The sequence below is a fragment of the Pleurodeles waltl genome, chromosome 12 (assembly GCF_031143425.1).
Source record: "Pleurodeles waltl isolate 20211129_DDA chromosome 12, aPleWal1.hap1.20221129, whole genome shotgun sequence".
NCBI classification, from domain to species: Eukaryota; Metazoa; Chordata; class Amphibia; order Caudata; family Salamandridae; genus Pleurodeles; species Pleurodeles waltl.
The window spans coordinates 670,971,554-671,221,190 of NC_090451.1; the positions used below are offsets into that span (position 1 = coordinate 670,971,554).

Consider the following 249,637-nt stretch of genomic DNA (forward strand, 5'->3'; position numbering starts at 1 on the left):
TGTACAAAATTGAAGGTAACTTCTGAACTGCTACAGGCTTCCGGGGAGGTGGGTGGGTCCATGTGAATCTCAGCGACTGATGCCACGAACAGATGTACACTGGGTAAGTGACATTTTCAGTTCGATGGCATCTGTCGCTGTAGATACACATGGTATGCATAGACTAGTAAGCAGTTAGTTCCCCATAAGCGGTGGTTTAGCCTGTAGGAGTAGAAGTTGTCTGAAATAGAGTTCTTAATACAGCTTGACCTACTGTAGCTTGTTGTGCGGATAGCACATCTATACAGTAGTGTTTGGTGAATGTGTGAGGCGTAGACCAAGTGGCTGCCTTACATATTTCTTGCATTGGGATGTTTCCTAAAAAGGCCATTGAAGCACCTTTTTTCCTTGTTGAATGTGCCCTGGGAGTAATGGGCAGTTGTCTTTTTGCTTTAAGGTAGCAGATTTGGATGCATTTAACTATCCATCTGGCTATACCTTGTTTTGATATTGGGTTACCTGCATGAGGTTTTTGGAATGCAATAAATAGCTGTTTAGTTTTTCTGATGTTCTTCGTTCTGTCAATGTAGTACATTAATGCTCTTTTGACATCTAATGTATGTAGTGCTCTTTCAGCCACAGAATCTGGCTGTGGGAAGAATACTGGTAATTCTACCGTTTGATTTAGATGGAATGGAGAAATAACTTTTGGTAAAAATTTTGGATTAGGTCGTAGGACGACCTTATTTTTATGTATTTGTATAAAAGGCTCTTGTGTTGTGAACGCTTGAATTTCACTTACTCTTCTTAGAGATGTAATGGCGATGAGAAAGGCAACTTTCCAGGTGAGGAATTGTATTCCGCAAGAGTGCATGGGTTCGAAGGGTGGGCCCATGAGTCTTGTTAGAACCACGTTTAGGTTCCATGAAGGAACAGGTGGTGTTCTTGGTGGTATAATTCTTTTAAGCCCTTCTATGAATGCTTTGATAACTGGTATCCTATACAAGGAAGTTGAATATGTAGTTTGCAGGTATGCAGATATTGCTGCAAGGTGTATTTTAATAGAAGAGAAGGCTAGCTTTGCTTTTTGTAAATGGAGCAAGTAATTTACTATATGTTTTGGAGTTGCCTCTAGTGGTTGTATCTGATTATGATGGCAGTACCAAACAAATCTTTTCCACTTACTTGCGTAGCAGTGTCTAGTGGATGGCCTTCTGGCCTGCTTTATGACTTCCATACACTCTTGGCTAAGTTGTAAGTGTCCGAATTCTAGGATTTCAGGAGCCAGATTGCTAGATTCAGCGATGCTGGGTCCGGGTGTCTGATCTGTTGGTTGTGTTGCGTTAACAGATCTGGTTTGTTGGGCAGTTTGATGTGTGGTACTACAGACAGATCTAGCAGTGTTGTGTACCAGGGTTGTCTTGCCCACGTTGGTGCTATTAAAATGAGTTTGAGTTTGTTTTGACTCAATTTGTTTACTAGGTAAGGAAGGAGAGGGAGAGGAGGAAAAGCGTAAGCAAATATTCCTGACCAGTTCATCCATAGGGCATTGCCTTGGGATTGCTTGTGTGGGTATCTGGACGCGAAGTTTTGGCATTTTGCGTTCTCTTTTGTTGCAAATAAGTCTATTTGTGGTGTTCCCCAGAGTGTGAAGTAGGTGTTCAGAATTTGTGGGTGGATTTCCCATTCGTGGACTTGCTGGTGATCTCGAGAGAGATTGTCTGCCAGCTGATTCTGGATCCCCGGAATAAACTGTGCTATTAGACCAATTTGATGGTGGATTGCCCACTTCCATATTTTTTGAGCTAACAAGCTTAACTGCGTTGAATGTGTTCCTCCTTGTTTGTTTAGATAATACATCGTTGTCATGTTGTCTGTTTTGACAAGGATGTATTTGTGGGTTATGATTGGTTGGAAAGCTTTTAGTGCTTGAAAAACTGCTAATAATTCTAGATGATTTATATGCAGTTTTGTTTGATGTATGTTCCATTGTCCTCTTATGTTGTGTTGATTGAGATGTGCTCCCCACCCTGTCATGGAAGCATCTGTTGTTATTACGTACTGTGGCACTGGGTCTTGGAAAGGCCGCCCTATGTTTAAATTTATACTGTTCCACCATAGAAGCGATAGGTAAGTTTGGCGGTCTAGCAACACCAGATCTAGAAGGTGACCCTGTGCTTGAGACCACTGTGAGGCTAGGCACTGTTGTAAGGGCCTCATGTGCAGTCTTGCGTTTGGGACAATGGCTATGCATGAGGACATCATGCCTAGGAGCTGTAGTATTGTTCTTGCTTGTATTGTTTGGTTTGGAGACATGTGTTGAATGACCCTGTTGAAATTGTGGATCCTTTGTGGAGTTGGCGTTGCTACTCCTTTTGTCGTGTCTATTATGGCTCCTAGATATTGCTGTACTTTGCTTGGCAGAATGTTTGATTTTGCAAAGTTGACGGTGAACCCTAAATTGTAGAGGGTTTGTATGACTTGATTTGTGTGGTTTGAGCATTGTGTGAGCGAACTGGTTTTGATTAGCCAGTCGTCTAGATACGGGAACACATGTATTTGCTGCCTTCTGATGTGTGCAGCGACTACTGCTAGGCACTTTGTGAATACTCTTGGAGCGGTTGTTAAACCAAAAGGCAATACTTTGAATTGGTAATGTATTCCTTTGAATACAAACCTTAGATATTTCCTGTGTGATTGATGGATTGGTATATGGAAATATGCGTCCTTGAGGTCTAGGGTTGTCATGTAGTCGTGTTTTCTGAGCAATGGTAACACTTCTTGTAGTGTGACCATGTGAAAGTGGTCTGATTTGATGAATGTGTTTACTACCCTGAGGTCTAGAATTGGTCTCAGTGTTTCGTCCTTTTTTGGTATCAAGAAGTACAGTGAATAAACTCCTGTGTTTATTTGTGTGCTTGGTACTAATTCTATTGCATTTTTTTGCAGTAGTGCTTGAACTTCTATCTCTAGAAGTTGTGAATGGTATTTTGATAAATTTTGTGATTTTGGTGGTATGTCTGGAGGGAATTGCATGAATTCTATGCAATAACCATGTTGGATAATTGCTAGGACCCATGTATCTGTAGTTATTTTGTCCCATGCTTCGTAATATTGATGTATCCTCCCCCCCACTGGTGTTGTGTGGGAGGGGTGAGTGACGTGTGAGTCACTGCTTGTTGGTAGTGGTTTTGGGGCTTTGAAATCTTCCTCTATTCCTAGGAAATTGCCCCCCTCTATACTGGCCCCGAAAACCTCCCCTGTACTGTCCCTGGTAGGTGGGCGGTGCGGACTGTGAGGTGCTAGCTTGTGTGGCCTGACCCCGAAACCCTCCTCTAAAAGGTGTTTTGCGGAAGGTGTTATAAGATCCTCTGCTCTGCGGGGAGTAGAGTGCGCCCATGGCCTTGGCAGTGTCAGTGTCCTTCTTGAGCTTTTCTATAGCTGTGTCGACCTCCGGACCGAACAGAAGTTTCTCGTTTACTGGCATGTTAAGCACTGCCTGCTGAATTTCTGGCTTGAATCCAGACGTTCTGAGCCATGCGTGCCTACGGATGGTAACCGACGTATTAATGGTTCTTGCGGCCGTGTCTGCTGCATCCATGGAGGAGCGTATTTGATTGTTGGAAATGTTTTGACCCTCCTCAACAACCTGTTTTGCTCTTTTTTGCAGATCTTTTGGGAGATGTTCAATGAGATGCTGCATCTCATCCCAGTGGGCTCTGTCGTATCGCGCTAGCAGCGCTTGTGAATTTGCGATGCGCCACTGGTTTGCTGCTTGGACAGCAACCCTCTTCCCGGCTGCATCGAACTTCCTACTTTCTTTATCTGGGGGAGGTGCATCCCCAGAAGTGTGTGAGTTTGCCCGTTTTCTGGCAGCCCCTACCACCACAGAGTCTGGTGGCAGCTGAGAGGTGATGAAGACAGGGTCCGTAGGAGGCGCCTTATACTTTTTGTCCACCCTAGGCGTCACTGCCCTACTTTTAACTGGCTCCTTGAAAATGTCCTTTGCATGGCGTAGCATGCCTGGGAGCATCGGCAGGCTTTGGTAGGAGCTGTGGGTTGAGGAGAGGGTGTTAAATAAAAAATCATCCTCTACTTGTTCCGAGTGTAGTTCCACATTATGGAATAGAGCTGCTCTAGCCACCACTTGTGAGTAGGCTGTGCTGTCTTCCGGTGGTGATGGCCTAGTTGGGTATGTGTCTGGGCTGTTATCAGACACTGGTGCGTCGTACAAGTCCCACGCATCCTGATCTTGGTCGTCGTGGCTCATGGCGGTGTGAGCTGGCGAATGTGACGGGGTGTAAGTTGGCGAAGCCGGAGTTACAGGTGGAGGCGAGGGAGGAGGTGTTACCTTTTGTGTTGTTTGTTGCTGAGGAGTAAACTGAAGCGTTCTCTTTCGTTTGACAGGTGGAAGGGTACTGATCTTCCCAGTCCCCTGCTGAATAAAGATACGCTTTTGCGTGTGATCCACGTCAGTGGATTGCAGTTCTTGTTCAAATCTATGTTTCTTCATTTGAGAAGACATAGAATGCTCTTCGGTATAGGAGCCAGAAACAGGGTCTGATGTCGCTTTTTTCGGCTCCGAAAGCCCTGTCGATTGTTTTTTCGGCTCCGAGGTAACCTTCCTCTTTTTCTGTGCCGAAAATTCTTGGCCTCTATGGTCTTCGGCGCCACTGTCTCGGCGTCGATCGGTGTCGACACCGAACTCTCGGTGTCGATGCTTCTGTTTAGCACTCTCTCGGTCCCGAGGAGGCTGCGTGCCGGTGTCTCGACCGAAGTCGGACGATCTCGACACTGAATGGGCCTTTTTCGGTGCCGATTGTTGGTCACCGAGAATTTGGGTGGAGCCATGGCCGGTTGGCAGTGGCGTCCCCTGGGCCTTCTTTCCTTTTTTAAGGTTTGATCTCGACGTCTTACTCACAGTTCTTGTAGAGTGTAGCTCGTCGGAGTCTGAATCCTGGATGGAAAAGGATTCCTCCTGTTCTTCTTCTGTCTCGAACTGTCGACGCTCTTTTGGCGTGGACGCCATCTGCAGTCTTCTCGCTCGACGGTCGCGCAGAGTTTTTCGGGACCGGAACGCCCGACAGGCCTCGCAGGATTCTTCACTGTGCTCGGGTGACAGGCACAGATTACAGACCGAGTGCAGGTCCGTATAAGGATATTTGTTGTGGCATTCGGGGCAGAATCGAAACGGGGTCCGATCCATCGGCGTTGTCCTCCACGCGGTCGGGCCGACTAGGCCCCGACGGGGTGCCGAAATCTACCCCGAAGGGCACCGAAGCGCTTCGATGTTCAACGCGTCGTCGTATGTGTCTATCTCTAACCGGATCGCAACGATACCGTCGAAAATCTTCCGTCTTCAGCTATCTTTCCGTTCCGAAACTCGGAGCGACATGAACACGTCCGAACCCGATGGCGGAAAGAAAACAATCGAAGATGGAGTCGACGCCCATGCGCAATGAGCACAGAAGGTGGAGTCACTCGGTCCCGTGACTCGAAAACACTTCTTCGAAGAAAAACAACTTGTAACACTCCGACCCAACACCAGATGGCGAGCTCATGCATACCATGTGTATCTACAGCGACAGATGCCATCGAACTCATGGTTTTAAACCCCTGCAGGACCCGAACGCCACGTCACCGCGCAGGAGAGTCTACAAATGTCCACTCCACCCCCAGAAGAGGCCCACAGTGAGGACAGCAGCTCTGTCTCCCTGGATCTAGATGACCAGCCCGGTCCATCGGGGACCTCAGGACAGTCGGTTCCCCTCAGACAGCCACAGGCCACAGCAGACCTTCCCCCCTCTGGGAACACCAGCACAGCACCCACCCAGCGGGCCCATCCCTCTGTCCCCAGGACACGTCAATCAGCGGTGTGTCCACCACTACAGGGAACCCAGGCCAACCCACCACCCCAACAACAACAGGGACCTGGGGGCAGTGGTAGTGGGCACACGGTTCAGGGGACAGAGGCACAGGAAAACAGGGGAACTGGGAGGGCTGCTGTGCGACAGGGGGGGGGGGGACAGGCCCAGGAACCCACTCTCCACGAGGCCCTCTCCTCCATCATGGGAGCATACCACCACTCCCAGGAGACGATGGCGACGGTCCTGGCCAGGTTTCAGGAGATCCAGCTTCTGCAGGAGCAACAGTATATGGGGTTCAGGGAGGAACTAAGAAACATCAGTTCCGCCATGGGCACCATCGTAGTGGCTCTGAATCAGGTAGTCACCACATTGCGGGACACTGTGGCACCTCAAAGGGCCCCTGTCACTAGCATGGACCAAGAACTGCCTACCACCTCCGCCCGCGCTAGTGGGCAGGAGGCCCCGACACAAGACCAACAGGCCACCAGAACCCCACACCCTGCAGAAGGAGAACCACCCCGCAAGCGGGCCCTGAGATCCAGGAAGAAGACAGAGTAAGATGCCAAGACCCCCGCCAGCAAAGGATACCGCCCTGATTGTCATCCCACTGTCCCACATTGTCACCCTGTCCAACCTTAAACTGACCCTACTCCACTTTCCGCAGGCATTTGGACAATGCACCTGTGAAACTGATAGTCTGGACTCTGCCATGGACAATCCTCCACCATCACCCCTCACCGATTTGCAACCACCCACCAATTTAGAGCACTTTCATAAACACAGTTATTGCACAAAACAATCTGGAGTCTGGCTGTGATGTTGAACAAATGTATTAGACATGACCGTGCCAAAATGTTCAATAACATTGTGATGCCAACATACCACTGTCACACAGCTGTAGTCCATGGGGAAACAAAGCAGATGTCACGCAGTGGGGCCCACATCTCTGAAAACGGAAGGGAAAGTCACAACACAGTTACCATACACTGGGGGAAAAAGTCAGACAGTAGAGAGGTAGGAGTCTTTAAGTAAATGTAATATGCCGGTGTGTACTCTTACCTGTGTGTCATTGAAAATACTGCTGTATTACTGTGTTCCTGTTCTCTATGTCGTCCTCTTCGGCTTCCTCCTCTTCACTCTCCACAGGCTCCACAGCTGCTACAACACCAACATCTGGACCATCCCCCTGCAGAAAAGGCACCTGGCGTCGCAAAGCCAGGTTGTGAAGCATACAGCAGGCCACGATGATCTGGCACACCTTCTTTGGTGAGTACATTAGGGATCCACCTGTCATATGCAGGCACCTAAACCTGCCCTTCAGAAGGCCGAAGGTCCGCTCGATCACCCTCCTAGTCCGCCCATGGGCCTCATTGTACCGTTCCTCTGCCCTGGTCCTGGGATTCCTCACTGGGGTCAATAGCCAGGAAAGGTTGGGGTAACCAGAGTCCCCTAATAGCCACACACGGTGCCTCTGGAGTTGACCCATCACATACGGGATGCTGCTATTCCGCAGGATGTAGGCGTCATGCACAGACCCAGGGAACTTGGCATTCACATGGGAGATGTACTGGTCTGCCAAACACACCATCTGTACATTCATGGAATGATAACTCTTCCGGTTCCTGTACACCTGTTCACTCCTGCTGGGGGGGACCAAAGCAACATGTGTCCCATCAATGGCACCAATGATGTTGGGAATATGTCCAAGGGCATAGAAATCACCCTTCACTGTAACCAAATCCCCCACCTCAGGGAAAATGATGTAGCTCTGCATGTGTTTCAGCAGGGCAGACAACACCCTGGACAACACCTTTGAAAACATGGGCTGGGACATCCCTGATGATATGGCACTGTGGTTTGAAATGACCCACTTGCAAAGAAATGGAGTACTGACAGCACCTGCACTAGAGGGGGGATCCCTGTGGGTTGGCGGATGGGTGACATCAGGTCTGCCTCCAGCTGGGCACACAGTTCCTGTATAGTGGCTCGGTCAAGCCTGTATGTCAGTATGACATGTTGTTCCTCCATTGTCGACAGGTCCACCAGCGGTCTGTACACAGGAAGATTCCTCCATCTCCTCGCATGTACCAGCGGACGGTGCCTATGAAGGACAACAGCGAGCACAGAGTCAATCAACCCACAGGTACGTAACTACAGCTTGCACATAACACGATTCCCAATTAATTGAAAGGTTTGTATGAGTGTTGATGCAAGGCCTAGGTATGTGTGACGCAGTAGAAATTAAGCCATGTGGGCCCTTGAAATGGCGGCTGCCTGACCTGTGAAGTGCGACAATGGGATGTGAGGTCAATGCGCTGGCGTGGCACACCGTGGCGGTAGGCGGTCGAAGACCGCGGCGCAAAGCCGCATTGGTTAACATTGAACCCTATGGGTTTCAGGAGCCAATGACGATGTGCGCCGGCGGTCGCGGTACGCACCGCCACGGGCGGTGCGTGACCGCCATTTTCTATCTGCTTAATCACTCGATACCTGATCTTCCACAGGAGAGGACCTACACTGCAAGTGCTGCTGTGACCTCGGTCTGGAAGAGACAATGGCTCATGCGACTGGGGAAAGGGCCCCTGCCTTCACTTCGGAGGAGTTGGAGAAACTTGTGGATGGGGTCCTCCCCCAGTATGCGCTACTCTACGGTCCTCCAGACCAACAGGTAAGTACACTGGGACCATGCTTAGTGGGCAATGCCTGTGTTGAGTGGGGTGGATGAAAGATGGTGGGGAGGGGAGCGATTGAGGCATGCATTAAACGACAGATGAGAGCATGTGCCACATGGCAAGGGTGGGGATGGGGGGCCACTCACATCGAGCATGCAGAAGGTGATGAATATTTTTCTCTCCCTGTACATGTCACATAGGTCAGCACCCACCAGAAAATCGCTATTTGGCGTGCCATCGCCAAGGACGTCTGGACCCTGGGGGTCCACAACAGACGGGGCACCCACTGCCGGAAGAGATGGAAGGACATCTGACGCTGGAGCAGGAAGACGGCGGAGGCTCAGCTGGGGATGGCCTCCCAACGTGGGAGGGGTGCCAGTCGTACTTTGACCCCCCTGATGTCCCGGATCCTGGCGGTGGCCTACCCCGATTTGGATGGGCGCGTGAGGACATCACAGCAGACACAAGGGGGTGAGTACACTCTCATCCTGGTGACTTTGCGCGCAGTGGAGGTGTCTGGGTGGGGGAGGAGGGCTGTGGGTATCCCTAGGCCAGGGCGATTTCTGTAGGCCAGGCCCCTCCGTAAGGCATGGCCCTGTGCCCCCGCCCCCCACCTCTGTAGGGTGCCAAGTACAGGTATCCATGGCCCTGTGTCATCTATGTGTGCAGTTGTCGTCCATAGGCTTGTAGGCCATGTCCCAGGGATTGAATAGTGGACCCCAAGTGCGCAGCGTAGTGCAGGGGGCTTCTGTGTCTGTCCTCTCCGCCAATGGTGTCGCCAATGCATGCACTCAACATGTCTTTATTTCTCCACCCCCCACTTTTTTGTGGTCTTCCTGTTCATGTGTGCATTAGCATCATCAGGCGGAGGAGAAGTGGCACCGGAGCACGAGGGAGCTGCATCTCACATGGCCATGGCGGGCCATGCAACGGAATCGGAATTCACCAGTGAGACGGAAGGCGAGGGGAGCTCCACAGCGGGGACTCGTGCTGATGTCAGTGACAGCGACTCGTCCTCTGAAGGGAGCTCCCTTGTGGTGGCGGCAACATCCGTGACCCCCGCAACAACAGGTACAGCCGCCACCCAGCGCACCAGCACCGCCCTCCCAGCAGCCCCTCAGCGTTTGCCCCGTGCCCGCTCACCCAGGAAGGTGGGCATCTCCTTCGCCCCAGGCACCTCAGGCCCTGCCCCAGTCACCCCTGCTGCCCTCAGTGAGGAGGTCATTGACCTCCTGAGGACCATCATTTTTGGGCAGTCTACCCTTTTGAATGCCATCCAGGGTGTAGAAAGGGAGGTGCACCAGAGTAATGCATACCTGGAGGGCATTCATTCTGGTCAGGCTGCCCATCAGCGATCGTTCAATGCTCTGGCCTCAGCACTGACGGCAGCCATTGTCCCTGTCTCTAGCCTCCCCCCTCCAACTTCCTCCACCCAGACCCAATCCCCTGTACCTCTGCCTATCCCAGACACACCATCAGACCAGCCTGCACACACCTCAACATCCAGACATAAGCACCACACATCACACAAGCATTCACACAAGCAACATCCACATGCAGACATACCAACACCCACTGCCTCCACTGTGTCCCCCTCCTCCTCGTCTCTCTCCTCCCTCCCTGTGACGTCTCCACTCACACCTGCATGCACAACATCTTCAGCCACTACGTCCATCACCAGCACACCCACCAGAACACTCCGCACACGTGCAGTCACCACCCCCACTACCATTTACACGTCCCCTGTGTCCTCTCCCAGTGTGTCTGTCACCCCCTCTTCCAAGCTACACAAACGCAGGCAGCCACCCACCCAACAGCCATCCACCTCACGACAGCCTCCAGCCCAAGCACCTGCACCCAAAGACACCAGACTTCACACTCCTACAACCACATCCTCTTCCTCCACTCCCATACCCACTACACCTACCCGTCCCTCTCTTTCTAAATTGCTTTTCCTTTCCAAACTTGACCTCTTTCCAACAACTCCCCACCCCGTCCATCTAATAGGACTCCAATCAGCACCTCAGCCACCACAAAACCGGGACCTGTAAAGACTGTTTGCCATGGACTGTGGAGTCCCCCACCCTCAAGGGCAGAGAGTTCAGCCAGGAGCCAAGGCACGTCCAGCCCACCCCCGGTAAAGCATCCGAAGATTGCCAGTGCCCGGCACAAGAGGCCAAAGACACCAGGGACCAAAATCCAGCTGAACTGGGCACCGCCGTCTCAAGCACCGCTGAACTGGGCCCTTCATCTCAAGCACCGCTGAACTGGGCACCGCCGTCTCAAGCACCGCTGAACTGGGCACCGCCGTCCAAGCACCGCTGAACTGGGCCCTTCATCTCAAGCACCGCTGAACTGGGCACCGCCATCTCAAGCACCGCTGAACTGGGCACCGCCGTCTCAAGCACCGCTGAACTGGGCACCGCCGTCTCAAGCACCGCTGAACTGGGCACCGCCGTCTCAAGCACCGCTGAACTGGGCACCGCCGTCTCAAGCACCGCTGAACTGGGCACCGCCGTCTCAAGCACCGCTGAACTGGGCACCGCCGTCTCAAGCACCGCTAAACTGGGCACCGCCGTCTCAAGCACCGCTAAACTGGGCACCGCCGTCTCAAGCACCGCTAAACTGGGCCCTTCATCTCACGCACCGCTGAACTGGGCACCGCCGTCTCAAGCACCGCTGAACTGGGCCCTTCATCTGAAGCACCGCTGAACTGGGCACCGTCGTCTCAAACACTGCTGAACTGGGCCCTTCAACTCAGGCACCGCTGAACTGGGCACCGCCGTCTCAAGCACCGCTGAACTGGGCACCGCCGTCTCAAGCACCGCTGAACTGGGCACCGCCGTCTCAAGCACCGCTGAACTGGGCACCGCCGTCTCAAGCACCGCTGAACTGGGCACCGCCGTCTCAAGCACCGCTGAACTGGGCACCGCCGTCTCAAGCACCGCTGCACTGGGCACCGCCGTCTCAAGCACCGCTGAACTGGGCACCGCCGTCTCAAGCACCGCTGAACTGGGCACCCCCGTCTCAAGCACCGCTGAACTGGGCACCGCCGTCTCAAGCACCGCTGAACTGGGCCCTTCATCTCAAGCACCGCTGCACTGGGCACCGCCGTCTCAAGTACCGCTGAACTGGGCCCTTCATCTCAAGCACCGCTGCACTGGGCACCGCCGTCTCAAGTACAGATGAACTGGGCACCGCCGTCTCAAGCACCGCTGAACTGGGCACCGCCGTCTCAAGCACCGCTGAACTGGGCACCGCCGTCTCAAGCACCGCTGAACTGGGCCCTTCATCTCAAGCACCGCTGAACTGGGCACCGCCGTCTCAAGCACCGCTGAACTGGGCCCTTCATCTCAAGCACCGCTGAACTGGGCACCGCCTTCTCAAGTACCGCTGAACTGGGCACCGCCGTCTCAAGTACCGCTGAACTGGGCCCTTCAACTCAAGCACCGCTGAACTGGGCACCGCCGTCTCAAGCACCGCTGAACTGGGCCCTTCATCTCAAGCACCGCTGAACTGGGCACCGCCGTCTCAAGCACCGCTGAACTGGGCCCTTCATCTCAAGCACCGCTGAACTGGGCACCGCCGTCTCAAGTACCGCTGAACTGGGCCCTTCAACTCAAGCACCGCTGAACTGGGCACCGCCGTCTCAAGCACCGCTAAACTGGGCCCTTCATCTCAAGCACCGCTAAACTGGGCACCGCCGTCTCAAGCACCGCTGAACTGGGCACCGCCGTCTCAAGCACCGCTGAACTGGGCACCGCCGTCTCAAGCACTGCTGAACTGGGCCCTTCATCTCAAGCACCGCTGAACTGGGCCCTTCATCTCAAGCACCGCTGAACTGGGCACCGCCGTCTCAAGCACCGCTGAACTGGGCACCGCCGTCTCAAGCACCGCTGACCTGGGCCTTTCAACTCAAGCACCGCTGAACTGGGCACCGCCGACTCAAGCACCGCTGGCCCATTGGCAGAAGGGGCAGACCCGCATCTGTGTCGGGCAGGGCTGCACGAAGCACTCTGGGAACAAGTCCCCCTCCAGAACCAGTGGAGACTGTCATCCACTTGTGAGACTGTGGCTTTGCACTCCCCAGGATGGCACAGTGGGCAAACCACCCACTGTAGAGACTTGAGAGACTGTGGCTTTGCACTCCCCAGGATGGCACAGTGGGCAAACCACCCACTGTAGAGACTTGAGAGACTGTGGCTTTGCACTCCCGAGGATGGCACAGTGGCCATGGAGGCCCCTCGTGGATCTGGCGTCGTGCACTCATCTGGCTGAGGTGCCCCCCCCTTCCCTTCCCCCTGAGGTGCCTGTAGTTTTGCTATCTGATGCCCCTGCAGTGTTCTCTCCGTTGGAGTCAGGTACCCAGTGTGGGCTTTGCCCATGTGATTTGGGCCCAGTGGTCCACGGACAATGCCTGCAGAAATTATCGGACTTTTAATATTTATGTATATAATAGTTTTAGATGTGTGATGTATTTATAAGCCAGTGGTACAATATATTCGACTGTTTATGATCATTTCCTTTTGTCTTTGCATTCTTCCGGGGGGGGTTTGGGGGGTGTAACTGTGATATATTGCTATGCATTGATGTGTGTGTTGTAGTGGGTAAGGGTGGGGTGGGTGTGTGGCGTGTGTGTGTCCCCATAATTTTTTGCCTCCCCCTCCCCTGTGTCGTAGGTGCAGTACTCACCGTAGTCTTCTGCGCCAGCGTTCGTGCTCCTGGTATAGGAGCAGGAAGACAATTGCTGGGAGGATATGGAGTTCGGGTTCCATGCTGTTGTAATTCCTCGTGGGGTGTATGGAGGTGAGCGTTTTCCGTTCGAAATGGCTGTTTCCGCAGTGTTTTGTTCAGCGGGGCTACTGCCCCGGAAAAGGTGGCAGATTGGTGGGTTGTGATAGGGTGGGCGGTGCATTGTCTCCCACCTGGCTGTTGGCGATGACCGCCGTGCTGTTTGTTCGTCCCGCCATGGCGGTCGGAGTGTTGAAGTGGCAGTCTCTGTTGGCGGTTTCCGCCAGGGTCAGAATTCCATTTTTTTAACCACCAGCCTGTTGGCGGGTTAGCCGCCGCTTTAACACCGACCGCCAGGGTTGGAATGACCACCTGAGTCTCTTAAGTCCAAGTCTGGCGTACTCGCAATACGGAGCAAAACACGTGTTGGCTGATACTCTACTGAACCTCGGCAGCAATTCCAATTGTACTACCAACTTCCTTTCTGGAACGTATCATTTTTTCCTTCAAAACTAAAGTGCACCATTCGACAAGTTGAACTGAGCGTATTATTGTATCACTGATTAAAGTGTACTGACTTGGACTTAAGAGACTCAGGGGGTGATTCCAAGCCGCCCGCCAAGCGGGAACCGCCAGAAGACCGTACCGCGGTCAAAAGACCGCGGCGGTCATTCTGGGTTTCCCACTGGGCTGGCGGGCGAGCGCCAAAAGGCCGCCCGCCAGCCCAGTGGGAAACACCCTTCCACGAGAAAGCCAGCTCCGAATGGAGCCGGCGGAGTGGAAGGTGTGCGACGGGTGCAGTAGCACCCGTCGCGAATTTCAGTGTCTGCTAAGCAGACACTGAAATTCAAAGTGGGGCCCTCTTACGGGGGCCCCACAACACCCCTCACCGCCATCCTGTTCCTGGCGGTCGAAACCGCCAGGAACAGGATGGCGGTGAGGGAGTCGGAATCCCCCATGGCGGCGCAGCTTGGGGATTCCTCAGGGCAGCGGAAAACCGGCGGGACACCGCCAGTTTTCCGTTTCTGACCGCGGCCATACCACCGCTGTCAGAATGCCCTTAGGAGCACCGCCAGCCTGTTGGCGGTGCTCCCGCCGACCCCGGCCCTGGCGGTCAAGGACCGCCGGGGTCGGAATCACCCCCTCAGTCTGTTCCTGGAATCTGTCTGGAATTTCACTATTAACATTATGGGCCAGATGTATTAAAGAGTTTTACCCATTTTGTGTCTATGGGAAAAAGTGTTCATACATATGGCCCTATATCTCAAGTGTGGGAACCTACCAGTTCCAGTAGTGTTGTCTACCAAGGGAGGACGTGGGTCCATGTCCTCCGGTTTAAGTTCCCACAGCTCAGAATAAAGGCATTTCACAAAGGAAGATTCCCCGCTTGGACCCTTTCATCCTACTGGATGAATCTTGTAACTTTGCACCCAACCTTCACCAGGTGAAGGTTAGACATATAGGTGACTTATAAGTTACTTAAGTGCAGTGGTAAATGGCTGTGAAATAAAGTGGACGTTATTTCACTCAGGCTGCACTGGCAGGCCTGTGTAAGAATTGACAGATCTCCCTATGGGTGGCAAAAGAAATGCTGCAGCCCATAGCGATCTCCTGGAACCCCAATACCCTGGGTACCTCAGTACCATATACTAGGGAATTATAAGGGTGTTCCAGTATGCCAATGTGAATTGGTGAAATTGGTCACTAGCCTGTTAGTGACAATTTGGAAAGCAGAGAGAGCATAACCACTGAGGTTCTAGTTAGCAGAGCCTCAGTGAGACAGTTAGTCATCACACAGGGAACACATACAGGGCACATACTTATGCACTGGGGCCCTGCCTGGCAGGGTCCCAGTGACACATAGACTAAAACAACATATATACAGTGAAATATGGGGGTAACACGCCAGGCAAGATGGTACTTTCCTACATAGGAATACATTAAAATCTCCTGCTACAATAACAAAATGTGAGGAAAGAAATTCCGAGACCAGGATACTCAGCAAACTGATGGTGTTAGAAGTTTGACTCAGGGGACCTAGCCTATTATATATGTTGACACACAGGAGCATCGGTCCTTGGTTTAGCTTAATTGTAACTGCCAATATATTGAGTGGAACAACATATAGGCCCTCATTACAACCCTGGCGGTAAATGCCACCTACCGCTGTGCTGACGGCCGCCAACATACCGTGACCGCGGTGGTATTCCGCTACAGGTCTTATGACCCACACAGAGAAATCCGCCACTATACTGACACCCACATAAGTCTGCCAGACCAAAGGTCAGTGATAAAGTGGAGGTACCAAAACCCACACCGTTACGCCAACAGGAATACGCCCACAGTATCAGGACCCATGAATCACCGCAGCAGTCTTTCAACCGCGATAAACCATTGGCGGTACACAACGCTGCGCTCAAAATACACACACACTACCAAAACTACACCACATTGGACAATTCAAAATATACACACACCTGACACACATACACACACCACAGCCACACACTCAGACCACTATAAAACACACACCCACACTATCCACAACCCTTTCACAGAAAAAAAAGATTGCCAACACAGAGACACACAAGCCAGGAGCACCCACTCAATCAGAGCCACAGAACACCATCACCCATACACTATCCACGCACCTCACAGCACATACCACAACACATCACCCCACACATCCTCATACATATCACTCGCACCACCTCCAAGGCACCCCAGGTTTTCAGAGGAGGAGCTAAGGGTCATGGTGGAGGAAATCATCCGGGTAGAGCCACAGCTATTCAGATCACAGGTGCAGCAGACGTCCATTGCTAGGAAGATTGAGCTTTGGGGGAGAATCGTGGACAGGGTCAACGCTGTGGGACAGCACGCCAGAACAAGGGATGACATCAGGAAGAGGTGGAACGACCTACAGGAGAAGGTGCGTTCCATGGTTGCAAGACACCAGGTAGCCGTACAGAGGACTGGCAGTGGACCTCCACCTCGTCCCCCACAACTAACATAGGAGGAGCAAGTCTTGGCAATAATGCATCCTGAGGGCCTCACAGGAGTAGCAGGAGGACTGGACTCTGGTAAGTCAAATCTTTACTACTATACCCCCCACCCTACCTGAATGCCATCACAATCTCCTACCCCTACCCTCACCCCCAAAACTCCACCACCTCACATATACCCCACTATCACAAGCCACCCATCCCAATACCAAGCCCTGCATGCCACAACAATCCATGGACCCCCATCACAGACCTGCATGGACACCCATCACCACAGTATGCCCATTAGAGAGAATCACCTAGCCCACAAAACCACCACGCACACAAGGCAAAGCTGACAGGGCTATCACAACCATACAGGGAAACACACCCATGCAAAGATGGCACAAGCAGATACAATGACACTGCATTTTCATCCCCACAGGACCCCTACTCAACGTCACCGGAGAGGAGTTGCCACTAACATCCAGTCCTCCCACCCCCCAGAGCAGGCCCACAGTGATGACAGCAGCTCTGCACGCCTGGATCACGATGACCAACCTGGCCCATCAGGGACCTCTGGACAGTCGGTTACCCTGCCACAGTCCCAACTCACCACGACCCTCCCCCCTCAGGAAACACCAGCACAGCACCCACCCAGCGGGCCTATGCCACTGTCCCCAGGACACGTCAATCAGCAGTGGGCACACGGTTCAGGGGACAGAGGCAAAGGACAACGTGGAAACTGGGAGGACTGCTGTGCGACAGGGGGAGGGCAGGCCCAGGGAACCGACTCTCCAGGAAGCACTCACCAACCTCCTGGGAGCATACCATCATTCCCAGGAGACCATAGGTCAGATACAGCACAAGTTGCAAGAGACCCAGCGGCTGCAGGAGGGACAGTACCTGTGGATCAGGGAGGACCTCCAAAACATCTACACCATCCTGGTCACCATTGCAGGGGTGCTGGCTGACATGGGCAAGACCATGAGGGAGGCAGTGGCACAACAACGGGCCACTGACACTAGCCACACCGAAGAACAGCCCTCCACCTCCGCTAGTAGACAGGAGGCCCCGCAACAGGAAAAACAGGCCACCAGCACCCCACCCCCTGTAAAAGGAAAACCACCCTGCAAAAGGTCCCTGCGATCCAGGCAGAAGCCACAGAACATTGCCAAGACTCCTGCCAAAAACTAGGACTCTCCTGATTGTCACCCTTCTGTCCCACACTGTCACCATGTCCACCTTGAACTGCCATTACTCCCCTTCCTATGCCCCACTGGACAATGCACCTGTGATACCAAGAGACTGGACCCTAACTGGACATTCCTCCACCATCACCCCAGCCCATTGCACATCCCCCTCTACTTATGAGCACTTAAATAAACACCCTTGGAACAAATACAAATCTTGAGTCTGTCAAATGATTGAAATATGTATAAGTACAACAGTCTGAAAACATTGCAAGTCATATGTACAGTAATATATACATTGATATGACCTTTAGTGGGCAGCAGTAAACATACCAGGAGCCAGAGTGGGGCACAGAGATCTGAAAATAGCGATGCCAAAGGGTACAATAAGTGGCCATAGACATAGGGAAATCAGGCTGCCATGTACAATGTCCAACAGAAAACTGAAATGTACAGTGAAGTTAGTGTCTTACCTGTGTCTCACTGGAAGTACTGCTGTATTATACTACTTCTGTTGTCCACATCTTCTTCCTCTGCCTCCTCTTCCTCACTGTCCACAGGCTCCACCGCTGCCACAAGACCATCTCCAGGCTCCTCCTCCTGCAGAAAAGGCACCTGGCGTCTCAAGGCCAGGTTGTGCAACATGTAACCTGCAACAATGATCTAGCCACCTTCTTGGGGGAGTAGTACTGGGATCCACCTTTCAGATGGAGGCACCGAAACCTGGCCTTCAGGAGGCCGAAGGTTCTTTCAATTATCCTCCTTGTTTGCCCATGTGCCTCATTGTAACATTTCTCTGCCCTTGTCCTGGCATTCCTCACTGGGGTCAGTAGCCATGAGAGGTTGGGGTAACCAGAGTCACCTGCAAATATCGAGGGATAACTGTTAGACACACACTAACCCTTAGGGACAACCCCATACCCAGACAGCAAATGAAACTGTGTGGGGACTTTAGGCTCACCTATTAGCCACAAACGGTGCCTCTGGAGTTGCCCCATCACATAAGGGATGCTGCTATTCCGCAGGATGTAAGCGTCATGCACTGAGACAGGGAATTTGGCATTAACATGGGAGATGTACTGGTCGGCCAAACACACCATCTGCACATTCATCGAATGATAACTCTTCCGGTTTCTGTACACCTGTTCACTCCTTCGGGGGGTACCAAAGCCACGTGTCCCATCAATGGCACCTATGATGTTGGGGAAATGTCCCAGGGCATAGAAACATATACAGGGTGGGGACCTTGGGCTCACCTATTAGTCACACCTGGTGCCTCTGGAGTTGGCCAATCACACATGGGGTGCTGCTATTCCTCAAGATTAAGGCGTCATGCACAGAGCCAGGATACTTGGCATTCACATGGGAGATGTACTGGTCCGCCAAACACACCATCTGCACATTCATAGAGTGATAGCTTTTTCTATTCCTGAACACTTCTTCATTTCTCTGGGGAGGGAGGGGGGGGACAAATGCCACATGTGTACCATCAATGGCACCAATGATGTTTGGGATATGTCCCAGGGCATAAAAGTCAGCTTTCACTGTGGCCAAATCCTCCACCAGGGGAATACGATGTAGCTGCGCATGTGTTTCAGCAGGGCAGACAACACTCTGGTCAACACGTTAAAGAACATTAGCTAAGACATCCCTGATGCCATGGCCACTGTTGTTTGGAAGGAACCACTTGCCAGGAAATGGAGCACTGACAGGACCTGCACTAGAGGATACCTGTGGGCTGGCAGATAGCTGAAATCGGGTCTGGCTCCAACTGGGCACACAGTTCTTGGCCCGATCAAGTCTGTATGTTAGTATAATGTGTCTGTCCTCCATTGTCGCAAGGTCCACCAGGGGTCTGTACATCGGAGGATGTAACCATCTCATATTCATCCTCAGTGATTGAAGCCTATGGAGGAAAACGGTGAGCAGAGGGTCATATTCACACATCAACTGAAATAATGATGCATCTTTTCCTTTACAGAACCTGTATGTGAATCCAAGAGTCAGTTGCTGTGCCAATGTCTGCTGTAACGCAGTTAGGTGCCATGGCTTGTGCCCCCCTGAAATGGCGGCTGCCTGACCTGTGAGGCGGGACAAGTGGAAATGAGGTAATTACGCTGGCGTTGTGCGCCGTTGCGGTAGGCGGTCGACGACCACTGCGCAACTTCACATTGGTTATCACTGGGCCCTATGGGTTCCAGGAGCCAATGGCAATGTACGGCGGCGGTGACGGTACACACCGGCGCGGACGTGACCGCCATTTTCTAGCAATTCACTCACTTGCTACCTGACCTTCAACAGGAGAGGACCTACACTGCAAGTGCTGCTGTGACCTGTGTCTGGAAGCGACAATGGCTCATGTGTCTAGGGAAAGGGCACCTGCCTTCCCTTCGGAGGAGTTGGAGAAATTGGTGGATGGGGTCCTACCCCAGTACACGTTACTCTACGGTCCTCCAGACAAACAGGTGGGTACACAGTGAGCATGATGCGTGAGCCATGAATGTATGGATTGCTGTGTGTGTAAGCCACAAGTAGGGGGGGCTGAGGCGTCCTGGCCAGAGTGCTGCATTTATGGTGGTCAATGCATGTGCGTCAGGGGATGGGCGGGATCTGGTGGGCCATGAGTGTGACGGTCTGGACGGTTAACTAATTCCCTTTTCTGCTGTCTTTTACATGCAGGTTAGCGCCCATCAGAAAAAGGGTATTTGGTGTGCCATCACCAAGGAGGTGAGGACCCTGGGGGTCTTTGACAGGCGGAGCACCCACTGCTGCAAACGGTGGGAGGACCTGCACCGCTGGGCAAGGAAGACAGCAGAGGCCCAGCTGGGGCTGGCCTCCCAACGAGGAAGGGGTGCCCGTCGTACCCTGACCCCCCTGATGTTCCACATCCTGGCGGTGGCCTATCCGGAATCGGATGGGCGCTTCAAGGCATCACAGCAGCCACAAGGGGGTGAGTACAGATTCAGAATCATGACTGTGCGTGTGTTAAGGTTTACCTGGGTGGGGGATGTGGGCCTGTTGGTGCCCCTAGGCCAGGGTGAACATAGCAGGGTAGGTCCCTTGTTGGCCAGGCTCTGAAGCACTCCAACCCCAATAGTGTTAGTGGGCATCTACTACTGGGCAGGGTTCTGTGGGTTACAGGTGTGCAGCTAATGGCGTTAGGCATTGTACCACATGCGCTGGTGACTATCTTAGTAACTGGTAGTGCATGGCCTAGTGCATAGAGCTGCTCCTTGTGTGTTGTGTACGCCAACGGTAGTGGTATTGCTGGCATTGACCAAGCGTATTCTCTGTCTCTACCCCCCCTTTTTGTTTTGTCACCCTGTCCTTGTGTGCATTAGCATCATCTGGCGGAGGAGCAGAGGCACCGGCGACGGAGGGAGCTGCATCCCACATGGGTCTGGAGGCCGAATCCACTGAGGGTGAGGGCACCAGTGGGACGGAGGGCGAGGGGGAGCACCACGACGTGGACAGGAGGGGACACCACAGACAGCGACTCCTCCTCCGATGGAAGCTCCCTGGTGGTGGCGGACACCTCTGTGCCCACCCCAACAACAGGTACAGCCGCCACCCCCCCTACCAGCACCGCCCTCCCAGCAGCCCCTCAGCGTGTTTCCCGTGCCTGCTCACCCAGGAGGGTGGGCATCTTCACCCCAGGCACCTCAGGCCTTGCCTCAGTCAGCCCTGCTGCCCTCAGTGAGGAGGCTATTGACCTCCTGAGATCCCTCACTGTTGGGCAGTCAACCATTCTGAATGCCATCCAGGGTGTCGAGAGGCATTTGCAACAAACAAATGCATACCTGGAAGGCATTCACTCTGGGCAGGCTGCCCAGTAGAGAGCATTTCAGGCTCTGACATCAGCACTGATGGTAGCCATTGTCCCTGTGTCCAGTCTCCCCCCTCCAACTTCCTCCACCCAGACCCAATCCCCTGTACCTCAGCCTATCCCAAGCACACCTTCTGACCAGCATTCCCCCAAATCAACACACAAAAGTGGCTCAGGCAAACACAAGCACCACACTTCATCTCACAGGCACTCACACAAGCACCATCCCTATGCAGACACACCAACATCCACTGCCTCCACTGTGTCCCCCCTCCTCCTCGTCATCCACCTCTCTTCCAGTAGTGTCTCCAATCACACTTGCATGCACTACATCTTCATCCACTACCTCCATCACCAGCACGCCCATCACAATACACCCCTCACTGGCAGTCACCACCCCACATCCATGCACACGTCCCCTGTGTCCTCTCCCAGTGTGTCTGTGACCCTTCCTCCCAAAGTACACAAACGCAAGCACCCACCCACCCAACAGCCCTCCACCTCCCAACAGCATCCAGCCCATGCACCTGCACCCAAACTCAGCAGACAGACACATCTTACTACCACTTCCTCTTCCTCCACTCCCAAACACTCTCCCTCTTCCCGCCCCAGTGTCCGTAAGAAGCTTTTCCTGGCAAACATTGAAATCTTCCCTATCCCCCGTCCCCCCTGTCCTTCTCCTTGGGCCAGGGTGGCCAGAACCCAGCCCAGCACCTCAGCCACCAAGTCGACGTCCGCTGTGGTTCCTTCAGCTATCGGATGCTCAAAGGGGGCACCCGTCAGCCCAGCCAGTGTGCCACCAACCCCTGCCAAGGCCAATGCCATCCGCCACCTGGCAAGGTGAAGAAGGGGACAGCATCCAGCAAGGGGAAGGAGCCATAACCACCCAAAGACTCCAGCTGCCAGACACAAGGTCACACCACCATCTGCCAAGGTGAGGAAGGGGCAGAAAACAACAGGCAAGGCATCAAAAAGGTAGGTTTCTATTCAGAGGGGCAGATTGTGAGCACAGTCAGTCAAAATCAGTAAGATCATCAGGTTGCAATGTTCTCGGTGAGCTTGGTTTCCCGAACAGTTTGCACACTCAGTTCCACGGGTCATGGAATGCACCTTTACAGATGGAATTGAGGTCACAGGTCCCAGATTATCTGTCTCTTTACCCGAGATATTATATAGTTAATTAATTATCTATTCTAGAGAAGGCGTTTAATTAGCAAATCTCATGTATAATTTTGGTAACTATTATAAAGAGGAGGAGGAAGTTGCATACTTCCCCATCACAGAGCAGTTCAGCGACGAAGTAGACTCCTCCATAATTCACGCAGTCTCTGAGGCAATGACCCCCCTGGAAAAGAAATTTATCGACATGGCGCAGAGGTGCCTACAACCCCTTGCCCTGAGGGAAGACTTGCATGGGCCTTCGGCCCCAAAACCTTCAGGGTCAGACTCTGCCTGGCCCCCTCTCCTGTGAACCCATGCAAAAACCCACAGCCCTCAGGAGTGGACTTCAACACCTTTGAAAGGCTAAAAAAGGTGTTTCTGGACACCAACCCTCCTACATACCCCCAATAGCCCCCTTTAGTGGGCACCTCGTATCCTAGGGATGCTGCCTCACACCCCCAACCCTAAGATGGCAACTCCGAACACGATCGGCCTTGGAGACCCTCGTCCCAAACCCCTACTGGGCCAGATCCTATCCCCGAGGAACCTGAAGGCCCTCACTCAGACCTCTTGGACCCAGAAGAGCTGGTTCATCCCTGCTTGGCTGAGTGGATTCCCACTGGACGGTGGCCACTTATGTGGCTAGCAAACTCAGAAAGCCACTGGACCTTAGGGCGGAATGTCCTCCATTGAACAGAAAAGTAGCCACCACACCAGAAATAAACTGCCGGATGACCACCTTCCTGGCCAAGTACATTAAGGACCCTAAGAAGGGTATTGACCGCTCCTGGCAGTCATGCCAGGACAAGCTCCTGGATGTCACAGGTCCTTTGGTGAAAATATGTGACATGGGGAAAGACATGAAGTCGCCAGGAGCCCTAAACCTCCCCGGAGGCCCAAAGAGTGATTATCTTTCTGAGTAATGCAAACTGCGTCATCTCTACTGAGAAGCGCAGATCCTTGGTCATAAAGATAGACTCCAAATTAGGGGAACTGGCGACATCAGATGCAGGGCCATTGGCGTAAGGTGGGCTCTTTGGCGACCCATTTGTTAAGGAGTTAGGTAAATTTGTGTCGACCTTCAACTCACTGGACAAGGCTCAATCAACTATCAAGCGTATTTTTAATGCACATGTTTTCACCGGCACCGTTTCCATTATGTGCCTCCGTTATGGGCCAACCACCCCAGAAGAACAATGGAAAGACTCCGTACACTTCGGAAGCTGCTATCCCACTAGAGGACAGTCCCACCAATGAGGCTTCAGCCACGGATCCCGAGTCGGAGGTGCCAAATCCAATTCCCACTGTGAGTTTTTCTTGCATTCCCTGCGGTCAGTTCGAGGCTGGGGATAGGGTCAATTGTCATGATTTATAGACAACTGGCGGACTCTCATGTCCAACGCATGGATGCTCCAAATTGTACATAGATTCCACATAGAATTCTACGGATCCCCTGTCTAACTGTTTCCTTCCCACCCTATTCTTGTCCCAGGCCCGGAGGCCGCAAAGGTTCAGGGGGAGGTACAGGAACTCTTAGCAAAAGGGGCAATTTGCCTTGCCAGACCACATCCGTCGGGTTTTCTAAGCAATCTCTTCTTGGTCCAGAAACAAGATGGTGGTCAACAACTGGTGAAACAATCTCCGGTAATTCAACTAGTGGCTGGTGTACCGCCATTTCAAAATGTAGGGCATCCATCTCCTTTGTGACCTTTCACATCCCAATGACTGGATGGTTCGGTTGGACCTCAAGGACGCCTACCTCACGGTCACAATCTTCCCACTGCAGCGCTGGTTTCTTCAGTTTCAATGGCAAGAACAAACTTTCGAGTTCACCTCTCTTCCTTTCGACCTCTCTTCAGCACTGTGGTGTTTCACCAAGGTGTTCCAGCCAGTGATAGAACATCTGACAGCACCTGGGGTCCGCATGATCATGTATTTGGATGACATGCTGTTCCTGGATCAGTGCTCTCTCACCCTATCAAGGCATATAGCAAGGGCAGTAACGTTGCTTCAGTCTCTAGTATTTGTAATCAACCAGGATAAATCAAGTTTCTCCCCTTCCCGTTCCACCAAATTTCTCGGGTTTGTATTCAACTCAGTGGAAACCATGCTGAGCGTTCCTTCCAAGAAGATGGCCAAGATACGTCACGAAGTGAGGAGAACGTTAGCAAAACCACAAACCTCCTTACGTCAGATTGCCAGGATGGTAGGCCTACTGTCCTCCTCCACTCAGACCATCTTTCCAGGCCCCCTTCACTTTCAGGCCCTCCAGAAACTGAAAGACTCCAATCTCCATCATGGGATCACATACTCACCAATATGTGCTTTTGTCAGAGGAAGCCAGAAGGAACTCTAATGGTGGCTCTCCCACATGGAGGCATGGAATGGCCATGCCACATTTGGCGCTCAACCGGATCTGATGATCAAGTCGAATGCCAGCAGCTCTGGGTGGGAGCATGCTTAGGGAAGTTCACCACAGGCGGAGGATGGTCTGTCGAGAAATGGTCACTCCACATCAACTGCTAGGAACTGATAGCAGGGTCCTTCAGTCAAATGTTGGACCAGGGATCGAGTACAATCTTGTGTCCTTTTGAAGAGGGACAATGTGGCAGGAGTCCACTATATCAACCGTCTGCGGGTACAGAGTCCAGGGCCCTCTCAGATCTAACCAAGTCCTTTTGGGAGTATTACCTGGTGCACAATGCTTCAGTTACAGGAGAACACCTTCCGGGGTCCGCCAAACAAGTGGCGGACTGGCAGTCTCAAAATCTTAGAGACTCAAGCCAGTTGCAACTGCTCCCAGTGATGTTTCTGACCTTGACCGCCCTTTGGGGCCCTTTCTCATTCGAACTGTTTGCGTCCAGGCTCGACCATCAGCTTCCCTGGTATTTCAGATGGATGCCAGGGGCGGTGGCAACTGACACTTTTCTCCAGGATTGGTCAAGGGAGCAGGCATAGGTCTTTCCCCCTTCATGATTATCATGCGGATGACAACTCAGGTGTGCAGACAAAGGGTGGACCTGGTAGTGATCACTCTGGTGTGGAAGTTGCAAGTATGGTTTCCAGTTCTGATGGGACTTTCATGGGATTCTCTAATCCATCTACACCACAGTCCTCATCTCCTGAGCGAACCCTCCGGGAACCCCCATCACCTGGTAACGAGCAGCAATCTCCAGCTTATGGCGTGATGGATTACAGGTCTCAATGACAAGTTCCTGGCCTTTTGAGAGACACTGCAGACCTCCTCTCACAAACTTGGGACTACAGTATGGTCAAGAGATATTGATCGTCCTCGGCCCATAGGATGTGTTTGTGCCTGCAGAGGAGTTTGGATCCCATAGGGGCAGATGTTGGTCACATCCTTAATTTCCTGGCCTCCTTGGCATCAGAAGTCCTAGCTTAAAGACCGGTCAACACATTTCGGTCGGCCATATTGACAGGCTAATGCAGTAATCGCGGGTATGCTGGTGAGGGAGCATCCCCAGGATAAAAATTGCTTTGCGGCATTAGACTGTCTCTTCCACCAGAACCCAGGCACTCCACACTTTGGGACATGAATATGGCCCTACATCGTCTTTCCTTGTGGCCAAGTAATAGATACCTCTCCTGCAAGCAGTTGTCTGCTGAGCGGGCCATTCTGTTGTGCTTCATCGCTTGTAGACGAGTTTCAGATTGCAGAGTCTTAGAGATCATGGGATGGAGGTTAATACCCAATGGGGTCACGTTTCATGTAGCTCGATGGACAAAATGTCATTTGAGGTTGATTTCCCACCCAGCCTTTCCGGACTCACCCAAGTTGTGCCTGGTATGATGTATTAAGACCTATGAAACCATGACTGAGGAACTCTGTCAGCATGGAGAGAGGCAGTTGTTGATTGCCTTTAGGAAACCTTTTAGAGCAGTTTTATCACAAACCATCGCTAGATGAGTGTGATGGTTAATGCCGGAAGCGTGTATTAATACCAAAAAATGTAAAGCACTCTCTACCCGAGGAGCCTGAAAAGCCTTTGCCTTGGAAGCTCACGTGGAGGATATTATGAATGCAGCAGACAGGTCTTCGGATTCAACCTTCAGGAGGTTCTATTTTAAACCAGTCTTCTCCATAGCAGCTCTGGTGGTGGATAAGCTTTGAACTGGCATAATCCTCGCCTCCGGGTCCGGACATAGAATGAAAGATTTCCTAGCTATCGTAACAGAAAGTTTCAGTTCTATTATGGACTCTGAGGCGAGGATTAGCCCCCCTCTGATGTTTCATAACCCACCAAGGATATGGATTCCCATTAAGGATGCAAGTAATGCATGTTTTCAGTCAAGAATCAATGAATGTGATGAACCTTGGGTTATACTGTAACAAATCCATGTTTGATTGTTCTGAGATTTGTGGTAGTTACTTCTCCTTTGAGGTATCATATGGTTAGCATATGCTCTCTGATTTTAGGAACAGAATCCTCTAACCAGGAGTGACATCTTCCATGGCCAGCTTTGTCACAGGAATAAAGAAGGAGATAGAAGAGGGACAGCCATCTTTAAAGACACTTAACAAGGCTGATTGGTTATAGACTTTTTTTGGCAGTTCATTTTTTCCCTGTGGATATGGTAAATTAAGTTTCTTATGACATGTTGATATGGCTGCTGCTGAAATAAACAAAGGAAGTATGGCATAATCCTTATCTCCATGTCCTTAATAGAATTGAAATTTTCTGTCATGATAGCTAGGAAATTTTCCATTCGTAGCCATTGCAGGCTTGAACTCTCTGGAGAACATGGTCATAAAACATTATTTTCACCAGGCTAAAAAACTCCTCTCTCTAGACTAAACACGCTGCACAATCTAAAGAAAGGTTCAGAACTTTTAACTGTAGATGGTAGTTGTCAAAACATATCTCAGCACTTTAAGTCCTCCATCCCATTCAAAATATAACAAAACATTCCCACAAATGTACGTAATGCTAATGAGGTAACAGATACACGGTGCAGTAGATCAGAAAACCAATGTTTCTTTAAGTGCAGATGGAGAAAGCTTTGGAACTGGCTGGTTGCACTAACTGTTAATGATTAACGCATAACTCGGGGGGGGGTGAATTGTAATGTGAACTCCTATGTCCAATATGCATATGATCTCATCTGGGACAGACTCTCACTTGTTTACAACTATCCAAAACAGATCAAGCACGTAAGGAAATAAAATATAGGAATGCATGTAAGTGGAAACCTCAGCTGAATGCCATGGTGATTTGCCTACTCTTTACATGTGAAAGATAAAAAGGGTCAACAGTTCGGTTGTTAGACGTAGAATTTAAAATATATGCAGCCACGCAGTCCATGTGTTTGTTTTATGCATTACATATACAGGCAAAGGCACACAGCAGCAAGCAATCTGAATTAACAAAGACAAAAAACTCCACCCAAGATTCCAACCTTCATCGATCTTGCATTAATTCTAGATTAGTGATCTAATGAGTTCTGTTTCACAAGGCGATCATCTGCACTTGCAGTACCATCAGAAGAGAGCCTTCTCTTTATGTGATACTAATCTACAATAAAGTATTACATAGAACAAATACCGATGGCCAAATCTCTAACTTCTCAAAATACTTCTATCTAGTATAAGATTTATAGTTACATTTCAAGTCAAGTCAAGTGTGTTGTCCATAGCACATAAGTCATTACAAGTACTTTTTGTTAACATTAATCACAATATAGGTAGCAAAATACACTTATGTGCAAACCTTAGTTAGTCCCTTGTGTACAAACAAACCAACCAAAACGGTTACCTGCTGCTTTACAATTTCCAAACCGAGGACTGAAAAAAACAAAGGAACGTACCTAGGACACATATCATTATATCTTGCAAAAATCACCCAAGTCTAAATAAAAGGAAGATTTCAAATACTTTTCAGCTTAATACTAAGAATCCCTTCTGGTATTGGTAATGATGATAATTTAGATCAGATCTTAAGATTCAGTGAAGATACATGTAAAGGCTGAGTATTTATGGGTAAAACCTGGGAAAGTGCATTTTACAAGGGGTCTAAAAACACGAAGATCCATTCTTTGGGAAGTCTTCCGATCCAAGGAAGATTTAGCCTTCACCCACGTTAACTTAAATTTCTTCAAAAATGTCTCAGGTGGTCAATCTTTATCTGATATAGTCACTTGAAATAGAATATTCTCTATTGGTCAGCCTTTGAGTGTGAGAATACATCTCTTCTTGAAGATACACCATACCTGGCCTACCTTTTACTAACCATAATTTGTTTCCTTGTAAAACGAGCACCTGTTTTTCACTGACCTGGCCTGTAATGCGACCTGGTATGGTGTGGTTTCCCAGGAACGACCGTCCACCTCTGTCCTGTCTGGCAACGAGATTCTAATTGCCCGACTCTCTTGCAGCCTTCCCAGCAGTTGAACCTGATGCTGCTCTCTCAGCCTCTCAAAGGTATTTAGTCTGTGTTCAATATACGCTGGCAAAGGCTTAGTCTGCAAACAACCACAGGAATTACTTAGCATCACAAAGAGTATGGTGTTTGCAATATTCCTGCTCAAATAAAATAATAACACAACAAACCACATTAACGGAAAAAGAAACCTATAAAAAGAGCAGGGCAAATGAAATTTTGTGATCATGTGGCTGCATCATTTCTCACATAATTATGTGCATAGCAAATAATAATCTTTATTTCGGCATTCTGCCATAAAAGCACAATAAAATTCGGGACCAATAAGAAAATTACAACAAAAATCATTAAAAGAATACATAGTAAATTAAAATAGTCAATATAAAACATATATAAATTAGTAATATGAGTACATAATTGATTAAATAAATAATATACATAAAACAAGTAGATAAGAATCATCTCTATCTTGATAATACAACATGACCTCACATTTGTTGAAAGAGTACCCACATTTCTCATTAACCATTCAGTAAGATACAGCAGGAAAGTATCAATCAAGATGATCCCTGAACCTCCAGGTTATCTGGAGAGATTAGTAGTAGACTCTCCTTTTGCATCACCCTCCACATACAGAACAAATAACAGGAGACAGCGAAGACCAGGCTCTGCCTTACATCAGTTTTTAAAGTTTGGAGGACCTCTATATATTGCCTAAAGCCCAAATTCCGACAGACTGGTACTATTCACTTTCTCCTTCCACACATGTAGGCTGGACAGAAGAACAAAACATGCTCTTCTGTTTTCCTAGCAAACCCAAGGCAGGTTATCCTCGCTGGCTCAGGCACTGTAGCCCAATTAGCGGTAAACGTAGCAAGCGGTAAATTGCTATACCTAAATTGTAGGCATAGTTTCCTCATTAGCGAAGGCTCTATCTCATCGAGAAAGTGCTCAAATTTAAACGTGACCATTGGCAAAAGAAAAGAATCGGTCAAGATACCAAAAGAGGGTTGTACGTGCAAAAGGCTCAACTTGTACCGAGTGTATTTCCCTTGTAAAGTTTATTTACAGGGGAAATACACTCAGTACAAGTTGAGCCTTTTGCACGTACAACCCTAAAGTTTATTTATCAATTGCGGCGGTAAGCATTGGACCCTCCCATAAATCCCAAAACCCTATGTTTTTTAAGGTCTATCATGTTTGCTGAATCCAAGCTATCCTTCCAGCACCAGAGATTCCTAGAACTTTCTTCAGACTCTTTCTGTAGGAGATAAGCTCAGGTGTAGCCCATATATGTTTCCAATGTAAGATTTGTCTAACTCTCACCCCCTCTATAATAGGTCTTAGCCCAATATCAAGCCTAAGGGGGAAGCAGAGGTGTACTGGTTAGTAGTCCCGTCATTTGGCATAGGAAACAATTTTCCACTACTGCCAATTTGGCCACATCCTTATGACCCCAAAGCTCTGCACCACAGATTGCTGCTCACAAAGCCTAGTGCTTATATATTTTGATCACCAGTGAAATTGGGCAGAAGTGCAAGCTTTGTTGTACTCTAAGCAACCCCCCAATGTATTATTCTAGTTTGAGCCTATGTTTTTCGATGTGGCACTGCCAGTCAAGTTGTTCTCTTAATGTCAACCCTAGGTAATAAAAGATATGGACACGATCGACAGGGGACCCTATGAGCTTTGGGTGAGGTCTTGTAGAGTGGCAAGGATTTAGAATCATGTATTTGTTTTTTGCCACACTGATTTCCAAGCCCCTCTGGGTACAAAAATTCTCAAAACAATGTAACATTTTTTGAAGCCCCATAGGCGATTTCGACAATAAGATTGTATCATCTGCAAACATTAAGGCAGGAGCCTTAATGCTTGCCAGGCATGCAGGATCACCATCACAAAGGTTCAAAAATGGGATCCAGCCATTAACATAAAGCGTGACGACAGCTGGGATAAAGACACAACCCTGCCTTACCCCTCTGTTTTACAGGTAATGGGTCTGGCATTGCGCCCTGTTGTCCACAACGGACCGGGGCATAATTACGGTCATCAAGCTTTATGGTAGTGTGAAGCAGGTTATTCAGAACTCCAATATCTGCCATGACCTGCCAGAATGTGGACCTGGGAACCAGGTCGAATGCAGGGTGTAGGTCAACAAATGCTACATATAGCCTGCGTTCCCCAAGGATCGCAGTTTTCCAAAGTATTAATTGGAGTCGGAAGACCTGGTCCACCGTACTAGTGCACTCTCAAAACCCTGCCTGTAAGGGTGTTGAAATATCTCTCTCAGCCACCCACCCAAGAAGTCGCGCTAAGAGTATTCTGCACAGGAGGTTTTGAGAAGTATCAATTTGGCTTATGGACCTATAATTGCTAGGCTTCAAGGGAGAACCCTACTAGTGAACTGGTATTATCCCTGCCCCACCCAAGTTGAAGGAATTGGTGCCCCTGATATGATGGATGTGAATAGTTGTACAAATTAAGGACCCTATACATCCCCAGAATTTTGTCCAGCCCTGGGGCTTTAATTGGAACTATCTTACTAATTGCAGTTCTAACTCCTTGTAATGTAACAGATGTAAACTCTTCATTGATGTTCCCTTGCACCCCCTCTACTTGATCATATGGCGAGGAGGTGGAGGGATAGAGCTATCTACTCCCTCTGGCGAATAAAAGCAGGAGACGTGGGTGACCCAATCTGCAGCACAGATGCGGTTTACAATCGGACGGTAACCCTCCTGGCCACCTGAGGACACTAGGTTCCAGAAGGCCTATTCTAACTGCACCCAGCAGGCCTTCCCACCTCCCCTCTTCCCATTCTCTTAGCATTTTAAATGGTCTTCTCGTAGGCCTCCCTTTGCACTTTAATCTCCCCCGTCATGCTGGATGATAGCAGACATTAGAGCAAACCTTGCTTCTTTACAGTTATTTCTGAGCCATTATTGTGGGGTTCTCCTCCTAAAAGCTTTTTTTGTTACTGAATAAAAAATGCCTTTTACCCTGCAAACAGTTTATTATTGACCAGACTAATTGGTCTCAGGCGGCCCGTCTAATCTAGGGCTTCATCCAGTGTTCAAATATCCTGCATACTACCTGCAACTAGAATATATATATTCCTGAGTTGTTCTTGTGCAAGAGCCATAAAGGACCACTTTACTCACAACATATTGCTAGTAGGTTGCGATCTGCTGTCAAACAGTTCACTGGCTCTGACCTTCCTGCAACATGCAGAGAGGTTGATGGACAAAACCAAAGCATAACAGTCACTGTCCTGTCTAGGTAATACAGCCATAGCAATCACGAACGGCCATGCTCTAACATCCACCAGTATGTAATGAATGAGGCTGGTGCCAGGGAACTGGTACAATTCCCTGTCTGAGACAGTTCTACCATTCCCAGCTCTCGAGCCCTGTCTCATAGTTAGAGCATTGATTTGTATTGCTAAGGGGGACCACTTCTTGATCAGGTGAAGTGCCAACTTGGGAATGCCCCAGGCACTGTCTTCATTTTTGGTAACTACTTCTATATTATCGTCCAGAGCCTCAAATAGACAATTGAGGTCCCCACCTACAAATTCCAATGCTGGTGCAAATGCCCAGTGCGAATTTAACAGCTCTGTGATATGGGATACTTTATAATTCCCTCCTGGCCTTTAGTAAACATTGTAAATATATACTATTTGGAGCGGAAAACCCAAGGAAACATACAGAATGACAGGGGAATCAATTGGTATTTCATGTACCCTACAGGTTATGATAGTGCTTACCCAGGTTGTTAAACCCCCTGAGGTCCTTCCTATACCTTTAAATATAGCATCTTTGTTAAAGTTAACTTAGCCTCCCCGGTACACCGGCTTAGTGGGCAATGTTTCTTGAAAGAGACAGATTGTATGCATGTCTATAAACTTAGCCCAATCTAGGGGTTCAAGGTTTGAAGATAGCCCTGCTATATTCCAAGATAACACTTTGGGCAGGGTGGTGGTGAAGATTGTTGCTAGCTTGCTAGAAATGTCAGTGTTATAAGGCCTTCCCTGACCATCAGGAGGTGCTATTTATATACAGGTTGCAGTGTATCAACTGATATCTGAAGCCCTAATCCTGGTTATGGCTTCCAGATGTGTCATGGTGGAGGGCATTTGTGCTCCAATAACAGAGTGGTTTGATTTGCGTTGTGTCAACTGGGGATCCTCACCCAGTGCCTCCGGGGGTTTGTTAGTCCCTACAGTTCTGCATGACTCCACCCCCTTGTTTCCTAACTCACCTGCAGTGTTCTGTATCCCAGCTATTAAGGAGCCCAGATTGCTGCACCCTGGGATGATAAATTCCTTGTACATCTTCCTGGACTCACCTGCTGTTCCCCTAGGGATTGCCCTCCCCATTTGACAAGCCATGCCCCACCATTCCCTCCCCATGCTACTACAGTGAGGTCAATTTTGGTGAACTCCCTATTCATTGTAAGTCAATCAACCCCTGCCAGAACATCAAAGCGATTTGAGACAGGAATCCTGAGTGCTCATTTTGCTGGTACAATTGTTGGGAGCTGTCGGCCTCACTAGGGAACGCTGGCACAATTCTTATGAGTATTGCTATCAGGACCCGGGACAAAACACGGTTTGTGAAAGTACCCAAGGGGCAACAGCTCTCTTTGGAACTCACCATGGGGCACATTAGGATGTCCAAACAACAATCTTTCCGCAACACGTTGTAACCTAAAACTGATGACAATGCAATCTCCTGGGTGATCCGCCAGCATAGGACCCAACCATCCCACCCTTCGGGTCAAAAGAATATTATTAGCCAAAGAAAGGGGAAGTTTCTGTGCGGACCAACCAGGGCACTCAATTATTGGTAAGCTCCGTTTGTCCCTTCCTCCCACCCATATACAGATGTAAAACACATGTTAGAATTACCACATATGGACAGGAACCCACTCCCAACAACAGTCTCCTTTCAGTCAAAGCAATTTCTGCAGAAATAATTCCATTGGCCCTCTGGAGCATCTTGTCTATGCTGGTATTTTTAGAGGGGTGGGAAGGCGAGAGCAGGGCCTCCTGGGGCTTTCCTTTTGCCCATAGTTCCAAGTGAAATGGCCTTATACCTGGCACACAAGGAGTAAATAACGCAAAGCCACACAATAAGTAGGCTGGAGACACGGCTTATAACACTCACCCTATAAGGCATGCAATCAGGAAGTGGGCCCAGCCCAGCCTCATCAGCCGTGGACGGGCGCAGACGGGTCCACCCTTGGCCCGGCCCATGCGCATCTCTCGTCGCGGGATATGGCAGGCGCCTTTCAAGGTGTGCGAAGTTTCCTGGGCTCCGGTGTTGTGCGACTCCGAGATTCTCTTTGATCTCCAATTTCTCCTTCACTCAGATCTTCATCTGTATCTACTCTTGCTGTTGTGTCTAGCTCTTCATTTATGGTTGACTGTACATCTGGAACCCTTTCACTTGTTTGCAATTTAGGCCACTTGTCTTTTTTCACAGCTTTCTTTGATAGTGTTGTTTGCAAAACTGGAAAGACAATTCTTTGTAATTGGCAGGATTTTTACCTTGATTTGATGTACCTGGTTAGCTAATCCAGGAGGAGTCAAATCTGTATGACTTTGATTAAATTCAACACTTTCCTCAGGTCCTTCAGGAAACGTGATCGGTTTCAACTGACCTTCCCAATCATCTACTTCTAGGAGAGTCCCCCTCTGACTTAATTCTCCTGCTACATTTGCTGATGCTTGAGCAACCTCAGGTACCTCTATTTCATCTCTCAGAGGTGCGTTTGCTTCTTCTCTTAGAGGAGTACCTAGATCTTCACCAGTATGCTTTGTCTCTATTTTGATTTCCACGGTCTTTTGTGAGAAGCTTGCCTGGTTTGTAGTGGGTACCAGAGGTACTTACACCTTATACCAGATCCAGTGATCCACTTTAGTGAAATGTGGGCAGTGTATAGCAGTTTAGGCTGTCTATGGGTAGCTGTAGCAGAGCAGCCAAGGCTGAACTAGGAGACATGCAAAGCTCTTGCAGTACCACAATAGTCACACAGTACCTATACACAATAAAAGACAATCCTCAGTGTTACCAAAATAAAGGTACTTTGTTTTAGTGACACAAGGCCAAAAATATCTTAGAGGCAATCCTCCTACTGGAGGTAGGTATTATACACAATATATGCTTATAACCAAAATCAGGTAAGTGAAAAACACAATAGGCTGCAATGGGCCTAGGGGCAACACAAACCATATACTAAAATAGTGGAATGTGAAAGTTGGCAAGTGTAGTGTGTAGAGGGCGCTGGGAGTGTAAGAAAACAGCAAAGGTTAGTAAAGTACCCCACTCCAGAGCCCAGAAAAACCGGAATAAAGTACAGCAAGGTTCCTCAGAACACACTAGAAGTCATGGTAAAGGATTATGCAAGAACCAAGCAAGACTGCAAGAAACCAACGATGGATTCCTTGACTTGAAGACCAGTGGAGAGAGGAGACCATGCCCATAAGTCAAAGAAGAGCCCAGGAAGAACAGGAGCCCCTGCCAACCTGGATGAAGGTGCAAAGGTGTATTCTCCTGTTGGAAGAAAAGTACAGAAATGCACCAAAGAAGATAGCTTCCGGTTCCTGCTTGGTGCAAGAGATGTTCCACGTCGAGTCGTTGGATGCAGACTGTTTGCGTTGCTGGATTTTGCCAACAAGCCTTGGTTCGCCCAAGAACGCATTTTGCGTCAAAGAGGCGCTGCCCGGGCCCAGAAAGGACCTGGGGGTCTCATCTCGGACTGAGGAGACGGAGAGGGCTTTCAGAAGACCAGGCAGTACCCACAGGAGTCCCAAGACACGAGGACAAAGGAGTTGCAAAGTGTAGTCATCGCAGCACTACACAAAGGGATACCATGCCACTGGAGAACAACTCAGGGAGCTGAGCATCGCAGGATAGAGTGCTGGGGGCCAGAGCTACGCTGTGCAAGAAGAACTTTTGGAAGAAGTGCAAAGAAGCCCAAGGAGCTGCAGAAGACGCGATGCACAGGGACACTGTCTGGCACGGGGAGGCAAGCCCTTACCTCTACCAAATTTGGACAGCTGGACCTTTGGACAGTCAGAATCACTTCAGTCCACCACCTGTGTTCCAGGGATCACGCTCGTCGACAGGAGAGTCCCAGGGTACCGGTCGTCGTTGCAGAGAGGTGCCTGCTGAAGTAGGGAAGTGACTGTCATTCCACGGGAGATTCCTTCGGTTCTTCTGGTGCAGGGTGAACACAGGCAGTCCTCAGAGCATGCACAATCTTGAAACTGTTGCTGACTGAAGCTGAAGTTGCGGGTCACAGTAGCCTTCCTGGATACTTTGTTGCAGTTACAGCAGATCCTGGAGTAGTCTGCGGTTGATCCGATGATCAGAAGCTGAAGCAGAGGATGTAGAGGAATCCTGGCTGAATATTGCAAACCGAATCTGAGGAAGCACCCAGAGGAGAGACCCTTAATAACCCTGAGAGGGGAATTGGCTACCTACCCAGGTATGGACCTATCAGGAGGGGTCTCTGACGTCACCTGCTGCCACTGGCCACTACGATGCTACCAGAGGGTCCCCACACCTTGGAATCCAAGTTGGCTAATGCCAGGGACACTCTGGAGGAGCTCTGGGCACCACCCCTTGGGTGGTGATTGACAGGGGAGTGGTCACTCCCCTTCCCTTTGTCCAGTTTTGTGCCAGAGTAAGGACTGTTTTGACCTGTGTTCTCCTGAGGAATCATCTGCTGCTGCACCACTGGAGCTTGAGATATCTGCATTTGTTGCTTTAGTATCATTTGCACTTGGGGCTGAATTTGCTGTGACTGAGGCACCTGAAAATGTGGCACCTGTATCTTTTGCATCGGTTGGGTATTTTGCATTTACTGAGGAATCTGCATCTGATTAACATTATTCTGGAAATTTAAGTTACGACCCCTCATTCTCGGTCCTCTCAAATTTGGAAAGATTACTTTCATTCATCTGCGTAACAAGGTTTTCTTGTACCATCATTGGACACTCCCGTTTCCAAAGCCCTAAGCCCCCACAAGCCTGACAAGGTAACATCCTTTTCACTGTTTGCATATCACCTGAATTAACATCATTCAGATCAACACCACGATTTCCATTTCCACCACGACCACTACCTCTTGCCTTTCCCTGATTTTGAAATACCTGCATGTTTCCCTGCTGCTGTGGAAAAATTCCCTACATTCCTGAAAGTGCTGCTTTAATCTGCATCACCATCATCTTTTCCTTCAATTTCTTCTGCTTCATTTCAACCTCATCATTACAGTATTTAGCAAACTGTAACACTGGGAACATCTTTAAACAAGCATTGGCAAAACTGAATTTCATCCAAACAAGCATTGGCAAAAACCAAATTTCGAAATTTAAAATGTTCATCAAGCACTGGTAAAACCAAATCTCCAAATTCTTTCTAAATGACATATAACCCTCCTATTAAGTAACCAACCCCCCTATTAAGACATAACCATCCTCTGCTACCAAATTTCTTATATTTCTTTTGATAATTTATTTATAAGGTGACACGTATAGGGTAACCATCAATTACCTTTAGAGGTCAACACAGATCTTTGAACTCAGAGAGGAGTGGGATGGTTAACCACAATGTATCCAAATCAATAAACATCACTTTTCAATACTGGAATCAGTAACTTATGTGCACCATGACCCATGTGGCTATGAATCACCACATCAGTTTAGTAATGTTCAAACATTTATTTCCCTTTCGATTAACGATGCTGAGATCATATAAACCAAATGCAAGACTAACTGATAAAATAAAGAGAATACCGCAATCTGACCAAACCTTTGGAAAAATCTCAGTCTAGACACAATATTTATCATTAGGCATTCAAGAACCGCCATACAGAATAACAACAATAGCAAATGAATGATAGATACAGAATACATTTAGGGCCAGATGTAGCAAGCAGTTTTGCCCATTCTGTGTCTCGGTCCTCCGCTCCGCCTACTTTCCTACTGCCCTGCTTAATAAAGATACCAAGATCTTTGCCAAAAACCTTCCAGGCTAGACTGCTATCTCCCTAGTCTAAAAGATCCCAACCAAGTTGGGTTTATAAGAAACAGACAAGGTGCTGACAACATCTGCAGAATTGCCTCCTTGATAGAAAAGGCACAGAGACATAATATTCCGCTATGCGTTTTCTCACTAGACACGAAGAAGGCTTTTGGTAGAATAGATTGGAACTTTCTTCGCTCACTCTTGGTTAAAATCGGAATAGGCCCTAACATGGTCTTTAAAATGATGGCCTCCTATGTCTCCCCAACAGCTTTGATTCAAGTGAATGGACGGTCACAGACACTATCTCCATTGGCCAGGGGACCTCTCAGGGCTGCCTCCTATCACCTTTATTGTTTGCTATAGCGGTGGAACCGGTAGCCATTGTTATCCACCACACTAAGCTGATTAAAGGGATGGTCTTTGGTGGCTGTACACACACAATCAGTCTATTTGCGGATGACTTGCTGCTGACTCTTACTAACCCCTCCACCTCCCTGCCAGCGGTAGTGTCCTCCCTGGATACTTTCGAGGCCATCTCAGGCTTCAAGGTAAATGTATCCAAATCTAGCCTCCTTAAAATATCTATCCCACAGGCAGAAGTCCCTGCACTTCAGGCCCTTGCCCCTTTCTGCTGGGCTCCGAAGGCTATTAGATGCCTGGGTCTTACCCTTACACCCACTTTAGACATTTGGCTTACGGTGAACTGACAGGTCTTCGGAAGGTTCCTTGGTCTTTGTCTTTGTGGAAGGCAGGCAATCCCCTCAGGCTTTTGGAGGCACAGCTACTTGCAGGACGAGAGGACTTTGGTGCAATTTGGCAAGAACAGCAGACAGGCAGGTAGCTAGGGCTGGTGCAAAGTCAGTTGCTTCTTCCTCAGCCTTTGCTTTTGCAACTCTTGAGTGCCCCCTCTCCTTCATGGGTCAGCAGGAATCTGGGGTCCTGCTTTCAGGACCCCCCTTAAGTATTCAATGTAGGAGCGTTAAGGGGAGTAAAGGGTAGTAGCCAATGGGCTCCTTACCCAAGGGTCACTATGCCCCCTAAATGATCACTTCCTCTGAGAAGTGGGCATCACCTTGTTCCAGAATTCCTAATTCTACCACACAGAAGAATTCCTAAGGCTGTGTTCATTTTCAGGCTGGTCACACTAAAGCTGTGTCCAGCCTGCAAATATAACACCCCTCCTGCATAGCTAGCTAGCTAGCTTTTCTGCATGTCCAGGTGCTAAATGGGCCCAAGTGTCAGCATCTCCCTTCTGAGGGAAGCGAGATCTACTTACCAGGGGCAGTGGGCTTCTTTGAAGCTCCCATGCCTTGGAAGGCAGATCTGCAGAACATTCGGTTGGGAGGGGTGTGTTAATACCCCTGCCGGAGGAGGCTTTATTCCTGACCGCCCGAGAGCAAAGGCTCTCATCCTTATGGATCTGAAACTTGTCTGTTGGTGGCAGACTGGTGGAAACCAGTCAGTCAGAACAATAGCCGTTGATAGGTTTTCAGGGGGCACTTCTAAGGTGCCCTCTGGGTGCATGCATTAATAAATCTATCACTGGAATCAGTGAGGGTTTATTAATATAAGATGTTTGATACCAAGCATCTCTAGTTTCATTGAAGCCATCATGTAGCTAGGGAACTTGTAATGAACCAGTTTCCAGCACATGTATTTAAAATGGCTTCCCTGTTCGCTTACTATGTCTAAGAATCAACAAAGACATTGTAGGGTCATATTTGCTCATGCAACTATGCCCTCACCTGTAATGCACCCTGCCTTAGGGCTGTAAGGCCTCCTGTAGGAGTGTCTTACAAATATTACAGGCAGTGTTAGGGGACATGGCACACAGAGTGTGCTGTGTTGTGTTTTCACTGTTTGGAGCACCTTGTCATGCAACCTGCAGTGGCAGTCCGTATGAGTTTGGTGCTGGGTGTTTTAGAGTGGCACAAGGTGTGCTGCAGCTCGCTGCAGCTCTTAGGTGGGCCCTCTTTAGTACCACTGTCCTAGGTGCTAAGGGCCTGGCCACTTGGGGATCAAGTGGCCAGGTGTTGTGTTTTGGGAAAGGAAAACTGGCACTGGGGACCTCGATAGCAGGAACTCATTGCACGTCAGTCAAAGTTGCATAAAAAAAACATGGAAAAAGTTGGGGGACTACTCCAACCAAAACAAAGTTTCCTCCAATTCCCAGAGATGGACAGATGAGTTTTAAATCTGAGAATGAATACAGTATAAAAGGACAAACATAGGAATACCAGAGTACATAAAATAGTAACAACAGTCCATGGAGAAGAATATGTAATGAATGGAAAACATTGTGATCAATTAATGTTATTAGACCAGCAGTAGGGAGCGAGCAGTGGTAATTCCATGAGGCAAAAAGAGCAAAAACAAAAGTGATGAATGAAAGTGATCCTCTAGAGCTCCTAGCATGGATGTCATTCACTTAACAAAGACACCCAACTGGGAACTTTCAGATGTAACTGCACCACGTTAGACTGCTGGTGCTACATAGTCTGTAAAGAAAGTAGTGTATACAAGCTCCAGACTGATTCACAGAGGTGTACAGATGAAGAAGGGTCTCCTCACCTCTGTCTGCAGTGCACTTTGCAGCGAGCAGCTAACCTAGAAACAGAAGGCCAAACGAGGGGATCAAGCAACCATCATGACATGGAAATTGAATAGACACCTAGCCCATCATTCCTTGCTTAAATAAGCTCTTTTGTCATCCCCACGGTACGCATTCTTGCAACACCATGTTCCAAGTAGAGGTTGTAGTTCTGAAGCTTCTGCCAGCTCTACCACAGCCCCAAAGAGAAATAAACATTGTTTGTGACTTTGAATGTAATCCTGTGGGTGGGAGAAAGGGAGGAAGGTGAACCAGAGCAGTACCACTGCCATTGGCCAGTGCATATACTGTTTGTGTGAAAATGGAGATTGGGAATTGTAGGAAGCTGGCCTGGTGTTTGGTGGGTACCCACGTGTGATAGGCTGTGGGCGGTACAAAAGGGTCTGAGTCTTGTTTAGGGTGAAATAAAACAAATGATTTTTATTGATATTGGTGCAGTACTCTATTTTATTATATATCGTGCTGTTTCCTATAGTCTCTGTTAATTGTCTTGTTCTTTGGTTCTTCTTCTAGGTTTGTTGGTCCTCTGGTCCTTGATCCTCCCGGGAGTGCCGGAAAAGAAAACAGAGGAGAAAACTGGGGTAAGTACTTTTGTGGGGCGTTTTATGGTTTCTTTTAGTAAGGGTACATGCAGGGAGGGATTCTTCAGTGTGACTGGGTGAAGGAAATTCCACTGTGAGGGTGCGGAGTAATACTGAAGACACGTTCTGTCTCTTCCTCTTAGTAGACAGAAGTATTCACAAACGTGCTCCCCGTGTTCACTGGTGCTTCCCCCTGTCCCACCTCCCCGGTTTCCTATTCCCTTGTGCCCCTGTTTAGTCCCTTACGTCCCTCCTCCCTAGGAGGGACCGTACCTTGAGAAGCCACGACCCTCCTGGGTCGTGGCGGGTTCCTTGTGCCTTCGTCTCTCCCTCTCCGGGGACAACCGCATAGTTTTCCTCTCGGCTCGGTAGGGTTCGGGAATCGCCTTCTGCTTCTGGGTCCGTCCGTCTATCTCGTTCCAACGCGTCCTTCTCTGCTTCTTCCGCCCCCGCTGTGCAGTCCATCGTCAGTTTTAGGTCTCCCGTCCTGAACTCTACCCCTGTGACATCGGATAGCGTTCCCATGTTACCATGGGAACGCAGAAATGAATCGTCCGAGTTGCCAGGGCGGGGCCAGCCCTGGGAGATGGAAGACGCGGTCGCGGAGACCCGTCTACACTCCCCATCCCACGATCAGGACTGGTAGAGGACCGAAGAGGAGGGGAACCGGGACAGGTAATCGGCCTGACCCTGCTGAGAACCCGGGACGTGGCGGACCTGGAAAGTAAAAGGTTGGAGCTCAAGGAACCACTGTAACACTCTACAATTGGAATCTTTATGAGAGCCCAACCAGGTGAGAGGGGCATGGTCGGTACAAAGTACGAAGGTCTGCCCAGAAGGTAGTATTGCAAGTTTTCCACAGTCCATTTAATGGCGAGACACTCCTTTTCTATAGTGGGGTAGTGGCATTCCTTGGGAAGGAGTTTTCTACTGATAAAGACAACTAGGTGATCAAGGCCTTCTGTGTCGGGTTGGGTGAGGACCGCACCTAGGCCGACGTTAGAAGCGTCAGTATAGAGGTGGAATGGCCGGGAGAAGTCAGGACACTTCAATACTGGGTCAGTTGTAAGGGACTTCAAGAGTTCAAAACTAGTACTTTGGGATTCTGAGAATGGGGCCAACGTGGAGGGGCGTTGTTTGGCTAGGAGATCAGTAAGAGGGGCGGCAATCCTAGAATAGAGGGGTATAAACCTGCAGTAATAGCCTACTAACCCCAAAAAGGATCGTAGGTCCTTCTTGGTTTTTGGCTTTTGTACCTGCATTATGGCTTCTATTTTATTTTTTTGTGGTTGGAGGGTTCCGTTACCTATCACATAACCTAGATAGGATATTTCTGTGTTCCCTAGTGTGCATTTTTTTGGGTTAGCTGTCAGTCCGGCTTCCGCTAGGGCAGTGAACACCTCATGGAGATGGTGTAAGTGATCGAGCCAAGTGTCACTAAAAATGACAATGTCATCCAAGTACGCTGCTGTAAATTCATGGAAGGGCTTTAAAAGCCGATCCATCAAACGTTGGAATGTAGCTGGGGCACCATGGAGACCGAAGGGTAATACTGTGAAGTGATATAGGTCAGAGTGTGTCAAAAAAGCAGTTTTCTCTTTATCCTCAGGTGCGAGGGGAATTTGCCAGTACCCCTTTGTTAAATCAAGTGTGGACAGGTATTTTCCTTTCCCTAATTTCTCTAAGACATCATCGACTCGAGGGATAGGATACGTATCAAAGAGTGATATGTCATGGAGTTTGCGAAAGTCAATACAAAATCGAACGGACCCGTCGGTTTTTGGGACGAGTACTACTGGGGAACACCACGGGCTCACCGAGGGTTCAATTACCCCCAGTGCTGGCATTTTCTCTATTTCTTTCTCAATTATGTGTTTCCGGACTTTGGGTATACGATAGGGCCGAAGACGGATGGTCTGACCCTCAGGGGTTCTTATTTTGTGCTGGATTAATGAAGTTCGCCCCGGTGTTTCGGAAAAAAAACGTGAGTGTTGTTGTAAGAGGGTGGACAGTTGTAAACTCTCAGTTTCAGTAAGAGAACCATTTAGGCTCGGGCTTTCAGCCGGTTTCTGGTTCCCCAGAGGATAGAGTTCTATCCCTACCTCTGTGGATGGTGAGATAAAAAATCCATCAGCTAATCTGTTATTGTTGTCTTCTGGTTGTTCCCATTTCTTCAATAGGTTTACATGGTATATTTGGGTTCTTTTTGGTTGTACACTTAATTCTATGAGATAGGTGACGGGGGACACTGCTCTGATAACTCTATAGGGTCCTTGCCATTTAGCCAATAATTTATGCTCCGATGTTGGTCGTATTATAAGAACTTGGTCATTCGGGAGAAAGTACCGTAATTTACTTCCCTGGTCGTAATAAGTCTTTTGATTGGTTTGTGCTTTCTTGAGATGTTCACACACATCTTCCCATAAGGTTTGAAGATGGGGTTTTAAGTTGTGGACGTATTCTAATAAGGGTTTTCCTTCCTCTCCTTCCTCTTCGCAGGTTTCTGCAGCCATGTCTAGAAGACTACGTGGTTGCCTTCCGAAAACTAATTCAAAAGGACTATGTCCTGTAGAGGATTGCTCGTGAGTCCGGATGGCGTACAGGACCAGGGGTAGTTTCTGGTCCCAATCCTTTCCGGAGTCGTCTACTATTTTCCTTAATAGAGTTTTTATGGTACGGTTATAGCGTTCCACTAAACCGTCCGTTTGGGGGTGGTATACCGATGTTTTTATGTGAGTGATCCCTAATAATTTGCAGATTTGTTTAATAAGATTTGACATAAAAGGAGTGCCTTGATCTGTGAGGATTTCTTGGGGAAAGCCTATCCGAGAAAAGGACGTTATCATGGCTTGTGCCACCGTTTTAGTTGTCATACTGGATAAGGGAATTGCTTCTGGATATCTCGTAGTATAGTCTACTAGGACTAGAATGTACGTGTGTCCTCTTGATGAAGGCAATAAAGGGCCAACTAAATCCATACCCACCCGTCTAAAGGGAACCTCAATAATGGGTAGGGGATGTAAGGGGGCTTTCTTGGGTATTCTAGGTTCTGTCAGTTGGCACCTAGGACATTGTGAACAGTATTTCCGGACGTGGGCATAGACGCCCAGCCAATAGAATCTCCGCAGGAGATATTCCTCAGTCTTTTCTCTACCGTAGTGACCACCTCCTGGCTGATTATGAGCTAAGAACAGGACTTGGGTTCGATAAGGTTCAGGCACCACTAGTTATCGTTTTATTTCTCCTGAGGTAGTCGTGGTAAGGCTATAGAGAAGGTTCTTCTGTATTAAAAAATAAGGACCCACCTCGTTCGTAGCTTCTGTTTGGCCGTATTCCAGGCATGTGCGAGAGTAGGGTCTTGTCTCTGACTAGCTCTAAAGGAACCAGTTGTCTCATGTATTTCCGCCATCACTTTATCAGGATTTGTCTCCTCTCTGGACTCCTGATATTTTAGTTTCTCATGTCTTTTTTCCCTTCGGGTTAATTTCTGCGACTCGGAGGACACTCAATAAAGCAATCCGAAAACGTGCTTCCGTCCACCAGTCGGGGATCTCCTTCGGTAATCGGGTTTGATCTAGGAGGTTAGAGAACCGGATATAATCAGTCCCAATAATACAGTCCTCGATCAACCGGTCCATCACCCCCACTGGGAGGAAGTCGCGATACCCGCCCCATTCCATCTTGACCAACGCTACGGGGTATTGTTCCTTGTCACCATGTATGCAACAAATAGTGACCCACTGGTTCGGGGCTAGGTCCCTAGGATCCACTAAGTCTCTTCTGATTACGGATTGACTACAACCCGAATCAACTAAGGCAGGGATAGGATTTCCGTTTATCTTGATATCCTGTTTGAATTGTCTGTACATAATACCCTACGTCGGGTGACCCCAATTTCCATGGGTTCGACTCCCTCGTTTTTCCTGGGACACACCCTGGCTATGTGGCCCCACTCCCACAACTGAAACATTGGGGTTGATGCAGCGGATTCCCCTCCCCGTGTTTGTGGGGCCCAGGTTCTTCTAGTGGATATCTCGGTGTTAACTTAGGAGGGGTCGGTATTGTTTTCATGGTCTGCCGGGGTTGTAGGAGTTTAACATCCGTAGATCGGTGATAGGCACAGGCCAAGTCTATGGCGAGTTCCGTATCAACCTTCGGATGTTGCCTTATCCAATTCAGGGTACTATGCGGGAGAGAGTCTAAGTACTGCTCCAAAATAATCGTTTTTATGACGTCTTCTCTGGTAGTTCCTAGGGGTCCCAACCATTTTAATCCCAGATCTTTCACCCTGAAGTAAAAAGTAAGAGGATCGTTGTTCTGTCCCCATTTCACTTTCCGAAACTTCGTTCTGTAGTATTCCATGTCATGTCCTACTCTTTCAAGAATACTCCTTTTAATATCCTTGTAGGCGGTGGTGCCACCAGGATTAGCGGCCTGGTAGGCCGTCTGTAGAATTCCCGTGAGCAGTGGCGCAATATATTGGCCCCACCGTTCCTCCGGCCATTGAGCGGAAGAGGCCACACGTTCAAAGTTTGTGAAGAAGGAGTCCGGATCTTCTCCTTCTTCAAACTTTTGTAAGACAGAACTCGGAACATTGGGGTGGACTTTGCTGGCTGCTATGGTGTCTGTTAATTTCTGTAACGCAGTCTCATGTACGAGCTGGTTATTAGCCATGATCGTAGCTTGGCTTTTTAGCGCTGTTTGGAGTGCCTCTCTGTCTTCCTTTGCTTCCCGTTGGTGTGCCTCCCAGACCAGTTGTAGGTGGCGCTGGCCTTCTGCTAGCTGTTTAGTCATGTCTTCAAGGGTTGGTTTTTCACCCATGTTGTATACCGGCCCGTAGCCTTCGTGATACAAATCCCACTTCTGACACCACTGTGATAGGCTGTGGGCGGTACAAAAGGGTCTGAGTCTTGTTTAGGGTGAAATAAAACAAATGATTTTTATTGATATTGGTGCAGTACTCTATTTTATTATATATTGTGCTGTTTCCTATAGTCTCTGTTAATTGTCTTGTTCTTTGGTTCTTCTTCTAGGTTCGTTGGTCCCCTGGTCCTTGATCCTCCCGGGAGTGCCGGAAAAGAAAACAGAGGAGAAAACTGGGGTAAGTACTTTTGTGGGGCGTTTTATGGTTTCTTTTAGTAAGGGTACATTGTAGAGGCTGGACTGGCTTGTAGTGAGTACCAAGGGGTACTTGCACCTTGCACCAGGCCCAGTTATCCCTTATTAGTGTATAGGGTGTCTAGCAGCTTAGGCTGATAGATAATGGTAGCTTAGCAGAGCAGCTTAGGGTGAACTAGGAGACGTGTGAAGCTACTACAGTACCACAAATGATTATGCACAATATCATAAGAAAACACAATACACAGTTATACTAAAAATAAAGGTACTTTATTTTTATGACAATATGCCAAAAGTATCTCAGTGAGTACCCTCAGTATGAGGATAAGAAATATACACAAGATATATATACACAATAGCAAAAATATGCAGTATAGTCTTAGAAAACAGTGCAAACAATGTATAGTTACAATAGGATGCAATGGGAAACATAGGGATGGGGGCAACACAAACCATATACTCCAAAAGTGGAATGCGAACCACGAATGGACCCCAAACCTATGTGACCTTGTAGAGGGTCGCTGGGACTATTAGAAAATAGTGAGAGTTAGAAAAATAACCCTCCCCAAGACCCTGAAAAGTGAGTGCAAAATGCACTAAAGTTCCCCTAAGGACAAAGAAGTCGTGTTAGAGGAATAATGCAGGAAAGACACAAACCAGCAATGCAACAACTGTGGATTTCCAATCTAGGGTACCTGTGGAACAAGGGGACCAAGTCCAAAAGTCACAAGCAAGTCGGAGATGGGCAGATGCCCAGGAAATGCCAGCTGCGGGTGCAAAGAAGCTTCTACTGGACAGAAGAAGCTGAGGTTTCTGCAGGAACGAAAAGGGCTAGAGACTTCCCCTTTGGTGGACGGATCCCTCTCGCCTTGGAGAGTCGTGCAGAAGTGTTTTCCCGCCGAAAGGACGCCAACAAGCCTTGCTAGACGCAAATCGTGCGTTTGGCGTTTTTGGACGCTGCTGGGGCCCAGGAGGGACCAGGAGGTCGCAAATTGGACCTGAAGAGAGAGGGGACGTCGAGCAAGACAAAGAGCCCTCACTGAAGCAGGTAGCACCCGGAGAAGTGCCAGAAACAGGCACTACGAGGATGCGTGAAACGGTGCTCGCCGAAGTTGCACAAAGGAGTCCCACGTCGCCGGAGACCAACTTAGAAAGTCGTGCAATGCAGGTTAGAGTGCCGTGGACCCAGGCTTGGCTGTGCACAAAGGATTTCCGCCGGAAGTGCACAGGGGCCGGAGTAGCTGCAAAGTCGCGGTTCCCAGCAATGCAGCCCTGCGAGGTGAGGCAAGGACTTACCTCCACCAAACTTGGACTGAAGAGTCACTGGACTGTGGGGGTCACTTGGACAGAGTCGCTGGATTCGAGGGACCTCGCTCGTCGTGCTGAGAGGAGACCCAAGGGACCGGTAATGCAGCTTTTTGGTGCCTGCGGTTGCAGGGGGAAGATTCCGTCGACCCACGGGAGATTTCTTCGGAGCTTCTGGTGCAGAGAGGAGGCAGACTACCCCCACAGCATGCACAAGCAGGAAAACAGTCGAGAAGGCGGCAGGATCAGCGTTACAGAGTTGCAGTAGTCGTCTTTGCTACTATGTTGCAGGTTTGCAGGCTTCCAGCGCGGTCAGCAGTCGATTCCTTATCAGAAGGTGAAGAGAGAGATGCAGAGGAACTCGGATGAGCTCTTGCATTCGTTATCTGAAGTGTCCCCAGAGACAGAGACCCTAAATAGCCAGAAAAGAGGGTTTGGCTACCTAGGAGAGAGGATAGGCTAGCAACACCTGAAGAAGCCTATCACAAGGAGTCTCTGACGTCACCTGGTGGCACTGGCCACTCAGAGCAGTCCAGTGTGCCAGCAGCACCTCTGTTTCCAAGATGGCAGAGGTCTGGAGCACACTGGAGGAGCTCTGGACACCTCCCAGGGGAGGTGCAGGTCAGGGGAGTGGTCACTCCCCTTTCCTTTGTCCAGTTTCGCGCCAGAGCAGGGCTAAGGGGTCCCCTGAACCGGTGTAGACTGGCTTATGTAGAATTGGGCACATCTGTGCCCAACAAAGCATTTCCAGAGGCTGGGGGAGGCTACTCCTCCCCTGCCTTCACACCATTTTCCAAAGGGAGAGGGTGTCACACCCTCTCTCAGAGGAAGTTCTTTGTTCTGCCATCCTGGGCCAGGCCTGGCTGGACCCCAGGATTGCAGCTGCCTGTCTGAGGGGTTGGCAGCAGCAGCAGCTGCAGTGAAATCCCAGAAAGGGCAGTTTGGCAGTACCAGGGTCTGTGCTACAGACCACTGGGATCATGGGATTGTGCCAACTATGCCAGGATGGCATAGAGGGGGCAATTCCATGATCATAGACATGTTACATGGCCATATTCGGAGTTACCATTGTGAAGCTAAATATAGGTAGTGACCTATATGTAGTGCACGCGTGTAATGGTGTCCCCGCACTCACAAAGTTCAGGGAATTGGCTCTGAACAATGTGGGGGCACCTTGGCTAGTGCCAGGGTGCCCTCACACTAAGTAACTTTGCACCTAACCTTTACCAGGTAAAGGTTAGACATATAGGTGACTTATAAGTTACTTAAGTGCAGTGTAAAATGGCTGTGAAATAACGTGGACGTTATTTCACTCAGGCTGCAGTGGCAGGCCTGTGTAAGAATTGTCAGAGCTCCCTATGGGTGGCAAAAGAAATGCTGCAGCCCATAGGGATCTCCTGTAACCCCAATACCCTGGGTACCTCAGTACCATATACTAGGGAATTATAAGGGTGTTCCAGTAAGCCAATGTAAATTGGTAAAAATGGTCACTAGCCTGTTAGTGACAATTTGGAAAGAAATGAGAGAGCATAACCACTGAGGTTCTGATTAGCAGAGCCTCAGTGAGACAGTTAGTCACTACACAGGTAACACATTCAGGCACACTTATGAGCACTGGGGCCCTGGGTTACCAGGGTCCCAGTGACACATACAACTAAAACAACATATATACAGTGAAAAATGGGGGTAACATGCCAGGCAAGATGGTACTTTCCTACATACATGCAGGGAGGGATTCCTCAGTGTGACTGGGTGAAGGAAATTCCACTGTGAGGGTGCGGAGTAATACTGAAGACACGTTCTGTCTCTTCCTCTTAGTAGACAGAAGTATTCACAAACGTGCTCCCCGTGCTCACTGGTGCTGCCCCCTGTCCCACCTCCCCGGTTTCCTATTCCCTTGTGCCCCTGTTTAGTCCCTTACGTCCCTCCTCCCTAGGAGGGACCGTACCTTGAGAAGCCACGACCCTCCTGGGTCATGGCGGGTTCCTTGTGCCTTCGTCTCTCCCTCTCCGGGGACAACCGCTTTGTTTTCCTCTCGGCTCAGTAGGGTTCGGGAATCGCCTTCTGCTTCTGGGTCCGTCCGTCTAACTCGTTCCAACGCGTCCTTCTCTGCTTCTTCCGCCCCCGCCGTGTAGTCTGTCGTCAGTTTTAGGTCTCCCGTCCTGAACTCTACCCCTGTGACGTCGGATAGCGTTCCCATGTTATCATGGGAACGCGGAAATTAATCGTCCGAGTTGCCAGGGCGGGGCCAGCCCTGGGAGATGGAAGACGCGGTTGCGGAGACCTGTCTACACTAAGTTACTTACACCTTATACCAGGTCCAGGTATTCCCTATTGGTGAAGTGTAGGCAGTGTCTTGAAGCCAGGCTCTCTAGAGGTAGCTGTGGATGAGCAGCCAAGGCTTATCTAGGAGACATGCAAAGCTCATGCAATACCACTGTAGTCACACAGCACTTACACACATGAAAGTGTTACAAAAATAAAGGCACTTTATTTTAGTGACACAATACCAAAATGTACTAGAGAGGCAACCCTCCAAAATAAGGTACCTAACACACTAAATATATACACTAGTTATCAGCAATATGCATAGAAAGTGAAAGAAAACAGTGCAAACGCGGTTAGACAATAGTGACCCTAGGGAGAGCCTAAACCATATATTAAAAAAATGGAATGCGAACACAGGATCCCCACCTAGGTAAGTGGAATGTGTAGAGGGGAGCTGGGGGTACTAGGTAAGTACCACAGTGCCCCCTAGCGACCAAAAGGAAAGGAGGAAATTATTAGATTTTCCCCAAAAATCCCAAAAGAAAGGAAAAGAAGAAAATGCAACACCCAGACAAGACTGAAAGAAACCAGCACTGGATTTCTGAAAAGAAAACCTGTGGAAGAAGGGGACCAAGTCCAGATGTCAGAAGAGCCCAGGAGGAGTAGGAGCTACTACCCACCTAGCTGTGGTTGCAGGAGTTGGTTGATGGTGAGATGAAGACGGTCAGGAATGCAGCCCTGGAGCAGGTGAAGAGTTCCTGAAGGATGCAGTCGACTTCCCATGCCGGACGGAAGATTGCAGTGGGTCACTGGAGTGGAAAAGCCACCAACAAGTCTTGGCAAAGGCAGAAGTCGCGGTGAAGCAAAAGCGCAACTGCTGGGGACTAGCAAGGTGCAGGAGAAATCAGCCCACGGGGGGAGTTCTAGGGGGGCCCTCAGCAAGACAGTGAGTCCACAGAAGAGGCAGCCCCCACAGGAGACCCACTGGACGAGGAACGAGGAGTCACAGAGAAGCCCACGCAGCACGACTGTAGAAGGGTCCCACACCATACGGGAAGCATGCAGAGGGCTGTGCGTCGCAGGAAGGAGTGGTGGGGGCTGGGGCTACCCAAAGCCTGGAGATCCCCTGGAGGAGATGCAAGCAAGCCTTTTCACCTGAAAGAGACGCAGTGCATGGGGGTACTGTCCTTCATGGGAACGCAAGGGCATACGTTCAACAAAGTTGGACCGGTGGCAGAGAGGACCAAGAGGATCACTCTGGAACACCACCCATGATGCAGGATCCACGCAGCTCAGGAAAGAGGAGATCCACGCAGCTGGTCGTCGTTGCAGTTGGTGCCTGCGGATGCAGGGGAGTGACTCTTTCACTCCAAGGGAGAGCCCTTCTTCCTTCTCACGCAGACTGAAGACTTCCCGCCCTCAGAAGATGCACAGCCAGGCAAAAGTTGCAGAAGCTGGAAGGAGCCGTGGAAACAATGTTGCAAGCAGAGTTTTCGTCGTGGATGCAGATTGTTTCCGGTTCCTGGAGGGACCAGTCACAGTTCCAATGGCTAGAAGTCTAAGTAAGGTTGCCGAGGAGTCCTGCTGGAATCTTGCAAGCCGAATCTGAGGACCCACCCAAGAGAGAGACCCTAAATAGCCCTGAAAGGGGGATTGGTCACCTACGACGTCACCTGCCTAACCTGGCCAGTCAGATGCTCCCAGAGGTCCCTGCTAACCTTGGATTCAAGATGGTAAAACCCAGGGACCCTCTGAAGGAGCTCTGGGCACCACCCCTGGGGTGGTGATGGACAGGGGAGTGGTCATGTCCCTTTCCACTGTCCAGTTTCGCGTCAGTGCAGGGACTGGAGGTCCCTGAACCGGTGTAGACTGGTTTATGCACAGAGGGCACCAAATATGCCCTTAAAATCATACCCGTGGCTTGGGGAGGCTACCCTTCCCAGGCCATGCAACACTTATTTCCAAAGGGAAAGGATGTAACCCCCCTCTCCCAAAGGAAATCCTCTGTTCTGTCTTCGTGGGCTTGAGTGGTTCAAGCAGCAAAAGGGCAAGAACCTGTATAAGGGGTGGTAGCAGCTTGGGCTGCCTGGAAAACCCTAGAGAGCTGGTAGGAGCAATGCTGGGGATCCTCTAAGGAGCCCCCAGAGTGCATGGAATCATTCTTCCAATAGTGGCAACAGTTATGGGGTATGATTTGACATGTTTGATACCAAACACGCCTAGGCTCAGAGTTACCATTATGTAACTGGACATAGGTAGTGGCCTATGTTGAGTACACACATAAAATGGTGTCCCCGCACTCACAAAGTCCATGAGAATGGCACAGGAGTTTGTTGGGGCACATCTACTAATGCAGGGGTGCCCTCACACACAGGTACTTGCACCCTGCCCTCTGGGCTAGGGGGGCCTGCCATAGGGGTGACTTACAGTGACCTGGTGCAGTGACCTATTTTGAAAAAGGGTGCATGCAACCTTTTAAGCAGGCTGCAATGGCAGCCCTGCAGAACACTTTGCATGGGCTCTTCCTGGGTGGCATAATACATGCTGCAGCCCATGATGATCCCCTGGTACCCCAATTCCCTGGGTACCTTGGTACCATATACTAGGGACTTAAACATGGGGGCACCAGTATGCTAAATGTGGGGTGAAAACGATACAAGTTACCAAGTTAGAAGGGAGAGAGCATAATCACTGGGGTCCTGGTTAGCAGCATCCCAGTAAACACAGTCAAACACACTGACAACAGGCAGAAATTGGGGGTAACCATGCCAAGAAAGAGGGTACTTTCCTACAGGAATCATAACTACTAAGGAACATACATTTTTTCTAGTCCATGGTCAAGCCAATAAGTGAAAAGAATCCAGTGTTTCAGCAATGCACAAAGGTTGAGAAGGGTACAACTATGATTTGGAAAAGATCCTGTAATATAAAGACTTGTTACATGGACATGCTGCAGTTGCAAATTAAATGGGAAGGCTGTTAAAATAGGAGGTGGCTAATTGGAAGGTTTAGAGATGGTGACATCGTTGAAGGCTCTAAACCAGAGGTCTTCAAACTTTTTGATGCTGGGACTCCCTCCTCAAAATTCTTTATGTTTAAGGACCCCCCCGACAAAGATTACTAAAACCTATTACACCTCATCAATCATAAACATCCTCGTTTTCCACGGGCAAATCATTTGTACGGTGAGGAAATAATATTAAAATTGCTTAGCACAGGTCAGTGAGTGTGGGGGTGTGGTCAAGGGTGTGGCTAAAAACAAAGGTCCTCATTTATGAGGAATTGCCATTGGGCAGAACAGCAAGTCTTCTTGCTACACTGCCCTATGTCAATATAAAAGGGCAGGTATGCACAAAAAAGTGCATTCTTGTCCTTTCCTCTTGCGATGGCTCACAAATTGCTCCCTAGCGCCAACGTAGGCAGGATTGTTTTTGTGCAGGAAGGAGCACCTTCCGGAAAAACAACCCCCAGAGGCATTTTTCTCTTTCCACGTGTGCTCCAGAATGTAAAACACACGGAAAGAGGAGAAAAAAAGAAGAGGAGAAGTTAAAACATTTCTTCTCATTACACCTGCGTAAGATTTGGCCACTGCTCCAGTTTAAGTGATTCTGTAAATCTGGGGCAGTGTCAAAATCCATGGGTGTTGCGTGGGAACGCCCACCGCAACGCCCATGGAACGCCTCTTTGACACAGAATAAGGCAACGCAGTGGCTTGCGCTGCTTTGACTTACTCCATATCTATGAGGGCACGAAAAGCCGCGCAGGGTGGCTATGCGTCGCCTCACAGGTATGACTGAGAGGCTTGTGCCACCAGAGCATCAATAAAAGTGGTGCTCTGGCAGCGCAAGCCTCTCATAAATATGGCCCACAACACTTTGTACGTTTTCTTTTACATCTTCACCATCAGGTAGCTACATATAAAATAACAGGCAGCTTAAATGAAAAATAAATAAGAGAGTGATTACTCATTGGGAAATGCACTATAGTGCATTATGAAACCTCAATTAGTTAATGCACTGCAGAGGTCTGTGTGTAACCAGAGAATTAAATCTTGGTTGGTGCAGTGGAGAATAGTGACTTGTGTATTTTTAGTGCTGCAAGGTCACAGCCTGTGACAGAAAGCACTGTGAATATGGAAGTCATTATTTTATATTTGCTTTACATGCAGTATAAAATAGGGCACTACAAAATGCGCAAAAATGTTTAAGATAAAATGGTGTTTTCAACATGCAGATTTAAGTAATACCAGACTATAAGTAATACATTTTTTAATTTTACGGCAAGACTGGAGGCTCCTATTATGCTTAGTCTTTTCTTTACTTTTAAACAGCAGCTGCAGTCAATAAAAACTACATAACCCATAAGGCAAACAACAGTAGCCAATGGGAAACAGAGTAGTTCACCAAAAAGCACCAATAACCATCGAGTTGACCCAATAATAACTATCTTGACTGAGAACAGCCCTCTTTTCTTGCTGCTCGCAGTCGAGATGAGTATTATTGATTTCCTTTATTTTATACAAGTTTCAATGTGTATTGCATTACGTACTGTTATTGCTTACATGCGCTTTACGCGTCTTTATTCCCTTAGCCGGCTTGTAGGCGCATTTACCGCCTCCCGCCCTTGCATCACGCGCTCTTTATTTTCAGCACCATTTTCCCCCCTCAAAGAGCGGTGGCCATTTTGACCGGTAGTTACAGCGCCGAGTGTGCTTCTCTCGCCAAGGACTCCTTGGTCTTCCTCTCTAATCCTTTTCACCCCCATGGGTGGGGCCTAGCCTCTCTCCTTCATTGTGGTGAGGAGTTTAACCCTTTCCATCCCTTTTTTTTTCTGCTGTTAACCAGCTATTACTGCAATTTTACTACCATGGACAGCTCCCGTTTCCCAGCTTGTCCAGGAGGAGGAGGAAGTCTTTAAGGATAATTTAAATGATTTTATTCATTTTCAAGTGGAAGAAGCTCTTTCAGCTTATTTGGAGAAATTATCCAGGAATTTAGAGAATTCTGTTATCAAGTTGGTTTCAAAAACCATGCTGGCCTAATCTGCGGGGGATAGAAGAAAGCATCCTGGCCCTTACATTTTTTTTAAAACGATGCTATTGGGATTAGGTTTCCTCACACAGGACAGAGGGCGTGGCTCCTCAAAGGCCTCCTTTAAAGGAGTGGTTACCATTATCCAGACCTTCTAAGAAGTGCATAACTAAATCTAAACATGTTTCTTCTCCAATTATAATTTCAAAATTCTTGACACAGATGTTGAGTTGCATGACCGTCATTCGGATTCAGACAATTCCGACAAGGACAATGGAGATGCTTTCTCCCCTCCTCCTCACAAAAAATCTAAACATAAGAGCCATGAGCTGTCTGGGTTAAGTAAGATAATGAATGCAGAAGGGGTTCCAATGTTCGACCCTAATGATATTCAACACCCCCACTCTACTGAGTGGTTACCCGCTGATCATGTGGCGGAATACGTTACATCCAGGTTGCGTACCCCTTTAGACAAGTGAATACGAGCAAAACTAAAGTCCGAATGTCCCCCCAGCTTTACCCTCCATGATTACCTCTACACCTACTATTGATTCATCCCTAATTACATTCTTTACAAAATTTGGGAAGGACCATCGTAAAGGAGTGGATTAAGCTTGGTCTACCTGCCAAGATAAACTCTTGGACATCGTAGGGCTCTTAACCCGTATTTTTGACATGGCTGAATCAGCCCGTTTGGAACACGCCACAGTGGATCCCATGGAATTATCGCTGTGGGCTCAGCGTGCCTTATGTTTGCTTGGCAATGCCAACTCAGCAATTACTCATGAGCACAGAAAGGCTCTCCTGCTCAAACTGGACCCCAAATTAGTAAATCTCGCAGGTTCAGATCCAGGCATTAAAGTTGAGGGCCTTCTTTTTGGTGACTCTTTCATAAAGTAACTGAGTAAATACTTAGCAACTTTCGCATCCCTGGATAAAACTCAGCAGTCCTTGAAGCAGACGTTTTAAGCTTGGGTTTTCTCCAGGGCCAGCAGAGGCAGGAAACGCTTTGCCGGCCGTGCCTACCCCAACCAAGGTTCCCACGGCTACTACAGCAACAACACTTACCAGGAGTACAGGCCACAATTTTATCCCCAGAGAAACAGTGGTTTCAGGAACAAAGGTAATGGCAGTTCCAGATTCTCATCACAACACGGTAAGTCAATTCCCTTGTCTTCCTGTCGTAGGGGGCCGTATTTCTCGATGTCTTCCAAAATGGCGAGATCTCACAGCAGATCCTTGGGTTTTAAACACCGTTCAAGGTTATCTTCAATCATCGTTCCCTCATCCTCCTCAGTTTTCCGTTCAAATGTCAGATTTGATCTCCTTGGAAATTCCATCTCTTTTACAAAAACAAGCAATTGTCCCTTTTCTCGAGATTCCTTGGGTTTCGTCAGTTCAGTTTTTCTAGTCCAAAAAAAGAACAAAAAGATGCGTCCTGATTTCAACCTAAAACAGTTCAACCAATTTGTCGTATATCGACACTTCAAGATGGAGACTATTCTCCATCTCAGAGATTCCTTGCTCCAAGGCAACTGGATGGTGCATCTCGATCTTCAAGATGCATATCTCACAGTTCCCATGCACCCAGATTCTCGGAAATGTCTTCAATTTCAATGGCACAACCAAACTTTTCACTTCACTTCCTTGCCCTTCAGCCTGTCGTCCGCCCCCTGGTGTTTTACAAAACTAATGAAACCAGTAGTGGCCTTTCTCAGAGGCAGGGGAATCAGATTGATCATCTACTTGGACGATATTCTCATCATGAACCAGAACCGCATGTCTCTCCTATCTCACGTTCATCTCACTTCCACTCTTCTTTCTGATCTCGGTTTCATTATCAATTACGAAAAGTCTTCTCTAGATCCAGCTCAAAAAGTCGAGTTTCTAGGTTTCCTAGTAGATTCCGTGTCTGCCACTCTTCTTCTCCCGTCAGAGAAAATAAAATCCATCAAATCAGAAATCTTTATGATCCTTCGCAGTTCTCTTCTGTCCCTCAGATCTCTGACAAGGATTGTAGGCCTCCTTTCATCATCAATTCAAGCCATCTTTCCGGGTCCATTACACTACCGGGCTCTTCAGAGATTACAAATTCATCATCTCCAAAAAGGTCTAGCCTATTCAGATACCATCGTTTTAGACCAGGACTCTTGTTCAGAACTCCAGTGGTGGATAGACCATTTAGATGCCTGGAACGGCAGGACTATCTTTGCATCAGCCCCAGATCTTGTATTAGAATCAGATGCAAGTCTGCTGGGTTGGGGAGCTCGTTGTAGTCCAATCTCGACTGGAGGCACATTGTCTCTAGAAGAGTTAAGGTTGCACATCAACTGCTTAGAGATGCTTGCCGGCTCCTTTGCAATCAAAAGTCTAGCAAGAGACAGAGTTTGTTGTTCGGTTCTTCTCAGAATGGACAACATTTCGGCAGTTCGCTAAATCAACCATCTGGGAGACACAAAGTCCAAGCCTTTAGCGGAATTGGCGAAAGGGTTTTGGGAATTTTGTCTTCAAAACAAAATCTCAGTGCAAGCAGAATACCTACTGGGCAGTCTCACTTCGGTTGCAGATTGGCATTCTCGCCATTTTCGAGATTCCAGCGACTGGATGCTCCATCCTGAGGTGCTCAAAACTTTACATCACAAATGGGGTCCATTTCACATAGATCTTTTTGCATCTTGTCTCAATGCACAACTCCCTCAATTCTTCAGCTGGTGCCCAGATCCCCTGGCACTAGCATTCAATGCTTTTTCTCATGATTAGTCATCTTCCCTCAATTATGCCTTCCCTCCATTCATTATGATCTCCAGATTGCTGGCTCAAGTCAGACGCCAACAAGCAACATTAGTTCTCATAGCTCCTTTCTGGCATTCCCAGGTATGGTTCCCCACCCTCCTGGAACTTTCAATAGATGGCCCTCTCCTAATTCCCTCCTTCCCAGATCTCTTGACCAAACCCCTCGGCCTCCCCCACAGTCTAATTCTACAGAAGCTCCTCTCCCTTTCGCCTGGAAAATCTCAGGGAATCCTAATCTATCCTACCTATTGTTACAGAAGCTTCAAACTTCCTCGATCTGGCCCGGGCTCCAGGAACAAAAAAGACATGTAGATCAGCTTGGTCACCCTGGAATAGCTGGTGTGTGGGAAAACATGTTGATCCCTTTACAACAGATATAGTTTTGATTGTCAATTTCCTGGTGGCAGAAGCCAGTAAAGGTAAGTCCTTTCGTACTATCAATTTGTTCAGGTCGGCGATTTCAACTTCTCACACTTTCATCAATGGAAAACCGGTTGGAGAACATCCGTTGGTCTGCCGCTTATGAAAGGGAGTAAAAGTTTCTAATCCTTCGAAACCCAAGTACAGTTCTTTGTAGGATGTAAATACTGTATTAAACTTTTTTATTTCATTGCCCGATAATTCCATGCTTTCCTTAAAACAAGTGTCCACTAAACTTACCATGTTATTATGTCTCGTTTTTTTCAATTGTTTGTCCGATGTTAGAGCGCTAGATATTACAGCTCGTCATTTTACCCCAACAGGTGTTCTTTTTAATGTTTATAGACGTACGAAAACAAATCTTTCATCAGAGTTTTATCCCTTTTTCCCCTAATCATCCTAAATTATGCATAGGTCAGTGCTTGAAAGTTTATGAACAACAGACAGCCGATTTGAGGAATTCCACTGCATCCCAACTCCTCATATCCTTTAGAAAACCGTTCAATCCCGTCTCCTCTCTCACTTTGGCCCGCTGGGTCTGTTAGGTTATGTCCCTCGCTGGTATTGATATCTCCTCTTTTGGTGCCCATTCAGCTAGAGGACCTATGGCTTCTAAAGCTTTTTGTGCCGGTTCTCGCCTTGAGGACGTTCTCAGATCGGCTGACTTGTCTAACGATAATGTTTTCAGAATATTTTATAGTAAACCAATTCATCATGCTTCATTAAATGTTGTTGATTCGCTTTAAAACAGCATAATAGGAGCCTCCGGTCTTGCCATAAAATGTAGATTTTCCTAGTAAGTTATGAAGGAAAGTCTTAATTTTATTAAAGAGATGGAGGCGAGTATTATCCAGCCTCTACAAATTCTCACGCTTTTGTTTTATTCCCTCCCTTTCCAGCTTCCTCAACGACTCAACAGACTTCTGTCTAGTGATCGATTCTCCAATCCTCCACCTACAAGAATTTGGTGAACTACTCTATGTTTCCCATTGGCTACTGTTGTTTGCCTTATGGGTTTTGTGATTTTTCTTGACTGCAGCTGCTGTTTAAAAAAAAAAAAAAAAAAAAAAAAGAAAAGACTAAGCATAATATTCGCCTCCGTGTCTTTAATAAAATTAAGACTTTCCTTCATAACTTACTAGGAAAATCTACACTGCTACCCCTTCAACACCTCCTCAGGAGCAGTATGCCCCCATGCTTAATTTGTGCTTGTTGTTTCCAGTGCTGAGAATCTGCAATTATTTTTGAGGGTTGGCGCTTATTCCTCTGCCTCAAGCATTTGCTGCGAGCAAAAGACACATTTGGGAAAGAAGAAGGAAGAGAAAAACGAAAAAGCGTCAAAAGTGGAAAGCAGAAATATGCAGGAGTGAGCTGAAGGGGCAGGGAGTAGCTGTAAATGTATTGAAGAGCCCGAGATTGCTTAAGGATTACGCTGCCTCATTTTTCCGTGCTCGCACATTTCACTGCAGCAGCCACGCGTTTCAGAGGAGAGCTCTGAGCACCGGCACCTTTTTATTTACAAATTAAGCACCAGTAAGCACCTTGTATATACTATTACAATTAAAAGCATACATTTCATAGCCCAGTTGTTAACTCTTTGCACTACCACTCAGGAAGAAAGAACCTTTGTCATCACATAGCTTTGAGTGATTCGATCAATGAAAGCCAGAAAATGCTACCAAGCATCCTTTACATTTGCATATTTTACCCTTTGCATTTGCAGATCAACTTGTAGCTCACATTTGCATTTCTTTCAGGAAGGAAGCACCCTGGCACAAAGCTTCTTTCGTTGTCTGTGCAGCTACGTTTCATAGCACAGGAGACAATCAATTAAATTTCAACACAGGCATTTTAACGATCGGCTAGGGGAATGCGTGACCCCCTTCCCAGGATTCCACGGTCCCCCCTGGGGGTTGCACCCTCAAATTGAAGACGTCTGCTCTAGACATAAGACCATGGCTAGAGATATATTTGGAAATGTCTTCGCAAGGAGGAGGTCGGAAAGCTGTTATTAGATTTTTTTTTTTTAATGCAACTAGCACAGGTTCGTGGTGTGTATCCCGAGCCTGAAGTGATGAAGTGGCCTGGCAGTGCAGAGGGGTTTAGGAGGATGAAGGAAACGCAGAAATACGTATCATAAGTTGAAGTCGCTGACAAATAAATGCGAACAATAATTTTTTCAGGGAAAGTTAAGACAGGAAGCCATATGATTTAAATCACGAAGTCGGTGAACATAAGGCTGTCAGTCAAAGGCATGCAGTTCAAGAAAGGCAGCTACAGTCCCTTATTTCAGCTCGGAGAAAGTGTAAGAGGCAGCAAGGTGACACTAATTTGGTTTTACTGCCATGAGCGTGTAAGAGAAGCCATAAGTAGCGGTGTATTGGAATAAAAGTAGGAACCAATGAAAGGTCCTCAGGGCATGCCCACTGGCAGTGTGTCCTATGAGTGGGTTGAGCTTCAGGTTATTCAAGCAGATACAAGGAACAGTAGCCCATGTGATAGTCAAGTCAGTCATACTTTTCTGGAGCTGTCATGTTAATTGCCCTTCTATATAAGCAGTAAAAGACAGCCGAACTCTACAGCTGATCAGTGTGTGCTACATACTCAGTATGCATGGGATGAAAATTGAGGCACAGGGCATGCACAACGCCGTCTGACTGTAAAGGTCACTGTCCATACAGTGTCACATGCATGGACTAGATTTATTAACGAAATACAGAGATATATCTCCTTGGGTGGACTTCTAAAAACAACACACAAACACCAGCAGCATGACGTCACTCAGTCTCCTGTATATCACTTCATACAACACCTGCCTAAAAGTTTTCACATGTTGGAATACCCTGATAGTAAACACTGCTTCACTTACCATGAAATTAATACCTACAATGCAGGCATGTCATTCATAGTGTCATTCATAGGGCAATCAGGTACCGTACTGCCTCCACAGATCAGTAAAAAGGCAGAATTCAACGAACTACACAGGGAAGTAGATGACTCCATCATGTACCAAAAGACAGTAACTCAGAGCCATATCAAGTACAGTTGCCAGACTGTATACTGAGGCCAGAGTTTACATCAGAAACAATGTGCAATGGCCTGAATAAAAAGTTACTTATCTTCAGTAATAATATTTGAGGTGGATACTCGTTAACAAACCACCCGATTCCTCGCCTTGTGACTATCCCGAAGCGCCATACTGGATTCAACCCAATCAAATAACAGTGCTCATGTGTGTTGGTAGTGTTGCATCAAGCGACCATGGATCAACTCTAGTCTGCTCTGAAAAGTGACACATGGAGCCACACGTAAGCACCACCCGGTACACTGACATCAATTTCTTTTCATAAGCCTGTCTGCAGACACCAAGCCCACCAGTGAACAGAAAGGACCAGTATGCAGGTTCCTAAAGGTGGGGCCTTTTTAAATAGAAATAAACCATTCCATGAATGGGGAGATCGGAGGCTGGTGAGGAATCTGCGATTAGTTAGACTATCCACTAGAAAGAGAGTAATCAAAGATAAGTAACTTGTTCTTCACATGGATATTTGTAACCACACATCCTCATTTTATAAGAATACCAGGGCAATAGCTTCCAAGGTGATGGGTCTGTGGACTGGCTTATATCAAAAGGTCCTGTTGGACAGAACAGGCTAAATGAATGACCCTTTGGGCATTATGGCAGGCTGAAACATCCAACAATTTATTGTAAAGAAACTCATTAAAAAAAAGCGTGGGCAGAACTATCTTATCAGGAAAGGGTAGGGTAACTAGTAAAGAAGTATACCACATAAATGTAGGTGAGGTTTCTATGTGCAAAAACAGCTGTCTGTAACTTATTGTATGTCTACTGCTGCTGAATTTCTTTCTAGAACAGTGAGTCCCAACATTTTGACTTCTGTGGACCCCCACCATATCCTTACTGGAACTGGGGGACCTCCACTGAATCAGTATTGGAATCAGGAGAGCACCCACTGAGTCATTATTTGAAGCCGGGGACCCAGGTCTATACATTGTTGATGATTTAAACCACAAAACAATACACAAAAATATAGAAACAAAATTCCACCAAACATATACACAAATGATAACACATTTTATTTAATTTGCAAACAAATAAAATAAAAATACTCCTTTTAAATTTAATAGGAAGCTAGGAGCTTTTATAAATTCAATTGCAGCCACACATCCTCCATAGTACATTCTGTTTGATGCACCTGCACTGCTCCCAGGAATCAATGAGGATACTAATTTAATGTTTAGTCTATAATTTAAAATACCTTGACATTTACAGAAGGTTTTAAAATTTTCAATTGTAAATTTAGCAACTTTATGTATATACACTTCATTAATGTGCTCATATTAGTTATTTTCTAGGCAGTCGGGGACCCTCTGAGGAGGCTTCGCGGACCACCAGGTGTCCCTGCACCACAGGTTGGGAACAACTGTTCTAGAACACTTCATTAGACAGAAACAGCAATTTAATTTGTTTATGCGACATAACTGCGATGCAACTCACCTAGTGTCATCCCTAAAGCACTTAAATATAAGACAATAAAACACTGCAAAAGTGGAAATATCATACATAGGCAAAGTAAAAGCCAAAAACATAGAAAAATTAAACAGACGCACCCTGTTGCTGATGCACCTACAAAGCGGCTCCTGGACCCAGAGAGCCCTCCGGACCAGGACAGAAAAGTGCATTCTCTGCTGCCTTCAGCTCACTACCTCCCGGGACTCACAGCCATCGAGGAAGGACTATAAAGCTACTGATGACATAGACGAGGGACTGTGAGCAGCAGTGGCCACAGAAGAAGGACCACTCACTGTGTAAAGAAAACAGAGATAGGACAACTTAATTCGACGATTAGAATCATATGAAAACAACGTTGAAAGGACAGTAACTCGCACTGTTGGTACAATGGACAAAACAACCGAAAAAGAAACATCTCCGGCTCTCTGGCCTCCAAGCTATTATGAAAGGTGTCAAGAAACACGGAATCCCCATCTGTAAAAAAATTTAACCAAACGTTGGATGCAGATACTAACGCACGCGCGCTTCATAGAGGGTTATGTGCAAGGCGCGCGCGCACTTACTTCAGGTGCGTTCGTGCCCTTCCACGACACACGGGTAAACAGTAACCCTCTTCCGAAATGGCGGCACGGACGATCGGAACGTCGCACAGGTGGGATATCCCGCCTCCAACCCAATGACTTCAATAGCTCATTAATATCTGTCAGTCATCCCCTGACGTTTGACGCGCGAGGCAGGCTAAAGAAGGAAGCATTGGCATTGCCAATAGTTCTCTCCTTTGGGACGTATAAGCATTTGGCCATGTAGCACATTATCCTGAGTTCGATGATGATATGCCACAGAATTCAAAAGGGCTCACAGGAGAAACAAGCATTTGCAATGCAACGGGTCTCGCGTTTGCTCATGTTAGAGCTGATAGGTGAAAAGTCGAGTTAGGAGTTTACAACGCTATCAGCAAAAGTGCATTTATGTACAACCCGAAAAAGTGCAATTAACTATGTAAAGCGCTCGACTTCTGCCAAGCGAAATCGCGCTAGTAAATTAGAGAAAAAGTTGTACACGAGCCGGACAGAAAACAGCGAGCCTCGCATGTTTTCTGTACTTGGTCGATGCGCTCGAGGAGGGCTAGCCACCGGAAAAGGCATGACGTATGCGTACCTTCGACTAATGAAAGCAAGCAGATTTTATTATGCAAGCCCACAAACCAATGAAAAACACTGACGTGACATCGACAGGGCTCCGAGCCCTTTTCTAAACACTAAAGCGTCTCGCTGCGATACGCATGCGCGAGCGCATGCAACGCATGCTCGACCCTAAAAAAGGTCAAATAAAAAAACACCTGATAAATGGCGTCAATGGGGGTGAGGGGGCATGGGAAGGGGGGTTGAGATGTGAAACAAAGCCACACATGAAAGATGGCAACAATGAAGAACCAAATAAAAAGAGTAGGAACAAATTAGATTGCTAGACTAGTGGGCCACACGTTGTTGTGTCTTCGATTGTAATATTTGTATTAATATCAGAAGAAAGAAAGGCAACGTGGACGCACCGAGATTGGAATCTGCGATACATAGAGCAGCAGGTGCATTAACCCACTGAGCCACCAGGCCCAGTACAGACAGGACCAGTGACTGCAAAGGGGTCGAGACTCTTCACATTCCTCCTTCACAGAGTTTCAACTGTTGGAACCAGTTTTAGTAAGGAAGGTTCTTGCTCAGTCGGAAGAGAGCAGACCAGTGTTTTCCAGGATAGTTAGAGGTGTCTGCTCGCTCCCTCCCTCAACTAAATGGGTTTTTCTTCTAAAGATGGCTCTGACGGTCATGTGACACACACACACAAAGTGCTACAACTAACGTCGATTACACATCCTAAGATCTATTCAGCGATACGGACCTCATCAGAGGACAGACCTAGGGCCTGAGTAAGAGTTTGGCGGACAGGTTACTCCGTCACAAACACAATTTAAGAAGAAAAAATAAAAAAATCAAGAAAATGCTAAAACAAACCACTTATATTTATTGAGAGGCAGACGCTGAAGGAGAAATTCCGCACGCAAAACACATTAAAATCAATTCAATTATGTTTATTAAACTAAACAATGTATAGAAAAGACCGGGTAGTTAGCCCTAGACATCCAATGAAAATACACTTTATGAAATTATCATTTCCATATTGGATAAGATAAAATGGTCAACTTCCACAAGGCACTATTTAAAGGTTTTCTGGGCACTAGTTAATAAAAGTATCAAACAGATACACCTGTGTTTGTGATGCAACACCCAGATCTGGGATGTAATTGTCATTGAAATATGTTACAGTGTAACATATCTAACTCTGTAAGGCACTATTAAAAGCCATATTTTTGGACTATTGTAAACACAACCATCAGCTGCAGATGGGGGCCAGAAGTGAAATGCTCCCATTCCGGTGTATTGAATTTTAATTTATATAGCGCTTACTACCCCCAACGAGGCAATGAAGTGAAATTATAAAGTAAGTATTTGGTAATATATATGCATACAACCTCCACAGATGCTATTAAAACTATGTTTCGGCTCTTATATAAACAAGCCTCAGACAGATACACCAGGGCTGAGGTCTAACGCATCCGATGGGAGATTTGGGTGTAATTTAACTATTCAACAATATAAGTATACCGACGACCACGAGGCGCTATTAAAAACCTATTTTTGATCCCTTTTTTTAAAAACAAGGTTGGGACATACATACAAGGGCAGAGGTCCAAAGCTGCAGTTCTGGAATTAAATTATATTTTATGTATTAAATAACATCACAACACCAACCTATTTCAGGCGCTGCAACATAATGTTTTGTACGCACTTATACACGCAAACCTTTGACCTAAATAAGGGGCTGGGACTCAACGCTCCAGTTTTGGAGTTCAACTAGAATTTAAATATTCCAGAATATAAGCACACCATCGTCTATAAGGCTCTATAAAAAAAAATACGTTGGGCTCTTGTAAACACAAGCTTTGGACATACACACGGGGTGATAGGTCTAGTGCTCAGGTGCTGGAATATAAGTACAATTTAAATATCCAGTAATATAAATCAGGCACTATTAAAAACATTTTTGTTGGTGCCTTGTAAACGCAGGTCTTGGACATACATACGGAGCTGGGATCCCACACTGCAACTCTACTATGAAAATATTATGTAAATATTCAGTAATTTATCCACACCAATCGCTGCAAGGTGCTAGAAAAAAACAAACATACACCTAGAAGGCATACACAAAGACGCCTCCACATTCAAACTCCCTGAGCGGTGCACAAATCCTGTAACTAGAATCCTATGGAAGGGAGCCAGTGGGGCACAGGTAGCTCAGAGCAGCCTGATGCAGGACTCCTGCCCTCTTCTCAAACAAAGAGTGCCCCTCCCACAAAGCTGTTCAAGGGGAGCACCACAGGCATTTCGTAAACCCTCACACTGTGTGAAACTAGTGCAAGAATGAGATCTCTTTGATTGGTAACACTTTCTTTTTATTTTCTAGCCAACATGTCGCTGAAGCTAGCTCTTATTGACTGAGGTGGGTTTGGTGGGCAAATCATTTTATAAAAAGATACACAAGAAATAAACCCTCTATGGAGCCTTTCCCATTACACATGAAACAGATGAGGCTATTTTAACGAGCCTTAGGATAACGCTTGTATAAGATGATTTTATCTTCTTTGTATTTTATAAAGGATCGGGTGAACAAACAGCACGAGAAATGCCGATCAATACTACAACAATGGTTGAACTCCATTGGTACAGGATTGGGTGAACAAACAGCCCGGGACCAGTTCAAAGAAAAAAAGCATGCGCTGAACAAACCATATATAAACAAAAGAGTAGGAGGACATGTAACAGGGCCAGTGAAAAACGCACCCAAAGGTGTGACAAACCAGGACAATCAACTGTTAGAAGTGGGGTCTTTGGTTGGCAGTCAGGTTACCACTGTCCAAGAAAAGACCCTCACTCTAGTCAGGGCAATTGAGAAACACACTAAGATAACCCCTGCTTTCTCTCTTGGTAGCTTGGCACAAGAAGTCAGGTTTATCTCAGAAGCAATTTGTAAAGAATTTGTTCCAACACACGCACAGAAATACAGTCACAACACTACAAAATGTAAACCACACAAGTTTAGAAAAATAGGTAATATTTATCTAGATCAAACAAGACCAAAACAACAAAAATCCAACATACACATGTTAAAATATGAATTTTCAAAAGAATAAGTTTTACTCCACAGAAAACAATGGAAATGATGATTTTGCACAAAGTACCTGGTTAGCATAAAAAATAAAGCCGCACAGGCGAGCGTGCGTCAGAGAAGGCAGCGATGTGTTGATTCCTTCCTCGCAAGGGAGGCCGTGCATCATTTCTTTTCTGGTCGGGTCGGCAATGCGTTGTTTTGCTCCCTCACAAGAGAGCGATGCATCTATTTCCAGACGGGGCAACTTGGATCCGCACAGAGTCGGTTTGACTGACACCCAGAGACGGCGCGTGGAAAATCCTGTTGCACGGTGTTAGAAAACAGCACTGTGTGAGGTTTGCGTCGCTATCAGCAGCCTTAAGTGGTGTTGTGTGTCATTTCTCCAGCTGCGATGCGTGGATCTCCCAGCCGCGATGCAGGTGGAGCATCGATTTTAGCCTCAAAGCTGGCAGTGCATCGTTTATCAGCCGCGTTGCAGATGGTGCGTCAAAAAATTCCCGGCAAGTTGTTCTGTGCACGGATTTTCAGCTCTCGTCTGCTAACTTCAACTCTCAACAACCGAGGGACTGGATAGAATACCACTTAGCAGTGCAGGAGTCATGGTAGAGAGTCCAGATGTTAGCAGAGGAAGTCTTTGATGGCCCTGAGACTTCAAAACAGAAGGCAAGCTCAATTAAAGCCCTTGGAGATTCTTCACAAGCAGGAATATACCACAAAGTCCAGTCTTTGTCCCCTTTCATAGGCAGAAGTACAGGTTACTTACCTTCGGTAACAGAATATCTGGTAGAGACATATTCTAGTTGCAGATTCCTTACCTTAGAATTTCCCCCAGGCGTCAGACTGGGGGAAAATTCTAAGGTAAGAAATCTGCAACTAGAAGTCTCTATCAGATGAAGCAACTGTCGGATACCCCAACAAGGCACAGTCACAGGCAGGGGCAGCACTTTTCTTCAGCTCTTCTCCTTGGGGTTTTGGGTCTGATACTTATACCCCTTTCTGCCCTTGAAGTTGGTAAACTTCAAAGGGAAGTCTCTCCTGTTTGCGAGATCCTGCCTTGCCCAAGCCAAGCCCCAAACACACACACCAGGGGGTTGGAGATGGCACTGTGAGAGGGCAGGTACAGCTCATTCAGGTGTAAGTGACTACAGCTCCCTTCACTCTAGCACAGATGGCCCATGAGGATATCCAGGCTACACCCCGCACCCTTTGTCTCACTGTCTAGAGGGGATTCTCAAACAGCCCAACTGTGAATCCACAAACAGGCAGAGTCACAGGATGGTTTAAGCAAGAAAATGTTCACTTTCTAAAAGTGGCATTTTCAAACTAACAATCTAAAAACCAACTTTACTAAAAGATGTATTTTTAAATTGTGAGTTCAGAGAAAACCAAACTCCAAATTTCTATCTGCTCTGAAAGGGAATCTGCACTTTAATAATATTTGCAGGCAGTCCACATGTTAACCTATGAGAGAGATAGGCCTTGCGCAGTGAAAAAAAACGATTTTGGCAGTATTTCACTGTGAGGACATATAAAACACATCAGTACATGTCCTACCTTTAACATACACTGCACCCTGCCCATGGGGCTACCTAGGGCCTACCTTAGGGGGGCCTTACACGTATAAAAAGGGTACACTTGCCAAGACAAATTGGAAGACCAATACAGCACACACAGGCACGGCAGTGGCAGGCCGAGGGCATGTTTACAGGGCTACTCATATGGGTGGCACAATCAGTGCTGCAGGCCCACTAGTAGCATTTGATTTACAGGCACTAGGCACCTCTAGTGCACTTTACTAGGGACTTGCTAGTAAATCAAATATGCCAATCATAGATAAACCAAGCAACAATACAATTTACACACACATCATATGTACTTTAGCACTGGTTAGCAGTGGTAAAGTGCCCAGAGCCCTAAAGCCAACAGAAACAGGTCAGAAAAACTAAGAGGAAGGAGGCAAAAACTTTAGGGATGACCCTTCAAAAAGTGCCATTTCCAACACCAACAAAAGAAAAGAAATTCAAAAAGAAGGACATTTTAAAAGGCACACAAAGGAACCACTTTAAGGAACCAATTAAAAGTTACAAGCAAGATGAAAGCCAAAAGAGTGAATACAGCATTTCTCAAAGACAGCACGTGTGCTGCCTAGGCTCGACCTAAAAACAGGACACCAATTAGTTGCTTACTTCCGCTCAGAGTTCTGCCTGCGACTCTTTAATTATCCTGTTGCAATACTTTCAGATAATAAAAATAAGACCTTCTTTGCAACAGAAAAAAGGGAAGCAATTTGAGAATAGTTAGATAGGCCTCAGTATGCATTTTTCTGAAATTTTTAAGTCCACGGTATGTATAAGCATACACGCTAACGTTGGAAGCACCTTGGAGTGATATTTAGAAACAGTTTAGGATCAAGCTTATATTGACTGGGACACACATTTTCCAGTCTGGGTTTTGATTTACCACATCTCTGAATCTGAGAGTTGTGGTCTTCGTTCATGTTGATTGAGTTGATTGGACCAACACACTTTATACCGATAAAAGCAAAGTCCAGGAATGCAAAAGTGTTGTCACAGTGACATATCTTCCATTCTCCTCAGCCCAGGAGCATGCACAAGAACACGCCACACACGGAGCTTGTAGTCAACGTCTATTCCCCAGTGTACAAAATTCGAATGATCCCATAACCGTTAATGACCACACCTTACCACCTCCCAAAATGACTGCGCAATCCTTACATGAGTTCGCCCGGGCTGCGGAATCCTAATGCTCACTGTCCAAAGAAGCTACATCTCGCTCACCCCATATTAAACAAAAAGATACAAACAAAAAGACATGAACAAATAGCAGCATTACATTTCTTCAATCAGCTGCCTGGGTGGTCGTACAGTTCCGCAAGACCGTGTAACATGAGGTAGTTGAGCAGTACCCAGGGTGGACCCCGTGGGAACAGGGTTTGGTGTCTGATCAGAGCTTTCCAGTGGAATAGCCTCTTCTGGAGCTGCAGGGGGCGATGGTCGACTAGACAGATGGTTGAAATGTGATGAGTCCCTTGTAACTAATTTGCCGAGACGGTGCAACTTTATGTGTCCCTTGCGCTTCACACCTTTCAAAGGTTCAAAATCAAATGGAGGATCTGTCTTTACGTTTCTTCTTGACGAGAATCCAGTCACCCTCATCAAACACGATCTCCTGAGTTCAACACTGATCAACATATTGCAGGAAGTTGGATCGTTATATGCTATCAAAATGAGATATATTGAGCAGAGTCCAGGAGTTCCCTTCCTAGTGGAGAAGAGCTTGCTCTAACAATCCCAAGGTGCTCTTTTTAGGGGGTAGTGCGGTTGAGCAGCCTTAGGCTTATCGGAGAGGAGTGTGAGACATCTGAAAATATACACACACAGTCAATAAATTGGACACACGACTCAAGAAGGCGATCCACACCAATTTACTCTGAAATAAGAAGTATCTATACAGTGGTGTTTTCAGGTGTCAGGCTTTAGATGGTCCAGAGTCCTCTGTCTTGGAGTGCCTGCAAGATGCAGGGAAGCAGCTCTGCTGCTCCACAGGAGTTCCTGGGTCTTTCCTGTAGGCAGGCAGTCCTCCCAAGCTTTGGAGGAACAACAGCTGCAGGACGAGGCTACTTTGGCCCAATTTCAGCAGGCACAGCAGTCAGGCCAACATGGCTGGGTCCAGGTCAGCTGCTTCTTTCTTTGCTTTCGCAGCTCTTCATTGTCTTTCTTCCTAGGTCAGCAGGAATCTCTTTTCCTCGTGCCAGGGGATCTCCTAAATACTCCATCTAGGGGTGTTTCAGGAGGTGCAGAGTAGTAGCCAATGGGCTACTTACTCCTGGGATCACTACACCCCCTATATGACAACTCTCTGTGGGTAGTGGGCATTACCCTGTTGCAGAATCCCTAAATCTGCCAACCCCAACAGAGCAGATGGGACTGACATGAGGGGTGGACACACCTCCCTGAATACTAAATTTCCCACTTGTGCAGGTGCCAAATGGGACCTGGGGCAGGGTGGGGTTCAGGGACTCTCCTTTGAGTGAAGCCAGATCTGCATACCAAGGGTGGTATGGAACGCAGATTCACAGGTCATCTTGTTGGGTGGGGTGTGCAAGCACCTCTCTCAGAGCAGACTTTGAATCCTACCGCCCAAGGGGTAAGGTTCTCACCCTTAGATGTTAGATTTGTGTCTGGCGGTGGCAGTCTCGCTAAAACTAGGAAGACTGCACACTGGTATTTGGTAGGGTTTTAGGGGGTACCTCTAAGGTGCCCGCTGGGCATATGTATTAATAAATCCATCACTGACATCAGTGAGGTTTTATTAATACAAGATGTTGGATACCAAATATCCCTATTTTCACTGAAGCCATCATGTGGTTGGGGAACCCGTATTGACCAGTGTCCAGCACATGTACTTAAACTGGCTTCCCTGTTCGCTCACTATGTCTGAGAATTGACAAAGACGTTGCAGGGGCATATCTGCTTATGCAGATATGTCCTCACATGTAATATAATGCGCCCTTTCTTAGGGCTGTAAGGCCTGCTGTGGAGGTGACTTACATATATTGCATGCCGTGTTAGAGGACATGGTAGACAGGCTGTGTGTCATATAATGTTTTCACTTTTAGTTGCACCAAGATAAGCAACCTGCAATGGTAGTCTGCATGTGAAAAGTCCCAGAGGGTGGCACAATACATGCTGCAGCCTTTGAGGACCCTCTTTGGTGCCCATGCCCTAAGTGCCAGTCGGACCACTTACTTGGGACTTACGGGGGGGGGGGGGGGGCAAATGTATTGTCAACTGGCTAACAATTGTACAGATTTAGGGAAAGAGATCTGGCACTGGGAGCTGGTTAGCAGGAACCTAATGCACTTTCAAAGTTGCATCACATACCAGGCAAAAATTGGGGGAGACAGTCAAAAAGGGGCACTTTCCTACACAAAAGTCTTCATCTGATTTTTCTGGGCAGTGTCAGTAGCAAAAACCTCATCAATCAGGATTCGTTCAGATGTCCACTGCGGTAATTTGGTTCTCATAGCTCTCCCGAACATCAGGGTGACAGGACTCTAATCAGACGTAGAGTGACGGGTCAACCAACAGGCAAGGGGGGCTTAGCACAGCGCTGGACTCAGCTCAATTCCCTCCATCGATGCAGGTTGGATCACTCTTTTCAGGGTCCCCATAAACCGTTGGCGACACCATTAGTCTGAAGCCACAAGGGTATAGTTTTCTAATGCTTGACACAGAGCTTGGTCAAAAACTCCTTAAACACCTTGCTGTTAAATGGCGACCATGGTCAGACTTGTGAGTGTCCGGTATGCCCCACACAGCAAGTATGTTGTCCAGCCACACAATAACTTTGTCCTGGGGTGCTGATGGTATGTCCTCCACCAGGGGAAAACAGGAATGCTCATCAATGACAACCATAAGATAGTGCCCTTTGCGCCAAGGGCAGAAAGAAATCTACTGCTACCCTTTCCCACACGAGCCGGAAGATTGGATATGGTTAATGGATGCTAGGTTACCTTAGGAGACAGGCAATTGCATAAGTGATGCTCCTTTAATTCCATCTCAACTTTCTCGTCCAAGTGAGTGAACCACACTTGATCACTCAAGGCCCTCTTGGTAACTACAATGCATATCATGATAGATTTCAATGAACTGCTGCCTCAGACTCGGAGGTATGACTATCTGGACTCCTCTTTTCACAATGTCTTCTTTAGTTCATCTTGGACATTTTGATGCTTTTGAGATTCAGTCTCAACACCTAGGAGTCAGACACACTGTCTCCATGATTGTGTTGAAATTATGTTTTTGTGGGCACATATGTCTTTATCAGCATTCGTAGCGGCAGCAATCTATTCGATGGACGGAGCCACTAGCATGCTCGACTTTACAATTAAGTTGACATATTCCTCAGCAGTTTTCGACTTTGAGCTGTGGCTCTGTAGGGGTACTCGTGAGAAATAGTCTGCAAGGTTTTGATTCTTGTCTGGCTTGTGCACTATATATAATCATATTCTTGTAAAGGCAACCCTCACCTCTCAATGTGAGGGTGCATCTTGGCCTTTGGATTTCAGAAGAGTGGTGAGCAGCACTTGGTCTTCTGTGACAATTGTAAAATGCTTTTCATACAGAAACACATGAAAATGCTGACAGGCCCATACTACAGCTAGACATTCTTTTTCCAGCTGTGAGTAGGCACGTTTTGTGTGAAATAAGCTTCGACTGGCATATGCCACGATGTGTCGCTGAGATTTGGATGTCCACTACGCAGAACAAGGATTGCTCGTAGCTCCACCTGGCTCACATAAACAGTGATCTCTGTGTGTAGTTTTGGATCAAAGTAAGCCATGTCAGTCGCATTTTCAATTGTGGTTATGTTTTGAACCTGCAGTCAGATTCAGAGGATCATCAGACCTAGACATTTCTCTGTCAGATTTCGCAACAGGGCACTCACTGTGGCAAAATCACAAATGTACCTTGACCAATAACTGCCCATTCCTAAGAGGATCGTACCATGGTGACATCTTGTGGGGGACTGGTGGCGGATAGTGCTCGCACTTTAGCAGAATCCGGAGTCATCCCTTCATCAGAAAACACATGCCCAAAGAACTTGTTTTGTTTTGTGAAATTCATACTTTTTGGCATTTAATGTGCCACCTGCATCTGTAAGTAACTGACACACCTGCTTGAGAGCTCTATCATGTTTCTTGTGTGTTGTTCCAAACAATAGTAAGTCATCTCTGTAACTGAAGGCATGTGTAATAGGTTGAACAATTCTACCTATAACATCTTGGAATATTTCTGCAGCAAATTACACTTACAAGTTTATTCTTTAGTACCTGAACAAACCAACATGAGTCGAAAAAGTGGTAATGTATCTGCAGTTTTCTTCCGGTTTGAGTTGATGATACCCTTTGTTCAGGTTAAGATGTGAGAAAAATTAGGTTCCATTCAGCTGCCTGATCATATCCGCAATGTGCGTACAAAGATTGCTAACTCTCTCTAGATTGCTTGGTTGGCTTGGCGCATATTCACACGGATGTGCACTGCACCTCCATTGACCTTTTTTGGCACCACCACTATGGGCAACACCCATAGTATGGGACCAATATAGCAGTTGATGTTGTGTTTTAGCAAGGCTTCTAGTTGGGACAACCATTGACTTTTAGCATAATTTTAGGACAATGTCCATAAGAGTTAATTGGCCTTGTTAACTCACTTTTTTGTCATTTGTTTGTCCTCTTTATACACAGTAAGGCCCACATGTGCATGTCGCTCTTTTTTTGGACATGACCACTGCACATTCATCCTCTTCACTGTCATTTGATGAGGACGTTGAGTGATCCTTGCACGATGAACGTGATGATAATCAACTTTGTTTAGTTTCCACCTGTCGTAATTAAGGTTGCTTTTTGTCTTTGTGGGTGTGACAAGTGTGCTTCTGGAACCTTCTGGAATCCATTTTCTCATCTTGCTGTGACACACTTGGATTCTCTTTCGCTTTGCAAACAGCCTTGAAGTTGTTCTCGTTTCCATATCGTTTGCATGTCTGCCCAATGGCTGGACATTTACTTACATATTGAAAAGAAAACCTGTGTCAGAAACAGTCTTTCTTGGAAGACATTGACTTTCGGGCATCGACTTGGTGTTTGTGTCTACTCTTCATGACTAGTGATGATTCATCTTTTACGGTTCCCATTTTTATTTAAACGGCTTGCCGATCTGCTAGTTCTTTGTCTGAGGCCGCCATTAGTTACTTTTCTAGACTGAGTCTCCTGCAACATTCCTCTTCGGAACGAGTCCGACAAGCAACCAATAATGACCTGAGGCACATGGCTTCTTTATCGCTGAATTCATTAAACTTACAATGTCTGATGAGCACATCAAGTCCTCAACAAAATCATTCATCACCTCACTATCCTGTTGTCTCCCTTGACCGAAAATGTACCTTTCATAGTCGACATGCCACATCAGACTGAACTTGGCTCCTAATACTTTTTTGATCTGACAGTACAACTTTGCCTCAGTCTGTGAGATTGCCTTTATCACTTCTTTCACTCCATCACCAGCAAAATTCTTCAAATATTTAATTATTTTCTCAAACTTTAAATCTTCCAGGGCGTCTATTATTGAAAGTCTCGATCCACGTAGTCCACCTAGCACCAATATTCTCTTTTTTGGTGGTATCGATTGGTGGCTGAATTTTTTTAGAAAAACCGCCGCCGTGTACTTCACACCTTTTTCTCTTGTCGTTGAGAAGATGTGCTGTGCAGGCAGCACTCGTTGAGCACCTGTATCTGTGCCTTCCAGACGTACAGGCTTCATGCCGGAGATGCAGAACTGGCTTCACGGTCATGTGACGCCTTCATCACTTTTGACAGTGAGTAAATTTTCTATTTCTTGCATGGTCTTTGCCTTTAACTTTGTTTCATTCAAGTCTTTTTTTATGCTATTTCAACAGCTTTCACTATCCTGGTCCAACCTATGACTTTGGTAACGGTGGGCTGTGTGTTCGAGTCACCACACTTGAGGCAAAAATCTGAACTTAGTGGAAGCCACTTGCTGCTTTGCACGTATGGCCTCTAGCAGGTTTTGGCCACTGTGTTTGATTTTGTAGTGGGAAATGTTTGCTTCTCTGGCGAGTATATTCCTATTTCTTGTACCTGCTTGTTGCTGCTTTTTATATTGTACCTGGTTGCCGCTGCCTTTAGAATTATCTTTGTACGAACAATGGCTTGGTAATGTGGCACAACACTGTGTTCTCACTGCCTGGCCAGCACGCCTTGGCAAGCTTTTCCGTTAGGCCTTCGACTTCTCCATGAGGCCTTGTAGGACTAGAATGGAGCTTGCACTCTACATATGCGAACTGCAGGCTTCTTTGCACTGGCCTGGCGCACAAGGCATGCATGAGCAGTTTGCTGTCTTCCTTCAAACTGTCCGGGAGGGTAGTCTTGTTTCTTCGGGGCACGTATTCCCTATTCGTTTCCAGTTGGTGGGTCCTTTGCAGCCCAGGTGCACGCACAAGAACATCCCACACACAGAGCTTGTAGTCAAAATCTTTATTCCCCAATGTACAACATTCAACATCTCATTATCCCATAACCAATTACCACACCTTAACACCTCCCAGAATGTCTGCCTAATCCTTTCATAAATCCAGCCCAGGCTGCAGGGTCCTAATGATCACAGTCCTAAGACACTACAACATGGAGCAATAGGGTCATCCTATATATGACCAGGCACTACTTCCACTTCATCTTTAGGCTGACTTAAATTAATTACATAAGCTTGATTTTTTAAAAAACATTTTCCTCTTTACGCACCCAACAGTTCATTTCACTGGCACAGCAACATTTTGAAATACAAATGTTTGGAAAATGTCATGAGATGGATTCTCTTTGAAAGTGTCACTATAACCAAAGATTACAGATTTCACAGGCTTTTCCTACTCACACAGTTTCAAAATGGTCCACTCATTAGCAGCCAAGTAATCCCATATCGCCTGTTAGTAGCTCTGCATTCTTGTCATTCTGCATTCAGGATGTGCTTGTGCTTCAGATCACTTCCAAGGGATAAAAGCGTCCAAGCAACAAAGAAGCCAACCGGCTATGATGTTCTAGCTCTTAATTTGTCCATTTCTGATGTGACTAGATATTCCATGCCATTTCAAGTGCTTGGTTTTGCTTTTAAAATTCAACAAATTACATCACTTGGTTTAAACAGGCAAACCAAGGATACAATTTCCAGGATTCAAGGTATCCTGGTAACATGACATTATGAAGCACTCTAGGTTTGATTACTTAGGGCTTTCTATTTCCTTTTGGTACTTGTAGTTTTGTACTTTAATTCTAACAAAAAATGAAATTCAATGCTAAAGAAAAAAACATTCTGAGGATCTCAACTAATTCTGATAAAGCATTACCCAAGTGTCAAACATATTCGTAATGCAGAACAGAGAAAAGAAAAAAAAAAAAACAAAAAAAACACAAGTACCTTGGAAGCTAACAGTACACATTTGCTTAAAAGTGTAAAATATAAACATAAACTTTTGTTTTCTTCATTATCCCATCAGCTTCCATACAGCAGGGACATACAATGGGTCACTACGGTACATTGATAGGTTGCTGTGCTGTGTACATGAATCATTACCTTTGACCAGACTTCTTCAAATCCCTACTGTTAGCTTTGCAGGGAATATTATAGATTGCTCTTTAGAAACGGTGCCCAAAGCTCCAGTTAGTGCTTTAGATGTAAGGTTGTAGTGTAGAATGGACCTGATGAGTTGTGTTGTGCTGGTGGCAGGATGCTTGCCGCAGACAGAGGCATAAATAGGAACAGCAGCATCTGGTGGTCATTAAGAGTCAGATTTATAAAAAAAAAAAATATATATATATATCATGCAGCAAGACAACTTGCGGCGCTGCGTGCCAGGAAGAGAACGGGAATGCACTATAACTACTAAGATATGACACATTTCTGCTCTCTCCGTGTCCTGACACACCGAGTGCTGTCTAGGCATAGTATTTTGACATGTTCTCCGGTTTACTAGTGCACCACCCTTGAAATGCCTTCCCAACACAAAGTAACACAAGGTAACACAAGGCAGCGTCTTTCGCTACCTTGTGTTATTTCAGACTTACTAAGCCACACAGAGCTATGCAAAATAGCTCTGCATAGCTTAATAAATTTGACTTAAGCCCTTGCTTTGCCTTGCGTCACCCGCCTCTGACAGCTATTTTAGTGCGTTAGAATATTCAGAGGCACCCAGAATAAACATACAGTAAATCTGGCTGGTTTTCTCAGGGTCTAGAGATGAGCAGCACTAACTTTTCAATGTGTCCAGACAAGCTGTATGACCTACAGGATAAGGCTTCACTCCTACAAGCTACTTCTGGGGACTTTGTGAGTCAACAATGGCGGCCACTGAAATAGACTATATTTAAGCCTTTTAAACTTTCCTTTCTCAGAGGAAATTCTTCACCCCAGGAGACTTAGGTTACAGGAATGCCTTAGGCAGTAATGTAAGCAAGAAAAAGGGGATCCAAACTTCTGGTTAAGAACTAAAAGTCAGCTATAATTTAATAACTTTTCTCCACCAATAAGTTAAACAGTTGGTGCCCTTAGTGCCACAGTCAAATGATTTACATCATAATTTTATGTGTCAGGATCCATATTATCACCAATTGGCAGTATTTAAAAAAAAAAAAAAAAAAAGTCAAAGCATCATCCAACAAGCACCGCTACCATATTTTATGTCGGGTTAACACAGACTGAATAACTTACTTGGGTTTGGGGTATCAAAATTAAAAATCACATTTTCAAAAGTCTAGGTTTTGCCAGGTAGATATGATAGCATGGATTTAATTCCATTCTTATAGAACAAGTGTCTGCGAACTTGAGCAATCTCCTCCTGAACAGTCCCCTCCCAGGAAGTCAAAGTTCACTTATCCCTCAAGTATAAGTGCTTGGGCCTGTATAGAGCCATCGGGATTATTTTCTCACAGTAAACATTGAACGGGTAATTAATGATAACCTATACTATGTATTATTCTTCGGCAGTCATTCAATGATTGCATTGATGAAGAGGTTATGGTTTCCAAATAGTGATTACAAAATAAAAAAGGATAGCTAGCATCTCACCACCATGCCGCCAAGATGCTCAAACTGAGCTTCAACCAAATACAAGATTTCTTTATTCTTTTCTGTGTTGACCATGACTATTAGCATAAGCAAAGTTATTAATTTACTCAGTTGCAATGCAAAACTGTATCGTGAGAACTTGCAGGACGATTTTCTACCATGAAATAAGCTATGCGACAAAAAATAAATTGAAAATATATGTATATATCCCGTCATATGTGGAACATTTAAAGCGTAACAAGAAAGTCATTTGTTTCCTACAATAACATCTAAACTAAGCACTGTTCAGGTTAACCCTATTAGACAGAGTTAGCAGGAATGACCCAAAGAAGCATCAACAAGAAACTCCCTAAGGGAAGGATTCTTTCATTCTTCAGGACGAAGCTGTCCAATCCCACCTGGTAAATTCTTTAACACAAATCCTAAACTGAAACTGTCAGGAATCCATCAGTCACAAGTTCTGGACCTGTCCAATAGGAGTTTCTTAACTCATGCTGCTCTAGATACTATTTGCTCGATGTGCAAAGGAGTTGGTGCTGTCCGAAAAAGAACCAGCAATCGCAGTTGCGCATACTGTGCGGTTGAAGACTGCACACCCACGTCTGGAGAAGAGAACACAAATGTGCTTCACTTCAGGTAATGCCAGAAAAGAACATGGACTGAAAATTTCACCGACAGAGTTTAACTAGACTTTGTTGAGATTATTGCAATCTGCTTAAGATAAATGCCTCGTCAAAGCCTACTGGCTAACCTTTGGGTCAAATATCTCCAGAAAGCCGCTCCATTTTTCCAGTGTGCCTCTTCCTGTGCTTAAACCTAAAGCTTCTGTAATACCCTTATCCTACTGCATACCTTAGCAGTGACAATGCATCTTCCTTATGTATAGTATTGAGAAGTGGTTTGAATTAAATACTTCTCTTGCTCTCTTAAAAGAATATGTACCAGGCGGGAAATTCACATTCTGTGTCTATCGTTGACCTCATGAGTTCTTAGTGTCCACACCCTTACTACCTCACGGGAGATGCTTTAGACTGCTTTCCCTCGTTATGCTGATAGTCAAGTGCAGTATGAATGTACTTGGTCTAGGTTTCTGCTGCAAAGTAGGGCAGACCCCAGGATGCCAGAGGCAAAAGACCCGAGCCCTCCGGTTATCATCCATTACAGTTCCCTATAAAGACCTTTTCGACTCCACCCTCAAATTGTTTACTTTTCAATTTATATGTGGTGCCCCCAGGTAAGGTCTTAACAAAATTTGTTATTTACTTTCACTTATTAACCCCTACCATACAAAGATTAAATGCTCAAAGAGCCTCAAAATCTTAATTGCCCCCATTAAGCGCATTAAAAAAGTAAAGGCTCAGATGAAGCTGAAGTTAAACTCAAAGAAGACTGAATTTTTTCTGCCACCAGATGACGAAGGCCACAAGCTTCCCTCTTAGTAGGCAACTCAACTTAAGGACACCTAAAACAATCATCACAGAAACACCCCTCCAATGCACGTTTGACAAACCAAACATGCAAGAATCCATTTAAACTATCTCGTAGACTCAAGCTGTTTCTTTGAAAATAAAACCAAAAGTTGAGTACTGAAGCCAAAATGTCACCAAGTGCCCATAGGCAGCTCACCTCGTCTCCAATGCAAAAATATTTCAGTGCATGAGGCCTGTCCTGCCATCACTAGTTAGGCTTCTCTGGGAATATTAGCCTGTATTTAAGACCACATACATCACCTAAAAGAAAATCACCTGAACAAACCTGAATACTTGTCACAAAGATCTCCAGATTTCCAGCTGAAACATCTTAAGAAACCAAGATCTGGTCTAGCTATAACTTTAAAGATTTACAAAACTTGTGCCTTTCAATAATCTTCATTTGGACACACAGCAAAGACATGGAATGCTCTTATAGTACACAAACGAGAACCAATAGTCTCCACTTTCAAGATAGAACTTAAACAGCACTTTCTTGAATATCTTACATGGGCTGCATCCAGGGTATAAATGTAACCATCCGTGAGTGCAAGTCAAAGGTCTCAAGCCTCTCTCATCTTCATAACTATATTGTAACTCCTGCTGACAATATCTCCACAGGGTCTTTTTGTCACTGTATTTTTCAAAAGTGCTCCTTCACTCAGTACTCAGGGTGTTGACATGATGATTTAAGAACCACAATAAATAAAATGAAATAGTAAGAATTCACCACCCCAGCTCAAAAATGGAAAACCTCATTTATGAAACTGCTTATTTAATGAAAACATAACTCTTTACAGTGCTGTCAGTTTTTCATCTTAAATTAAAGATATCGATTAAGCAACTGCAACCACAGAAGGTGCTCAATCGACCCCCCCTGAAGTGAAAACACTGTCTAAAATATGGCCATGAAAGGGTCAAGTTATGGCGAAAAAGGAATTTTCCAAATTCATCACAGAATTAGAACATGAAAATATTTAGAAAAGGTATTCTGAAACTTTAGGTCTCATATATTACTCTGCTAAAACAAAATACCATATTTACAGTTAAAAACCGGAATGATCTTAATGATCAAACTCCAAACTTATTTAATGGGATCTAAAGATGTGGCAAGTGCTTATATATGAACTATAACTTCAGCAATCTTGTGTCCCCTTCATTATATGTTTGCAGACTGGTAGAACTCCCTCCTGTGTCTTCTTACGGTCTCGTAAGTCAGGAGCAGTAAAGCATAGTCTGGTATTATTTTAATGAGGTGAAGGCAACTTTGTGAAGAGTATATAATCTATCTCATTGAGAACCATGTAGTTCCTCTTCTCACTGCCATTAGTCCACAGAAATGCTAAAGTGTACAAAACAAGCTGAAATCAAGAAGTCAGACATGAGCACAATAATTCAAAATCTGCATCCAGTCCTGATGATCACTGTAGGCGACCCACCACGCTGTGTGTCCAGTTACTCCATAAACAGAAATCCGTGTTGTTCCAGAGACCTGGGTGACTAGATGTCCGTGGAGAAGTGTTGATCCCTTGAAAACCACCAAACTGGCACCTTACTAATCCACAGAACATGATACGAGACTGACTGGTGTAACAACACCTGACTTTCCGACAAATATGAAAGGATTTCAGAACAGACAACAAGAAGCTTCAAGATGGGTACATATCTTGGAAGAAGTTGCTGGGATGATGCCTCTGCAAGTATAAATTCTGTGGGTGAAGATTTAAAAAAATAAGGCTATGGTTCAGCTGCTCAACAGTCAAGAGTAGAGCATCCCATCATTCAAGGAGCCGTAGCACAACACCCTGATAGTAAGAAAGGGATAACACCCAGATGTGCATGCAAAGTAGCACAAGATGTACCAAGACAAGCATGGTGAACTGGTAAGACAGTAAAATTGTACCTGTTGTGGAAGAAGAAAAAAAAAAAAAAAAGGTAGTTAGTTGCCATATCCATATTCATTTAATTATTTTTTTAGACTTGATGTGAAATATATGATTTTGGAGCTTTACTCTATTGACTCTATTCTACCATGTAACCAGAAAATACACTTTTCATCAATTTCTGGCTGCACAAAAAAAAACCTTAATCATGTTGATGATGCAACATTTGGCAGAAAGTAAGGGATAGCCACACAAGACCTACAAGTAACTCACGAACAAGAAAGTTAACTGTTTACATTTTCAGTTTGAAAACAGTTTCCAGGAAGGTACTACCACTTATGAACTACCGAAAATATTGCAAAGATAAAAACCTGCTACATGTGACACTATAAAAAATCTCAGACCATCATTAGTACCTCTGTCTAGAGCAGCTGTGGAAAGAGGGAAATTGCATAAATGGACAGAAAACTATAAGTTAAGTTTATTACTACTAATTAACTTCGACTGTAGGAATTTACTGCTACTGGTATCATCCAACGCTGTGAATGGTTAGAACTCCTCTGAATAGGTACAACATACAAGAGTTAACATCTTTTGTTTAGACTCATAAAAAAAAATGCAAATCAAACAAAGATACCCAAAACATTAGTATCTATACCAAAAATGCCAGGTCTACAGCACTGAAATCAAGAAGAATGTGTCAGAAACTTGTATATGTTGACGTTCGAGTAACAAACATTAAATGATCCTAGTGAACATAGCAGATGAGACCAGGCGATGAAGGAGATTAAAAGTAAACCTAACATAGTTAACTGGTAAGTTATTTGTTTTGTGTGAAGACAAAAGGATATTTTTAACAAATGTGCAAACATGCAAGCAATAGTGGTTCTAAACCAGTGTAGTAAATTGAAATGAAATAAAAAAAAAATTATATATATATATATAAATATATATTTGAACATCTCAGTTTTTGACACCTAGTATTGCCTGCCACATCAGCACTTCCCACAAAAAAAGCATAAGCTATTATTTGTCGGTTCAGGGACCTCTAACTAACTTCGCCCCTTCGATCTGGGTTGACTAGGTACTCCTGATAGTAATAATAAATAGAACCATCTTCCTAGTAGACAGACACCACAAAATACAACTCAACCAAAGTTCTTGGAAAAATACCTTCAGGTCAGCAAACGGTTAGATTATATACACCCTCATCATCACCCAGCGCTATGTTTTTCCCACCCACCTCAGCAACCGGCTAACCAGCTCAGCAATCCAGGCCTAATCAACCACCTACTTAAATCCAGGTGGCATCTCTCCAAAGTTAACTACCCACTGTTAAGTAATGAAAAGCAGTCTTCTTAGCAACACAAATACATTCCTCACCTAAACAACATAAAAACAACCACAACATTTCTAAAAAACTATTTGAACTGTCCTGTATTCAAATTAATAGAATATAAAACCCTTACAATCCCTATGCTTACATTCAAATAAATAAGCTAGAACGAGTCAAAAAATTCCCAAGAATTAACAATGTCAGTTCTGAACCTGATTACTACAAGCGCAAGCTAAACACACCCACTTGACACACTATACTAAGACTAGTAAGCTAATAAAATATACACAAGCAAGTATAATGGATTTCTGCTGGATTGGATTGAAAGTACTTTGAGTGAGGCATGCATGAGTGCAAAGGCTCCGTTTGTTAAATCTGTGGTGCATGGTGGCCAACACCACAGTCCCTATTTCTTGCAGTGACCATGGTGCAAAGAGGAAGCAGTCAGGGATTAGGCTAAATTGAATTTATCCCAGTGATTTTGGCAGGGCCCCTCAAAGAAAATGCACTACACTGAACCATCTGATGCGAAGTCCAATAAAAGTTGGGAAAACCTGGAACATTTAACATTTGTATAAATCTAACATAATGGCAAGCTCCTTTTCTGATTTAAAAGAAAAGGTAATTTCAAAATTTAGATTATTTTTTATTTTACATACCGTCTCTTAAAAATCAACTCTACATGCTTTTGTTCTTGGAAGATGGAAACATCTGGGCTTCTAATGATTTTGATTTTCACGTTTCTTAAAATTGGTGGGGCCACAGAGCATTAATGAATAATTAAGAGCTCTGCCAAGATCGTTCAATATTACTTAAAGGCTTAAAGCTAAACAGTGTTGTGAACCTTAAGCACATAAACTGAATTCTAGTAAAGGATAAAAATCCCAAAAGCTTGAGCCTACGTAACAAATACAGGTACACAACATGGCCATTTTGCATATATTGAAAATGCATGCTGTCCAAAACAACCCCAAGCAAGTCCAATCAACCTATTTACACGTTCAAGTCAATACATTCACTCCTCCCTCATTTAACACTCCCTTAATTCTTTCTCTAGTTCATAACAAACCACAAAGATAAAATCATACATGGCCATCATAAGTTTCCAAACTTGCCATTGTTCCCAAACGTGTACAGAACTGAACTCCATGGTCTTAGAGCTATTATCAAAACTTATCTAATTATATGAACTATCCTAACCACTTGAAACATACTGTCAATTTTCCCACCAGTTTAATCGTTCTGCACCCCTCACCATTATCAATCTGGATGTCATCCGAAATGCATAGTCTTAGACAACTATGCGAGTGTGATCCAGTCGTCCCCAATAGCATCCACAGTACAAGCCTTCACAGTGCCAGTTTGTCCTATACAGCCAGTATTAAGGTCTCACGACAATCACAAAAACAGACCAATCATTATTTGTCGCTGTTTGTCTTACAAAAGAGCTATTCAAAAGTGGATTTTAATGGCCTATAGGAAGGATAAACAGAAATCCCAGGTCAAGAAGGGGGCAGTATTTAGCCTGAGCTGATCTTAGGGACAGGTATCAAGTATGAGGTCGTCTTACAAACGACCTTGATGCATTTTGTGAGTAAGAGTCAATGTATTTCTTAAGTTTCATTAGTAATTTCTTATTGAAGCGGTCAGTAACCAGTTGGGGCAGAGATACTTCACGAGGATTGGAATGTGTGGCATAAAGGATACAAACCACAAACAAAGATTGCTATAGGAGGCGCTTTATGCCTGTGATGGGATATATGTGACTGAGCATTTTCAATATGCTTAGAACCAGACGTTTCTATTCTGCATGTAGCTCGCAGAAATCCAACATTAACTCCCGTTCTCAGTAAGATGGTGAGCAGTGACCTGGACAATACTTTTACAACTCTAACAGGTACCTTAAATATGGTATGTGGCATTTTAACTGGCAACGTTGCCTTTTATTTTGTTGCTAGTTTTCTTATTTTGAATCTTTTCACTATTTTACCCATCGCAGCAACTCTCTTCAAGATCTAGTTTCTTTTATCAAGTTTCTCCTTTCATTTGTGTTGTTTCTGTCCATTCAGCTAATTTCCATTCTTTTGTGGCTCTATAAATTTTGTTCTGCATTCTCCAACAACTAGCATCTCTCAATCTTTGTGTTGTCAGCTGTTTTTTCATGTTTTACATTTTTATCTATTCCTTGTAATAGTTCAGTACTTCCGCAGCACCGTATTTTATCTCTTTTCCTTTTATTTCATTGTTTGCCGCTACTGCTTACTGTTTCAACTTCTCCACCCTGTCAGTTTTATCTTCTGTTTCAATTTTCTGTTTCCTACCTTGTTTGCTTCTTCCTTCTGCGTGGATAGGTACTGGCAAAGCAGCCAGTGATGCACAATGCAGCACTTAAGTTCCGAGCTTGTGCAGACTGGTTCTCGGAAGTAGGTGACCGAGGCACACAGGGATTAAAAATCTGCAGGTAAATGTCTCAGTCACAGGACAGGCTGTAGACCCGATCTGCTTTTAACAGTCTTGTCCAATGACAAATCTACTTATGTCACTCCATATCCTTGCTGGTTGGGTGAATGTTTCCTATTGTACTTTCCTCTGAAAAGGTCGTCCACATGTATGCTGTTATTCAGATTAATCCCAAGTCTAGGCTTTCAAAAGGAAAAGCCTGATACGGAGAGGAAAAAAAAGTAAAGCACTACTTCTATTTTTCCAACATGTTAGTCTCCCATTGGGCACTTCCCACCACCCTTTCAAAGTTATGGGTTGGACTTAACAGTAGGATTCGAGGTGTTTATTTGCTCAACCACATGAGCTCCTAGACATTGCTACATGAAGGGATTCTCTACCAACTTCAGGCAACGCAGGGAAAACCTGGCCTGAAACCCTCCTGAGCTTTACATGGTAGTAACGGTTGGCCATCTTGCATATGCAAAATTGAGTACTCAGCGTAAAATAAGAAGGCATCAAGGGCATCCCACTCATGGTTCAGTATAAAATACAGTAGTTAGACTCATCTGCAACTAAAAGAAAAAACAATAGGAAGTGTAGCCTTATATCTGACATGTTCAGTTCAGTCAGAGCAAAGAAACACTTCATTCAAAGTACTCTGCCGTGCTAGTTAAATGCCAGCCAGACCTAGGTGTACTCTACCTCTTCTAACAGATCAAATTGGTTACTATTCTTGGGCATGTGGAAATATTTACTGATATTCTTGTTTGACTAGCTTTGGTTCACTAGTGTGACCGCCAAATTTTGAAGGTGGGCTTTGGCTGGTGGCCATCTGTACAATGGAGGCTATCAATTATGAGAAAAAGCATCACTGGACGCAAAGTTTAACAGTCTAAGTTTTACTGAAAACGTTTTCAACTTTTTGAAGGAAGCCGTCTTGTTTGCTGATTTGCAAATCGACTGCTGATATCCTTTTTAACCCCAATACAATTAAAGGGAGTAAAACATTTTGAGTCAAGGTGCGGTATCCAGAGCACTTTAAAGTTTTCTCTTCCAAGCTTCACAATCACGAGCTGTCAATCATACCTTTAGCTGACGTGCTTTTTATTTTGCCGTCAACCATGTTTCATTGAAAAAGGGCACGAAGCAAAATGCATAACAGACATAAAAGACTGAATTCTCAGAACAAGAACATTGTGGTTTTTGTAGGAGATAAATTCATTTTCATTGTCAGTTTGCTATTACAACGCCTCTCACTGTTTAAATTCTAATATTTTGTTCATTTTATTCATTCTTTTAACTGCCAGAGGTAGCTCATCGGAAATGGCCACCAAGTGCTGATCTCACCAAAAATGCAGTATATTTGCACGCAGCCAGAAGGCGCTTTTCTCGGCTACCTGCTTTACAATCCCAAAAGTTTATCCTCACTGCATCAGCAGGGCTTTAACACTAAGAGCCAGAAGTGGCACATCAATTAACATTAGCAAGCTGCTACACATGTATAAATGAACCAGGATCCCCGTTTAAAACAAGTAACAATTATAAACTGCATTACGCGCATAAGGTTGCTGGGACTGTGCTGCAAACCTACGAATGCCACTGCCAGACTGAGTAGTTCAGGACCAAGCGGCTGACCTTATTAACAATAGACTTGGGATGAGAGCAGCAGCATATTCCATTCAAGGATGTGTAGGTACATCCTGTTTAACTGCTTCTCACCACCTAATAAGTCTCAGACATTTAGTCTACTTCGATGTTCTCCGCACTGACTTCCACTGGCAAGAGCAAAAGAATAATTAATGACTAATTATGTGTTTACATTATTAATCATTGACAGCTTTGCGCACTTCTTTAAAGACATTCACGTTTGGAATGCATGTTGTTGAGTTTTGGAAACAGGTCTTTTAAAACTATTACCAACGTCTTATGAGTGGCAAAGCTGGAAAGCTATTTGATGTTGTGCAAGCAAGTGCAAATCAGGCTTTTTTTTCCCAAGACTTGCAACTTGCAAGCCAAATGTTTCTTTTGAACATTCTTCCCTAGCCACTCAGGTGGATTAACTTTATTAATGCGTTGCTGCAAAGCTCTCAAGAGGTTCTCACTCTGGCACAAACAGCGATGTAAAAAACGTTTTATTGTGTTGAAATACCAAATTCCCCACCTAATGCATGCTCTACTCAAGTGGAAGCCTATACAAAGAGAGCGGACTCCAAGGCATTAATTCCAAAATCAAAGGTAACCTTTACTATTTGCCATAAAATGTACACATTACTAAATTACGTTAGTTATTTTGTGAACAACTCTCTGCTATGCAAAAGACCTAAAGTATATGTTGATCTTCGCGGTCACTCCTTTTCTTGATTTACACACAATACACTCAGTCTCTAGATCCAAAAATACATTTTAAATTACTTAGGCGCTATTAAGCAAAGGACCATTAACCATGTTGATAAATAGAAGTGGAAAGTTCAATTGTCAACGAGCCTACCTACAAATGTTCTGTAAACACATCATCCTTTGTAAGCTCTGAATCAGAGCAAGTTAGTTTAGTGCGTAGGGATAGGTCTTGGCAGAGAAGGCAGGATAAGCACTGAGTTTTTGGAGCATTAAACGTATCCTCTTAAGATAGACCTAGGCACCACTGTATGGCTAGCTTGGAACAGAAGTCACAACAGTGGAAGACTGCAGTAGACAGCACAGATAGGGTGGTAGAAAGCTCCTGGTACATAAATCAAATAGCCAACAAAAGTGTAAAAATACCTCAGTTGGAAAAAATCTACATAAGTAAATTTTGATTTGCAAATTAGCTTCCGTTTTTAAATGATTCTTCAACAAAGCAACATTCTTTCCCATGAAGAACCCAACTGTCATTAAATACTTGTTGTTCTACCTCAAATATAAAGATAGGAACACACTTTTGACACCATTAAATTGTAAGTTTCGCAAGGTCTGAAAGCTATATATATATTATATATATTACACACAAATGTACAACTAATACATGCCCTAAGCCATTATTTGCAAAGTCAGGAATACCATCTATCACAGAAATTCCAGTTTAGCCAAATACCATTTGTGAAGGTAAAATACCACCAAGCTTAATTCTGTGAATCAGTAGTCATATATGGCCTTCACAGTAGAATTTATATGTCCATCCAGCTGATGTTAGTTTGGCAAATACATCAGTTTAACAACCTGCTAAGATTTAAGATGCAGAACTCGGATTAGGAGTCCGTATCTTTGCCTGAGATGCAAAACCCTTTTGCAGCTAAGTCCTCGCTCTACACGGATCATGCTTAGTAACTGATATCAGCAGTGTATGAAGATATTTATCTCACTCAGACGTTTTCTGAAAACTAGCTTTATGCTAGATATCAATAGTGCCAGTCATCATTGTCTATTTTTTTCAGCAGTACAGTTGGCTGAAGGTTAATCACTGGGGTAAGAGATACTGATGATTCAACTTACTCCATCTGAAAAGTTTGCACTCTTTCTGCAGGTTGTGTATCAGTAATCTGTATTATGTTCAATCAACTCTGTAGGAACGTAGGGGGGGAAGCTGATTTTTCACCCAATGCAGCAGACAGGGTTTGTCCATCAGCATGTTTTATCTGCCGACTCTTCAGCTATCCAGCTTCACCCAAATTTCGCATAACATCCATTTAATTCCATGAAGTTCACAGTATCAGCTCGAGGTGTGACCTCTTAATATGCGCTCTATGAGCTAATTAAACAGTGTAAATTTGTACATTCAGCATGATGGATTTAACCCAAATCTGTGACTGGGGGTGCGTCCATCATCTTTTTGTTGCTACATCTTTTCCTGAATAACAGATGTTATACTGACCGAGAATGATGGACCTTCTGGGATCTCAACCTATAAGCATAGGAGGCATACATTGTTTTCCAAGTAGATGCCTCAGTTCACGTAGTCACCAGACATAGTATTCACACGTGGCATGTCTTATCCTTTTCATCTGAGGAAAAGTGACTGTTTCTCAGCCCACAACTTCTCAAATACACTGGTATTATGGGAAAAGCAAAAAAAAACACACTCCTTTATAGTGGTTTCCACATTACACAAATGGAAATCGCTTGCCATATTGGTTTTAGCTACTTTCATACCTACTAGTGATGGGGTAAGTCAATTAATCAGGATTCATAAAGCACGGAAAATCACCCCCTGAGGGTCTCAAACTACACTAATGGGCAAGAATCTGAAACTACTCTACTGGGAAATCACTGGCCCACGTTCCAATAAACAAGTACTGATTATACCATGGAGCACCCGTTCCTAACACAGTAAAACACCTACAATTTGTGTACCCAAGTTATTGTGGTCTGATTTTTCCTTTCTCACTGAACTCGTAATATTGTTTTCTAACAAAAGCAATTACAGATCTCAGCTGAGGCCATGCTTAGAGCAGTGTCCGGAAGAAAAATACCCTTTTCATCTACCTTCAGTGCAGCAAACAGCAAAAGTACTTCTGGTTTATTTCAGGTGTAGTGATGCAGGTCAGGAACCATCTCCCAGTGATTTAGACGTCATTATTGACTATTTAAGAGCTATTCTGAATTACATCAGAATGAGCACACTGAAACATTCTGCTTTCCTTATAATGGTTGCCCACAGAACGTGATCTTAAGGAAGACAGAGCAGAGTCGCAAGCACCATCTATCTGGTTGGGTTTGAAGACACCCGGAGATATTTGTTGTCGACTGCAATGACTCTTGCAAATTTACTCAATCAGCGTTTCACCCCACAGCCGAGATAATGCATATATTCATCTTGAATGTGGAAAAGAATTTAGTAAAGTGATGGACAACAAATCTGCAGCTTGACTGTGGAAGTCTGTGGTATAGAACTTGGGAGGTTTAGATCCTCATACCATCTTTGGTATTTACTTATAGCCATAATGGTTGTCTGTAACCACTATTGTCAAATATCATACTGTGCAGCAACTTGGAAAGAGGTCAACCAAATCTGACAATGTATTACTTGGATGTAATTCCAGTAAAGGCTGGAAGAATAAAACATGGTCAAGAACAAGAATCATACATCCAGAGTGAGTAGGCATGAAAAGCAGGACCCTAATCTCTTGAGAGGACAGCCGTTACATGGAGATATGACCTGTTACTAAGCATTTCTATTTTTGCCTACGCTTCTTTGTCTACTGAAACCTGAAGTGCTTAAAAATAGACTAGATCGCTTTAGTAATCAAAATCCGTAAAATTCTGCAATTTTCTAGAAGCTGTAATATGTAAGCCCCTTCAAGATACTGCCTCTCGGGTTCCTAAAGTAACATTTATAACCACTTCCTCTGATGATTGGACAGGAAAGTAAAAAGGGGGACTTCTAAGAGACTATCTGAGCAATTCAAATAGGATTCCCATTCAATCCTAATTGATCTAGGTAAAGGTAGTTTAGCCAGTGCACTTCAGAATTACTTTGTCTACAATGCAAACAGATGCAAAGAAAAAGTCGCTTGTAGGCATGGCTTATTCTAACTTCCCTACAGCACGTACTAAAATTTAATTTCACTGTACAGGCTTACAAAGGCATACACAGATTCTGCTGGTGAGCAAAAGATGTTCAAAATAATGAGAGAATACTTTACTGTAGGAAAATGAAGTAACAGGACAAAGGAACAGATCTGTGCTTTTCAACCACAAATTGATAAACTCTACATCGTGGCTGCAATCTAATGTCTGAATTTATCTACACAATAGATTTCTAAAATCTAGACTGTGCATAGAATAGTCATGAACTTCATTATGCAAGTTTTGTTTCAATGCATGGCCTAAGGGCTTCTGGAATATACACCCCAAATCACTTCCTACTGCTGGGAGACTTCAACTAACATGCAGAAAATGAAGATAATACTTTGACTAAGATGCTAATAGCAGATATGAAGGCATGTGACTTAGTAGTTAATTCAGGGTCCTACTCATAATAGAGGTCACACACTTGATCTGGTATTCTCCAATGTGCTAGGTTTAGAATTTTTATCATCCCGTCCGCTAGCATGGTCTGATCACTTTCTGCTCGAGTTAGAATTAACCATTTTCCGATCTAAGATCATGAGTATCAGGACCCCACTACGTAGAAGGAAATGGCACAAACTAAAGGCCAAAGAGTTTATTAACTCATTGGATAAGAAGAGACCAGAAAACCTAAACACAAATAATATAACTAATTTTACTCACTCCTTGAACAAATGAATAGAGGATAGCCTGGAGGAAATTTTACCCCTCTCTACCGCTAGGAAACTGCCACGAAAGAAGTCAGCTCCATGGTTTACCTCAAGCCTACTTGAGATGAAAAGAGAATGTAGGAAGCAAGAGAGGAAATGAAGGCACACTCAAGATGATTCCTTGAAGAAGGAATATAAGAATATGATTCAAGCCTATCATTCAGAAATTAAAAAGGTACAGGCTACTTATTATTCTGGTAAAATTGAAGCAGCAGCTAACTCTCCTAAGGAGATTTTTAACGCCTTAAAAGATCTTATTCATCCAACTGAGGAGCCAGAAATGATAGAGTCCCCGCAGCAACATGTGGAGGATCTGGCAAGTTTTTTTCAAAGTAAAATTCAGGATATTTATGCATCCTTCCCTAACACCCTAACTAGAGATCATGTGGTGATGAACCAGGAGGTTAGGGAAGAAATTATTTTAACAAATTTCATTCCTATTGGTTTGGATAGAGTTACTAAATTACTGGGAGCAACTAAATCAGGCTCTCCGCTGGACCCGGCTCCTCCTCAGATTCTCACTATGGGAATACCAGTGTTAGGTCCGATAATCACAAATCTTATTAATACTTCGCTAGCTTCTGGTACTGTACCAGACTCCTGGAAACAGGCCATTGTTAAGCCTCTCCCAAAAAAAACTAATTTGGATTCTAAGTTACTGACTAACTACAGACCAATTTCATTGTTGTCCATAATGGCTAAACTTGCAGAAAAGTATGTACATACTCAGCTATCTACTCTTCTGGAAGAGAAAAAGCTTTTACATCCCACCCAGATGGGTTTTAGGCCACTGCATGGGACTGAAACCGCATTGATTGCGATCACAGAAGAAGCAAAAAAAAAAAAAGAGGATGGATAAAGGAATGGAAACCGCTATCATCCTCTTAGATCTGAGTGCAGCATTCGATACGGTTGATCTGAATATCCTTAAAGATAGATTGCAAGGAAGTGGAATCTCTGGAGCCACCTTGAGTGGATTCTTTCGTTCATCCATGGAAGGTCTTTTCAGGTACTGGATAGATTGTGTACTTCTAGGCGCACTTTCAGCAACTGTGGCGTTCCACAGGGGTCTGCTCTGAGCCCGCTACTCTTTAATATCTACATGCGGCCATTAGCAGAGATTGTTGAGCCATTTGGACTGAACCTGGTGTCCTATGCAGATGATACTCAACTGATGGTTTCCCTCTCCAATACTCATTCGGATATGGGGACGGCACTGGGTCCCTGTCTGAAAGCAGTTGCTGCATGGATGTCAGGAAGCAAATTGAAGCTCAATGATGAAAAAACTGAGGTCATGTTCTTTGGGCTAACAAAAACTTCCTTAATCAATCCTAGCATATCAATAGGAGTACCCACCCTCCCGCCCCATAAATGTCTCATTAAAAGTCTTGGGGTATGGCTGGATCCCCAACTCTCAATGTCACAACACACCAATAGAATAGCTGGAACCTCCTTTGCTCTGCTTAGGACTCTGAGGAAGGTTTTAACTATACTGCCTTTACTTGCCAGGAGACTGGTTATTCAGGCACTGATAGGTTCTCGTCTTGATTATGGCAATACCCTGTTTGTAGGATCACCAAGATATGTGATACAAAGATTACAGAGGGTGCAAAACGCAGCTGCACGTCTGCTTTTAAATACACCTAAGCAACATTCCATACGGGACGGAATTTCATCCTTACATTGGCTCCCAGTGGATAAAAGGATTAAGTTCAAGGCTTTATGCCACATTCATAGAGCTATATTCAATCATGGCCCTAAAATGCTCAAAACGTTGGCATCTGTTTACATCCCAGCCAGACCGCTCAGATCCTCCTCAGCTATGCTGGTCAGAGTTCCAACAGTGAAGAAAGCAAGATGGGGAGGAAGGTCTTTGTCATATCAAGGTGCTATAGTCTGGAATAGCCTTCCTCTTAATATTAGATCAAATTCACAAGAGATTCCTTTCAGGAAGGCCTTGAAAACCTGGTTATTTAAAGCTTAATTCCTATACGAATATAAACAGTGATAAGCACGTGTTGCAGTATAAGCACTACGAGGCCTTTGAGCAGTTTAGGCGCTATATAAGCAATTATAACATAACATCTGCAGTGACGTGTATGCAACTACAGGGCCAAAATCTCAAAATCTATTAAGATGCCAACTCAGTATGAGAGGAAAAGAAAACATTGCAGGGATTTCCAGACACTTGTTGGAATTGAAATGGATCTTGCCAACTTCACTGTAATGCAGCAAAGCATAAGACATCCGTGTAGACCATGAAAGCTTAGGAATGCAGCAGTAACATCCCGACCTAAACACACCTAGGATCCGAACAACACAGGTTTCTCGAATACAGGAAGGTGAACAACAAGCCCATCAGTGTTTTTTTTTTTTGTGCATCACCTTCTGCAATGAACTATAAGGTGTGGAATTTCGACCACTGTCCTGAAGATCTGGAGAAACAACCACCAGGCCTGGTACAAATATCGGTCCATAAACTGTATGCTTCGTGTTGTAGTTTCTTCTTCTTAATTTGCATACTTTTTTTTTTTGTTTTACTGTTCAACAGGGTGTTCAAGAAGTCTTCCCTTTAAAGCATATCTTTGTCAGGTTTCGAGTGGGTTATGGAGGGCACTACATAACACTTCACAATACCTGGGATGTTAGCTATCTCCAACATCTGATTCCTTTACACCAACTTGTCTACTCAGTGGTATAAAGCTCTAGTTCCTATTATCTTTGTGCCTTTCTCTAGCTTGACTAAAACATTCTAGATGACAAAGCGTTAATCCACACTATACTTAGCATGGATAACTGTAGCCATAGGTTGAATGACTGACATATTGTGGCTTTGCAAAAGAACATCCAAGGTGCTCAGTTCAAGTGATACACTGATGATCTATACAGGCATAGCGTTAATGCTAAAACCTAACGTGAAGTCAAGTAATAAATATATTGTACATTCAGTACCCCCAAAAAAAGACCAGAGACCAAAAAGCCTCAAAATCATCAGTCCCCATTTCAAATAATCGCATTTCCAAAAGGGTAGAAAATCACTACCTGCATGCATTTATGTCAGAACTACTGCACATTTTTTCTGTGCTCAGTCCGCCTATACTCTTGCCTTTATGGAACAACTGGCCAAAATAACTACAACACTTGCTTTTCATGGCCGTTCATTTGTCTTGCTTTTGGTAATGGAAGTCACTAATATTTTACCTTCACCCACCTCCAATGCATTTAAGAGGAAAGGTTGGTTGCAAATACCTTGTTTAGTTACAAAATATGAAGAAAAAAATTTGATCTCTAAGAAAATGGTGCAACACAAGCAAGGATTTCCACATTTCACCTGCAACAGACTAATAACATGCATGCAAAACATCAGAAAATTTGGTCATCTTGGAGGTTAACAAGGGAAATGCCTTCGACTAGCCAAGATTCCCCGGCATTAATCGATACATGGTGGGATATTTTTTTTTTTATGACCAGCCAGATGTTGTGTATAAACCAATTACCTGCATCGCACGTGTGACTTAACAGCCAGAGTGCCTAAATGCTTCATTTCCGCTCTACAGACTCCTTCGGCACCCGAGAATTGCTACTAACCTGAAAACGAACAAAGTCCACCTTCCAATCAGAACTGACACTGCTTATATCTGTAAACCTCTAAACTTAATTTACTATGGTACATATTTTAAAGATCACCCTCTTGAATCTTCCCTATCTAACACAAGAGTTTATCATCCCTATATTTCAGATTGCAGAGACCCGAAAATTTCTTTGAGATCCTATTTCTTGATTTATAAATGCTCAATAATTCTGTTCTCCATAAGAAGTGTGATCTATTGACTGAAAACTGAACTGCTCAGTCTCTTAATTTCAGAATGCTATTTCTGTTTAACCAAGATGACATCTGAACATTTATTAGTTGTCAGCAAATCCAAATGTGGAAAATTTTGACAATCAGAAACGTCACAATTGTGCTCACGAACGTAGCAGACGAATGGCTCGACTTTCATGAGAAAAGTTCAGTCCACTCACTTTTTTGTGTTTACTACAAAGTCCAGGTTAATGCGTGAGAGATGAGGGAGTAAATGTCACATTTGCTGGAGTGCTTTGTGGCATTTTACCAAAATCAGTATTTTATAGTTCCCATGTAGACATCAACCTGTGCTGACATTCACATATCTGAATGTTGTGCACCTTGTGAAGGCCTCTCTATTGCCAAATCAAGTCCATCTTCATAATCATCACTTGAATTCAAACGCCAGAAACATGCAGCCTGGAACTTTTAGTTAAGAATGATGCCAAGTAATCGGGTTTAAAATCAACATGGGTTTAGCATCACCAACTTTACTTTTAGATTACACACAATCCCATTTGAATCTCTTTAACGAACAAGGAAAGCCATGATAATGTACAACGTGACACTACAGAATACAACTTATGTCCAGAGCACATTTCCTAACCTAACGTTGTGACATGCGCCATGTTATCAGTAACTATCACCATCAATGGTAGTCAACTAAATCAGGGATGTTCGCTGTTTTGAAGATTTTGCACTGTTGTCACCACATTAACCAACAGCAGTATCAGGCTTGACAGCAGTCTTTTTATACCGTTTGTGGTAAATATCTGGAATAGATTTATACATTCGAGATATAAATTATATGATAGATCATCACAGTTGCTTTGGTACTGACGTTACATCCCTATGAAATATATTCCAGTTTATTATGACTCCCAAGAGCTATCGATCGTTGGCTTGGAACCTGCAGGTAAATTACAATTGAAAATTGTTTTCCAATGACAATACGTGCGTACTAATACCAGACAGGCATAACTGTTTTGACAGAGAGACATGGATTCCCAATAACCAATTTGTCATTAGATGTGCTTGAAATAATCATTTCTACTTCCACACATGCAGTGTCTCAAGACTGCCTTCTCACATAGTCCATACATTTTACAGCCTGGCTCTACACAGCGTTTCTTTTAGTTGAAATTAGATAAGCGGAGCAGCCTGTAAGGTGTCACTGGTGGAAAGGCATTTAATACACAGTATTCAAACATATTTCCCCATGATTCTATTATAGCTTTTAACACCTATTTACTTGTACCAGGGCTAATTTCCATTTGAAAATACATATATCAACTTTTTACTAGAATGTTTTTACTAGACATTCAAAGAATTATATCAAAATACTTATTCTAGTGAAATAAATTTAGAAAAATATAAAAAGACAAGCCTATATCTATCCACCTAATAAGGGCCTGATAAATGAAAAGATAGTTCAACCTAAACTATATAATAAGTTCAAAACTGAATGACTGCCACCGAGGTCCGAGCAAAACCATACGTTACTATTGGTGAAAACCAATGCAAGATAGATTGTATGGTCAAGTAACTCTGGAAAGGAGCTCTTCCCCTGGGCAGTCGTGTCACTTTCTGCAAGCCCATTTCAGGTTGTTCTTAGCTCCTGTGCACTCATTGAAAGCTTTTTTCTGGTTTCCTGCTTTTGCTCCTTGATAACCCTGATGCGGAGCAGGGGTGTGCAAGTTCCTTTTAAAGTTTGGTATAATTTGTCAGTATTGCCTTGTGCTTGCCTCTATCCGTGGTGCAGATCAATAAGTGTTCCAGACAAGCCTCTGATGAAATCTTGTTGTTCAAGTGATTGCTCGTCTATTGTTGTTTGGGGTGATACTGGCAGCAAAGCGTTTGACCATTTTCTTCTTGGCCAGGACTGCACACTTAAAACATTAAGGGTCATGATCACTCTCTGGTCTTTGGGTCACTTCAATGTCCAACACAAAATTCCAGGAGTAGTTTTCAAAGAGAACGTATTTGATCAAGCACGATCTACTGTTGAAAAATGTGGGCGGTGCATGGCTATCTGATATTGTTTGACCATTTAGGAAGCTTAGCTGTGATTTGATGAGAAAGTTGATGTAAAAACCATCTTGCACTTGCTGAGAAGAAAGGGAGTTTGCCCAGTTCTGGGGACGGGATGCCACAACTGTTCTCCATGCTTTTCGCTTTCTCCCATAGATTCGAGTGGATAGGTGTTAAAATCTCCACAGACAAGAAGGTAATACTTGCCATTGCTACGAGCCTTGTTCTTTGTGCCAGGTTGTGAGTTGATCCTCATACACCTGGCATTTGCTAGGATTTAAGTACATGCTTACAACGTGCAGTGTGGTACATTTTCTCTGTCCTTTGACCAATCTGACGTGCATCATGTACAAGCCCCCTTTTGAAGAAGGCACTTATATAGCAAGTACTGAAGTACATTTTCCAGGCAGATTTTTAACCTGTATGGACGTGATCTTAACCCCAAAAGTCAGCTACTAAATGAGAGAACCAAAAGCAGGTGGGTATGCCGCTAAAATGTTTATCAGCATGAGTAACTAGATAACTTATTACACAGCACAGAGGCAGAACTGGCAAATCCAGATACCAATAGAAGTAAGTAGTAATCTAATTGCCCAATAGCAAGAAAGTAATTAAAGAGCATGCCTTCACTGACAAAATGGGTCTCACTTTTCTGGCCACTGCTAAATAAGTACAGGCTACTCAGATACCCAGATAACCTCAGTAATGATTTGATCTTGTAACATGTTGTATGATTTTGACTTTGCAAGGAAGCAAAGATCTTGCTTGGTTCTCAAGGATATGTGAACCACTGCCTGAAGATGAGTTAGTAGATTGAATGGCATTAGCACTGCACAATGAACTGTCAAATGGACAACAAGTGGAGAATGAGACAACCTTCAAATGAAGAAAGTTTTCAAAATGGTAGGTGATACTCCAGCAAGTATGGGAGGGCTGGAGGAAGATCTTTTCAAACCTTGTGTAATGTCATGACTCCATATTAGAGGTTCAAACTCTTCTTGTGATCCATCACAGACAAACCAATATACAGAATAAAATAAACTGTCAAAACCTTAGATTTGCAAAGGATTAGTCAAAGGATAACCCAGTCTTGAATAATGCTATGCAAGTATCTTTCAAAGTAACAAGGCTGCGGGAAGCCATGGTTTCAAATGGTGTTTGCCTTAACTGAATCAGTATTAACTTCAAACTCCACTGAGGGTTCCAGTCCCAACACGGAATATGAAGTAATCCATCAAAGTTATGTTTTACAGACTGTTTTGCAGAGGTGTGGAAATGGCCCTTGAGAAGCATCAGTAGCATAGAAAATTAATGTCTACTGCCCAGAGCACTCCACCAATGGTGATAAATGAACAATCAAGCAATGAAAGAGCATTCTTTATATTTTAGCTCTGGGCAGGTCTCTTCAGCCAAGCCCTAAAGGGCTCTTGTCGGGGGGGGGGGAGGAAAATTAATTCCCAATTTCACTTGAAAATCCCTTCGTGCATTTCGAGTTACCATGTAAAATACATCCTTGGCTTTGGAATGCAATATCATGCTCTAAGGAAAAGACCTAAAGCTTCCAATTAGCCATATACATGAAAAGGCAACCACAAATCTATTTCACAAGACAACAGTTCAAAGTCCAAAGCATGGGGAGGGAAATGGGGCCTAGTAAGTAGGAGGAACTGTTCCTGCTTTTGGCTCCGTAGCAAGACATCAATAGTGAGGCAGAGAAACTGCAGAAAACAAAGTTTCTCTTCTTCCTGTCTTGAGCCTGAGAGAACGGGAATGTCGGTCAGGATTCCAAAGCTGAACCTGCATGCAGAGGGAGACCAAATGAACAGCGAGGCCACTGTCCTCTCCTTGGAGGTTGAGGAAAACCACAGATCTGGGTGGCAAAGGTCTGCGGCAGAACTGTGGTAATCAGACCTTCAGTACGAAAGGCCTTGTTAATGTTCCTTAGAAGTAACTTTGGGAGCAGAGGTTGAAAAACATAACATTGTTAAGCAAGTAGAGAAAACACTGGCTTCATCTGTTAATAGGGATCACATACTATGAAGATCTTTAAGTGATAAGTGTTGTTAAGGTGTCCTGTAAACAAGGCTTATGTGATCATCATCATCATCAAAAGATAACCCACGTGTAAGTATGGAACGATGAAACAGAACAATTCACTCTTGCAACAGGTTTTATAATGGGTATTGATGCAAATTCTCACGAAAATGGGTGATACAATTAAAACAAGCATTTGCAATGCAACAGGTATCGAGTTTGCTCGTATTAGAGCTAATAGCGTTGTAAACTCCTAACCAGACTTTTCTTGCCACAAACTATGTACGTAACCGGAAAAAGTGCAATTAACTGTTTAACAGGTTCGATATTAAGCAAAGCGCTCAACTTCTGCCAAGCGAGATCGCGCTGCGAAAATAGAGAAAAAGTATTCCACGAACCGGACGGAAAACAGCGAGCCTTGTATGTTTTCTGTACTTGGTCGATGCGCTCAAGGAGGGCTAACTACCGGAAAAGACATGACGTATGCATGCCTTCCACTAATGAAATCAAGCAGATTCTAACAGGAAAGCCCACGAACGAATGTAAGGCACTGACGTGACGTGGACTGGGCTCCGAGCCCTTTTTAATGACTAAAGCGTCCCGCTAGCGAAACGCATGTGCAAGCGACGCAGGCTCGACTCTAAAAAAGGAGCAATAGCATTGGCTGGATCCGGTAATAGATACAGCTCTTGGCAGTGTTTCTATTTCTGTTCTCTATGCGAATTATTTGATGAGGGGGGGGGGGGGGGGGGGAGGGGGAGAATCAGGAAGCACATTAACTACATAAGGAGTGTTAAACAATACAGTCCTATCACAATCTGCTGTGCTCCCAAAGGAAGATCGGCTTTAGAAAATGAAAAAGAGAAGAAGTCCTGGCTGAATATGATGCACGGATAGTAAAAGTTGTTGGGGTGGGTGCACGAGATAGAGGATATTTTTAGCGTCATATTAAGACAAATTGTTGGATGCTAAAATGCCTTGAGAGATATTCAGGTCAAGAAGGTTCGTAGGATATTTGGAAGCAACCAGTGAGCCTCTCTCTCTAAAGGGTAGGATGCTGCACCACATCCGTGTTACTTTCGCAATGTTTATGAGAATATTCAATCTAGAGGTGGTAGTCAAAATAGTGAATTTTTATACTAGTTTGGCGAGATATCTGCAATAGCTTTAGCTCAGTGTTCTGCCATAAACGTGCATCGCATTTCACATTAATAAATATTAAAATATTAGAAATAAGCCATAAGCTCAAGATGTTCGAAATGTGTGAGACATGCCATAACTACATTTAAAATTGGTATGATGGAGATTAAGTAAACTAAACAAAGTATGTAAAACTTATTCAGCAGATTATTTCTGGTGCAGTAGGTCTGAACGAAATGGTCAGAAATTCCCAAAAATGTGTGAACATTGTTGTTTGTTACGAACACTGCAATAAATCTCTGCCATGGAAGGCAGAAGGTGAAGAATCTGCTTTTCTCTTAAGACTAGAAGCTTTAGGGGTCTGAGGTATCATCGTAAACTTTGTCTAATAGGAGAAAGGATTATGGTTGCAGTTTAGTTGCCATTTTCCTTGCATTCCTCAAGGGTCTTTTGTATCACATGAATTAATGTAAAATTAGACACAAACATCTATGTCCGGGGATAGCAAACCATTTCCTAAAAATCGTTTCCACTGCTTTTCTGTGGCAAAGGTTCAGCAGGTTTCGAAAATTGTCTGAACCGTTTCGCTGAGGATTTCCTACTTGTCAGGAGCCCAACAGTCTCTGAGGATTTTCACAATTTTTCTCAGGAAAAGTGCTCTGGACTACCTGTGATTTATGTGAAACACCTTCTCTTAGACAAAGTAAACTGCAAGTGTCTAACGTTCCAGACAGTGCCCTACCCGCCGACCAGTTCGGCTAATTGATTATCTTTTTTTGTTCTATAGGATCTCGAAAAGAAGAAATATTTGCCTTCTAAGTGAAATAGCGGAGGCACTGTCATATAAGGCAATAGACTTTCGTCCTCTTTGGTGCTGGTTAAATGGGTGAATCCCAGTGAAGATCTAGCTAGGTTAAGGTTCTTTCGTCATCTCACTGATTGAAGTACATGACTGCATTAGACCATGCCAGGTAGGTGAATTAAAAGGTGTATGGCATGCCACCTGCAAAATGAGGAGTGTTTAGGGTCCCAAAGAATTGCAACTTTAGACACAGATCAACAGTGGTTTCCTTATGGCTGATTAAAGATAGAAAAAAAAAAAAACCTACATAGTGAGTCACCTACTTGGCAAAGAGATCTGAGTTTGGTTAATAACTTGTCCAGACAATTCAGTCAAAGTACGTATAAAAAGGTATTCCCTGTAGATGTAGTTGGATAGCAACAATAGTGAGAGCTTTTAAGAATTCTCCTGGAGCAGAGTTCAAGATGAATGGTAAGTATATGTATGACCCGGCTGTCCTTGATCTTTCTTGATGTGCACACAAAAGCATGCATCTTGGAGATTTATTAAACTCATCAAGTCTCCTATTTTTATTTCCACAAACATCTGATCCTAGTTACTATGTGAAAGGATTCAGCATAGAGAAACTTGTTTATATCTGTACCAACCACCCAAAACACTTCTTTATGGAAATAATCATCTACCAACTATTCTACTCGTTTACTAACTAGGGCAAGTTCAGATGACCACCTATCACACTTAGAAGCCCTCCATATGGTAAGCCCATAATCGTAGTCATCACTCTGCCTATAAGAACATGAGCCAATAATTTCAACTCGACAAGCTCTAGAATTCATTAGAGCACTTTTTGGAAATTCACATGGCAGGCAGAGACCAGTGGTAAGAAGACATGGTTATGGAGCATAAAGAGAACAGGAAACACTGAGAGTTACATTACCAGGATAGCGCTTGCCCTAAGAAAATGACAACTTACTTTCAACATCTTGGATAAGAAAAAACCCTGTTACGCTATACAAATTACCATCCTACAAGTCAGACATCAGAACCAAAGTTAAGACTTGCCCGCAAAACATTCACCCTTTAACACTGCATTAAAACCCAGGCAGGTGCAGTTGTACAGTAGATATGACCCCATAGCTATCAAGACCCAAGAAAACAGACTGACACAGCTGACAGGTTTAGGCGGAGGGTCAAATCACCCACATTCCTGATGCCATACTCTTACACAGATACAACCCTAAAATCGTCACCTTCACTTTGATTGTCAGGAAAGTTGACCCCACTTCCACTTCAAAATGCAACCAGAGAGAAAACCCAACAAAACACTTCTCAATATAATGGGCAATGTCTGCGCACAGATGGATAACTGTATATCAACGAAGAACTCCAGACACCCATTTCTGTGGGGGCCACGTAATTGGCAGATGTATGCAAATGAAACAAGCTTGAGTTAGAGCTATTAGCGTTATAAATTCTCCTAACTGGACTTTTATTGCCACTTAAATTGAAAATGAAAAGTAAAACAGTTAACATAAGCGAGACGATTCAAAGCGCCATGGCCGCCATGAGCATGATCGCGAAAGAGAGAGACAAAAAGAAAAAGAAGTTTGCTTGCAATCAAACGTCTCGGCAATCGTGCAATTATCCATGTAACAGGGGCAGTCTGCAAAGCAGTAACAAAACCACCGCAAGGAGGGACAAACGTAAAGCATTTATTAATGATAACAACGGATTTTTGAAAGGCAAGCCTACAAATGAGTGAAGGTGATGGGCATGGTTAAAAGCCCACAATACTTACAACAGGACAAAGCGCTTGCACGCTTGACCTTTATATGAAGAAAAAAAAATGGCCAAGAAAAAAACAACAACATTGGATTGTTGTGCATGGTCTTCTTGAGAACTGTGTATCTGAAGTAAAACGTCTGGCCTTCCACATTTTCTGGAACTGCTTTAGCACATCCAAGAGAACACAATTTTAATCTGTTAAATATGCTGTGGTGATTTGGGAAGCTCTGGAAGTAAACAGTGCGAACTGAAGGAAGATTTAGAACTTCAACAGGTAAACCTGTATGCCAGAAAAGCAGTTATATTAACTGGTCCACATTTTTAAGACTGCTGAGTATTTAGAATGGCAGCAATAACCTATCTGAGGTACAAGAGTACATTTTATTAAGACTATGCCCACAGACATCGGTTTAGGGGTAAAGGACTATTTGAAGGCAAGACAGTAGCGCTGCCTCAGAACACGAGCAACAATGCACACCTTTTTGCACGTTTGAAATGACCACATAGGTAGTCTTGTATCCAATGTTCTGGCTATGACTGATGCCACCATGTCTAAACTTTTTTTTATTGATTTCTGTGAGTCACCGTCTAATTTTCAAACATTTTTACAGGTTCATTTAATTTTGAAAACTACTATAACAGTTGTAAACACTACCAGTAAAAAGTTTTTAAAAAAAACAAAAAACTGGCTTGTCTGGCAAAGCATCCATCCAGGGATCACTAACAGTTTGGAGCAGCACAACCAAACGTAGGGTATGCACAACTATTTCACAATAATTGGTGAAGTCTCATTCTCGTGCTGCTGTTTAATGTCCACTTCTGATTACTTACAACGGTATGAGCATTTCCTTCCAAGTGCCGGGTAATAAAATACCTGATCCAAACATCAAATAACAGGTGTGATCCGAATACCTTGGAATGCCCGAAGTTATACAGACTCTTTGATAGTGGGTTCAGAAAAGCACCAGTGTTAAATGAGTCACCCTTACCTGGAGAATGGTGACTAAGGGCCTGATGATCAAAGAAGTAAGGACAAGGAGAAACATGTTCTCCTGGAGGAACAGAGACAAAGTCGGTAACTTTAAATTCCTGATCTCTACAGATGCTAAAATGTGGCAGAAATCTCAGTCTTAGCTTAGAAAACACTATGAAAAGATCCAGGCAAGAAATACAGATTTTTAATGTACTGAAAATGGACATCTGCATCCGACCCACTATTTGAATCTGTTAAAAAAACAAAAAAAGTGTACCACAAGGAAGCACATTTTGAAATCTATTTCTTAAAAAAAAAAAAAAAAAAAAAAAAGTCAAATTAAGGAAACGTAAAATAATACTCCTTTTAGGTAGGTAGACAGTAAAACCAAAAGAGGGACCATGGAAAAGATACTCCCTGAAGGAAGGCAAAGAACCAGTATTCTATGAGGGACTACTGTAGAATAACAGGAGGCGTGGCCTTCTCTGAGAATTCCTTGGTAGTTTCACATTTACTCTAAATGCAACAAAAACATATAGGAGTAAATTTCTAGTATATTTGTGAATTGTGCGAAAGGGTCTAAAATGCTGTCCTCTTACCCAGGATACTTGAGCACATTCTTTAAATAAACCTAATTTGAAAAGTGGACATAGGAAAGACCAGCAACTACTGAAGGAATGTAAGCTAGAATAGCTGTTGTAAATACATTAAACATTTAAATAATGTCAAATTAAAGGGAGGTCACTGTACAGTTTGACTAATTAAAACTGCCTTTACAATACAGTCACTAATACTGCAAAATTACGTGAAATAAAGTCCAAAATTATAAGAGACAAGCACAATCAGTCCAGATGCAGGTTAATTGTACTGTCTTTCGGAATAATACTTTTGCTAGTTATTGTGGGCATCAGGAAAACATACATGTAGGCCTATTTAAACCGGTTCATTTATAGATTCTTTCATCACAGACTTACTCATTTTTGCCAGAACTTTAGCAATTAAATAATCGAACTACCAAAGTCAAACATACAATTAAACTAACATCTTAAACTCCACTTCATGATCAAAATATACATACACCGTCTTGCACACAACTACATTTACAGCAGTTATTACTGCAATTACTTTTTGAATTTAGTGATCAAATTCTAGCATGACATCTATCTACTTTTGATCACTAATTTGATCTACTTTGACCTTGTTTAAAGGCGGATGCTGCTATTCCAACCCTGCTGCTTTAATTTTAAGAACAAGGAGACTGCTTTCACTATTTCATGGCATATGTAAGAATAACTTTGGTTAAAATACTACTTCCTGAGAGGTGCCATTAGAGCACTACTAAGTTAAAGAAGGCATCAGTGATGTCATATTTCAAGAACAGAAAAGAGTCTGCTGACAAGCCTGACGTTCAAACAGTGTGCTGCGGGGCCCAAGAGATGCAGATACGGTGACTGGAAACACATAATTTTCACAAAAAACCTCTTAAAGATTTTTATTTTATTACCCAAATTCAGCTTGCCATCTGTTTGCAACACTTAACTATTTTCTGTACTTTGGGAAGGAATAGTAAGGAAATACTATACCTTTGGGAAAACTGCATTCAGAGCAGTGTTCATTGCTGCATGCATTTGTTATACCCACGATTTCTCTCAAAATCACACTGTTCTTGTACTTGCTACAGAATATGCTTTAAGGGTTGGTAAATGTGAACGGATGAATCCTTTGGGAGGAATACTCGAACATAGTGCTTTTTATTTTACAAACAATGGATGCCTCTCCTTCCTAAATGCAAAAGGACACTTTAATAGCTCTATTTTATTACAGAACATGACTATATTTTGTTGATGTTCTTACTTAACTATACAATCACGATTTTCTAAAAGCAAAGCAAACTGTACCCATAGAAAATATTCACCCATCTTCAAGTCAGACATTTCTTAAAGAAGAACATGAACTTCACAGCCACCACTCGGCAAATAGTAACCCCTTAAGTACTTTCGATGTGAATGGTGAAACTTTTATAGACTATTCCTGTTTGTGTCCGATCACATTAAATGAAGTAGATACATTGTGAAAGCATCACATAAAGAAGCTTTCATATTAAATTGGCTGTGAAACCCGTTCCAGCATACGATTTCATATACTAATACAAGGATATTGTTTTACAGAAACTACACATCATTTGACTGCTGAGTTGGACCTGTTGCCTCTAGTCTGTATGGTTGGTGTTAAACATTTTACGTAGAACTTCTAACTGTATGGAACTAAAAACAACAAATCTAGTTGTATTTATTTTAAAATATTTAAATACACATGTCCAATTAACTACAGTTTTATTATTTCTGCCTCAAATGCAAACAGCGTTTTCCAAGCAATAGTTCGGAAGAGAAGCAATCCAACTTGGCTAATGCAATGTAACCAGACTGAATAAGAATGGAGTTTAAAAAAATAAAGCAATCAGTATGTACAGCAATATTCTAGACATCAACCCCGCTCTTTACTTATTACCTGAATATGATTACTGCTACTTTTTCTTGTCAAAGCAGCATGTTCACATTACCTAATCAGGTTGCTTTACTCAAACAGTAATTCACTAGTAGATACGTCTCTACTTTTCAGTACTGCTAGCTAAGCAGCAGGATGGGAAATGCCCACGATAAGTTGTAATAAATGATTTGAATGTGATTTAAGAACAAGAGAGACATTGTGAAGACCCCCATTGACGTATGAAGGGCTAATTGTGTTTTTAAACCTGAATCTTTGCTAGATATATCTTTTAATTCACATAAAATGCAGAAACTGAGCTGCCAATATGAATTACACAAGTCAAAGTATATATAATGAACTGAATCACAAATAAGATCAGTAACATCGTGGGTAACCAAAACAAGGCTTTTTAAAGAAATTGCAACAATGTATACGGAATAGCTGACATTTTCCAAAACGTAACCAGCTAAATCAATGTTTGGAATTTCAACATGTGAAAATATCTGCAAGTTATTACTATTAGCATAGTAGTAACAACTAGGACAGTGCTTTAAAGATGTTTCAAGTAGCATTTCTAAAAATAAGGGGGAAAAAAACTAGACAAAGTAAAGCTTGTGGTGAAGGTCCTACAAAAGTAAGGGAACATACATTCGTTCTAGATAGAAAGTGTATTCTATTCTTATACCAGCAAGGGGTCTCATTTAAGCTTAGCTACAGGTTTTTGAGAGATCAAACCTGTAAATTCTCAAACAGAAATAATTGCGAACATCAATGTACCCATTTGCACAAAAGCCATTCTCACCCCTAAAAAGTTTACTTTGGCAGAGCAGATGGGTTTCAAAACATTCACAGAAAGTGCAGATCAAGCAAGAAAAGACAACTCCTAAACAGTGCACAATACATTAGTCACCAACTTGAGTTCGGGTTTACTGATGAAAAAAAAAGGAATTACAATCAATAAACGTCTCCAGGTATTTTACTTGTAATCCGAGAGTTCCGTTGACAAAATGAGAAGATATTGTTAAGAGCACTCTACGAGATTAATGAAAAGAGTATGATATACGCATTCTTTTGCACTGGGTCACTAACAAAGCATGGTTCCTAGTCCAAAAAAGGTAATCCTCTAGCAAATGGGGTATATTCATCAAGTTTGAAGTGTCATTTTGTATTGTGGGGTATATCTACCAATGGTTTAGGTTAAACATTTTGTAATCTTAACTTTTTTTCTAATAGCTATAATGGATTCATGGTTCGACAACGCACAGGATTAAATTTATCGATGTACGCTATCACACATAAAAATCCCATGGCAAAAGAATGCACAAAGAAAAAAAAATCTTAACTTTGTGAAATAGTAATGTATCTAGCTTTAGTCGATACACTAAGCAGCAAATAAAATTCAACTCATCGTCGAATGGAAAACAAAGTATTTTCCAACATAGAACCCAATAGCTCAGTTTTATGGAAATGTCTGCTCGAACAGGATACAAGAACATTGTAGGAGGTGTTTATCATTGTGCTTCTATAATTTGTTTCAATTTATATATTTATTTTAGCATTCTTCCTTTGAACAGGATTACGTTTTTATAGCTTGGTTACTAACAATCAACCAAATGGAAGTTAACAAAATGTGCTTGCCCGCCAACCTAGAAAACACATTTAAGACAGAGTTAGTCCCCAAAAAGACACAGAAATCATATCCAAATATCAACCCATGAATGGAATATGTATGTACTCTTGAGATACTTATACTGTGACATACTTTTCAATGAAATAAAATGCAAATCTGTGTGCTTCCATCCAAGCGTGGGTTACAGGTAGGTGTCTCTCCAGTGTGTGCACGTCTAAAGGCAGAACAGGCAGATATCAAAGCTTTGAGGCTGGAACCATGGAAAGCCAAGTAGCTCATTCTTCGTCCTCTTCCCTTGACTTGGTGATGATTTTCTGAATTGATGCGGAGGGCTTTTTAATGTCACCACTTGGGACATGGTCTTGCAGTTACAGGAGGGAAAAGGGAATTATACTACAAACAGAATAAACCGAAGGGCAAGTTGGCAAGGAGGGAGCCATTAGTAGTTAGAACATTTGAGAAAAACCTGCTCATACAATAGCATATTGCCCTCCCTATTCCTGTGACTCACCTAGCTGGACAATTGTAAACTTCGTGTTGATCCAGACAACTGGGACCGCAGTAAAAGACCAGGCTTAGAAGACATCAGTGAACAGTGGGCTGGACACATCATCAAAAGGCACAGGCTGGGTTACTATTCTTGGTTCCACAGAAACACAAGCTGTACATTCTCGGGCCCATTATCTTTTCAATGGTGACAAAAAGGAAGTGTGTTCTTTTCTTGCTTTACAAAACAAATGCAGAGAAAACGTGAGCTGCCTAAGAAAATGACGTCAGCATAGTAGGCCATTCTTTTCAACTTATTTATAGCCAGGAGAGAAGAATCACTTCGTGGAGTATGCCAAGTAAATGATATAGCAAGAAATTAATTCATCTCAGAAAACATTTTAGGGGACCTTCAAAAAACAGATACTTCAATTGTTCTTTATACTGTTCACAATACCTTCATATGTTGAATTCAGTATCTGGGTGGATAGAAGGGACGTTTTGGTGGAAAAAATGGAGGTCCCCTTGGGAAAGGAGGTGGTGGCCTTTTTAGGCTGTTAAACCTGTCCCTAGGCCTAAAGTCTTGTCGTGGGTCTCTCATCATCAATCTGTTTTGGACTGAGTTGTCTCTCCGTGGTGGTCCCAGAAGAGGAGGTGGATAACTGCTGGGAGGTGGTCCATGATGCTCCCTTAGGTGGATGGGTGGCCCTATGTTTTCTCGTGCTCTAGGAGGACCATTGTGATCTCGCTGAGGTACAGACATATGATCCCTTGGTGGCCCTATGTTGATCGTGTAGTGTTCTTTAATTGCTCCATGAGGAACAGCTCCATGATCCTTAGGAAAAGAAACTCCACTTCGATCCAACAAGGGAGGAGGGGGGAATGGAAGGCCTCCATGTTCTACAGGTGGAGGTGGTGGAGGCGGCGGGGTTGGAAATTGAATTACTGCATGTTCTGGAAGAGGTGGCATAGGAGGTGGGACAGGGAAAGGGCATCCACTGTGATCCGGAGGAAGAGGAGGAACACCATGCGGCACTGGAAGTGGAGCTGGTGTTTCTTTTGAAAACAGATTTGGGTGATCCATTGGTGGCATTAGTGGAATAGGATGATCTCTAGAGAAAAGGCTTCCATGATCCACAGATGGTCCCTGGGGTGGTCCAGGGGGACCAGCTTGTTCTCTATGAGTGTGAAGGTCCTTTTCAAAGAGAGGGGGAATAGGTGGTGGCACACGCGGTTCAAAAGGAGGATTGAAATTATTTGTTCTGAAATTATTTACATTATCCTGGAATTGTGAAACATGTTCCTTATACTGGTTATTAAAAATTGATCCACTGTTACTACCCAGTGGTGGCAAATCACTTGACTGGCCATTATCAAACGAACCTTCTGTGCCACTCATTTCAAACCAACCTACTCTGCCCCCATCTCTCTCGGGACCTCGGCTTCCTTTACCAATGACTCTGATCGATTCCACAGTTTGTATTGGTTCTCCTGACAATCTAGGAGAGTTTTGATAACCTAAGGTTTGAATTGGAGCTCCTTTGTCTTCTGTGCTATCTGGTAAGTCTACACAGGATGAGGACACTCTTGTTTCTATACGGTAATGCTCTTCCTGTAGTTGCTGCTCTTCATGAGATATTCCAGTGTGGCTAAGAAGATTGGCCCCTTCAGTTGGGCTGCTTTTAGAAGACTGACCAAACTGTTTGTCATCTGAAGTTTTACGGGAGGCATTTTTTAGCATGTTCTTAAACTCAATTGTTGAAGTAGCAGAAATAGAAGAGCCTAATGGGGTCTCAACACTAGACATGGGTGGTAAACAAGAAGTGGCAGCATGTGTATTTGGAGTAGAGAAACTCTGTCTGAGTGGTACTGAATGAGGAGAATCTGGGAATTGGGCTTGGGGCAAAACAGAATTCAAGAGGGATTGTGGAAAGTTATGATTGGAGTCTGGCGTGAAAAATTGGTCTTTGTTACTAGTTGTTGGTGTTCCATCTGACCCATCTTCATTTCCTCCTAAACTATAATTTCCATACAACTCAGGGGATGCTGCCAATCTAGTACAGCTGTCACCTTGATCAAGCATGGATCTTATAGATGGAGAAAAAACAGGCTGTATGCCAAACTCATGTGACCGATGACTGTAACTACTTTGAATCTGCTGATATTCCTCTGAATCTAAGAGAGTGCTTGATGTTAAAACAGACTTTGGAGGCTCCTTGTCTACATTAAGTGTAGCAGAGGGAGGTGGGCCAGAGTATTCATAATCACGAAAATCTTCATCTTCTTGAAAAGACGTATCTGGGTAAAAATGTTCTGGTGGGGAGCCCAATAATGATGAGGGGAGATCCAGGTTGTCTAAAGATTGTCTATATGCAGTAGGTGAAGATTCCATTCCGAGACTGAACGATCGGTACGAAGCCAATGAATTAGATAGCTCTCGATAGTCTTCATCTCGGATCTGCCGTGGTGACCTTGTACTGCTAGTAGAAGATCCAGGGCTCATTATCTTTGATAATAGTGACATGGTGTCAATGTTGCTTGACGTTGGCTTGTCCATCATCTCATCTTGGGTTGGAGTGCCACTTCTTTCATCACGTACTGGTGTTCCATCAACATTGTCCATCGATGTACTCGTTGGACCAGGAAGAAAATCATTAGACTGGCTTTCAGACACAGCATTACTTGGAGGCAAGTTGCCTAATATTGGAATATTTAAATTTAACCCACTGAAACCCGGATTTCCTTTTAAGAAATTGTGAATTTTCATTTCAAGGCTAGTTGGCGATGAAGACCCAGATTCTGTCTTAGTCGCAGAAAGCCCTGAAGCCTGGCTCGTGGTGTTTTCCGTGGAAGGGGGAAGGCTAGTAAATTCAACAGCATTACTGGAAGGTTTGAAACTAGAGTTTGGCAGCCCTGGATTATGGTCCAAAGACGCTTGGGTGACAGAAGTGGAAGAGACTTCAGGAGTAGAAGAACTAGGGGACAAACGAAAGCTTTTTTGTACAAATGGCTGACTATTAGAGGGAACACTTATATCCTTTATACTGGAGACTGTGTTGTTAGTAGGAGATGAAGTGTTCTGTGATGTAGACAGATTGGGTACAACTGGGTTTCCAGGAACATTCGGAAAGTAGGCCAAACCTGAAAAGAGAAAAGTTTCAATTAGAATTCAGAGTGCAAAATATAAGTAAAATTAAACTTATCGAAATCAAGTTGATTTTATGGTCACAAAGTCCCTTCTGTCTGCTCATTATTTAGCGTTATTACAGGTACAGAAAACTGCTAACACTCAAGAATTGGCAACAAATGTTTATAGTGTATTGTAATAAAAAAATAAAAAAACACAGGGAATACAAAAAGGGACAATAAGTTTACTTTGAGGTGTAGTCCAATTATCATAAAATTCACAATTTGCAATAAACAAATGTAATCAAACTATTTGTTGAAAGGCTGTTAGGCAGACTATTAATAAACACAAATGTTGCAAGTTTTAACAAGACATTACATAGTCTGTGATTAAAAACAATTTTAGGATTCTATGAGAATAAAGGGTGTCCTTACTTTATTACTTCTATTTGTTGTTTTTTTTTTTTTTTTTTTTTAAACATGCTAGAGCTCTCTTTAGGATGGAAGAGGCGGGTGATGTAATACTTATTTCATAGGATTAACTATATCACTTAAACTTTAAAAGTGAGTGATGGTTCGTGCTCAAATGCTAAAACCACTAAACAATGGCCACATTTCAGTGGTCTGTCTTGTTTGAACCAGAAACTTAACTCACTTTCTAACAGTTTTTTTCTCCCTAGCGAATTTTATTGTGTTTTTCTATAATGCACTTATTTTCCAAACCTGCAGCCAGGCACCGAGCTCAACCTCAGGAACACAATTGTGGTTGGACACTGCAATTAATCTCCACTCCAAGGCATTTGGCTAAGCAGTGCATGTTGAGTGCTGTACATGGCATGTGGTCAGACAATGCACCATACCTCCTGCCATCAAGGTGAACAAAGCTCTGGTTCGAAGGATTAACTTGTAGAGGAAAAACATGTAAAAGGAGGGCACACTGGAAAAACAGTTTTCAAAGTTATGAGTCTTGAAAGCTTTGGTGGGTCTCAAATGGAGACCCCATAAAAAAAACATCAAAACTAAGATGTGGTCCCACTGCAGCATGACAACAGGAGTAGAAGGAAAGAAGTTTGTCAATCCTTTCAAAAATCTTAGAACAATGGGTGACAAACAGGGAGTTAGTGATTCAAACCAGCATTTCTTTCCTGTTGAAGATGGTAATGCTTTACATCTGTTTCAATTCACTACCTTTCCTCACGTTTACCTAAAAGACCATGACCAGTCACAATGCTTCCCAACAGAGAGGCTGAAACTCCCTTGCGCTCTTCTTGCTGTCAAACATAGCAGCTGTACTCTCAGCCAAGATCTGGAGTATCAATCACAAGAGTTACGGAGAAAAGCCTTGAGCGCCAACTGAATCGCCCTTTGTTCAAGGAGGATGGGGTACAGAATCTTTTCTTCTAGAGACCAGACTACAATCACCAGCTCCTCCAGATGAGCACCCCAAACTAGAGTAGAGGCATCAGTTATAATCATGCTCACTTGGTGGGCTTGGGAGGATATCTCTGCTATGAGGGTCTCCTATACAACACACCAGAGAAGATCAATTGAGGTGTTCCAGGGGACCAGAATGGTGTCCCACAGATCTCTGCTGGAACCAACAATCAAACGGCAAACCCAACTGTGTGGTCAAGAAGCTGGGTAAAACCCAGTGGTATGAAACCATACAAGTTAAGGTTAAGGCCATAGATGACCCCCATGGCTCTTGCCAATCAAGCTCTGCCTTAAAAAAGCCTGGTTCAATAGCCTGCCATGCTGCAACCTGCAATACACACACCAGGCCTTTAATTGGAAGGAACCTGCCCTTCTTACTATCGAAACTCATGTAATACAGACAGAAGAGAAACTTTAGATTACCTGTGGTTGCACAACTCATGATTCCACAATGCATTCTATTCCCTCCCTGCATGATTTCTATTAAAAAGTGTGTATATATATATATATATATATTTTTTTTTTTTTCTCACTCCATCCTTCTATACATCGATCACAAGCCATCCACATATATATGTATACACATATACACACATCTCCATCCATCCCCATCTCTATATCCATCCATCCATACATCTCAATTCCATATCTATCTATTCTCCATCTAAAGAAACACTCTCCTTGGTGGTGGTCTCAGACCAGATATGCAAGTACTGGGACACACTCTCAAAGAGGTTGGGAACAATCAGGAAATCAGAGGGCAAAGACTCAGTTGTTCCCTGGTGTGTTCCACCATGCAACTATCGACCAGTTTGAATATACCGGTTGTATTCTTGTCCTTGCACTTAATCTTATAATCATAAGCTTAAGACGGAATGCATGCCGGTAAGCAAAGTCTTCAGACATTACACATACATACTTCAACAAGAAAACTGCACACTAATTTAGGATACTCTGGACCGTCACATCCCATTTCACAATAACTGACTGATTTGTAGATGGTACTTAAGATCCTATCTTCACTCTCCACATGTTACCAACATACGCTTAAGCAAAATCTGCTGCGTCAATGCTGAAATATGATCCCTCATGCCTTACATATGGCACCAAAACTCAACACTAACAGATCTGGAACTATGACACATTTCTCCAATCCAAGCATTAGGAAGTAGAATTTACTTAGAAAGTGCTTTGGAGATCTCAGAGATAAGAATGCTACAATACAATAAACATTTGTTAAATTGGTTGAATTATAAAAGTACATAAAATGTTGCCTTCACACAGTTGCCTATAGAATGCACGTGAAACGTGGTGCAGTTCCCCCTTCTCGGATTCATAGAAGCAGAATGGGGAAAAGTGAAACCACAGTTGACTGCCCCTCATGTGTTGGGCACAAGTACACCAGCAGTGTTGTGAAAGGCATGGTTGTCCCTTGCAAACAAACCATAAGATGGCAGCTCCATATATCCCAAAAATGTGATGTGAAAGGACCAACGTGGTGTGGGAGACTAGCAGATCATTTTTAGGCTGAACATTACTCTTTTGTAGGTGGTGTACAGGTACCTTTGGTTTACTTCTATCTACAAGGAAGATGGAGTATAGGCTTGGCCATACAGGCTGATGCAGCGCATCTGAAGTCTTCATTCACCACAGTGACCTCTCAGCTTGTGGGTTCCTGAGCAGAGCCCAACCACAGCTCCAAAGTGGTGAGACAGCTCTGAAGACATAGGACTTCCAGTTCTGCCATCATCTTAACTGGCGTAGAACTCCTTTTTGGGTAAGAGAGACTGAAGCAAGACCGAAAAACAAGAATGAAGACCAACCCTACTTTCAATCCTGTTCATTGAGATCAACAACCCTGGGTGAAAAGGTTGCAATTAGGAGTGACGACATGGATGCTTATAAAATTTAAAAAGTGCAGCCTACATACTCTGCAGTAGGCTGTTAAAAAAAAAAAAAAGTGACTTCGATGTAGAACATTCTGAAGCCATGAATGCGTTTATTCACAAGACTGAGATGGACCTACGTGAAATAATAGTCACGTTTGACCAACTGGTGACCAATGTGAAAGAAGCTGTCCTTGGAGACTTGGGTGCAACAACAGAAAGATGATTGTCAGGCAGTAAATATTCATTTGCTAGAAGTCCCAAGGCTCAGTGAAGGTATATCACACCCACTTGCCCAGATCCAAAAACCTACTGGGGTTGGAACTCCTATCTGGAGTAAATGGCTAGATTGTCAGCGGACACATGGCAAGATGATTGGCAACCAGAATGCTTGCCTCATTGCAGAGTCTCAGAAGGGACAATTATTGCTAAGATTCAGAGTGTTATTTAGAAGGTAAATCGTACTGAGGGCTCAATAAAACATATTTACTACTTATAATTTACAGGAACATTGTTTCCTTGCAGTAGGTTGTCAACAGCAAAAACAACTGCATGCATTTAAGAACTACTTTTGCATCCTGCTAAACAGGACAAGGCTTTATGACAAGGAACGTGTCTTCATAAGTTAATGCTACACTTTCCTGATCATGCAGATCGTCAAACAGACTATGTCTAGTTGCTACTACATTGTAACATGTTGAGTTAAGCATCAGAGATCAAAGCAGGCCTGGGATGAAATAAAATACTTTGCAAAGTCGTGACGAGGGAGATGCCAGTGCTATTCTTTTTATTATATTTGTGGCTCTTGGTTTGATCTTGTTTTTATGTGATTTTTCCCCACATGGTCTCCCTCTGTTCTGTTACCCCTGCTGGAATTCCGGATGAGTCTTCCATGAACAATGGAGTTTTTACCTATTGTGGGGTATGTGCCTCATTTAAGTCATTGATAACTGGCAATGTTTCATCTTTTGTTAAAAATCAGGCAGACTAGTAGGTTGTAGGCTTGAGGGACGACATGTCTCTTTTCTTGAACTTTAAGATTTACTTGCCTGTTACAATACAATGTTATGGGTGTGGGTGACGGGAGCCTAACAATTCCTAAAGTTTTAAATAAATGTCTCTTGATACTGCTAACAGATATGCACACTGAGTTGAAATCTAAACAATATGTTTCCTTGCACACCTGAAGGAGCAATAGCTGGGGTCTTGGAGAGAGCAGATCTGATTCCTTCTGGGGTAATCTCGACTTTAGAGAGTATGTGTCCAAGTGGAATTTGAGGAGTTGGGGTACTTGTTTGGGCAGTGTTCTTAAGACCACTGGCTGTGGGTGTTGTTGGTGTTCCAGGTGACGGCCTCGATGCTGGACTCACCCCTATAAAAGAAAAATACTGATTTGTGGAAATTACCCGACTACTTAATGAAACTGATAGCGAACAAAAGACAAATAAAAGAATTACAACTAGGAATGCACAACAGTTGAAACTGCATCAGTGCATTAAATCCTTTAAAATAGTGAAATCAGGTTCATATTCACTTTAACACACAAAAACCAGTGACTTCTATTGCACACGTTACACCCACTTTACAGTTTTCAAGAGCTCTACAGACTAATCCAGTAGTTTTTCAGTTTATTGTCATGACTAATTACATGAGCAGCAAATGTGTGGTATTAACAATACCACAATCTGCACGTTAGAGAATACATTCTACATATAGTAATATTGTACTACAGCTGTTCTACTTCAGTTCATGCACAGTACAGCCAATTGAAAGCACATCCACATTCAATAATGAAAATGTCACTTACCCAGTGTACATCTGTTCGTGGCATCAGTCGCTGAGATTCACATGGTATGCATGAGCTCGCCATCTGGTGTTGGGTCGGAGTGTTACAAGTTGTTTTTCTTCGAAGAAGTGTTTTCGAGTCACGGGACCGAGTGACTCCACCTTCTGTGCTCATTGCGCATGGGCGTCGACTCCATCTTCGATTGTTTTCCCCGCAGAGGGTGAGGTAGGAGTTGTACTATAGTAATAGTGCCCGCGCAATGAAAAATGTAAGTATGTACCTATTAAAGGATTAAGTAATATATATACAAATGTACAAAATTGAAGGTAACTTCTGAACTGCTACAGGCTTCCGGGGAGGTGGGTGGGTCCATGTGAATCTCAGCGACTGATGCCACGAACAGATGTACACTGGGTAAGTGACATTTTCAGTTCGATGGCATCTGTCGCTGTAGATACACATGGTATGCATAGACTAGTAAGCAGTTAGTTCCCCATAAGCGGTGGTTTAGCCTGTAGGAGTAGAAGTTGTCTGAAATAGAGTTCTTAATACAGCTTGACCTACTGTAGCTTGTTGTGCGGATAGCACATCTATACAGTAGTGTTTGGTGAATGTGTGAGGCGTAGACCAAGTGGCTGCCTTACATATTTCTTGCATTGGGATGTTTCCTAAAAAGGCCATTGAAGCACCTTTTTTCCTTGTTGAATGTGCCCTGGGAGTAATGGGCAGTTGTCTTTTTGCTTTAAGGTAGCAGATTTGGATGCATTTAACTATCCATCTGGCTATACCTTGTTTTGATATTGGGTTACCTGCATGAGGTTTTTGGAATGCAATAAATAGCTGTTTAGTTTTTCTGATGTTCTTCGTTCTGTCAATGTAGTACATTAATGCTCTTTTGACATCTAATGTATGTAGTGCTCTTTCAGCCACAGAATCTGGCTGTGGGAAGAATACTGGTAATTCTACCGTTTGATTTAGATGGAATGGAGAAATAACTTTTGGTAAAAATTTTGGATTAGGTCGTAGGACGACCTTATTTTTATGTATTTGTATAAAAGGCTCTTGTGTTGTGAACGCTTGAATTTCACTTACTCTTCTTAGAGATGTAATGGCGATGAGAAAGGCAACTTTCCAGGTGAGGAATTGTATTCCGCAAGAGTGCATGGGTTCGAAGGGTGGGCCCATGAGTCTTGTTAGAACCACGTTTAGGTTCCATGAAGGAACAGGTGGTGTTCTTGGTGGTATAATTCTTTTAAGCCCTTCTATGAATGCTTTGATAACTGGTATCCTATACAAGGAAGTTGAATATGTAGTTTGCAGGTATGCAGATATTGCTGCAAGGTGTATTTTAATAGAAGAGAAGGCTAGCTTTGCTTTTTGTAAATGGAGCAAGTAATCTACTATATGTTTTGGAGTTGTCTCTAGTGGTTGTATCTGATTATGATGGCAGTAACAAACAAATCTTTTCCACTTACTTGCGTAGCAGTGTCTAGTGGATGGCCTTCTGGCCTGCTTTATGACTTCCATACACTCTTGGCTAAGTTGTAAGTGTCCGAATTCTAGGATTTCAGGAGCCAGATTGCTAGATTCAGCGATGCTGGGTCCGGGTGTCTGATCTGTTGGTTGTGTTGCGTTAACAGATCTGGTTTGTTGGGCAGTTTGATGTGTGGTACTACAGACAGATCTAGCAGTGTTGTGTACCAGGGTTGTCTTGCCCACGTTGGTGCTATTAAAATGAGTTTGAGTTTGTTTTGACTCAATTTGTTTACTAGGTAAGGAAGGAGAGGGAGAGGAGGAAAAGCGTAAGCAAATATTCCTGACCAGTTCATCCATAGGGCATTGCCTTGGGATTGCTTGTGTGGGTATCTGGACGCGAAGTTTTGGCATTTTGCGTTCTCTTTTGTTGCAAATAAGTCTATTTGTGGTGTTCCCCAGAGTGTGAAGTAGGTGTTCAGAATTTGTGGGTGGATTTCCCATTCGTGGACTTGCTGGTGATCTCGAGAGAGATTGTCTGCCAGCTGATTCTGGATCCCCGGAATAAACTGTGCTATTAGACCAATTTGATGGTGGATTGCCCACTTCCATATTTTTTGAGCTAACAAGCTTAACTGCGTTGAATGTGTTCCTCCTTGTTTGTTTAGATAATACATCGTTGTCATGTTGTCTGTTTTGACAAGGATGTATTTGTGGGTTATGATTGGTTGGAAAGCTTTTAGTGCTTGAAAAACTGCTAATAATTCTAGATGATTTATATGCAGTTTTGTTTGATGTATGTTCCATTGTCCTCTTATGTTGTGTTGATTGAGATGTGCTCCCCACCCTGTCATGGAAGCATCTGTTGTTATTACGTACTGTGGCACTGGGTCTTGGAAAGGCCGCCCTATGTTTAAATTTATACTGTTCCACCATAGAAGCGATAGGTAAGTTTGGCGGTCTAGCAACACCAGATCTAGAAGGTGACCCTGTGCTTGAGACCACTGTGAGGCTAGGCACTGTTGTAAGGGCCTCATGTGCAGTCTTGCGTTTGGGACAATGGCTATGCATGAGGACATCATGCCTAGGAGCTGTAGTATTGTTCTTGCTTGTATTGTTTGGTTTGGAGACATGTGTTGAATGACCCTGTTGAAATTGTGGATCCTTTGTGGAGTTGGCGTTGCTACTCCTTTTGTCGTGTTTATTATGGCTCCTAGATATTGCTGTACTTTGCTTGGCAGAATGTTTGATTTTGCAAAGTTGACGGTGAACCCTAAATTGTAGAGGGTTTGTATGACTTGATTTGTGTGGTGTGAGCATTGTGTGAGCGAACTGGTTTTGATTAGCCAGTCGTCTAGATACGGGAACACATGTATTTGCTGCCTTCTGATGTGTGCAGCGACTACTGCTAGGCACTTTGTGAATACTCTTGGAGCGGTTGTTAAACCAAAAGGCAATACTTTGAATTGGTAATGTATTCCTTTGAATACAAACCTTAGATATTTCCTGTGTGATTGATGGATTGGTATATGGAAATATGCGTCCTTGAGGTCTAGGGTTGTCATGTAGTCGTGTTTTCTGAGCAATGGTAACACTTCTTGTAGTGTGACCATGTGAAAGTGGTCTGATTTGATGAATGTGTTTACTACCCTGAGGTCTAGAATTGGTCTCAGTGTTTCGTCCTTTTTTGGTATCAAGAAGTACAGTGAATAAACTCCTGTGTTTATTTGTGTGCTTGGTACTAATTCTATTGCATTTTTTTGCAGTAGTGCTTGAACTTCTATCTCTAGAAGTTGTGAATGGTATTTTGATAAATTTTGTGATTTTGGTGGTATGTCTGGAGGGAATTGCATGAATTCTATGCAATAACCATGTTGGATAATTGCTAGGACCCATGTATCTGTAGTTATTTTGTCCCATGCTTCGTAATATTGATGTATCCTCCCCCCCACTGGTGTTGTGTGGGAGGGGTGAGTGACGTGTGAGTCACTGCTTGTTGGTAGTGGTTTTGGGGCTTTGAAATCTTCCTCTATTCCTAGGAAATTGCCCCCCTCTATACTGGCCCCGAAAACCTCCTCTGTACTGTCCCTGGTAGGTGGGCGGTGCGGACTGTGAGGTGCTAGCTTGTGTGGCCTGACCCCGAAACCCTCCTCTAAAAGGTGTTTTGCGGAAGGTGTTATAAGATCCTCTGCTCTGCGGGGAGTAGAGTGCGCCCATGGCCTTGGCAGTGTCAGTGTCCTTCTTGAGCTTTTCTATAGCTGTGTCGACCTCCGGACCGAACAGAAGTTTCTCGTTTACTGGCATGTTAAGCACTGCCTGCTGAATTTCTGGCTTGAATCCAGACGTTCTGAGCCATGCGTGCCTACGGATGGTAACCGACGTATTAATGGTTCTTGCGGCCGTGTCTGCTGCATCCATGGAGGAGCGTATTTGATTGTTGGAAATGTTTTGACCCTCCTCAACAACCTGTTTTGCTCTTTTTTGCAGATCTTTTGGGAGATGTTCAATGAGATGCTGCATCTCATCCCAGTGGGCTCTGTCGTATCGCGCTAGCAGCGCTTGTGAATTTGCGATGCGCCACTGGTTTGCTGCTTGGACAGCAACCCTCTTCCCGGCTGCATCGAACTTCCTACTTTCTTTATCTGGGGGAGGTGCATCCCCAGAAGTGTGTGAGTTTGCCCGTTTTCTGGCAGCCCCTACCACCACAGAGTCTGGTGGCAGCTGAGAGGTGATGAAGACAGGGTCCGTAGGAGGCGCCTTATACTTTTTGTCCACCCTAGGCGTCACTGCCCTACTTTTAACTGGCTCCTTGAAAATGTCCTTTGCATGGCGTAGCATGCCTGGGAGCATCGGCAGGCTTTGGTAGGAGCTGTGGGTTGAGGAGAGGGTGTTAAATAAAAAATCATCCTCTACTTGTTCCGAGTGTAGTTCCACATTATGGAATAGAGCTGCTCTAGCCACCACTTGTGAGTAGGCTGTGCTGTCTTCCGGTGGTGATGGCCTAGTTGGGTATGTGTCTGGGCTGTTATCAGACACTGGTGCGTCGTACAAGTCCCACGCATCCTGATCTTGGTCGTCGTGGCTCATGGCGGTGTGAGCTGGCGAATGTGACGGGGTGTAAGTTGGCGAAGCCGGAGTTACAGGTGGAGGCGAGGGAGGAGGTGTTACCTTTTGTGTTGTTTGTTGCTGAGGAGTAAACTGAAGCGTTCTCTTTCGTTTGACAGGTGGAAGGGTACTGATCTTCCCAGTCCCCTGCTGAATAAAGATACGCTTTTGCGTGTGATCCACGTCAGTGGATTGCAGTTCTTGTTCAAATCTATGTTTCTTCATTTGAGAAGACATAGAATGCTCTTCGGTATAGGAGCCAGAAACAGGGTCTGATGTCGCTTTTTTCGGCTCCGAAAGCCCTGTCGATTGTTTTTTCGGCTCCGAGGTAACCTTCCTCTTTTTCTGTGCCGAAAATTCTTGGCCTCTATGGTCTTCGGCGCCACTGTCTCGGCGTCGATCGGTGTCGACACCGAACTCTCGGTGTCGATGCTTCTGTTTAGCACTCTCTCGGTCCCGAGGAGGCTGCGTGCCGGTGTCTCGACCGAAGTCGGACGATCTCGACACTGAATGGGCCTTTTTCGGTGCCGATTGTTGGTCACCGAGAATTTGGGTGGAGCCATGGCCTGTTGGCAGTGGCGTCCCCTGGGCCTTCTTTCCTTTTTTAGGGTTTGATCTCGACGTCTTACTCACAGTTCTTGTAGAGTGTAGCTCGTCGGAGTCTGAATCCTGGATGGAAAAGGATTCCTCCTGTTCTTCTTCTGTCTCGAACTGTCGACGCTCTTTTGGCGTGGACGCCATCTGCAGTCTTCTCGCTCGACGGTCGCGCAGAGTTTTTCGGGACCGGAACGCCCGACAGGCCTCGCAGGATTCTTCACTGTGCTCGGGTGACAGGCACAGATTACAGACCGAGTGCAGGTCCGTATAAGGATATTTGTTGTGGCATTCGGGGCAGAATCGAAACGGGGTCCGATCCATCGGCGTTGTCCTCCACGCGGTCGGGCCGACTAGGCCCCGACGGGGTGCCGAAATCTACCCCGAAGGGCACCGAAGCGCTTCGATGTTCAACGCGTCGTCGTATGTGTCTATCTGTAACCGGATCGCAACGATACCGTCGAAAATCTTCCGTCTTCAGCTATCTTTCCGTTCCGAAACTCGGAGCGACATGAACACGTCCGAACCCGATGGCGGAAAGAAAACAATCGAAGATGGAGTCGACGCCCATGCGCAATGAGCACAGAAGGTGGAGTCACTCGGTCCCGTGACTCGAAAACACTTCTTCGAAGAAAAACAACTTGTAACACTCCGACCCAACACCAGATGGCGAGCTCATGCATACCATGTGTATCTACAGCGACAGATGCCATCGAACATTGGAATACAATTAACCTAAATGGAAGTCAAACATCTTTTCTGTTTTATCCTCCATATTTGGTGTGGATAATTTTAAGATTCAACCTAATGCATCTTGCCCACCTGCTTCCATGCTAACTCATCACTGGAAAAACCGACAGGAGAAATTACGGGAGTTCAATGTTTCCGCCAAAACACCACCTCTGAGTAATGCCATAGTTTTAATTTTTTTATTTTTTATTAAAAGGACACAAATCAAGATCGTATTACTGTATTCTATGGCCTCAATTCTCAAACTTCAAATCAGCTTTATTATGGACTCCGGAGGATTAGACGTCACTGGTCAAGAACCATTTGTTCCTAGCATTTAAATCCAGAACGCTGTTACATAATTACACAAATTGCAACACTGGCCATCTTATTAAATAATAATGATTGCTCTAACAAATAAACCCTTCGAAATGCCGAAAACATTTCTAAAGTGGTCAATAAATATATAAAATGCTATATTTCTTCTCTAAATATCTAGCTTGGATTTCAGAGAGAACACCTTCATACCTGTGAGAGTAATGGCCAACTGATCCTAAACATCAAAGTCAAAACTGGCTACTCTCAACATCAGTGTTCTTAAGTCTACTGTCACAAATGAGCACAACTTTTATAACAAACATAAGTTTAATAATACTACTCAACGGATTGCTTATCTAATAACCCATTTCACGTTTTCTTCAGTTTTACAGATCTTGACTCTTAACAACATATTTTCTCAATACTGGGTTGGCGTCACAATTCTCGCAGGAACAAAGCGTGACAATATTCTTTTTATGAGCTCATCTCACACATTTATAGGTTACATAGTATTTACTTGATTAGGATACCTGCGACAGGCCTCCTGTTTACCGCAAAACGGAGGATGTGCAAGGCAACAACTCAAAGTCCCCAAATAAAAGCATCAGGGGAAAAAAGTGACTTCTAGAAAAGTACATCATATCAGGAGTTATGAGACTGGCCACTCACCTGTATGTTTCATCACAGATGTTAAACTGCTGAGAATGGAACTGATCTTTGCCAAGTCGACATTGGCCAAATTGGGTAAAGGAAGGGATGGCGAGGGGGACACCATCGTGGAACTGAAACTTCTACCAGGAGTGACAGGAGCTGGTACGGTAGAAGGCGGAGGAACTGGGGCAGGAGGAGTTGGAGGGCTTGGTACAGGAGGCGGTGGAGTCATCATACATTCTGTAGGTGAAAGAGGTGGACTCTCAGGTGGAGGACTCGGGGGAGGACTCGGCGGAGGGCTTGGAGGAGGACTCGGAGGAGGCAGTGTTTCAGGACGAATACTCAGAGGTAGCGGAGGAACTGCAACAGCCGGAGTTGGTATCGCATTTAAGAAAATGCTTTTTCTTCCAGGAGATGATGCAGAAGCCACCTCTTTCTCTTTCTTACCGTCCTCCACTATCCATATCAAAAAGAGAAAATAAGGCAACTTAAAAAGGTAATTAGAAGATAAAGTTAAGGAGATAGCCTAAAATGATGCTAAACAAAAGTTTAAATCTATCCATAATTTTATATTAAATATTGAATCTGTAGACTTGCCTTTTTCAGTTAACCATAATTCAAAATAAACATGCAACTTCATAAACATTTCTCTCATTTGGCTCAGTTATCTATTACTCATAGATGTGAGAACAAACGTGGTCAAATAACACGTTATCTATATTAATAAATTCAGATTCACACACATTAGTAAATTGGGAATGTCAAATTAGAGATGGTTACCACAGAACATTAAAATAACATGGAAAAATATATTTTTACTGCCTAATAGATTACATAAAACAATTGCTTTATATACGGATACCCTTTCTGTTAGAGATGAGGTCTCTTTAATGTGATTTTAACATACTTCATAAATGCAACCCAGGCATCCAGGTTTTGGTAAAATATGGTTTAGACAAATATACCCAGTTGCATAATGAATAATATACTATTATTTTTTAGATGAGAAGGGCATCATGACTCGCACGAGGCGTCACCTTTCGAAAGAAACAGCCTCTTCCCAAAGAGAGGCGAGGAGACTTTTTTTCTCACTGGAAAAATCAAAGGTTCCAGGGTCATTATCGTTCGGAAACAGAATAAAAATACCTTAGAAATTCACACCAAAAAAAATAGAAGGTTACAGGGACGTTATAGTTAGGCTCATAAAACCATAGAAATCCAGCACTTATAGTTATGCTTATCTCAAGAAACTATAGCGCGTGCCCCCCGAACAATTTAAACTCACGAAGGATGCACACCAAAAATGAACACCTACTAACAGAGGAGGCTCTGCAAACCTGATTTAGACGAGAAAGTCCTCCACGGTCGGACTGACAAAGTGCCCATCCAGACAGACCTGACTGTCAAGCAGTAGTGCTTGGTGAACATGTGCAGCGAAGCCCAAGTTGCAGCCTGACAGAAGTCCAGGACTGGAATTCCGTGTGTCAATGTTCCTTCGAAGGATGAGGCAGAGCATAAAAGGTAAGCAAGGTGATGAATTGGCCTATGTGGAACAGGGTGACTAACTTCAACAAGAAGGATGCTCGAGTCTTAAGGACCAGTCTTTCTGGAGACAAATGCACAGCGGCTGAGATGACCGCACCTGCAGTTTACTAACCCTCTTGGCAGATTTAGTTGCCACCAGAGAGGGTCTTGATGATGAGGAGCCTCAGAGGACAGTTATGAAGTCTCTCAAAGGGAAGGCACATTAAAAAAAATTAGAACCAAATTGAAGTCTGATTGAGGTATAAAAAAAATGGAGCAGAACTGATATTGAGCGTTCTCAGCGGTGGCAAGCTAATCTAATCAAGGCTCTCCTCACCGCTGAAAGAGACCACGCACCACGTCAGGATGGAGATGCCATTTGTGATCCGCTAGGTATCTTTGGCTGAGTTCGTCCGCCAGGGAAATGCCCTGACTTTCCAGCCATATCCAGGGATTCAGGGCCTCTTGACAGAGTCCATGACCCCACTCCACCTTGTTTGTTGCAGAGCAGCATGGCAATGTGTTATCAGTGAACACCTACTCTAGCCTTCCCTTGATAAAGGGTAGAAAGACTTTCAGTGTCTCAGGATCACTCGGCGTTCCAACAGGTTGATGTGGAGATTGGATTCCACCTGAGACCAGAGTCGTCTGAATTCCACCTCTCCCAGATGGCCGCCCCAGCGGAGGAGTGAGGAGTCCCACTACTGTATAATCGGGCTGGGGAACAGAGAGGAGCCTGTAGATGACCCAGTCACACTTCATCAGCAACCATTGCAGATCTTTTGCAGTGTCCTCTGAGATCTGGATCATGTCGGAGAAATTCCCCTGATGCTTCGCAAACTGTAACTTCCGGTCCCACTACAGAGCCCACATATGCCAGCAGGGATGCGTCAGAAGCAGGATGCAGGAGGCCATGAAGCCGAGCAGCCTCAGAGTCAGTCTCACCGAAATCCAGGAAAAAGACTGAAACGTCGGTATTACAGCCTGTGCATCCTGAACTCGCCGCACAGGAGGAAAGGGAGTGTCTGAGAAGGGATAAGGCGTGACTTTCACACGTTTGATAGCGAGTCCCCTACAGTGCAGAAAGTTCACTGTAGTCTGTAGGTGGGGGACAACTATCTGGGCCAAGCCAGTCTTCAACAGCCAGTCGTCGAGGGAAAGACCTCCACACCTGATCTCAGCAGATGAGCTGCAACCACCACCATCACCTTAGTGAACACCCAAGGGTGGCTCGTAACGCCAAAAGGGAGCACGTCAAATTGAAAGTGCTTGTGGTCCAGCATGAACCGTAGATAATGTCAATGGTCAGGCATGACAGGAATGAGGAAGTATGCATCCACCAACACTACCATACAATATCCTGGGTCCGGGGCAGAAAAGGCCGGAGTGAGCGCAAGCATTTTGAATTTCTCCTTTTTTAGGAAGAAATTGGGAGGGTGCAAGTCAAGGATAGGACAAAGGGCTCTGACCTTTTTAGCACCAGAAAGTAGGTGGAGTAACAACCGCAACCTACTTCTGATGCCAACACCATCCTTATGGCTCCCTTGGTGAAGAGAGACTGCACTTACTGGCATAAGTAATGCAGTGTGGTCCTCTGTCAGCCGATTTTATGTGGTTGGCAAGGGTAGAGGGGTAGACACAAAGGGGAGGAAATAACCCCTCTGGACAATCCAGAGAACCCAGTGGTCAGATGTTATCGACCTCCAGTGGTGCAAGTGATGGTGTGTGTCCTGCCTCCCACTGCGTGCCCATGTTGGACGCTGATGAAACTAAAGGGGCTTGGAGATTGCGGCTGTCTGGGGGTGTTTGGACTGGCCTGACCTCTGGCTACTTGACCCACAAAGCCCGTCATTGCTTCGTCCTCCCCCCAGGCAAAGACTGAGAAGTCTGCTACTCGTGGTAGTTGGGTCGTTGGAGACAGGGCTGGAAGCCCCTTCAGTGTCCATGAAAGGCAGACAGTGGTTGGTGGGGGGCAATGGAAAGGCCCAAGGACCTGGCTGTAGCCCTGCTGTCCTTGAAGCACTCCAGCGTGGAGTCCACCTCATCTCCAAAGAGCCGGAAGCCATCAAAGGGCATGTCCATGAGTGAGGCCTGAACATCCCATGAAAAGCCAGTCGTCCTCATTCAGGCGCAGCAAGGCCACAGACGATGAAACAACTCTACCTAGCGAGTCAGTTGTATCGAGCCCACAGCGTATGGCAAACTTAGCTGTGTCTCTGCCATCACCAATAGCTTGAGAGACTATAGGCAGCCCTGCACAGCTGAGTCCAAGAGCGAGCAGGAGTATTGGCCTAGAAAGGCAGTGTTCACCGACTGTAGTGCCAGGCTGGCGGGAGAGAACATCTTCCCCAAGGTATCCAGTCTCTTGGATTCTCTGTCAGGGGAGTGGTAGGGAATGAACCAGGATTTAATTTGGAAATGGAGGCTTGGACCTCCAAGCTCTCCGGCGTGGTGTGTTGTGAGGAAACTAGGGCTCCCTTCAGTGGGGTGATGGCAGCAGGCAACCGACCTATTCACAGGAGCTCCTCTGTGGAGGTTGGACAAGGCCCAGAGTAAGAAGCCCCAGAGGGTTTCGTTAAAAGGAGGAAGTGGTTCAGATGTGGTGACTCCTGTCTGAAGCACCTTAATGTAGACATTCGTCTTGGCAGCCACACTGGGTAGCTGAAGGTCTAGAACCACTGCCGCTCTCTTCACCACCATAGCGAATGAGTCTCCTTCCTCCATAGCCACGGTAGGGGAGAAACCAAGCCAGTAGCTGGGGAGGTATCCAGCCCACTGGCATCCGGCAGATCAGACCAGCTGTCCTCAGTTACATAGAGGGGCTGGTAGTCACCAAGGTTCAGCGGCCCCTTCAAGTCTTTCTCAAGTCCTAGTCCAAAGGAATAGGGCACAGGCTCCAACCTGGGGAGTCTTCCCAGATGGTGCCAGAATTGGCTTTGGATGACACCCATCTAGGTCCATATTGGAGTTGGGGATGAGCATGGAGACTGCACAGACAGAGGGTGTTGGTAGCACCAGCATTGGAGCCAGGGGAGATTGAGGTGGCTCAACCGCTGCCGCTCTGGATCCATCCATGGATCTAAGGGGTCCTACTTGCACCAGTAGCAAAACTGCCAGTGGAAGACCAGTATAGGTCATACCTGAGCCTGCAGGGCCCCAAGGCACTCCAGCGGGGTCAGGCCAATGCAATGAGGTGCATGATCTCAAATATCACAGTTGGGCGGGGGTCGCTCTGGCTCCTAGAAACTTTGGAGATGCTGAGGCTGCCCAGGCTCAAGCACGGAGCCACACCTCGAAATTCCGACCCTCCCTTGTCTCGTAGGAAGACTGACAGACAAAGCAAAGTCAAAGCCCTGTGACTACTTGTTCTTCTGTTTGTGAGACCTACCCAAATGCCCAGGCGGCTTTGACTGTGCCAATGAGCACTTGGAATGGCTCTGTAATTGATTCTGGCACCCTCCTCTTTACCCGGATCAAGACTGTTGCGGCTTAGTACCTCAAGGCCTTGGGGTGCATGGCACGACAATTGAGGTATGGGAAGACTGGTATTCCCAACATCCAAAGATGGGCAAACAACCACCACTATCACATATGATGTGACTTGGACGCAGGTCACTAGTGAGTGGCAGCAGCAATGGTTGTGGCTGTGAGCGCTGACTCCCTAAGTCCTGAAGTCACAAAGGGACCCAGGGTCACAGAAACCACTGCTGGGCGACTTTTCTGGGTTTATCTTTGCAAACAAGATTTCCCCATCCCACACTAGTAGGTGGTGTGTGCCAAGAGGGTGCCATGTCTAAAAAGATCTTTGTGGTGGAAACTGATAAGGGTAAACAAATCTTCAATAACCGGGAGGAACCAATCTGCAAAGAATGTAATCAACTGGAACTGAAATGCTGGCACAATCAACTCAAAACAGGTGCTGCCAAACCCCTCTTCTGTAGATCCTGGTAGACACCCTGGTTAATTTCCGGTCTTGGAACACTGCTAGGATAAAAAGGAATTTTAACTCTTCTGTCTGTTATTTATGATGAGAACGTTATGATTATTGCTCGGCGAGAAATATGGGTTTTAGTGTTAATTAACTATATTATTTTTAGTATTGAAGCCGTTAAGAAGCAATTTGGTCTGCCTGCTGTATGTTTAGCTGTTATATCTTCAAAATATGATGTTGCTGCTACTATTCTATTCAGGGAATATACCAATTTCCGGGCTCTAGTAGAGCTTATCTCACACACCTTTGGCTTAACAGTCAACTAATGTACTGCAGGAATGTGCGTAGATTTGTGTGGTCCACAAAATAAAAACTGTGCACTAGAAATGGTAGGACGGAGTTGCTGAATTCACAGTTTAATCTACCATCCCTTCTCACAGAACAGCATTCCAAGAAGCTTATTGCCTCTTTAAGGGACATGGCGTCCAGGGGTTTAAATAGGGGTCAGGTTAGGAAGGACTCATTTAGCTCTGATAAGGCCGAGGCAACGTCAACTTTAAATAAGAAAAAAAAAAAAAAGACGTACGACATAGGTGGGGCGAATAGGGAGTGTAATTAAAAGTCACAAGAAAGCCTCTAGGAAAGAGATACTTTAAATAAGGTGGAGGGAGAAAGGGAGTGTCTGTACAAAGACAATAGTCTCCCTTCGAACCTGCAGCCTTAAGGGCTTCTGGCGACTAACTAACAGTATACTTGGACTATCAACAAAAACATCTGCAGCACCAATCCCTAAAGAAACTTGGGTCAGCAATATATATATGATCTATAAAAAGGTAAAACAAGGTGAGAGGTACCAGCTTCGGATCCTTGCAGTCATGGCCTTAGACAAGATGAGGATGGTAGAAAGTATACCGCTTCCCTTTGTAAGCAGCGTAGGTCTGAAAAGGTCTAAGGCTCAAGGGCCCGACAGCCTCTCCTCAGAAATTATTAAACTTAATCAGAGGCTGTGGGCCCAGATCTTCGTCCTCTTGTTTGGAGCAATAATTAGTGTTCAGGACATACCTTGAAAGGAAGCATTAGGGTGCCACTGTTTAGAAAGGGTGAACAGGCTCTGCCTTCGAACTATTGTGTGATTACCCTGCTGGTCATTCCTAGTAAAATGTATGCAAGGCATCTGCTGTGTTTTTGGGAAGACTGGGCGAGGCCAGAATTTTACCTATGGCCCAAATGGGTTTTCGTAAAGGTTATTGAACTATGTATGGTTGCTTGATACTAAATCTCTTGGCTGAAGAAATACACCCTAAAAAGGAAACGGTCCTTTATGTGTCTTGCATCAATTTGTCAACATAGTTTGACACTATAAATAGAGATTTACTTTAGGAAAACGGGTCTAGATGGAATTGCCCACCAGGTTTATTGAAGTTGATAGATCAATTATATGAGGGCTCATGGACTAGAGTGGAACGCAATGGCCTTAGACATGGGTGTATCCTGGCATTGCTCCTGTTTTCAATCTATATCGGCGATGCAATGGGAGGAATATAATCAGTTTCAAACCTTTCTGTCAAAAGGAGAAGCAGAGATTATATCAGCATTGTTTTACGCTGATACGGTGTTACTGGACCTCAGGCAACTGGATACTTTTTCACAATATTGTAAGGTGAATGATTTTACAATAAATACAGCCAAAACTAAGGTCATATTTTTTTTCGAAAAGAAGGATGCAGTCCATTAGGCTTAAGTGATGGTTGAGAGGTGTTCAAGTTGAGGTGGTAAAATGATATAGATATTTAGGCCTCCAAGCTGGAGACAGCCTTCAACAGCCAGTCGTCGAGATAGGGAAAGACTGACACCCCTGATCTCTGCAGATGATCTGCGGCCATCGACTTGGAGAACACCTGAGGGGGCACTGGTAAGGCCAAAAGGAAGCAAGGTGATCTGAAAGTGCTTGTGGCCTACCGTGAACCGCTGGGAACTTGTGGGCAGGCAGGATAGTGGTATGGAAATAAGTGTTCTACAAGTCCAACACTATTAACCAGTCTCACGGACCAAGGCAGACAAGACCTGAGCCAATGTGAGGATTTTGAACTTCTCCTTGAGGAAGAGCGTGAGGGTTCGGAGGTCTAAAATAGGGCAAAGACCCTTGTCCTTCTTGGGAAGTAGCGAGAATAAGAACCACAGCCTACTGTTGGCACCAGAAGCCTGTCTATGGCTCTCTTGGCCAACAGAGCTGTGACTTCCTCGCAGAGAAGGGACAGGTGATCCTCCATCATCCGGTCACGAGATGCTGGCTTGGAAGAAGGGGTAGTCTCGAAGGGGAGGGAGAAGCCCCTTCAGACAATCTGCAAAATCCACCTGCCCAAAGTTATGGGCTGCAAGTGAGGCAGGTGATGGCGAATCCTGCCACCAACTGGGTACAGAGGCAGACTAGGTGGGTTTAAAGGCTGTTGCGGGGAGAGGAGCAGGGTTGACTGATCAGACAGCTGGCCACCTGACCCCAAGAGGTCAGTGAATACCACGCCCTTGTCCACACAGAGGCTGGACAGCACGCCCCTTCCGTAGCCACGAAAGGAGCGAAAGGCAGATTGGGGCAGGGATGGGGGCAACAGCGACACCCAAGGACCAGGCCGTAGCGTGAGAGTCCTTGAAGCGCTTGAGCTCTGAATCTGTATTGTCTCCGAATATGCAGGGTGCCAACGAAGGGCATGATCAAAAGGAAAGCTTGGACATCCTCTGAAAAGCCAGTCGTGGCGTCTCAGGGCCACAGTCATGGCAACGGCTCTGCCTAGCAAGTCTGTTGCGTCAAGTCCGCAACGAACTGTGAACTTTGCTGTCTCTCTCCCATATGCAACAGACAGTAAGTATCACCCGGGTCTTCTCCAGGACCTGTGGCAGCACCTGCGCAACCATGCCAGGCTGGCGCAAGAAAAAACATCTTCTTCCCAAATGAAGCCAGCCTCTTGGATTCCCTATCTGGGGGGAGCAGTAGGCTAAGCGCCTTGGGAAGTTGAGGCTTGGACCAGCAAGCTCTCAGGGGTAAAGTGCTGCGTGAGGAAGCTTGGGTCTCCAGAAGTTGGGCGATGACGGCAGGCATTCATCGTATTCATAGGAGCCCCTGTGCTGGGTTTGGACCAGGTACCAAAAGGACATCTGTAAATTCATCATCGAAGGAGAGTAGGGCTTCGGAGGTGGAGACTTCCCACTTGTGGCAGCTCTGTCAAAATGTTAGTCTTGACTGCCACCAAGGGTAGCTGAAGGTCTAGGACCTCAGCTGCCCTAAGCACCACCATAGCGTAGGAAGCTCCTCCTTCGTAGCCATGGTAGGGGGAAAAAGTATACCAGTATATACAGAAGCATCCAGTCCAATGGCTTCACCCAGATCCTCACGTCAGTCTATTTCTTCTTCATAAGGCTGGTATTCAAAAGGGTCCAGCGACTGCTACCAGTCGTCCCATAGGCCTAGCCCGAGGGAATAGGGATCAGCCTCCGATCGGGGAGGCAAGGCTCCTGCTGTCGTCCACGGATGCCCATCTGGCTCTGTGTCGGAGTCAGATGACAATGGAGATGGTGGCGCCGGGAGAGTCTGCATGACTGGCAACACCACAGTGGTGCAAAAACAACCTTCCACCTCACTGCTGACCAGTGCTACAGTGCAAGTGCTCACTGTCTAAGTTGTATTTGTGATTGGTTTATCCATGACTGGCATATTTGATTTACTAGTAAGTCCCTAGTAAAGTGCACTGTGTGTGCGCCCAGGGCCTGTAAGTGAAATGCTACTAGTGGGCCTGCAGCACCTGTTGTGCCACCCACATGAGTAGCCCTGTAAATATGTCTCAGACCTACCACTGCAGTGTCTTGTGTGGACAGTTTTAAACTGCCACTTCGACCTGGCAAGTGCACCCCCGTGCCAGGCCCAAAACTTCCCTTTTACTACATATAAGTCACCACTAAATTAGGTCAAAGGCAGACCCATGGGCAAGGTGCAGTGTATTTAAAAGGTATGACATGTACTGGTGTGCTTTACATGACCTAGTAGTGAAATACTGCTAAATTCGGTCTTCACTTATTCCAATACCCGTCTCTCCCATAGGATAACAAGAAGATTGCTTAGAAATACCTTTTGCATGTAATTTCCCATCAGGAGCAGATAGAGATCTAGAGTTTGGGGTCTCTGAACTCACAATTTAAATACATCTTTTGGTGAAGTTGGTTTTTAAATTGTAGGTTTGAAAATGCCACTTTTAGAAAGTGAGCATTTTCTTGCTTAACCATTCTGAGCCACTGCCTGTCTGAATACACGTCTGGGTCAGGATGACAGCTGGGCTGTTTCTGTATTCACTCTAGACAGTCACACAAAGGGAGCTGAGGTGTGCCCTGTATATCCTGATGGCCCATCACCAGGCTTATGGGTCTTCCTGAGCTAGAGTGGTGGGAGGAGCGGACACTTGCACCAGAATAGGGCTATGCCTGTCCTTACACAAACCTGTCTCCAACCCCAATGGAGTGTGCGTGGGGCCAGGTAAGGAAAGGCAGGGTGTTATGCACTACAAATACTTCTCTTTGAAGTTTGCCTACTTCAAACACAGAAATGGCTATGAATACTAGACCTCTGACACCACAGTTAGAACACTTCTGGACGAAGGACATTCTGCCGTGAAGAAGAGCTGAATGTTGTAGGAGGAACTGCTGTGCTGTCTGTTGCTTTGTTGTGGTGGCCTGCTGCTTCTGTCCTGGAGTGAAAGGACTGGACTTTGCTTTCTACATCTGCTTTCCAAGGTTCTCCAAGGGCTTGAACTGTGCTTGCCTCCTGTTAGGTAGTATCAGAGACATCAAAGTCTACCTGCCAGTGCTCTTCTGCTGGGAGTCCTAAAGTGGTGCCAATTCCAGTGCCTGGGCCATTGAAAGTGGAAGCTTGTGATATAAAGGAGAAAAAATTGATGCAGCGGCTACAGAATCAACACAGAGCCTGTTTCACCGCAGGTCCATCACCACAGTGCGTCTGGATTTTCCACACATCGTCCCTGGGCATCAACCCGGCACCGCAGTAAGGAACCGAGGACGTGTGTCCGGAAATCAAAGTTTCGCCTTTTCTGCGAGGAAAAAACAAAAATCGACGCATCACCTCCCCTGCGCAGTAAGGAACCAATGCATTGCTTTGCTGGCCCCTCACCTCCCCTGTGCCTGCAGCTTTTTTTTTTTTTTTTTTTTTTTTTTTAAAGGGATCCCAGGTACCTTGTGGTAAAGAGATACATCCATTGATTCCTATGGATTAAGAACTTGCTTAAACTTTTAAAAAGTGATATCTTGACTTGTATATGTTGGATGTTTGTCGTTTTGGTCTTGTTTTACTCAGATAAATATTGGCTGTTTTTCTAAACTGATGAGGAGTCCTTTTGTAGTGCTGTCACTGTTACTTTGTGTGTACAAATACTCTACACATTGCCTCAGAGATGCCAAGCTACCAAGGGGGTGAAGCAGGGGTTATCTTAGTTGTGTGGCTCCCTTAACCTGACTAATGTGAGGGTCCCTAATTGGACAGGGTGCAAACCATTGCCAACTAAAAACCCAATTTCTAACACCACTCAATGTGACTAAATACCTTGCTGTTAATAAATACCTTTTAAAAACAGACTGGTAATTTGTGTGCCAAGAAACCCAGACTGATACCAACATATGGTGGGCTTAACCCATAGAGGTCATGGCACCTAGTAGCTAGTCATTAAAAAAAGTGTGCTACGGTGTAGATCAAGCATTCCTGTGTTGCAGTAGTAGCACACCTCTACTAAATTGCTTGATCTTGGACACACCATATTCTTACTAAGCCTTTGTCTCCTTAGCTGCCTTTGTTTTGAAGCTATTACAGGGACTCCACATAGGAAATGACCACCAAGGGCATTAATAATATAATTGAAATGATAAATCTTCCAAAGCAGGCCACCGGCACAATTGTATTCACACATGATTATGTTTTAATTGTGTTATGGATAAATAAGAGCTAGTTTAAAGGCGATAACCATCCGGACAGCTACATTCTCTGAAATACAATAACTTTATTTAGCCTAAAATTCTATTTATGCTCCTTCATTGAACTTACTATAAAACTGAATGGCAATATTAAACTTACATATTCCTTGGTTGTCAGAGACTAATTCCTGCAATCACAAATGTGCATTTCCAGACTTAATTTGTGTAACAAACAGCTTAATGGAAGCCCAACGCTGGTTTGCCACAAGTTTGTAAGCATTCACATTCTTCCATGTTGGTTGCCCAAAACAAAAACATGTTCCTAGAGCGATGAAGAGCAGGACACGTATGTGTGTCTTCAGCCAGACAATTTAGAGGGCAGGCACAGGAAAAAGTTAAGATGGGGTCTTAGGCACCCCGCAGGACATACCGGTACCTCTACCTCTGCTATAATAGATGCTTCAGTCCCTTATAAGAGAGATCTGAATTATATATTTAGGCACAACAGAATAATATTCGACGTATGAGTGGTATGACATAATTTCTGTATACATAAGGGGTTTGTTCAAGAAAGCACGGTGTGATTAGGATGAAAAGTGTAAAAATTAGGTTGATCTTGTGAAGTTCAATAAAAAAGAAGCAACTGTGAGAAGGTAGGGAAATCTACACCCATCCGATCAGTTTAGTATATAAAATGCCGATTGTAGGAGAGATCAGGATTGAGAAAGAAGGGAGAAGAATGAACCAAAATTACCTCTATGCTTGAAATGTGTTTAAATGTGTACTGGGATCCTGCTAAACCCACTGCAAAGAGTCTAGTAGTTAATGATGAGCACCACATCGAGATATACCTTTAAGGCACCTGCGAGTAAAAAAAAAAAAAAGAAAAGAAAAAGACGCACAAGGTATCGGGAACTAAAAAGGGGAAGTACACTTTTCCCCAAATGTGCAGTATTGTACTTTTGACTGCTAAATCATCTGCTGTGCATACATGAAGCCAATAGTAGACAAAAACACAAGCTAAAGCCTGCAGAGTGGACTTTGCTTTTTAAAGATCAAAAAAGGTGCGTCTGATTAGAAAGTACACAGAGTAACATACCAATGATTTCCCCGGAGTCTTCATCTACATCGGAAAGTTCCATATCCTCTACGTTGCGATTATCTGCTGCTGGCTCATTGCAATAATCCATGTCGGGCTTGGTTGGATGAACCATGGAAAGTTCTGAACTATGAACCGAAACAGGCTTGGTACTATGAAGAGAGGATGCAGCAGACTCAGAACTTAGTACTGTAGCAGGCTTGGAATGATTATTTACACCAGGCATGGAAGTCTGAACTACGCTAGACTTAGCAGGGGCTGTAGCAGGCTCAGTATGAAGTGTAGCAGGCTCCACATGAACTGCAGCTGCTTGGTTGGCGTGAACTGTGGCAAGCTCTGCACGAACTGCTGCGAGCTGCACACAAACTGGGGCAGGTTTGACATGAATTGAGGAGGGTTCTGTATGCCCTGCGTCAGACTCTTTACAAATTGTAGTTGCTTTGGTACGATTTGAAACTGTATCAGTATGGACAGTCGCAGGCTTGGGACTGACAACAAAAGGCTCTGCACAAACTACAACAGGCTTGTCACGTTTTTCTGGCACAGACTCGTTGTGTTTATCTACTGCCGGGTTTGATGGAATAGACTTCTTAGGCTCCAACATAGGTGAAAGAGACTCTTCATCTATTCCAGGAAAAGGAGAGTCTGAACCGGTTGGAGAAGGCGCATCCATTGTTGGTGAAGGCACCGGAGATTCTTCTGGATCTGGCAAGGTAGCTTTTAATTGATCAAGTTTCTTTTTCAGGTTGCTAACTCGGTTAGCAAATGTTGTATAAGCCTAGTATAAAGAAAACATTTATTAAGTTTTGTAACCCTTAAGGCTAAAATAATAATTTGGGAAAGCAATGTAGTATTCATGCAAAACAACCTTTTACGTCAACAGCCAGGAAATTGCTTGATTCCAATACAAATGAAATAAAATTTGTGCTGTTAATGAGGGGAGAGTCTTGAATGAATTTCAAGGGAATCAATACTGTGCACTAAAGGATTGATTCAAGTTAATTATACAAGTTAATCTGAACACTGAAATGCAGATCCTGCTCACCAGACAAACAATCCTATGACCAGAGGTTATCTTCACCTGCCCCAAAATATTGACAAACATTCTGTAAAACCCACAAAAGTGCTGATTGACTAAATTAAGAAGTAAACTTACATTGGCTACCACTTTCACCTCCTTATACTGAGCTTCGTAAAAAACTCCTGCATTCTCCAAGGCTTCAGTCACCTTAGGACCTGCTTTCACCTGCTTGTCCAAAATGGACACAAACTCCTCCAGCTTCGTACTCGCTTCCTCAAAGTCTTTGGAAAATTTCTTTCCACCTGCTTTATCTAGTAAGTCAGTCAGAAAGAGATTCAGGTTATTAATCACAAGAAAGTTTGAGCTATGAATAAAACACAGTGTAAGCAATGTGTAACTGTATTGAACTGGTCTCCTTAAAAAGGCACTTTACTGACAATTCTGCAGACCAAAGATGTCCTGCTCCATCTTTTTACAATTTTAAATGAAAGATGCCCTTTGATTCATTTCTATGTGAAGCATATTCTAAATTAAGCTTGCAGTGAAAACAAAAGTCAAATGTAGACAATGTCTGAGTATCTGTAGGCATCTAGAAGGGCGGTTACTTCTGATATTAGATTTATTGTTCATTTGGGCTATAATAGCCTTTTATGTAAAACAGTTTATAAAAACCTAAATACATATCCCCGGAAACATTTCATTTAAATGCCCCAATGCATGCTTTATTTGATTCATCCATTAAATTAAGAACAACAAAAGTTTTTTGTGTGTTTTTGTTGTTGTTTAAAATGCCAGTAAGGATAGGTAGAAATACATACTTATGCCGTTCCACTACAGGAAGAAAGCTGCAAGTTTAATTGCTAAGAAAACATTTTAATTGTTTAAGGACAATCTAAGCTCTGACTGTAATTCTTACTTGTAGGAATAGTTTTGAAGCTTAAAGATTTTTATGGATTTACATGAGGTACATTATTCAGTCATCTAATGACTGGAAGAGAAATTGGACCAACAGTGCCAACTGGGTACTTAAAAGCCTCCACAGTTACCCTCCCCTTGAGTTTGTCCGGGCTGGTCACCCATTACCCGCCCCGCAGGCAAACAAAAACCTTGAGTGCTTCCACAGCAGGACCCCGTCTGACAAAACACCAATGCACGAGCCTCCCCAGCCCGAAATGCTGTGGACCGACGGTGCCCCTGAGGACCCAGGACCCTGGAGATCAGTGCTCTCCCTGTGGGTTCCACCAGACTGGTCTCCCAGTCCTTACTTGCAGACTCTTCACCAGGACCGTTTTCCCATTAAAATCAACAGGGCACCCAATGCTGAAAAGCACCTCTGCACCCGGATGCCCCAGAGCTGACCAAGGTGACCCGTTGGTGCTGCCTTGACCCTTGCCCCATACTTACCTTAACTCAATAAGAACATTCCTGTAAGTCTTTGCCAAGTACCTGTATGCAGTATATGTTTCTTTCCCACAGGTTCACATAACCGCTTTAAAGATACACTTCCACCTGTATTTCTGTATATTTAAAAAAAAGTGATAACTCAAAAAAGTATTTACCCAATTACAAAGTTCTTTGTGTTAAAAAATATATATAAAATTATGTTTTTTTTCTAAATTGGTGTGTATCTCTTTATTGGGTGTATCAGTTATTAACTCTGTGTATGCAACAAATGTCTAACATTCCTCTGTGATATGCCCTAGGCTGGTCGATCACACTGTCCTAGATGGAGCACCTTGGAATTGCTAGAGCAAACCCCTGTCCCCTAGTAAGGAAATCCCTGGACTCTTTAGAGTATAGCTCTTTTTGGTATATTATATAAAGAGCCAGCTTCCTACAACTATAAGCTTCCATTCCGCAATTCAGAATGGTTAGTAGCATAGCCACACACTGATTTCTTCTCTCCGATGTAAAAGATCCTAGGAAGAAACTTGACTGTTTGTTATTCCTCAAGGTGAATCGCCTAATGTGCATCATCTGTTGGCGAGTTGATGTGGGGTCTTTATAGACCCCTTAAGGCAAGTCACTAGATCCTGTTACCTCCCTGCTGATGATGATGATGATGATTCAAGGTCCCTGAAATAGCTATGTACCAGCTGACCTTCCTTCTTGGTATCCCTCCTCTTCACCCACCTCTTGAGGTACTGTACTTAGGTGTTCTAGATTCACCTGCTCCTCCTCTCGGTTCTTGCTTTTCTATGCCTTAGATGGGATTCAAAATCCCTGGAGGGAGCCGAACTCCTTCCTTCTCATCAGCGCATTTATTTAGCCTTGCGTGACCAAGTTTCTTTTCAACATCGAGCACCCGTGCTCAGGGAATGGACCTTTCTTCTCAGCAATGGAATCTACTTTTCCAGGAGCAGCTTTTCCTTCTCCCAATCACCTACTGCAGTGGAGGCCGGCTCTCAGTGTTCATCACAACGGTGACTTCATTTTCAACTTGTGGTGGTTTGTTGCATTATGGCCTCCTTGTGATCATGTAAGATCATAACAACAATTGAGAGGGGAGTACTTACAGTTTAAAGGTCTTGGTTGTGTCCCACTAGTGGCCAATAGTGTTATGAGGCACTTCTTATTGTCCCCTTTTTCCTGTCTTTTTTTATGAATATTCCTCAGCTCAATGATAATTTCTTCAGGGTCTGAAAATTTCCTTTGTGTTGGATCGCCCCACCTTTGCCGCCTTGTTTCTTTGGGGTTGATAACCGAGTAGTCCCAAGTCCTGAAGAGAGAGATTCTTTCGTTGGGACTAGGACAAGGTGTTGCATGCCCACCTTTACTTTTCTCCAGCCTTTAGGGTCTTGGGATGAAACTCAGGCACATCACACGCCTCAGACCTGCAGTCTTGAAGCAATTAAAGATTACAGTCCTTGTGGCTGTTGTTATAGGCAAATTTATAGAATTCTGGGCAGAACCTAAACGGGGTAAGTTCCCTCCCCAATGATGTGTAATCCATCACATGGGGGCAGAGGGAGAGTTTCAGAGAGTGTGAGAGAGTGTGAGAGAGAGAGAGTGTGTGTGTGTGTGTGTGTGTTTGGGAGAGGGGGGGGGCTTTGGGTTTTGAGAGTGTCACCCAGGTTCTAGATGGCAGAATAACACTAATAATCAATATCCAGTAAAGATTTAGGCCACAAAAATGGGTATTTCCTTTAAGCGTCTCCACTAGCTTCAATAATCTTAAGGGTGGAAGCAGCTTTACAGTGGTGTTGAAATCTATTACATTGCAAACATAAAAGTCATGCATTTTCACCTATCCTCCAATCAGTCACTAAATCATTACATGCAAATAAACGTCTCTCAAATATGAAGATTAACTAATGGTAAATTGCTCTCAACAGGCAGGGACTTAAAAAAATGGAAAAGGATGGGTTATATTTTGATCTACAAAATACTACTGTGAGGAAATAGGGTTTATTTTATGGTGTGGCTATATGACCTCACTAATAATACACTACCAACCTCTTTAAGAGCAGTCAGGTTTTGTTTGTTAAACCTTAGCTCATGCTTAGCTCAGCTTATGCTTCTACAAAGGAACAATTGTAGAGCATTTAAACAGCATCAAAACAATTGATGAAAGTAAGGCAACACCAATTTATATATTTTCATGAATTTATTACACCAAAACGAAAAAGATCAACCTGAGGGTTCTTGAGATGTAGAACATTAAATTAAGGCATTTCACTTAACCGCTAACAAGCAATGGCAAATTCAATAAATTTGACATTCTTTTAAAGAAAATCCGTGGCAACTTGGCATGCGATTACTCAGTTACTTTGGATGAACAACTTTTTAAAAGGACGTCAGTCAAGAGGACCAGCAAGGTCCAAAGAAACAGTTAACTCGTCAAGAAAAGCAGTCTTCAGTTCAGTCAGTGGACCCTTGCCACTGACTTCTATGGAGTAGCCTTGATGCAAGAGATACAGGATGCGGACAATGCTCAAGGATGCTAATGATGTTGGGTAGGTGATAAGGTGACTCTCTGGGGCTACTTTGAGGTCCGCGGTCCTACTGAGGTGATTCTGGTCACAGGGATCAACGGCCTTCCAAGTCCTCTTGGGATCAGCAGGCGTCTAGTCGCCACTGGGCTAACAGCCACCTCACACAGCGTATACTTTCTTTTGGCAATAACTTTCTTCTGGGTGACCAATCTGCACTCCAAGGACTCTATTGGATCCAGTAGACTCGGGTGAAACTTGTGAGCATAGGGTCCTGGTCTCTTAGGCTACACGGAGGTGTGTAGAGGCGACATGGGCTACCAAGTCACCCAAGCAGGTTTCTTCAACTTTTGTGGCCCTGTGCTACGAACAGGAAGTCCGCCAACTGACTCTTGGAATCTCAGCTTCTGGCTGGGCCCAAGGGGCAACTTCCCCACAAGCAGGACACAGCAGGCAAAGTCGTTTTTTTCATTAGCCCAAGGAGCAGCAGGTGCAGTCCAACTTCAGTGCACTCTGTCAGTTCCAGTAGCTGCAGGGCAGTTCTTCTTTAGTCGCTTTCTCCAGTCAAGTGAGATCTGATTTCTGGTTGCAAGGGCTGTTGCTTTTATGTCCAGAAAGTTGTAGGAAAGTACTTGCCTGGCATGTTACCCCCATTTTCAATGTATGTATGTTTGTTTTTGCCTATGTGTCACTGGGATCCTGCCAGGCAGGGCCCCAGTGCTCATAATGTATGCCCTGAATGTGTTCCCTGTGTGGTGCCTAACTATCACTGAGGGTCTGCTAACCAGAACCTCAGTGTTTATGCTCTCTCTCTGCTTTTAAAATTGTCACTGCAGGCTAGTGACTAATTTTACCAATTCTCATTGGCACACTGGAACACCCTTATAATTCCCTTGTATATGGTACCTAGGTACCCAGGGTACTGGGGTTCCAGGAGATCCCCATGGGCTGCAGCATTTCTTTTGCCACCCATAGGGAGCTCAGGCAATTCTTACACAAGGCTGCCACTGCAGCCTGAGTGAAATAACGTCCACGTTATTTCACAGCCATTTTCACTGCACATAAGTAACTTATAAGTCATCTATATGTCACCTATTTGTCTAACCCTCACTTGGTGAAGGATGGGTGCCAAGTTACTTAGTGTGTGGGCACCCTGGCACTAGCCAAGGTGCCCCCACATCGTTCAGGGCAAATTCCCCGGACTTTGCGAGTGCGGGGACACCATTACACATGTGCACTACATATAGGTCAATACCTATATGTAGCGTCAGCATGGTAACTCCGAACATGGCCATGTAACATGTCTAGGATCATGGAATTGTCACCCCAATACCATACTGGTATTGGGGATACAATTCCATGCACTCCTGGGTCTCTAGCACAGAAATCGGGTACTGCCAAACTTGCTTTCCGGGGTCTCCACTGCAGCTGCTGCCAACCCCTCAGACAGGTTTCTGCCCCCCTGGGGCCTGGGCAGCCTGGTCCCAGGAAGGCAGAACAAAGAATTTCCTCTGAGAGAGGGTGTTACACCCTCTCCCCTTGGAAATAGGTGTCAAGGGCTGGGGAGGAGTAGCCTCCCCCAGCCTCTGGAAATGCTTTGATGGGCACAGATGGTGCCCATCTCTGCATAAGCCAGTCTACACCGTTTCAGGGATCCCCCAGCCCTGCTCTGGCGTGAAACTGGACAAAGGAAAGGGGAGTGGCCACTCCCCTGACCAGAGCCTCCCAGGGGAGGTGCCCAGAGCTCCTCCAGTGTGTCCCAGACCTCAGCCATCTTGGATACAGAGGTGCTGGGGCACAATGGACAGTTCTGAGTGGCCAGTGCCAGCAGGGGACTTCAGAGACCCCTCCTGATAGGTGCTTACCTTTCTCAGTAGCCAATCCTCCTTTCTGGGCTATTTAGGGTCTCTCCTCTGGGCTATTCCTCAGTTACCGAATGCAAGAGCTCACTAGAGTTCCTCTGCACTTCCCTCTTAGACTTCTGCCAAGGATCGACTGCTGAGTGCTCCAGGATGCCTGCAAAACCGCAACAAAGTAGCAAGACGACTACCAGCAACATTGTAGCGCCTCATCCTGCCAGCTTTCTCGACTGTTTCCTGGTGGTGTATGCTCTGAGGGCCGTCTGCCTTCACCCTGCACTGGAAGCCAAGAAGAAATCTCCTGTGGGTCGACGGAATCTTCCCCCTGCTAACGCAGGCACCAAACTTCTGCATCACCGGTCCTCTGGGTCCCCTCTCATCCTAACAAGCTTGGTCCCTGAAACACAGGAGCTGGGTCCAAGTGTCTCCCACGGTCCAGTGGCCCTTCTGTCCAAATTTGGTGGAGGTAAGTCCTTGCCTCCCCACGCCAGACAGCAAACCTGTGTACTGCGTGATCTGCAGCTGCTCGGGCTTCTGTGCACTTTTCCAAGACTTCCTTTGTGCACAGCCTAGCCTGGGTCCCCAGCACTCCGTCCTGCATTGCCCAACTCGGTGAGTTGGACTCAGACGTCGTGGGACCCTCCTTTGTGACTCTGAGTCGACCACTGTCCTCAGGTCTTCTAAGTGCCTGTTCCTGTACTTCTGCTGCCTGCTTCTGTGGGGGCTCTATGAGTTGCTGATCGCCCCCTCTGTCTCCTCCTCCAAGGGGCGACATCCTGGTCCCTCCTGGGCCCAAGCAGCACCCAAAATCCTCAACCACAACTCTTGCAGCTAGCAAGGCTTGTTTGCGGTATTTCTGCGTGGAAACAACTCTGCATCTTCCAGCACGCCGTGGGACATCTTCTATTCCAAAGGAGAAGTTCCTGGCACCTTCCGTTGTTGCAGAATCTTCGGCTTCTTCCACCCCGAGGCAGCCCTTTTGCACCTTCATCCAGGGTTTAGTGGGCTCCTAGTTCAGCCTAAGCTGCTCAGCTATAGCTACCTCGAACAGCCTAAGCTGCTAGAAACACCTCTATTCTACTAATAAAGGATAACTGGATCTGGCACAAGGTGTAAGTACCACAAGAAACCCACTATAAGCCAGGCCAGCCTCCTACAAAAGTGCCTTCAGTGGTGGTCATGGTCACTAGCCAATGGGCTACTAGGTTTTCCTCCCACCTAATGACAATTTCCTGTAAAGTGTGGAACCTAGCTATCCCAGAGTGCGCTATTCTGTCAACTCGCAAGTGCTGCAGTCCCTGAGTTGACACCCTAACTTTCAGGCCCTGAGTACCACTGGTACTATACGCTAGGTACTTCGAGGTAGCTTATGCTAACTGGGTATAAGCCAATCAAACATGCACCAAAGTAGCAGTATCTGTTCAAAACTTTGGTTGTTACCATACAAAAAGAGCCACTTCCTTACAAATACACAATAAGGATATGGTTCAATGGATTCATTTAAAAACTGATAAGCTCAGAAGTGGTTCATTCACAGCAGATGTGTGAGCCACAACGTGACATTTATTTTCCAATTCACAGGGTCTTTGACAAATAGTGGATTTACTCATCTGTTTAAACAATACATTAAAGCAAGTACAGCACAGGGACAGTGCCATTAGAAACAAAAAAAAAGCGACCCCATCAGGCAACTAATTTATGGAGAAGTTGTGTACTGATATTGTGTTTACAAACGTTTAACAGTCTATCCCCAATACATGCATAAACTGAAGACTGGAATGTGAAAAAAACAGAATTTGCTTTTGATTCAAAGGTTTGGGTGAGGAATCAGAGGCTACAATTATGTGGCTGGATGCCGGAGGCCAATGGGAGGTTGAATGCCGCAAGTCTGGATTCCAACTCAAGGTGAGGAGCGGGGAACATTTTGACACAGCAGGCGTACACTCTTCCACCCTCTGCTGCATTGAGGATGCTTTTCTATTGTCTGAAATAGAGGCTGAGGCAAACAGCGCATAGAAAGGAGTGATGTCCACTTATCGTTCTTCCTGTTATAGTAGCATATTAGTCTTGCAGCTTGCATTTTGAGAACACAGAGTGATTTCAGGGAGGCGAACAAATAGTGTGACCTTACAACAGGTCCAAAGAAGGATTGGAGCCTGGACCAAACACAGGTTTAGTGGTAATTTGCAAAATCAAATAACATTGTTTTTGAGAAGCGGCAGAACAGGAGTGGAATTAATGTGTTTTTGAGACTTCTGGCTTTTTCTCCTGTATACGCTCACCACATTTTATTTTTAAACAAGCAAAGCACATGTAACCCAAATTAAATTGTGCACCAGCTAAAAGGATTAAGTGTTTCAAATGTCAAACTGATTAACGTGTAGACAAACACAAATACTAACATCTTACATCTCCATCGAGAAGAAGCCTCTTCAAATCACCACTTAAAAACCAAATATGAAATTAATGTGTAAAGGTCGGAGGTTTCAAACTGGATAAGACTGATGTGAAAGGAAAGGATGATGCTTATGAAGACAATAAAAGATTAAAGCCTTTTTGGGGTCTCAGAGTCAAGACGGCGAGCAAAGAATGCAAGTAGAGTGAAAGTCCACACAACATCAAAGGGAGTCGTGATTTTTGGCAAGAAGGAAGCTTGGGTCCATAGCAACAACTTGTCGAGGAAACAGATGGTGAATCGCAGTTTCCCTAGGAGTGCCTGGAATTCACTCATATTACAAGCAGACGTAATCGATATGCGTAAGACAGTATTCAAAGTCAAGACACTCAGCAAGCAACTGCGTATTGGCTCAAAGGGAGCACACGATGTTAGGACCAAGTTAAGGTCCCAGTGTAGCATCACAAACCGCTTGGGAGTGTCAAAAATTTCCAATATTCACGCACGTAGGTGTAGACCACACACATATGCGTGAAGTTCAGTGTCCTGCAGCTACAACAGAAGATCCTCAAATTAGCAGGAGGACAGATGCTCAACTCAGAAGTTCCAGAAACCATACTCCAGAGCCCAATCAGGAGCTACTGGGATGACTTGTGTCCACTTGTTCTTGATCACAGAACCCCACACAACCCTGCCAGTTGCCACTGTAAATGTTGGTGGTATATTAAGTGATAACCAGGGCCTCTTAATGGGCTGCAGGAAGGCCTTGAGAGACAAATAGCTCACAACTCACAGCAGATGTGTGTAGAGACACGTTTCTGTCTGAAACCAGAGTTCGAAGATTCCACCTTCAGATGACCTTCCCAGGCCAGCAGAGAAGCGTCTTTTACTACCTTCAGCTCTGGCCTGCCACTGCACCAACTGCATTCAAGCAGCCACTACTGAAGTTTGCAAGCCATCTACTCTGCGATCTGGGTAAGATCTGTCAGATTTCCTTGGTGCGGCCCACTGGAACGTCAGATTCCACTGCAGAGCCGACATGTGCCAACTGGCATAGCTGAGAAGGGTGATGCAGGAGGTTAATATGTCTGAGTTGTTCTCACAGATATACAACCATTGTGGCGGAAGGAAAGCCTTGAACTACATTGTGCCCAACATAACCTCAAATAATTGGAAGCCTCTGAGGAGTTAGGTGCGACGTAGGCTCATTGATAGTGAAACCCAACAGTTTCAGGAGGTTCACAAAGGTCTAGGGGTGATTTACAGCGGACTGTGGTGCGCCCACCTTCAATAGCCAGTTGTCTGGAACAAACTATGGGTGCTGGTGAGGTTGAAGGGAAGCACTGAAAACTGAAAATGTTCTGGGCCTACCTTGAACTGCCAGTAACAAAAAACTGGCAAAACAAAACATGCGTCCTGCACATTCAAGTACACCATCCTTTCGCTCGGATACAGGGCAAACAGAAGCAGCATGACCATTTTTAATTTGTCATTCTGCAATGAGACTGAAGGTCCTAAATAGGCCCGAGACACCTCCCTGTCCATCTCTGGCTCAAGGAAATGGTGAGAATAACATTGTTTTGGTGGTTATTGCAATAGGTGAACAAGAATGGTCGGACTGATCTCTGCTGCCTGCAGCCCTGCTTCAAAGGCCTTGAAAGGCCAGGTGTGGCTGCCTAACTGGTTGAGAAGATGGTCATTGTCTATACACCCAGCCTTTAGAATAGTATCTGTACATTTTAAGTAACGTGGACACTGCTTGGCAGGAATCAGATACAAGGGTCTTCTCAATGAAATACCAAGGTCAACCAAACAAATGCAAAACGGCCCGAGAAACATGAATGCAACAATGTGACCAACCAAATGGTTATTTATTCCAAATAATAATCAAAAAATGTTTCCTTATGAAAGCACTGTATAACAGCACAGTGGGAGTGAGTGAAAAACTTGCTGGGTGCTATCTTATCGGTGATGCACACATGACAATAGTGATCAAAAGTGTGTATCTGGAACCAAGAATAGCACGTCCCATTATTGGCTAATCAATAATATAGATAGGGTCCACGATCTTAGTGAATGTTTTGATCCTTAAGATAACTCGATCATCATCAATACTCTAAATATAACCGAGTAAAAATAGGCCTCGCATAAGTCTCAAGGGGTAATGCAAAATGAGCAGACCCTAGGGCATGAAACCTGAGGATAATGGTCCAAAACTCTGGGTGGAATACACCAGAAACCAAATGGATGCGTCCCAAGCCATGGGAGACGATGCTTGTCTGCTTGAAATGCAGCCGTAGTGTTTACCCAAGGTACCTGACAAATCTTGGGTTACCATGTTATGTAGATACATGGCCAATTAAAGGGTATATAGATGAGGGAGGCCTGCACATCCCTGCATGTTGGAGGAGGACAACACCGGTGCCAGGCAAACCATGGAAGTATCAAGGTCATAGTGGATAATATATTTGGCCACATCTTGGCCATAATGAATTGTTTGTGCCAAAAGGCACAAAGGTCTTTCAGGCCTGCCGGCAAGATTTGGCTGGCCCTGTCCCATGGACATGCATGCATAGACCCAGTAAGCCAGCAGCATTCACCAACAGCAACTCCAGACTAGTCAAGAAAAATGTAGGCATGCCCAAACTCTCCCTTGTCTTAGATTCCGTAACTAGAGGACTTTGGGGAACAGATTCAGATTCACTACACCAGTTGAAGCCTGAATCACAACGATCTATAATGTTTGGTAAGAAAATCGGGATCGGCAGGATACGGTCTGTGACAACTAGCCACCTGCCTATTTAACAATGAGCTGGAACCAGGCTTTGCAAAGGGGCCATCTGGGTATGGAGGAGAGCCTTGATAAAAAAGAAGCTCAGCAGTAGCTTGCCCAGACTGCAATGTATCTGTCGGGACACTTGTTTTGGTCTCAGCTGATGTCTGTAGATCTAGACTACCCTTCAAAAGAAAAAACTTTCTTCTGTTTGTAGCCCAAGAGGTGAGTCAAAGCATTCCTTAGGAGAGGTGTCAAGCCCACTGACCGCTTGCAAATCCAAAGAAAAGGTCCTATTTGCATAGAAAGTGGTAGAAAGTTACCGCTATCATCATCCTGGGTGTCCCTTGTTCCAAATTCTGACAATGCGAAGACCACAACTTTTTCTTGCTTTTCGCGACGTGCAGCTTTGACTGACTTTGGGAGGATGATCACACATTTATCACACACCTTCGAGACGTGGTCGGAGCCCAGACACCCAAGACACGCCCTGTGAGGCTCTGCTATCGATATTTATTTTCTTCAGTCGCAGCATGATTTGAAACCTGTTGTGCTGGGTGGGAATATCATTTCCTAGAACACTGCACTTCATTTTTAGAAGTGGCCGGAAAGCCAAGAAATATGGGGACGGAGTTCCAGGTCGGAAGATGTGGAAATAATGGAACATAATTGAAAGGTACAGTGGTGGCACCTGTATGCAGCTCTAGTCTTTCACTTTGAGTGGTACAAAGTCAACATGGAGCCACACAGTGCCACCTAGTTGCGTACGAAAGCACTGCTGAAGACGTTTCCTGAACAAGCCTGGGAATTATTCTAAGGTGATGAATCTACATTTAGAAGTGTCAGTTGGAAGCTGCAGGATGACAGGAGGACCAGCCATCTCTTGGTATGCATTAATGATCTGGGACCTATCACTTACTGATCAGACAAGCCTCCACTCCTAAAAGGGAAAGAATAATCATTTCTTCTATCAACTCTTCAGCCTCCTAAGCCCTCCTTTACAGAGCTATTACTGACAAGTTCCACACTATGTCTTCTTTGTGTTGCTTTATTTTCCATTCTCCTTTGTAATCTACTCATAATACCTATTTTTTCTATTTAACTGTATTACTTCTCATGTAGTATTATTTCCTAACTGGACCAATTGCTACATAATAGTTATTTAGTAGGTTTCCTTTGCAGAAGTATCAATCAGGTACAGACGTGGCTCTCACTTAAGAGGAGCTTTAGCATATGTTAAATATACACAAAATGTATAGAAAAAATATAAATGAAGCAGCAACAGCGCTGCTGGCAACAAATACCTTTCAAACGTTTCAGTGTCTCGCTGCTGCAAACATCCACTCTCATTGTGGAAAGCTGTTTTTCCTTCAAGTCAATCTGGTCCACAGAGCATTTATAGGCCAACAACTCTTCGATAAGGGCCTGTGGCTGAAAATAAGGTATAAACAAAACAAAGCAAAAAAAAAAATGAATTCAAATGTTTTCCCCTTAAGAATCATACAATCAGGCTAGAACAAATGCGCAATTTCACAAAGACCGAAAGGTGCCTCACTGACATCACGTAGGAAAGACAGTCTTAGACAACCTGTTGAGCACACTAGTTACATTGAACAACATAAATGGACAATTACAAAACTGTAGTAGGGTGAAATGTTAATTTTTGAACTCCCTGCTTGCTTATCAGTCCAAAATACCAATGAATGTGGATGGTTTGTACCCATTTTGTTTTCAATCAGATGCTGTCCTGCTCAGCAGTGATGCACTGGTAATCCATATCTGATTCACACTATTAAAGTACAATGTAGACGCCCAAAGGGTTCAGAATCACACAAAGGCACTGTAGTATGAAACATTCAAGGTTTGTCATGCAAAGCACCTTTCCATAATAACTACTTACATTGCCAAGTATTTTGATTTTGCACTGAGTACAAGACACTTGTGCCTAGGAGCTGAAAACACACATTGCTCTAAGCACTGCTGAGTATTGCAATTATTGAGACTTGCTCTTATGTTTTTACTGTTTGTAAAGCAGAGCAAACTTGCTATTCAACCCTAAAGCTCGAACAAGGCTTACAAACTGCAATACAACATGTTATTTATAATCAAGAAAGGACTGAGGGGAAAACAATACATAAAATGTGTTCAATTCAACATCTGTACAGAATAATACATTCCAAGATTGTATGTGCTTCACTTCACAGTTGTCACTTACTCTGAATTCTGCAACAATTTTTGATTTCAGTATTGCTTTTGGATTTACAGCTGCCACTGAAATACAATGCATAAAAACAGACATTAACATTTTAGAGATATTCATGAAATTATTTATTTCTTTTAAAAGGACGGCAACCAAAAATGCAAATACCAACCCATATTTAGTTGAGTATTTGAAAAGCAAATTAGACTAGAAGGCTGTCACAATGCTGTAGGTTTCAAAAGAATCAAGTAGAGTACATTTGTCATTAAAAGGATTGCAAGTAGACCCTAAGATCGGCCAGCTTGCTATTATTATCCAGTAATGGGTCTTAGAAAACTGACACACTGAAGTGGTTCACTGAGTGCTCCCGGGTTCTGTTTAACTGTGGATGACACCCTGTGACTGATGGTCTACTTCAATCTCCTCTGATCTTTTTAGGAGAAGATCTGACCTCTCCACTGCTAATTATTTAAAGTAAAGGGGGAGGGGGATGTTGTCAATATGCACAATGATCAAATTTACTTTAAGTACATGCAGAAAATTATGGAAATCTAGAAGAAAAGTTGGCCAAGATCTTTAAGCCTCTGTGCGGTAGACACAGAAATTGTGTCTCATTAATGAGAAGCCAGGAGAAACCTAGTGTTGGGCCCCACAAACCCCTCCATTTAAACTCCCAATTTGGCCTCATGTCAATTCATTTACACTCCCCGACATCATCCAACCTGAGTAGAACCAAAGTTGATTATTGCCATCACAGGTCAAATTAAGAAGGTAGGAGTTCAAACAGAAGAAAGCGTAGTAGAAAAATAAAACGGGCATATTCACTCCTCTGTTCAAAAGTCTCCGATTTAATTCTCTGAAGACTCATTACCAAGCAGACTGCATATTATGAGCTGGGTGATGTTCAATATAGTCAGGTATTTAATCCAGCCATATAGGGAAGTGCTGCACGGTCTCCAAAAATACATTTAACTCGAGTTTTAACACCGATTGTTTGCAGAGCTTATAGAGTATTCTTATCCATGAGAAAACAATGCAGACTTCAGCCAGAGACAGCTTTCTCAAAAGTTGTATTCTCAATGTATGAACTAACGTACTTCAACAGACACAATCCAATCGGGAGCCCAGAAACAGCCCTACATCATGCCCTCTGTACTGTTAGTCACAAAAGTGGATAACCAGACCTATTTATTAGACAGTCTTAACATTTATGTGGGAGACTCATGTCCTTGAAATGCTTTCTCTGACATGGGTTGAATGAAGAATGGGCACAGAAGATGATTATCTAAAAAAAGATGTAGAATATTCAAGCAGAAATACCACGGCAGCCGCATACTTCATCTTCCCAGCCAGACCCTTGGACACAAAGATGCATGGGTTCAGAAAGAGGCTTCAGCCACATGGTCACAAGAACGTTCTGACAACATGAAGGATGTGTCTTACTCATTTTGGGAAGCATGCATAAATCAGTGAGATGAAGATTTGTTTTGTTTATTAGAAGTTACCACAAAGGCTCTAGCAACAGACACATGTATTAAGCCTGTCTACTTCAAATTTACCTTTCACCCTTAAAGGAAATGAGTATAGGAAGCAGAATTCAACTCATACTTTTTCATGATAGATACATGGAATAGCACAATGTTTGAACAGAATTTATTATTTATTTATGTTGTTTTCTATGAAAAGTAACTTGTACAGTTAGTGCTTATGTGGTATTATTCACTATTTAATAGCTAAGCAAAACAACCGCATCTGCCACAGTTGGCCAGAATGCGAGTGTCCTCTATCTTTGAGAAGTGCTGCAGACTCATGCTTTTGAGAGTCGCTCTAGAGAGGAGGAAAGATATGCATACAAGGCACTTGGAAGGCACCATACATGTGACTCATTTGGCTGTCCTATTCAAAGAATGGGACAAATACTTTTCCCATTATGAAGAAGCAATTTTAGAAGATTGAGTAAATTGTGAGATTAATCCACTTAATGCCAGGTTCTTGAGGTAGCAGAGATAAGGGGTTATGGTCATTGTAGGCAGAAGTGTAAGCAGAAAACCTATTGGAAACAGAAGATTCAAAAAGTATAGAGCAAAAGAGGAATAGTGTGGTGAGCATTAATGATGCTATTGAGAAGAAGCTTGAGAGCATTTCTATTTATTATGTTGAGCGCATGGCTATCCAAATAGGGATTACCAGCACTGCGGAAGAAACAGATTTCAACCTCAATCAGCCTGGCAGTGCCTAGTATAGCCAAGTCATCAGACGTTTCTGGAAAATAACTTCAGATGGGCTAAGACAAAAATGTAATAGGAGTGAATTCCACAACTTCAGTGACAGATATCTGAACGATAGTCCTCCCTGTCTAGCACAGGATATTTAAGGAACCTGGCCCAGTTTGACATTTGCTGAGAATAGGGATCTTGCAGGGAGGAAAGTGGAGACCCGAGTGTTTCGTGGCTCTATAAGTGAAAAATAGAGCCTTAAACTGAATGTGCTTCATAATGGGAAGTCAATACTGTTCCCTTAGCTGAGACTCAACAGAAGAGAATTTGGGATTATGGCCTAGGAGACGTGCAACTGTGTTTTGAATAGTTGGAAGTCTTTGTAAGGAAGCCTTCAAGAAAGGACGTTACATAATCCAGGCAGGAAGTGATCAAGGCCCGAAATTATGGTTTTCTGTGTGGAACATGGTAGGAGCCAAAGAATGTTCCAGGGGCATTTTAGCAGGCCAGAACGGCAGGAGGTCACCATAAAGACCTGGTGATCAACAGTAAATTGAATATCCAACCAGATATCCAGTTGGTTCACCACTTGTTTGGCTGCCGGAACAGTTCCAAGAGCATCTGTTCGGTTTTAAGATCACAGGGGTATTGAGTATGCAAGGTTAAGGGGCAATAACTTTAAGTCCAAATGTCAATGTGAGGGCAGGCTGCAGTGGTGGAGTCGGTGAGATGCACTATAAATGAAAATCCAATGAGGACTCTTTGCTTATGGTCAATAGGAAAAATGGAAATGAGACTAATGTCCGGAAGATGAAGAATACAATTAAAATGAGTCATGATGGTGCTGATGGCAACTAGGATGAGAGGAAAAGCCCCCCGAAAAAAAATATGTATACTTCTTTTGAAGGGGATTAAGTATCCAAGGTTTTAGAATTAGAACCATCCACTTCATCCGACTGTAACTGAGCCAGAAGTGGTAATTTTGAGTCAAAAAATGACACCCCACGAAGCACAATAGGCCTCAAGCAATGCACTTATTATTTAGGAAACAATGTTTGACTCATTTTTAATTAAGCACCTGTTGTCCCCAGAATATCCTCTGCACAATCATGTCACGTAGTATCTGGGCTTTTAGGTTTCATCTGGAAATTCTGAAAGCGGTCAGGTAGAGATTACAATATGAATGTTTCACTAGCAGATAAACTTTCTCCACTCCATTACCCTGTTGGATGCGAAGGTTATGACATTCCCAAGCAATGGAGGAAAAATACCACTGTAAGGAATTGGACAGAGTGCTAAAATTATGACAGGGTAGAATTATAGACTTGGTCCTCTCACAAATTGTTTTATATGCATAGGTGGATGAAGAGGAACTGCAGCAAGCTGTTTGCTTAGTAATGCAAACAAATATGAACCTACAGGGTACACTTATTTGCAAATTAAATTCTCATATTCCACTAATATTCAGGTGGAAACTAGATCTAGCAGCATGCAAAGTACATGTTTTCTTAAAAAATAAAAAAATGGAATGATTGATAGAGTTAGAGTGGAAGTACACTTTTGACATTGACAAGACAGTAGCAGCAGGCACTCCAATATGGAGAAAGCAGAATTGTTTCCAGACATGATGGAATTGTCAGTGGATTATCTGATGTTGATAGCTCCCTGCATAGATGATGGGCCCTTCAAGGGAATTTCATGATTTAGAGTTGCAGGAACCTTTAGCTCTGACTGATCTCATGTGTTAAGTTTCTTAAAAGAACGTTCTGAAAAAGGATTACACTATAAACAGTGACTCAGCAGTTGCAGTAGGAAATGCTTTGGGGATGGTGGTGTCAAAGTTAGGATGTATTGGTGAGCAGACTAGAGACATGTGAGGGTAATGAAGCCGTCTTTTGCAAAGTACTCTTCTGTCTGGGATGTTAATGTAGTGTTGGATGTGCTGAGAGTTGGGGGAGAATGCCTCTTTGGATCAGAGAGTGCCACCTTTGAAGGGGACTATGTTCAGTTTGCCACAGGAGGATTTCAGACGTAAACCCCGTGGATGTGGCAAACGTTGCCTAGCAACCTGCAGGTATGGGTTTTTTAATTGCAATAAGTAAGATGCATTCCAGAATCACTTTCATTCTCGTTTTAAGGACAACAGATTATTTGTGGTCATGCAGAGAGAAACTTGGCCCATCCCAAATAAAAGGAAACATTAGGACATGTTAGTGCACCAAAAAGGAATGGGGCACTAGTGCAGAGCTCAATAGACTGAAGAAAAGAAAGGGCGGTGGCTAGTGGCCATAAAGCAGGGACGGCCAATGACATGCAGGAGATAAACACTGAGAACCCCCTCTTAATGTGTCACAATCCCCCCAAGATTAAGTGAAAGGAGAAAGACATAAAAGAAAGTATAATTGTTAAACGTGTATGAAAACAGGGAATGTGTTAGACATGTCCATTGTAGACTCAGATAAGTTTCTCTAGTCTTTCTCACCTTCCACAACTTTCTCCGTTACTTTGGTCCGGCTGCTCTTGCTTCGTTCGCGCTTCCCCCAGCCCGTGTCTTATAAAAAGAAACAAATTAAAAGCAACAAAACCTTCACACCCAATTCCCATTCAGGGAGATAAATATTCCAGTAGCTTTAATGGCCACACATTGGCCCGCTGCATTAAAGATTATCAAGTGCATTTGAGAATCCATCTTTTGTCATAGATTGCATCTTAGACTGAGCAACGAGAGACTTCTGGCAACTCTATATGCAAGACAGTGAAATTTATTTAAATGGTGATAAAAGCACTAACAACCTTCAAAACTACTTATACAGTATAAATTATTTTAAAACCTTAAGTCCGAACATATTTTGCACAACTGCCAGTGAGAGAAAGGCAGATTTTTCACCTAGCTGATATAAAAGGGATGTTTAAATATTTTTGATAACAATAGTAATTAAATTTCTTTACAAAATACACTACATGTTGTGTCCATCAGATAAATGATTTGGAGCATATTAGAGGAATCAGATCAGCAGGAAATACAAGAGGATGAGTACAGATGTAGGTTTGCTATAATCCAGGCTATTTCACAACCCAGTTAAAGAAACACAATTCTATAGTTATATTCTACCCCAGTGTTTCACAGCTACATGCATGTTTTTATTGAAACGTTGGTATATTTAATAGCAATGTTTCCTCCAGGTCTCAATCTGCTTGTTTTCTATATTTCTGAAAAATTTTCAGTAGGCTAGGCTAAGGGCCAAACGCTACAGAAAGGAGTGAAAACGGCAACTCCAGTTCTAACTATGGTTTGGTTTAATCTCCCCTTTTCACATTAAAGTACCACTCAGACCAATCTTAACACCTTGTAAATTAAACCACCAAACATCAGTGTTTAGAAATAACTCACTCTGGAGAGCAAGAGGTGTATACGGATTACTACAATTAATATTAGTATAATAAACTTTTTTTAATACTAATGAAGACAGGTACAATTCTGCAAACCTAAAAGCTTCACAAACTGCTCTTGTAGGTCTTTATTACAACAAAAGAGACCAATACTGCACAAGAATAGAAAATTGCCTCAAGTAGGACAGGCGTGATTCTTGATCATAGGCAGGACCGTTTTATAACAAGCAGGAACTGACCACAAAAACTTAACCCACAGGAAAATAAGAAGGCAAAGGCGTTAATTCACTAAAGACCAATTCAAAGGCTAATAATGGTATAACCTTAACAAATTAACATCACAAATTGCATCTATGCCAGTTGGGTCTATAAAAGGTTTTATTTTCACAAATTATTGTGAGAATTTCCCAGTGAATCAAGTGGTTGACAGAATAGAGGTTCACGTCCCACATAAAACAAGTGGAACACCCACCCAACTGACAAAAAACAAAAGAAGCAGAACACCCTAAGATGCACTTACAATGTCAGGAAAAAGCATGATTCAAGACAATCTCTAGGAATCCTTTCAAACATAGTAACACACTGACTGATCAGTTGGGAAATAAAAGCAGACATTTGATTCATGGTTAACAAACTGATATTTAATATGGGGACAACGGGAACCCCTATTCGTAGCAATCAAGGAAGCCAAGCTTATCACTCCAGCTGATGCAAACATGGACAGCTCCACAAATCTAGCATTAATAACTATTAGATTTTTCTTTTTGATATGATTAAACTATATTTATCAGGCACCTTATGGTTGTTATACACGTTCCAAAACATTCCACATATCATATGACCAATACAAATCTGAACACATATTACAAAAGAAAAATACATACTCAAACCACCTTTAAATGATGCAATGGTCTCTTCGGGATAGACACCTCTCTCTTCCCAGATTTTAAAGATTCGCTCGATAGATTTGAAAATGGAAGGATCACTATTAAAAAAACAAATAGCAAAAACAATTTTGAATAGAGGTCAAATAGAGGTCTAGGACAGGGCACAATATTCACAACAAGCTTTTGCCAAGACTAGAAATCAACTTCTAGTGAGCTACAGCGAAAAGGTACTGAAACATACAAAGCAGTGCATAGTAGAGGAAAAGACTAGTGGGTGGAGAAATCGAACACAAATTAGGCAACAAGACATTTTTAGTCACAACAGGGGAGGGAGGGGTTCTTATCTGAAGAATGACATGATTGCGGTGTCTAGAAAAAAAGGACAACAAAGTAGTTTTTGTATTTTAACACACACAGTTCAGTAGATTACAGTTTATAAATCGCATAAACCCAGGAGCTCCTGGATGAGAAACAAATCATTCACAAATACAATATTCACTATAATTTCAACGGTCGGATGTTCGCTGTGGAAATAAACCTTAGATATATGGATGCAAAGCCACTTGGAAACCAAAGTCTCCATCATCTGAATCTTCACTGAATTCATCAACATTACATATTTTTCCAAATGTGTATGATACAGAAACCTTACTTAAAATAAACATCTTTATTATTATTATTATTTTTATTTATTTTTTTACTCTGCCCATCTTGTGGCTCATTTTTGGTTAAAATCTACAATTGCCAATGAAAGCAATCTGTTTTAAAACATGTTCAGCATCTTTTTAAAAGCGAAAAAAATGAAAGGTTGAGCGTATGTACAGCAATGCAGTATTGGTGCCTTTAAGGGAAGATTCCCAAGATTGTGAAGTAGGATTATTAATACAATTTACTTAGTCTTTGGATTTTCACTAATGTTCATGAATCCCGGACACAAAAAACAATACTTCTCTGAGAAACCTCTTTGATCAGAAGTATGGACTTTAAGGGCATCTGTACTGGAGCATCTACAATAGCACCAAAATGTATTTTTTGTACTTGAAGTAGTAGTTCTGCATACTACTTAAAGTAGCTGAGACCTATTAGAAGTAATGAGGACAGGGCGTGGCCGAGGTGTCAAGATAGAAGACGCACCTTAGGAATGCTCCCGACCCCTCCGTTATCCATCTCTATCTGCATCCTGACGAAGGGATATCCCAAGTCACCCAAATGCCTGAGCTTTTGGTCCAGAGTCTGACATCATCACCACCCCCCTCCCAACCTCACCTCTGGGACAAGGCGGGCGGGGGTGGGGACGGGGGGGGAGGGGGGGTTGGGCACAGGTAGAGACCCCTGAATGTTCCACAAGTGGACCATCCTGGAGATGAGGCAAAAGAACAATCCGAGACGAGGCGGAGTCTTGGACCCGGGGCAATGAAGGGAGCTACTGGAACAGAGCACCTTGCCTGCTCAGTGAAGCCCCCTGAAGATGCTAAGAACCTCCTCCTCTTGGGCACTTCTACTGAAATCAGCTCGTTCAGATCCCTACACTCGACTGCTCGTGCCATTGTGCTTGAGGTAAGTGGGTCGAGACACAGAGGCGAGCCTGGTGCGGCTACAGAGTGATGGAGACTGAGGCCGTGAACAATTATACTGCTTTTGGCACTACAAACAGTGGCAAACCCCTCATCACCAACTCTGACAGAGCCCGCTGTGCGTGCTTGACCTGACCCCCCCCAAGAGCTTGGTAAACCGAGGTGTCTCTGGCCTTCAATTGCCGTTGTCTCCTGGGGTAAAAACACCAATATTGTCCTCTGGGCTCTACTGCTCATGCTGTCACGAGAGGGTGACAAGCGGGTTGAATGGCTACACTACATCCTCGTGTCAACCTCAACATGGGCAAAGATAGAGCTCCTCAACTGCCCACCCATGCATGGACCAATTTACTACCGGCCCGCCGACAGCCTCCAAAGGGGGAAATTGATCCGGTAGGACGAACCACCCGTACGAGGAACTTGCTACGATTCTTTAGCCGGTCCAGTCATCAAGAGAAGCTGTGGAAACAAAGATTGGAGGGGTAAGGGTTGACGTCGTGCTTTGCCAAGATCTCCATAATGTCACGTCCAGGCTCATGGAGGCCAAAACAAGACTATCTGAGGTTGAAGATAAAGTGAAAAGCCTCAAATCCCCAGATCTCAACTCTTCTGGTGCGCACATCAGAGCTAAACCGGTGTGCCGAAGATGCCGAAAATCGTTCTGGACGTAACAATGTATGCATTACTAGCATCCCCGAAGGCATGGAGGTCCAACCCATGAAAGACTATCTAGAAGGCTGGTTTAAAACTTTGATGCCTTCGACTTGCCTTTCGCCCTGGTTTGCAATCAAGCGGGTCCATTGGGCATTGACTATGTGGCCTTCACACGGCCCTAAACCCAGGTCAGTAATTGTCCGTTTTTTTTCTTCTTCCAATTTTCGAGACAGGGATGCAGTCTTACAAGAAGCCCGGACCCGAGAAGATATCCAATGCGGGAATGCTAAAGTCCTTCTTTTCCCGGACTATACTAAAGAGGTCTAACAACAGCGCAGATTATAACTTAAAGGTTCAACAGACACTCAGGGCGATGGGTATAACCTACCAACTCCTGTTTCCAGCCTAACTCAGAGTGGTTGATAAGGGCAAGTCATGGTTCTTTGAGACAACGGGATCTGCATGGGAATGGCTTACAGAAGAGCGTCTGCTGACCTGTCCTGGGTAGAATCATCCCCCTTCCACTGCCCGGGCAGACTTGAGACTTGGGCCTTGTCTCAGTACAACTCAAAAGGAATGCACCTGCTCTCGGAGGCACGGGTCGGCCCGGGGGATGCCATCCACATCTCTGCCGCAAAGGCGCCATGAGGGCTCCCTGTTGGCGACGGCGAGGAGATATCATTGAAAAGGCCCGAGACACCGCACCATCGAAGCAGTGGAGAGGCTCTCCCTGATAGTAGGCACTTTAATAGTGACACTAATCTATCCCGGAGTCCCACATTTTGACATGTTTCCTATGTCCAGATACTTGGCACTGTGGATTGTGCTGTATGAATATTCCAGCTGTTGGGGTGATCTATTGTGCAACTGAATCCTAGGTTATGGAAGGGTGAACCAGTGTCCGTTAATTTTATGTTATGATTATTACAGAGGGTTTCTTATATATGGGCATCAGATGCTTCTGTGGCTAAGTATGGGGAGGGGGATTGGGAGGGGGCGTAAAGCATGTTTGAGGGAAAGTTAGTATCCCGGTTGGTATGGGTATGTATCCAATACCACTTTGTTGCGTCTTCAGTAAACTTAGGCACACATTCACAGGGGCAGACACTAGATATTGGTGGCTTGAAACTCCAGAAGCTTACACACACCTGACGCATGCAGGTGGGGCAGTGCTGGTGGATGGATCCCTCCCCCCGAGATGAACATTAATCTGCAAAACTAAATGGTTGTTTCCCCTACAGGTGCTATCACGGAGCGTTAATGGTCTCCTAGATAAAGTGAAACACATGGCTGTGCTCACCTCTGCCCACCGCCATCAGCCAGATGTCCTTTTACTACAAGAAACTGACAGTTTGGAAGAGCGATGCCCCTTTTTGGCCTGGCGAGGCTATAATAGGATCTACCATGCTGGGTTCACCCAGGGATCTAGGGAAATGACTATTCTCCTGAAGCACACCTTCCCGATGGAGGTTGATCAGGTGGTGAGGGATGGGCGGGGGTGGTTTGTGGCACTGACCGTACGCCAGAGGGGAATGAGTACACTCAGTCTAGGGAATGTCCCCCCCATGTGCCCATACTCCCGGGACCAACAGTTTTCTGAGGGAACTCTCCGGGGTCATATTGGATCGACTCCATGGGCAGACACTGATAGGAGGCAACTTCAATGCGGTCCCCAACCCCCACACCTCCAGATGTTGGGCTGCACAGCAACTTTCAGACTGGTTGTCATCCTTAGGACTTTGTGATGTGTGGCGGGTCTGGCATCCGAATAGTCAGCAATTTACTCACACATCACTTGCACAACATATACTATCTAGAATAGATTTTATCCTGATGCCTGCCACAGATTGTGGTACCCTTTCCCACATACAAATTCTTCCCAGAGGTATATCTGACCACACCCCAATTCCTGTAACTCTTGGATCGACTAGAGCGGGGAATCGTCCTATGTGACGGCTCAATGCCTGGCATTTGCAAAACAAACCTTGCATCCAACACCTGCAGACCGAGCTTCAGGCATACTTCGACATGAATGATAGCTCCGTTTCGTCTTCCAGAGTCCTCTGGGCTGCCAGTAAGACAGTGATACGAGGTCTTGTCAAAGGTTTTATACACTTCTCAGGAGCAGACACGTATAATGCAAATCACACAATTGGAGGCTCAAGCTCTCCGGCTTGAACAGACCTTGACAACACAACCCTCTGAAACAGCCTCCCATTAACGGACACTGTTGCAGGAGGAAATGCGCAGCCACTCGATGGAGGCAGCAAAGTATCTCTGGCAAACCTCCATGGCCAGTGTCTATGGCTTGGGAGGGGGCGGGGAGGAGAATAAGAATGGAAAACTGCTTTATTGGTTGGTTTCCCCATCAGCAGTTATCCCAAATTGTCCCCAAAAGTGTAGATATGGAGGGTAGAAGGGTGACAACACTCCCTGAGGTGGCTGGAACATTTGCTAAGTACTACCAGCTACTTTATACTGTCCTAGGTTTAGCAGATTAGTCCAAGCATTATATGTTAACACCTTGGCCAGAGTCTGGATAAATGGTATCTTTTCCAATTCCTTTCACATTTGCAGAGGAACCCGTCAGAGCTGCCCCTTGTCCACTCTCCTCTTTGCCCTGGCTATTGAGCCACTGGCGCAACGGTTTAGGAGCTACTGTCTCTTTAAGGGATGGAGATGGGACACCCATCCCGAAGATCGCATAGCATTAAATGCGGACAATGTCCTTTATCTGGCAGACCCGGCCACCTCCTGCCTGCGTAGTGTCCACCTCTTGCGATGTTGTGAAGAGGCCTCAGGTCTCCGCATGAACCCCTCTAAATCCTTCTTGATGCACCTAGCACCGCTGCGAGACTGTTTTGCATGGCAAGAGGTGGTCCCCATCCAGAGGCTTAGTTTTAAATATATGAGCATCTGGGTGGCGCTCCTCCCTGAGATTACCTGGACCCTAAACCTCTAGCCACTGACTTGGCAAGCACATGCAGACCTGCTGAGATGGCAGTCCCTCCCACTGAATGTACTGGGTTGCATAGCGCTCTTTAAGATGATGATCCTCCCAAGATTCCTATACATCTTTCAGAATATATTGGATCCAATGACACGTCCATGGTTCCGTACCTTGGACAGGGCCATAACATCCTTCCTTTGGTGGGGCACTAGACATAGGTTGGCAATACATCACTATCAGAGAGGCCAATATGATGGTGGATTGGGGCTGACTCATCCACATCTTTACTACCTGGCAACCAAACTCCTTGTTCTAAATGACTAGTTCAGTAGGGGGTGGTCAGACCCGCCATGTCGTCTTGAACTCACGATTTTTAGCTTCCCTCGGACATTGGGTATACTTTAAGGTTCCCCGGTTCCCAAAACCATGGCACCAGGGACCAAGATTGTTTTCTCGGCGTGGAGGGCGGCCCTAAGGCACACTTGATGGGTGAATCTCCAGACTCAGCAGACTCCCCTTTGGAGAGGTGCCTGGCTTTGAGAATGAGCAGCACTGTAAGGATTTGACAAGTGGGATCTGCTGGATATCTCTCACCTCGGGGACGTATGGAAGGGAACACGTGTTAATTTCAAGACCTACAAATGACCTACCAACCCTCCCACATCCAATTTTACAAGTACCTCCAACTTTACGATGCATTTCATACACACATAAGAAGCACTGATCCCATTCTGAAATACAGCCCATGGGAAGCAAAACTACTTATGGGGGCACTGAAAAAGGGGGGGGGGGGCAATATCTCAAATATATAAATTGTTATCCAACAATGCCCCAGGCAACCTGACCCATATCCGACACAAATGCTAACAGTGGCTGGGTCGATTGGAGGATGAGGAGTGGGGCGACGCACTAATGGCGCCCAGAGTTATCACTATGTCCTCGTGCCTTAGACTAATACAAACATACTACCTGTGCCTACCTCTTCCCTGCTAGACTGCACCAGGCTGGTTTCCTTCCCGAAACTGCATGCACTAGATGTGGGACTACTCCTGCGGGTTTTTATGATATGAAATGGACATGTCCTCCCATCCACCGATACTGGGTAAGGATTCTTGATGATCTCACCAAGACTATGGGTTGGAAGGACCGGATACCCCCAAAGTGGTGCTGTTGGGGGTGATGGAGGATATGGGAGATACAAGAGCTGACTGCTCTATTGTAGGAACTGTATTGTTAGTGGCCAAAAGAGAGACTGCAGCAGGCTGGAGCAAGTACGACTCACCAACCCTACTGAAATCGAGGCAAGGTGTGGACTGGTGTACTCAGCAGGAGAAACCAGTCTATGAGGTGCAGGGATGCCCCCGCAAACATACTAAAATATGAGGGAAATGGTTAAGCCAAATGGCTTGATGGTTCATTTAGGTCATCTCCCACTGCTGATATTGTTCTATGCATGTATGGTCTCTCTGTGTCTGGAGGCAAACTAACGCGACTGTCTGTCAACTGACTGCCTGTCAACTGACAATGTGCTGGCTTTGTGACATGCTGTGCCTTACCTTTTTTGTTCTAAAAATTAATAAAACTGGTTTATCAAAAAACAAATTAAAAAAGTGAAGACAGAACCACAGCTTTTCATTTTTTCAATTGCCTTTTATGCCCTTTTATACATCAGTGAGGAAAACAGACCCTCCCCTCTGCTATAAAGAAAGGAAGCGGGGGGGATGTAGGCAGAGCTATAGTACCATGAATCTGGCAATCGGAAATTACTTCAAGGAGAAAAGGTTGGTGATTTCTTAAAGTAACCAAACTCCTACGGAACAATGTGCATAAAGTGTTGAGAATTCAGCGTGGATTGTGCCATGTGCAGACAAACTGGATACTTTCCAAGATAACTGCTGCAGAGTAGCCTTTGGAATGGGTTCAAAAGCAGCTCCATAAAACTTTTTGAAGAGCAATATTTAGCTCCCAAAGTCGAGCAAGACTTCTAACCCTTGTAACAACCTTCAAGACCATTCAAAAAATCCTTAATCACTAAAACTGAGAAAAAAGAATAACCAGAAACTCTTGAAGATGCTACCTGAATTTGTTTGAAAAATAATCAAGATTTTGCCAAATTCAAAAGATATGTGACCCCCCGTATAACCTAAGAATTTCATTAAGGGTGATGCACCTCTGGAGACTTTTTTAGAAGAATTTGGGCACTAATGAAATTACCAATAATGTGATTACCTTTTTGTCTACAACAGATGTGTGATAACTCCTCCTGCCCTCGCCTTGAGTTCAGTGATCCATGCATTTGTTGACACAAATCACTCTTCCTTGAAGACACTCAACTTACTATCATGGTCATATTTCCTAACCCAGTTACCAGCAGGTAGCTAGAAAGTCAGCTTTTAGTTTTGACTGCAAGTTATCCACAGCTAATGCTATATCTTTAAATAAGGATCACCCAGCAGCACTGGACTACTGCTCCATCTGAATTTCATATGATAGAAAAAGAGAATTTTGCTCTGAAATGAGATTCACTCCAAATTACAGTCAGACAAATCATCTATTAGTCGTCAGTCAAGCGGCAGCATTAAAAGAACCTATCCATCATTGCAAAAAACTCCAAAGATCTCAATGATACTTTGAATGTTTCATGTCAATTACTGGAAGCAACAGAACTGCACTTAACTGGCAGTCTGTCAAACTTAAACAGGTTGAACTTCTCTAAGCACTTGCGATCTGTGTGTGATCTACTGATACAAGGCTACTATACTTAAAGGCTCTTTTCACCTCTATTAGCGTAAAGTGTAGGTTGGAAGATAATGCCCGCCTGACACTTCTCTCCAGTTGTCGATAAATGAATGGACATTCCCTCCAGGATGTCTTTTATGGTGGAGGCCCTTAGAATCACCAAACAGTCCAAAGAAGGGAGGCAGGCTAACTGTTCAGTAGATAGAATGATTACCCATCTTTAGGCTGTCATGAACCATTAGATAAACCCGCAAATTACACTTTTTAACACTGTTTATTTGGGCAATATGGAAAAGTCATCTTCTCCTTTAGAAGTCTCTCCAACTACCTCAGCAATGACAAACCCACTCTCTAGAAAACACCAAATAAACCAAAATACAAATTACAGATCAAATTCTTATTTAACAAGTTTAGATGATCGTAATGTGAATCCAAGACAATTTCCTTTTTTTTTCCAAGTCACAAATATCTCAATGAGCTCAGCTAACCTTGAAGGACGTAATAAAATGGACAATATGGCAGACATGTCCAGAAGCACTGCACCTTCGCAGGAGGGCAACAAGGAAAAACTGCTCGCACTGGAACAGATGGACAACTGTTAATGAAAGTTATAGGTGCTCTATTAACAATTAGTTATATAACATCCGCTGGAAAAAGTACTGGACTACCAGAGAACATACTTTCATTTCATAATGTGGGAATAAGCCCTTTCACTACCTACGCAGTTACACCACACAGCAGAAGCAGTTCCACTTCTGAGGAAATATATTCAGCCATATGTTCAGGACCAACTGTCAAAACTAAGAAAATGACATCTGATTTTTCAAAGGCTTTTAATGTACATGGTGTGTTTAATCTGTCTATTAAGGATTCAGCAGGGCTCATCTCATTCAATCTGACAGCAAATGAGTTCAACTGCTTCTGGACAATTCTTAGTATCATAAACTCCTTACAAACTTGATTAATGAAAAAACACCTGAAATTATGTCATATATTCTGTAGTCAACAAGAGAAAGTATTTCAAGGGGTAATACAATATTCTAAATAGAAGCAACATCCTTATGCTACTGCACTCTCAATAGGAAGTGAAATAACTAAATTTGAGTACACTAGAAGGATAAGAGTCGATAAAATGAGATACCATATCAGGGAAGAAACCCGTGAAAGCTAATTGGGCTGTAATAAACACAAAATTATTTGATTTCAGGGGGATCACTTTCAAAACCCGACTGGTCAGATATACAGAGCTATTAATCAACTCCCAAAATTTTGCATCACAACAACAAATGGCTTTAGTTCTGTATTAAAAGGATTCCAAAGTGCTACTTCCACCCCTGCACACTAATCATCAATACAACGGCGAAATCAGTTTGGTTAGAAAGTCTTAATTCTTCAAAACAATTGCCAGAACTCAAAGAAGGGAGAAGACTTGAGCTAGCTGTCCTCACTCTGAAATATTCAAGTAAAATATGAGTAGAACTTACAGGTATCACTTGGACCTGTCAGGACAGACTTTAAAACTCTTTGATTCACAGACTATGACATGCTTAAAAAGACCCCCTAAAGAGGAGGACTCAATTCCTTTGAACAGTGATGGTCTGTCGGCTAAACTGACACACCAACAACCAGACATGTGAGCCTTGTGGAATAACCCAAATCCTTCATCCCATGGGTAGTGACCAAATGCATTATTCCACCTACCTTTTCCATGTCCAAATGCCCCAAACTGGAGGCACCGCATCTGCAAAACCAGCACACTGAATCAGCTTAAGTAATATGGGCTGCGCTCACATCATGGAACAAAGAAGATGCAGCCTGAATACTGAGCGTGGCACTCGATCCTGGAATCCTGTGCAACCCAGATAAGCTATCCCACTTATTTTTTGAAGTCACTCTCGTGACCAGGAGTCCAAGTTACTTATTTCTGAGTGCGCTATCATCATTTGGTGCGACCATTACTCAAGCGCTTTTGATATCGTATTTTTTTTTTTTTTTTAAGTACCACAAATCTGAGTAAGGGGTCATTCGACCAACTACAACTGCCCTGCAACAGGTCTAGCCTCATAAGACCTCAACAATTCAAATAAATAATTAACAAAATAATTGCTCTAAGTTGTGTGTTCTCTATATACATGCACTCTATATGACATTTATGCACATTCTTGTTCTGTGAGAGAGAGAGAGAGAGAGAGAGAGAGAGAGAGAGAGAGAGAGAGAGAGAGAGAGAGAGAGAGAGAGAGAGAGAGAGAGAAAGAGAGAGAGAGAGAGATATTGATTGATTACAGGGAATACAAAGCACTGATGGCTTCCTTTATCTCTTTATTGCCCAAAACAAAGAATGTACTACTCATGAATAACCCTTTTCCTGCTTTATGCATAAAAAAAAGTTATGATTCAGTCTTCAAGGGTACACAATATATATTTTTTGTTTACATTCATTAAGCACAACTGCAAAACATTTACTGTGTTTTACTCGATTCCGTTGCGAGCCACTGTTCTAGCACATATAATAGTAAGAAAACAAGGACCTCTAACCAGTTATCACATTTAAGTTATTCGGTCTACTGTATAAGTACTTATAAAAGAAATCGGTGGGGCAGAGGTTGAGAGTGTGAGGAGTGATGGTTGGCTTCAGCATTTGTGTTTTTAATTCCCTATATTTTATCATTACTGTTCTTCAATTAGGATTTGAGAATATTTGTGCTCATAATTTAAAACGGAAGGGATGTTCAGGTTTCTCTCTCAATATTGTTGTTCGTGGTCTGAAAAACATGTGCATCTTTAATGGGTGATTTTCACTATCTTGGTGCACAGTCTAACTGATATGCAGATTGCATTTGGGGCATTCCAGGTGCAATCTAACCTTCTCAACGACTGACACTCAAAGGTATAATCTCTTAATCTATTTATTTTTTATGCTCTATTAACAATTACTGAATGGTATACTTTCTATCAATAACCCTACGAAATACATTTTCTAAATGCCAAAATACAGGACTATTATACTTTTGATTCAGTTGACCACTTCAAATATTTCACTACTTCTGAGATGTGAACAAGAACACAGAGTGATCATCCTGTGCATAGCAAATCAATTTCCTAAGTAATAATAGTTTCATAGCAAATAAGTAATACTAATGGTCTGTCAATAGTTAAAACAATCTTCTGGTCCAATACAGTTTCAGAAAAATTTAGGAAATGGATTGAAACAGACATATGGCACTTTTTGTTTCAGAACCTCATCGCAAAGGACGGTGTCCCATGTGCATACTGTTCTACCCGGGGACAAATAAAATATTGACTTTTACTGGTAGATAGGGAAACTCGGCAAAGGGTTTAATATGAAGAGTTGGTTTAACACAAACTTTATGAAAAACTACAAACAATATGTATGGAAACACTGAATGCCTATCCAGTACAGCAACAGTGAGAAGAAACTGAAATTTGCACAAATGGCTGTTAAATAAGCTCTCCCAATACATAAATAGTTTGAACTTGCAACATATGATTGATGGGGACAATTTGATTAATGGGAACTACTGGGTTGCCCACATTAAATCATAATATAACTTGGGGGATCCCCAATTTTCTAACTCTAGTTACAACTGTAAAGGAAGTACGATCTGTAACATTGTCAAAATATCAAAACCTGATGGCTCTACTGGACCCAATGGTCTTTCAAATAATCTTGTCAAGGCCAATCTTAAATTCTGGTCACCGTGCATTAGAGACACAGATTGCCAGGGCATTATCCTGTACATAATACAAAAAAGACGATTTCGCTCTAGCTTCAAATTATTGAATGATTGCCTTTCTTGATGTCGAAGCTAAGTAATAGATAAATTTGGACTAAATGAATTTAATAACTTGGCCAAATCAGATAATCTAATTTTATGTTTATCAAAAAAAAAAAAAAAAAAATTTCATAGCGTACAGCAACACAACACACAGTATTATGGCACTCTCAATGAAGATTCGTTAAAGTAATCATAAAATAATTTATCGATCTCCATGGACTGGAAAAAGCAATTTTATAGTCTACATCAGTGTCTCTTAACCTGTAGTTGGAGGGCCCTTATGGGTCCACAAGGCCTTGTAACTATGTTACAAAGTAAATATTCACATTAATAAAGAATATAAATAAAGAGGCAATATTAAAAAAATGGGAAAACTGTTTTTCTATATTGGATTGTGAATTAAACAAAATATTTAAAAAATTGAGAATGTGTTTGGTGTGTACTTGTTTTTATATTTTTGTGTACTGTTTTGAGGTTCCAATAATAGAAGTTCTTAGGCCGGGGATCCCTGCCTTCCAAAAATATCTGTGGTAGGTCCCCGAATTCCAGTAATGATTCAGTAGGGTTCCACAGAAGACAAAAGGTTGAGAATCATTTGTCTAAACGGTCAAGATTGTGATTCCTTCCCCGTTATCAAGTTCCATACAGTCATTGTATATTGTGACCCCTGGTTTGAGTTAAGTTGGCACACAAGGGCCATATCTTGAGGACAGTCAAGACAAACAGAGGACTCAAACAAGTGATTTATCTCATATACTGTTGATTAGTCTGAAATTAAAGGAAAGGAAACTGATCACCTAGGTTAGGCAAGTTCGCTTTCAGGCTCTTCAGTATGCTGATACGACCATTTTTTACAGTCATTAGCGTTCAGAAGGCTTTGGTGACACTAAACAACCAAAATACTACAACAAGTTGGTAGTCAGCACAAAGAGATACGTAGTCTTGCTATTTAGCAATAATCTGTGTAATATCAAGAGATGGCGTATTGACAAAGCCCAGTTGAGAAGCATGGAAAACACAACTACTCAGAAGTATGGAAGGGATGTGCATCAAAGAATCAACATTTTAACTTAATTAAAAACCAAAGCTACACCTTTGAAATAAGTCATCTGTCAACCTTACAACAATTTACATGCCTCTACTGTCAGTTATCAATGCAAAAATATTGCTTTCATTTGACTACAGAACAGCAGCCTTTCTCAGTGCCTAGGTACCCTGGCTATATTGTATACAGTGCAAGGCATCAGGCTATCTCTTGTCCTGCCACATTTTAATGGCAATGCTGAATCAAGAGCAAGGACATGGGGAGCACCTGAACTGTCAACCTTACAAGATTGGCAACTAGACACGGATTGGTGTATGTTGGTGGAAAAGACAATCTACTTAAGTCAGAGGTGTCACAGAAAATTGGAGAAGGTGTGGTCTTTGTGGCAAGGCCAAAGTATGGGGAAAGGATGCTTCTACCACTATAAGTGAATGATATGTCAATGTGCAAGGTGGCACCTCTACATTCACCATCTGGCTCATGTACTGCACTGGTTTGGCACTTCAGATTGCTTGTGATAACAATCCTTACCTGCTGTATGTTATCAATGTTTGTTGACAGATGTTTACCATACTTGAAAACCAATAAAAAGATATTTAAAAAAAAAGCTGAATCAAGAGTTTAATTTGAAGCAGCAATCACTTAATTTGATGTCAGAGTTATGGGTTTGCCGGTACGCACTGAGCCATGCTGAAGAGGACAGAGCAACAGTTTGGGAGGTAATCTCAGGTAGACATACTTAATATTCTTTTTGGACAGAGTTTATATTTAAGGTACTCAGCACTTTTTTTCCACTTCCACATCTCAGGCACATATCGAACTGGTGGACCAAAAAAGTTTAAAGCCTAATCATTCGTCAAGGAAACAGAGGCCGTGAACAAAAAGAAATTTCCAAAATACACATAAGGAAGTTTTTTCCTAAAAAGAAACTTGGAAATCTTTATCTGCTCCACTAGGTGAAAGCACCAAGTCATTGTTTTATAAAAATCCACTTTTCATTAGTTCCATTATGGATTTAGAGAATCAGGACTTGGACATTCACATTTTATGCTTGTGTCTTTTTTTTTTTTTTACATGACCACAGAGAATGGTCTTGGCCTCAATGTATGAAGTTGCCACCCTTTAAGTTGCCCTGAGATTTACATGGTGATTTCAGTGGTGAAGATCTTAAAATGACTGCACCTTTAGTTAAAATGATGGATGCAGTTCAGATCGGTCTTTGTAAAGAAGCCAGCTAACAACATCTGCTGATTTGGTTCACAGCTGAACCAGATTTCTATAAAGCTTTTATGTGTTACAATGATGTAGTTCATTTATCCTTATATTCTGTGATAGAATATCTTTGTTACTCCTTTATTATAAGAGAACACATTAAGAATACTGAATTTTAATTCTAATTATTCGATTTGTTTTTCTATTACTGCTCTTTTTATGTTTAAAGCTTCTTGCCACAAGCTCTGCACATTGAAGTTACTTCAATACCCATTCAAGTGATATATTTAAAAAAGGGTTACATACAGAACTGCTGAATTGGCACGACATTGCAGGCTTAGTCCGTTCTGCACAATAATTTACAATACAGCACAACTTTCCAAACCGTGTTAATGAAGTCAACAAGCATTTACATCCACAGTTCAGCACCACAACATCACTGCATTTGTGTGTTTTTGAGCATGCATCAGCAGTGATTGTCTTACTTTACAAGAGTCACAGCTTCCGGAAGAACTTCTGCAAAAGACTCCCGGTAAACAATTGCATTTTTACGCTTGCAGTTCTGTATGACATCATTTGCCAGGTAGAACAGGTTCAGTCGATGGGGAACGCCAGCTGTAAGCAACAAGAATACATTAGATATACAAATGGTTAGGGTGATTTGACGTGACAAAAAATAGGCACAATAAATCAACCACCCATTCAATTCAATCACGTTCTGTCAGCGGTCTTTAAAAATGCATCCGGTACCAAACAGTCATAAAACAAACACCAAATCAAAAAATGATCAAGAAAAATATTACTGACAGAGGGGGTTGGGGGGGGGGGGAATCTACACTTAGGCAACAGCTTGTGAATCCCTGTGAGCAACAACAAAAGCCAATTATTTTGTACTGAAAATCACAATTTTCTTTAAAACTGTGACTTTTCACAAAATAAATTTTTAAAAAAAACATGGGAATATAATATTGCCATAAAAATAACCTGGGGAAAAAAACAGCTGTGCACAGCTAAAGGATGGGGTATCAGGAGTTGGCACCATGAACAAGCACTTAAACCATAATATACACCAAATAAAATGAGGACGACCTCACTAATTACGAAACTGATGCACTTATGTATGCTTTAAATCTTACAGATGAGTATACATATTGCATTATCCTACTATTTTGAAAAATATTATGACTGGATGAACTAGTAATTATTATAAGTATGTGTTATTATTTTATTTCATTTTGCTTGTATATGTTCCTATTTACTGGCATAGGTATTGTAATTGCATAATCTCTTCATCTGGTGTGCAATATACTAAACAATAACTTCACTTTAACTTTTGGTCTATTTTCAGCAACCTATTTAAATCACAGAGCTGATCTAATGGTTTGCTGCTTAAACCTCACTGTGTGCGTCTAAACCTCTTGGTACTTGGCCAAAGAGGGTTGACTAATCGCAGCTATAGTGCATTAAATTCTTTATTTATATATTAGCAAACCTGGTATGAATTCGTAAAGTCCATCAGAAAACCATTCCTGAATACTAATTTTATTTTCAGAGTGAGAGCTCCTTTGACCCTCAAACACTGGCCTGGCGTGTCAAGGTAGGTTCAACCTGCCCCTCTAAGCAGTTTGAATCAAACAATGTGGTCCTCAGAATAGCATGCTGAGCAATGGTGGCTGGATCAGAATTGTACTACAGTGACCAGCCATTTGGAGGGGGTGCGGATTTGTGAATCTGCATTTCCAGGCACAGCAGGAGATAAAGCTCCCTTGTCCAATGGAGTGCATTTAAAAAAAAAATTGATTTAATCAGTGGTTGGTCCACAGGCACTATTTCAATAAACGAATTTCTCCCAGAGTCCTGAATTTTAAATAAATAAGGTATTGGGGTACCCTACCTCCTGGACTTTGTTGTGAGAGAGGGTTCACAGGATAACCTCCCATGGGTCTAAATGGGAAAAAAAAAATTGGGGTTGCTGCAATCTCCTGTGGTCGGAAGACGGTTAAATATAAATAAAAAATAAAAAGCAGAGGCTAACCCACACTATGCACAACCGAATGCCCTGTGCGGTGGATAGGGTTGTGTGCGGGGCCTGGCTGCAGGCCCTGCCCAGAGATCAACCATAAGCACCACACAGCTAAAAACCCTCGGGGTTAGCATAGTTACGCACGGTAATAAAATATCCCTTTAAATTGAAAATGAACCCCTGGATATTCACTGAAAAAAAAACAAAAAGGTTAAAGTGAAGTTAGTCAGAACCCCAGCTATTTTGTGATGGTATTACTCCATTACTGTGTCATTTTCAGGTCGAGCATAAGCATACAACTTCCTGTATACTTTTAAATATACTTTTTCTGTGGGCTTCCAGCTATTTCATTTGTTAGTTTCAGTGTCATTTAAAAATCCTTGCTTGCTAATGGTCAGCCATGCCTTTTTGTCCCTCCTGCTTCTGTGTGGGAGCAGGGACCAACTACTGTATAATTACACTCTTTCCTGGTTATCTAGCCCGTAGGGGACTTTTTTTGTTTTTTAATCTGTTTTCTGCTCCTGTCCAGGGAAGCTTCCCCTTTCATTTGCAGAGCATTCTTCCTCTGAGCTTAGCTGTTAATAAGGTTATAAATCGGGCTGTCATCTTGGTCACATTTGGTCTTTGTGGGCTCTCTGTACCCTCTCTCAGCTGGCCTGACTCCCGCCCTTCCTTAGCTTGGACTTTCTTTACCAAGTGTGCCTGCTTGTCTGCTGAGAGCAAGGGTAGATAATTGCTTATAGCCTAGGCACCCAGCTCAACCAGGGTTCCGTAATCATTAGAGACACTTCCCACTTCTGCTCTATACTGGGATCCCACTCGCAGGTCCATCAGTGCACCTCAGTACACACACTCCAAGCCCTCAACCATGCCAGTGCCAGGAACCCCCACACACATCTGCCAGAGCATCTTAGTTATTGCCCTCAATACACTCTGCCGCTCCAGTACTGGAACCTCGGGCACAGCTCCATCAGTGCACCTCAGTTCTACCTCAACAAGGTCACTTCCTTTCCTATACTGGGACCCCCCTGACACACAGTTCCATCACAGCAGCTCAACTCGAATATTCAGTCCCACTGCCAAGCTAATACTGGACCCAAAAAAGTCACACACAGCTCAGCCAGTACACCTCAAGTCCAACATCCAACACCACTGTTGATGGGAGCAAACACAGCACCGTCAGAATCTATCAATTCTAACATTTAGTGCACACTTCTTGTCCGTACTAAGGCACGCACACCCCCGCGCACCCCCCCCCCCTGTGGACTCCTACAGGTCAGAGGCAATGACACTCCCATACTGGGCACCACTCGCATCTTCACCGGGGCACCTCTAGGTTAACACTTGGCACACCAATACTAGGTTCCACACATAGCTCCAGCAACATACCGCACTTCTGACCTTGCGTGCTGTTACTATTCCAGTACTGCAGTCCAAATACAGCTCGGTCAGTGCAACGCAACCATAACCAGCAGTTCCCAATTATTTCAATACCAGGAATTACACAGCGCTCTGTTTCTCATTCCTCACCCGCTGCCTTTCTGTTATTCCTGCACTGGGTGGGGACACAGTTCTGTCTATACCCCGAATCCTGATCTGAAGCGCCCCAATGTTGCTGTATTGGGGTTCACATACAACTCTGCTAATGCAACTCCTACTGTTCCATACTCAGGCTTTTGTTTCAGGACGTGGGGGAGCCAATTACATCTATTCTTAGCTGCCATCTTTATTTGGGAGTGTCTGTTTCACCAATGTTTTTCCGTTCTTTTCTTTACTCTGTTTAGTCTCAATGTGTCCTTTCTCCCCCACATTTCTCGTTCCAGCTTTTAAAATCCACAAATTAACAGTTTTTCTTTCTTTCAACTGTTAATTTCTACTGCTCTCTCTTTTTTTTTTTTTTTTTTAATTTCCCCTCTTCCAAACTTGCAAAAACTTGGTTATTTCTTTCCTCTTTTTTTCTTCATGAGGTGCTCATTCTTTCACTATTTTTCTTTCTCTTCCCTCCATTCTTTCTTTGCTTTTTTGTTTGCTCTTTCCTTTGGCTCGGTATGCGTCCTTTCACTTTTTATTTTTTTATTTTTATTTTTTAAGATCTTCCTTTCTTCCTTTCTCTTGTGTTTTTCTGCATCTGTCAATTCATGCTTTACTATTAATCTCCCTTTTTCCCATCTGTATGTGCAGGGGTGTGGAATTTATTAAAATATCTACTTGTCCAGGGGACAGGTTGCTTCTCAAATCTACTTGTCCTGTAAAAAGATCTACTGGTCCCTTTGGTGCCATGTAGTGTGGCGACAAATATGGCAGCAATCTCATTATGTAAGAGCTCTGATAATAGCCTCTCTGATTATGCCAGGGCTACTACCTTAGTAGGGCTTGAATACTTGCAGTTTCAATCCCTACTGTAGCAATTTCCTTATTTTTCCACCTTTCTGCAGATCTGCATACTGGGGCTGGAGGAAGCAGTAAGCAATAGTTCCAGGGCTGAAATGCCTTTGAGTCTGCAAACCTACTAACCTGCATGTTTTAAAGATTTTCACCAGCTTCTCTCTAATATTTTCCCATAATAAGAAAGGTTGGACATTTACTCCTGACAATGGCAGAATCAGAACTTCTTCCAGGGTTGGGAAGAAAGTGGCTGGAGGGAAAATGAACTTGCAAATGCTCAATAGATTTTCACATGAGCAAATCTACACATTGTATTTACCCATGCTAAAATACAGTTCACAAATATTTTATAGGGGTACGACATATACCATGGGTGCACTTTTGTGACTTTCTTTAAGAATTTGGGGCCACATGTCAGTAGGTTCAGATTTGCGACCCGCAAATTACGAGTCAGAGAGACTCGCAATTTACGAGTCGCAAATCCGAATGTAGGATGGCACCATCTGTGATTCGCAAGGGCTTCGCAAATGCCCACCTCATGAATAATCATGAGGTGGGTCGCAATTTGCGACCCCCTTGCGAATGGCGGCCCTCACAGGGATGGTGGCCTGCTGGAGACAGCAGACCACCATGTCTGTGACTGCTTTTTAATAAAGCTGTTTTTTTTTTTTTTTTGTAATGCAGTCCGTTTTCCTTAAAGGAAAATGAGATGCATTACAAAAACGAAAAATGAAACGTTTTCGTTTCATTTTTTCAGAGCAGGCAGTGTTCCGCAGGACCACTGACTGCTCTGAAAAAATGTTTACAGTGACATTCACAATGGGTGAAAACTGCGACTGGTTTGCGCCCGCGTTCGCGGTCACAAAACAATCCTACATTGCACTGCGAGTCGCAATTAGGAAGGGAACACCCCTTCCTAATTGCGAGTTGCAAACCCGTTTTGCGATTCGGTAACCAGGTTACCGAATGGCAAAACTGGGTTTGTGCATCGCAATGTGCAAAAAGCTACCTACATGTGGGTCTTGGTTCCTAATTAGGTCTGGTGTTAACAAAACATTTTGTTTTTATTAAACTTCTATTTCTCTCTCTTTCGGCTGGCTTTACTGTGAGCGATCGCATTCTGCTCTTCCACAAGGAGCATATTGGCACACAAAGTAGTTTTGTTCAGTGTCAGGAACTACAGTGGCAATCATTGACGTAACGAAACTGGAGGGTGCCCCTTTGCAAAGAACATGGAGGAGCCCCCTCTCCAGACTCACTCAGGCCAGGTGCTGTGCTGAAGGGGCCCCCAGGAGGGCGGCTGCGGCCCTTTGTTATGCCACTGGTGGCAACGTGTGCTTTTAGAGTTCAAAAACGTTTTGGTTTTTTTTTTTGCCAGTGTTTGTTACAGTGTTGAGGGCCTGATAGCTCCCACAACAATAAAGTGTTACAAAAGCCATGTCAAAACAAGACATGCATTGATGAAACTAAAAGACTTATAAAAATATGTCAGATCAGTTGGCTTTGTCAGTGTTTGTTTATTTTCATGCTTGCCATAATCGTGTTGAAAATGGTTACACTGATTTTCCATTAGAAATATTTTTGGGAAATACTAGCATGCACCAACACATTTTACTAAATGACACTTCATTTGCATCTAATCAGAGAGCATTCTGGGAGCATTATACTTAGCCTCATAGCCTAAACTTTTCAAACCTGTATACACGTTTTTTTTTTTGTACTGGAAACAACATCAGTAGTGAAGTGTGACCTTAAAACATTTATTTACAGCACTCACCCTAATAATGAAGGATTTCAAATAATGAACCATAAATACAAGTTCGAACAGCATTATCTTTTGAAAACACATTACCTCAACTGCAGAGAGTTCCACTCTCTGTAAACAGGCAGCCAAAGGGATTGTGCTGCAGAGGGTTGGGCCTACTTGTCCCAAGGACAAAGTAAACATAAAAACTTGTTGCCCTTGACCCCAAACAAGATGTCCTGGGCGTCGGGCGATAGGAATTCCACATCCCTGATGTGGAAGCCAAAAGTCACTTGTCGGAACCCAAAGTGTCAAAGTGGTCTTCCCATTTTGGGTCTGTGGGAAATGTGTCAATTCATAAGGGCCCTAGTTCTTTCGCTGCTTGTTTATCTCACCATCTTTGTTTCTCTAATGTTCATTTTTCTCTTTCTTTTCACACTTTATTATTTTTCCTCTTCATTTTTCATTGGCTAGCTTCCTTTCCTTTTGTTTCACACATTTGCTCTATTTCTTCTCTTAGTTGTGTTTTAATTCTCTTGTTGTTTCTTTCCATTCTTTCATTTCTTAACAACCACTTCTTCCTTTTGTCTGCAGTATACCTGTCACTTCTCTTTTTCTGCCCCATCTGCTTTCTCTTGACGCCTGGTTATCAATGGAGCAACTGGTGTAGTGGCACCCGGCCCAGAGACCTATGGACCTCACCCAACTCTAAATACTGCTGTATATTCCTACCGAAACTACAGTCAGCCATTTTCCTTTCTTTCTCCAGGGCCCATGAAACCATCACTGTGCCACTTGTCCTATCCATCTTTACTCCTGACTCCCTCTTTTCTTTCACCCTCTAATCCGTCCCAAATTATATTTTTGTTATGGTGTTTTGAGCATTAGACTCGAATGCCAAAAGTTTATTTCTGGTAAAGGTTTATTTGTTAATTGTATATGTTTTAAGATAGAGGAAGAAGGTAAACAGAAGTGCTTTGTTAAATGCTGGGCCACTGGAATTATATGACAGGAAAAGACGAAACTGTAAGGCAGGGTTGACCAATTAATGTGGCAAGAAAACTCCAGTTATGAATTTACAATGCCAATAGCTCTAACTCAAGAAAATGTGAGACCTAATGCACGGCAAATGCTTGTTACACTTGTTAACTCACTTTGGGCATTGTTTACACCTCATTAGTACTAATAAACACTCCAATATACCGTTAAGCAACAGATAGGCGACAAGTCAAGCTTTGCAAAGAGCCTTCCTCTGTGCTGCAACATGTGTTGATGCATTTTATTAACTTTTGAAGCGTTCGAGCTAGAAAATTATTTTGGTTAAAATCTGCAGTTTATGCAGCAGATGATGGATTATGTGGCAAAAGTGGCAAATCTATAATTATCCATGAAACGAGGATGCACAATCACATAATTCCAGAGGCCCTGGCTACCAGCTTTAAAATCACTGCTAGACCCTACTTTTTGAAACGTGTTAACATTTTGAAAGCATCTCTAATAGGTTTTCTTTTTAAATCTGTAGCAGCCCTTTTTGTCTCCACTGTTCAATTTATCATCTGGTCTGAACTCAGCAGGGGAGACAGCATTTACAGCAGTCTTTTTTACCACGCAATGCCTCTACAGAGCAAAGCCTTTACCACGCATAACTTCAGCACACATGCCTTCACCATATATGTATTATTTACGGGTGTCTAATAGTATTGGGAGGTGAGAGTATTTTTTGGATATAGGGTGGTACAAATGTATTAAAGGTTTAGAGGTGGACAGGAGTAAAGGGTGGTAAGAGAAAATAAAGGGAGGGTTTGAGGGTTGACCCCAAATAAAGACAAATGTAAATGTATAATTTTTTTTTTTTTAAGTGATGGGGGGCTTGGAGGGTGTCAGACGCAAAAAAAATTGAAAAAAAAATTAAAATTACACATACATTTAACTTACCTCAAATATACTTACCTTGCATTGTAAAGGCATAAGTGGTAAAGGCATATTCGTGGTAATGTCATGCATGATAAAGGCTTGCGTTTTAATGTCATACGACCCTCAACAGGAGATTGCAAAGTCCTTTTCTCACAACCACCTAAGCCCTCATCAAATGAAATCAAGCTTTATAGAGAGCAACTACTCACCAGTAGAGCCAGGTTTTAAGGTCTTTTCTGAATTGAGGTAATAATGGTGACTGCCTGGGTTGCAGGGTGGTCCAGCCCTTTGCTGCGAGGTAGGCGAAGGATCTTCCTCCAGCTGAGGTCTTCAGTATGCAGGGTACAGTGGCTAGTGCTTGATGAGCGGAGCGGTCTGGTGGGGGAGTAGAAGGTGATGCAGTGGTTGAGGTAGATGGGTCCTAGGTCATGGAGAGCTTTGTATGCGTAGACGAGAAGTAAATTATTTTCTTGATAGGAAGCCAGTGGAGGCCTCTTAGGTGATTGGAGATGTGTTTACGGTGGGGAATGTTCAGGATGAGTCTGGTGAGGCTTTTTGGATGTGCTGTAGTTTCTTTCGGTTCTTCTGGATGGTGCCAGCGTAGAGGGTGTTGCCATAGTCGAGTTTGCTAGTAACCAGGGCATGAGTTATGGTTCTGCGACAGTCTTTTAGGATCCATTTGTAGATCTTCTGGAGAAGTCAGTGTGTGTGAAAACAGGAGGACGCGAATGGGTTGACCAGGGAGGTCCTGGTAAGCAAAGAGTCCAGGATGAAGCAGATGTTGCGTGCATGTTTGGTTGGAGGTTTGGGGGGTGAGGGGGTATTTGGCTGCAGAGGGTGAATGGCCACCAGTAGTCGTCTAGGATGTGGAGGGTCCCAGGACTAGGATCTCTGTCTTGTCAGAGCTGAGCTTGAGGCACCTGTCCTTCACCGAGACAGCAACATCTTCCATCCCGTTGTGGGCTTTTCGGTCAGTGAGATGATCAGCTGGGTGTCATTGGGGTAGGAGACTATGTTCAGCCCATGGTTTCTGAAGATGGATGCAAGCAGGGCCATGTAAATGTGAAGAGTGTGTCAGAGAGAAGCCCTGTGGCTGTAGATGATCTCCACAGATTCTGACAGGTAAGGCAGGAGTCTGACTGTGCTCTTCCAGCTGAGTGGAGTCTGAAGCAGAGGATGAGGTGCGAAACCATGTCAAAGGCGATCGATAGGTCCAGTAGAACGAGGGCTGCTGTCAAGGAGCCGTGGTTGGTCCTGAAGCCTGATTGGGAGATGTCCAGAATGCTGCTGTCCTCGATGTGCTTACGGAGTTGTGTGTTGATGGCCTTTTCGATGACCCTGGCTGGGAAAGGCAGCAGGGAAATGGGGCGGTAGTTCTTGAGGTCCAGTGGGTCGGGCCGTGGGTTTCTTCAGTAGTGGGCGTATCGCAGCGTAATGCCAGTACTCAGGGACGGTAGCTGTATCTATTGAACAACTGAGAGTGCGATGAGTCCTTGGGGAAGGTAGCTGTATCTATGGAACAACTGAGGGTGCGATAATGGTGCTGGCTTTGTTGAAAATGTGGTGAGGACAGGGGTCCGAAGTGGATCTGCTCATGATGAAGCGGGTCTTGTCCATGGTGAGGGTGATCCAGGGGTGCAGGATCTATGATGGTTCCGGGGGGCGGGGGGAATGGAAGCAGGGGTTGGAGCTGTGGGATGTTGGAGGGCTCAGAGGGTCTGGGGGTGGGAGGGGGGTCCAAAACAGTCGTATAGGTCTTTGATTTTTCAGTAGAAATTGGCTAATCTGTCGGATGCTTGCTGTTTCAATTTGGGGTTAGGCAAACTGTTTGACCTCGGCAAAGAACTCTTTGGGGTTGTGAGCGGTAGTGCTGATACGGTCCTGCAGGACGGCTTTCCTGGTGTGGTGATGGTGGGATTTGGTGGCAGTTTGAAGGCCTCAAAGTCTTCCAGGGGCTTGCTTCTTCTCGATCTTTTCTCTAGCTGTCTGCAGATGAGTCTGGAGTACTGGAGTGTGGGAAGAACCAAATGGCTGTGTTGAGGTGGTGTTTGGCTGAGATCTTACTGAGGTGATAGGGCGTTGGCGCGTTGGGAGATCTACTGGTGGAAGTTCCACGCAAAGATGTTAGTGTCTGCGGTGAGGGAGACTTGCTGAGGGTGTTGGTGATCTGGTTCCATTTTCTGCTTGTGGCTCACAGTCTGAGAAGGTGGATGGTTGGTGAGGTGATGGTGAAATGAATGCAGTGATGGTCAGTCCAGTGAAGCGTGGAGGTATTTTCAACAGTGATGTTGTTGCTGGTGGAAAAGATGGTGTCGAAAGGGTATCCAGAGATGTGTGTTGGCGAGGTGACCAGTTGCTTTAGTTCTATTGTGACAAGGTTATCCAGTAGAAAAAGCGGGTTTTGGTGTTGTTGCCAATGTGGTAGTTGAGGTCGCCGAGGAGGAAGTAGCTTGAGGAGGCGAAAGCGTGAGGAGAAATGATGTAGATGATGGACTTGAAGGCTGAGCGGGGGCCAGTACATGAGGGTGCCGCAAAAGCAGACTTTGGGGTTGTGTGTGGAAATGGAGGTGCTCCATGAGTGGGGAGTGTTTGTCTACATTGGTTGTCAGGCGTAGGTTTGATTTGTGTACGATGGCCAGGCCGCCACCTGGGAGAGAAGGCCAGTCTTTGCGGAGCAGTTTGTAGTCGCTGGGAATGTTCGAGAATGGGAATGGTGTAGGGTGTGGTGGCAGGACAGACAGGAGAACAGTTTATGGGTGTGTCTGGGTAATGCAAAATGGCAGGCAGCGGAGCGTTCTGTGTTCAGCGCATGGAGGGTCTCCACATTGTAGCGATGGAAGGACGGAGGTCCAGGGTTCGTGGCGCTAGGTGCAAATGGACTTACCTTTGGCGCGGCCACCATTGAGAAAGGGGGGGGGTCTAGTCAGGTGGGAGTCGAGAGAGGGGGAAGCGCTTTACAGAGAGGGGGAGGGGGCGCAAGGGCAGCACAGGGAGAGTGAAAGGCTGAAACGAGAGAGAAAAGGAAGAAAGAAAAGCAAAAATAAAGATGACAGAAAAATAAGAAAAAGTAAAAAGAGAGCATGATACTTACACACAGATGGCCACTAGGCCACCAGGGATGAGGTGCAGGCGGGAGTCTGCAGGTGGAAGTGGGACTCGAACTGAGAGTCAGGCAGTCTCTCAGTTCCAACACAGTAGAGGCAGCAGCAGCAACAGGTGGAGCTGCGCAGAGGAGAGCAAGCAGACGCTAACCAGGAGGTCAAAGGAGTCACCACCATGTGATTGAAGACAGTGTACAATTTCAATACACATAGAGGTTTTGCCTCAAAAGCCAGTGCTGACTGAAGGTGTCATTAATGAACTCCTGGCATGTATTTAAATAAGAAAGCATTAGTTTAAAACTAAATCCCAACTCATAAGTACAAATAACTCATGGTTGCCAAAGGATAAAATCCTGAAAAAAAAAAAAGAGTGTGGCACAAAATTTTCGTTTTTTTGCTGCAAAATTCCCAAATCCATGTCGCCATATCTTTTTGGAGAGGGGGTGGGTGGGGTGCCGGTATAGTTTTGTATGGTAAGATTACCTTACTTTGCATTAAAAAATAAAAGCCCAAGAAATTCATTAAAAAGGTTCAAATTACATTCTAGTTAAGTGAAGAATAAGTTACTTACCTTCGGTAACGCTTTTTCTGGTGGATACAGTAACTACCTGTGGATTCCTCACCTAAAGAATTCTCCCCTTGCGCCAGCCTCGACGGACATTTCTTCTAGCTCTGCACGTCGACGATGACGTCACAATCGCCCAACTCCACGCGACGCCGTATGACGTCATCCAGGCAATAAGAAGCCCTCGTCGACGTGCAGACGTCAGTTATCATAATTTTTTACGTGCCATAGAGGCGAACAGGTTAAACATAAAGAGTACATATTCTACCAGAATGAATAAAAATAGAACGTTTATTATAAAACATATTATAAATAACAGTAATGAATGCTCAATACGAGAGAGAAATATATATATATGTATATATATAAACCAAGTCCAAAATGTCCTCTTGAACTACCTTAATTTGCAAAGGAAATGTATATTCAGTTATTCTTCTGATGGATACAGCTACCTGTGGATGCCTCACCTAAAGAATAGAGTCCCCAAGCAGTATAACCTCCGGTGGTGGGTGCCCGAATGGTCAAACCAAGAAATCTTGCAGCACAGAGCGAGCAAAATGGCCATCCCCCCTAACCTCAGAATCCAAACAGTAATGCTTGGCAAAAGTATGGAGGGACGCCCAGGTCGCTGCCCTGCAGATGTCAGACACAGGAACACCTCTAGCCAAAGCCGATGAAGCTGCTTTGGCCCTGGTGGAATGGGCACGAAGCCCCACAGGTGGATCTCTCTTCGCCAAAGAATAGCAGATCTTAATACATAGAATGACCCACCTGGATAGCGTTCTCTTGTGGACCGCTCTACCTTTCCTCTTCCCCACGTATCCAACGAAGAGCTGTTCATCCTGTCTGAACTCTCTCGTCCTGGCGACGTAAAACCTCAGTGCTCTTCGTGGATCCAGCCGGTGGAGCTTCTCTTTCTCCTTGGATGGGTGAGGTGGAGGGTAAAAGGAAGAGAGTAATTGACTGCCCCAGGTGAAAGGGTGCAACAACCTTCGGTAGGAAAGCCGCCTTGGTCCTCAACACCTCTTTGTCCTTAAAGAAAGGTATGGGGGTTCTACAGTGAGAGCCTGAAGCTCGCTAACCCTTCTGGCAGATGTTATGGCCACCAGGAAAACAGTTTTGAATACTAGGAACCGTAAAGAGCAAGAGTGCATTGGCTCATACGGAGACACCACAAGAAACGTTAAGACTAAGTTAAGGTCCCACTGAGGCATAACGAATGGTGTAGGTGGAAACTTATTAGTGAGCCCCTTTAGGAACTTTAAAACAATTGGTGATTTAAAGAAGGATGGTTGATCAGGAAGGCACAGAAATGCAGATAGAGCAGACAAATAACCTTTGACAGTGGCAATCGCACAACCTTTCTGTGCCAGATGGAGTGCAAATGAGAAAATGTCAGATAAACCAGCTTTTAAAGGATCTAAACTGTTCTCTCCACACCAGCATGCAAATTTAGCCCAACGATTAGCATAGATTGACTTGGTGGAGTGTCGTCTGGCCGATAAGAACTTCCACCACATCTGGAGGGAGAGAAAAGGAACTCAGATTGCCCCGTTCAATCTCCAGGCATGAAGATGCAGGCTCTGAAGGTGGGGGTGTAGAATCTGCCCCTGCGACTGCGAGAGGAGGTCCACCCTGCAAGGGAGACGGAGCGGAGGGCACTGAGAGAGTTGGAGTAGGTCCGAATACCACACCCTTCTCGGCCAATCCAGAGCAATTAGGATGACTTGAGCTCGGTCTTGGCGGATCTTCCTGAGAACTCGAGGAATCAAGGGTATGGGGGGGGGAAACGCGTAAAGCAACGGACCCTTCCAGGACATGTGAAACGCGTCCCCCAAAGCTCCTTGCACCGGATACCGGAGGCTGCAAAACAGCGGACACTGCGCATTCTCTTGAGTTGCAAACAGATCTATTTGTGGATATCCCCACATCCGAAAGATATACAGAACTAGATCTGGATGAAGACGCCACTCGTGGTCGACTGAGCTGCGTCGACTGAGAATGTCCGCACGCACGTTCAGGACTCCGGCCAAATGATGTGCAACTAAGCAGATCTTGTGCTCCTGAAGCCAGGACCAGAGACGAAGAGCTTCTCTGCAGAGAAGATACGACCCCACTCCTCCCTGTTTGTTTATATACCACATTGCGGTCGTGTTGTCCGTTAGAACTTGGATTGACTGACCGCGAATGGAAGGGAGGGGGGCCTTGAGAGCCAGACGTACTGCCCGCAACTCTAACAGATTGATGTGTAACCTCTGTTCCCCTGGAGACCAAAGGCCCTTGATCTCCAGGTCCCCCAGATGAGCTACCCACCCTAGAGTGGAAGCATCCGTTACCACTGTGGCCACTGGTGGTGGTAGCGAGAACGGCCTTCCTTGAGACAAGTTGTCGACCGCTGCCCACCATTGAAGATCCACTGCAGTGTCTCTGGAGATCTTTATCGAGTCCTTGAGATCCCCTTTGTGCTGAAACCACTGCCTGTGGACGCACCACTAAAGAGCCCTCATGTGCCAGCGTGCATGAGTGACCAACAGTATGCAAGAAGCAAACAGACCGAGCAGACGAAGGACCTTGAGGACTGGAACTACCGCTCCATTTTGAAACATTGGAATCAACGCCTGAATGTCCTGGACCCGCTGGGGTGGAGGGAAGGCCCGATTCAATGTCATGTCCAATACTGCCCCTATGAACAGGAGGCGTCAAGAGGGCTCCAGGTGAGATTTGGGTACATGGACTGAAAAACCCAGGTCGTACAACAATTGAGTCGTCGACTGGAGATGGCATTGCACGAGCTCTGGAGTTTTGGCTTTGATCAACCAATCGTCCAGATAGGGAAACACAGCTATCCCCCTTCTTCTGAGCTCTGCCGCTACCACCGCCATCACCTTTGTGAAGACTCGAGGTGCTGAAGTAAGACCAAAAGGGAGGACCGCAAACTGATAATGCTGCGATCCCACCACAAACCGGAGATACCTCCTGTGCGATTTGAGGATCAGAATATGAAAATACGCGTCCTGCAAATCCGACACCATCCAGTCTCCTTCGTTCAACGCCAAAAGAACCTGTGAGAGGGTCAGCATTTTTAATTTTTCCTGCTTGAGGAACCAATTCAAAATCCTCAAGTCCAAAATCGGTCTCAACCGACCATCCTTTTTGGGGATCAGGAAGTATCTTGAATAACAAACCTGACCCCTCTCTTGCTCGGGAACCAACTCTATTGCACCTTTTGTCAATAGGGATAATACTTCCTGCTGTAATAGGAGAAGATGGTCTTCCGAACAGAAGGATGGGCGGGGAGGGAAGGTAGGAGGGAATTCCCGAAAGGGAAGAGCGTACCCCTTCTTCACAATGTCAATGACCCAGGAGTCCGAAGTTATAACCTCCCACATCGGAAGAAAATGGGCAAGTCTCCCCCTACCGGAGACAAGTGGACAGGGAGTGAAGGAGGACTACGGCTGCTTTCCTTGCTGCACCCCTCCCGAGGAAGAGGAAGACGCAGATTGCTGCAAGGTGGCTCCTCTCGTACGGACTCTGCCCCTGAAGGATCTGTATGGCAGGGTAGAAGCAGATTGTTGTGGTCCTTGTAATCTTCCACGAAAGGAAGAACCATGTCCAAATCCTTTAAATCTCAGAAAACCCCTAAAGGAGGATGAGGCTGAAGACTGGAGTCCTAAAGATCTTGCAGTAGCTCTGCTCTCCTTAAAACGCTCCAGGGCAGAGTCAGCCTTTGTGCCGAAGAGCCTCTCTCCATCAAAGGGAAGATCAAGAAGTGTTCCCTGCACGTCCGATGAGAAGCCAGATGACCGTAGCCAAGACTGCCGTCTAGAAACTATGGTCGTGCCCATAGCTCTAGCTATCGAGTCTGAAGTGTCCAATCCCGACTGGATCACCTGAGTCGCTGCCGCCTGAGCATCCGCCAACAGCTGCAACATCTCCTGGGACAAATTAGGGTGGCCCTTCGCCTCTTCCATAAGGGCATGGATGTAACGCCCCAGTATGCAAGTTGCATTGGAAGATTTTAAGGCCATACTGCAAGATGAAAAGGTATTTTTTGCAGTATGGTCCAGCTTCTTTGACTCCCTGTCCGCAGGTGTCCCAGGAAACGATCCAGGAGAGGATCTGGACGAACAAGAGGCTTGCACCGCTAGACTCTCCGGAGTTGGCTGTCTGGAGATAAACACCGGATCACCAGGCGCCGTCCTATAGCGACGAGCCACCGCTCTGTTGACCGCAGCGGTGGACACAGGTTTCATCCAGATGTCCTTAATGGGGTCCAGCAGTGCCTCATTGAAGGGCAAAAGAGGCTCAGCAGAAGCCGGGTGCAGAACCTCTGTTAATAAATTTCTTTTGACTTCCGCAGTAGGAAGGGGAAGGTCCAAAAAGTCTGCAGCCTTCCGAATGACTGCGTGGAATGAAGCAGCTTCCTCAGTTATCTCTCCAGGGGAAGCTAGATCCCATTCCGGGGTAGTGTCCAAGCCACTGGCTGCATCCAGTCCCTGGAAGTCACCAGAGGGCTCCAAAACGTCACCTTCCTCCAGGTGTTGTCTCGCATACTCTTCCTCCTCCAAAAGTCGTAGAGCCAGACGTCTTGATCTAAGCCTTGACTCCAGACCTGGCGTCGTTAAGGCGTCGGCCGACGCCGAAGATCTTAGTCGGCGCCGAACCTCGGATCCGTCCGATGCCGGAAGCTCCGGCTCCACAGGATTCTTAACCGTCGATCGGATCCAAGGCAAATCCAACGGCGCCGTAGCAGGTGTAGTCGGCCTGGGCGACATCATGGGCATCGGCGCCGCTTCAAGTGCAGCAGATAAAAAATGGGGTGAAAGGTGTCGATTTATAAGAGGCTGGAACGCCCAAATTGTAGGCCAGAGGGCCAGACGGACCTGCTTGACTTCCACCCGGCGTCATGGAAGAAAAAATTTTAAACACTGCGTTTAAAAACGCTGCAGGATCCGTTCCCAGAGTCGGGAAAGCCGGGTATTGCTGCTGCTGCACCGGCATAGATGCCGAGGAAGGTCCAGGTAACTCCTGGCCAGGAGAACCTTCTGGCCTCTGGGGAGGCTCGACCTCAAAAACCGACCCGGGTGACGTCGGGGGTCGTAGGAGGCGGAGGGGTGACGGTCGGGCTAATCTCCCACGTCGGACGGCGCCGAGCTGACGGAGAAGTCGATCCTGACCTAGACCGTCCCTTGCACGATCGGCGCCGAGATCCGTAACGGGACCGAGAGTCACTATGATGGTGATGAGACCTCGAGGATCTCGAAGAAGCCTCCCTCCGATGACACCTCTCCTTCTTTTTCTTGGATCTAGCCAAGAACAATTTCGCCTCCCTCTCTTTAAGTGCCTTAGGGTTCATTCGCGGACAAGAGCCGCATGACTCAACCTCATGGTCGGAACTAAGGCACCAGAGGCAATTCTCATGGGGGTCGGTAACTGACATCCGACCCCCGCACTGGTTACATGGTTTAAAGCCAGATTTTCTTGGCTGCGACATCGTAACCGTCGTTGGAAACAGTAGCTCTCTGTGAGCCTCGAAGAATTAACCGTTACTCAGGCACAGAAAAAAGGGAACTGACGTCTGCACGTCGACGAGGGCTTCTTATTGCCTGGATGACGTCATACGGCGTCGCATGGAGTTGGGCGATTGTGACGTCATCGTCAACGTGCAGAGCTAGAAGAAATTTCCGTCGAGGCTGGCGCGAGGGGAGAATTCTTTAGGTGAGGAATCCACAGGTAGGTTTATCCATCAGAAATTATCAGTTTAATTGTAACATTTTAAATAAAAAAAATAAAAAAATAAAATAAAAAAAAACAGGGAAATGCTGCAGTTATAATTATTTCAAGTAAATATTATTTGCGCCCGCGCCACACAATGCTTATGACCTCACATATTACCACATTCATTATTGTATGACATCATTGATAACGTCACTAATGAAACTAAATTACCTAATTTATAACAAACCTGCGCATGGTGGGTGTACGGGTTATAGTTACTTGAAACTGTAAATGCTGAATTTCAGTGTTACGTTTAAATGGTTACATTTAAAGCGTTTTTTTCAATTATTATATATATATATATATATACACACACACACACACACACACACACATATACACACATACATATACATACACACACACTTACATACACACACCATGGTGTAAAAAGAAAATACGTTTCTTGCCTGTAACTTTGGTCTCCAGTATTGGTATCTTACATAGATTCACAGGCTTGAATCTTCCCCCCATCACCAAAGTGGAAGTCCCACAGTGCCATAGAAACCAGAAGGTAGAGAAAAATCTACATAGAAGTCAATGTTAAAGGCACTCACTCTAAAAGCTTATTAATATCATTAAAAACAAACAAAAATAAGTTCAGCCAATCAGGCGGCAGCCCCCTTTAGAACCCCGACCACAGAGAATCCCGCAGTTTGTCATTTCCCAGCACAAGTGAGATATATATATATATATATATTAATTAATAAGGGGAGGCTCTATGGGGAGGAGGGTGGGTCGTATGTGAATCTATGAAAGATACCAGAACAGAACAGAAATCCACACTCCAATTATGAGGGATCCGGCACTCGAGAATGTGGAAAATATAGTTTTAAATGTTCAGTAACATGTGAATTAGGACAAATTTTAAACTGGGCACCAGAAAATCTTATTTTGCAAAATAACACATTGAGTAATTTTCCACATTTAGAAAGTGACATTTTTCCCAGCAACTCTGTGCTTCATATATCCGCTTCATGTTCAAGACTAATGAAACACCATTCAGTTGCACGCACGATAAAATAGTCGTCACAAAGTTTCCCAGGGGAAATTATTTATCGAAGTAGGTATGCAAGTAACGGGCAGCTATGTACCTTTTCTTGATAGTTTGTTTCCCTCGTTATTTGCTCGCACATAGAGATTCGAATTCTAGAATCTCTACATATCAACCAACAACCTAAGGCTGGGAGTACACAATACACCTTCCATCATTCAAATTGCAAAAACAAAAAAAAACAATTACATTAAATAATAAGGAATACATTAACAATAATCTACCTAAATATCCATACTGCAATTTGTCCTGTTTCTTAATATTTCTTAACAAAAAAATAAAATAAATGTAGCATACAAAGTAACTAGTTACTACAATATGCCAAAAGAAATTTAGCATATGAAATAATTAGTCACTAAACTGACCAACTTGTTCACTCCGGAATGAAAACACTGTATTTGACAGGATGTTTACTCATCTTCCTGCTGTGATCACTGAAATGTTTGATGCAACCACAATCACTTAAATCATTAGTGACAGAATGTTTTACAAATGGATTGTCAACTCTTGTGACAGCTAACCACACATGCACAATTCTATAATAGTCCACTGCTCAATCCCAAGAATCATTACTAACATCAACTAAACATAGGAGGACTGGAGCCCAGTTTCCCTTCATTACTCTTGGCCCTGGTAATTTAACACGGACCCAATTACCATTTTTTTTTCTTTCTTTCTTTTTCTTTTTTTTTTTTAAATATACCTGTTTGGTCCCTTTCAAAACATCATATCTACTATTTCTTTTTTTCGTGACAGATACAAACCTTCTTCAGACATGACTTACAAGTTGATAAGACATTTTTCCAGAAGCAGTAACACTCTTAAAGGCACTCAACCATACAGGTCTTCAAAGATGACATCCATTTCTTTCCCTCAAAGCTTAAAAAGGTGAACTTCCTGTGATGGTATGAGGTGTCTTACAATAAAACCAAAGAATGGTTCGAACTGCATCCTTTACATCCACATATTCTACCATCTCCCCTCAGACAAATTCAGCAATTACTCCATTCATCCTTTCCAAATGACCATTTGCTTGTGAGTGATATAAACTACACTTCTTGCATCTACCAAAAATGTCTTCATGTCCATGAACGTGAAATGCACACCATTATCAGACACCACTTCTGATGGAAATCTTTCTCTTACTGAAAAATCAGTTAGAAATTAAATAACACATTTGGTGTTGGGCTCACACACTAACTTGACCTCCAATAATTTGGACAAACCATCTATGATTACAACGGCAACCCAGTGATTGGGGAGTAGAAGGTGAAAAGGGCCAAGAAAATCAATGCAAAATGTCTCCGAAACCCCCTCTTGATGCCTCAACCTCGGCCCATTGGAGGTGTGTTGCACTTAAGGACTTTGTCTTTCTGCGCACATATAACACACCTACTGTTCCATTGCTCAGATAGAACCTCACTGTACGACTGCAATTCCAACTTAAGAGTTCCGCCCTTAGACCATCCCTCAAGGGTAAGACAACAAGTTACTTACCTGTAACTACAGTTATCCAGTATTGGTATCTTTCATAAATTCACATGCTTGAATGATCCCCGTCGAAGTGGGAGTACCACGGTACATAAAATAGCAATAAATACTTTTTTTTTTTGCCATAGGCTATAATGGAGCCAGCAATTGCTCACATAGCCTATCCATGTCCTTTTGTGAAAGGACCCAAACCTGCCTGCTGTCCAATCAGGCACCAGCACCCTCTAGAACAGTGGTCTTCAAACTCATTAATGCAGCGCCCCCCCAGTTGAAAAATAAAAATCTTTGGGCCCCCCTCAGAATTTTTCACAATTATTTTAGAAAGATGGCAATGTTTAAATATGTCTAAACCTATATAAACATTGCAGTGAAGTACTGTTACCTTTTTAAACCTGCAATAACATGCTTCTGCTTAAAACAAAGGCATGTTATCTGTCTAATATTTCTTTTGGCCAGCGTTTGGCGCCCCCCCCTGGGATCACTTGAGGCCCCCCTAGGGGGGCCCGCCCCCCAGTTTGAAGACCTCTGCTCTAGAACCTGCTCCAGAGAAGCTCCCTTCCTCATATTTTCCAGCACGAGAGTGAAAAATTAGAACCTGAGAGGAAATGCAAGCATCAAAGGGGAGGAGGGTGGGTCGCATGTGAATTTATGAAAGATACCAATACTGGATAACTGTAGTTACAGATAAGTAACTTGTTTTCTTATCCAGTTTTGGATCTTTCATAAATTCACATGCTTGAATCTGAATAGACAGCAGTTTGGTTGATAAACATTGTATCCAGCATGGGTGGAGGATGCGAGCATGAAGACCCTCTATCTCCAATATAAATAATAATAATAATCATAGTAAACTCATACATTTCTGATCGTGAGTTACGAAGGAATACAGATACTTTAAGTACGTGTACATAAATACTAAAATTCATGCTGTAAATACCGATATAAACATATAAATATATATATATATATATATACACACATATACACATACATCTATATGCACATCTGTAAATACATACATATTACATATTCACATGGAAGCATAATAGAAACATGGTTATTTGCATTTCAAACCATATGTCTATACCTAAGGAAAGGTCTCACCTTAATGAAAGAGATGGCGTAGCACAGCTTGTCCTACTAGAGAGTCTGTTCTTTGTGATGACTGCAAACAATAGTGCTGCGTAAAGGAGTGCGTAGTTTTCCATGTCGCAGCCTGGCAAATTTTATCAAGGGCAATACCTTGAAACAAAGCAGCCGATGTGGAGACTGCTCTTGTGGAGTGGGCTCTCAGGCGCCTAGTCAAGGGTTTTCCTGCCTTGGTGTGACAAAATTGGATTGTCGAAGAAATCCATCGGCCTATAGTGGCCTTGGTTACTCCTGTTCCCTGTCGTCCCAGAGAATAAGATACTAGGAGTTGGTCTGGTTTTCTGATGTGTTTGGTACTTTGCAGATAAAATTTTAGGCATCGTTTGATGTCCAAAGAGTGGGGAGTTTTCTCTGCTATCGTAGTAGGGTTTGGAAAAAAGGTTCGTAGAAGAACAGGTTCATTGAGGTGGAACCTTGGGAATATATTTGGGATTGGTTCGGAGCATAACGAAGTCTTCAGAGAAAACTAAAAAGGGTTCTTTAGTAGTGAACGCCTGTATATCACTGACTCTCCTGGTAGAGGTGAGAGCGAGCAAGGTTGACACTTTCCAGGTGATGTACTTGAGCTCCGCCCTGTGAATGGGTTCAAAAGGAGCTTTCATGAGTTGGGAGAGGACAATATTAAGATGCCACTCTGGCGGAGGTAAGCGTACCGGAGGAAAGGTGCGGAACGGTCCTTTCATAAACTGTTTGAGGACTCTGGATGAGCCGATAGATGGCATGTCAGCCGATCGTCTGTAAGAGACTATAGCTGCTAGGTGAATCTGGACTGATGCATGGGAAAGACCAGCTTTGGAGAGAGAGAGCAGGTAAGAAAGAATTTGCTCAGGATTAATCTGAAATGGGTGAAAATTATTCTGAGAGCACCAAACACAGAATCTCTTCCATTTGAGTTTGTATGTCTTGTTCGTGCTCTCTGCTCGTGCCTTAGATAATATAAGTCTACATTCTTGATCAATGTTCATATCTTGGAACTCTCTGTACTCAGGAGCCAAGCATGCAAGTGTAGTGAAGTTGGGTCGGGATGTAAGATGAGACCCTGATTCTTCGTTAGAAGATTGTGGTTGCAAGGGAGGCGGACTGGATTGGCTACTGACTGGAGTAGGAGCTCCGTGTACCAGTACTGCCTGGGCCACTTGGGGGCTATGAGAATGATCCTGCAGCATTCGGTCTTCATTTTCCGGAGGAGCCTGGGAATCAGTGGAATGGGGGGGAAAGCGTATGCACAGATCCCGGACCATCTTATCAAAAGAGCATTTCCCCACGACCCCGGGAGTGGGTATCGACTGGCGTAAAACTGGCATTTGGCGTTCAGATTGGTGGCGAACAAGTCTAGGATCGGCCGACCCCATCGTTGGAAGATGTCCTCGAGTATGGTCTGGTTGAGTTCCCACTCGTGACAGTTGTCGTCCGTCCTGCTGAGAGAGTCCGCTAGAGCATTGTTGACCCCAGCCAGGTGCTCCGCCCTGAGGCGGACGTTGTTCAGTGTGAGCCAGTTCCAGAGAGACTGAGCTTCTCTTGAGAGGGATCTTGTTCCTCCCTGCTTGTTGATGTAGAACATGCTTGTTGTGTTGTCTGTTCTAACAAACACTGATGATCCTGCGATGCGTGGCAGAAAAGCTTTGAGCGCGAGATGAATCGCCTTCAGCTCGAACAGGTTTATGTGCATCTCTTGTTGGAGCTTGGACGATCTGCCTTGAATGCGCATGTCCTGTAAATGGCCTCCCCATCCTTCCAAGGAGGCGTCCGTGGTGATGACGAAATCTGTTATTGGTGCCAGAAAAGTTAGACCGTGGGAGAGGTGGTTGATCTGAGACCACCATTCTAACGCCTGCTGAATCTTTGGTGTGATAGTTATTAAGTCGTCGAAGGATCCTTGCGACTGGGTCCATTGAAGTTGCAGTTCTTCTTGCAGCGGCCTCATTTGGAGTCTTGCTAGCCGTACTAGGACTATGGCTGAGGAAATCATGCCCAGAAGCGATTTGAATAGTCGTACTGAAACGAACTTTCTTGCAAAGATTGTGACAGCCAATTGGGTCAGCTTCTGCTGCCTTGCTAGGGTAAGATATGCCTTGTTTTGGATGGTGTCTAATTCTGCTCCCAGGAAAACTCTCCTGCATGCGGGAAGCACAACTGACTTCTGTAGGTTCACTGTTAGACCCAAACCGTTGAATAGTTTTAGGCAGGCGTTTGTCGCTTTGGAAGCTAGTAGAGATGACAGAGCTTTTATGAGCCAGTCGTCCAGGTATGGGAACACCTGGAAACCCTTGCTTCTGAGGGAGGCTGCGACCGGGGCAAGGCATTTCGTGAAGATTCTCGGAGCTGATCTGAGGCCAAATGGTAGGACTCTGAACTGATAATGGGCACCGGCTACTGTAAAACGGAGATATTTGCGATGCTTTTGGTGTATTGGAATGTGGAAGTAGGCGTCCTGGAGATCTAGAGTTGTCATAAAATCTCCAGGATTCAGGAGGTGCAAGATATCTGACAGTGTGATCATCCGGAAGGATTGTTTCCGAAGGAACTTGTGGAGTTTCCTGAGGTCTAGTATAGGATGCCACTCTCCTGACTTCTTCAGGTATAGGAGGCAGAGGATGATTGCCTGTACTGCTGGTGGTATGAAGGCCTGTACTGGGATTGCTGGTATTGTCTATGGAAGGAACCTCAAAATAAGGTGAAACCTCTTCCTCTAGCCCCTTGAAAGGGCTGTTTCCGGTACTGCAGGGTACCCAGGGACTTGGCGGTGTCCGTGTCCGTCTTGATGGCTTGAAGTGCGTCATCCACATGTTTGCCAAATAGAGATTCGCCATCGTAAGGCATGTCTAGGATTTGGGACTGCACTTCTGGTCTAAAAGATGTGGCCTTGAGCCAACCTTGCCGTCGTAAGACCGCGGCACCCGCTAGTTGACGGAAACCAGTAGAGGCTATGTCAAGAGCGCAGTCGTACGCTCACCTTCCTGTAGGATCTTTCGTGCCTCTGTTTGTTTATTTTCAGGGATGAGGTCCAGGAAAGGTTGCATGTCGGACCACATTTGGCGGTCATATCGGCCTAGAATCGCTAAAGAATTTGCTGCCCTGACAGTGATTGCAGACATGGAGGAGAATCTCTTGCCTATATTGTCCAGTCTGCGACCTTCCTTGTCTGGAGGAGTAGAGATAGGCGTTGATGGATTTTTGGAGCGCCTTTGAGCAGCCTGTGAGATCACTGAGTCAGGCTTTGGATGGCCAGTAAGGCATGCCAGAGAATCTTGGGTTGCCTTGTATTTCTTGTCCAGTTTTTGTGGAACTGGAGGAACCGTAGCCGGGTTTCGCATAATCTTTGTGCACTCGCTCCATATGAAATCAATAATCGGAATGGACCGTACCGACTTCCGTGATTGCTCCTTGAAATCATGTAGGAAACATTCCGACTGGGAGACAGATGTTGGAAGGTGAAAACGTACTGCGGCTCTGTCCATAAGATTATGGAAACCACCTATGTCCTCAGGCGGAGAATCAGAGGGGCGAGGAGGTGGTGGAGAAGGAGTGGGGGCCAAGTAATCATCCCATTCCTCGGTAGGATGTTGTGGAGTGGAAATTTCTCCTTCTTCTTGTTCCTCTTCCCCTGAAGTGGAACCTTCATCTCTGGGAGGTGCAGCTAACACCGAGTGGGATGTCAATCTTGGAGTAGCTGGAGGAGGAGGAGCATTAACTGGTGTCACCGGAGAGACTGGCGCTGGTGGTTGATCTTCCGCTGCCAGTGGGAACTTTCTCCTATAATCCTAAAGCATGGATTGTAAATCCTGGATTAAGGAGGAAGGCATTTGTACAGTATCTCTGTGTTGAGGCTCTCGTGTTTCGTAATATTGTTCCTGATGAGAGTAGTATGGTTGGTATTGTTCATACTCATCCTCATCTTGGTACTTGACATGGAGCTGCGAGGGGCTATGTACATCTCCGAAAGGAACTTCGTCAGATTCCTCCCAGTCAAGCAGATGACTGGGTACTAAAGCCGACACCTTGTTTGGAGATGTGTCAGTTGGATAAATGTCCGGTGCAGGTAGAGATCTGATCCTGACCATGGCTCGGAGATCTGGAGACCTGGAAGAGGCAGGAGTGGCCTCAAACTGTCTACTAGGCACAAGTGCGGTCGATGGCGTGAACGTTGATGCAGCCGTGGATGGTACAGATTTTTCCGTCGACTGTGGTGTCGTCGACGGTAGTGTCTTCGTCGAGGATGTCTTCTTTGACGGTGTCTCCGTCGATGGCGAAAGCGCCGATGACAATGACGTCGCTGACGTTATAGTCGACGGGGCAGTCGTCAACGGTGTTCCAACCGACAATGTTTTTACTATACTCGTCGACGGAGTTTTGAGAGAGGGGATAGGATCCCTTACCGTTGATGTTAAGGTAGTCGACGCTGACGACTGTCTCGTCGACGATGTAGTGGAGACGGCAGTTGTTGGTACCGTCGTTGTCGTCACAGTCGTCGACGGTGTTGTCATCGATCTAATTTTTAGAGTAATTTTTCCAGAAGTGGAAGGCTCTGAGGAAGGAGATAGACGGTAGGACTCCTTTTTTTGAAGAGGAGAGGAAGGCTCAGAGGAGACTGAAGTCTGTAAGCCCTTCCCATGATGTGATTTCTGCCTCTTCCTGGATTTTTCTGTGTGGCCCAGGTCCTCAGATCTGGACCTTTTGTGTGGGCTCTCTGACCCACTCTCCTCACCTGAAGTACAGGATTTGGCCTTTAACCATGTCAGGAGCCTGCCCTCACGGTCTCTGAGGGTCTTTGTGGAGAAGGTGCAACATATTTTGCAGTCCTTATCCTGGTGTTGTGGGTAGAGGCAATACAAACAGTCTTTATGTGGGTCATCCACATGGAGCCTTTTCTTTCCACAGGTCTTGCAAGGGCGGAAAAGGCCTTTCCTAGAAGAACCAGACATATTTTCAACTCTTTTGAGAGAAAAAGTTCTGAAGCAGAAGAAAAACTGAGCAGAGCTCAGGGAGACTACCTTCACACGACGTGCGGTAGAAAATCTGAGGAAGGGAGCTTCTCTGGAGAAGGTTCTAGAGGGAGCTGGTGCCTGATTGGACAGCAGGCAGGTTTGGGTCCTTTCACAAAAGGACATGGATAGGCTATGTGAGCAATTGCTGTCTCCATTATAGCCTATGGCAAAAAAAAAATATTTATTATTTATTGGAATTTTATGTACCGTGGGACTCCCACTTCGACGACTGGGATGATTCAAGCATGTGAATTTATGAAAGATCCAATACTGGGTAAGTTCTGTAACCTTTTTAAATACCAGATCATTTGTCTTCTTAATTCACACTTTATTATATGTATTCCAACACACTTGCCAGCAATCAATATCCTGTTGCTCTTCATCGCCTTTTCTTTTTTCAAACTTTCAGGTTGTGGAAGACGACAAAAACAATCAGCTAGCTGCTTCTTACCACCCAAAATGTACCAACCACTAAAAAATGATGTTCCTAAAGTTTCACAACCAACCTGATTATTCTATCAGTAGTTTTAGTGGAGTGTACATTAGTCCCATTTAAAATTGGAACCAGACTTTTGTTGCAAGTACACAATGAAAACTTGGTGCCCCAAACATAGGGTTTAAAATGTTCTTAAGCCAAGGTACAGGAAAGCATTTGTCAATCAACACATACCCAGTCATCTTTACCTTGAGATGATACAGCTCCCAAACCCACAACGCTGCTATCAACTGTAATGCATAGGGTTTTACCACGAGTACTTTAACTTAAAAGCAGAGCACTAGCAAATTCTGTTTTAACCTTTTGAAAGCTAAATATTGTGCCTCATTCCAAACGAACATCACATTTTTTTCAAGCAATGAATGAAGTGGTCCCACATTTGTTGCAAAATGTTCAGTAAGTTTCACACATTCCTAAATATGCCTAAGGCTACTCATATTCTCACATGATTGGTACAGGACATGGAGGAATACCTTTGCCCAAAACTACACATGCCGTAGATACTCTACCTCCTGTAACGCAAACAGACAATTGTCTTCTCAATCTTAAGCCTTCAAACCAGAGTGCAGTAAGAACTTCTTCCAAGCCCTGCCTATTTTAATTGCAATCTTTCACGTACACAAATGTGTCATCCTGAAATACTAATACTCAAGGAAGACCCTTCAACACTTAAGTGATGATTCGCTGAAACAGTTGATGCAAGTCCAAAATACATTCTACAGTATTGGAACACTCAATAAGGTGTGACAAAAAAAAAAAAAAAAAAAAGATGCCTGGACTCTTCAGCTAACACTACTTGATGATACATATAAAACATATTGAGTTTAGAAAATAAATTTGTCTGAGCCAGAGTAATAATGCTTACATTAATTTTGGGCAAAGGAGAACCACCAACCCAAACTACTTTATTCAACCTCCTAAAGTCAATGCACATTCCTAACTCATTGTTTTTCTTATTTGCAACCACAATAGGTGATAATGATGAATCTGTGGGTTTAGTTACACCTCCAGAACATAATTGCTGAATAAGCTTCTCCAACCCCTCTCTTACAGTCAAAGGTAAACTTAATTTATTCTTAATTAGTCTCCTTCCTTTCACTCATAAAACATGTTTAAAACCCTGACGTTTTCTATGATTTTCTTTAAAAAAAAAAAGTCTGTTTCTTAACACCGCAAATCTGAGGATTTTTTTTCATCAAAAAATTCACATCATCAATCTACAATATGTATTGAGCACAACCAGTTTATGAACTATACCAAGACATCCTTGATGGTACCAACCAAGGATGTCAAGGCCAGAGTGAGAAAAACATTTTCTAGAACCTGTTGTTCTTTGAATTTAACTGTGGCATCAAAACATCCCTCAAGATCATTCCTCGTATCATCCGTCAAGATCAATCCTCATACCATCATAACCCTGAGATAACACAACAATCTCTGAAAGTTCTTTTGTTCAAAGGTACTTCTGGAAATAACTGTAGTTTTCGGCCTAGAATCAGCTAGTAATACTATCCACACACTGTACACAAAAATTATTACCATGATCTTTAGATTTTGGAAAATCGTCTTCATGCACTCTTATACACACTAGTAAGTTGTACATGTTGCTAATTAGTTGATCTTTGTGAGAAAACAGGGCTGATTGCAGAGGCCCCCTAACTTTTTTCCCCCATTTTCCACTTTATGCTGGTGTTTTCCTGACTCTGATGGTGCCCTGGGTACTGCTAACCAGTCCCAGGGCCTGTGCTCTGTGTAAAATCAATATGCAAATTAGGCTAATTATAATTGGCTAAGTTAACCTACCTATAAGTCCCTAGTATATGGTAGGGCGTGTAGGTTTAGGGACCATAGCATAGGTAGTGCACCCATAGGTGCACTGCTGAGGTGCCCAGTGTCATTTTAAAGGCAGGCCTGCCTTGCTGGCTGCTTTTAAATTAAAGTTATATGCAAATTCGACTTTGGAATTAAAAGTAGTTCCAAAGTCTTAAACTACCTTATTTTTACATATAAGTCACCCCTAAGGTGTGCCCTATGTGCCCCTAGGGCTGGGTGCCATGTAACTATAAGCAGGGACTTTATAAAAATAGTTTTATAAGCCCTGGTGAGGTAAAAACAGCCAAATTCGTTTTTCCCTCATTGTAGTAAATGGCCTTCATAGGCTAAAATGGGGAGACTTTGTTTTAAATTTTAAAGTCTCCTTAAAAGATGCATACCAAGAATTTGGTATCAAATTAATTGTTGTAATAAATCCCACAACTTCCAGTTGTTGGATTTAATAGAACTTGTTCAGGTAAAAAGTTTTAGACTTTACCTAAAAAGTTGCCAATTTCAGCCCTGCATTGTTTTTGCTGCTGTGCTCTGATTGGCCAGCCTGCAGCAGCTTAGCCAAGCTGCCTTGATGAGGTGTGAAGTGGCCTGGCTTCACACAAAGGAATGTGCTTGTGGGAGAGAATCTCCCCTCAGCAGATGGTGAGGCAGGAAGGGGGAGGGCTGCCAAACTGGTCTTCAAAGGCAGAGAAGGACATTTGGAGCAACCAGCAACACCCCCACATCCTGCAACCCCAGACAACTAGGTGCCCCCTTGATTAGATTAGGAGAGGGGTATGTTTATGATTTTAGCCACACCAGTGGGTGGGCTCAGCCAGATGTAACCTCCAAAAATCAGATTCAGCCATGTTGGATTTTTAGAGAATGTCGCCTTCTGGGATGGATTTTTGCCACACTTCCCAGGAAGTGGTCATCACAGGGGGACGACCCTGTACCTGATTGGAGAACCAGGACCCCCCTGCTTTTCACCCAGGAGCAAGGATAAAACTGGCAGACCTGCACCCACACCTCAGATCCCCACCAGAATTCGACAAGAAAAGAACTAAAGGAGAAGAAGGACTGCCCTGCTGGACCCCTGGCCTGCACCTGGAACCTGCAATCAGAAGGACTGCACCAGCTGCACACTTAGGCTTCACCACAAGAAGGACTTTGCCTGGCTTCAACTGGTTCAAGGAGGGAGTCCCTGTTTGCTACAGGTGAAAAATTGCTATCCAGAGTCCCCTGCACCAACTCCTGAAGAAAGTGACCAGCTGACCCCTGTCCAGTGGCCAAAAGGAGTTTGCGCCAGGTGCATTCTGGGAGTGGTAGTCCGCACCCCCCAAGGACCATCTCAGAACTTCTGGACCCTTGGGGTAAGCTGTGGACCCCAAAAGAACCTTAAAAGAACATCTGGGTGAAGCCCCAGAAGTTTGGAGAAGATTTGAGAATTTTTGTAAAAAAGCTCCATAGAGGGACCGACCCGCCGCGGAAATTCTAGCCGGCTTGCCTCAACCGCGACCCGGCCTGATTTGGTGGTTCGTCCCGGTAAAGAAAAATCTCCGAAAAAGAGACTAAGTCCGAAGGTAAAAAGTTGACCGGGACCTCCCAGCCATCGTATCCGAGAAGGGCTCCATGGATGTCGGATCAAGATCTAGGTTTATCCCGGTCGAAGGATTTTCACCTCGAAAAAACGACTAAGTCCGAAGGTAAAAATCTCCACCGAGGAATCCAGCATCGCGTATCCGGAGAAGGGCTCCAGGAGGTCGGATAGGACTGGCAGGTTCGTCCTGCTGAAGAAAATCTTCAAAATAAAGACTAAGTCAGAAGGTAACTTTTTAACCGAGGCCTCCGGCGACCTGTAGCCGAGCAGGGCTCCATCGCGGTCGGCCTGAAACTTTGACTTTGCCCCGGTCGAGGTGCAACCAGATGACCCGAGCGCTAGAAAAATAATAATTCTTTAAAAATTCATATCTCCGGTTTCCTTTATCCGATTTTATTCGTTTTTGTGTCATTTTAAAGATAAAAATATAAACTATTTCTATAGATTGGTTTTGGATTTTTAAACTGTTTCCTGTGTTTTATTTAATTACTGTTTTGTGATATTTGAATGCTTTACACAGTGTCTCCTAAGTTAAGCCTTGACGCTCGTTCCCAAGCTACCAAGGGTTGAGCTGGGGTTAATTTACTGAGACCTAACTGGACCTAAGTGGAGGTTAGTGGCTTGTTGCTAGGTGTAGGTACCTACCTGCCCTTACCAATAACCCATTTTCCAACAATCTTGAATTCCAGTTTCTTAAGTAACAGTATTAACAGAATTCCCCCCCTCACCCCCCAGCTTTTAAAGCTATCTATCAGTCCAATAAACTATTTATGTCTTCTTGCTGCTGTGGCGGACATGACTGAAAATATGTGAAACAAAGTTATCTGGGGTATTAAATATTCTGGTTTTGAGGGCCTGAGATAGAATCTGCTCCTTGACTCTGTAGTCACCGAAGTTGACCAGGACAGCGTGTGGGTACCTTGCATTCGAGGCCCTGGAGAACGGGACACAATGTGCTTGCATAACTGTCAGGTCTGAGCTGACTAGGGCTGGATCAGGGAGGACGTACTTATTAACAAGAATAGTAATAAATTAAGTTACTGTTCCTCCAATTCACGAACCTCAGGAATACCCACAAATCGTAGATTTGTGAGACGAGATCTGTTTTCAACATTGGCAAGTTTCATCTGTAGATCCTCCAACTGTTTGTTGCTTTTATCTTCCAGATCACTGACTCTATACTCAACCAGAGACACACGAGAAACCAACTGTTGAAGATTAGCATTAATTGCATCAGATGTTATTTAATTTGCCTATGGGCCTCTTCTTGTAAAAGTCTGAAATGCTATCGTTCTTTTAGAATTGGATTAAGTGTTATTTCCAAACTTGCTGCCGATCTGCTTGGCTCTGGGGGGGGGGAATGTGCTAGCTGAGCACTTGCAGTGCCCCCAAGGAGGCCGAGAAAACAATTTGAGTGAGGCTGCCTGTAAAACTTTGAATTGATCCTGTAAGGGTATATCCATCCGTAGTTCCAGATGATCCTTGACCCCCTCTTCTCCCCTACCCAGAAATCCTGTCGTACCCCTTACCCGTCTGGGTCTTGGATCTTGAGTTGATAAGGAGGGGTTCGCATTGACTCGATTGGTCGAGCTGTTTTATTCGTGATGCATGTTTTCCTAGATGTATCACAGGAGATCCGCTATTTTGTGCACTTCTGACGTATGGTGATAACGCTTAACATTTAAGCAAAAAAAAAAAAAAACAAGTGCTGACACCAGATGACTTATTCATCCTACATGCCCGGTCACACTTTGCCCACTGTTTACCTATGGCAAGACACTGTTTAGAAGAAGGGATGATAAAGTTTGATCCACAACGAAAACAGGACCTGTTAGGGGGTGGTGCTCCACCCCACCTTTGTCATACATATTGTTTTTTATGACAAATAATGCTTCCAGCTTCCTCATTAAACCTTCACTGACACTCTAAAATCCTGTACACAGTTTGCTATTTTCACTGCCTCTTAAAAGAGGTGGATTCTTGCAAGTGAACACTCTTGTGTATGTTTTTTTTTATTTATTTATATTAAAACACCTTGTAACTAACTAACTGGTCTCTGATGAGCTGTTCATTGAATGGAATTAACATTTTAATGCCAAATCGCTGAAAGAGGCCAGGGACATATCAATAGTTTTGGTAACAAATTATTCTGTTGAAAATAACTCGTGTCTTCGGACCAACAAATTAGCTAGCAAAGAGAAATGCTTTTCCTTTCTTTTAATGGTTTCCTCCAATTCACCAGGTTGCTCATCATCATCTTCTGGAACAGATAGATAAATATGAAAAAAATTCCTGACCCTCCATTCCCACAGAGTTTTCAAAACAAACCTTGTTTCTATTCTGGTTTAAACCTGGACCCACCTAAGGTACCTAGAAACTCTTATCCACGTAATGGGTGGCTCTCCAGGCGATTGTAGAAATTGTGGCGGAGGACTGATTGATTGCCTGATAGGAAGCTGCAGGTAAGTATGGTACGTGTATATATATATCCACTCCTCTCCACTATGATGCAAGATAAAAATGTAATTTATTTATTTATTCCTTCTATAATTCACTGATAGCTCACAAGAATATGGGCAATATTGTTCACCATGAGAATAAATCAAATTAATCATTAAGATAATGACAGAAAGTCAGGCACTAATCTGTGGGACAAAAAGGCTGTATCTACTAATCAGGAAAGCCAGGCGCTGCAATGCAGTTTTAACCAGTGAGATCAAGCGTTTTCTTACAAGACAAAACTGTTCCTTTACGTAATCACACTTATGTGCATGTGTGTGACATCAGTGAGAAAAAAAAAAAGGGGGAGGAAGTCGCCCATGGTAGGAGAATCATTGAGGGGAAGACCATAAGTCAACTGATCCATCTGGATTTGTCCCGGGGACAAAAGGGCCCAAACTACGGACTTAGACCGCACCGTAATTGACTACAGGCACCACAAATCAGCCTTCACGCATAATCATTTGGCCTCCGTTAATGAGCACTATGTAGGTGATTTCTTTAGCACCAACATATCATGCTGATAATTTGGCTATTCAAGTTGGTCTACTCAATGCACTTGCAGTGTATGCCCAGGGCATTTATCTCATACTACAGGAGTTAAACACAATAATTTTTAAAAAGTACAACACAATCTAACTATTGCTTACCACACTTGTAAATGCACTAACACTATGGAGTCCCTTGCTACAGTTCCCAGGATACTCTCAGAATTACTGGAGGAAGTGAAGGCGTCTCAATCAAGACTCACATCTGGCTATCTGTGGGCTATTATGGAACATGGCCAACGAAATGGGAGTTCAACTCCAACGGCCAATGCAGGAGGAGTAAGATATAAACTTAGCCATTGAACCAGAGGGGCAGCAACGAACTCTACATCTACTAGCCCACCACTCTCACTTCAAAACGGGGACGGTAAACAACTGAGAAAATCTAGGGAAAAAAATGTTTAAAAAATTATCAATGGCGCAATTTTTTTTACTCAAAAACACATACGTCAATGCCTTCTGGACAAAAGGTCAGGCACAGTGTTCAAACAAAATTCAGATCTTTATTGTCACCCCATATCCAATATTTCAGAGACCAGAGGAGGCATGGAGGTCTTGGAAACCAATACTGCTCCTGCATTAAATGACCATTCTGGGACACAGCATCAAGAATGCCTGAATGCTCGGAAGCCGTGAACCAAGTCGTGACACCTGCACCAAGTTGCCACACTAGGACCCAAGCCTTAAAAATGGCTGCATCACAAATGTATACACATGCCCCCACTGTAGACAACATGGGTATACCGTAGTTACATGCAGGTTCTGAAGGCTCTCTGGATAGTCCTTTTTCAATCATCGAAAGACACCTCAGTATCCAGGACAAACCTGAAATATACCATAAATATCTTTCCTTGGTTTTTATGGGGGGGTAACAATATATCAAGAAAGGTTACCGTAGTGGGTTTCCACATCAAAAATCAGGGCACGCCACAGTCCTATCATTCTGTTGCTAACCTTTCCGAACTCCAGGGGCTGCCGTCAGTGGAAGTTATGACAATTTCTAAGACTCGCATCCAGAGCCAGGTGCGGGCATCTTAAATCAAGACAGTGCAAGGACTGAGTTAATTCCTCAATACAACTCAAGGGACTTCCATGACATCTTGAATCATCGGAGAGCAGTGCTAAAACTACTCGAAGGAGTACAAGGCCCGCAGCAGATTAGAACAAATAAAAGAAGTGGTCAAATTCTGTCCCAACCATGAGCGTACAGGGAATATTACTACGATCACCTGGTCAGGTTAAAGCATTGCATCCCCAGTATGGCAGCACAGGGAACAATTTGCAGCTTGGGGAATCAACATGAGGAAAATGGCAACAGCTCACTACTCGAGCCCCCTGCTTCCACATCTGCAATCATTAGGTATGTTAAAGGGTGAGATCTGGCCAGACCACCCTACAGCAGTCAAATGAAGTCAATAAATCCTGTTAAACCTAGCCCTTTTTGCAGGGTTATCACCAAACGTTTTGCCTTCTTCCTCCTATTTTTTATGACCTGTTTTTGTTCGCTTTAGGACTCTGGGTACTTTACCACTGCTAACCAGTGAAAGTGCATATTCTCCCTATCTAAATTGTACTGGTGATTAGTTTATACATGATTGGCGTATCTGATTTACTTGTACGTCCCTAGTAAAATGCACTGTGTGCGCCCAGGGCCTGTAAATCAAATGCTTCAAGCGGGCCTGCAGAACTGATTGTGCCACCCACATGAGCAGCCCTGTCTCAGACCTGCCACTGCAGTGTCTGTGTGTGCAGTTTTAAACTTCCATTTTGCCAAACCCAAAACGTCCATTTTATTACAAGTAAGTCACCCCTAAAGTAGGTACAAGGCAGCCTCAGGGGTAAGGTGCCATGTATTTAAAAGGTAGGACATGTACAGTAGCGTTTCCCATGTCCTGAAAATGAAATATGACTAAATTCGGATTTCACTATTGCAAGGTCTATCTCTCCCATAGAGCAACCTGGGGATTGCCTTGAATTATCTTTTAAGTGTAATTTCCCATTGGGAACAGACACAGGTCGAGGGCAGCCAAAGCTAACTTACTTGCACATCTGTGTTGGGAAGAAATAGAAAGGCAGGCCCACATAAAGAACTCTGTTCTCAGCATTACAGTACTCTATTCCAGCACTCTGGCTAGAAGACGCTTGGGCACACCCCCATGGATGATGCCGCTTTTAAACATCACAAACAAAGCTGCTAAACTTTCATCCTCTTTCACAGACAAGGCTACTGTCGCGAGTGAAGGGCATGTGTGTGTGTGGGGTCATGTCGTCTTATGCAGCTGGGAGTTCAGTCGTCTTCATCTACGCACTTTTCAGAGGCCAAGAAACATGATCTCCTGCTGATACATCTTGGTGTGTTCGCACTGAAGATTATTACCGCCCCCCCACACCCTTGGAAAAAAGCACTAGACAACTTCAGACTGCCGGCTCTGTGGCCAAAAAAAATAATGTTGGTTTAATCTGCTGTGTGTATAACCGGCATGGTTAACGCATAGACAAAGACTTTACGCCTGACTAAGAGCTCTGAAAATCAGGTCATGTAGACCAGCTGTCATTTCCTTACTGGGAGGAGCTTCTCTGCAAATGGCACGTAAAACAGTAAGATTTCTGAACTTTGCTGCTACGGAGCTTGCAAAAACCAGTATTTGACTGTGTTCTTATTAGAATAACGATTCTCCCTAGAGGTTGTATTTTGTGGTTTGATTGTTATTTTACATTTTTTGAGTGACCAACACTGCTAGGCAGGGGACTTTTTGACTTGTATTTCCATTTGAGATTAGAATTATGGTTCTCCCCAAAGTTTGTATTCTGTGGTCAGATCTGTATTTTAAACTTTAAGTGCCCAACACTATTAGGCAGGGGACTGTAGTATACATTAAAAATCACTCGCCCATTAAATTCCTTAGACCTTCTTGTCAGGAAAAACAGCATTTTTCTTAGTATATTATTAAGTAAAACACATGCACTTTATGGTATAAGTTTGCACAGCACGTTCGCAATTCACTTACTAGATGAAGGGTTTCTCGTGAAGTAGGCCATGTTCAGTTTTATGATTAGAATGGGTGCATTTTTTGGATTGTGTTAAATTGTTATTGTGTCAAGTTTCAACTATACAAAGTAAAATAAAATGTGAAACAGTGCACTGCTTAATCATTTTTTTCTTAAGCATAATGTTTGTGGGTATATTATATTATTGAAATATTTTAAATTGTTTTTTATGTACATGTAATGGTTTTAATTAACTATGCATTAATAATTTACTACGACCTGCATTTTGGACAAGGTGTAGTATGACAAGAATCTATGAAGGGTGTAGCAACTATTACGTATAGAATTGGTCAAGCCACCACACATTGCAGCTCATTTTTGAAAGAATAAAAAAAGAGGATCTTTCTGTAGAATGTTAATTGGATAAAACGGGTGCTAATTACTGAGTTTGATGGATGCTTTCTGGACCAGGTGCACCTTTTCTGCCAAATTTGGGGTAATTTTGTCCAGTGGTTCAGGCGCTTTTTCTGTTCTAAATCCCAATGGAAAAATGCATGCGGATAAAGAATTTTGGGACCCATCCCCCTTTTTCTCTCACCCCTCTTGATGGATCACCCTGAAACTTTCCAGACAGAAGCTGAAGTGAGTGTTGTATTTTTTGGGGATGGGGATTTAATGAAGATTCATGAAACAGCGCCAAAGTTCTTAGCAAAACAAAAAATGAGTTTTCAATATAAACTAGGCCCTAACTATAACTACCTAGTGGTAACTTCCACTAGGCTACACATATATGTACACACACACATTTTTTTTTTTTTTTTTTTAACTGAAAACCCCAGAGGTTACAGGGAATATTCGGTCTCAAGACAAAGGCAAACCCTGGAACAATGACAAGAGGGCGGGCCCCAAGATAAATCACCTTTGCCATATACTCCATGAGCCGGGCTCCTGTGACTAGTTGATCACAGGCACCAACCACCTCTGCGCTGACGCAACCTACAGTGGCAGCTGGGGCAAGTTATGTCAGGTGCTCACGGTGCATTGATAACCATAAATTGTGAATTAAATTAGTCCTACGCATTTAATCCTGAACTATAGCTCACTTTATTTTCAGTGAAAATCTGTGCCTGATGTGTGCTTTATAGTGAGTGTCCCAGGCTATATCCATTTGACAGGACAGGAGTACCAAACAAAAGGTAATTAATAATGCTTGCAAGTAGTATAAGAACTAGCAATCACCAGAGGTAGCATTCTATCCATTTTATGACCTCAGACTACATCATGTCATAAGCAAATCAGCCTCAGTCCTACACCGAGCAGAACAATACAGCCTGAACTGCCAAGTCCTTTCCAAATTAGAACACAAGACTGGTGTTGACCTAGCTGGGTCTCTAAACGGATGCAGCTTGGTTCCAATGGATAGTGAGCACAGGACTCACGTCGGAGTATATACTTGGCAACGTAAGGCGTTACTTCAAACACCCCAAAGGTGAATAGGAGGAATGCTTATAAATAGGCTAATCACTGGCTGTCACTCTGAGCAGTATTTCAAGCCCATTGTTTTTTGTCTGCTCTGCAATCTCAGACAAACATACAATGGGTGCTAACTGGTTCAAGCTTCACACAAAGATGGTAAGAGGTTAGTCGTCCAGTCCTTCTCTGCCCTTGCTCAGCTGCACAAAGTTAGCAGTTACAGTTCAAAGTAGGCTACAGATGCAGTTCTGGCTCAATTGTTGCAACTGCCACACTCCTCCCACCTCGTGGCCAACCATTCCCACACCTTCCCAGACTCCTTTTGCGAGAGCCAATTAAAGAGCAATCCATCTAGGAAAGCGATCGGGATTTCAGGACAGGCAAGAGCACATGGATAAGATTTTGACGACAGAGCAGCCTTTAATGCAAAATCTATTTAGCACCGGCTCTATGAACTAGGTCACAGTAAGATCAAAATCCAGACCCTATAACTAACAATTCACAATGTCAGCACCTAACAATCCGATGAGGGGACAATAGTCCCATACTTTACAGAAGGCACGGTTGATAGCTAGGGCACAGCACTTTGTGGTAGCTACAAGTAAACTCGGACCGTAGATGCTCAATGTGTATACTGAGATCAAAACAAATTGCAGAGACGCACACCTGCAAATTATTCAGACAATAACCCCATCAAAGGTTATGTTGATTTATACATAATAAACCCAAAATACAGGAAAACATCTGATATTTCGTGTAGAAAGTTAAATAAAAAATACAATTGGAAAAAGTACAGTTCATAGGTACATATTCAACAGCAGACCCGATATACAAAAAAACATAAACCATGCTTTCACTGACATGGCTGTAGGTTTCCAGAAGAAGAAAGCCAGATACTGCTCCATGAAGTCCAAACAGTAACTGGATTTTTTCTACAGTGGAGCCGGTATAAATTTGCAACAAATAGGGTCAAGTGATGAAAAACTGCTTAAGTAGTTTTTCTTTTCAATTTTAGGCTCTTCGTTAGAGAGATACAACCCTAAAGCTTCATTGCACAAAAAGAACTGTAGGAGGGACAGTTTCTTTTTTTGCAGGTCAGTTGTTGAGGGATGTCTGGGGTGCGAAGTGTCAGTCCACATGGAACAACCTTGATTATTATAAGTGTTAGATTATTAGAAGGGTCAGACCGAAGAGTTTATGGACGATGCAGGCAAGTTCGAGAGCGTTTCTAGCTTAATTCGGTAACCAATTCTCGGAGATCAAGTTCGGAGTAACACAGTCCGGTACCAGAGACCAGTATGGATGCAGCACAGACTACGGATTTCAAGACAGCAAGATGCAATTTAGGAATCCCCATTAGTAGAGAGTTTCTATAATCTCAACTTGATAGTTCAAGAGACAGGTCCACTTGCTGAGTCTTCTTCAATGGAGACCAGTTAGATGCCACATAATGGTCTGATTTGCAAATCTGCTTTTTTCACTAAGGACTTTGGTTATTTAGATTTTTGTCTAGTGTGAACTTCAATGATGCAGCTCAATAAACGAAGGAAAGGTGACAACCCAAAATGCTGAGAGTGTTTAGCTACGATTCAACTGGGGCGGAGTACATAAAGGTGAAATAAGAATTTTGTGGGGTTTAATTTTAGGCACAGCTAAGTAATCTACAATTGTATCTTTGCAGGGTATGTGCTAGGGAGGCAATGCCTTAAGAGGAGGTTACCTTTGTAAGTAAAGCTGCTTCACACCCTCATAGAAGTGGCAGGGCATATTACAGTTAGATATTGCAGAACCAAAGGGGTACATCCATAAGTTAAAGAGGTTTGGCAACACAATGGAACTTTGAGGAACACCTGGTAACAATGAAAGGTTTGAGCAAGCGTTGGAAACAAGACTGGCAGTGCTTATCTGGTAAAGAAAAATACTACCTCCATAAAGTCCCTATGAAATTCTCTCATCAAGAAACTTCAGATGGCAGAGTTTAAACCTTGTCAACAATTGCAGATAACAAGGAGGGTGTGAAGAAAGAGTGTCCCAATAAGAAATGCCTCTTTTTGCAAGTTCATCCCACCTATTAAGACTATTACAGGTTTTTTTTTTTTACTCTGAGTGCACCAAGGCCTGTTAACCAGACCTACGTGCCAGTGTTTTAACCCCGTACACAGTACATGTCCAATTTGATACACCCAATTTGCAAGGCCTGACTTACAGGTCTTCAAACTGGGAGTTGCCCCCCAGGGGACCTTAAGTGATCCCAGGTGAGACACTAGGCTATGGTCAAGAGAAGCATCATGCTTTGTTTTAAGTGATAAAATATGAGCGGTAGATGGCTACTCTGTAATGTGTCATCAATAACACCTTTGGTATGAATATCCTGACTAGGAGTATGTGTAAAAGAGGTAACAGAACTTAGCCACAATGTGTAAATATGTTTCAACATATTTAAACATAGCCTCTTTAATAAAATAACTTTGAAAAATTGAGAGGGGTCCGATTTTGTTTTCTTCTTTACCCGGAGTTGCTGCATTAAGAAGCTAGCTTGAAGACCACTGTCCTAATATAGGTACCCAGAGTACCCAAGGCATGAAAGAAAGAGTGTCCACTCAGCGCTGCAGCATTGTTTGTGCCACCTTTCATGTGACACGGTACCATGGCTCCCAGACTGCCACTGCAAACTGCCAGTTGGTCTTTGCAAATCAAACCAATGGCACAGCCAATTATCCCTTAACATTATATACGTCTTTCCTAAGGAATGCCCATGACGGCCTATGACAGGGAGCGGCATTTTAGTAATTGATACTTATGTTTTCCAATATCTCTTGTAACACCACCTTCAATTTGTTGTTTTACTATGGGTAAACTCGGTAGCCCAATTGGCTAACCAAGGGTTACTGGGGGGCATCCCAACACAACTAACTTTTGACTGAGACTACCAACCTGGGTCATGCAAGGTATCAAATTAATTGAGGCATTACATGTGACCTGATGGCCAGGTCGCAATTAATTATACTATTAAAGGTAGGCAGCTTTTCGAAAGTTACCACTCTGTGCTCTTCTCGTCCAGTGGCCTCAAAAAGGCTCAGAAAGACCACCTAGGGAGACAAATGAACAATTACCAGGCTCAGTAACAAAGGCAGTGTGGCAGCAGCGATGTGTCCCCATCACTGCCAGGTTCGCCACCACAGGGGTTAGCTCAGGGGGAAGCTTCAAAGGGGAAGGTGCAGCTGATGGGCCGCTGGCACAACGCCCCTGAGCAGGATGCCTTTTGTTCAGTAGAGAGCATGAAGACAGGGGAAACTTGCCCCCTAACATGTTTTATCATGGGTGTGTAGCCCTCTGGTCGCCACTGCTAGGGTGGGCTACAAAGCTCCTGACGACTGAGGAAGAGTTGTGCCATCTTGAAAGGGGCAAGAATACAGCATTCTGGGATAGCCAATGACACACATCACAAGAACTTTGTCACTGGGGGAGGGAGGGGTGCGAGAAAAAAGAAACAAAGAAGTTCTCTTGGGGCTAGAGTTTGTTGGCTTGGATTTATCTGAAAGAACTTCACTACATTCAAATAAAATTGGGGGGGGGGGGGTATTTTCACAAACAGAGCTTTTGAAGGTGGACAGTAATCAACGTGTGTCAATCCTATAAGGCTTCAATTACATAGCAGGATGACAGGTTTTGAGAATAAGGCCTTTAAAATTGGGTGAGTGGTTATTTTCAAATGAACTTCTTTGGTCACATAAACATGGAGTTGGTCTGACCTTCTAGTTAAGCAGACAAGTTGCTAGATGCAGCCAGACTATGTTTAGGTGGTGATTAGGGCAAGGTGCTATGGTGCTGGGAATGACAAGAGTATAAGAAATCCCGAGTGCAGCTCGAACATGACCATCTTAGATTTGTAGAACAGCTGTTTAATCTTCACTTGCATAGGGGAACCTATCGCCTTAGGCAGGGTGTAGGGTGTGGTGTGTCCTTCTAGCTTAAGGCATCTTATAAGAACACAAGTCAGTGCCCACAAATTTATGGTCTTTTTTTTTCTTTGTTTATTGTAGCATGTTTGTATTAGGCTGTCTTTTTTTTTTTTTATATTAACAGGGAGGTGTTCCTTTTTTATTGAGATAGGAAGGAATAGCAGTCTTTGCTCGCCACTTGGTCAGGAAAGCTTCCTCTTTGTTTATTGTGGCATGATGAATGAGAGTAGTGGCCTTCTTTCAATGTCTGCTAAACCAGGCAAGATTTTTACAATGGTATAAAAAAGGGGAGTAACCAATTAAAAATAAGAGAAAAGAAAAAGCCCTGTAATTTAAATTAACCTTGACTCTTTCCTACACTTATTGTTCATCTTGTTTGTGTGACTCCGATAACTCCCCTCCATAGTAACCCAAGAAAAAATTGGATTAAGTATGAAACCAGTTCTGCATTTCTAAAACGATTCAAGGATGTGCCATATCTCAAGGACCACCCAAGGGGTTGAGTTGGAGAGCAGACCAGGTTGTCATTTCCCCTCTCTGACAATATATTGCACTCATTTTGAGACCGGCACAGGCTCTGAAAGGGTGCCCTGTAGTGTCATTGGTCCCTTACTTTACTCTCTCCTGTTTGGTCACTGGGTTAACCAAGTCACCGCCTAATGGTGCAAGTCTACCTCTCGATTTCTCACCGGCACCACTCAACATAGTTTCATCAGGCTGGGAATGCAAAGAAGATCAAAGCTGCTAAAGAATCTAGCCTACCATAGCTTGCATGAACCTATAGCAAACATGTGGCACGCTATCTACTGTAGGCTTCTTTCCATAAGTGTTGACTCCTTGATTCTATCGGGATTCTCACCGACTTGGATCTATGGTTGCAGACTTTCACTGCTGAACACCCAATTCATCTTGAAACAGATGTTAAAGGTGTTTTAACATTAATCAACTTATGGTCTGCATGGACTAGAAAGAATTTCAAAAACGTTCCTGTAAGCATCACATGGGAAATGTTACTTTTACAATTAACATTTCATACTGATACTTGAAGGGGGTGCAATGTATTTACTAAGAGCAGATTAGTTACAGTTTGGAATTCTGCTTATCCCTCAGTATGGCATTTTATGGAATTCTAGGATGCTGTCTGCTAATTTTACTGACTCATCTATTGTGTAACAACATTACATTTGGGACAAACATTGTATTAACACACTCCTACTTAAACACTGTTGCTGACTGTTAACTTATAAACTAAGTTCCAATAGTAGAGGCGGGCACCACACAATGAAACCCACAACGGCCTTTGTAATTTTACCCAGCCAAGGAGTCACTAGTCTATGTAAGAAGATGAGGCTCAAACAATGGCCTGAATTTGTCAGCAATTCAAGATTTGCTACCTCACTGCGATAACGTGTTGTTGCGCACCGGGAACCCCGTCTTGGCTACCCGAGACAGGGTTAAAAGTATCAGAACGAACTATTAAGTCTGCAGCATCTGTCTTTATCAACCTACCCTCCTATGCGCAATACATCTTTTGCACGAATAAGTATTAACCTTAATTGATAAAACAGCTTCAAAGCAGCTAGTGCGGTCGTTAAAACAAAAAACAAACAGAAACTGAACAAAAACCCAAACTAATTATCAGAAATGAAAATCTCACAATTTGTAATGGGGAAAAAAAAAAGACACCACTTAGTGAATGTGTCAGACAAGCTAGAATAAAAACATTCATGTGTATTAAGAGATAAATACAAATCTGTTCACTAGTTGAAACCCAAGATGGACTAATCACATACACAAGAATTTGCAAAGGTGGAAACGGTGTAGAACACCCTGTCTGTTCTGAGCTGTGGATGTCTGAATTTGCCATGTACTTATAAAATGCCACTCTGAAGCAGCTTAGAGTGGAATTTAGGCCCATGTGGCATCTGTGAAAACAATAGCTCATGTCCACCCATAGAATTCGGGATATGAAGACTCAAATCAATACTGTAAAAAGTGCACAATAGCTTTCCAGGCTCTCTTTTGCAACACAGTCAAACAACTAACAAAAGCTTCCATGGCCAATTACAAAAGAAGGGTTTACCCAACCAAACTGGGGGATCTAGTTTCTCACTAAACTGTTTCACCTTTAACAAATGTGATTTCCACGTGGTATAACGGCTATGGGGACCCATTGCAAGCTTGCTAAATACTGGCCCCTCATTAAAGGAGTTACTTCATAATGTTCTAACACTAATAAGCTTAGTAATGATACAAATCATTAAAATGTTCCATAAATGTTTACAACAAGTAATGGTAGTGTCATTATAATAATGATTTTTAAATAAATAGGAAACGGGATTGTAACTTAGTAGGAGAATGGTTTTGAGCTATGTTAAGAAACACAAAGTCATTCTTAGGCACAGCCAGCAACAAACAAATACTTCCAACAGTACATATTTGATACTTTCTTGCACACAACCCAGCAAAATGATGTGTAAAGTAGCTACCTACTCTTGTACTCAAAATCAATGTTTTGATTTTAAAGCTTCAGCTCTACAAAGCAACATTAAAAACAAGATAGTATGAAAGACATTAATATATTTGAATGAACCTATTGCTTCACCAAACCAAAATGAAGGAAATATTTTACCACGATTTCAGACAGTTAAAAAAGAAAAAAAAACACACATTGGCAAAGCCAATATGTCTTGCTATTGGTTTTGCCAAAGTGTTTTGGCCATGTTGTTCACCAGCATGGCTGCTGTTCAGCATGACTAAAAAATAGTGGCATACAGGAGAGTGGTGTGGAGTACTGGAGTGGAATGGCGCAGAGTAGAGCCTTAAGGCAGAATGTTATGTACTGGAGTGGCACCGTGTGAGTCACGCAGAGTGGCATAGATTGGACGAGTGGACAGGTGTAGAGTAAAATGGCGTAGAATGTTGCAGAGTATAGTGGTATAGAGTGCAGTGGCACTGAATTCAGTTGCATTAAATTCAGCTGCATGTAATGCAGTCGTAGAATGCAGTGGTGCATAGTAGTGTAGCGTGGCACAGGGCTGAGTGATGCAGAGGCCAGTGGTGCAGAGTAGAGTCAAGGGGCATATAGTGCAGTGACGTAGGGTGGTCCAGAGTAGAGTATAGTGTAGCAGAGTAGAGCGGTTCAGTGTAGAGTATAGTAGAGTGGAGCAGTGTATGGTAGAGTGGAGCGGAGCTGTGTAGAGTATAGTAGAGTGGAGCTGTGCCGAGTAGAGTATAGTAGAGTGGAGCTGTGCAGAGTAGAGTATAGTAGAGTGCAGAGTAGAGTATAGTAGAGTGCAGAGAAGAGCATAGTGGCGCAGACAGCTTTAGCACAGAGTAGAGTAAAGTAGCAGAGTGGAGTAGAGTGGCGTAGAGTAGATTGTTTCAGAGTAGAGTAAAGTGGTGTAGAGTGCAGTGTTGCAAAGTATATTCGAGTGCCGACCAGAAAGCCGGGACATGCAGTTTGAGTGTCACAGAGTAAAGTGCATTGGCGTAGAGTGTATTGGCAGAGTGCGCAGTGGCATACAGCGCGATGTTGCAGAGTGGCATAAAGTGGAGTTCTGCAGAGTAGATTGGTGTAGCCTAGACTGGTGCGGAGTGCAGTGGTGTAGAGTAAAGTGGCAAAGAGTGCACTGGCACAGAGTAGAGTCGTATAGGCTAGAGAAGAGACTCGTAGAATGGAGCAGTGCAGAGTTGGTGAAGTGGTGTAGAGTAGAGTGGGGAGTAGTCATGGTGTGATGGCACACTGCCATTATAGACAAGACATTTTAAAACTGAAATGACCACTACATTTGCACAGACATACAGTTTTACTGATAAAACTATACAGTGATCAAACTAAAATGTGCTGAAACTCACTTAGTGTGATGATTTGTTTTGATCATATTCAAGTATTTGTTTTCAAACATCATAAACAATAAAAATTTGTGTTCCTAATTCGGATATATTCTGAAATACTTAACACAGTTCATTTAAATGTTGTTGTGTGCTAGAAAAAAACTATTTCCTACCCTCAGTATCCACCAAGATTGTCACATAAATCCTCTCACTTTGAAGTCAGAGAAAGAAAAATAAACAGGCACACATGGAAGATGGAGCCTGACATTTGACCTCGGTCTCTGAATGTACAGCAAATGTGATGAGATAAGATGATTTACGGGACTGTTTACAGAAAGGGAGTATTCAGAAGGATACTGTAAATACGGTTTGGGTAATTGAAGGTACAAACTCAATCTGGACAGCCTAAAACAAAGCGGGCAAATAGAAAGCAAGAAAATGTGGTTTACAAACCACTAAGCAATGTCAGGCAAAATTAATTTCTAGGTCAATTGCTGAATGTCCCCAAAATGGTTTTAGCTGTAGGTTGGGACCTAAAAAGGGAAGTTCTTTAATGGTCGATCAAACATGATGTTTACGAGCAGTCTCTCAAATGACGAGTATATTTCTTGGACTACCTGGTGATTCAATTCACAAAATATATGGTGTTACCACAACCAGAAAAAAAAAAAATCAATGAGTTGCTATTAAAGCATGCAGCAAACTCACAAGCTTTAAAGAAAATAAGCCATTAATTACAAATGTAATTAGATGAGGAATAAAAAAGTGTCTTTACGTTTGGAATGCAAATGCCAAGACCACTTGGTTAGCCTGTTCCACGTTTAGAGTTCAGATTTAAAAAAAATTAAAAAAATAAAAAAAAAAAATCACTCTCGCTCTACAAGATGCTGAGCAAAAAAAAAAATATATATCAATATATATATAATAATAATAATAACATTTTAAATGGGCAAAGATATTCATGACTGTTGTACAACTACTCAACAATGGCCACAATAAATGATCAATACTTGGGCCTTGAAAAAAAACTACTTGCCTACTTTCTATGGCAAGTAAAATTTTCAGATCGAACTATTTTTTGGACCTACTCACCCCTTCTGGTGAGTTGACAAAGAACAGGTGTTCGTTCAATCAGAAAGTGGAGAAGCTATAAAGATGCCTTTAAATCTTGGTTTTGTCACATGCGTTCTGTGTTCAGAGACAGAGGTCTAAAGTCAGTTTGTATTACAATTTATGTGTCCTTCTCACTGCAGAGTTCCAGGATTTTGTCTGGTTTTTCCTAACACACAAAATTTAAATAGCTAAGTCAAGCATACAAACATTTCCAAAATGTATTTCAGTAGCTGAGAAAGCCCATAGTTTGTTCTTCTGTGTGATGAAAAAAAGTATTTTAATAAGATGAAAACAAATCAGAGCACTTTACTTGGTTGTGCGCAAAGAATACATTTGTTTTCTGAAACTCGATTTTCACAGATTGTTAATACATTACATGGTTTTATTAGTAAAGCTGAAAGTTAGTGAGAAGGTTTTTGGACATTTCTTGAAAATGTTCTGTCCGTAAATAACAATGTGCAAGCAGAGCATGCTTTTGTAATATATTTATTAAAAGGGAGTGTTTAAACATGAATTGGGAAACACTCCTGCCCTGATGGCAATGCTACTGGTAAACTAAAAGTCCAGAAATGGATCATGTGTTCCCATTATGTGGGCTAGATTATTATTTTTTTAAATATATGGAGCAAACGTTTAGTCTATTTAACCAAACAAAGGTTTTTTTTGTACAGCAGGAATGCTGAGCTTACATGTTTGAAGGTACCCTCATATGTAACAATGAAGAAGAAGGAGACTCTATAAACTAAAATATTTTCACAATTTGAGGCCTGTTTACGGGTCAAGTATGTTAAAGTTATGATCAAGTAGATTCAAATTATTCAACCTGCAGGTCTTGTAATATTTTTATGATTTTTCGAGGCCTGATCCTAGAACCATCCATATTCTAATCTGGGTAAAATAAAAGGTAAGAGTAGAACGCCCAATCTGAATTTCATGAAAAGATTTCTTCAAAGGAGAACAGTAATTAAGAACAAATAAGGCTTTGACCACGAATACTATTCACTTCAAAGATAGGAGACACTAAACTGCTTGCCGCCTAATCATCCACTCTATGATTAAAGCCTAGTATGGAAAATTTAACATGAAATGGCTTAGCTACGGATATCCATTGTTAAATCTTTGCTATCAAATAGCTCACTGTGAGCTTCTTCCAGAAAATAAAACACACAATAAATGCATTCGTCAGACATTTTGGGTTTATTTCTTTATACAAGGTCCAGTTACGTGATGTTACGGTCTCTTGGGAAATTTAGTTTTTGTTGTATGTGATCAATTGAGATGCTCTTATATCAATACTGCGTCCCTTTTTAAATGCCTTTTTAAGTAGTCATAATTTCATCTTTGATTTTTCAGGGATAGTCTTATCTGCATTCTTGTGGTCAGGTGCAGATCCTGTATTTTATCATCATTCGGATTCCTGGGCTCTGAAGTCATGTATTGTGTGTTAACCTTGTTAGGGCTATTGTATTGTGCTAGTTTTATTTGATTGTTGCTTATTACATTGCTATAATAATTCCATCTTCGATTTCAAGAGATGTATTTTTTTTCCTTTCTTTGCAGTTAATTTTTTAGACACAGATCAGTGGATACCTAGCCTACAGATTTCAGAAATTTGAAGCCATATTAGCTTTTGAAGATTTTAGAAATGCATGATCACCTTTTCATAAGTTATTAATGTCTGACATCTCGTTTAGGCCATGTTCTACAGTGCATCAGTGGATCACCAGTTTCAAAATTCAACATCATTGTCCCTTGGTACCATGTGTTTTAATAGGTAATGGAATGTAATTTTTGATGTTCTAGAAGATGTTACACTAATGGGTATTCAAAATCTTTTTTGCAATGCGAGATGTGTGTTGGATTATCCTTTTTAGGGGCGAGCCTGCGTCGCATCCGCTTGCGCATGGGTTTCGCTAAGCGAGACGCTTTAGGAATTAAAAAGGGCTCGGAGCCCTGTCCACGTCACATCAGTGTCTTTCAATGGCTCGTGGGCTTGCCTGTTAGAATCTGCTTGATTTCATTAGTGGAAGGCATGCATACGTCGTGCCTTTTCCGGTGGATAGCCCTCTTCAAGCGCATCAAACAAGTACAGAAAACATGCGAGGCTCGTTGTTTTCCGTCCGGCTTGTGGACTACTTTTTCTCTATTTCCCCAGCGCGATCTCGCTTGGCAGAAGTCAAGCGATTTACATAATATCGACCCTGTTACACAGTTAATTGCACTTTTTCCGGTTACGTACATAAATGCACTTTTGCCGATAGGTTTCATTACGAGTGAAAAGTTGGGTTAGGAGTTTACAACGCTATCAGCTCAGACATGAGCAAATGCGAGACCCGTTGCATTGCAAATGTTTTTTAGACTTCTTGTGATGCACATTTGGGTTGTACCTGGATTGGTAGAAGGCCTAGCATGGTTCATAGTGTAGGGATTTGTTTTCTTCTTTTTTCTGTGTAAGACCATACCACCTAATTGTTTATATTCCTGCTTCTTTTTAGAGCAAACAACAGAACTTCCATTGATGGATCTTGTTTAATTAAATTTCAGTTCTCCCATAAAATCTGCTTTATCAAGATGGCGTGATGATTATATATTGCATCACACACACCAATTAATAATTTGGAGGTTTGATTCTTGCTATCCATATCGGACATTCCCAGGAGTCAATACAGCAAATTTTCGCTTGACCTCAATAAATAAACACTTCCTATAATGCCTTTCCCAAAAAAAAAAAATCATAATAATAACAATAACTTTGTATGAATACCTATTGTAACGTATGATTAATGTGAAACTTCAATAAATACATGCAAATGTAAACCTACAGTAGTTCAAAAAAAGGTAACATACACACATGGTAGTACCTCTTGTGTAAGAAATGGGGTTACTAGTTGACATGTCCATGCATGGTTTCCGCAGAATTGTTTTTTACAGCACTGTCAAATCCACAACCGCCTTCGAACTATGATCTGATTGGAACTACATTTTTGTAAGATAGTTTAAATTATTGCTCTTTGAATGTCTACAGCCCTGCCTATTGCAGCCTTTTTTGGCACTGGTTGTCTGGAGTTCTAAAGACATCATTCTTAACGCTATCGACAGACTGGAGTTAGAAAGTATTGCGATGTGTTGTCTATTTATAGGACAATGTGATGTGACTAGATTCAATTGAAGTTGAAATAAGGACAGAGTTGTACAGCACTGTTTATGGTCAAGCTGGACATTTCTACGGGGATCTGATATCACAAAGCCTGAGAGTTTCACCGATAACACGAGCCAGCTAGCTGCACATGGTTGAGCCTCCCAAGGGGTGTGCTACAGGCCTCTGACTTGCTTGCTGTATAATGGACTAATAGCTGTCAGCCAGGACAACTACAACCCACCAGCCTTAACAACAGCCAGGGCTGCGGGCGAAGGTGGTGGCAGTGGAGCAGGGCTGTACAGTAAAAGCCAAGGCTCTGAGCAAGACAGTAAGTTTTTAGCAGTGTTAACTCCAACTACAACGGTGCTGGGTGCAATGATCGGCAGAAGGCGGCAGAAAGGAGAGCGGAGAACAGAGTGAAAAACACCAAGGGTAGAGCAAGGGCTGCAAGTTCTGAGATAAAAAGAAAACACATAGCCACGTCCCACTGCAGTACAGCACTGCAGCCACAGGAGCATAGTAGTCTCCAACCCCTCCAGAGAAAGCAGACAAATGGGCAAGCGGCCTCTTGTGCACTGGGTTCATTGGTACCGGTAGGGTCCATGCAGAGTACAGCAAGTTTCACCCTGGATGTGGGGCTTTTAATTTGTCGACACACAGCACCAGGGAGCTAGGTTGCACCCTGTGGCACAGTGATGTTGTTAAAAAAGGCATTGCAACTGTGAACTGACACAGGTACATTGAGGGAGCCCTCTTTTGCAGTAAACAGCATGCTTATCACATATCTACCCTACTAACATAGCTGAAAGCTAAGAAGCCCTTGGTTCAGCCTTCACTGGAGCATCTGCTACTACGTGAAACCACGGAAGCGACCAGAGTGCACATGCTGCAACTAGCCTTAGCACTTGCAGCTAACCCCGAGGAATGGTTAAGCTCCTTGTCTCCTGAGTAGTTCTGCTCACTGTCCATGCCAAGTGACTGTCTTGGAACTCAAGTTCATGCTTTCACCAGTAACCTTTTTTTTGGGCTACTAGATAGTGCGTTTAGCATTAAGCATTTTGGCACTGGTCTTATATAATATAGTAGCTCTACTTGTGAGGGAGAAGTCATGACTGCTACAAAACTACAAAGGCTTTAATGCGATCTCAACCTTTTTTCACTAATGAGTCAATTCCAGAGATGCCAGTAGGATCCGTACCTACCTTCGGTGCCTAGAAGTCATTGACACCTGCTAACTTGGAGGGGTGCATGGATCATATGGAAATAAAGACTATGGAAAAGTCACTTCTTTAGGGAGACTATTTTCCCCGACCTGGATATTGAGCTGAGTTAAAATCAACACCAACAAGTAGTTCCTGATCACTCATTGACTTACTGCCCAAAGAAAAACACAGCGAGCAACCCCAGCTTTTCAGTAGAACTCCCAGTGAGAGTTTCTCTACCAACTCCAGAATGTCTGGTATCCCAGAATTGTGCCTGGCTCCACACTCATTGTGTAACCTCCCGAGAAACTCTGTTCACCTCTTGGAATCCCTACACTATCAAGAGAGAATCTTGTCCTCGATATGGACTATGTTGGAAAAAAAACAAAAAAAGTCAGTGAATATATCTAATATTTTGGCATCCCCTCTGTCCCTATCAAAGTCAATCATCTTGGACAAAAGACATCTATTGGGAAAGGCTACACCCCCAAGTGGAGTTTATTAATCTGAATCCTATAGAAATGAATCCCATGGGGAGGTCTCTGTGCCTGATCAACTCTAAGGATTCGGGCACACAGGCTGGCATCTCTTCAATGTAAGAAAAGGAATAATGAGAGCTAGAGTCTCTCGACAGAGCAGATTTTCTCCCTACAAAATCTGTTTGACCGAATGTAAAACAAATATTCCTTTTTCTATATTACAAAATAGATAAGTACCAGCATTACCAAGACTCACAGGAGAGTAAAGCAAGAAAAACAAAGAAGACAGTAATAAAAAATAAAATAAAAAAAACACACGAGGAAGAATAAACAGCGTAGAATTTCCAAAAAGAGGGCAAAAATATTTCTGCTTCAACTGAAATCCTACCTTGGACTCAGAGAAGAGTGGTGAGTGCTTTAAATAAGTAAATGGTTGGAACATCCCTCGCCCAAATGTCTTCAGAACCTACGTCAAAAATATGAGCAGAGGACACTTTATCTACTTCAATCATGAACATCCCTTAAGAGGTCCCTATTTATCCCTTTAGCCCTCTCGCCAAGATGTTCTTTTCTAAAGCGGGTGATAAAGGGGTCTATAATTGTAATATGATGGGGCTAGTAGGGGATAAGATCTTCTTTAATTTACTGAAGGAGCTTTTGATGTTTGAATGTATCACCATTTTCAACCAAGAATTGTATTTGAATAGGTCTTTTGGAGTGGGCTGCTCTGCTGATATACCTCAGCTTCATACAGTTCAAAGCAGTGATCTCTCACTAGTACAAACTGCGAATCAAGGGACAAACTGCAGTGCTAGAGCCACTTTTAATTCTAAAGTGGTATCTAACCTTGTATTACCTGTATTATACCTTGTATAACTAAACAGTTGTGATGCTGGGGTACTGATGTAATTCTCTTACAGGAAGAGGATATTAGTATCCCCTAGTCGGTCCCCCTTGTGCCTTTTGGACTCCTTGCCAAAGGAGAAATTAAATAACTTTGCCTCGTTTGGAGTTGGGGGATTTCCCTGTTCTGTGGGATAAAGTAGAGGAACGCCCCGGACCTAAACGCTGAAGTGTAGATTTGGAGTTGCGTGGCAGGTGTCCTTAACTACAAGAGTTCAAATGGGATATATTGCAAAAGAAAAACTTAGTAATAATCTTCAAAAGGTTTCCTGGAATGCGGTTGGATTACTGACAGATCGTAATAAAATATTATTTTTGAACGGTTTGGAGGCTGACATAATATGCATCCAAGAAACCCGACTGATTGGATGTTAGAAGGATACTTTGTTTTAAGCTGCCCTGCAACCCTTCCAGGAGGGGACATACAAAAGGAGGAGTTGCAATACTGCTGAGTGCCAACTACAGTTGGACATTTAATGAATTCACATGACTCAAAATTAATCCAGGAGGTTAAAATATTTCTTAAGGGGGAACAGGATAGTGATGAATTAATATTGGTGGCTAATGTCTATATCCCCCCGATCCTATTTATGGTCAACTGGTTTCAGACACGTGTTCCTTTAATGCTAGTATTATGAAGAGAGGGGTTTGTAAACTTGTCGCATTGGTAGATGGCCTAAACACTAAAATTTTAACTAGTGGTTTATGATCATTCGCAAACTAACACAAATGGGAAGCATTAAAATTCCCCCAGCAACTGTTTCTCCTATTTGTAGGGTAGATAAAAGAGAATTACTGCTGCTGGAAGTTTGAAGTAAAAAAGAATTCTTAATAGTAAATGGAAAAAAGGAGAATGATACTCCTGCACATAGTACTCAATCTTCTTCCAGCTGTTCAATTATTGAGCATGTAATCATTCCATTTTCAACATTCAATATAAACTCAGATATGAATGCCTCTGATAATCCATCCTTATAGTAAACATAAGTTGGTTTCCTGAAAGATTGATGGTGCTCTAATGGAAGTAGGAACTTGGAATTTCAAAGTTATAACAGTAACAATAGACAAAATAGGGCCCCAGAAATCTCCCATGTTATTAGCCTTGCTGGGAACGGCAGGAAAAATATTTGCTAGGAATATCCTGGCACCAAGTCGGCTGAAAAGGAAAATACTCTCCATATGGAACAGGAGCGTTTTAGGAAGAAACACTGTACACTTGATAATATCTTAATGTTGAAGCTTATAGCGGAAACATGTTTACATTCAAGGGTTTAAGGTATACGTGGCATTCATCGACTTTTCCATATTGTTTATTGGGTGGACCGTTCAACATTATAGAAAAAGTAATGAAGCTATGCATGCCTGGGACTATTTGCATTAATAGTTGCAGTCAATACTTCATCTTGGTGTGAGGTGTTGCTGAGCGGGAAATCAGGATTGTCTTCCATAATTCAAACCAAAAATGGTTTGAAACAGGGTTGCCTGTTTGTCAATGTTGGTTTCAGACTTCCCCAACAGTCTAACAACTAGTAAGGGGGGTCACCACTAGGATCGATGGTCATCCCCTTTCCTGCTCGATGTATGCAGATGATATTGCAATACTGGATCTAACCCCAAAGGCTTGAATAATATGCTGTCTTTTTTATAGCAGCATGCCACCCATCACTTTTTAAAAAGTAACATCTCAAAAAGTAAGGTATTAATTCTAGAAATAGAAAAGCCCAGAAGATCAGTAACTATGTCTGGTTTTAGGACCAAAGAAGCTGGAAGTAGTGAATTCATATCCCTATCTGGGGAAAACTGCAACAGGTAGCTTAGTTGAAAGGGTACATATTGATCACTTTTCCGCCAAAACGTCCATGCATGTAAATGGGTTGCAAGATTTTTGTAACACGCTAAGTTGGAGACATTTTCTTCATTTGATATTGGTTTTTAAGGCGAAAGTTCCTTTGACATTATTACATGCTAATGAATCAATTAACTTGTTGAAGTGTGATTTCTTATTAAAAAAAAATGGAAGGGCAAATGTTATGTAAATTTTGTAAGTTTAATTCATCTGTTTAGTGCCTGCTTATGGCTGGAATGCAGCTTAACAAGCTGCTATGGGCAAGGGCTGGCTATTGTGATTTGATGAGGCTCTCAGCTTGGAAAGAGTGAAGTGAACTCTGAACGGCTTTTTGTACTCTACATTTTTTGGCTCAGAACTAGGAAGATGTACATTTTCCAGGGACTTCGCTCATGCACTAAATCAACTCAATCTACAGGAAGCTACACTGGCACCTCTCTCACATTCAACTAAAAGGTTTCTCAAAGAACGCCTCCAGTATTATTAGCCAACGATTGGACATAACATACTTTGTCTCAACAACAACAAAAAAGTGTGAAGGAGTTATCTCTTCCTATCACTCCAAGTTATCACTGCAGTGCAAGTCTTGGACTCTGGAGCATGGTCTTCGCAGATTCTGGACATTACTACTAATGAGCTTGCTCTCACTAAATGTGCTACAGCAAATTGATCTAACTCTGGAATTCTTTGCAATATGGGTATACAGGATTGTAATCATATGTCATTTGTTTGCCCTACACTGATTCTTCTCTGTTGCCACATTCTAATGGCAAAGTTTTTAAAGAATATTAAGTCAGTTGTGGTGGCCTGAGAATGTCTCTATCACCAGAAAAATGAGGTTATCCGTGCAACTGTACTGACTTTTTTAAATATTTTTTCCAAGTGTATATTAATGTAATGTATGTCTTTCGCTTTATCTTGTTTTATGTGGACCTCTTTGAGTCCCAGAACAAAGAATGTAATTGAGGAACTGCTAGGAAATTTTACAGCTAAGTGGTACTTTTCTAACTGAAAGAGCTGTAATTTGAAAAGACGCTGCACCAGGGCTTCGTTATATAAACTATGTTCTCCACCTCAGAATGAACGTTCAGCAGCCCAATAGGAGGCAGAGTTTCTGTATTGTCCTTGGATGAAAAATAAGCTGGAAAGAACACTTTATGACGTGCAGTAGCAGTTCAACTAATAGATCACCACACCACAGCCTTATGTTATACAGATCATTAAAATACTTCAAACAAAACAATACCGTGGTGTAGGAAGTTGGCTCTGTATGTGCTATTTCAAAGTAAGGAATAGCATGCACAGAGTCCAAGGGTTCCCCTTAGAGGTAAAATAGTGGTAAAAATAGATAATACTAATGCTCTATTTTGTGGTAGTGTGGTCGAGCAGTAGGCTTATCCAAGGAGTAGTGTTAAGCATTTGTTGTACATACACATAGACAATAAATGAGGTACACACACTCAGAGACAAATCCAGCCAATAGGTTTTTATATAGAAAAATATCTTTTCTTAGTTTATTTTAAGAACCACAGGTTCAAATTCTACATGTAATATCTCATTCGAAAGGTATTGCAGGTAAGTACTTTAGGAACTTCAAATCATCAAAATTGCATGTATACTTTTCAAGTTATTCACAAATAGCTGTTTTAAAAGTGGACACTTAGTGCAATTTTCACAGTTCCTAGGGGAGGTAAGTATTTGTTAGGTTAACCAGGTAAGTAAGACACTTACAGGGCTTAGGTCTTGGTCCAAGGTAGCCCACCGTTGGGGGTTCAGAGCAACCCCAAAGTCACCACACCAGCAGCTCAGGGCCGGTCAGGTGCAGAGTTCAAAGTGGTGCCCAAAACACATAGGCTAGAATGGAGAGAAGGGGGTGCCCCGGTTCCGGTCTGCTGGCAGGTAAGTACCCGCGTCTTCGGAGGGCAGACCAGGGGGGTTTTGTAGGGCACCGGGGGGGACACAAGTCCACACAGAAATTTCACCCTCAGCAGCGCGGGGGCGGCCGGGTGCAGTGTAGAAACAAGCGTCGGGTTTTCAATGCTAGTCTATGAGAGATCTCGGGATCTCTTCAGCGCTGCAGGCAGGCAAGGGGGGGATTCCTCGGGGAAACCTCCACTTGGGCAAGGGAGAGGGACTCCTGGGGGTCACTTCTCCAGTGAAAGTCCGGTCCTTCAGGTCCTGGGGGCTGCGGGTGCAGGGTCTCTCCCAGGCGTCGGGACTTTAGGTTCAAAGAGTCGCGGTCAGGGGAAGCCTCGGGATTCCCTCTGCAGGCGGCGCTGTGGGGGCTCAGGGGGGACAGGTTTTTGTACTCACAGTTTTAGAGTAGTCCTGGGGTCCCTCCTGAGGTGTTGGATCGCCACCAGCCGAGTCGGGGTCGCCGGGTGCAGTGTTGCAAGTCTCACGCTTCTTGCGGGGAGCTTGCAGGGTTCTTTAAAGCTGCTGGAAACAAAGTTGCAGCGTTTCTTGGAGCAGGTCCGCTGTCCTCGGGAGTTTCTTGTCTTTTCGAAGCAGGGGCAGTCCTCAGAGGATGTCGAGGTCGCTGGTCCCTTCGGAAGGCGTCGCTGGAGCAGGATCTTTGGAAGGCAGGAGACAGGCCGGTGAGTTTCTGGAGCCAAGGCAGTTGTCGTCTTCTGGTCTTCCTCTGCAGGGGTTTTCAGCTGGGCAGTCCTTCTTCTTGTAGTTGCAGGAATCTAATTTTCTAGGGTTCAGGGTAGCCCTTAAATACTAAATTTAAGGGCGTGTTTAGGTCTGGGGGGTTAGTAGCCAATGGCTACTAGCCCTGAGGGTGGGTACACCCTCTTTGTGCCTCCTCCCAAGGGGAGGGGGTCACAATCCTAACCCTATTGGGGGAATCCTCCATCTGCAAGATGGAGGATTTCTAAAAGTTAGAGTCACTTCAGCTCAGGACACCTTAGGGGCTGTCCTGACTGGCCAGTGACTCCTCCTTGTTTTTCTCATTATTTTCTCCGGCCTTGCCGCCAAAAGTGGGGCCTGGCCGGAGGGGGCGGGCAACTCCACTAGCTGGAGTGTCCTGCTGGGTTGGCACAAAGGAGGTGAGCCTTTGAGGCTCACCGCCAGGTGTGACAATTCCTGCCTGGGAGAGGTGTTAGCATCTCCACCCAGTGCAGGCTTTGTTACTGGCCTCAGAGTGACAAAGGCACTCTCCCCATGGGGCCAGCAACATGTCTCGGTTTGTGGCAGGCTGCTAAAACTAGTCAGCCTACACAGATAGTCGGTTAAGTTTCAGGGGGCACCTCTAAGGTGCCCTCTGTGGTGTATTTCTCAATAAAATGTACACTGGCATCAGTGTGCATTTATTGTGCTGAGAAGTTTGATACCAAACTTCCCAGTTTTCAGTGTAGCCATTATGGTGCTGTGGAGTTCGTGTTTGACAAACTCCCAGACCATATACTCTTATGGCTACCCTGCACTTACAATGTCTAAGGTTTTGTTTAGACACTGTAGGGGTACCATGCTCATGCACTGGTACCCTCACCTATGGTATAGTGCACCCTGCCTTAGGGCTGTAAGGCCTGCTAGAGGGGTGTCTTACCTATACTGCATAGGCAGTGAGAGGCTGGCATGGCACCCTGAGGGGAGTGCCATGTCGACTTACTCGTTTTGTCCTCACTAGCACACACAAGCTGGCAAGCAGTGTGTCTGTGCTGAGTGAGAGGTCTCCAGGGTGGCATAAGACATGCTGCAGCCCTTAGAGACCTTCCTTGGCATCAGGGCCCTTGGTACTAGAAGTACCAGTTACAAGGGACTTATCTGGATGCCAGGGTCTGCCAATTGTGGATACAAAAGTACAGGTTAGGGAAAGAACACTGGTGCTGGGGCCTGGTTAGCAGGCCTCAGCACACTTTCAATTGTAAACATAGCATCAGCAAAGGCAAAAAGTCAGGGGGCAACCATGCCAAGGAGGCATTTCCTTACACAACCCCCCCCCAAACGAAAGAGGATGAGACTAACCTTTCCCAAGAGAGTCTTCATTTTCTAAGTGGAAGAACCTGGAAAGGCCATCTGCATTGGCATGGGCAGTCCCAGGTCTGTGTTCCACTATAAAGTCCATTCCCTGTAGGGAGATGGACCACCTCAACAGTTTAGGATTTTCACCTTTCATTTGCATCAGCCATTTGAGAGGTCTGTGGTCAGTTTGAACTAGGAAGTGAGTCCCAAAGAGGTATGGTCTCAGCTTCTTCAGGGACCAAACCACAGCAAAGGCCTCCCTCTCAATGGCACTCCAACGCTGCTCCCTGGGGAGTAACCTCCTGCTAATGAAAGCAACAGGCTGGTCAAGGCCATCATCATTTGTTTGGGACAAAACTGCCCCTATCCCATGTTCAGAGGCATCAGTCTGCACAATGAACTGCTTAGAATAATCTGGAGCTTTGAGAACTGGTGCTGAGCACATTGCCTGTTTCAGGGTGTCAAAGGCCTGTTGGCATTCCACAGTCCAGTTTACTTTCTTGGGCATTTTCTTGGAGGCGAGTTCAGTGAGGGCTGTCACAATGGATCCATATCCCTTCACAAACCTCCTGTAGTACCCAGTCAAGCCAAGGAATGCCCTGACTTGAGTCTGGGTTTTTGGAGCTACCCAGTCCAGAATAGTCTGGATCTTGGGTTGGAGTGGCTGAACTTGGCCTCCACCTACAAGGTGTCCCAAGTAAACCACAGTTCCCTGCCCTATCTGGCATTTGGATGCTTTGATAGAGAGGCCTGCAGATTGCAGAGCCTTCAAAACCTTCCTCAGGTGGACCAGGTGATCCTGCCAGGTGGAGCTAAAGACAGCAATATCATCAAGATAAGCTGTGCTAAAGGACTCCAAGCCAGCAAGGACTTGATTCACCAACCTTTGGAAGGTGGCAGGGGCATTCTTTAAACCAAAGGGCATAACAGTAAACTGATAATGCCCATCAGGTGTGGAGAACGCTGTCTTTTCTTTTGCTCCAGGTGCCATTTTTATTTGCCAGTACCCTGCTGTCAAGTCAAAGGTACTTAGAAATTTGGCAGCACCTAATTTATCAATGAGTTCATCAGCTCTTGGAATTGGATGGGCATCTGCCTTGGTGACAGAATTGAGCCCTCTGTAGTCCACACAAAACCTCATCTCTTTCTTTCCATCTTTGGTGTGAGGTTTGGGGACTAAGACCACTGGGCTAGCCCAGGGGCTGTCAGAGCGCTCAATTACTCCCAATTCCAGCATCTTGTGGACTTCCACCTTGATGCTTTCTTTGACATGGTCAGATTGTCTAAAGATTTTGTTCTTGACAGGCATGCTGTCTCCTGTGTCCACATCATGGGTACACAGGTGTGTCTGACCAGGGGTCAAGGAGAAGAGTTCAGGAAACTGTTGTAGGACTCTCCTACAATCAGCTTGCTGTTGGCCAGAGAGGGTGTCTGAGTAGATCACTCCATCTACTGTGCCATCTTTTGGGTCTGATGACAGAAGATCAGGGAGAGGTTCACTCTCTGCCTCCTGATCCTCATCTGTTACCATCAACAGATTCACATCAGCCCTGTCATGGAAGAGCTTAAGGCGGTTCACATGGATCACCCTCTTGGGGCTCCTGCTTGTGCCCAGGTCCACCAGGTAGGTGACCTGACTCTTCCTTTCTAGTACTGGGTAAGGGCCACTCCATTTGTCCTGGAGTGCCCGGGGAGCCACAGGCTCCAGAACCCAGACTTTCTGCCCTGGTTGGAACTCAACCAGTGCAGCCTTTTGGTCATACCAAAACTTCTGGAGCTGTTGGCTGGCCTCAAGGTTTTTGGTTGCCTTTTCCATGTACTCTGCCATTCTAGAGCGAAGGCCAAGTACATAGTCCACTATGTCCTGTTTAGGCTCATGGAGAGGTCTCTCCCAGCCTTCTTTAACAAGGGCAAGTGGTCCCCTTACAGGATGACCAAACAGAAGTTCAAAGGGTGAGAATCCTACTCCCTTCTGTGGCACCTCCCTGTAAGCGAAAAGCAGACATGGCAAGAGGACATCCCATCTCCTTTTGAGCTTTTCTGGGAGCCCCATGATCATGCCTTTTAATGTCTTGTTGAATCTCTCAACCAAGCCATTAGTTTGTGGATGGTATGGTGTAGTGAATTTATAAGTCACTCCACACTCATTCCACATGTGCTTTAGGTATGCTGACATGAAGTTGGTACCTCTGTCAGACACCACCTCCTTAGGGAAACCCACTCTGGTAAAGATACCAATGAGGGCCTTGGCTACTGCAGGGGCAGTAGTCGACCTAAGGGGAATAGCTTCAGGATACCTGGTAGCATGATCCACTACTACCAGGATATACATATTTCCTGAGGCTGTGGGAGGTTCCAGTGGACCAACTATGTCCACACCCACTCTTTCAAAGGGAACCCCCACCACTGGAAGTGGAATGAGGGGGGCCTTTGGATGCCCACCTGTCTTACCACTGGCTTGACAGGTGGGGCAGGAGAGGCAAAACTCCTTAACCATGTTGGACATATTGGGCCAGTAGAAGTGGTTGACTAACCTCTCCCACGTCTTGGTTTGTCCCAAATGTCCAGCAAGGGGAATGTCATGGGCCAATGTTAGGATGAACTCTCTGAACAGCTGAGGCACTACCACTCTCCTAGTGGCACCAGGTTTGGGGTCTCTGGCCTCAGTGTACAGGAGTCCATCTTCCCAATAGACCCTATGCGTTCCATTTTTCTTGCCTTTGGACTCTTCAGCAGCTTGCTGCCTAAGGCCTTCAAGAGAGGGACAGGTTTCTTGTCCCTTACACAGCTCCTCCCTTGAGGGTCCCCCTGGGCCTAAGAGCTCAACCTGGTAAGGTTCAAGCTCCAAAGGCTCAGTTCCCTCAGAGGGCAGAACTTCTTCCTGAGAAGAGAGGTTCCCTTTCTTTTGCTGTGTTGCAGTTGGTTTCCCAACTGACTTTCCTGTTCTCTTGGTAGGCTGGGCCATTCTTCCAGACTCCAGCTCTACTTGTTCACCCTGTGCCTTGCATTGTGCTCTTGTTTTCACACACACCAGTTCAGGGATACCCAGCATTGCTGCATGGGTTTTTAGTTCTACCTCAGCCCATGCTGAGGACTCCAGGTCATTTCCAAGCAGACAGTCCACTGGGATATTTGAGGAGACCACCACCTGTTTCAGGCCATTGACCCCTCCCCATTCTAAAGTAACCATTGCCATGGGATGTACTTTTCTCTGATTGTCAGCGTTGGTGACTGTGTAAGTTTTTCCAGTCAGGTATTGGCCAGGGGAAACCAGTTTCTCGGTCACCATGGTGACACTGGCACCTGTATCCCTCAGGCCCTCTATTCTAGTCCCATTAATTAAGAGTTGCTGTCTGTATTTTTGCATGTTAGGCGGCCAGACAGCTAGTGTGGCTAAATCCACCCCACCCTCAGAAACTAGAGTAGCTTCAGTGTGGACCCTGATTTGCTCTGGGCACACTGTTGATCCCACTTGGAGACTAGCCATACCAGTGTTACCTGGATGGGAGTTTGGAGTGGAACCTTTCTTGGGACAGGCCTTGTCTCCAGTTTGGTGTCCATGCTGTTTACAGCTATGACACCAGGCCTTTTTGGGATCAAAGTTTTTACCCTTGTACCCATTGTTTTGTGAAGAGGCTCTGGGCCCACCCTCCTGTGCAGGTTTTTGGGGGCCTGTAGAAGACTCTTTACTATTTTTAGTTTTGGTTGTCTCATCACCCTTCCCCTGGGGAGTCTTTGTGACCCCTTTCTTTTGGTCACCCCCTGTTGAAGTCTTGGACACCCTTGTCTTGACCCAATGGTCCGCCTTCTTTCCCAATTCTTGGGGAGAAATTGGTCCTAGGTCTACCAGATGCTGATGCAGTTTATCATTGAAACAATTACTTAACAGGTGTTCTTTCACAAATAAATTGTACAGCCCATCATAATTACTTACACCACTGCCTTGAATCCAACCATCTAGTGTTTTCACTGAGTAGTCTACAAAGTCAACCCAGGTCTGGCTCGAGGATTTTTGAGCCCCCCCTGAATCTAATCCTATACTCCTCAGTGGAGAATCCAAAGCCCTCAATCAGGGTACCCTTCATGAGGTCATAAGATTCTGCATCTTGTCCAGAGAGTGTGAGGAGTCTATCCCTACACTTTCCTGTGAACATTTCCCAAAGGAGAGCACCCCAGTGAGATCTGTTCACTTTTCTGGTTACACAAGCCCTCTCAAAAGCTGTGAACCACTTGGTGATGTCATCACCATCTTCAAATTTTGTCACAATCCCTTTGGGGATTTTTAACATGTCAGGAGAATCTCTGACCCTATTTATATTGCTGCCACCATTGATGGGTCCTAGGCCCATCTCTTGTCTTTCCCTTTCTATGGCTAGGATCTGTCTTTCCAAAGCAAACCTTTTGGCCATCCTGGCTAACTGGATGTCCTCTTCACTGGGGCTATCCTCAGTGATTTCAGAGGTGTTGGTCTCTCCTGTGAGGGAACCAGCATCTCTGACTATTATTTTAGGAGTCAGGGTTTGAGGGACCCTGTTCTCCCTAGATAGGACTGGTAGGGGGGAATTTTCCTCCAAGTCACTATCCTCTTCCTCTGAGTTGCCACCCTCAGAGGGGTTGGCCTTTTCAAACTCTGCCAAAAGCTCCTGGAGCTGTATTTTGGTAGGTTTGGGGCCCATTGTTATTTTCTTTATTTTACAGAGTGACCTTAGCTCCCTCATCTTAAGATGGAGGTAAGGTGTGGTGTCGAGTTCCACCACAGTCACATCTGTGCTAGACATTTTGCTTCTAAAAGTTGGAATACTTTTTAAGAATCTACAACTGGTTCTAGAATCTAATTCAAACTTTTACAAACTTTTAAACTCTAAAAGAAATGCTAAACAGGATCTAACACAAGGCCCTAGCAGGTCTTTTAAGAATTTAGAAAACTTTTCAAATTGCAAAAATCAATTTCTAATGACAATTTTGGAATTTGTCGTGTGATCAGGTATTGGCTGAGTAGTCCAGCAAATGCAAAGTCTTGTACCCCACCGCTGATCCACCAATGTAGGAAGTTGGCTCTGTATGTGCTATTTCAAAGTAAGGAATAGCATGCACAGAGTCCAAGGGTTCCCCTTAGAGGTAAAATAGTGGTAAAAATAGATAATACTAATGCTCTATTTTGTGGTAGTGTGGTCGAGCAGTAGGCTTATCCAAGGAGTAGTGTTAAGCATTTGTTGTACATACACATAGACAATAAATGAGGTACACACACTCAGAGACAAATCCAGCCAATAGGTTTTTATATAGAAAAATATCTTTTCTTAGTTTATTTTAAGAACCACAGGTTCAAATTCTACATGTAATATCTCATTCGAAAGGTATTGCAGGTAAGTACTTTAGGAACTTCAAATCATCAAAATTGCATGTATACTTTTCAAGTTATTCACAAATAGCTGTTTTAAAAGTGGACACTTAGTGCAATTTTCACAGTTCCTAGGGGAGGTAAGTATTTGTTAGGTTAACCAGGTAAGTAAGACACTTACAGGGCTTAGGTCTTGGTCCAAGGTAGCCCACCGTTGGGGGTTCAGAGCAACCCCAAAGTCACCACACCAGCAGCTCAGGGCCGGTCAGGTGCAGAGTTCAAAGTGGTGCCCAAAACACATAGGCTAGAATGGAGAGAAGGGGGTGCCCCGGTTCCGGTCTGCTGGCAGGTAAGTACCCGCGTCTTCGGAGGGCAGACCAGGGGGGTTTTGTAGGGCACCGGGGGGGACACAAGTCCACACAGAAATTTCACCCTCAGCAGCGCGGGGGCGGCCGGGTGCAGTGTAGAAACAAGCGTCGGGTTTTCAATGCTAGTCTATGAGAGATCTCGGGATCTCTTCAGCGCTGCAGGCAGGCAAGGGGGGGATTCCTCGGGGAAACCTCCACTTGGGCAAGGGAGAGGGACTCCTGGGGGTCACTTCTCCAGTGAAAGTCCGGTCCTTCAGGTCCTGGGGGCTGCGGGTGCAGGGTCTCTCCCAGGCGTCGGGACTTTAGGTTCAAAGAGTCGCGGTCAGGGGAAGCCTCGGGATTCCCTCTGCAGGCGGCGCTGTGGGGGCTCAGGGGGGACAGGTTTTTGTACTCACAGTCTTAGAGTAGTCCTGGGGTCCCTCCTGAGGTGTTGGATCGCCACCAGCCGAGTCGGGGTCGCCGGGTGCAGTGTTGCAAGTCTCACGCTTCTTGCGGGGAGCTTGCAGGGTTCTTTAAAGCTGCTGGAAACAAAGTTGCAGCGTTTCTTGGAGCAGGTCCGCTGTCCTCGGGAGTTTCTTGTCTTTTCGAAGCAGGGGCAGTCCTCAGAGGATGTCGAGGTCGCTGGTCCCTTCGGAAGGCGTCGCTGGAGCAGGATCTTTGGAAGGCAGGAGACAGGCCGGTGAGTTTCTGGAGCCAAGGCAGTTGTCGTCTTCTGGTCTTCCTCTGCAGGGGTTTTCAGCTGGGCAGTCCTTCTTCTTGTAGTTGCAGGAATCTAATTTTCTAGGGTTCAGGGTAGCCCTTAAATACTAAATTTAAGGGCGTGTTTAGGTCTGGGGGGTTAGTAGCCAATGGCTACTAGCCCTGAGGGTGGGTACACCCTCTTTGTGCCTCCTCCCAAGGGGAGGGGGTCACAATCCTAACCCTATTGGGGGAATCCTCCATCTGCAAGATGGAGGATTTCTAAAAGTTAGAGTCACTTCAGCTCAGGACACCTTAGGGGCTGTCCTGACTGGCCAGTGACTCCTCCTTGTTTTTCTCATTATTTTCTCCGGCCTTGCCGCCAAAAGTGGGGCCTGGCCGGAGGGGGCGGGCAACTCCACTAGCTGGAGTGTCCTGCTGGGTTGGCACAAAGGAGGTGAGCCTTTGAGGCTCACCGCCAGGTGTGACAATTCCTGCCTGGGAGAGGTGTTAGCATCTCCACCCAGTGCAGGCTTTGTTACTGGCCTCAGAGTGACAAAGGCACTCTCCCCATGGGGCCAGCAACATGTCTCGGTTTGTGGCAGGCTGCTAAAACTAGTCAGCCTACACAGATAGTCGGTTAAGTTTCAGGGGGCACCTCTAAGGTGCCCTCTGTGGTGTATTTCTCAATAAAATGTACACTGGCATCAGTGTGCATTTATTGTGCTGAGAAGTTTGATACCAAACTTCCCAGTTTTCAGTGTAGCCATTATGGTGCTGTGGAGTTCGTGTTTGACAAACTCCCAGACCATATACTCTTATGGCTACCCTGCACTTACAATGTCTAAGGTTTTGTTTAGACACTGTAGGGGTACCATGCTCATGCACTGGTACCCTCACCTATGGTATAGTGCACCCTGCCTTAGGGCTGTAAGGCCTGCTAGAGGGGTGTCTTACCTATACTGCATAGGCAGTGAGAGGCTGGCATGGCACCCTGAGGGGAGTGCCATGTCGACTTACTCGTTTTGTCCTCACTAGCACACACAAGCTGGCAAGCAGTGTGTCTGTGCTGAGTGAGAGGTCTCCAGGGTGGCATAAGACATGCTGCAGCCCTTAGAGACCTTCCTTGGCATCAGGGCCCTTGGTACTAGAAGTACCAGTTACAAGGGACTTATCTGGATGCCAGGGTCTGCCAATTGTGGATACAAAAGTACAGGTTAGGGAAAGAACACTGGTGCTGGGGCCTGGTTAGCAGGCCTCAGCACACTTTCAATTGTAAACATAGCATCAGCAAAGGCAAAAAGTCAGGGGGCAACCATGCCAAGGAGGCATTTCCTTACACGTGGTTTCTAATCAAAACTGCCCAACTTCTCCCACCCTCCCCCCAAACAAAAAAACACACTTGCCTCACGACAACGCACTTCTAGCCCAGCAATATTTCAGAAGCCCTACTTCTAATCTGTTGTCATCTAACACGAACCTGGGTATAATGTACAAATGCAAGAAAAATCAAAATGCACATATATGCTCAACATTTATTTGAACAAATAACTTTCCAAACTAAATTCACACATCTAGTTCACACAATTTCTTCTCCATGTACTTCTCTGAATCCTTTGTATCTTATTTGTGTAAATAGGTTTTTCTCAAATGACCGACCTTTGGTCTATTTTTGTCTAACCTACAATTCTTATTGTAAATTCCACAAAGTAAAGTAAACAAATGTTGTTCTTAACTACTTAAAACCACAACAATTTAGCATATTAAAAGAGCCCAAAATATACAACATAACACATACATTGTGTGCGTAAACACAAACCAATTTAAAACCAATTCATTCCAAAAACATAGTCAAAGCTCAGTGCTCAGAATAATCCAATAGCTGCTCATTTGTGAATAAATAAAATGAACGGTGTTACCTGGACTGTCAACATCCTACATGTTATAAAGATAGTTAATGCTGTGGCCCTGGTCAATTAGAGTCAGATGTATAAAGTGTGAATTACACATGGAGAAACATGGAGGCTATGGCTTTGTTCTCATGGAGTACTCTTGCAACTAATGTAGTAAGCGTATTTTAATCCATTCACCGTCGTACATAGTGACAATACATAAATCTTCCTAGAAGATACATCTGTTATTGTAACAACAACAAAAAAGAAAGAATGGGGATGTAATGGTATGCTTACATACAAGGTTCAAGATTGCCTGAAATAAGCCCCTCTAAGCAAACATCTTTTACAGAAAAAATAAAAACAGAAATAAGGTTTATGCTATATTTGTATAGATCCCAAAATCGCGTCCTTATTCTATTTAAGAAAAGCGTTCCTATTCATGGCTTTGTAAGCGTCCTTCAAGAATTTCTGAAATGTAGATGCTAACTAGACATTAGTCACACTCGGACACATTTCTATCACTGTCTGGCATTGCCTCATTCCTAGATGGCAAAATACTGGCTTTAGCCAATAGCGCCTTAAAGCCTTCAATTCACTACCGGGGGCTGACTACATGCAGCAGTGATTCGAATTTATAATTACACAGTCTGCAAACCAAGGCATTAATTGAATAATTTTCATACGCTTCCCATGTGAACTTCCTGTCCTGCATACTTGACCATATTACTTCCCTCAATGAGCCAGTGTGGACAGCATTGAGCTTAACATAATGGCTTAAGAACAATCCCCCATGATCACTTACATACTTAAGACGAATTTGAGCTGATGGAATAATCGTTAATAGCAAGGGCACTGAGCTTTGTCCAACCAGATTCCTAGACGATCCTTGAATGTTAGCAAGCCATAAGGCAGTGTTGGAATAAATTTGGCATCGATGATGCAATCAACTGAGTATAAGTCAGGACCTCTCATTTGTTTTAGCAATTTTTGGAAGCTAGCAGAAATGGCTTTAGACATTCCTTTCATCACCAGGAGCGTGTGCTTGCTACGAACCATGCTGGTTGAACTAAACGCCAAAGTATTTCAAGATTGGTACCTGCTCTAAATTTACCTGGCCCACACATGATTTAGCTTTCTTGATTTCCTTTTTTCCATAGACCAGTGGTTCCCAATCTTTTGACTTCTGTGGACCACGCACTTTATCAGTACAGGAACCCACACTGAATCATTATTGGAATCTGGGACCACCTCCCTCCCCCCAACCCCACCCCCACCCCCCCAATGAGTCATTACTGAAAGCTGTGGACCTAGTCTGTTAATATTATTAAAATTTCAAAGCAGCCCGGGAACCCCTAAGGAGGCTTCGTAGTCCCCAGGGGGTCCCCGGACCACAGGTTGGGAACCACTGCCATATACCATTATTTTTGTGTTTGAGGTAATAATGGAGCTCTTATTTGCATTACAAGAGTGGGACAAAGCATTCAGCAATCTTTGCAAAGCAACAACTATACGACCAAATATGATTCTATCATCTGCATATTCTAAACACTGGAGGTGAGTGCCGGCAAACCTGGGTGGAAATGTTTTCACTTCGGCTAATGTGGTACTTAAGACTGCCAAATAAAGATTTGATAGCAGGGGAGCCAAAATACACCCCTACTTTAGCCCTTGGTTCATCCAGATCTTTTTTTGAGGTCACCCTGGTGGAAGAAACTAACTTTCACCAAAGTCTTTATAAGTAAATTCATAATGGCTTGCAGAAGCGTAGCCGGTATCCCAAATTGGGGAGCTTCTTCAAAACCTTGCTCTGTCGACTATCAAAGATGGTGGTGTAATCTATGAATCCTGCATAGAGAGGTGGTGCTTGGTTTTTCTTTGATGTTTCAATCAAAGATGAGAGAATCACCAAATGATCTTCTGTGGAGCTGCCATGTCTGAATTCTGACTGTCTAACAGGTATAAGTGCCTTACCCGTAGGCCATTTTTCAAAGTCTGAATTTTAGGGTTTAGCAAAGCATTTCCTGTCTGCACTGCCAGTGTTTCAGACAAAGCAGTGCTGCACTGTAAGGGTACTATTACAATTTACGCTTGGGGGGTTCAGGCAGGTACTAGGTATTAATGCAGAACCAGAGCTCAATAATCCACTCAACCACTCGTATTGGCGAGTCTCATTTGATCAGGTCGAGCTATTTATAATAATTACTCACATGTCCCTTCTGACAAGTTGACACTGAACAGGTGCTCTGTTAAGTTCAAAAAGTGGAGGGGCAATTTGATCTGTATTCACAAAGGTCAAAAGTCAGTTTTTCTTACAATTAATTTTCCTTCTGACTGCAGAGTTCCAGGACTTTGTAAGGTGAACTGCGTGACCTGCTGCTTAGAATGTAAAATAGAAGGATACTGGGAGTCAGGTTTTTCCTAACACACAACATTTAAATGACTAAGTCAACTGTGCAAACATTTCAAAATATATTTCAGTAGTTGTGAAAGCCCTTTTTGTATTTCTGTGTGATGACAAAATATTTTAATAGGATGAAAACAAATCAGAATACTTTACATGTTGATGTGCAAAGGCTATGTTTTCTGAAACACAATTTTCACAGATTGTTAATACAATATATAGTTTTATCAGTAAATCTGCAAGTTAGTAGAGAGTTTTTTTGGACATTTCTTGGAAAGTTACTGTGTGTAGAGGACAATATGTTACCACATCATGGTTTAGTAATATATGTATTAAAACTGAGTGTTTAAACAAACTGAGAAACACTCCTGCCCTGATGGCAATGTTGTCAATAAACTAAAAGAAGTCCTACATTATGTGGGCTAGACCTCATGAGGATGTGTGCTAGATTCTTGTGATGCACGCAGCAGACTTTAGTCTACTTAATCAAACAAAAGAGTATTTTTTGTAGTGCAGAAATCCTGAGCTCACATATTTGAAGGTGCAATCATATGTGAGAATAAAGAAAAAGGTGACTAAACTATTTGCCTAAGATCACACAATTTGAGACCTGTTTATGGGTCACGTACATTACAGTTAAGATTATTTAAGTTACTCGACCTGTAGGTCTAGTAAAACTTTTATGATTTTTGTAACCCTGAGAACAAGGACTGTAATAGTATATAAAATGGAATATCTAATCAGTGTAGATAAACAGATTAATAAAGTACTATTACTGTGTTTAAAGAGAACAACAAGGCTCACAAGAGCAAAGAGAAGTAAAAATTGTGTTTAAGGCTTTGTGTGTGATTGTACACGTATGATAAGCTACACAGGGCATATATGGTCACATTTTTAACAGTTGCTGACTGCGTAAATAATGCATATCAGTGAATTATGTTGATCTACTTGTGTGTTTATATTTTAAAGTGTTAACTACCTCTGAATATGGGATGCACAATATCGGGCACGCTATTACACTGGTCACATCCCGGATTTGCTGGATTTTCACGCAACATTATCACTGAAATGTTGATTATGCAAATGGCCTGGTCTACAGGATTTCTCTCTCAGCCTTGAGACAATTCTAGAGATTTCAGAACTGGGCACATGGTCACTTTTCCCCTCTCATGCCTTGAAGGCTCTTCAACTGTTACCCATCACAAGAATAGCTCCATTAACACCATTATTTGTAACACATGGTAATACACAATAAATATGATTGAATTCCTTCAAATGAAAATCAGAAAAGAATACCACCATATGAATTTATGTGCCAGATTAATACCACAATTATGTGTTCCATCTCAAAATGGACAAATTATGGTACTCCTTCCCAGCAAACGTAAGAGTAAATTAAAAACAACCAGAATAAAGGCATAACTGGTTACTTCCAAAATGACCACACCCGCCCATATATACTTGCACCTAAAATGAAAGTACTATCAAACAAACAAATATTTTGGTTTCTTTTGCCTGCTGAAGGTTGCACGACGGGTATACTGTTATGTCTGCACTAAACAAGGACATGTATTATCTACAGTAATCTACATGCACTGTTTTCTTCATTTGTTTCTTGCACAAAACGGCATGCTTTTTTTTCTATATGTACGTGTGCAAATAGCCTATGTCTCAACTCTTAGCCCAAAACATGTTCTTTGTCAACTTGGTAATCACACATCTGCAACACAGCAAGTGCCTACGTTTTCTCTACCGTATCTATTCAATCTCCTTTCTTTCACACAAGCTGGCATACCCTTGAATGCGCCCATCCCAACAACCACCCGGGCATTGACGTCTAACTCCAAAATCGGTGCTTCCGACTGCAATATCTATTCACCTCACTAATCATCACTAACAAAAACAACCTCTAATATATAACATCCCTGCATTTCACCACTAAGGTAATGCATGTAAGGGGCTCTTATAACAACAAGACTATCACTTACATTAAACACACTAAATTTACCAGTAACCTTGGATTCCCGAGCAGCGTGCTTCAACGCATTGTCGGGAGCAGCAAATAAAACCAATTCTAATACAATCGCTTCCAACGCCGGTAGGGTACGGGTACACTTCAACCAGTACTTGTGCTATACATTATGTAGCAAGTTGTAGCCAGGATTGACAGTACAAGAGGAGATGCTGATCTATCATTGTTAATTACGAATTAGTTCTTGCTACTGCGCAAGACCCTCTTTTCACCTCTAGGTCACCCTTGGGGATGTGTCTGCTTATAAACACAGTGTCTCTAGATTCGTGTGGGAGATTTCAAGCACTAGTACCTAAGAGTATGCTCACCAATCATTATGACTTTAAAGTATGATACAGTTCTTGCTACTACGCAAAGCCCATTTTCACCTCTAGGTGACACATAGGGGAGGTGAGTCCTTATCAACACACTGCCTCTGGCTTCGGGTGGAAGTAAGTTTGAGACATCAGCAGCCGATACCTACAGGAGTAGGGTAATTGCAGCCACTGACGCAAGATAGTGCGCACTGGTGTGGTTTGCATGCGTCAGTCGTCTGCGGCTGCACGCTGGTGTCCATGGCTGCTGATAGGGGTAGTCAGTTGTAAACAGTACTGGCCATCTGCAGAAACAGGTGAGGTGTTGATACTTACAGCGCCGGAGCCACTTCAGCCAGTAGTGCACCACCATGCTGTGGTGCTTGCGGTTCTCCAAGCACCATGCGCTCAGGCTCTGGATGGACTCCATGGTGTTGGTCACTGTCTGCATTTTCCTGTCCAGTGCGATTTCCAGGGCCCCGGACAGGGCTCGGCCCTTGCTGTGGGAACTGCTCCCGGCCGCCATCTTCCCGCACTGGCGGGTGGCGCGCACGTTCAAGCACCGAGCGCGCGCGCCGCACGCGACACAGCCAAGTCTAGCTACAACGCGCGACTGTCAGGACAACACGGAGCAAGCGCATGCGCAGTGAGGAATGCTCGCAGTAGAAGGCCCGCCTCCTCAGGGGTCACGCCCCTTCGTGAGCACCTCGAGCATTTGGGCACGTTTGTTGCAGCTGTCCTAGTTTTACCCCCAGGAGCCTGCGGGATCCCTCTTTTTAGAGGATCCCCCCTCCGAGATTTGAAAGAGAAAAACAACGCCCTGGTTCCTCTGTGATCTATTGCACGAGCTCAATGTTCTGCGCTTTCATTCCCTGCCGCACGCGCATTCACTGCCAACTTCTTCATACACATCGCTCGGCGAGCAATGCGCGTGCGTTGACGTACGGTTGATCCCATTAGAAGAAACGGGAGGGGGTGTAAACGGCTGGAATTGTGCGCATGCGCTTGTGATCTGGGCTGTTCCATCATGAGAAGTGGGGAGTTGCTGTTTTGAGAATCACACCGTTCACTCAAAATACAACCTTATGGTGATATAATAAAATATTCAGATATATGGATCATACGTTGCCAGTGAAAGAAACCAGATAGGAAAATGTAGTATTGTACCGACAACACCCTGGGGGTAGAATAGCAACAAAGCGGATTGCTGTCAAGTGCCCTCCGTTTAGGAAAAATAAAAGACTGGGTAATCTGTGCTCTCAGCTGTTCAGGCTCGGGGCGCAAAGCAATCCTTCGAGCACGTTGTGGTTAAGACATTATAGCTCCATTAGCATTACTAACAGTTATGAGATTGTATCCAAAGACTCGTTCGTAAATTACCGCGCCACTTTACAGTATGACATAAGGACCTTGCAAAGGATTTTGCAGGACAGTTGAGAGTGTATGGCAAAAAAGTAACGAAAAACACAGGTTGAATTCCCTTGTAAGATCATGGCGTTCCAAGGTTACTTCTAGTACTCATCATAATACTTTATGTTGGCTTACTTTTTAAACCATAAGAGTGCATCCCATATAGTAAAAGAGTTGATACAACAAAATCAGCAACTAAACAGTACACGATTCGAATAGAACAATGTAAATTAAAATAGTTAAAACACAGAAGCTTATCAAGGTCTTCCTGTTAGCAGCAGAAGAAAATAAAAGAAAGTACAAAAAACATTTGTTAGATAGCAGCTAACACCAAAACGCCTATACATTATTTTCCACACCCAAAGTAAAAATGTGGAGGCAGTGAACAAAATACACTCTTTTGTGTCCTATCTCAATATTCGGCTCGCTTCCCAGTAGTGGGATGTACCCATGAGCTTACGTGTTGGGATGATCCATCTCAGACAAGGATAATTATATATTGGACAGAAGAAAAGTGATCAACTGTCTCCATCCGTAACAAACAAAACGGGCAATTTGGCGATGAGTGTCTTTTCTTGTCCCACTTAATGGTAAAATATTCCAGGGGGAGGATGTCGTGTCTAAACTTTATATAGAGTTTTAGCTTGGGAGGGGTAAATCCTATCAAGGCAAGACTCAAAGGTGGGATAACATTTGTGGGACAGAAAGGTTTCTGTAATGCTCCCAAACGTTTTCCTCACTCAAAGTTTGCTGCAAAATGAACTCCCCAAAGGCTTGCTTTAGCTTAGGTAAGGCTCCTTTCTTTAAGGTGGCTAGTGAGTTTCACAATTGCTCCATCTTAATGAATGCTTAGATATTTAATTTTCCTCAGCCACGGGGTGCATGCTTGTCTGTCAATGTTAATTTCACTAAGGAACCCCTTTATGGCGCAAGTTCAGGTGTGGTCCACATGTGCACCCATTAGGTCAAGATTTTTAATAGTGCAACTCAGTCGATTTTGTTCAAAGCAAGATCAAAATGTAAAGGTATAAGGGGAGTATTTGGGGCCAGGTTATTCAATGATCTAAGGAATTTGTTCTCAGTGTGTTTGAGTAAGGACACATCTGCACTTCCTCAGCCCCATAAATGGCTTCTGGAATAGCAGTGGGCCTGTAGACGTCTAGAGCAGTTGGCCATATATTTCCTGCCTTTGGCTGATGCCTGCTGATGAAGAATAACCTACTTTTTTCCACCTGTGGGCCCCAAGACATGTTATCAGCCAGCCTAACTCCCAGATAGTCAAATCATTTTACTTGTTCTAGAGGCACTCCCTCTAGCCTCACTCAACCCCTGAAGGAACACTGAGGGTTCAGTGCCATAAACTTGGATTTAGAGGGGTTAAACTCAGGGTCCATTTTGATGCAAATGGTTGAAAAGCTGTCCAGCACAGCTTGGATGCCAGATGGTGTTCTTGAGATAGGGAGCGTGTCATTGGCAAACATGAGAATTGGAAAACTGCCCCCTAGGGACTTGGGGGCATTGTGACTGCACTGGGCCAGCCAGTCTACAGCTCCACTGATATAAAAACTTTACAGTGTGGGGGCCAACATGCAACCTTGTCTAACTCAGTGATTTATAATTAAGGCTCCCAGTTTTCGTTTTTTACTGATCTTTACAGAGAAATACACACAGAAAACAATGTGTTAACTGTCGGTATTTCATTTTTAAAAGTGGAAAAATACAGAAAATTGTGCTTCTTGTGACCGACTTTCATGCTGTTTTTCAGGAATTCGAGGCCAACATCCGAGCAGCTAAACAACATGGGGAGTTAAAAAAATAGTATGAGATTTCCTTATATACAAATATATGTTTCCATATATTTGTATATACTGCTAAGATTTAACTATGGTGGTAGTGTTTTGTTATATCTGGCTGCTTAAGTTGCTGAAACACGACGAGCATCAAATTATGAGAGCATGTTTATCAGTTAAATAAATGTGGAATTATGCAATTTTACAACTCCTTTAATTCTCAAAATACAAAATAAATATGGATAAATACAAAAAAATATGGCCAAAAAATAAATTAGTATAAATACAGACGGAAATATTAAAAAAATAAATACCATACAACTGGGAGCCCTATTTATAATTATTCTGTATTCAATGTCCCCACACAAGACCCACCTGACCTTGGCTTATGTGTCAGTGTGTAAGACCTTAAGTATCCCTAGAAGATCAGCAGGGATCCCATATGAGTCAAGAACCCTACAAAGGTTATACCTGGGGCCAAATCAAATGCTGCCCTTAAATCAATAAAGATGACATAGAGATGGTCCCGTTTCATTGTGACATAATTCCAACAGATCAAACTAAATTGGGAAAAACCTGATCAAGGGTACTAACCACGGCCAGAAAACAGCTTGGCAGTCTGAGAGGATTTGTCTGTCATTCAAGATTGTAGCCTTTCAAAGACCTGCCTGCAAATTATTTTTTGGTTATTGTCAAGCAGGATAATTGGCCTGTAATTGGATGGGATCAAGACAATAATAGCTCCCCTACAGGCAGCAGGACTCTTCTCACTTTGCACAACAGCATTGCCCTAGGCATTCAAATACGGGACCCAAATCTCAGATTGTGACAAGTAAAGATCACCAAGGATACCTTCGGGAACAGGAACTTTTTCTCTCTTCATTAGCTTCAAGGCCAGGGCTGCGTCTGTTAAGCCAAAACCCAAAGGGGCTTTGGGGGTCATCAAACTCATGTGCTGTAGAGGTCAACGAGGGGCTGCAGTTCGTCTTAATTGGGTGCGTTATCCATCCTTCTTTGATCGCACCCATGTGTGCTGAAGAATCTATTTTGGAGACAATGGGTAACTGGGCTGTGTCGTTCGGCGCACTATTGATTGTTCTGCCCCTGTGGACTAAGTTGTGGGTTGCATGATTGGTCAATCCCTGAAGAGTGTCACTAGGACGCGCCCTATACAAATTGCTAAAGTAGGCTACCTAGGTGTCTGGTTGGACCACTGCTTCAAGATGGTTATCTATAATCAATCAATCAATCAACAGAATTTATAGAGCGTGCTACTCACCCGTGAGGGTCTCAAGGCGCTTGAGAAAAGGGTGAGTGGGGGGTTACTGTTCGAACAGCCAGGTCTTGAGGCCCTTTCTAAAGACCAGGAGGTCTTTGGTTTTGCGGAGGTTTGTGGGTAGGGAGTTCCAGGTTTTGGAGGCGAGGTAAGAGAATGCCCTGCCTCCAGTGCTGGTTCGTTGGATCCGTGGAACTGTAGCTAGTGCGAGGTCGGCTGAACGGAGGTTGCGGGTGGGAGTGTGCAAGTTCACTCTTTCGTTGAGGTAGGTCGGGCCGGTGTTGTGGAGGGATTTGTGTGCGTGGATGAGGATCTTGAAAGTGATTCGCTTGTGTATGGGGAGCCAGTGAAGGGTTTTGAGGAGTGGAGAGATATGTTCGTGGCGGGGGAGGTCCAGGACGAGGCGTGCGGCCGTGTTTTGGATTCTCTGGAGTTTGCATCTGAGTTTAAGTGTGGTGCCGGCGTGTAGGGCGTTACCGTACTCTAGCCTGCTGCTGATGAGTGCATGGGTGACAGTCTTCGTGGTCTCGGAGGGAATCCATTTGTATCTATAGTGGAAGACCCAGCAACTATCAACCTCTAAAATTCTTTAGTGTTCCCCTTCTGCAGTGAGGCTGCTAATTCTTCCCATTGCTCTTCCTCCCAGGTTCTTTTACCTTGTGTCATAGTAGCCTTGTACTCTCTTCTGGCTCCACTTATCGCCCTATCCTCTCCTGTTTTTTCCTTCTGTTTTGGCGTGTCTACATTCATGTGTGTACTAACTAGGGATGTTTGTTAGATATTGTTCCTTTCTGTACTCCTTGGTAAAAAAAAGGATTTTCAGGTGCTGCATAAATTCATATTGTGTGTTAACAAAATTTATCCCACTCAGCTGAAGTGTACCAAGGCAGCCAATTTGTCCACAAATAAGGTGTATATTTGTGACTGCACTTTAGAATTGTCTGCTATCACTGACCATTTTACAGTTATTCTGTTATTACTAGTCACAAGTGAACTAATATTAGTGTTCAATTTAAATTTTGTGCTCAGGAAAAGTCTTAATTGGAAGAGGGCACTCAGTTCATCCCGATCCATTCTGTGTCGGTCAGAAGAGACTAAAACGCACTATCCAGAAAGATGTGATCAATTTTACTTATGCACAACCCTATCTAAAAGGTGGGGCGTGGTTGAAATTCAGAAGGAGTGGAATTGTTCACAGCCTCTAGCCCATAAGTTTCTAATAGGTCAACAAGTTGTGCAAAACCTTGCATTGCCTATAATTGGAAGCAAATGTGGCAAAGGACAATCCCCTATAGTCACATAGTGAATCCTTTTGCTCAAGAGATGCACAACCAGCTGAGATTTGGGTGTTACAATCACCTGCAATTATTTTAGGGTGATTATGTTGCAGCTACTTGAGCATACTTGAAAGGCAATCTACAGTTCCTGATTGCAAACTAGGGGAAACTGAACATAGATACATATTTATAATGTCACTATACCTGACCCCTGGAGTGGAACCTGTTTTGATTGTTATACCCAACATATTTCTACAGTTCGATGGGATTCTCCTTGTAGTAGCAAACAGGTCCATCCTAAGTCAAATGATCAGCCAACCTAATGCCCTCCCCACAGGAAATGGTACAGCATTGCTAGCAAACAATATAAACCCAGATCTAAACGCCGGTTCTAACACCCACATCTCTTGTAATAGTATAACATGAAATTGATCAATAAATATGCCCATTCAAGATGCCCAAGTTTAGATGTGACCCCAGCAACATTCCAAGACAACAGTTCGAGTCCATCACATTTACAAGGGGTAGGCCCCTGTTCACAGAATAATACAGTGTTACTCTGATTCATGAGTGCTCATGGAGTTTAGGTATGTTTATGGATGGTTTCTTGTTTCTGTAGCTACAAAGAGTGTTTGTAGTTCTAGTCAATTTGTTTTTTAGAGGGGAATAAGGCTGAGGCGTCCCTACTACTGGTCGTCATCAGTCAGTTGATGTCAGACAGATTAGATGGAATGGCTGCATGGCCCTCTGTAGGTACAACAGTTTGTAGGTGAGGTTGTGGATTCTGTGAGCAGGCAGATGAAGCTCATGACAAATTTGGGGTGTTTGTCTAAAGCCTGATTAATGAGCCCACAGAGGTCTAAATCAATGTTCCAGGGCTATCAACCCTTCTACTAGCTCATGTTTTGACATCCTCAGGCTAATACATTCATACGCGGATGACTAATTAGTGTGTAGGGTGGCCTGAAGTATGTTCTTTCTTATAACCGATCAACACCCTCTCACCTTTCTAATCCAGCGGATGGCCTTATTTGTTACGGACTCCTTTGATTCTTTAGTACTTAGCTGGAGTTTTGGGACATTGATCATAAATATATTGTGTCCTCTGTTAAAAGCTTCTTTAGGTGTGTTTGCTCTGCTTGGTAGAGTTGAGGTGGTAAGACCTGCTACCCTGGATAGATTTAGGTGCCTTCTATCAGAGGACTTAGGCAGATCAGATCATGGACTGCAGGTTTAGCTGCCAACCCAGGTTCACTGTCAACATCACACCCCTTAATCCTGTGTGACTGGCCTACACTATGCGTGGATGGAATATCATTAGAAGGGTTTTCCTGTAAGGGCACGGTGGTTAGAATGTGCCAGACCCACCCTCATCCTTGATTGCTGACAGGTCGCCACCAGAGCAATAAGATAATCCATTTTACCATTAAGAGCCCTGGATAATCTATCAATGTGGTCTCTCTCAAATCAATTATTTATTTTTTAAGTAGTGTAACCTGCAAGTGGATGAGGTCTTCCTCTGGGCCTGGAACACTAGTGTCAGTTCCCACTGTCTCAGTAATGTCAGAGACATTTTTATTTATGGT

At 44.1% G+C, this 249,637-nt stretch overlaps 2 protein-coding genes across 5 annotated transcripts in view; both read right to left on the reverse strand.

Annotated features, from left to right (window-relative positions):
• LOC138267178 (threonine--tRNA ligase 1, cytoplasmic-like) overlaps positions 1 to 63,196 on the reverse strand; it is a 239,383-nt gene extending 176,187 nt beyond the window's left edge. The window contains exons 1-3 of the mRNA XM_069216029.1: positions 63,067 to 63,196; positions 62,602 to 62,795; positions 28,703 to 28,890 (exon numbers count right to left, since the gene is read on the reverse strand). Coding sequence (XP_069072130.1) covers positions 28,703 to 28,890; positions 62,602 to 62,673 — 260 coding nt within the window. The 5' untranslated portion in view covers positions 62,674 to 62,795; positions 63,067 to 63,196. The remainder of the gene's footprint in view (positions 1 to 28,702; positions 28,891 to 62,601; positions 62,796 to 63,066) is intronic.
• A 17,412-nt stretch (positions 63,197 to 80,608) lies between these two features.
• RPRD2 (regulation of nuclear pre-mRNA domain containing 2) lies at positions 80,609 to 243,228 on the reverse strand. 4 transcript variants are annotated; one of them, XR_011200055.1, is made up of 12 exons: positions 242,635 to 243,228; positions 171,727 to 171,856; positions 157,268 to 157,368; positions 155,476 to 155,544; positions 150,793 to 150,848; positions 149,882 to 150,008; positions 137,754 to 137,929; positions 136,598 to 137,375; positions 124,098 to 124,535; positions 116,607 to 116,795; positions 109,003 to 112,118; positions 80,609 to 81,753 (listed from the first exon to the last, which is right to left on the reverse strand). XR_011200055.1 is itself a non-coding variant. In XM_069218560.1 (11 exons), exons 1-11 carry the CDS (start codon positions 242,822 to 242,824, stop codon positions 109,450 to 109,452), a joined length of 4,914 nt encoding a protein of 1,637 aa, XP_069074661.1. In that variant the 5' UTR covers positions 242,825 to 243,228; the 3' UTR covers positions 106,691 to 109,449. The 4 variants fall into 4 exon arrangements, 3 of the variants coding, with proteins under 3 accessions (XP_069074661.1, XP_069074659.1, XP_069074662.1); XM_069218560.1 differs by lacking the exon at positions 80,609 to 81,753 and having other exon boundaries at positions 106,691 to 112,118; positions 157,277 to 157,368; XM_069218558.1 differs by lacking the exon at positions 80,609 to 81,753 and having other exon boundaries at positions 106,691 to 112,118.
• Positions 243,229 to 249,637: the final 6,409 nt, after the last annotated feature.

Bases quoted from the DNA above. Each gene is read 5' to 3' on its own strand.
- RPRD2 (XM_069218558.1), bottom strand. From the start codon at position 242,824: ATGGCGGCCGGGAGCAGTTCCCACAGCAAGGGCCGAGCCCTGTCCGGG. The intron at 157,369-171,726 runs GTAAGACAATCA...TTTTTTTAATAG, and splicing joins GAAGCTGTGACTCTTGTAAA to TGATCCTTCCATTTTCAAAT. The intron at 137,930-149,881 runs GTATTTGTTGCC...CTGACTTACTAG, and splicing joins GACACTGAAACGTTTGAAAG to ATAAAGCAGGTGGAAAGAAA.